Source organism: Myotis nattereri, assembly GCF_964212035.1.
Source record: "Myotis nattereri genome assembly, chromosome: 1".
NCBI classification, from domain to species: Eukaryota; Metazoa; Chordata; class Mammalia; order Chiroptera; family Vespertilionidae; genus Myotis; species Myotis nattereri.
In genome coordinates this window covers 105184820-105473177 of record NC_138075.1, presented here as the reverse complement: position 1 = coordinate 105473177, position 288358 = coordinate 105184820, and the positions used below count along the sequence as shown (strand labels likewise).

At 42.4% G+C, this 288358-nt stretch overlaps 2 protein-coding genes, 1 long non-coding RNA gene and 2 pseudogenes across 5 annotated transcripts; 1 reads left to right on the top strand and 4 right to left on the bottom strand.

The window, feature by feature from the left end:
* Positions 1-27518: 27518 nt before the first annotated feature.
* On the bottom strand, positions 27519-30455 carry GJD4 (gap junction protein delta 4; the record flags this gene model as incomplete). The annotated part of the gene is made up of 2 exons (XM_081083012.1): positions 27519-28555; positions 30392-30455. 2 exons carry the CDS (start codon positions 30453-30455, stop codon positions 27519-27521), a joined length of 1101 nt encoding a protein of 366 aa, XP_080939138.1.
* Positions 30456-33318: 2863 nt separating this feature from the next.
* Positions 33319-40240, bottom strand: LOC308525625 (zinc finger MYND domain-containing protein 11-like; annotated as a pseudogene). The gene is made up of 2 exons: positions 40186-40240; positions 33319-34589 (listed from the first exon to the last, which is right to left on the bottom strand). The product of its transcript is annotated as a zinc finger MYND domain-containing protein 11-like (transcript).
* A 25464-nt stretch (positions 40241-65704) lies between these two features.
* On the bottom strand, positions 65705-66324 carry LOC308533421 (small ribosomal subunit protein eS8-like; annotated as a pseudogene). The gene has a single exon. The product of its transcript is annotated as a small ribosomal subunit protein eS8-like (transcript).
* Positions 66325-85486: 19162 nt separating this feature from the next.
* Positions 85487-260070, bottom strand: CCNY (cyclin Y). The gene is made up of 10 exons (XM_081109960.1): positions 259559-260070; positions 201595-201669; positions 159507-159541; positions 145490-145590; positions 139054-139089; positions 133532-133589; positions 133316-133435; positions 103607-103773; positions 91258-91420; positions 85487-86828 (listed from the first exon to the last, which is right to left on the bottom strand). The coding sequence occupies exons 1-10, from the start codon at positions 259710-259712 to the stop codon at positions 86712-86714; spliced, it is 1026 nt and encodes a 341-aa protein (XP_080966086.1). The 5' UTR covers positions 259713-260070; the 3' UTR covers positions 85487-86711.
* A 34-nt stretch (positions 260071-260104) lies between these two features.
* Positions 260105-278210, top strand: LOC308532465. The gene is made up of 5 exons (XR_013996982.1): positions 260105-260543; positions 268364-268615; positions 269560-269626; positions 275600-277074; positions 277460-278210. It is a non-coding gene; the product is annotated as an uncharacterized lncRNA (long non-coding RNA).
* Positions 278211-288358: the final 10148 nt, after the last annotated feature.

Sequence of the window (288358 nt, the reverse complement as noted above, 5' to 3'; positions counted from 1 at the left end):
AATAGCAGATGCATTTTATACAATGTCAAGACATTTTTTATATAAACAAATGCATACATGTTTACCAGTGTTATATCCTCTTGTTGAAATGATCCCTTTAATATTATGTAGTGTCCTTTCTTGTTTCTTGTTATAGCCTTTGTTTTGAAGTCTATTTTGTCAGATATGAGTATTGTTACCCCAGCTTTTTTTTTTCATTTCCATTTGCATGGAATTTTTTTCCCATCCCTTCATTCCCGGTCTGTGTGTATCTTTTGTTCTGAGATGGGTCTCTTGACTCAGCCACCCTATGTCTTTTGATTGGAGCATTTAATCTGTTTACACTTAAGATTATTATTAACAGATACTTATTTACTGCCAACTTTTTTCTTTAAAACTATGTTCCTCTCTCTCTCTCTCAATTTCTTCTTCTTAAAGCACTCCCTTTAACATTTCCTGTAATGATGTTTTGGTAATAATGTACTCTGTTAGCCATTTTTTTTTTTTTTTTGTCTGGGAAGCTGTTTATTTCCACTTCAATTTTAAATGATAGCCTTGCTGGATAGGGTAGTATTGGGTTCAGATCCTTGCTTTTCATTGCTTTGTATATTTCATGCCATTCCCCTCTGGCCTGAAATGTTTCTGTTGAGTAATCAGCTGACAATCTTATGGGAACTCCCTTGCAGGTAACTTTGTTTCTCTCTTGCAGCCTTTAAGAGTCTTTTTTTTTTAATATATTTTATTGATTTTTTACAGAGAGGAAGGGAGAGAGATAGAGAGTTAGAAACATCGATGAGCGAGAAACATCGATCAGCTGCCTCCTGCACATCTCCCACTGGGGATGTGCCCGCAACCCAGGTACATGTCCTTGACCGGAATCGAACCTGGGACCTTTCAGTCCGCAGGCTGACACTCTATCCACTGAGCCAAACCGGTTTCGGCAAGAGTCTTTATTTGTCCTTAATGTTTGTCATTTTTATTATGATGTGTCTTGGAATGGATCTCCTTGGGTCATCTTGATTGAAACTCTCTGTGCTTCTTGAACTTGTGTGGCTTTTTTTCCTTCAGCAGGTTGAGGAAGTTTTCTGTCATTTCTTTAAGTAGGTTCGCTACTCCTGGATCACTTTCTTCTCTTTCTAGGACTCCTAGGATGTGAATGTTGTTTCATGTTGCCCCAAAGTTCCCTTAAACTATTTTTAATATTTTTTCTTTTTGCTGCTCTAATTGGTGTTTTTTTTCTATCTTGTCTTCCAGATCACTGATTTGATCTGCCTCATTCAATCTACTTTTGATTCTTTCTAGTGTATTCTTGATGTCAGATGTTATTCTTCATTTCCAATTGGTTCTTATTTATGGTTTCTATTTCTTGTTTCATACTGTTTTAGTTCCCACTGAGTTCCTTGAGATTCTAACCAAGTTCCTTGAGCTTCCCTATAACCATTACTTCCCTATAACCATTACAAGCTCAAAGAACTTGGTTAGAATTAAGGTATTACATATGTGTCTTTATCCCCCCCATTGCACCCCAACATGCTTTTACCACCCTGGTGGCTGTGTACATTGGTTTTGCTTATATGCATGCATACAAGTCCTTTGGTTGATCTCTACCCCTTACCCTCACCCTCCCCTGACTTCCTTCTGAGGTTTGACAGTCTGATCGATGCTTCACTGTCTCTGGATCTGTTTTTCTCCATAAGTTTATGTTGTTCATTATATTCCACAAATGAGTGAGATCATGTGATATTTATCTTTCTCCAATTGACTTATTTCACTTAGCATAATGCTCTCCAGGTCCACCCATGCTGTTACAAATGGTAAGAGTTCCTTCCTTTTTATAGCAGCATAGTACTCCATTGTGTAGATGTACCACAGGTTTTTTAATCCACTCATCTGCTGATGGGCCCTTAGGCTGTTTACAAATCTTAACTATGGTAGATTGTGCTACTATGAACATAGGGGTGTATATATCCTTTCTGATTGGTGTTTCTTGGGATATATTCCTAGAAGTGGGATCACTAGGTCAAATGGGAACTCCATTTTTAGTTTTTTGAGGAAACTCCATACTGTTCTCCACAGTGGCTGCACCAGTCTGCATTCCCACCAGCAGTGCAAGAAGGTTCCTTTTTCTCCACATCCTTGCCAGCACTTGTCATTTGTTGATTTGTTGATGATAGCCATTCTGATAGGTGTGAGATGGTACCTCATTGTTGTTTTGATTTGCATCTCTCAGATGATTAGTGACTTTGAGCATGTTTTCATGTCTCTTGGCCTTCTGTGTGTCCTCTTTTGAAGAGTATCTTTTTAGGTCTGTTGCCCATTTTTTGATTGGGTTGTTTATCTTCCTTTTGTTAAGTTGTATGAGTTCCCTATAAATGTTGGAGATTAAACACAAAGGAGGCAAGAGCATACAATGGAGTCAAGACAGTCTCTTCAATAAATGGTGTTGGGAAAATTGAACAGATAAATGCAAAAAACTGAAATTAGACAACCAACTTATACCATACACAAAAATAAACTCAAAATGGATAAAGAACTTAAACGTTAGATGGGAAACCATAAAAATCTTAGAGGAATCCACAGGCAGCAAAATCTCAGACATATGCCAAAGCAATATCTTCAGCAATACAGCTCCTAGAGCAATGGAAACTAAAGAGATAATAAACAAATGGGACTACATCAAAATAAAAAGCTTCTGCACAGCAAAAGAAACCATCAACAAAACAACAAGAAAGCCCACTGCATAGGAGAACATATTTGCCAATGTTATCCCCAGCTGTCAATCTTAATCACTCAAAAGTCTGTTTCTGGAAGAACTTTGGGGCGAATTGGGAATATAGTCCTCTGAGTCTCCAGTGAGGGGAAAGTGCCATTTATATTTCAGGGAAAGTGATATGTGTGTTTCCCCATCCCAGAGCTACTCCTCTGAGAGTATCCCAGAATATTTCCTTGCCTTTGGCTGAGCAGAGATCCTTATATGCAGTCCAATGGGATCCGCTGGAAACCAGGAGTTTCTATCAGCTCTCCTATGAGGGGGAAGCACTAGTCAGGGTCCCAGGACAGTGGAATGGATGGCCCCACCCCAAGCCAGTCAGTGACATTCCCTGGGACTGTTCAAACCCTAGGCTTGTCCTCTGCTGCTATCTCCTCTGCTAAGGTTGACATGCAGGGTGTGCTGGGCAGGGCTGTATCACCTAAGGTGGGGTATTTTCCTCTAGTATTTTCCTTTTCCTGAGCTGTGGCTTCTCGGAGGGGACAGTGCCTCTTAGGAAAAATGGCTCTTTCGGTTTGGGGGGGGTACGACCAAATGCAGGTCTCCCGGCCACCGTTTTTTCACATCTCCCAGTGCTTCCCACCCCAGCCTCTCATCAGGCACCTCCAGCCTGAACCACCCTCCATTCATTAAAATCTCAGGTGAGTAGCTGCAAATGAAAATCCTGTGCTCTGGGTTAAGCATCAAACAGGATTCATGGATTTCAGAATTTTCTCTCAGCTCTGTGATGGTGCTAAGTGACAATTTTCAAGTGGTACAATGGGCAACTGGTTTATTCCAGTAACAAACAAAAGTCTGGTTAGCCAATTTCTTTGAGAACTATAAGGCAGAAAAGGCAAATGCCATGAAAATGTTACAACAATAATTACTTTAGGAACTTTCAGTACCACATGAAATATTGCCACCCAAGCTGGGCTTTGCTTGCAATAATAGGTAACTGGGTGTATTAGTTTCCCATTACTACTATAATGAATTACCACAAACTTAGTGACTTAAAACAACACAAATGTATTACCTTGTAGTTCTGGAGGCCAGAAGTCCAAAAATGGGTCTTACTGTGCTAAAATAAAAATGCCAGCAGAGCTCCATTCCTTCTGGAGACTCTGGGAAGAATCTGTTTCCCTGCCTTTTCTACTTTCTAGAGAAAGCATGTCAAACTGAAAGGCTAACATGAGCCAAATAAACAAGGTTTAAGTTTATGTGGGCTGCAAAAAACCAAAAGCTTCAATTTTCATAGGATCATAGGTTTATTTCGATAGAGACAAAAGTCTGAAATGAGTAAACATTAACATAAAATAATAGAACATTTTAATAAAAATTAATATTTTTCTTGAACATTAACTCACCAGACACTGAATAACTGCACAAATAAATAACCGTAACACAAATAAACCTATTTTTCTTGTTCTTCGAAAGCAAAATATTTCCTATTGCACACACCAAACAATTAGCCCAAGACTAATGGCATGGCAATCAGCTGCTAAAATATTCACTGCTAGTATTAGTGGAGAGAAATGGTGCACCTGCGCGTAAGGGAAATGAATACAACACGATGATAGTAATCAGTCATTAGCGAACGTTGTAGTTCATTAATAATTATGTATAACAGGACATTGTAAAAATTAAGTTATGAAATTTTTATTAAAACATTTCTTACATACCATTATATTGGCTGGGCCGCAAAAATATTCATTGTGGGCTGCATGTGGCCTGTGGGCCGTGAGTTTGACATGCTTGTTCTAGAGCAGTGGTTCTCAACCTTCCTAATGCCATTACCCTTTAATACAGTCCTCATGTTGTGGTGACCCCCAATTTCATTGTTACAAACTGAACATAATTAAAGCATAGTGATTAATCACAAAAACAATATGTAATTATATATGTGTTTTCCGATGGTCTTAGGTGACCCCTGTGAAAAGGTCGTTCGACCCCCAAAGGGGTCATGACCCACAGGTTGAGAACCGCTGTTCTAGAGGCTCCCACATGTTCAACCTCTGCATCTGCTATCACATCTTCTCTGACTCATTTGCCTTCCTCTTTACTTTACCCTTGTGATTACATTGGGCCAGCCCAGACAATCCAAGAAAAGATATAATCCCATTGGGACATTCTTAATATATATGCAAAGTCCCTTTTGCCATGAAAGGTAACATAGTCACAAATTCCAGGGATTAGGACATGGATACTGGGATGGAGTGGCATTATTCTGCCTACCATGCTGGGGTTAGAAGTATAATATGTAGCTGTAAACACTTTGTTTCATATAAGTCCATTCTTAGTAAAAAAAGTACCCTTCCAGAGCCCAATGATTTGTACTTTATCTGAACCTATGCATTTAAGACATTGGTACAAAGAGAAGAGGTTTATCTCTTGGACATCATTCAGTCACCAATGATTATTTTGGCCCATTCATTTATTCATCTAACCATCCATCCACCTATTCACCCATTGATCCATGCATTCTTTACCCACTTATGCTCCTTAGTTTCTGAATCAATCAAAATAAGTTAGGTTTTATTACAATAACAAACAACTCCAAACTCTGTGGTTTAACACAACAAAAAATAATTTATCACTTACACATGTCCACCATGGGTTAGCAAAGGCATTCTATTCACCTTCGGTACTCAGAGATCCAGGTTGGCAAAAGGTTTATTTTGGCCTGTGCTTCCATGATCCTTGCACTGGTTGGGAAGGAATGTGTCAAATGAGTCCTACTGCTGGAAATAATGTTTTAAATTCACATGTGTCATTGGCCAAAGCAAGTCTTATGGTCCTATGGCACCTTAAAGGGTGCAGGGAAATAATCCTACCATGTGCCCAGAAAAAGAACTAGAATTATGTATTGAATGGCTTTAATAATGACCACAGTTCCCCAATAATATACTCACATGTCTTTTCTCTCTGTGCCATCATTCAGCCTGCCTTCTACTGAAAGCAGGGAAGCAAAATTCAAAATCATGTAGACTGAGAGCAGAATTTCTGTGTTCTTGCTCTCCTTTAATTAGCCTGTAATATCAATAATTTTTCTGGACTTGATTTTCCTCATCCATGAAATGAGGATGATAATTATTGCTCTGCCTTTCTCTCTCAATTCTTCTGAGAAACAACTGACATGATAGAGAAATAATAGTATGTTTTAAATCTTTATTTACAAAAAAAGAAGAAAATTAAAGATATTGTACTCCTCACTGAGATATTTGTGACTTCTAAAGTACTTATGATGGTTAAGTATCACTGCTTTAAACCATTCAAAGAGAGAATTACTATTATTTTTTAAATATTAAAAATTATGTCATTCTAAAATTCCATTTATTCAACACATATTTGTTAAGCAACTCCTGTGCACAGAGAACTAAGAATTCCATTCAGTGTCTCCATTAATTACCATGATATGGGAGGGCATTCAGAACACCATATTTAGTTGTAAATAAATATTTGCTTTATAGGAAACTCAATTGCTTATGGAGGAAATGAACTTAGAGATAAGCTAAATCAGTGAAAAGAATAAAGAAGCAAGAAAGAATAGCACAGATTAGGCAAAAAAAAATTTTTTAAATCAGAGTTGCAACAAAATGCTGCAGTCACATTAGCAATGTTACATTCAGATACAGTCTCCATATTTTAGCTTGAAATTCTGTATACTTGAAAACTTCACACTTAGTCATTTTTATGCTGGAGAATGGATTTCATATGAAGGAAATGACTAAGTCTAAAATACTTCAGGGTTAAAATGACTCACATACTCTTAGATTAACAGAAGCTAACGCTGCATTATGATTTGTATATTTACACTTCAAAATTCTCCAAGGAATAGTTCTCCAGACCTATATTTTGCTGCTAAATAACATCCCCTATTGGGCCAGTGCCTATTTAGAAGCACCGTGCTGTGGTTGGGGCAAGGACCAATTTGAGAACAGGTGAAATGTGACTTTGGAATCCTCCAACCCTCTTTCTCTCTCCTCCTCTTTGATAACTTCCATATTTCCTTCTCAGGTACCAAATTCTCTCCTGCATTCTTTCATTCATAATGAAATTCATTATTTGTCTCTTTGCTAACCAAATACATCAAGACTACAAGGAAAATAATATAGAACAGAACACACCCTATTCATATCAGAATTTCTGTCAGATATAAGAAATATATAACATAGAAAGTATGCTTTCTGACCCAATAGTACCTAATGAGCAACAATTTATTAGGGAACATTGGTGTTAGAAATACACCCAGAGTTATTGATAAGGCCCTGGGCTGAATCTTCCAACAGCCCATCCATCTTATCACAAAAGAAGCTCCATACATTCTTTTACCCTGGACTGATTCAAAGGGGTCTTTGTTAGACCTATGATGGCCCCATTTAGAGATATTGTTACCAACATATCAGTCAGTCATGCTCACCAAAGTATAATTGACTGATACAGGGAGCAGTTCTTCCCAAGGCATTTAGATTTTTTAAAGTATCCATGTTTGAATACTTAACTCAAGAGCTAAATCTTTGATGGGTAATTTCAAAAATCAGCTATAAGTAGGACCTATCCAACTAGAAAAAAAATACCAAGAATTATAGAAATACTATTTCACACCTCTGTCTTAAAATTTGTTGTTGTATTTTGTTTACATCATTTTTGAAATTTCAGTTGTGTAAAAAACACACAGTTGAAGTGACCTACACACAGACTAGTCGCAGTGATGGCGAACCTATGACACGCGTGTCAGAGGTAACACACGAACTCATTTTTTTTTGGTTGATTTTTCTTTGTTAAATGGCATTTAAATATATAAAATATAAGCAAATTTATATCAAAAATATAAATCTTTGTTTTACTATGGTTGCAAATATAAAAAAATTTCTATATGTGATACGGCTCCAGAGTTAAGTTATGGTTTTTCAAAATGCTGACACGCTGAGCTCAAAAGGTTCGCCATCACTGGACTAGTGCATGGTGGGTATCTGATAAAGAGGCAGGTACAAACAGACTTCTACATAGTCAATCAGAGAGAGACACATAGAATGAATTAATCAGGCAACTGAAAAATCCTCTTCTGATTAAAAAATTCAGTAGTTGGCAAAGGTAGGACCTCTGTGACCACAAGCATCCTCCCTCTGTTCCTGACCCAGAAAATGAGTGATTAAAAAGCCTTGAATCAGCCAAGAGTTGATTACAGTGTGGTGAAGCATAATAATCCCTCCTTTGGAAAACTGCTGTTTAAAACTGCTATTTGAAATTCTCTGTTATTTTTAGATAGCTCCTTATTCTGTAGGTCAACTCTGTTATTTTTAGATGGTCCCTCATTCTATAAAATAACTGTTTTAGTTTGAATAATAGAGAAGATAAAAACTTAACTGTCTGACTTTGCAAACAAGCAATCTAATGTAATGGGCTAATACTGGTACTGATAATACTCCCATATACTCATGCCAGGTGTTTGTTAATTATGCACTCAAGGTTACAAGCTATCTGCAAAAATAACTTAAACAGAGCTCTTTGTAAAGTCTGCAGACAAAGAGCTAGAAAGATATAAATAGGGAAAGCTTCCTCCATGTTTTTTTTAAATCTATTTTATTGATTTTTTACAGATAGGAAGGGAGAGGGATAGAGAGTTAGAAACATCGATGAGAGAGAAACATCGATCAGCTGCCTCCTGCACACTCCCCACTGGGTATGTGCCTGCAACTAAGGTACATGCCCTTGACCGGAATCGAACCTGGGACCCTAGAATCTGCAGGCTGACGCTCTATCCACTGAGCCAAACCGGTTAGGGCTTCCTCCATGTTTTTGCTCAGAAATTTGGGAGACATCTCCCTCTAGGCCCGCTGGCATTAATGAAGACTCCTAATTAATTGGCTTGTTAAGGCATCCTATGTTCCGCTCATTGATTTACAATATAACAGTGGGAAGTGCTTTTCTTCATAATGAGCCAAAAGCTTACTAGAGGCAGTGGGAAAGAACAGGTTTTTGGAATCAGTTATAAATTCCTACCCCGGTTTGTTGACCTTAAGACAGTTAGCAGTGAGCCTCAGTTTCCCTATTTGTAAAATAACAGTCACAGGGCTACTGGGAGGATCAAATGATGGTACTTGTGCTCTTGGCATATAGAAGGCATTTAATAAATGCCCTCCTCCTCCAGCCACTGGGATACCAGATCATATCTTCTGTGTGTCCTTGGTCACCTTACTTCCTCACTCCTTACAGCAGCTATTCCAAACTTGACTAACTTCTCCTCATCTCTCTCCAAACACACTAGACTGTAGAAACTCCCTCACCCTAACATAAAGAGCTTTCTTTGCTCCACACCTGCCCCTTTCCTTCCGTCCCCTTCTCAGGATTAATCCCCTCATATGTGTTCTTTGTCTGCTATAGACTTGAATGACCATTCCATTATTGATTTCCTCTCTATCACATGTCTTCAAACCTTTCCTGTGTGCCTTTACCCCAAAGGCTTTATGTTTCCCCTATATTAAGATTAATTTTAAAAATTTATTATTGAACACCTACCCAGTCCCAGATGCTATCCCAAAATTAGGGCTATGGAGGGGAACTTGGAGCTTATAGAACCTTTTTTAACCACAGTTCTTCATCTGTATCCTGAGAGCCATGACTGTATTCCACCTATTTCATAGGGGCATTGAGACAGATTAAATTAGACAATACAGACAAGGCACAAAACACAAGCCCATTGACCTTTTTATCATTGCTAAGGTATGAGGAGAGTAAAAACAAAAGTGAGCTAACTAGGGAATTTGGAGGAACAGTGTTAAGGGCCCTACTACAGACCATGAATTTATAATGGCACCTGTTTGGATGCATGGACCATTTTATCCAGAAAAGCCAGTGCTAGGCAGCCCTCTTAGGCCAGGGCCTGGTCATCTCTTCCCAGTGATCTGTGCACTGCCCCTGGGTCATTTTGTCCATTTGTGTCTGGAAAATAAAATTGGAAATAAAATATATTGGTGGCCAGGCCAGTGTGGCTCAGTGGCTGAGCATTAGCCTATGAACCAGATCACAGTTTGATTCCTGGTCTGGGCACATGCCCTGGTTGTGGGCTGGATCCCCAGTAGGAGGCATGCAGGAGGCAGCCGATAGATGATTCTGTCTCATCATTGATGTTTCTATCTCACCCTCTCCCTTCCTCTCTGAAATCAATAAAATTATATATTAAAAAAGTGATATATTGGCATGTTGAAATTTAAATTATTTCCCCCAAAAGAGGTAAATTTTAATTTTAGAAAAAGATAATATAGCAATAAGAACATAAAAATAACAGTATGAGGGCAGTTAAACAACAAAAACAAAAGAGATCAGATTTAACACCAACTCGTGCCTATAAAATTATTGTTAAGTAATAAGTAACTCTGCTCCCTCCACCAAATAAAATTTGTAGGACACCTGAGCACTCCCCTATTGTATTGACATGAAAATACAAGGGGACAGAGGTAAGGGCATTGAGCCCACCTGGGGTACAAACCATCCATCCCTTCAAAATTTTGGGATAGAAACCTGGGTAGTGTCAAAAAAGGGAACACAGAAGGAATTTAGAGTTTCAAAGATATATGTAAACTCAAGCATGGATATTTGAGAACTGGAATGCTGCTCAGGGTAAATAAACAGGGTTACTTTGTTAGAAGGTCTGGTTCTTTTTGTTTATTTTCTGTTGTTGTTGTTGTTGTTGTTGTTGTTGTTGTTATTGTTGTTGTTGTTAATCCTCATCAGAGGGTATTTTTTCCATTGTTTTTCAAAGAGAGAAGGGAGAGAAGGAGGGAGGGAGGGAGGAAGGGAGAGAGAGAGGAAGAGAGAGAGGGAGAGAGAGAGAGCGCGCGATCTACTGGTTGCCTCCTGCATACTCCCTAACCAGAGCAAATCCTCAACGCAGGTATGTGCCCTTGACCAAGAATCAAACCTGAGACCCTTTGGAGTATGGAACAGTGCTCTAACCACTGAGAACACCAGCCAGGGTGAAGATCTGGTTCTTAAACTGGAAAACAAGGGACTTACTCCCTTAGAAGTCACTGTAGTGATCCTGATAGACTTGCTGACACCATTGGCTTTTCCAGTCCCTAGGGTCACCAAGGTGTGGGCAAGAATGCCCAAGAATTAGACAGCAGCTCTATATTGATAGATTCCCAAATCTATCTCCTGACAAACCCTTCTCTGAGCCAACTTCCTTACTATGCATCTCCTCCTAAATCAGGGGTGGGCAAACTTTTTGACTCGAGGGCCACAATGGGTTCTTAAACTGGACCGGAGGGCCGGAACAAAAACATGGATGGAGTGTTTGTGTGAACTAATATAAATTCAAAGTAAACATCATTACATAAAAGGGTACGGTCTTTTTTTTTTTAGTTTTATTCATTTCAAACGGGCCGGATTCGGCCCGCGGGCTGTAGTTTGCCCACGGCTGTCCTAAATGCTCCACAAACAACTCCACGTGGACACTTCTAAGCTAGGGATCATCAGCACCCGTCTTCTCCACCAGGGTTTTCTCTTTGGGTGAATGCAACCAAGTAAACCAAGCCAAGATCTCATCCCTTTTTCTTTTTTTTTTCTTTTTTTTTTTTTAATATATTTTATTGATTTTTTACAGAGAGGAAGGGAGAGAGATAGAGAGTTAGAAACATCGATGAGAGAGAAACATCTATCAGCTGCCTCCTGCACATCTCCCACTGGGGATGTGCCCGCAACCCAGGTACATGCCCTTGACCGGAATCAAACCTGGGACCTTTCAGTCCGCAGGCCGACGCTCTATCCACTGAGCCAAACCGGTTTTGGCTCATCCCTTTTTCTTATTCTCCCACCTTCAACTGGTAGCAGTAATTTAGATTCCATTTCCTTGAACATCCGTTTCCTGTAGACAACTCCTTCTCAGCTTTTTATTTTTTTTTTGTATAAATGAGAAAATGAAGACACATAAAGAAAAACTAATGTTCTCAGCTAATGAGCAAATGGAAATATTTCATTGTCTCTGGAGTATAAGTCTTTTTTAAAAAAATATATTTTATTGATTTTTTACAGAGAAGAAGGGAGAGGGATAGAAAGTCAGAAACATCGATGAGAGAGATTGATCAGCTGCCTCCTGCACACCCCCTACTGGGGATGTGCCCGCAATCAACGTACATGCCCTTGACCGGAATCGAACCTGGGACCCTTGAGTCCGCAGGCCAATGTTCTATCCACTGAGCCAAACCGGTTCAGCTCTGGAGTATAAGTCTTAATCATTCTCTCAGTCTGAAGAACCACTTTGCGCACAGGACAAAACTTAATGAACTTAATTTAACATAAGGCGTTACTTCCTTTTAATGGCCAATCCCACAAACCACCTCTATAAAAGTACTGGATTTTCATTTCTGAAAGAAATGGCACCTGAAACACTTGGTGTAAACTTGAATAATGCCTAAGGCTTTTTTGGATCAAGTATCCCAGGAGAGGAAGACCAATTTATAGACATTTAATTGCCTCTCAAATACTGTTTGTGAGATCAAAAGCACTTTAACTTTCTAAAGAACTTAAACATAAAATAACATAATTTCTTAAACCAAGGTGAAAAATCTCACACACCTTTGCAGATATCTTATTTGACAAGTTACAGACAAAGGGGGGATGGGGGTTTGTAGCTGTTTAGTAAACAGCTGAAAGAAGGAATCTTAAATGAAGGGAGAGAGAGTTGTGCTTTTGCTTGGCACCACTAGATGGCTTCCTGAGCAGTCTCACATAGGGTTTGTGATATCCAATTCCACTCAACTGTCATCTTCTATTACAAGTCGGCATCTCAAACCAAACCTTTGCAGTTTGCGGCCTGATCACGTGAAAAGCTAAGAAACAGGACAAGATCAGACACCTGTGTGCAAAAATAAAAATTAGAAATAAGGGGCTGCATCTCAACCCCAAGAGAATGTTAAATTACCTCCTGGACATGAGGCCAGATTGCCTATGATTTCTTCATTATCCCACCTCTATCACCTCCTCAGTCATTCAAAGTAACTTAATACAATTCCTAGATCTGCTGCTAAGAGTTCTGAAATCCTGTGCAGAGATAAACAAAAAAGGAGGAGAGTGGAAATGGTCTAGAAGTACCAGCAGAACTGGATAAACTTTTGGGTGCTTATAAATATTGCATCCTAAATATAAGGCCAAGAAAGGCCTCTGCTGGTCAGAAAGGATGGGGGAAGAAGGTTGGGAGCATTCCTAAGTATGTGGACATCTCTCTCTTCGTGCAAAAGTCCTATCATCACAAATTCCTGGAAAGAAACCTGTTTAGAGTGATCTGTCATGCCTGGATAATTTCACACCCCAGGAAACATTTTACCATGACAAATTACTATGTCCCTCTCAGGCTTCTTCCACATCCACTATCTCATCTGAACTTCTCAGCAAGCCCACCCGGTAAGGCAGTCCTTCTATGCCCATCCCGCAGTGAGAACAGGACAGTTCATAGGAATTGGAGTTGTTTGAACAGTGGCACTGGAACAATAACCGTGTGTTAGAACTCTTCTGACTATTTGGCTGGCTTCTCATGCGATAAATTGATTTTTAACTTTTTTTAGCTTCATAGAAAGAAACAGAAGCAAGAGATGAAATGATAGGTGCAGATAAACCAATGAATACTGGTTGTCAATGTGGCTCTATTGATCTGATATTGTATTTCTCAGCCTATTGGTAAAACACATACGGGTCTGTGTGGAAACCCAGAAGGGCCTCCAGAAGAGGGGGCAAGCAGGGTTGAAGGGAGAGAACTGCCCAGTAATGCATGAGTGATAAACCTGGGAGTCTAAGATGGCCAAGGAAGTAAATGGCCAATTGATGTCGTGGCCAGGTGAGCACACTCTTTACAATCACTTCCTATTTTAAACATGTCATCTACTTCTCCATCAGAGTTCAGCTTATGAGAAAATTTGGTTACTTCTTTCGGCTCTATTTTCTGCCACACTACAGAGGAAGAGACTTGCTCTATGACTGGCAGGAGGAAGGAAAAAATACATACATGTGTACATATATTTCAAGTGGGGAAGAGACATATGTTCCATTTCTAGGAAATATTTATCCCACAGTACAACCAAAACACAACCAGCAGGATTTACAGATGCTGCTACTAAGCCAGCCCCTGGACAGGGGATGCTGAGGTTATGGATGGGAAGCATTTACACTGTAGGAAATCCAGGGCAAGTATGTGCTTGAGAAGCCCAGATGCTCCCTTACCTACAAAGCACCATTCTCATCACCATTTCTTGCCTGAAACCAAATCTATACTCAGAAAATTTGAAATAGGATCTCACAGGAGATTGCAACATACTACAAAAAAAAGACTCATATTTATTAATTCTCTACATAATATTTTTCTTGGCAAAGCATTCGCATAATCTCATTGATCCTCATAATCTTTCTTTTGTGTTTGTCTCAGCAGGCAGCCAGCTGCAGTAGCATGAACTCAGCATGGATCCCACCAGTGGGTTCCCGCCATTGCTGAACCACCTGAGGATCCACCTGAACACTAACCTGGGAAAATTTCTGAATTAAAGTTCCTGGTTTGACTAATGTCACCCCAATCAATTTAATAAATATTAAAAAAATAACATGAAAAATTAATAACTTTAAAAAGATTTTTAAAATAAAGTTCCTGGAAAGATAGACTTAAATAATACCTAATGAGCCTGTCATACTGTGCAAAGACTAAAGAGTGAAACTACAACACATACCCACACACACACTTAAACCAAGATTCTTTCTTCTCTTTTTTTAAATTAAACTTATTGGGGTGACATTGGTAAACATGATCATATAGGTTTTAGGTGTGGGTTTCTATATCACAAAATTTGTATATTGCACCGTGTGCCCACCACCCAAAGTCAAATCCTTTATTTTTCTGAATCATATATAGGAGACAATCTCTAAGTGCAAAAGATGTGGATTCTAGGCTTAATTCAGTCAGTTATCTTCAAGCTTGTCACATCATCCTCTCTCTTATATTCAGCCCCAATGCACCCAAGAACCTGAGCTAAGATCTTTTCTTTAGCTTCCCCTTCCCTGAGACCAGTGTGTTGCTCATTAAGGATTTATTAAATGCCTCTTATGGGACAGATGCCCGGAAAATGGTTGCTGTTTCAGACAAACACTGGCTAGCTGTTGGCCAGACTTTTCCTCCTTCTTTCTGGGCCTCCAGAGCAGTCAGGACGGAGTTCTCACTGGAGAATGTGCCAGAAGAGCTGGTGCACTCTCCAGGCCTGACCTATGGCACTGGACTTGTCCCTGCCACAGATACTTGGTTCGTGGGTAGAAGATGATGGAGCCACTGGATGGAAGGATCCCTGAGACACCACCCAGAGGAAAGCCACTCATCAATCAGGAACACTCACTTTGTACTTTATGAAACTTCTGTATTACAGCAGCTACAATTACCTTAACTTGCCACAGCCCTGCCTTATGTAACTGATGATTCAGTAACACTCTGGAGTAGGGACACAAACCCATGAACCATCTTTCATTTATCCAGTATGCCAAAGATGCAGAGAAGCACGTTAAAGTCTTGAAAAGGAAAATTGATAGTCACATGATTTTCTACTCTTTTTCACCTTTTACATACAGTCTAAGATTTTTCCCTCTCCTTACATATCTAGAAAAGATCTCTAAAGGCTTCAAAACCTAAGTTACAAAACTAGGTGTCCTATGTGACAGCAAAGAGAAGAAGAGGGTTTCTTCCATTTGTATTTTCCTACAGTCAATTCACAGTAATACTAACACAGCCATTTAGGTTCCAGAACACTCAAAGCCATGTCAGCAAGCTTGCTCCTCACAGGATGGGGGTCACATCAGATGACCATAGTGTCTGTCCACTAAACCCTCTGCCATCATTCAATAAAGCATGAAGTCAGTGAATTGTCTTCAGCCTCCTCCAACTTTCCATGGGGGATCCCCATCTCTCTTCCATGGCAGCTCTTCCCAGGACACACTTCCAAGGCCTCTCTTGTTCTGTCCATCTCCATCTTATCAAAACCTGTGCTTAGGCAATCAGCAGGATGGAAGGACCTAGATCAGTGATGGCGAACCTTTTGAGATCAGTGTGTCAGCATTTTGAAAAACCCTAACTTAACTGTGGTGCCGTGTCACATATAGAAATCTTGATATTTGCAACCATAGTAAAACAAAGACTTATATATTTTTTTTAATTAAATATTTATTGTTCAGATTATTACATTTTTTCCTCTTTTTCCCCCCCATAGCTCCCCTCCACCCAGTTCCCACCCCATCCTCACCCCCCCCCACTGTCCTCATCCATAGGTGCACGATTTTTGTCCAGTCTCTTCCCGCATCCCCCACACCCCTTTCCCCACCCCTCCATAATAGTCAGTCGAGCATCAAAATGGCGACCAGCAGGAAGGTAGGGAGGGAGAGAGTGTGAGAGCGCAAGGAAGTGATAGAGGAGTGTGTGGACGTATGTGGTGTGTGTATATGAGCTAGGGACAGTTAGATTCTGCAGGTCTTCTAAGGGGCTGCTAAACCGGGCAGTCTTAGGCAGCGGAGTCCCACTCCCTGCGCAGACACTACTGGGCGGCCAGCACAGGCACAACGACCACGCAATCTTGGGAAACAGAGCTGCTTGAGACTAGGATCCTGACCTCAGTACCACCCAGTCTGATCTCAGACGCATACCAGGACCCTGCAGCCACTGGGGACAGAGACCTGTGACCACAGCTACAGACCTGCGGACACCAAAAGTTCAGAAATCCCCGCGGCAGATCCCTGGGTAACAGAGCCCATCCCCCCTTCCCACAGGCTTCCCGGCAGCGCTAGAGTAACTAACTGATAGACCCACCCCTTGCCGGGGCCTCAGAGCTCCAGGAGCTTTAGCCTGGAAGTGCCCTAGAACCTTGGAACTGATCCCGAATAGGGCCAGCTTCTGAGCCCTGGGCTGGGAGCAAATGCGCGAACCCCAGGAACTGAGCCTACACGCACTGCTGGCTTCGGAGCCCTGGGCTGGGAGCAATCCCGCAAACGGGAATTTGTCCCGCATATCACAGCATCAGGGACCCCGATTCTCTGGGCAGGAGGCAGCACCAAGCACCAGTGACTTGACTGTGTTTCTTATCACCTGCGCCTGAGATCCTGATTCCCTGTGCATTCATACTAAGAGCCAGTGACTCCAATTCCTGGTGCAAGGGCACACAGGGACCCTGATTCTCAAGGCAAGGTCACGCGAAGCAACAGAGACTCTGATACTGGATTCTGGGGAACTCTGACTCCTGGCGCACGCTAGGGGGCTCTGGTTTTCAACAGGCTTCAGGGGGGTCTCTGTTTCAGCACAGTGCAGGCAGGGTCCCTGATTCTAAGGGCGCGTATGAGGCCACATTGAGCGCTGAGCGAGCCTGGTTCCCACCAACTCACCACAACCACACATCTTAGTGTCAGAGCTCTTCAGTGACACTAGGGTGGTGGGAGGCACCCACTGCACACGGCCCAGGCCCACGCAACTCAACGTTTGAACCATTGGGAGATAATCAGAATGAAGAGAGGAAACAACACCCAGAGGAAAGACAATGAGGAGTCACCAAGAAAGGACATTAATGAAGTTGAAGCATGCAACATGACAGAAAAAGAATTCAGAATAATGGTTGTACAATTCATTCAACGGATGGATGAGAAAATCAACAACCTATGCAAGAATCAGGAAGAAATGAAAAGTGATATAGCTACAATCAAAAACACCATGGAAAGTTTCAACAGCAGACTAGAAGAAGCAGAGGACCGAATTAGTGAATTAGAAGATAAGGCAGAGAAACAAGCTCAATCTGAACAGCAACTGGAGAAAAAAATTAAAAAGCAGGAGGAGAGCCTAAGGGAGATTCGGGACAACATGAAACGAAGTAACATATGCATAATAGGACTGCGAGAAGGACAAGAAGAGCAGCAAGGGTTAGAAAGTCTATTTGAAGAAATAATATCAGAAAACTTCTAAGATATGCGGAAGAAAAAAGTTACACAAGTACAGAGAGTCCCAGGCAAGATGAACCCTAAAAGACCCACACCAAGACACGTCATAATAACGATGGCAAATGTACAAGACAAAGAGAGAATCTTAAAGGCTGCAAGAGAGAAACAGAGAGTTACCGACAAAGGATTCCCCATCAGATTATCAAATGATTTCTCAACGAAACACATCAGGCCAGAAAAGAATGGACAGAAATTTACAAAGTGATGCAAAGCAAAGGACTGAATCCAAGAATACTCTATCCAGCAAGGCTATCATTCAAAATTGAAGGGGAAATAAGAAGCTTCACAGACAAAAAAAGGCTAAGGGAGTTTATCACCACCAAGCCAGCAATGCAAGAAATGCTAAAGGGACTGGTGTAAAAAGAAGAACTAAAAAGCCCAAAAAGAAAACAGCCACAAAAAGAAAAAAAAAATGGCTACAAACAAGTACCTATCAATAATAACTTTAAACGTAACTGGACTAAATGCTCCAATCAAAAGACATCGAGTGGCTGAATGGATAAAAAAAACATGACCCATATATTTGCTGTCTACAAGAGACCCACCTCATTAGAAGGGACTCACACAGACTGAAAGTGAAGGGATGAAAAAATATCTTTCAGGCAAATGGAAATGAAAAAAAAGCTGGGGTAGCAATACTTATATCAGACAAAATAGACCTCAAAGTGAAGGCCATAACAAGAGATAAGGAAGGCCACTTCATAATACTAAAGGGATCAATACAACAAGAGGATATAACCCTGATAAACATATATGTTCCCAATGCAGGAGCACCCACATACATAAGAAAACTCCTGGAATATATCAGGGGAGAGATCGACAACAATACAATCATAGTAGGGGACTTTAATACACCACTGACATCACAGGATAAATCCGCTAGACAAAAACTCAGCAAAGAAACAGCAATCCTAAATGACTCACTAGATCAGATGGACTTAACTGACATCTTCAGAACACTTAACCCCAAAGCCACAAAATATACGTTCTTCTCAAGTGCTCATGGGACATCTTCAAAAATAGAGCACATATTGGGTCACAAACAAAGTCTCCCCAAATTCAAGAAGATTGAAATCATACCAAGCATCTTCTCAGACCACAAGGCCATAATATTAGAAATAAACTACAATAAAAACAACTCAAAATACTCAAACACTTGGAAGCTGAATAGCACGTTATTAAATATTGATTGGGTTACCAATGAGATCAAAGAAGAAATTCAAAACATCCTGGAACTAATGACAATAAAAACACAACAATCCAAAACCTATGGGACGCAATGAAAGCAGTCCTGAGAGGGAAGTTTATAGCTCTACAGGCCTATCTCAACAAACAAGAAAAAATGGTAGTAAATCATCTAAATCTACATCTCAAAGAATTAGAAAGACAGCAACAAGAAAAGCCCCGAGTGAGCAGAAGGAAGGAGATAATAAAGATTAGAGCAGAAATAAATGACATACAGACCAAAAAAACAATACAGAAAATCAATGAAACCAAGAGCTGGGTCTTTGAAAGGATAAACAAGATTGACAGACCTCTAGCCAGGCTCACCAAGAAGCAAAGAGAAAGGACCCAAATCAACAAAATCAGAAATGATAGAGGCGAAATAACAACAGATCCCACAGAAATCCAAATGATTGTTAAAAAATACTATGGACAACTCTACTCCAACAAACTAGACAACCCAGAGGAAATGGACATATTCCTAGAAAAATACGACATTCCAAAACTCAATCAGGAAGAATCTAAAAATCTCAATAGGCCAATAACTATGGAAGAAATTGAAGCAGTCATCAAAAAGCTTCCAGCAAACAAAAGCCCAGGACCAGACGGCTTCACAGGGGAGTTTTACCAAACATTCAAGGAAGAACTAAAACCTATCCTCCTCAGACTACTACAAAAAATCCAAGAGGAAGGAACACTTCCAAGCTCATTCTATGAAGCCAGCATCACCCTAATACCAAAACCAGGTAAAGACAACACAATGAAAGAGAATTACAGGACAATATCCCTCATGAACATAGATGCTAAAATCCTCAACAAAATCTTAGCAAATCGGATCCAGCAGTACATCAGAAAGATCATACACCATGACCAAGTAGGATTTATCCCAGGGATGCAAGAATGGTACAATATCTGCAAATCAATAAACGTGATACATCACATAAAAAATTGAAAGAAAAAAACCACATAGTCATATCAATTGATGCAGAAAAAGCATTTGACAAAATTCAACACCCATTTTTGATAAAAACTCTCAGCAAGGTGGGAATTGAAGGATCATATCTCAACATAATAAAAGCCATATATGACAAACCCACAGCAAACATCATACTCAATGGCCAAAAACTAACACCATTTGCCCTAAGAACAGGAACAAGACAGGGATGCCCACTCTCACCACTCCTGTTCGACATAGTACTGGAAGTATTAGCCATTGCAATTAGGCAGGAAGAAATAAAAGGCATCCAAATTGGAAAAGAAGAAGTAAAACTGTCCTTATTTACAGATGACATGATATTATACTTAAAAAACCCTAAAGACTCCATCAATAAACTATTAGACTTAATAAAAGAATTCAGCAATGTAGCAGGATACAAAATTAATGGCAAGAAATCTATGGCATTTCTATACACCAATAGTGAATGTGCAGAAAGAGAGACTAAAAAAGCAATCCCATTTACCATCGGACCAAAAAAATTAAACTACCTAGGAATAAACTTAACTAAAGAGGTAAAAGAACTCTTCTCAGAAAACTACAGGACATTGAAAAAAGAGATAGAGAAAGACATAAAGAGATGGAAGAACATATCATGTTCTTGGATTGGTAGAATCAACATCATTAAAATGTCCATACTGCCCAAAGCAATCTATAAATTCAATGCACTTCCCATTAAAATACCAATAGCATATTTCACAGACCTAGAACGTACTCACCAAAAATTCATCTGGAATAAAAAACGACCCCGAATAGCTGCAGCGATCCTGAGAAAGAACAAAGTAGGTGGGATCTCAATACCAGATATCAAGCTGTATTACAAAGCCACTGTTCTCAAAACTGCCTGGTACTGGCACAAGAACAGACATATAGATCAATGGAATAGAATAGAGAGCCCAGAAATCAGCCCCAACCAATAAGCTCAATTAATATTTGACAAAGGAGACAAGAACATACAATGGAGTCCAGATAGTCTCTTCAATAAATGGTGTTGGGAAAATTGGACAGATACATGCAAGAAAATGAAACTAGACCACCAACTTACACCATACACGAAAATAAACTCAAAATGGATAAAGGACTTAAATATACGACGGGAAACCATACAAATACTAGAAGAATCCAAAGGCAACAAAATCTCAGACATATGCCGAAGCAGTTTCTTCACCGATACAGCTCCTAGGGCATTGGAAACTAAAGAGAAAATAAACAAATGGGACTACATCAAAATAAAAAGCTTCTGCACAGCAAAAGAAACCATCAACAAAACAACAAGAAAACCCACTGTGTGGGAAAACCAATTTGCCAATGTCATATCTGATAATAGCCTAATCTCCAAAATTTATAGGGAACTCATACAACTTAACAAAAGGAAGATAAACAATCTAATCAAAAAATGGGCAAAGGACCTAAATAGACACCTTTCAAAAGAGGACATTCAGAAAGCCAAGAGACATATGAAAACATGCTCAAAGTCACTAATCATCTGAGAGATGCAAATCAAAACAACAATGAGGTACCATCTCACACCTGTCAGACTGGCTATCATCAACAAATCAACAAACGACAAGTGCTGGAGAGGATGTGGAGAAAAGGAACACTTGTGCACTGCTGGTGGGAATGCAGACTGGTGCAGCCACTATGAAAGACAGTATGGAGTTTCCTCAAAAAACCACAAATGGAACTCCCATTTGACCCTGTCATCCCACTTCTAGGAATATATCCCAGGAAACCAGAAACACCAATCAGAAAGGGTATATGCACCCCTATGTTCATAGCAGCACAATTCACCATAGCTAAGATCTGGAAACAGCCTATGTGCCCATCTGTAGATGAATGGATTAGAAAACAGTGGTACATCTACACTATGGAATACTATGCTGCTGTAAAAAAGAAGGAACTCTTACCATTTGCAACAGCATGGATGGAACTGGACAGCATTATGCTAAGTGAAATAAGCCAGTCAATGAAGGAAAAATACCACATGATCTCACTCATTTATGGATAATAAAGACCATTATAAACTTATGAACAAAAATAGATACAGAGGCAGAGCTGCCTTGAACAGACTGTCAAACTACAGCAGGAAGGCCGGGGAGGGTAGAAGGGCAGGAGGGGGGTGGGTAAGAGATCAACCAAAGGACTTGTATGCATGCATATAAGCATAACCAATGGATATAAGACACTGGGGTGTAGGGGAGGCCAGGGGATTGTTAAGGGCGGGGGAAAAAAAGGAGACATATGTAATACTCTTTGTAATACTTTAAGCAATAAAAAAAAAAAAAGAATATTCAGTCCATTCCCTTTCTATGCCCCTGATTCTATTATAATCACCAGTTTATTCTGTTCATCAGATTATTTATTCACTTGATTTTTAGATTCACTTGTTGATAGATGTGTATTTGTTGTTCATAATTTGTATCTTTACCTTTTTCTTCTTCTTGCTCTTCTTAAAGGATACCTTTCCGCATTTCATATAATCCTGGTTTGGTGGTGATGAACTCCTTTAGCTTTTCCTTATCTGTGAAGCTTTTATCTTACCTTCAATTCTGAATGATAGCTTTTCTGGATAAAGTAATCTTGGTTGTAGGTTCTTGGCATTCATCACTTTGACTATTTCTTGCCACTCCCTTCTGGCCTGCATAGTTTCTGTTGAGAAATCAGCTGACAGTCTTATGGGTACTCCCTTGTAGGTAAATGACTCTTTTTCTCTTGCTGCTTTTAAGATTCTCTCTTTGTCTTTTGCTCTTGGCATTTTAATTATGATGTGTCTTGGTGTGGTCCTCTTTGGATTCCTTTTGTTTGGGGTTCTCTGCGTTTCCTGGACTTGTAAGTCTATTTCTTTCACCAGGTAGGGGAAGTTTTCTGTCATTATTTCTTCAAATTGGTTTTCAATATCTTGCTCTCTCTCTTCTTCTGGCACCCCTATAATTCGGATGTTGGTACGCTTGAAGCTGTCCCAGAGGCTCCTTACACTATCTTTGCATTTTTGGATTCTTTTTTCATTTTGCTTTTCTGGTTGGGTGTTTTTTGCTTCTTCGTATTTCAAATCTTTGACTTGATTCTTGCTATCCTCTAGTCTGCTGTTGGAACTCTGCTTAATACCCTTTATTTCAGTCAGTGTATGCTTAATTTCTAGTTGGTCCTTTTTCATAACCTCGAGGATCTCACTAGATTTCTTGAGGATCTCACTACATTTATCGGCGGTCTCACCAGTCTTTTGAGAGTCTTACTAAATTTATCGGCGGTTTCTAGAAAGTTCTTGAAAACCCTTAAAAGTGTAGTTTTGAACTCTATATCCAGTCGTTTGCTTTCCTCCATTTTTTGTCATTTGTGTCCTGTTTCTTTGTCTCCGCATTTTTTATGCTTCCCTGTGTTGATAGAGTGGCTTTGTGTGCTAGGTGTCCTATAGGGTCCAGTGGCTCAGCCTCCCCAATTACCTGAGGTAGACACTCTTGGTGCACCCCTTTGTGGGCTTTGTGCACAGTCTTGTTGTAGTTAAGCCTTGATTGTTGTAGGTATCACTGGGAGGAATTGACCTCCAGGCCAATTGGCTGTGAGAATCAGCTGTGTCTACAGTGGGAGAACTTCTGTGCTGGAAACACCCTTTCTGGGCAAGACTTGCTTCAGTGGGGCTTTGGTGCTCACTGAGTCTGCCTCCTGAGTGTGTCCTTTATTGTTTCGAGGAGCTGCAATCTGGATGGTCCCACTCTGACCACCGAGCACACTGGCTCCTGGATCTCTAAGGAGGTGCTAATCTAGCCTCTGCCTAAGGCTACCCTGCAGGAGCTCAGCTGTGAAGCAATGCAAGTAGCTGTGGGGCCTTGGGCCAGCTGCAAGTTTTTTAGGTAATTTTCAGATTGCAAAGAGCCAGGCCTTTCATATGCAAAAGCTGGCACACACCTTGGGCGGTGCGGGGGTCCCAGGGGATCAACAGGGTGGAGCAAGCAGCTATGGCTGCCCTCAGAGGCCCCACTTCTCAGTGTCCCAGCAATTGCTGCAAGCACCTCTGAGAGAAAGCTGCCCTCGAGTTCCGACTGATTCCAGACATTCCAGTTTCTCCTGTATTGAGTCTGGGTCCCCAGAGACTCACCCGGAACTGGAGCTCAGAGCTTGAGACTCCCTACCGATTGAAAAAGACAACCGTGTCCTCAGCCACCAGCCCTCTCCGCATGCGCCTCTGTACCTCTGTACTTTACTTCCACACCGCAGCTCCTCTGAGTCTCGGTATGCTTTTCTCTTTCCTTCTAGTTGTAGAATTTCCACTCAGCCAGCCTTCCTGTGGTTCTGGATGATGTCCATTCTGACTTTTAGTTGTATTCTTGAAGTGGTTGTGCTAAGCAGCAATCTCCGGTGTTTACCTATGCTGCCATCTTGGTTTTCCTAAAAATCTCAAGACTTACATTTTTTATATTTATTTTATATATTTAAATGCCATGCAACAAAGAAAAATCAACCAAAAAAATGTGTCATAGTTTTGCCATCACTGACCTAGATAATTAACCCCTATCATGTTAAAATTAATGACAGCTGCATATCTCATTGATGGCTTTCTAAACTTGAAGAGTACTAAGGAACCATCCAGTTTGGGTCCCTTTCACTCAGAGAAGGTAACAGACTCAGAAGAATAAAGTGACCTGCTAAGTAATGATGGACATGGGATAAAAATTCAGAGTCTTACTCTTGACTCCTTACCTCTCTCCTTTCCTCTTACACCCATTGCTATGAGTACTATGTATGTCTTTCCATGAAACAAACTCAGGTCTCTGTTTGATAGAAGGATTGTGGGCATCAGCAGAGTGGACAAAGCAACTCCTGCCCAGGCCACTCAAATAAAATCACACTTGTTTGTAAATCCAAACTTGAGCATAGACTCCAATAGGAGAAGGACACAGAGATGCTCTGCCCAGTTTTCACTCGGGCCCTGAGCAAGAAAGAGCCCCAGCTCAGCATTTGCCACTTTCCTTTCACAGCTATTATCCAGGTACCTTGACTGGGTGTGTACCACCAAAGTTGAGTTGATTCCATCAGTCAACATTATCAATGCTAACACTGGGGGTTTGAGGGGCCTGTGGAGCTTACTTTTAAAATAGTAATAAAGTTATTTTTCACAGCTACTATGAGGATGAAGACCATTTTCAACAAACAGACTGTTGACATTTCAGAAAATGTGGACATCACTCTGAAGGAACATACAGTTGTGAAGCGCCCCAGGGACTTCAATCACATCAATATAGAACTCAACCTCCTTGGAAAGAAAGAGAAGAGGCTCCAGGTTAACAAAACAGTGGGAAAATAGAAAGGAACTGGCCACTGTTCCCACCATCTGCAGTCATTTACAGACATGATCAAGGTGTTACACTGGGCTTTCTTTACAAGATGAGGACTATATACGCTCAATTATTCAGGAGAATGGTTCTCTTGTTGAAATCAGAAATTTCTTAAGTGAAAAATACAGCCCTAGATTTCAGATGATGTCAGGTATTGCTAGTTCATTATCTCAAGCCCAGAAAGATGAGTTCATTCCTGAAGAAAATGACAGTGAACTTGTACTAAATTCAGCAAGTCACAACAGTTAAAAACAAGGATATCAGCCCTGGCCAGTTTTACTCAGTGCTTAGAGCCTAGGCCTGCAGACTGAAGGGTCACAGGTCCGATTCTGGTCAAGGGCACATACCTGGGTTGCAGGCTTGATCCCCACCCAGTCGGGGCAGGTAGGGAGGCAATCAATCAATGTGTCTCTCTCACATTGATGTCTCTCTCCCTCTCTTCCATTCTTTCTTTAAAAAAATCAATGGAAAAAATATCCTTGGGTGAGGATTAAAAAAAAAAAACAATAAGGATATAAGAACAATGTTAGGTGGTATTTATGGTTCTGAAAAAGGAACAGCTCAGCAGGCTGATGAATAAGAGCTAAGTGCCTGGCTATAGAAACAGCAAGATGCCGGATGATTCCTCAGGATTACTGGTGATATTTTAAAGATGCAGTAAGAGCATGTATTAATTTGGGGGGTGGGGAATAGTAATGAAGCCCTAGAGAATCCTTATATCTCTAAGACTACACCTACCCTTGGGAAGTCCACCAGAATTGCATGCTACAAGAGACAAAAACCAGATTTGCCCCTGAATCATTTAGAAATATCAGATTCAAAAACCAGATTTATTTGTATGTGCAGACACTGATCTAAGTATTGAAGAAAAGGGTCTGAGTCATGACTCAGTTTTCAATAAGTTGAGGAGAAAGAGAGAAAGAAATTGATTTTCTGCATATATTAAATATAGGCACATTCATTGGTTTTATTCCAAAACCAATTTTGGATGATTTTTTTTTTCAGTTGTAACCAATTGCTTTAATAGCCTGTAGATATAGTGAGTAGGATATTATTTTCCATCTTGGCAGATATTTCATTGTCAAAGTCTTCTTTAGAACAGTTAAATGTCCATTGATTTCATAGGTACATTTGTTCACCTTTTTTATTATTTTAATGGTGAGAGTAATATGTCTTCCTCGGCCATTTTGTGTTTGGGGACCAGAGGATATTTGTAAATTCTGAAAGTATAACAGATGGCTTCTCCTCTGTTGATGAAAGTGAGCAGGTTTGTCCTGTTCCATAGTAGCTCTTTCTGCTGCACTGCATCCTCCCATCAGGCAATTAAAGGCAGCATTACAGATCTAACAGAGTCACACAAACCAAAGCAATGCAGAGAAGTGCAGCAACAAGCTTGTGCCCATTCCATGAGCAGAGGGGCAGGAACTGTGAAACCACAGCATTCCCCATGCTTCTCATCTGCTACACTGGAGCATGAAGACTCAGCGCAACCTGAAGGTACAATTTCCAGTGCAAGCAGGCCCTCTAATCAGTGAGGACAACGACTCAGAGACACAGAACAAACAAGTAAGTCAGGGCCAACCCACATTCTGTGTGCCTTCCATCTGCATGCTATAACCATCAACATTGCTTCTAAAACCCCAACTAGTCATATTTTCTGCATTTGTCATTTGTCTCCTATAACAATGAAGTATGAAGTGGGATATCATAAGCAATCACCATTCATTTTATTAAAGGGGTTTGGAGAAGTTAAACTAATGTGTCTCTACTGATGACATGCTTAAGATGCCTTTTTTTTTTTTATCCAAGCAGAAAAATAAACAAAAAGGAAAAAATGAAAAACAAATAAAAAGGAAAGACTCATAATAATTCACTGGAAAATATTAAAACAGTAATGAACTCTGTTAATGTAAAAGAACATGCTTTACATAAAGCACATACTATGATAAAGAATAAGATAACAAGCCAGTCAGGGTATAGCATAATCCCTAAGCAACCTGACACTTTGCAATCAATCATTTTCGCTTCCAGTCCAAATTTGAATGCAAGGATTTCTTTCAGCAGACAGGGTGATCTAAATTAAATCAATAGTACAAGTCTGTGTGTGTCCCACGAAGTCCTTGTCACAGGCCAGCTGGCCTTCCTGCCCGTTGATATTCTCCAGGAACATAAAGATTTTCCACGTGCCAAGGTGATGTTAGGGTTCAAGTCTTTCAGTCACTGCACTGCCTGGCCGCCCTTTTCACACCCACTCAGACCTTCTGGTCCCCAGGAGAGGGGCGCTCCCAGCACCAGCCTGGTGGGTTGAGGGTTGCCACAGACTGGACGGGCAGTGCTGGGCCTGCAGACAGTGGGGTTTTAAGGGATGCTCATTTCGGGAGTCCGGAGGGGCCTCTGTGCGAGGCCTGCCCCCAGGCTCTGTGCAAGCCCTGGAGACCTTGTCGCTGGTAAAGGACAGCCCCTCACTCTCATCCTCCTCTGGAAGCTCCATCCGCCCCGACACAGCCCACTGACCACTGGGGCTGTGGGCACCGTGCCCTCTGGTCCACAGGCCACGGTGTGCTAGCAACACCCTTTCCTCCCCCAGCCTATCCAGCACCACCGGATCTGGCCTCCTTTCCCGGGGACACTCGGCCGGTCCCGGCTCCCCAAGAGTCCTCCTGCCCAAGCTGCAGAGCAGGTCGGCCACGCTGAGCAACACAGAGAGCGCGCTGAGTGCCCAGAGAAAGAGCATCAGCATGGACTTCTCTGTGGGCCGAGAGACATAGCAATCCACTGAGCCAGAGCAGGGAGAGTGGTCGCAGGAAAACCTGTTGGGGACCGAGAATCCGAAGAGGAGGTAATGCAAGGCCCCTAAAGCTGTCTCTGCCAGGGTCCGAAGACAGAGGTGCACAATGTAGCCGTAGGAGAAGTCTGGCACCACTAGGCTACGCCCCTCCCTGCAGGGCAGAGGGCAGAGCCTATCCCTGGGGCTCAGATCTGCGAGGTCCTGGCTTTCTGAACCACCATCTGGCCCACAGGGTCCCCGGGCAGCGAGCTCAGCTCCTTTGTGCAGCACATAGACACTGAAAACCACTGAAGGGAGAAGAACAGACACGCTTTGGACCAGCCAAAAGCGCAGGTGGGACACTGGGGAGAAGACATCATAGCAGACATTGGCGCACCCGGGCTGCAGAGTGTTGCACACAAACCTCTCCTGCTCATCCTGGTAAACGGGGGACCCAGCCACAATGATCACCACCATCCTTAGCAGGATCATGAAGATAAGCCAGATCTTCCCTGGAAAAGAGAAGGGCACCACCATGAAAACAGACTTCCTCCTAACAATGATGTTTACATATATCCTGGGGCTGAGAGTGAAGTGTAAGGTCCAAAAGCATTCATTTTAGTCACAGCAACAGTATCACCTAGCTTGCATGTGACAAATATTTATCTAGCACTTACAATGTGTCAGACACTGTGTGAACTACTTGTTTGTAAAATGCTTTGAAATTAGCAGATGTTAAAGAAGCGTAATTACAGAAAATGTTTAATTTGGCTCTGCTAATTCAGACTTTTGGTAATGTCTCCTGGACTGAAAGTTCTAGAAAGAAAGTTGAGCTGAGAAAATAAATGATGCAAATAAGATCTTACTTTTTTAGGAGATTAAACTTTTTAAAGGATGTTAGTGCATTCCTGTAACTGTGTAGAGCAAATACAATAAGTCTTTATTTATGATAATGGTCCACAAGGCCTCCTTCATTTAATAACAGGACTTGTTTTTATTTTTTTAAATACATATTTTATTGATTTGAGAGAGGAAGGGAGGGGGAGAAAGAAACTTCAGTCAGCTGCTTCCTGCATGCCCCCTACTGGGCATGGAACTGCAATGTGGGCATGTGCCCTCACCAGGAATTGAACCAGAGACCTTTTGGCTCATGAGACAAGGCTCAGTCCACTGAGCAATACCAGCCAGGCAATAGGGCTTGTACTTAATATTGCTTTATGGCCCTTAGAATCAAATTTCTTTAAACCCTGTCCGGGTGACTCCGTTGGTTGGAGTGTGTCCTGTACATCAAAAGGTGATAGGTTCAATTCCTCATCAGGGCACATACCGAGGTTGCAGGTTCCATCCCGACTCAGCGCACGTTTATGGTAGCAACCAATCTATGTTTCTGTCTCTCTTTCCCTTTCTCTAAAAATCAATAAACATGTCCTCCCGTGAGGATTAACAAAAAAATTATTTAAGAATATTCAATTTTTCAGAATTTTCAGTAATTTAGAATTCCTTTTCCCCTATTTCAGTTATTATGAATTAATGATGTTTGTCTTTTTTCAACTTATTATGAATAAATATGGCCAACCTGGGGAATCAAAATAACTTCAAAAGTCTTCTTTTCATGTCATGAGTCAACTATTTTGAAATATATTTAAGACTCAATGAAAATAATTTGTAAATACTTTGTTTTGTGATGAGATACAGAAAACATCATCTGATAGAAAAACAAAACTCTATTATAAATGAAGTCAGTTAAATAATATTATTATGTGATAAAGTTATTGACTCAAACTTTTAAAGACCAACTTGATTCTGTTTCAATTATACAAAATAAAGAGTAAGAAAAATATCAACGACTAGTCCTTTTCTCAATCCCTTTTTCTAGGACACCCATACTTCTCTAAAAATTTGTCTTATCTGCACTAAATTCAGAAGTCCTTGTTACTTTTTTTGTTTAAAATATAACTATAACTATTGTGGTTTAAAGCACAAAAGAAATTGCTAATCTTTACAAATTAAGCTTCAAGATTAAACTCTAGAACAAGAAGAAAGCATAACTGAGGCATTAATTTATCTTTTCCTGGTAATGCAGCCAGAGAAGTGTTACCCCTTTCACCTGCTCAGGCTTTAGACTCAGCACCAGAGTATCAGCAAGAAGAGGCCCCAGGAGAGAAAAACACTCACACCCAGACTTCCTTAAATGATAGAGGAACCATAGTGAAATCAGAAGCTTGAACCCACAGCCCCTTTTTACTCTAGCAGTGCACAGACCTTTGCAGTTTGTGTTGGTGTGGGTGTGGAAAACCAATAAAAACAAAAAACAGAATAAGAGCTTTGGGGGTGTTTCCTGTACTCACCCACAATAGTCACATTGCAGTTTAACGTGATGATGAGGAACCCAAGCAAGTCCAAACGGTCCATGCTTCCAGAATGTTGAAGACTCAAGGCTGCTGGGGACGTCAGAAGTTTATTGTCTCCAAGGAGGTGGGAAATCTTTGGAGAAACAAATGTATGTTAGCCACAAAAGAGTGAAAAAGGAAAGCTGTAAATATGAAAGGAAAAATTTGAGCCCAGGAACAGGAGGTCAGTTTTTCTGTCTCTGTTGAGACGCCCCCGAGCTGTTTGCCTCTAAGCAAAGTGTTCCTGACAACTGCAGGGACCAGAAGACAGCAGGAGTCATCTCTCATGTGGGCTATTCTTACCCTCTTGGGACATTCCAGGCCCTTAGTAGTGCTCACATGTCCCCACCAGGAGAGACAGAGGCTTTAGGATATATAACAGAAGTGACTACACTTTAACCCAAGAAAGAAAAGTTCTGTTAACTAGCCAAGTAAATTCTCTATGAAAAAAGGTGTTTTCTCCTTGAAAACATTTCCACACCATCTCACTTGTTAAAGAAACACTAAAATGTTCATGTTTTGTCTTATCTAAGAGAAGCATAACCCATTATAACCCGAAAGGCTCTTGTCCTCATTCTCAATTCCTGGCAGGGTTGGGGAACATCCAGCCCAAGAAATCATTTGATGTGGCCCTGCCAAGGCATTAGGTGTATTAATTAAATGTTTGACGAAATATAGCAGGCTAATTTTTATTTATTTATTTATTTATTTATTTATTTATTTATTTATTTATTTTTTAATAATAAATCTTTATTGTTCAGATTATTACAGATGTTCCTCTTTTTTTCCCCCATAGCTCCCCTCCACCTGGTTCCCACCCCACCCCATGCCCTTACCCCCCCCACCACTGTCCTCATCCATAGGTGTAAGATTTTTGTCCAATCTCTTCCCGCACCCCCCACACTTCCTTCCCCCCAAGAATTGTCAGTTCACTCCCTTTCTATGCCCCTGATTCTATTATATTCACCAGTTTATTCTGACTTAATTTTTAGGTTCACTTGTTGATAGGTATTTATTTGTTGTCACTTTATTGTTCATAGATTTTATCTTTACCTTTTTCTTCTTCTTCCTCTTCTTAAAGGATATACTTCGGCATTTCATATAATCCTGGTTTGGTGGTGATGAACTCCTTTAACCTTTTCTTGCCTGTGAAGCTCTTTATCTGACCTTCAATTCTACATGATAGCTTTGCTGGGTAGAGTAATCTTGGTTGTAGGTTCTTGCTATTCATCACTTTGAATATTTCTTGCCACTCCCTCTGGCCTGCATAGTTTCTGTTGAGAAATCAGCTGACAGACGTATGGGTACTCCCTTGTAGGTAACTAACTGTTTTTCTCTTGCTGCTTTTAAGATTCTCTTTTTGTCTTTAGCCATTGGCATTTTAATTATGATGTGTCTTGGTGTGGTCCTCTTTGGATTCCTTTTGTTTGGGGTTTCTTCACTTCCTGGACTTGTAAGTCTATTTCTTTCATCAGGTAGGGGAAGTTTTCTGTCGTGATTTCTTCTAATAGACTTTCAGTATCTTGCTCTCTCTCTTCTTCTGGCACCCCTATAATTCGGATGTTGGTACGCTTGAAGTTGTCCCAGAGGCTCCTTACACTATCTTCATATTTTTGGATTCTTTTTTCATTTTGCTTTTCCGGTTGGGTGTTTTTTGCTTCTTCGCATTTCAAATCTTTGACTTGATTCTTGGGATCCTCTCGTCTGCTGTTGGATCTCTGTATATTATTCTTTATTTCAGTCAGTGTATGTTTAATTTCTGACTGGTCCTTTTCCATTTTTTTTGTCATTCTCATTAAGATCCTTGAAGGTCTCACTAAGTTCCTCGGAGGTTCATAGACGATTCTTGAGTAATCTTATAACTGTGGTTCTGAACTCTATGTCCTCCGTTAGTTTGCTTTCCTCCATTTCTTTCATTTGTGACATGTTTCTTTGTTTTTGTATTTTTGGCTGACTGGGAGGATCCACTGTATCTATAAGAACTGCTGTGCTGGAGACACCCTTATGGGGCACAACTTGCTTCAGAGGGTGCTCACTGAGTCTGCCTCTTGAGTGTGTCCCTTATGGATGTGAGAGTTGAAATATGGTATCTGACCAGGGGTACCCTGGCTCCTGGATCTCCAAGTCAACCACTGTGTGAGTCCACCCAGCAGGAGCTACAGCGATATCAGCAGATTTCTCCTCTTTGTTTGGAATTTGGAAGGTTTGGAGCTCTCTAACCCAGCTGCAGTTAGATTAGGCTGCAAAAACCAAGGTGATTCCTTTGCACCGCTGAGCACAGCTTGGGAGAGGATGTAAATTGAGTGGGGCAGTGTCTCAGAGAATCACCAGGGCAGAGCGACTGTCGTCAGTGTGTTCGCAACTCCTGGAGTCTCCATGACTCCACGTCTCTGCAGTCCCGTTTCTGCAGTCCCGTACCCCCACAGCAACAATGATTCCTGCAAGCAGCTCTGCAAGAAAGCCCCCCTCACTTTCCAAACCGCTGCAAGACAGTCCAGTTTCTCCCCGTAGGAGTCTGGGACCTCAGAATCTCACCTTAAACAAGCTCAGTGTGTTCGAGAGCTTGTATCCCCTTCCAATTGAAAAAAAACCATGCACCCAGGTGCAGCCGCCTCGCGCATGCCTGCATACCTCTGTTCTTGGTGCATCTGCACCTCCTACCAGGTCTCAATGCGCTTCTTTCTTTCCTTCTAGTTGTAGAACTTCCACTTGGCCAGCTTTCCCGTGGTTCTGGATGATAGCTGTTTTGTCTTATAGTTGTAATTTCAGTGTTGTTGTGGGAGGCAGCACGCACAGGTTTATGCCTTATGTCGCCATCTTGGTTCTCTCAGGCTAATTTTTAAGTTGATAATTTTGTATGACCCAAGAATGCTGCTATAAATATCCTAATGGCACATGCTTTGACACACTCCATCACTAATGGTCTGGTGCTTCAATGCAGCATTCTTGGTGAAGAGGCATTTCACTTCTTAGTCTGAGTTGGCACTGAAACTTTTTCAGTTGGCTGAGGCATTATGGGGATTTCCTGGCTGGAACTGACTGCTTTGGTTTCATGCTCTGGTTCTTTGTTTTTTGCTTCCACACTTTGATTACAATGCCCTTTCTTTGCTCTTGGTTCCTGAGTTTTGTGAGCTGCTCATTGCTGGGAGAGGAGATACTGGTTTCTGCCTCCTCCTCCCTAAGGTCTTCATTCTTAGACTTCCAAAATCTTCCATCACAGAGGAAATGCTGATTCAGTTGCTGCTTATCACAGGCCTTTCTCCAACCCACAATGTGCTATACACAAAGCCGATGGACACTGACTTCAATGTCCTCTGTGTTTTCAGAAGGAATCCAAGCTCTTTAATGGTGGTGACCAAAGAAGCAGATGTCAACCTGATTGTACTCCTGCATTACCTTGGCTGGCCAGAATTCAAAACCTTTTATCTTAGCCCAAACCAGTTCATGATTAGGTATACAAGGATAGCAGAACCAATAGTCAGGACCAGTATTTGATAAATAGAAGCAGTTCTTACAAAGCTGTAGCTCATCCATCTCATGACAGGTGGCTTAAAACAGAATCCTTGCTATGTCAGCTTGCTCACTGTCTGCTCCATAGAAAATCACTGTGTTGTGGAGAAGTAGCTGACTATCAGCTTTGAACTCTTCATAACTTCGATATTTCCCTTCATTCACTTTCTCTTGTATGGGGGACATCCACTGCTGAGTTCACCAGCCACTGGTACATCGGGTGTTTGCTGTCCTTCCCCTTTTAATTGAGGTCTATAGCCTTCTCCTTCATGAGGAGACAATAAACCTCAGGTATGTGCTCATCTCTTGTTTGTTTGTATTTTTCTTCTTGATGGTCCTGCAAACAAGGCACTGCCAGTGACTACTGCTGTATCTAAGCCTGTAGTCATCAGACAAAATCTTGGAATGATACACATGAAAACACAGATCACATATCAACACCTCTCCAGGAAGATGGCATTCAAAACAATACCAGTCATGATTTTCTGTTTCCTAATTTCATCTCCTGGCAACCAATATCCTTCTTGTTCAATACCAGCTTTTGAACCTTTGCATCCCACAGTGAGACTTTCAACAATAAAACCATCTTTCACAGCCAAGCTCAGCTGACAGGTGGTCTCTTTTGGATGCATATGATGGACTTCACCTTTACAGAGTGGTTATGATATGCAAATGAGATTATAGAAATAAAAATTATTTTCAAATATAAAAAATTACTCTAGTGTCAGTGACTGGTGCATCTCAAAGTCTGCAACTCTGCATTCCCACCCTTGGTCTTTCTCTTTGCTTCCACACGTCGTCTGAACAAACAAGGCTGCCTGTTCCCTTCCCATTTTTATCACTTTTGCTCTTTCTTCCCTAAGTCCACCAATGTTGGCAATTTGCTTCTGGTTCTGTATACTCTCAATACAGAGCTTTTGTATCTGCCTGTAATCTTTTTTTTTTTTTATGTGCCATGACCTGTTAACTGCTTGGGTCTCCTTGCAGTGGCGATGCTGCTCACAGACCAGTGTGTGAGCTGGTGGCCGCTCAGGGCCGCCACCTGCACCTCCGCCCGCCCCCGGACTTTATTCTCATTTTCTTTTGTATCTCTCAGCCCCGTCTAGCCCAGGTCTTCTCCCATTGAATTAGCTACATAAATGTCTGTTAAGTTTGTAATAAAATATCACTGTCTAGACCTCCTGACATTAACCATAGTTGAATCAAAATCGTATTGTGGCTGTCACCTTTCTATCTGGAAAGAACCCATCCTTCAAGGCTGAGGGTAGAAATTGTAAACTTTAAAAGGAATGATTTCAATTTTCCATGAAAGCTATTCTTTATATTCCTATCTTTTCTTCATTTCTGATATATTCTTGACTTTAGTAATATCCCTAGAAATATTCCCAGAAGAGGACTACAACAAAGTCGCTTTCATCTTTATTCACATGATGTTCCCATCCATTGAAAACATTTTGGCCCTCTATAAGAATAGCAGTTCTAATTTATTTAAGTCAAATGTTTCAACATGAGCAATACAACTTACAGAAGTTGTAGCTAAGTAAAACTATTAAAACAGTCATATGGTTCAAGCATAAAATAAAAGAAAATATCTTTGCAGCCTGATAGACTATTCATGGAATTGGCTTAAAAATCAAAACACTAGGAAAGCAATTATTGAGTTTTGCTGTGTGATATGAATAGCCTATTTTTGGATATGAAATAAATTAGAATTTTGTGACCTTGAGTAAATCACTAGAGCTCTTCATGCCATGGTTATCTCACCAGTAAAGTAGAAAACAAATGTGTCCTTCACCTATACGGAGTAGTTGTGATATGCAAATGAGATTATATAAATGAAAATTGTTTTCAAATATAATGACTTACACAATTGTCAGTGACTGGTGCAGCACAGGGTCCACTCCTCTCTATTCCCACCCTTGGTCTTTCTCTTTGCTTCTGCACATCTTTTGAACAGACAAGGCTGCCTATTCCCTTCCCAACTTTACCACTTTTCTTCTTTCTTCTCTAAGTCCACACTGTCCCCAGTCTTTTTCTTTTGTCCTCTCTCTCTTTTGTGCCCCCTCTCTCATGCTAGGAGACATTTTTGCTTTGCCTGATATCCTAACCTCAGTGGCTGCCAGAAGCCTGATGGGTATGAAAGAGAAGGAAGAGATGGATGTGGCTAGAGCATCAAACATGTGGCACTGTCTATATAACAGAATCCTAAATCAATAGGAAATGTAATGTATTTGTCTATGGCATGTATAAAAGATTTGGGGGAGTATTGTGCTCAACCCAATGGAAAAGAAACCTAGTGGGTGTCAGGGACATGAATATGGCAGAAATTTCTATGGCAGAATTTGTGCAAGATGACCAACTAGGATTAGTTCACAAAATGAACTTAGCAAAAAGGAAAGAGAAAAACAGAGTCATCTGCTATTAAGCTTGGACTTCATCCCCTCTATCTTAGTGACATTGGAAAATTATTTAGGCCTTAGTTTTACTATTTATAAATTGGAGATAATGATATTTCATTTATAGGGTTACTGAAAATTAGGATTAATTTAAATGAAGTTCTGGCTCACTATTGAGACTTTAAGACTCTCTCAATGAATGGTTACTGCAGTCAATTCTCATTATTTGTGGTAGTTACATTCTATAAATTTACCACAACACAAAATTAGTGAATACTAGGGGTTCATAGGGGAAAGACAGAGTTAGGTTTCTAGGAGCCTCTAGTCAACCAATCAATACATAACTGTGCTTTATGTGTGTTTCTATTTAAAGACATCTTATGTAACACACAGACACACACACATCCTATCTAATAATAGACAAACATGGTAATTGACCATACCTTAACTATGCCTCCCATTGGTTAATCAGCATGATATGCAAATTAACCGCCAACAAAGATGGCGGTTAATTTGCATATACTGGCTGGGAGCGAAGACTGAAGACACTGTAGAAGGAAGCCAAGCAATGGAGCTGAGGTAGTGGAGACGGGCGGGAGAGAAGCGGCAGAGATGGGTGAGAGAGAAGCGACAGAGATGGGTGGGGTAGCAGCAACAGAGACAGGTGGGGTAGCAGCGGTAGAGATGGGAGCGAAGCCCTATTCTTGCAGGAATCTTCCTGCAATGGGCTTCTAGTATATATATAAGCATATTATGTATATATTGTATGTTGTCATATTATACATATTACATAATATACATATCATCATACATATATAATATATTGTCATATTATATATATATATATATATATATATATATATATATCCTATCTAATAAAAGAGAAACATGGTAATTAGCTGTACCTCCGCTACCCTTCCCATTGGCTAATCAGGGCAATATGCAAATTAACTGCCAGCCAGATGGCGGCCAGCAGCCAGGCAGCTTGAAACGAACATGAGGCTTGCTTGCTTCAGTGACGGAGGACTCCAGCATTCCCCGCCTGCCGCTGCCGGCCTCTGAGCTTGCAGTTTGAAACATTGTTACAAATATAGAAGCTAAACAAAACCCCAGAAACCTGCTTTCAGCCAGCCGGGATCTTAGAGCTGGAGTTGAAACAGTGTTTCAATTATAGAACCAAAACAAACTAGATACCTGCTTTCAGCAGCCAAGGCCTAAGAGCTGGAGCCAAGTCTCAGAGCTAAAGCTGGCCCAGAATAAAAAAAGAAAAAAGAAAAAAAGGAGTGGTTGGGAGCTTCAGTCACCCACCATCCTGAAAAGAGCCTTCAGCCCCTCACCCAGACTGGCCAGGCACCCCAATGGGGACTCCCACCCTGAAGGGGGTGTGACCAGCTGCAAACAGCCATCATCCCCTCACCCAGGCTGGCCAGGCACCCCAGTGGGGACCCCCACCCTGATCCAGGACACCCTTCAGAGCAAACCAGCCGGCCCCCACCCTTGCACCAGGCCTCTATCCTATATAGTAAAAGGGTAATATGCCTCCCAGCACCGGGATCAGCGTGACAGGGGACAGTGCCCAAACCCCCTGATTGCCCTGCTCTGTGCATGACAGGGGGTGGTCCCCAACCCCTGATGGGCCCTTCTCTGTGCGTGACAGGGTACGGAGCCCCAACCCCCCTGATGGGTCCTGCTCTGTGCATGACAGGGGGTGGCGCCGCAACCTCCCCATCGACCCTTCCTTGAATGTGACAGGGGGCGGTGCCCCAACCCCCCAATCGGCCCTACCCTGAGCGTGACTGAGGGTGGCATCGCAACCTCCCGATCTGCCCTGCTCTGTGCATGACAGGGGGCGGCACCCCAACTCCCCAGTTGGCCCTGCTCTGAGCCCAACCAGGGGCTGCACCTAGGGATTGTGCCTGCCCTCTGCCACCCGGGAGCAGGCCTAAGCCAGCAGGTTGTTATCTCCCGAGGGGTCCCAGACTGCGAGAGGGCATAGGCCGGGCTGAGGGATCCCCCAATCCCCCCCAAGTGCACAAATTTTTGTGTACCGGGCCTCTAGTCCTATGTAATAAAAGTTTAATATGCTAAGTGTCTGGTCGTTCATTCAACCAATCAAAGCATAATATGCTGATATGCTAAGGCTGCCCAACTGCTTGCTATGACGTGCACTGAACACCAGGGGCAGACGCTCTGACCAGTAGGTTAGCTTGCTGCTGGGGTCTGGCTGATAGGGACTGAGCGAGATGGGCTGGACATGCTCTGGAGCCCTCCTGCAGTCCCTCTCCAGCTAGCTAAACTCCCACATCCCTCCCTGGCCCTGATTGTGCATCAGTGTGGTCCCTCTGCCTGGCCTGCACCTCTCACAATTCGGGACCCCTCAGGGGATGTCAGAGAGCTGGTTTTGGCCTAATCCCACAGGTCAGGGCAAAGGACCCCACTGGTGCACGAACTCATGCACCAGACCTCTAGTACTTGTATATAAGGATTTCTGGTACCAAGAATTAACCAATCAGATGCAACCTTATTATGTAACATAACCAATAAGATGCAACTCTATTACATGTAATATCGTATCATATCATATCATATCATATCATATCATATCATTATATCATATCATATCATATTTATGATTCAAGACAGGGCATTCACACCACAGATATTGTCATTTCTTTTTTGACATATTGTTGGCTGTTGTCATATTTATTTGATAATATAAGAAAAAAGAGGTCAGTGCCCCTGACTAAATAGTCAGGTATTGCATGTTTTAAAAATTATTGTACTAGAGGGAAGAAAAATCGAGGCCTATATTAATCAATTCGCAAGAGGAATGTATCCCTAAGAGCCCTGGGGTCTAGAGAGGTATTTAAAGTGGAGGAAAGAATCAAAGCTCCAGATCTGACCCACTCCTACTACTTCAGCCACACACCTCCACTATTATCTGCATTATTTTTTATGCTTTGGCTGAGACTCAACTTGAATAAAGGAGTCTGTATCCAAAAAAGATATGTTAGAAAACATATGCCTACATGAACATAATCATGGAAGGCAGCCTAGTACATGAAGGTAAAGTATCCATGCTCTGGAGTCTGATGGCCTGTATTAAAATTCTAGCTTCTTGACCCTGGGAGAGTTACTTTACTAAGTTTCCTCATTGTAAAATCAGTGTCTAACCCTTCCTTACCCTAGAATAATTGTGAAGAATAAATAAGAAAATATGTAAAGAATGTAAAACAGTGCCCAGCCAATGATGCATACACAGTAACTGTCAATCTTCATTCTTATTATCTACCAAGAATAAGTAGCAGTGAAGAGTGTGGCTTGGAGTGGCTTTTCCAGAAGATGGGTGCTCCAGGCAACTAACTGTCCAGTCCAGAAACCTGGCAATAGAAGGATATGTTTCATCCCAGGCCCAAATGACCATGGCACCTCAGGAAGCTGAATTCAGCTTCTGGAAGGCTTGGAAATAATGGTGTTTATTTTGTTTTGTTTTGTATGTGTGTGTGATTATGGAATATCTTAATTATCTAATTTTAGAAATTAATGTTTTGCTTGTTCTAGGGGTTTAAATGACTTTTCAGAACTGTGGATAGAAAGCAAGTTTCAACAGCTGTACCAACAAACAAACCATGTCTAGAGTCACATCTTATCTGCATCTGTAAAATCTAGTAACAAAAGAGATTATAACCAACTAGAGGCCCAGTGCACATATTCATGCACAGGTAGGGTCCCTAGCAGCTGCTGGCTGCAGGCCGAGGCCTCCCTTCTCACACGCCTTGGCCTGGCACTGCCCACTCACCTGCTCCACCATCCCACTGTGGTCCAGCACCTGCTCCACCATCCCACTGTGGTCTCCTCCAATGTCGCCTGCTGCCAGTGCCGCATTGCCGACTCTCGCCATGTTTCGTGCTGCCCCCTGGTGGTCAGCACACATCTAACTCCTGGTCGGTTGAACTCCCGCCCATGGGGACAATTTGCATATTAGCCTTTTATTATGTAGGATTGCTTTTTTTTACAATATAGCTTACCACGGGCATAGATACTGTAGTGTGAACCAGCTGGGTGCAAACCTTCTCCTGCCCACACCCACATATTCTCCCACACTAGACTTACAGCTGAAAATTAACAATCTGGTTAACAGGACACCTGAAGAACTGGTACAAGGAGGCAATGTTCTACTGAGCCACTTCCTGTTCCTAGGATCCCAAAGATGTCATTCTTGAACTGTATTTTAAACTCCAGTTCAACTCAACTTCACAAGAACAAAGGCAAATGTGTTCTCCCTACCAACATGGCATTGTTAACATCACTTGGAATTTGTTTTTGAGCAGTTGAGCTGGTTCTTACAAGCAGAGAGGTGCGACTTCTATCCCAAAGGAGAAAAAGAACTTCCAGGTTCTGTTCTCACTTCAGATAATAAGCTCAGCTGAGATCTTTTAGGAGACATTTCAGCAACACAAAGCTGTCTTCTCAAGCATGACAAAATAGTGTAGCCTCCCCAGGTCACAGGAAGGCATGCCTGCCAAAGATCTTGAAGTGAAGTGATTGCCTAATCTGCCCGTCAGAGGAAAGCATGTCAGATGAAGAATGCAAATCTGCCCTGGGCAGCGTTCTCAGTGGTTGGAACGTCACCCATACACCAAAGGATCTTGAGTTCGATTCCTGATCAAGGGCACATACCTGGGCCCTAGCTGATTTGGCTTAGTGGACAGAGGGTCGGCCTGCGAACTGAAGTGTCCTGAGTTTGATTCCAGTCAAGGGCACATGCCTGGGGTTGCGAGCTCAATCCCCAGTAGGGGGCGTGCAGGAGGCAGCCAATCAATGATTCTCTCTCATCATTCATGTTTCTGCCTCTCTCTCCCTCTCCCTCTCCGAAATCAATAAAAAAATTTTTAAAAAATTTAAAGAGCACATACCTGGGTTGTAGGTTCTATCCCTGGCTCCAGTTGGTCCATGTAGGTGAGGCAGTCAATCTATGTATCTCTCACATCAGTCTCTCTCTCTCTCTCTCTCTCTCTCTCTCTCTCTCTCTCTCTCTCCCCCCTCCGCCCTCCCACGCTCCCTCCCACTCTCTCTAAAAATCAGTGAAAAAATATCCTCAGGTGAGGATTAACAAGAAAAAAACAAACAAACAAAAAAAACAATTGCAAGTTAATAAACATTACTTTGGAAGGCTGGTCATCTATCCACTAAACCACATTACCCAGAAGGCAGCACAGACAGGTCCCAACCCCCCCCCCTCCCCCCCGCCCCGAATCCATTTCCACAGACCTCCTGACTCATGCAAATTTGGAAATAAAAGTCTATTTTAAAATCTATTTAGTCCACCTTCCTAACTCTACAGGTGAAATCAAAGATGGGTCAAGATCATCCAGCCTCAGTAAAAAGCTGAAATAATATCTGGTGTCCCCACCCTGGCCAGAGAACTTTTGATCAAAAGTCCAAAAACATTTCAGGTGTCCAGAATGTTAAAAGAAATCCAATCATCTGCATAGCACAGTATTAACCCTTTAAGTATTTGAAATAGTATTATTTTAACATTTTCAAGGAAATTTTCTATGGTACCCTTTGGAAGCTAAGTAAATGGGTAGGGCAGCCTATGCAGACAGTAGTGGTGCACAGGTACCCAGCAGCCACTCAGAATTGGGTTTTCTTTGTGAAGAAAGCAAAGGTCTTCTCTCTTAGCTTGCCATTTGTTCACAGGTTTGGGCAATATGTCAGAACATCCTTCCTGAGTGCTATGATTTGAATGTCTCCCCCAAAATTCATATCTTGAAATCCTAACCCCTAAGGTAATAGGATTAGGAGGCGAGACCTTTGGAAGGTGATCTATGGAATTAGTGATCTTTTTTAAAAGAGGCCTGAGAAATATCCCTTGCTCCTTCTGCCATATGAGTTTACAGGGAAAATATGACCATCTATGAACCAGAAGCTTTCCCTAACCAGACATCATATCTGCAGTGTCTTGACGTTGGACTTCCAGCCTTGAAAACTGTGAAAAATAAATTTCTATTGTTTTAAACCACCCACCCTGTGATATTTTATTAGAGCAGACCAAATGGACTGGGACACTGTGGTATCAGTTGATATCAAATCAAACAGTCATATAAATCAGTCTCTCACATATCTAATTTAATGAGAATTTTCAGAAAGGTCTTGTGTGGGAAAATAGGAGACTGTAAAATCAGTTCCATTCTGGATGTCACCAAGAGAGCTTACACCTCAAATTAACAAACAGACTATACCTGTGTTCTCTCTCCAAGTGATTGACACCAAGATCCATCTCATCTAAACCAAAATCCTAGCACTTAACTTGCTTTAAACACTTTAAAAAAAATCTCACTGCTAAATGCTCTTCAGTTGCTTCCCATTGCCTCTGGGACAATGTCAAACAGAGTTCACCAAGCCCCAGAGGACCTAGGCTCCCCTCTCCCCACCCTGCTTTCTGCCTTCCAGCAGAACTGAACTTCTCATAGCCCCTGTGATCCTGCGTAATGTGCAACACTAGGCATTATAAATTGTTTAGGGTCTGCCCCTGCCCAGCCTCGTCACCCTGCCACCCCCTTCCCCACAAGACTACAGTCAGACTCCTGTGGGAAACTGTTTGTTGCCTTCACTATCTGATAAGCATAGACAGAGAAACCCCCTGAAGGCTGGGTGCCTTTGAAGCCCTAGCAAAGGTCTGAGCTAGGCGCCACCTCTGTTTGTCCAGACAGTGGTAGCTGAAACTACTCCCCCATTTATTATTATGTAAATCCTTGCTGATGGGCTAGTCTGCTTGTTACTAGGGGGTCACCTGCCTAGGGCTATGCTATGGGTGCATCCCAGATCAATAAAAGCTTGGTGAGGCCTGAGCACAGGGAGGAGAAGAAGTCCTTCGGGACTTGCCGCCTGGTCCCCCAATATTGCAAAATTATCTCGTGTCTTTCTCTCTCATTTGCTGTGCGGCTCCTCTTTCAGATACCGAACCCTACTCCACGTGAGTCGTGGAAGGAAACACACTCAACAGACTCCAGTTCGCCTCACTGTCCAGCCATCTTCCTTTATTTTCACTGACTCTCAGCTGGGCATCAGTTCAACTTAACAGTCAAAGAAATAGAAAGAACACAATAAGAAAATGGATTTGCATCTTACTCCTATCACTTACTCGGGGTCTTATTTCCTCAACTATAAAACAGGGGTAAGATAATTAAATGAGGTAAAACGTATAAGCTCCCAGGTACAATGGAAACATTCAATAAATGGCAGGTATAGTTAAGTTTATTTTGTGTGTTTCTCCTACTTCTGCATACAGGGCTGGCCTTTTTGGCCTGGTCAACCCGCTAGAGTGGTTCTTTCCCTTTGCTCAATAAAGAGAGCAGTCACAGCACATCGGAGACTATTTCTTATATTTGAACCCTTCCTGACTCAATTTTCCTTGGGACTGGTTGTTTAGTGTCAATTATTTTGTTCCAACTTTTCTGTGTTCAGCCCAGAAGCATAGGGCTCCTGAAGCCTAACATTTTATCCAAATCTTAATTACCCAGAATCATTGTATATTACATTTTTCCCCCTGAGAAAACAGAATCCATGAGCCCATGGTGTTCCCTAGACAACACTGGAAGCCCCTCTGAATGGTGAGGACTTGTCCCATGAGGAACTCTGGACCTCTGTACAGGCAACCCACCTATAGTGTTTTGCTAACCATAGTCTGAGTATTCTTGACTTGACTATATATATACTAGGGGCCCAGTGCACAAATTCATGCACCTTGAAAGGAACTGTGGGCTGAGAGGCTGTGGTGGGCACAGGGGCAGGTCTTGGCCCATCCTCTGCACCCCACCCGGCCCCTCCCACCGTGGCCCCATTTCCCTGTCTGCCAGCAGCCCCACTCCCGCCACCACCACTATCATACGCTAACAGAGCCAGGGAGCCAGCCCCACTTGCACCCGCTGACGGTGCAGAGCGATTGGGGCTGGTGCTGGCAGTGGGTATGACAGGGCCAGTGCCATCAGCAGGTGTAAGTGGTGGCTGCTGCCCTGATTGCTTCTTAGGAGCAGGGGGAGGTAGAGAAGTCCTCAGGGGTGATCAGGCTGACAGCTGCTGCTTGCACCCACTGATGGCGCTGTGCGATCAGGACCGGTGCCGGGCACTGGCAGCAGGTGCAAGCAGTGGCTCCGGTGCCAGCAGTGGCTCCGGTGCCAGCTGCAGGTGTGAGCGGGGCCAGCAACAGCAGTGGGTGTGAGCAGTGCTGTTGCTGACAGCAGGTGTGAGGGGCAGCTGCTGCTCCAATTGCCCCTTAGGAGCAGGGGGAGGTGGAGAAGCCCTGAAGGAAGATTGGGGCGGCAGCTGTGCTCGCACCCAGTGATGGCACCAAGTGATCAGCGCCAGCAGCAGGTGCGAGTGCTGGGCAGGACCATGGCACGTGGGAACAAAGAATTTTCAGTAACCACCAGAGGCTCACCCCGATGACAGCGACTGGCACCCTGCTTTGGTCTGGCGCCCACACTCACCTGCAGCGGATGCCCACCATATTCCACGCTCTGCTGCCTGCTGCCAAAGCCCGCCAATGTCTGCGCAAGCCCCCTGGTGGTCAGTGCATGTCATTGCGCTGATCTATCCACTGAGACAAACTGGCTAGGGCTTGATTCTACTAAATTTATTTCACAAATGACGTTGTGGGGAAGAGGTCCTCTCTATTTGTAACCAGTGTGTGTGCTTTGTTTTTGGAAATTTTTAAGTTACAAAATTTTAATTAAGCTTTATTTTTATATTTGTTTTTTTTCAATACAGGTAGATGAGGGGAAAAAGAGTGATGATGGCTTTAATTATTTCCCTCTCTGAATAATTGAGAGGCAATTTAAGGGGCTCTAGGTAGGACCTCTTGCTAAACATACCTCTACCTATTATCTAATAGTCAATGTTAAATGCTTAAAGTCCTTTGGCTTTCAAAAGTGATGGCAACGAAAATACCTCTGAGAAAGGCAGCACACTAATTCCTATCAGTCATTTTCACAATAGTGTGATTTTAGAACAGCTGTGGGCAAACTATGGCCCTCGGGCCGGATCCGGCCCATTTGAAATGAATAAAACTAAAAAGAAAAAGACCGTACCTTTTTATGTAATGATGTTTACTTTGAATTTATATTAGTTCACACAAACACTCCATCCATGCTTTTGTTCCGGCCCTCCGGTCCAGTTTAAGAACCCATTGTGGCCCTCGAGTCAAAAAGTTTACCCACCCCTGGTTTAGAAACATCATTTCTGGAAGCAGGCTTTTATATAAAAGTTAGGACCTTGGTTAGGGAAAAGGAGCCAGTGGGGTATCATAAACACTCCAAAGACAGAGAAACAGTGATCAGACTATCAATCCCCAGAGGGAAAATAGGGGAGGGAGGGGGTAAGGGGAAGAAATCAACCAAAGGACATGTATGCATACATATAAGCCAAACCAATGGACATGGACAACAGGGGGATGAGAGCATGGGGGGGGGGGGAGAATGGGGGTTTAATGGAGGGGATGAGGACACATTTGTAATACCTTAACTAATAAAGAATTTTAAAAAAATTTAAATCTTAAAAATATAAATAAACACTGTCCCATTTTCCTAAGCTCCAACCTTCTTACACAGTCCAAATGCCACATTCAGGTTTATAAGTCCTTGTGTTTTCCTCTTATTCATTTTTATGTTTTAGGCAGTAGCAGAGAAAAGGGAGAAAGAGGGAAGCCCCTCTGAATGGCAAGTTAGTGGAGCCTTAACAAGACCAGTTCATGTTCCTTTTCTGTGCCTTTCTCTCTGCCTGTTTTCTACCAGGAAATACTAGAAGGGGGAATGAAGGAATTTGATCTATATTCAAACGCACAGCTGTTGAACACTAATCCTAAAAACATTCACAACCACTTTGATTTGAGACAAATGATCAGCCAGTTTGTTACAAATGAAAGATATATTCAGAAGTTCCAGACAGGGGTGTCTCAAAGAGCAGATGATAGTTAATTTGTCTCTGAGCCAATGTCATACTCTGTACCTCAGCAATTTGAGAGATGGGGATCTCCTCAGACAGTCTTTTTAATTTGTTTTCTCTTAAGGAACAATAATGAAAGGAATTTAAGGAGTATCCCCTTTCACTGCTGCAGTGCTGTGGGAACAGCCAGGACCTCCCCAGAAACCAGCCCTACAATTACCAGGCTCTATTTCCATGTGAAAGTGAAGACAACAAGACAGGGAATGGAGTGTGAGGGGATGGACAGACTGCAGTGCAGAGCACCTGATGGAGCAGAGTGGATCAGGCAGCATTTGTGAAGGGGTCACTTAGATCTACGAGTATAATCTGGGTAGGAGCAGGGGACAGGACAGGGACAAAATGTCCTGTGTCTTTCCCATCAGCCAACCCTACCTTGGCCAATGTACACACATCTCCTAATTTGATGGCTCAAGGTCACACAGCTAGTAGGTGGGGGAGCTGGAACTGAAACACAGGATGTGACTTCAAAGCTCTTCACCCTCTACTACATCAGAGTGCTGTGTAAGGGAGCTGCAAGAGCAACTGGAAGTTGTTTTGTGTTGTTTTTTCTCTCTAAAGAAGGAAACAAAAAGCTTGTTGAATACTCCTGAAAAAGAATGAGAGCTTTATTTAACAATATATTGATATCTCCTCCATAGCAGACACTGTGAGGGGAAAAAAGGATGTAGGTAGTAAGACAAAGAGAGGGAGGCAGACAAGTACATTTCTAACAGTAAGAACAGTGACTGACTTTCCAGATCCCTAAAGATCTAAGACACATGGTCATGTAACAGTATTGAACCTTAAGGCTTCTAATAGAGGTGTGAAGAGAGCATGAAGAAGAGAATATTTGCAAATGTGTGTATGGCAGGGGTGGGGGCGTTGAAGTATGTTATAAATGAAGACAATACAGCTCTATGGTGTTTTATGACTGCCTAAGACAGAGGTTGTAGGTGAAATGGTTGGGATTTTATTCCAATTTATTTGACTCGAAGGCCCATAGTCTTTCCATGTTCCACAGAGATGGGAGCAAGCTTTAGAAACAAGCTCTCACTCTCAGGCAAGACTAGAAGAAACATATCTTTCAGCCTCTGCTCTTCCTTTCTGGAACCTGCTAAGATCCATAGAAGGTTTGTTGGTAACCTACTTTAATCTTTCTTGAAAAGAAGTGGCATAAAAATATTTAATCATTTATTAAAAGGCAACAAAAAGCCCTTCCTGTTAGCTGAGCTTGGATTTATGAAAAGGCTCTTTAAGGGTTAATCTATTTTATTCCCAACACTACCTCCAGACAGTTTCTTTGGAAAATATGACTGAATTCGAAAAGATTAAATTGTGTGTATAAAGTAGATATTTGAAAATGATTTTTCCAAAAGAGTAGCTCCTTTCTCATTTTCAGTGGGGCTTTACTGGTTTAATTAAACATAATGAATATGAATCACCCTGAGAATTAATATATTTTTACATTCTCTTAATGTAAGTGCCCTAAAGGCTCAATGCTTGCTTTGAGAATGAGTAGAAAACAGGCGCCTAAAGCAGCTCATCAAAAGCCTTATTAGAACCCCAAAGTAGATCTCTGGTCTTATGCAATGTTAACAATGATCATCCATCAGGGTCCCAGTTCTGTAGGTTCTAGTCAGCCGTGGGCAAACTATGGCCCGTGGGCCGGATCTGGCCCATTTGAAATGAATAAAAGTAAAAAAAAAAAAAAAAGAAAAAAAAAAAAAGACCGTACCCTTTTATGTAATGATGTTTACTTTGAATTTATATTAGTTCACACAAACACTCCATCCATGCTTTTGTTCCAGCCCTCTGGTCCAGTTTAAGAACCCACTGTGGCCCTCGAGTCAAAAAGTTTGCCCACCCCTGTATCTAGCTAAACTTAGGAGGGTAGTCAGTTAGCCACTTGGCAGAACAGGATGACTAAGCAGCTACTATGATATTTCTAAGGCCAAGCACTAATAGTTCAGGATGGAAACAGCCAACAGGAGCTTAATGATTTCTTAGATTCAAAAATTGAAAGGCAGACATTAAAGGAAAAATGCTCAACACTATTTTAATTTTTCAGTCTGCCTGTGTATGTGTGCATGTGTGTTCTGTATATCAACTATTGTGAGCTCCTTGAAGTTAAATACAAATCTGTTAAACTGTTTTCCTGTCACCCCAATAATGCCCTAGGATGTTTTACTTACTCAATAAATCTATGATGATTAACATGACCTTGCAAATAGTTGTGTAGTATTTTTCTTTTTAATTTAAAACAGTAGCCATATATGTTGTTATTTCCTGATTACCTGGTTTCATGTAATTTACAGTTTTGTTACCAGGTGCATATGTATTGAAATTGTGTCTTCTTGATGAATTGGCCCTTTTATCATTATAAAATATCCCTCTTCGTGTATGGTAATATTCCTCATTCTGAAGTGTATTTTCTAATGTTAATATAGCCATTCTTCTCATTTTATTTGTTTCCTTTTAAATTCTTGAGTAGGTTTAAAGTCCTTGACTGCTAATTCCATCATCTGGATTTATTTCTTAGTCTCCTGATCTTGGCTGATATTTCTTACTATGTGCTTTTTCATAGGTCTCATTATTTTTATTGAATGCTGAACCTTGTGTATGTTATGTTGTTGAATATCTGGATTTTATCTCCCTCCAATAAGTATTAAATTTTTATTTGACAAGCAGTTAGATTGTTTGATTATCTTGATCTTCCTGAGGCTTATTTTAAACTTTGTTAGAATGCATCTAATTTGGCCATATTGCATTTCTAGTCTTCACTGAATTTCCCAGGTGTTTAACAAGGTGCAGTATCTTCATTCTGGCTGGCCATAATTTAAAAGTGAGCTGTGAGACCTAGGAATTGTTCAGCTTAAAACTTCTTTGAAGTTGTTGGTTTCCTGACCTTATCTAGTTTTACTCTTTGAACATATACCTTAGCATTTAGCTAAAGACTCAAGGGAACTTTTGTATACATTTCTGGGGTTCTATATAGCTTCCTCTTCTCTGGCATCTCCCCTACACTCTCTAGCTGTATCAGTCTCCCCAAACTCTAATCTCTGTCTTCTCAACTCAGTAGGTCTCCATGCTCTGTTTGGGTTTCCCATGGGTACAGTCCCAAACTGTCTCCAGATGAAAAGCTAAAATAATCATAAAGTTCACTGCCCATGTTTCCCTTATGTCAGGGATCACACTCCTTTGCTGCCCGTTTTTAATATTTGAAAAGTTTTACTGCACATATTTTATCAGGTTTTTTGGTGTGCTTTGTTGGTTACTTACAGTAGGAGGTCTAGTTCAGTATCATTTATTCTGTCATGATGATGGGTAGAAACCCTCCTTCATGATCTGTGTCAACCTTGGCTCCAATTCCCCTTTACCCTGGAGACATAGGGAAAGAACAAGAATTTTCCTTTCATTAATCCTTAATCTATCCTTGCTATATGAAGGTATGTATTTGATGCCAGGACTCTGCAAGCAATTTGATCTGAAGTATCTAACCGAACCATGAAAATGATAGGTAAACGTGGATATAATCACCTGTGGAACAGACTGTGTACCCTTAGAAAAGAAAGAGAAGTGAAAAGCAAGAGAATAGAAGAGGGAAAAGAACAAAGGAAAGAGAAGGGGAGGAGGGGAAAAATCACACACACCAAAAGAGCAGATAAGGAAAAGAACAAGAATTTTACAAATTCAAGAGAAACCAAGATGGCGGCATAGGTAAACACCGGAGATTGCTGCCCCACACAACCACTTCAAAAATAGAACTAAAAGACAGAACGGACATCACCCAGAACCACAGGAAGGCTGGCTGAGGGGAAATTCTACAACTAGAAGGAAAGAGAAAAGCATACCGAGACTCAGAGGAGGCGCGGAGCGGAAGTAAAATACAAAGGTGCGGAGGTGCGTGTGGAGAGGGCTGGCGGCTGAGGGTGCAGTTATCTGTTTCAATCGGGAGGGAGTCTCAGGCTCTGGGCTCCAGTTCTGGGCGAGTCTCTGGGGACCCAGACTCAAATGGGAGAAGCGGGACTGTCTGGCATCAGTCGGAACTCGAGGGCAGCTTTCTCTCTGAGGTATTTGCAGTGGTTGCTGGGACACTGAGAGGCAGAGCCTCTGGGGCCAGGACTGAGAGCAGCCATAACTGCTCCCTCGGCCCACCCTGTTGATCCCCTGGGACCCGCCCTGCTGAAGCCCTGCACAGTGGCATTTGCTGGATAGCCTCAGGCAAAGGCTAGATTAGCACCTCCCTAGAGGACAGAAGTTCTCTCACTGTAGACACAGCTGATTCTCACAGCCAGTTGGCCTGGAGGTCAAATCCCCCCCAGTGTTGCCTACAACAATCAAGGCTTAACTACAACAAGACGGCGCACAAAGACCACTAGGGGGTGCACCAAGAAAGCATAAAAAATGCGGAGACAAAGAAACAGGACACAAATGACAGAAATGGAGGAAAGCAAACTACTGGATATAGAGTTCAAAACCACACTTTTAAGGTCTCTCAAGAACTGTCTAGGAGCCGCCAATAAATTTAGCAAGGCCCTCGAAAAGACTGGTGAGACCGCCGATAAATATAGTGAGATCCTCAAGAAATCTAATGAGACCCTCAATGTTGTGATAAAGGACCAACTAGAAATTAAGCATACACTGACTGAAATAAAGGGTATTAAGCAGAGTTCCAACAGCAGACCAGAGGAGCGCAAGAATCAAGTCAAAGATTTGAAATGCGAAGAAGCAAAAAACACCCAACCAGAAAAGCAAAATGAAAAAAGAATCCAAAAATGTGAAGATAGTGTAAGGAGCCTCTGGGACAGCTTCAAGCGTACCAACATCCGAATTATAGGGGTGCCAGAAGAAGAGAGAGAGCAAGATATTGAAAACCTATTTGAAGAAATAATGACAGAAAACTTCCCCTACCTGGTGAAAGAAATAGACTTACAAGTCCAGGAAGCGCAGAGAACCCCAAACAAAAGGAATCCAAAGAGGACCACACCAAGACACATCATAATTAAAATGCCAAGAGCAAAAGACAAAGAGAGAATCTTAAAAGCAGCAAGAGAAAGAATGTCAGTTACCTACAAGGGAATACCCATACGACTGTCAGCTGATTTCTCAACAGAAACTTTGCAGGCCAGAAGGGAGTGGCAAGAAATAGTCAAAGTGATGAATGCCAAGAACCTACAACCAAGATTACTTTATACAGCAAAGCTATCATTCAGAATTGAAGGTCAGATAAAGAGCTTCACAGATAAGGAAAAGCTAAAGGAGTTCATCACCACCAAACCAATATTATATGAAATGCTGAAAGGTATTCTTTAAGAAGAGGAAGAAGAAGAAATAGCAAAAAACACCCAACCGGAAAAGTCAGGACTCTGTTGTTATGAACAACAAATATGCATCTATCAACAAGTGAATCTAAGAATCAAGTGAAGCAAGTGAATAAATAATCTGATGAACAGAATGAACTGGTGATTATAATAGAATCAGGGGCATAGAAAGGGAGTGGACTGACTATTCTTGGGGGAGGAAAAGGGTGTGGGGGAAGCGGGAAGAGACTGGACAAAAATCATGCACCTATGGATGAGGACAGTGGGTGGGGAGTGAGGGCAGATGGTAGGGTGGGAACTGGGAGGAGGGGAGATATGGGGGGGGGGGAAGAGGAACAAATGTAATAATCTGAACAAAAAGATTTAATTTTTAAAAAAAATTTACAAATTTATGAATTAAGTTTTCAAAAGAATAAGAACATTTTTGCCTTAATCCTTGTGACTCACCTGGAGTGCTGGGAGCATTGAGGCACGATTAGAAAAAGAGGCCAAATTATTTATTTCTACTCATTGCATTTATTCCCTTTTGCAAGGAAAGGTATGTTTCTGATAAGAAATTCTTAGAATAAGGCAGTGAAAAGTGATAATAATAGTAAAAATATTTTAACTTAAAAATTAAAAAATGAAGACAATGGATTTTGGCACCGGAGTGAAGATAGATGTTGACTGCTAGAGACTTCAGTGAGTTACTGTTTCTAAGCATTCTAGTTGTGCTGAATAATACAGCTCATGCACTGTAATGCCTTTCATTTTCTGGAGCACAAGTCTTACTACCAGCACGTTATGACCTCAGTAAATAATCCATCCTAAAGGGCAACAGGTGTGAAGTTCTTACTTTTTATTTGTATTTCTCATTTCTTCCTTTTGTTCCAAACTTAGCTCTTTAGAAACAAAACCCATACCATTGCTAGGGTTATCAAAATTGAGGGCCTTTTTTTTCTGACAAGACAGATAGCTGGAAATATAATGTGCTCTTGTTGTTTTGTTTTTTGGCTCAGTGGGGAAATAATGTCCTCATTCAGTAAAAAGCCTCAGCAATAGACTAAACACGCTGGGAACGCAGGACATTTCCTGGGTATGTTTTTCTACTATTTCTCAGGATCAACCAAAATCTAAAACTGGTTGTTTCCTATTTCTTCTTTTTTGTTAAATTGGAACATTGAAGCAGTGTAGGAGCTGAAGATGTGAAAAGATGTCTGAAAGTACAACTTTTGCAACATGGCCATTGGGAGCAATGTCAGTGCCCAAGGATAGTATGTGCATGAACTTCTGAAAGTAGCTATGTGGATACTTCCTCTAATTGGAGCCGAGAAGAGAAAAGCCTTCCCCTAAAGGTTCATTTCAAGCAAGAATTCTTTTTTAGCCACCAACATGAGTGTTTGCTGGGTTTTCCTGCTCAGTGCATCATTCTCCTTCATGTGAGTGAGGGTACTCTCATTGATTCTAAACTAAGAATGGAACTATGAGATGTGGGAGCCAGTCAGGACCTGTGGGGTGGGAGTGCATTGATGTACATTCTCAAAACAAGGATCACAGGGGTATGCCTATGCCTCTCAACAAGTGGGGCTCTAACAAGGAAGGGTGTCAGTGACCTAGGGAAGACAGAGCACACAGCAGCCACTGTAGTTGGGCTCAGTTCTCCCAAGAGGCTCCTCTGTTCATCCACAGCCATTCTGAATTCCAAGCGAGATAGGGAACCAACTCAGATAACCTTGGCGATGATAGCCCCAACAACTAACAATGGATAGGAGGGAAGAGGTGTTACCTTTAGATGGGGAAACATATGAAGAAAAAAACAACATGGCTAGTACATTTAAGTATATATAATCTCATGAGAGAGAGAGAAGCACACACTCTCAGGCAGCACTGGTAGACTGAGAAAGGACCTCAAAAGTCATTGACCCAACTACTTCAGACATAAAAAAGCAAAAATGAAGTTAAGAAAAGTGTTATGTGTTGAATTTTGTTCCTCCCAAATTCATGTGTTGAAGTCACAACCCTCAGTACCTCAGAATTGGTGTCCATTTAGGAAAGGAGGTTAGGACACACAGAAACACCTTGGAGATATGTGCACACAGTAGAAAGACAGCATGAGGACACAGCAAGAAAGCAGTCATCTGCAAGCCAAGGAGAGAGGCTGCAGACAAAACCAACTCATCCTACATCTTGATCTTGGCCTTCTAGCCTCCAAATGAGAAAATACATTGCTGTTGTGTAAACTACCTAGTCTATGGTATTTTGTTATGGTAGTCAAACTAATACAAAAGTAAAGGAATTTGCCCAAATTGACTTAAGAATTTGGGGTCAATCTTTAAAGACTGAGATCTTCTCATTTAACCACAGAGCTGTCTTACACACATGTACACATGTATATATGTAATAGGGGACTCACTCATACTTTAAGAGGGTCTTTTCTGTAGAGACCTATGAAGGCAAAGAAGCCTATAATGGGAAAATATGTACAATTTAAACACTACTTAAGGTGGTCATAAGAAGCCTAGCTCTGGAGACTCAAATTAGAAGCAGAATGAGTAGTGAACACTAAATCTGGTATCCTGGGACTCAGACACTACCTAAAGGGTGATGTGTGAGTACTCAGCAAAGGGGAAGCCCATGACAGTGGGGGGCTAGGTTAAGCTGCAGGCTCTCTGTTCCCCTTCCATCTGGCTCCAGCCTGCTCTAGGTGGCAGGTGCCTTGGCTGCCACCACCAAACATGCCAAGCTGAAGGGGAAATATCTATGCATTCCCATGTTGCCTAAAAGTTTGGATCAATGCTATTTTTGAACAATTTCACACAAAGAATGAATAAATAACTCCTACTGAACTGCAAGCTGCTTCAAGGTCAGCTCCCTAGATGCTCTTCTAATGTAGACCATCTCTATGGGATTTCTCTCTCTCTCTTCCCCTCCCTCTCCCTCTCTCTGTGCCTTGGGTTACCTAGTGTGTTTTCACTCTGAAACTATTCTTCATAAAATGACTCTCTAACTTTATAATATCATTCACAGTACTTTATAGCAACATGGTACTCTGCTATCTGCAGGGTGTTTTTCTCTCCCAAGTGATAGGTGTATGTGTGTGTGTGTGTGTGTGTGTGTGTGTGTCAGGGTGGAAGAGTGAGTGCCTGAGGAGGGGAAGTTTCCCTGGTCCAGTGACTGGGCAGGCGGGGCTGCCTTTCATTGAGATGGGCCATCAGAGAAGGACAGGGTGGAGCTGGGGAGGGAGGAAAAGCAGCCTCAGTCAAGCAGAGATGTCTTTGACAGTTGGATATGAGAGTGTTCTGGGTTGGAGTCAAAGATTTGGAAATTCTCGAGCAGAAGACCTATTGGTGCTTGGCCTGCTCTTTGGAGGCATGTCCTTAATTCCTCGAAAGGTTCCATTTCTATCACCTGTACCAGAGATCCCCACCAAACATAACTTTCTTTTTTGTACATGTAGAGTGAGACCTCTATTTTGATATATATGGTATCAGCCTGTCTGTGGAAGGACTTGCTGAAGCAAAGATATTCAACCCACTGGAAAATGTCCTTTCTCTAACTTTAACTTTTTGCTGCCACCTGCTCCTTATTCGTCTTTCATCCTTGCCCCTTTGTACCCAGACTACTTGTTCAAGCCTCTTTTGCTAACGAGAATGAAGTCACATGTCTCACATCAGCACTTTCACAAACTCTTTTCTGCTGGAATCATTAATGGGAAGCTGAGCTGTTTTCTCTTCAGATGCCAGCTGGTTAGGCCAGTTGGTGAGGAATATGCTTAGTGGGTGGCAACTGGCTTGCCTTGGATGGCTTCTTCCAAGAGAAGCTGGAGGGAAGTGATCATTAAGACCTCTTGAATCAATAGAGACTTGATTTGAATAAATGTCAGCTCTCATAAAGCTGCACCTCTAAATCTAGCACTGGTATGTGTCATTCTAGAATCTCCCACTACCCGCAAGGCCCTGAGCATCAGCCTTGAGCTGGAGTTCTAACTAAGTGAATTGCAGTGCTGGCAAATCCTGTTATGCACAGTTCTTTCAGGACATTTTTATGCTAACAGGTTGTCTCTGTTTGGCACAAAATTTCCATGGGAGCATTAAGTTGTCAACCCAATTCATTCAAAGCTGACAAACTGTTCAATCTGAGGGCTTAAGAATAGAATTTGTTTACTCTAACAAGTATCATATGCAGGCAGAATCTGGATGGGGAAAATGTCTTAATGTAATTTAATACCAAAATTCTCCTTCATAATAGGTTACATATACAACAGACTGCCAAAGGACATGAAAATATTTACTCACAAAATCAAACCTATTTCAACAGCTAGGAACATTCAGGTTTCCCCCAGTATTTGGTTCCAAGAGATTTGATAACTGGGATTCAGAGAAAGTTGCAAAAAGGCCATGGTCCTTGATCAGGGAAAGTAGTAGAATGAGTTTGATGTTGCAGCAAATTAGACTAATCAGGCAGCATGGGAATAAACTTGCTACAGGGCAAATCTGCATTCTCAGTAAACTCCAAAGAACAGGTTTGAAATCATCACAGAGGAAGATTTAGAAGCTATTTTCCCTGTTAGTATTGAATTCTTTTTTTTAATATATTTTATTGATTTTTTACAGAGAGGAAGGGAGAGAGATAGAGAGTTAGAAACATCGATGAGAGAGAAACATCGACCAGCTGCCTCCTGCACATCTCCTACTGGGCATATGCCCGCAACCCAGGTACATGCCCTTGACCGGAATCGAACCTGGGACCTTTCAGTCCCGCAGGCCGACACTCTATCCACTGAGCCAAACTGGTTTCGGCTGAATTCTTCTATTGTAGTGGTGTCCCCAGAGCTTATGTTTGTAACACAATTATAACTTTTAAAAAGCATAGGAAAGGGAAAAGTCAAGCAATTTGCAAAAGAAAAGGTCCTCTAGTGGCGGCAACAAAATACAGGATTTGAGTGTGCTTTGCTGTCGTTTATGTTATTAACCAGTGAGTGAAAAGATAAAATGTAATTGGAGCTAAAAACCTCAAGCACCCACAAATGTATAATTTCAAGTTCAAAATAACTTTAGTACCAACTAGTGGGCCATTCAACATGCCCATTTAAGTAGAACATGAAGGTGGTGACGGGAAACAAAGTTGTGGATTAATGAGCTGGACACCTAATAGGGCAAGAGATGGGAAATATTTTCATTGGTATCAGTACTAGACTCTTTAATAAATAGATCATTCGGTGGAAAAATCCTTTTTTATTTGTTCAATTCCTTTCACTGCTTGAAAGGAATTGAACAAATAGAAAGCATTATCTTCTTGATTCATCCTTGTCGTTAATAAATTATGTCACCAGTATTTCCAGGGAAGCAAAATTAACAAATAGAATCTGCAAATTCAAGAATCACATGGTGCTGTTCTTCCTGGAGGGCTTTTTAACAATGGACTGGTTCGTTTCACTCCACTAGAAGGTGGTATGGTAGAGAGATTGTGAGCATGAATTTAGGAATCAAACTGGTGTAAGTTTGAATCCTTATTCTTCCACCCTTAAGTTAATTAATTTATCTTTACTTAAGTTTTACCAACTGGCAAGTGGGGGAAATACCACTGCATAGGACAATTGGGGAATTTTTTTTAAATGCAAGAAATGATTCTCAAAGTTGTTTCTTAGAATCTTCAAATCTGTGTATGGTTTTTCAGGGATTGTTAGGTAAATTAAAAGTGGTGCCCCCATGAGTTCTTCCACTGAAGCAGGTCCATGTGTCTCTAAGAGAAGTTCACTGGATGAACTGGGTGCAGGCAATGATAATAACCTCTAATGTGTTCATATCCAGTAAAGCATGCAGTGAGATGGTATCTTCTATTATTTAAATATGGATTATACTGGTGGTCCTCACCCAGTTGTCCATGGAATCAGGCATTAGAGCTGTCAGCACTATTCACATCCCAGGTACACACCTCTTCTTTCTCACAAATATGTGTACAAATTAAAGATGATTATGGCCAGAAGATTCGGCTCAGTGGTTGAGTGTCAACCTATGGACCACAGGTCATGGCTTGATTCCCAGTCAGGACACATGCATGGGTTATGGGTTCGATCCCCAGTGGGGGGGGGGGGATGCAGGAGGCAGCCAATTGATGATTTCCTCTCATCATTGATGTTTCTATCTCTCTTTTTCTCCCTCTGAAATCAACTATATATATATATATATATATATATATTAAAAAGAATGATTATGGTATAGTGGGGTGGGAGTGACGTCAAAAACCATTCAAATCCTCATCTTCCAGATAGATGAGTGACGTCAGTTTTCTCATCTCTCAGGTGAGTAGGTTGAACTAAGTGATCTCTGCAGTCCTTTTTAAGATTTCTATTTTATAATCACAAACATCGAAAAAAGCTAATGAAGAAAATGGTTGGAGATTAAAAATGGTGGCAGAGTAAGTGGATGCTGCATGGACATGCTACTAGGAACAAAATGGAATTACTACTAAAATACAGAAAAACTTCTTGAATAATTGATAGAAAACTCACCAGAGAGAACCCTGATATCCAAGGACTGAAAGTGGAGACTACATAGAGATTCGTAGAAGAGATGGAGTTGCAAAAGAGCTGGCTAGACATCCACAGACAGCAACTGAAGTCCCAGAGAGATATCTCAGCTGTGGGGGGTTGCCACTGAGAATTCTGGGATCTAATACCCGAACAGGGGCCCCCTGCAGGCAGCACCAAAACTGAGAAGGGTACCCACATAACATATGGCTGTGAAAAGTAGTGGGATGCTGTTTGCCAGGGAATGACAGTTGAAAATTCAGGCACCCTCTTAAAAGGCCAATGCACAAAATTCCCTGTGGAGCCACCAACCTTGTGCTCTGGCAGAGGGAGGGTGAAGTGAACTGGACCTGTGAGAGCAGAAGCCAGGACAGGGACTCGGGGAATAGAGCTCAGAGGCAGACACCCCAAGTTTCCTGGGCTGAGTCATTCCCTCACTCAGCAGAGGACATCTTTCCCAATTTGCCTTGCCTCGGGGGAAGAAAGTTGGCACACCCTATTGGAAGACACCTTGCCCTGAGGCCACTTAAGAGATTAAAAATAACAATTAGCCTCCAGGCAGAAGCAACTGCCTCACACTGTTGAAAAAAACTCTTGCCACACTTAAGAACAATTTATGGGGGGGCAATTCAAGTCAGAATCCTATCAGTCTGTAGGCAGACGTGGTCTTGGGAGGCTTTGAGTCTTTGCCTGATCTAATTATTCAGAAACCAGCCTTTAACACTGTCCTACACTAGAGATTGAGAGGTGTAGAGGATCTACTTACTATATAGTCACAAACCCACAGAAGACAAAATGAGGAGACAAAGAAACAACCCCCAAATGAAAGAACTAGAGAATTCCCCAGAAGAAGAGATAAATGAAGCAGAGATAAAAAAATAAAAAAAAACTTATTGTAAACAGAGTTCAGAGTAATGATGGTAAAAATGTGCAACAGCATGCAAAAAGATACAGTAACAATGAAAAAAGATCAGTCTGAGATAAAGAATGACATAACACAAATAAAGAACACATCAGAAGGAATACACAGCAGATTAGAGGAAGCTGAGGATTGAGTCAGTGAATTAGAAGAAAGAGATGAAAATATCATTTAATCAGAGAACCAAAAAGAAAAAAACAATTAAAAAACGGGAGGACCACTTAAGGGAGCTGTAGGACAACGTGAAACATAACAATATTAGAATAGCAGGTGTGCCAGAAGAGGCAGAAAGGGAGAAAGGGATAGAGAAAGTGTTTGAAGAAATAGTGGCAGAAAACTTCCCTAACCTGGTTAAGGAAAAAGTCACACAAGTTCAGGAGACACATAGAACCCCAAACAAGAAGAACCCAAACAGACCCACACGCAGACACATCATCATTAAAATGCCAAAAATTAAAGACAGAGAATCTTAAAGGCAACAAGAGAAAAGAAAACTGTTACCTACAAAAGAGTTCCCATGAGAATGACACCTGATTTCTCATCAGAAACTCTATAGGCCAGAAGGGAATGCCATGAAGTACTCAAGGTAATGGAACGCAAGGATCTGACACCAAAATTACTATATCCAGCAAGGCTATCATTCAAAATAGACAGTCAAATAAAGAGCTTCCCAGACAAACAAAAAAGAAAAAAGGCAAAAGGAGTACACCACTACCAAGCCAGCATTATAAGAAATGCTAAAAGGACTGCTGTAATGAGAAGAAAAAACAGAGAGAGAAACCTAGCCATAGAGAATTAAAATGGCAATAAATAAGTACCTATCAATAATAACTCTAAATGTAAATGGACTAAATGCTCCAATCAAAAGGTGTAGGGTAGCTGAATGGATACAAAACCATGACCCAACTATATGCTGTCTACAAGAGACCTACCTCAAAACAAAAGACAAACACAGGATGAGAGTGAAGGGATGGAAAAAAATTTTACATGCAAAGGGAAAGGGGAAAAAAAGCTGCAGTAGCAATACTCATATCAGACAAAATAGACTTTAAAATGAAGGCCATTGTCCTGACTGGTTTGGCTCAGTGGATAGAGCCTCAGCCTGCAGACTGAAGGGTCCCAGGTTCGATTCCAGTCAAGGGCATGTACCTTGGTTGCAGGCACATCCCCAATAGGTGGTGTGCAGGAGGCAGCTGATCGATGTTTCTCTCTCATTGATGTTTCTAACTCTCTATCCCTCTCCCTTCCTCTCTGTAAAAAATCAATAAAATATATATTTTTAAATAATAAAATAAAATGAAGGCCATCACAAGAGACAACAAAGATCACTACATAATACTAAAGGGATCAATCCAACAAGAGGATATAACCCTGGTAAACATATATGCACCCAATATAGGAGCACCTAAATATGTAAAAAAAACTTCTGGAGGACTTTAACAGAGAGATCAACAACAGTACAGTCATAGTAGGGGAATTTAAAACCCCTCTGACTTCACTGGATAGATGTTCCAGACAAAAACTTAACAAGGAAACAGAGACACTAAAGGACACACTGGATCAGATAGATTTAATTGACACTTATAGAACAGAACACCCCAATACAGCAGAATATACATTCTTCTCAAGTGCACATGGATCATTCACAAAAATAGACCACGTTAGGACACAAAACAAGTCTCTACAAGTTCAAAAAGATTGAAATCATATCAAGCATCTTCTCGGATCACAGTGGAATGAAATTAGAAATCAACTACAGTAAAAACACCCAAAAATATTCAAACACGTGGAGGCTAAATAGCATGTTATTAAACAATGAATGGGTTACCATCAAGATCAAGAAAGAAATAAAAAACTTTCTTGAAACAAATAAAAATAAACGCACAACAACCCAAAATCTCTGGGACACAGCAAAAGCAGTCCTGAGAGGAAAATTCATAGCACTAAAGGCATACCTCATAAAACAAGAAAAATCAGCAATAAACTAACCCTACAACTTAAAGAACTAAAAAGAGAACAACAAGAAAAGCCTGGAGTAACTAGAAGGAAGGAAATAAAAGAATAGAGCAGAAAGAAATAACACAGACACTAAAAGAAAAAAAAAATCAGTGATACCAAGAGCTTGTTCTTTGAAAGAATAAACAAAATTGATAAACTGTTAGCCAGACTCATCAAGAAACAAAGAGAGAGGACCCAAATAAATAAAATCAGAAATGAAAGTGAAGAAATAATCACTGACAACACAGAAATACAAAGCATTGTAAGAAAATACGATGAACAACTATATGCCAACAAGCTGGACAATGTGGATGAAATAGAAAAGTTCCTAGAAAAATATAATCTCCCAAAACTGAATCAGGAAACCTGAATAGGCCAATAACAACTGATGAAATTGAAGCAGTAATAAACTCCCACCAAACAAAAACCCATGTTCGGGTGACTTCAGAGGGGAGTTTTACTAAACATTCAAAGAAGAACTAACACCTAGTTATTTCAGAAAATCCAAGAGGAAAGAACACTTCCATACTCTTTTTATGAGGCCAGTATTATCCTTATTCCAAAATCAGATAAGACACTACAAAGAAAGAGAATTACAAGCCAATATCCCTGATGAACATAGATGCTAAAATTTTCAACAAAAGAGTAGCAAGTCACATCCAGCAATATATTAAAAATGTCATACACCATGATGAAGTTGGATTTATTGCAAGGATGCAAAGCTGGTACAATATTCACAAATCAATAATCGTGATACATCACATAAACAAATTGACAGACAAAAATCACATGATCCTATCAATAGACAGAGAAAGCATTTGACAAAATCCAACACCCATTTTTGATAAAAACTATCAGTAAAGTGAATAGAGGGAGCATATCTCAAAATGATGAAGCACATAAACCTACAGCGAATATCATACTCAATAGGCAAAAACTAAAACCATTTCCACTAAGAACAGGAACATGACAGATGCCCACTCTCACAACTCCTCTTTGACATAGTACTGGAAGTGCTAGCCATAGCAATAAGACAAGAAGAAGAAATAAAAGGAATCCAAACTGGAAAAGAAGAAGTAAAACTGTCATTATTCGTAGATATTCATAGATATTGTACATAGAAAACCCCAAAGACTCCATCAAAAAACTACTAGACTGCATAAATGAATTTGATAATATATCAGGATACAAAATTAGCACCCAGCAATCTATGGCTTCTTTATACAACAATAATGAACTCACAGAAAGAAAAACTAAAAACAAACAAACAAACAAACAAAAAACCATTTACCATTGCACCAAAAAAAATAAGATACCTAGGGATAAAAGTAAGTAAGGAGGTAAAAGATCAGTACTCAGAAAACTACAAGATATTAAAGAGGTAGAAGACATAAACAAGTGGAAGAATATACCATGTTCATGGATTGGTAGAATCAATATCAGTAAAATGTCCATACTATCCAAAGCAATCTATAGATTCAATGCAATCCCTATTAAGATACCAATGGCATATTTCACAAACTCTCCAAAAATTCATATGAAATTTAAAAAAGACCCCGAATAGCCACAGCTGTCCTGAGAAAGAAGAACAAAGTTGGAGAGATCACAATACCAGACATCAAGCTATATTACAAAGCCACTGTTCTCAAAACTGCCTGGTAATGGCAGACGGACAGACATATAGACCAATAGAACAGAACAGAGAACCCAGAAATCGACCCAAGCCATTATGCTCAATTAATATTTGACAAAAAAGGTAAGAGCATACAATGGAGTCAAGACAGTCTCTTCAATAAATGGTATTGGGAAAATTGGACAGATACGTGCAAAACAACAACAACAAAAAGAAACTAGACAACCAACTTACACCATACACAAAAGTAAACTCAAAATGGATAAAGGATTTTTTTAAAAATATATTTTATTGATTTTTTACAGAGAGGAAGGGAGAGTGATAGAGAGAGAAACATCAATCAGCTGCCTCCTGCACATCTCCTACTGGGCATATGCCCGCAACCCAGGTACATGCCCTTGACCGGAACCGAACCCGGGACCCCTCAGTCTGCAGGCCGACGCTCTATCCACTGAGCCAAACCGGTTTTGGCTAGGATTTAAATGTAAGACGGGAAACCATGAAAATCTTAGAAGAATCCACAGGTAGCGAAATAGCAGTCATATGCCATAGCAATATCTTTACCAATACAGCTCCTAGGCCTATGGAAACTAAGAAGAAAATAAACAAATGGGACTGCATCAAAATAAAAAAGCTCTGCACAGCAAAAGAAGCCATCAACAAAACAACAAGAAAGCCCACTGCATGGGAGAACATATTTGCCATCGTTATCTCCGATAAGGGTTTAATCTCCAAAATTTACAGGGAACTCATACAACTTAACAAAAGGAAGATAAACAACCCAATCAAAAGATGGGCAAAGGACCTAAATAGACACTTTTTTAAAGAGGACACTCAGAAGGCCCAGAGACACATGAAAACATGCTCAAAGTCACTAATCATCTGAGAGATGCAAATCAAAACAATGAGGTATCATCTCACACCTGTCAGAATGACTACCATCAACAAATCAACAAATGACAAGTGCTGGCGGGGATGCAGAGAAAAAGGAACCCTCTAGCACTACTGGTGGGAATGCAGACTGGTACAGCCACTGTGGAAAACAGTATGGAGTTTCCTCAAAAAATTAAAAATGGAACTCCCATTTGACCCAGTAATCCCACTTCTAGGAATATATCCCAGGAAATCAGAAACACCAATCAGGAAGGATATATGCACCCCTATGTCCACAGCAGCACAATTCACCATAGCTAAGATTTGTAAACAGCCTAAGTGCCCATCAGCAGATTAGAAAACTGTGGTACATCTACACAATGGAATATTATGCTGCTGTGAAAAAGAAGGAACTTTTACCATTTGCAACAGCATGGATGGATGTTGAGAGCATTATGCTAAGTGAAATAAGCCAGTTGGAGAAAGATAAATATCACATAATCTCACTCATTTGTGGAATATAATGAAGAACATAAACTGATGAACAAAAATAGAGCCAGGGGGGAAAATATTTTAGAATATAATAGAATCCTGTTATTTGCAGATTTTTAATATTTCCTACAACTTTTATGATGTATACTGTTAGTACAGTTTTGGTAATATTATTATATTTAAAATATCTTCTTTGAAATATTAATATTTATTGCATGTAATATTATTATATTTAAAATATCTTCTTTGAAATATTAATATTTATTGCATGTAATATTATTATATTTAAAATCATTTTTCTTGAAATATTAATGTTAATTGCATGTAAATGCCCAAGTATTTTGTACCTACAATCTGGTAATAGATTTATTTTGTATATTGTAAAAGTTTTTTTAAAAAGGTCAAGTCAAGCTCAGAACTGGACAGTGTCAAATGTGGCTTCTCTTCCTAGTCAGGAATTCAGTGGGTCCCTATGCCACCAGTGTCAGTGTATCTTTGCCATCTGGCCTACCCAAGATCCAGCTCAGTCACTGGGTAAATGCTCCAAAGTGGCAAGAATGCCTTTGCCTGAAAGACTGAGAGAGATCATCCTGCATCACTTAAACCTCTGGCTTTTTCAAGACCCTCTCTTGGCCAGTTCTGACCTTATGGGTGACAGTAACAGTGATAGATTCATTGTCACCATCAGCTCTGGGAGGCTATCAACATGAACTTGCCCTACATACTTGTCCTTTGCCTCTTTATATAGATCAACTGTGCACTCTGAGCCCATACACTAATTCTCCCTGTATCCATGGAGAGCACTGCTTCTCCCCCTAATACAGAGCATGTGTGCACATGGATGCCTCATGCTCTGGGGAGAACTAAGCCACAGAAACCTTCAGGATGGGATCTTTTCTGAAATTCCAGGGGGGAATCCATGGAGGAGGGAAAATAGGTCATTTATAAATGGAGGGCAGGGAACCTGCTTAGCAGCATCCCTCCAAATCCCTGCCTTTCTAAATTGCTCAGTCTATCCATTTGGTCACTTGTTTGCAGACCTTTTAATGCTGGAAGGAAAGGAAGAAATTTCTGACCAATATCTTTGCAAACAATGAATAAGAGCTGGTACCAAACATCTTGATTCTACCACTCTAATAATAAGAGTAGAAAATGACGCAGTATGGGAACAGTGTCCTCTTTGGAAGAGAAGGCACATACTCTCTTTGACCATATCTCTGACCCCCAGGACTTCTGAGAAAGTCAGGCCTCTTTCTTGGTTAGTGAGGAGTCGTACAGGCACCTGCAGTCTCTTCTTGGCACAGCTACTCACTCCTTCAATCTCCTGTCAACACCATGACAAAGCTGCCATTTCCACCTCTGGACAGCTTCCTCTCTTAAAGGGTCTTTCTTGCACTGAACAGAAATCCATGCCTCTACCATTTGTACTGACCATGTGCCCATTCTGCCCTCCAACAGAGGAATATCAGCTTCATCTTTCGTCCCTAATTCAATCCTGCAAATTTAGGGTCTCACAGCCTCTTCCTCCCAGCATAGACTCCATTATTCTGTTTTTGTTTTTCTTTCTTTTCTTTCTTTTTTTTTTTTTTTAGAATAAACACCTTTATTACCTGAGCTAAGATAGGAGGGAAGAGGATTTATTTGCCTTTCCGGGCCGTGATTTTCCTCAGATAGAACTCCAGCTCCTTGCCCTCAAGCACATAGCCATCTGCCCGGCCACACTGGCCTGGTCTGGAGCCATGCATGCAAGAAGCTTGCCCTGCGGGAACTGCTCCTCGAGAAGACTGCTGATTTTGGCATTCCTTTTCCTTTCATCATATTTCTTCTGAATTTTTTTGTTTTTTGTTCAAAATCTCTTCCTCCTCAGGAGTCAGCTTGGCCCCCTTCTTGCAGCCCAGGGGCAGTGCGTAGTGGGACTCATACCACTGTCGGTACGGTGTGCTGTCAACCAGCACGATGCAGTTCTTCACTGGGGTCTTGGTGCGGACCAGTTCGTTGTTGGAGGCATTGTAGACAACGTCAATAATCCTTGTTTTGCACATACAACCCTCTGAGCCCCAGGAAAAGTTGCCCACGTCCAGCCTCAAGGCTCAGTACTTCTTGTTGCTGCCCCGCACTTGCACTGTGTGTATGCTGCGGGGTCCAATCTTAGTGTTGGTTGTAGGGCATCCCAGCTCATATTTTCGCTCTTGTCATAGGGCTTTCTCTTGCCTGCGGTCTTGCAGTGCTTGTGCCAGTTGTCCTGAGAGATACCCATGGTTCGGCACTGGTTGGAAAGAGCTGTTTTTGTTTTTTTCCATTCATTCATTCAATAATATTTACTGAGTACCTAGAATGGGCATTTTTCTAAGTTCTAGGGATATAGTGGTGACAAGACAGAATATCCTTGATTTCACAGAGCTTAAAGGATATAGGGATCAAAAGTTTCTCTCCTTGAAAATCCCTGAACCTTTGCTCTCCAACAATCTGAGATTAGCTCTCCTCTTTACTGGGAGACTGGATCGGACAACTGTCTTTTCTTTAGCCAGCAATACATCTCTTTCTCTCTCTCTCTCTCTCTCTCTCTCTCTCTCTCTCTCTCTCTCTCTCTCTCTCTCTCTCCAATAAAGACCTTTATTAATAGGTGCTTTCATTTTGTTGACTTTAAAAAAAACCAAGTTGTAACTTTTTATTACCAATTAAAAATGAGGTTCTCAATGATCTCAGCTTGACCAAATATGAAACAATTTTAAAACTTTTAAAGGTTTTTAGATTGTTTGTATTGAGGAAAACTAGGCTTAAAAAAAAAAAAAACACATGTCATTACCAAAAACAGACATCTTTAGGTTAAAATAATAAAATGCTGTATACATAATGCATATAGTCCTAGTTATCTAGTCAACAGGCAAAAAACAAACATTTAAGGTCTTCAGCTCCAATCTTTTGTTTATTTCCTTCTTTTAATTTTTTTATTTTTTTAAATTTTATTTTCTTGTTTAAAGTATTACAAATAGTAGTACATATGTCTCCCTTTTTTCCCCATTGACCTTCCCCTGGCCTCCCCTACTCCCCAGCACATTCCCTTACCCCCGCCCCCCCAGTGTCTTGTGTCTATTGGTTATGCTTATATGCATGCATATAAGTCCTTCGATTAATCACTTACCCCGCCCACCAACACTCCCCAGCCTTCCCGCTGTAATTTGACAGTCTGTTTGATGCTTCTGTATCTATCTTTTTGTTCATTAGGTTATAATGGTCTTTCTTATCAATAAATGAGTGAGATCATGTGGTATTTTTCTTTCACTGCCTGGCTTATTTCACTTAGCATAATGCTCTCCAGTTCCATCAGTGCTGCTGCAAATGGTTAGAATTCCTTCTTTTTTATAGCAGTGTAGTATTCCATTGTGTAGATGTACCATAGTTTTCTAATCCACTTACCTACTGATGGGCATTTAGGATGTTTCCAAATCTTAGCTATGGTAAATTGTGCTGCTATGAACATAGGGATGCATGTATCCTTCCTTATTGGTGTTTCTGTTTTCTTGAGATATATTCCTAGAAGTGGGATTACTGGGTCAAATGACAGTTCCATTTCTAATTTTTTGAGGAAACTCCATACTGTTTTCCACAGTGGCTATACCAGTCTGCATTCCCACCAGCAGTGAAGGAGGATTCCTTTTTCTCTGCATCCTCTCCAGCACTTGTCATTTGTTGATTTGTTGATGATAGCCATTCTAACAGGTGTGAGGTGGTACCTCATTGTTGTTTTGATTTGCATCTCTCAGATGATTAGTGACTTTAAGCATGTTTTCATGTGTCTCTGGGCCTTCTGAGTGTCCTCTTTCAAAAAGTGTCTATTTAGGTCCTTTGCCCATCTTTTGATTGGGTTGTTTATCTTCCTTTTGTTAAGTTGTATGAGTTCCCTGTAAATTTTGGAGATTAAAAACTTATCAGAGATAACATTGGCAAATATGTTCTCCCATGCAGTGGGCTTTCTTGTTGTTTTGTTGATGGCTTCTTTTGCTGTGCAGAGCTTTTTTATTTTGATGCAGTCCCATTTGTTTATTTTCTTCTTAGTTTCCATAGGCCTAGGAGCTGTGTCTGTAAAGATATTGCTACAACATATGTCTGCAATTTTGCTGCCTATGGAGTCTTGTAGAGTTTTTATGGTTTCCCATCTTACATTCAAGTCCTTTAGCCATTTTGAGTTTGTTTTTGTGTATGGTGTAAGTTGGTGATCTAGTTTCATTTTTTTTTTTTTTGCATGTATCTGACCAAATTTCCCAGCACCATTTATTAAAGGGACTGTTTTGACTCCATTGTATGCTTTTGCCTCCTTTGTCAAATATTAATTGAGCATAATGGCTTGTGTCAATTTCTGGACCCTCCATTCTGTTCCATTGGTCTATATGTTTGTTCTTGTGCCAGTACCAGGCAGTTTTGAGAACCATGACTTGGTAATATAGTTTGATGTCTGGTATTGTGATCCCTCCAACTTTTTTTTCTTTCTCAGGACAGCTGTGGCTATTCAGGTTCTTTTTTTATTTCAGATGAAATTTTGGAGAGTTTGTTCTAGATCAGCCATGGGCAAACTACGGCCCGCGGGCCGGATCCAGCCCGTTTGAAATGAATAAAACTAAAAAAAAAAAAAGACCGTACCGTTTTATGCAATGATGTTTACTTTGAATTTATATTAGTTCACACAAACACTCCATCCATGCTTTTTGTTCCGGCCCTCTGGTCCAGTTTAAGAACCCATTGTGGCCCTCGAGTCAAAAAGTTTGCCCACCCCTGTTCTAGATCTTTGAAATATGCCATTGGTATTTTAATAGGTATTGCATTGAATCTATAGATTGCTTTAGGTAGTATGGACATTTTTTAAAAATATATTTTATTGATTTTTTACAGAGAGGAAGGGAGAGGGATAGAGAGCCAGAAACATCAATGAGAAACATCGATCAGCTGCCTCCTGCACACTCCCTACTGGAGATGTGCCCACAACCAAGGTACATGCCCTTGACCAGAATCGAACCTGGGCCCCTTGAGTCCGCAGGCTGACTGACGCTCTATCCACTAAGCCAAACTGTTTAGGGCTAGTATGGACATTTTAATGATGTTGATTCTATCAATCCATGAACATGGGATGTTCTTCCATCTGTTTATATCTTCCTCTATCTCTTTTTTCAATGTCCTGTAGTTTTCCAAGTACAGGTCTTTTACGTCCTTGGTTAAGTGTAGTCCTAGGTATCTTAGTTTTTTTGGTGCAATTGTAAATGGGATTTTTTTTTTCATTTCTCTTTCTGTGAGTTCATTATTGATGTATAAAAAGGCCACAGATTTCTGGGTGTTAATTTTGTATCCTGCTACATTGCCGCACTCATTTATTAGGTCCAGTAGTTTTTGATGGAGTCTTGGGGTTTTCTATGTATAGTAAGTATTATGTCATCTGCAAATAAGGATAGATTTACTTCTTCTTTTCCAATTTGGATGACTTTTATTTCTTCTTCTTGTCTGATCACTATGGCTAGTACTTCTAACACTATGTCAAACAGGAGTGGTGAAAGTGGGCATCCTTGTCTTGTTCCTGTTCTTAGGGGAAATGGGTTTAGTTTTTGCCTATTGAGTATGATGTTGGCTGTAGGTTTTTCATATAGGGCTTTTATTATGTTGAGTTATGACCCCACTATTCCCACTTTGCTGAGAGTTTTTAAGAAGAAAGGGTGTTGGATTTTTTAAAATATATTTTATTGATTTTTTACAGAGAGGAAGAGAGAGGGACAGAGAGTTAGAAACATCGATGAGAGAGAAACATCGATCAGCTGCCTCCTGCACACTCCCCACTGGGGATGCGTCTGCAACCAAGGTGCATGCCCTTGACCGGAATCGAACCCGGGACCCTTGAGTCCGCAGGCTGATGCTCTATCCACTGAGCCAAACTGGTTAGGGCAACGGTGTTGGATTTTGTCAAATGCTTTTTCCGCATCAATTGATATGGTTATGTGATTTTTGTCTCTCAGTTTGTTTATGTATCACATTTATTGATTTGTTGATATTGTACCATCCTTGCATTGCTGGAATAAATCCCACTTGGTCATGGTGCATGATCTTTCTAATGTATTGCTGAATTCGATTTGCTAGAATTTTGTTGAGGATTTTAGCATCTATGTTCATCAAGGATATTGGCCTGTAGCTCTTTTTTGTGTGTGTGGTGTCTTTATCTGGTTTTGGAATTAGGGTAATGCTGGCTTCATAGAAAGAGCTTGGAAGTGTGCCTTCCTCTTGAATTTTTTTGGAATAGTCTGAGTAGGATAGGTTTTAGTTCTTCTTTGAATGCTCGGTAGAACTCCCCTATAAAGCCATCCGGACAAGGGCTTTTGTTTGCTGAAAGATTTTTGATTGCTGTTTCAATTTCTTCAGTAGTTATCAGCCTATTCAGGTTTTTTTATTCTTCTTGGTTGAGTTTTTGGAGCTTGTATTTTTCTAAGAATATGTCCATTTCATCTAGGTTGTCCTTTTTGTTGGAATAGAGTTGTTCATAGTATTTTTTCATAGTTGTTTGTATTTCTGTGGGATCAGATGTTATTTCACCTCTTTTATTTCTGATTATGTTTATTTGGGTCCTCTCTCTTTGTGTCTTGGTGAGCCTGGCTAGAGGTTCATCAATCTTGTTTATCCTTTCAAAGAACCAGCTCTTAGTTTTGTCGATCTTTTGTACTGTTTTTTTTTTTTTTTTTGGTCTCTATCTCGTTTATCTCTGCTCTGATCTTTATTATTTTCTTCCTTCTGCTTACACTGGGCTTTTCTTGTTGCTGTCTTTCTAACTCTTTGAGTTGTAGGGTTAGGTAATTTATTACCATTGTTTCTTGTTCTTTTGTGGTAGGCTTGTAGAGCTATGAACTTCCCTCTCAGGACTGCTTTCACTGTGTCCCATAGATTTTGGATTGTTGTATTTTCATTGTCGTTTGTTGCCATGATGCTTTTTATTTCTTCTTTGATCTCTCTGGTAACCCAGTCATTGTTTAATAGCATGCTATTTAGTCTCCAGGTGTTTGATTTTTTAAATTGTTTTTATTGTCATTGATTTCTAGTTTTATGCCATTGTGATCTGAGAAGATGCTTGATATGATTTCTATCTTCTTGAATTTGAAGAGACTTTGTCTTTGACCTAATATATGATCTATCTTTGAAAATGACCCATGTGCCCTTGAGAAGAATGTATATGCTGTGGTTTTGGGGTGAAATGTTCTGAAGATGTCAATTAATTCCATCTGATCTAGTGAGTCATTTAGGATTGATGTTTCTTTTCTGAGTTTTTGTTTACAGGATTTGTCTAATGGTGATAGTGGGGTGTTAAAGTCTGCAACTATGACTGTATTGCTGTCAATCTCTCCCTTGATATCCTCCAGAAGTTTTTAAGTGTATTTGGGTGCTCCTGTATTTGGTGCATATATTTTTACCAGAGTAATTTCTTCATGTTGAATTGCTCCCTTTATTATTATGAAGTGGTCTTCCTTATCTCTTATTATGTCCTTCACTTTGAGATCTAATTTGTCAGATATAAGTATTGCTACCCCAGTTTTTTTTTTCATTTTCATTCGCCTGAAAAACCTTTTTCCATCCCTTCACCACCAGTCTGTGTGAATCCCTTTTTCTGAGGTGGGTTTCCTGTAGACAGCAGATATGTGGGTCACGTTTTCTTATCCACTCAGTTACCCTATGTCTTTTGATTGGGGCATTTAATCCAGTTACAGTTAAAGTTATTATTAATAGGTATTTGTTTGTCACCATTTTTACTTTATGCCTGTGTTCCTTCTTACCTTTTTATTTCTTCTTTTTACAGCAGACCCTTTAGCATTGCTTGCATTGCTGGTTTGGTGGTAATAAACTCCCCTAGTCCTTTTTTGTCTGGGAAGCTCCTGATTTCACCCTCAATTTTGATTGATAGCCTTGCTGGATACAGTATTCTTGGATTCAGACCCTTCCTTTGCATGACTTTGTATATTTCATTTCATTCCCTTCTGGCCTGATGTGTTTCTGTTGAGAAATCAGTTGCCAGTCTGATGGGGGATCCTTTGTAGGTAACTTCCTGTCTCTCTCTGGCCGCTTTTAAGATTCTTGCTTTGTCACTGGTGTTTGCCAATTTAATTATAATGTGCCTTGGTGTTGGTCTTTTGGGGTTCATTTTGTTTGGGACTCTGTGAGCTTCTTGGACTGGTGTGAGTTTTTTCTTCTCTACATCAGGGAAATTTTCTGTCATTATTTCTTCAAACAGCTTTTCTATTCCTTGCTCAGTTTCATCTCCTTTTGGCATCCCTGTTATGCGGATGTTGTTTTGTTTTGTGTTGTCCCAAAGTTCCCTTAGGCTCTCCTCCTCTTTTTAACTTTTGTTTCTAGATGCTGATCTGCTTAGGTATTTTTTTCCTAACTTGTCTTCTAGCTCACTGATGTGGTACTCTGCTTCTTCTAGTCTACTGTTGATACTTTCTATTGAGTTCCTTATAGCAGCAATGTCATTTTTCATCTCTTCTTGGTTCTTCCTCATTTCCTCTTGGTTTTTACACATATTGTTGAATTTGTCTTCCATTCTTTTCAGCGACCTTATGACCATTTATCTGAATTCTTTCTTTGACATATTGCTTGCCTCCATTTTGTTTACTTTCTTTTCTGGTGATGCCTCCTTTTATTTCATATGCGGACTGTTTCTTTGTCTCCCCATGATCTCTCTTCTCCTTGTGTCTGGTTTTGTAGCTCTCTCTCTCCTTTTCCTAGGCAAAATCTGACCTTTCCATGAGAAGGTGCAGAGCTCATCCAAGTCCAAGTATTCATGCTGCTAGAGATCTGGTGTTTCTGAGTTCGCAGCTGTTCCCTGGGTATTCTTGTTGTAGATTCCTGGGATGTATAGGTTTCCGATAACAGGCACTTTCCCCTTCAAGATGGCATGGCCTCCGCAGCAGAGCCAGTGGCTCTGGGAGAGATTTCTGCAGCAGTGCAGGCTGCCCGGTCAGGGGACCCTGGTCCAGCAGTACCCACTAGTCCCTTGGAGTATAGCTGTCCCTCACCCACAAATATACACCCCCCGTATGTCCACACACTTTCCTTTCGTTCTCTCCCTCTCAAACTATCTTGCAGTCTGCCTTCCTGTTGGCAGCCATCTTCCTCCCCTTATTCATTTTTATTGTTGGAATTTTATATTCAATTATTCTTGTTGGATGACTAACCCAAATGCAGTAGAGAAGGTAATCTGGCATTTACTCGGCCCCACTCTGCTCAGCCTTGGGAGCAGATAAATTCTCAGTTGGTGGATCAACTACTTTGTCTTGTTGCCATCTTGTGGTTTGGAGTTTTCTGGGTGTCTATGTCAGTAATTGAAGTTAAGACAGGTACCACATTGAAGTGGCTGTTGACCTGGGGTCTCATCTTGATTTTCTTTTTCTTTGTTGCTGTTTTCTCTAGGCTGTTTTTGGTGAGGAGGGCCCTGTGGAGTCTATAGCCCCAATATATATTCTGTTTCACTGGTCTACCTGTTCTCTCTCCTACATTCTGGTTGTCAGAACCCTGCACATGCCTTCTCCCTGCACAGGAGGCCTAGAATAGTGTGGTCCATGCCCATAAGGTCTCTGATTCCTCATCCCTTCCCCACTCTCACTATATTCTGGTAATTGTGTGGAGGACCCTGCAAGGAATGTAGCACCTTTATAATGATACAGTCTGCTGTATATTTCCTGCCTTGCCCTGGAACTCTAACAAGGCCTATATTTGCCATCTCTGCACCCTTTTCTCCTTTTAACAAAATCAAATTCCAGTCTCTCCATTTCCTATACCAGGGGTCCTCAAACTACGGCCCGCGGGCCACATGCGGCCTGCCGAAAACATTTATCTGGCACGCCGGGTGTTTTTGCTGCCGCTGCCTGTTGCTTAACAGCCGACTCATCCCGGGCCCGCAGTGCGCATGTGTGGAATGTGCGCCGCACTCTCCAGCTCCCCTTCTCTCTGTCTCTCAACTCCTCCTCTCAGGCTCGGGTGTGATCGGATGAGTCATGAGCTTGCCTGTGCAGAGCCTGCTGCTGCCTGAGGACTGAGGTAAGAACAAGTTAGGATTTTTTTTTTGAAGTTAGGAGAGCTATTTTTTTTTTTATTTTGCAGTTGGTAGGGCCTTTTTTTGAAGTTAGGAGAGCCTTTTTTTTTTTTGAAGTTTTTTTCTTTACTTCAAAATAAGATATGTGCACTGTGCATAGGAATTTGTTCATAGTTTTTTTTTAAACTATAGTCTGGCCCTCCAGCGGTCTGAGGGACAGTGAACTGGCCCGCTGTTTAAAAAGTTTGAGGACCCCTGTCCTATACTGTGAGGGGACTTCCTGAGGTTATTCTTCTTTGTAAGTGTCAGGTGTACAAATACATCCTACTTGATGTTATTCCTGTTGATGAAACCACATCTGTTTCTTACATTGAAACCTTTAACTGTTCCAAAAACCTTCATGGTGAACTTTTTGTCCCTGTCAGCAGGGGCTGATGCTGTGAAACCCCTGCTGTGTCACCAGTGCTGAGGGGCGACAGATACTGCTGGGTCTTGACCTCGCCACTGTGGCTGCTGGCTGCTGTGATGCTGACTGGAACCAGCTACTGCTTCTCCTAGGGCAGTGGTTGGCAAACTGCGGCTCGAGAGCCACATGCGGCTCTTTGGCCCCTTGAGTGTGGCTCTTCCACAAAATACCGACTTCTGCACATGGGCCACGAAGTTTCAATCACACTGTACATGCGCGCCCGCACATGGTATTTTGTGGAAGAGCCACACTCAAGGGGCCAAAGAGCCACATGTGGCTCACGAGCCGCAGTTTGCCGACCACTGTCCTAGGATGTGAGGGCAACTAGGCCATTAGCCTTGGTACATCTCCTCCTTGATTCTAATCTATCTATATAAAAGCCTAAAAGACCGAACGACTGGTCACTATGCTGAGCACTGAACACCAGGGGGCAGACACTCAATGCAGGAGCTGCCCCCTGGTGGTAAGTGCACTCCCAAAGACAACCTCCTGCGGTCCCTCCCCACAGCCACTGGCCTCAATCAGGACTGGGTGAGATGGCCCTGATCAACCCTGATCGCCAGCCAGGCCGAGGGATCCCACCCACGCACAAATTCATGCACCAGGCCTCTAGTATTTAAATAAGCTGCAAAACTGCCATTCTCCAGAGCATTTTTCTCAATCCATTAAAATATTGCTTCCTGGCAATTGTTGTCAGTTTGGCTCAGGTAAACTCTTATAAGAGACTTTCTTAGGCCAGATGTTCTTTTGTCAATAGATGGGAGGTAGGAATTGATGCTACTGTAGATGAAGTGGCCAGAAAAGGTGAGAGGAGGGATGACTTTTGAGCTAAAACATGAATAATGAGGAAGAACAGTTCAAACAAAGATATCCAGTGGAAGTCAAAAGCTAGGCATATTGTGAGCTAAACAATGTATCTTACACTTAAATATGAGAAATCACAAGTACAGAAAAACAAAATCACAGTCCAGGAGAACCCTACATGACCAAGGAGGGGCATGGCCTCAGAGGAGGGGATAGTTGGTGACTATGTAAGAAACCCCAAGTTCCCAGATTCTCTGAGGCACTTGAACTGAAACCTAATGGGAACAAGACATCATTGAAGAGTCAAGCAGCAACTCTGAAATAACAACTCCCACATTTCTCTAAAATTTCTATTAACAAGCCAGACCCACCTGTATGGTGTCTATATTTAGCAACCATAAAAATAACACCCCTATATACCATCCATGCTTACAGTAATGGTATGTTGTTGTTTTTAAAAAGCTAAAAAACTACAAGTGTCCCTTCTCCAGGAATGGCGTGCATGGAAATTTGTGTGACAGGTGAAACTGTCCATCTTGGCAGTTTTAGGGGCTACTGTGGATGAATTGGAAGTCCTGCTGGTTTCTGACTGTGACCTTTACCAAGTCAAATTACCTTTATGGACTTCAGCTCTACCTGAAAAACATTGGAGACAGCATCTGCTCCACCTACATCAAGGAGTTGCTGAGGTGAATAAGAAGAAAGCTTTGTAAATTGGAAGCACCCATAATAATACTGATCAGTAAGTATTATGTTTCTGAAAAAGAAAAGCATGTTTAAGGCAAATATTTATAGATTAGATGACATTGTTCAAGCGTTTCTGTTGACTTCTGAAGTCTTTCATATTTAGCCCTAGCCGGTTTGGCTCAGTGGATAGAGTGCCTACCTGAGGACTGAGGGGTTCCGGGTTCGATTCTCATCAAGGGCACATGCCCAAATTGCAGGCTTGATCCCCAGTAGGGGCATACAGGAGGAAGCCAATCAATGATTATCTTCCTCTCCCTTCCTCTCTAAAATCAGTTAAAATAATAATAAAGTCTTTCTTACTTCCATGCACATCAATGCTGACAGTAATCTCTCCCTAACACTGTTCCTTAGCAATATGAGAGGGGGGGTCAGAGGCCAGGGAAAGGGGAAGAAAGAGAAAGAAGAAAAGAGAGAGGGGGGGGAGATGGAGAGACAGAATAAAATGGAAAGAGAGGAAGAGAGAGGGAAAGAGAGAAGGGGAGAAAAAGAAAGGCCAGTGGAGAGAAAAGGGTGGCTAGATTAGAAGAGGAGAAAAGGAGGGAGGGTAGGGAGGAAAAGAGATTGAAGGAGAGAGAATAAGAGAAAGGAGGAGAGTGGGGAGAGTGGAGAAAGAGCGAGCAAAGGAGTGAGACACTGAGGGAGAGAGAGGGAGGGAGATTGAAGGAGAAAGGGAGGGAGGGAGAGAGGGAGGGAGGAAGAGGGAGGGAGGGAGAGAGGGAGGGAGGAAGAGGGGGGGAGAAGAGAGGAGGGAGGGAGAGAGCAAGAGTGAGGAAGAATGAGGAAGAGAAAGAGAGAGATTGAAGGAGAGAGAGGGAGAAAGGGATATGGGAGAGAGAGAGAAATTGAGGGAGAGAGGGACAGAGGGAAGGAGGAAGGGAAAGAGGGAGAAAGATGTTGGGATTAGGAAGAGGGGAGAGAAGGGAAAAAGAGGGGGGAGAGACTGATGAAGAGAGGGAGACCAAGGGAGAGAGGAAGGGAGGGAGGGAGGGAGGAAAGAAGGATAAGGGGGAGGAGGGGGAGTTGTAGGGTAGGAAGGGGGAGAAGGAGGAGCAGAAGTAGAAGAAAAAGAAGAGGAGGAGAAGTGAGATTCCAGGGTGAGAGAGTGCCAGAGAAGTAAAGGGTCAGAGAGGGGAGGAGAGAAAGAGGGGAAGAAGGAGAAAGAAGAAAAGAGAGGGAGTGAGATAGTGGGAGAGGGAAAGAGGCCAAAAAGAGGAAGAGAATAGAGAGGGGGGTAGAGAGAAAGAGAGAGGAGGAGAGAAGGAGAGAGTGGGAGAGAGACTGAGGGAGAAATAGAGGGAGAGAAGGTGGAAAGAGAGAGAGGCCTACAGAAAGGGGGGAAGAAAGGAAGGGGAAGGGAAAGAGAGGGGAGAGAAAGAGAAAGGCATAGAGGAGAGAAATGCTGGGGTTAGGGTGAGGAAGGAAGAGAGGGAGGAAAGATTGAGGAAGGGAAAAATGTAAAGATTTTGGGGTAGAGAGTGAGCATGGGTAGAGGAGATAAAGAGATTGAAGGAGAGAGGAAAGGAGGGAGGTAGATGTTGGTTTTAGAGAGGTGGGATAGGGAGAGAATGTGGGATGAGAAATGGTAGGAGAGGAAGAGGGTAAGAGAGAAGGTGGGAGCGAGCTAGGAGAGGGTGAAGGAGGGAAGAAAAGAGAAAGAGGGAGAGAGGAAAAGAGAGGGTGACCTATTGAAGTTAATAGGGAGATAATTTGAGGGAGAGAGAGGCAGAGATACTGACAGAGGGGAAGAGAGAGGAGGGGAAGATAGGGAAGAAATGGGGGTGGGGGTGGGTAGAGGATTTCTGAGAATTTCTTTCAGCTCAATTACGCAGATCCCATAAAAACCAGTTTAAGTTCTGCCTCTGTTGCCACAAGCATTTTCCCTGTGCCTCCAAATCTTCCTCTCCTTATAAGGACAATAATCATTGGATTTAGCATCCACTCTACTACAGAATGACCATATCTTGTTATATCTGCAAAGACCCCATTTCCAAGTAAGGCCACATTTGCAGGTTTGGGATTGGCATGAATTTTGGAGGACACCTCTCCAAGCCACCATAGCATGTTTCTGGACAGGTGTTTTTCCCTAATGAGTGGCAATCGAAGGCCTCTTAGTATGACGATTAAAAATAAGCTCTGGAGTCAGACTTCCTGGCTCTCCCAACTTTCTGACCTCCGCCCAGGGAAAAGTGTTTAATCTCTTTATGTCTAAGCCTGCTTCCTCACCACGGAAAAGTAACAGCAGCTCCCTCAGGAGACTGTGATGAGGATTAAATGAATTAACACATGTGGAGTGCTTAAAATGTGCTGGGCAGTGTAAGCACTTATTGTTTTTGTTCCAGGATATGTTTAAATTTGTTGCAATTTTGAATGACATCCTTTCTCCATTATATTCTCTAATCGGTTATTGCGAGTGACTTGTAAAACTATCAATTTTTTGTATAGTGATTTTATAACTATAATCTTACTGAATTCTTATTAACCATTTTCCAGTTGTTTCTTCCAGATTTTTTTGGTAGCAACCATAGTTGCTTCAAGGTACTCAAAATACTAATATTGTAATCAAGTAGGAACTTCATTTCTTTAATAGACCTTTTCTCCTGTCTTTCCTTTTAATTCAAATTGGCCTCATCCAGCACCCTGACTCACCTGCCTCCCAGTCCCTTAATCACTAAGGCCTCAGGACAATGAGGCCAAATAAATAAGGTTTAAGTTTATGTGGGCTCCAAAAAACAAAACGTTCAATATTCATAGAAACGTAGGTTTATTTCGATAGACACAGTGAATACAAAGGGCTGAAATGAGTGATCGTTAACATAAAATAATAGAACATTTTAATAAAAATTAGTATTTTTTCTTGAACATTAACTCACCAGACACTGAATAACTGCACAAATTAATAAGCGAAACGCAAATAAACCTATTTTTCTTGCTCTCCAAAAGCAAAGTATTTCCTGTTGCGCATACCAAACAAATTAGTCCAAGACTAATGACATGGCAATCGGCTGCTAAAATATTTGCTGCTAGTATTAGTGGAAAGAGATGGTGTGCCTGCACGTAAGGGAATGAATGCAACACGTTATAGTAATCAGTCATTAGCAAACGCTGTAGTTCGTTATTAATAATTATGTGTAACAGTATATTGTAAAAATTAAGTTACAAAATTTTTATTAAAATGTTTCTTATATATCCTTACATTGGCTGGGCCGCCAAAAAAATTCAATGTGGGCTGCATGCATTCTGTGGGCTGTGAGTTTGACATGCTTGCTCTAGTCTGTTGACCTGAGAGAGTTTTGATCAAACTAGAGATAATACCTAGGCCTCAGTTGTGTTTCAGCTCTGGGCCCAGAAAAGCTGTGAAACCAAGTGATGCTATGGCTGAAATCAGATTCATTTGCCATGGCATCACTTGGTTTCATAGCTTTTCTGGGCCTGGAGCTAAAACATTAAGGGTCCCCATTAGACTTGCAACCAGGGAGCAGTGGGCAGTGGCAGCTTGTCCCAGGCTTATCCCTTAATCTGTCTCCAGGGGCCCTTCCTTTACCTCCTCGTCCCAAGCTTTAATAAACTTACTCTCACTTTCACCTGAATTTGAGAACCTGGAGGTCACCTGACATTCAAAATGTCCCAGACCATGGAGGGGCAGGGCCAGCTCCCAGAGTGGAAATCGTCCGGTAACATCAGGACCATTGAGCCAGACCAACTCAATATGACATTATGAGTGCAGGAACCACGGATTTTAGTCCTGACATTCTCTCATGTACAATGTCTGACTGGTAGGGTAGGTGCTTTGTGTTTGGACAAACTTCATGAACAGACCATCTGCAATCAAAACTGCTGATCCAGCATGGCTGGCATGGCTCAGTGGTTGAGCAATGACCTATGACCCAGAAGACTAGGGTTCGATTCCTGGTCAGGGCACATGCCCGGGTTGCAGGTTCGGATCCCCAGTGTGGGGCGTGCAGGAAGGAGCCAAGCAAGAATTCCTTCACATCATTGATGTTTCTATCTTTTTCTCCTTCTCTCTTCCTCTTTGAAATCAATAAAAAATACATTTTTAAAAATGACTGACCCAGAGGAAGATTCTTGCCAGTCATCTTGTGACAACTCACAAATTTGCCAATTGTCCTTCTCCCATATCCTATATAATAAAAGTCTAATATGCTAATTGTCTGGTCATCTGTTCAACCAATCAAACTGTAATATGCTAGTGATATGCTAAGGCTGCTCAACCGCTCACTATGACATGCACTGACCACCAGGGGGCAGACACTCCAACCAGGTTAGCTTGCTGCTGGGGTCCGGCCAATTGGGACTGAGGAAGATGGGCTGGACACACCCTGGAGCCCTCTTGCGGTCCCTCCCTGGCTGACCAGCCTCCTGCATCCCTCCCAGCCTCAATCATGCACCAGTGGGGTCCCTTGGCCTGGCCTGTGCCCTCTTGCAATCTGGGACCCCTTGGGGGATGTCGGAGAGCCTGGACATTCAGTTGCATGACATTCAGTTTTGGCCTGTTCCCACAGGCCAGGCCAAGGGACCCCACTGGTGTATGAATTCATGCACCGGGCCTCTAGTTCAATCCATAAAGGGCATAAAGCACTTCCCTCCTGTTAGCTTGTAGGCACAAAGGCAGGGACCACAGTCCCTTTGTCATATTTATTCTCTGAGTGCCACAGCTACATCAGGCAAGTGGAGTCTAATAAATAGCACTTCCCAGTTAAACTCCACAGCATTTTCCCACTGGCCTTAAAATCTGAGCTCCTCACTGAGGCCTGCAAGTCCTGACGTGTGTGATTCTTCTCTAGCCCCATCTCCAACCCACTTCCCTTCCCTCTACCTCTTCTAAGAAGCTCTCCCATAGTTTTTCCATGGAGATCCCTACTCATACTACCCCACTGCCTTCATAACACTGATCACAATCCACATACACTACTTATATGCTTATTTATCAGCACATCCCAGGAACACATGGACCTTGTCTGTCTTCTTTCCCCTGTGTGCCCTCAACACCATGTCCAGCATAGTCCATTCCAATGAATATTCGTTCAATGAAAATTATGTATACTAAAGCCTTTGTTAAAGTCTACTCATTACAAAACAAATACATGTTTTCTAGATAATATTCTACAACAAAATTATGTTTTGAGTTTTTCTCACAGTTAAGAGACCACCACTTGGTGTGGGATACTGCAGGCAACTATGAAGGGGCTGGTAAACACTTGGGCTCTGGAATGCTGCACCATAGGTTTTTCCAAATTCTGTTTTTTGTTTTGTTTTAAATTGCAAGACTGGTTCTAGAAACCCCAGAACTGTTATCCATAGAATAATGATAAATATTGTCTAGAAATGCTCTCAGAATAATCTAGAGGGTCACACATTTCTTTAAGATTAAGCAACTCAGAATCCAGTGAAGTTGCAAGACTTGCCAGGCCAAATGTCCCAGTGTCCTGGTGAGGCCTTGAGCTCGGGTGTGCTGACCCTGCAGTCATTGTTTTACCAAATGCTGCCTTTCTCTTTGGAGTAGACCCCAATTCTTTGGTCCCCCCAAATGCTGTTAAGTATGCACCAAGAGCTGGTAAGCAGGGTTCAGATTTGGGAAGCTTGCATATGGCCATGTTTTCTATCCTCCTGGGCTGGTGGGAAGTGCCACACAGGAGAAGCAGAATACTTCTCTCCAAAAGCTGGGATTCCAGAGCTTCTGTTCGGTAGGGTTAAGAAGGTTCAATTAGGGGTTAATAAGGATAAAGCACACTTTTCCAAACTGGTCCATTTGGGGTGAATTCCTATACCCAAATCCACTCTCTTGAGATCTTCCATATCCATCAATGTAAATAAGAACTTACAAGCCAGGTCCAGTAAAACCCTACTAGAGAATAAGCTGGACATTCAGTTGCATTAAGACAGATCCAGGGATTGAATGGGCAGTAGCTGAAACCTGGATGCTCCTGCCTTTTATATTAAAAACCTCTATCTACCAATAGCCACCCTTCTTAAGCAGGGAAACACACAATTAGGCTTGGACTTACCTTTCACAGCTTTCCTAGATCCATGCACAATAGAACCAGCAATCAAGATGCAAGCATGGCTGAATAGAGTGTGTTCAGGAACAGAGAGAGTAAGGGAGGTGGAGAAAACAACCAGCAAGTATATCTTTGCCAGCCAAGTTCACTGAGTGATCCAGAGAAGTAAAGTAATTTGTCCAAGGTCACACAACAAGTTAACTTTGGTCTGAGACTAAAACTCAAGGTTCTATCACAATACAAATCAATACCATATTGACATAATGTTATGCACAAGTTCCAGTTACATTGAATATCTTTGTCTAAATCCACATTCACTTTGGAATGCTATTCTTTTAGCCTGTATTTGGAAACTTATTCATATAAAGTTCTTCAAAGGAATAAAGCCCTCTACTCCAATCAAATTACAAAAGGGCACAGTTAAGTTGTAACACCATTCAGTCAGACACCTCATCTGAGCTCACTTCTCATTGTAACAGGTTCTTCCAGAATGCCTTCTATAAAGACTTACAATGGACAATACAGTTGCCAGGACAAGTTCTTACCTGGGTGCTCACAGCTCAGACTTGCAGCAATACCGACACAGAGCTGCCTCCAACTACTCTTTCAACTGAGAAATGAATAAAAGCGTATCATTTCAGTGCTGATCACGGAACTCTTGAAGAAAGTTTCTAATGAGAAGTGACATAGTAGACCTTTAGCAGCTTCACATATACAAACTTAGTAAGAAAATTGATCAGTAAAGACTGGAAAGGAAGTTGGTTGACCTGCTCAGGTCCAAACTCCATCACCAATTCCCATGGCTTCCAGTATTCTTCCACACCCCTCACCTGTGCTGAGGCCTATATGGCACCTATGAGGCAATTTGTTTTCTGGTCCAATAGTTCTGCATTCAGTAACAGCAAACCATGATCTTAATGAAGACCTGTGTAGGGCTTTGCTTGAAATCCATATAGCTTAAAATATAAATCCCAAATTAGTTAAGTATCCTTTTCTCATTTCACCCAAGGGCATGTTTTCCATTTCCGCCTCCCTTTCAGTAAGGGGGGGGGGGGACCTCTCGGGCTGGCCTTTCAGATGCTCCACATTTCTAAGATCCACTGAAAGTAAGTTTTGAGACACAACAATGAGGGGCATAAAATTATTAAAGATAAAATAAGCCATTGATATAAATGGGAGGTGCTCTAATAGGTTTCTCTTGTGCAACTGTCTCAACTGCTGGAGATTTCTAAGAGGTCTTAATGCTTCTTTGAGTTACCCAAGATTTATAGGACTAAGAACACTTTTTGACTACAGTTGCAAAGAACTGGTTTACTCAGCATCCATAAAACCTTATAAATTTTATATCAATATTTAAAAAATGCAGCAGGAAGGCAGTCATTATTTGTTCTTTGCATTTATTTATTTAACACTTAATAAATACCTACAATGAACCAGGAATGAAACTTTGTTTTAAAAATTCAAAACTGTAAAATATGGCCCCAAAGTGTGAGATTACAAAAAACAGCCAGAAAGGATTGAAATCGCTCACTCCCAAAATTCTGCTTTGCAGCTTAGCTGAGGATCAAAATTCCCAGAACCAAGGGAAACCCCAAGATGGAGAAGCTCCTGCCAATGCCCAAGGAAGAAGCTCATGAGTCCAGCCCAGGACAGAGCAGATGATAGCCCAGGCTCTGACCTCATGCAGGAAGGCATGGGAGCACATCTTGATCTTGGTAGGATCTCCCAGCTTGCCCTCCAATTTGGTTTTGAATCCCTGACTTCTTTCTCTTTTCCCAGTTAAGAATAAAGTAAAATAAATCAAAAATACTCATTGGAATATATACTTATTCTCCCAGTGACTTTGTTGTTTAAGTCAAGTCTAAATTAAACAAATTGTGTGGTTTTCTTCATCCTTCATTAGTGATGAAAACTGTGCATTCAAAACTACATTAAGACAATGTATTCCTAAAGAGTAATGCAGCTTTAATTATAGTGCATTGAATCACCTTGCAAACAAACCATTCACTACCAGTACTGTACTTGTACTGTTGTTGTAGGGTTTTGTTTTTTTGTATTTTGTTGTTTTTTTTGGCAAACTTAGAACAAACCAGAGAACAAAATGTTGTCTTCATCATCATGTAGAAAAATAAAACAAACCTAAAGTATTTAGCTATGTGTCAAGTGATTCATACTGCAAAGTAAAATCTACACTTACAGCAGAGCTTAAAAATTCTTAGTGCAAGAAACATAACCAATTAATACAATCAATACTTATTAATGATATGGAAAATTTTCCTATACAGAGGTAGAGTCCAGTGCACAAGGCTAAAACAATATTCAATCGTCTAAACAAAGAGTGAGCCAGGTTTTACGGGATTCACTTTAAATTTTAAGTTATCAGACTGTATGTACATACAATATATAGACTATACAATTTTTAAAGTAGTTCAATAAACTCCACAAAATAATAGATGCATTGAAATATTTACATAATTCAATTTTCAAATCTCAAATAAAAGGGATAAAAATAAGATTTCTGCTTTAAAGGCAGCAGAACCTCTTTCTTGAAATGGATTGGTAAAATAAGATACTTTACATGAGAGGAACTAATTTATGCTTGAGAGGTATTCATATTCAGCTAAGAAAATATGTCCCTTTTTAAGCTCTATAGAATAGGGAATATAAAATGATTATTTCTCTATTTTTAGATCTCTAAAGTTCTAAATCAGACTCTTACTTGAAGAGAGAAGCTGATTTTGGACCCATACAAAGTATATCAATACAATTACAATGGAAAAATAATTAACTTTTCCTCTTCTGCTTCCTTGCTTTTGAAAGTTAGGTCAGAAAGAACTTGACAATATCTCTGGCCCGGTTATGTTTACCCATGACACAAATTTCATTGAAACCTGACTAGTACTTTCAGCTTGGTATTCTTGGGATTTCAACTTTCTGAATTCCTTTAATTTCCAAAGGGTATTCAAGACTAATAAGATTCCAAAGTTTTCCAAGCTCACATAAAAGGAAGGTGAAACAGAGTATCTGCTGCCATTCACCTCAGAGACTTGAGAAAGGAAAAAAGTTAGGCCCTCTTGTCATTGTGACACAAGAAAATATGCAAAAACCCAAAGCATTATATGCTTCATTGACTCAGATTCTTAGACTTAATACCAAATTTACTCTTTGATATTTGATCAACCCTTTTGATATAAAAGATTCTTTTCTAAAGGAATAGTCAGAAAACAAAAAAGTACGTCATAATGAAGCATAAACCTTCACAGTTTGAATTTTGTGTAACTTCTCTAAGCACCCACAATGAAAATGCAAGTGTTGTGGTTTTTTTTTTATTCAATCATTCTGTGAAAAATATCTCAGCAAATAGTAACATTTTGCCCTCCAATAATCTCCCCACTGGACTACCCACCCCATCCCCGTTTTTTAATTTTAAATTTTTAAAAAAATTTATACAAATAGACTAACTTTGATTTAAAATAAACATATAAAAATTGATAAGAATATTGCTTGCAACAATGGATGCGGAAGTAGAGGAACAAACTGGGCAGGGAGTACAAAGAAATGGCTCCTACTCAATAACTTCAGGCAAACACCAAGCAATCTGGAAAAAAATCTCAACCAAGGACATCTTCTACTGCACATTGTTTCCTTGGCCCATGAGGTGTGACTGATTTATAACTACAACTTCAGGTCAGATTAAAAAAAACAACTGCATGAAAATTGGAAGGCACAAGCACCCATGTTATCTAGAGTTTTTTGGGGGGGGCGGGGAGGAGGTTCGGAATAAAGAAGGAAAGGGATACTTTTGGTTCAGCACTATTGTCAAGTTAATTTTGCCATTGTTGAAGAAAAAGTGTATAAAATAAAGTGGTAGAGAAATGTAACAAGTGCATTCCACTTGTGAGGAAGAAAGCTCAGGAGACAGCTCACAGGAATAGCGCAGAGAGAAACAACCAGTACTATTTATTTGGATGTCTGTGCCATGGTACAAACTATATTCTCTGCTCTGTGGGGCCAAAACCAAAACAGAATAAAAACCAACAAAAATCCCCCAAATCCCCAAATAGCAGTTAGAAGGGATGCAAGAAGTCTTAAAGAACAGACTGATCCAGACAGAGGTGATAAAGGCAGCACTCTTGTCTTTAATGAACATCTAACTGTGTTAACTACTGTTGTTTTCCGTCATATTCACCTACTGACCAGATGGGGGACTTAAGAAATGGCCATGTCATTAGCCATTTTTCCTGCTTCTACACAACTTTCCTTTCCCTTTACTTCCTCCTCCAGGATTCGAGTCTTTATCTTCCAAGAAGGAAGTGCTGTTAATGATGACAGGGCAAGGTGTGAAACAGGATTTCCAGAATACTGATTTTGCTTCCCTCAAAGCCTTGCTGCATGTGGGCCACACAGCTCAAAGGCAGTCATCGAAGCAGCCTGATGGAGTTATGACTTTAACAAAACCAAAAAAGGGAAACAAAAACAAAAACATCCCAAGTCTGTCTTTTCTCAAACTAAAGGAGAAACTGAGGGATGGTACAGCCTCCAGTGGGGACGCCCAGTTAGGAGATGATGGCTGGGGACCACCTAGGCAGAGTCAGATTGTCAGCACTCGCTGACCGCTTCCTCGTGGGTCTCCTCAGGTCCTTGTACTTGTCCTCACAGAGACGAGAGATGGCCTGAGGGGCAGAAGAGAGACAATTCAGGTCAGGGCAGGTCCCTGGAAGTTCCCTCCATGCACTCACTCACCAGACACCAAGCACTGCTTAAGCAGCATCCTTCTAGGCACTGAGGACACTCATGAACAAAAAACAGGAAGAGGCCCTGCCCACGTGGTTCACATCCCACAGCAAAGAACTGTGTCACAGGGCAGGATACGAACAAAGTGTAGACACAGTCCCTGTTTCCAAAGTGCTTACAGTAGCCTAGGGTCAGCCAGATCCAAGTTCAATGCTGGTTCCCCACTTAGGGGTGTGTGAGCTGGGTATGTGCCCCCATTTAAGTCCTTAGCATCCTTGTCTGCAAGTGGGGCCATCACAGCGCCCTCCTCACAGGGTGGCTATGAAGCACTGGAGCTCCATGCTGGATGTGTGCATGAGGAGTGCAGTAGTTGGCCATGATCATTAATCAGAGACTAAGTCAGAGCAGAAGGGAGTCATCTCTGGACCACTGCTGCAGAAGGGAACCAGAGGGGGCACAGAAACATGGGATGCAAAGATAATCAACATTGGCTTCATTTTGTTGATGAGGGCAGTGGGGACTCTAGGCAGAGGGCTGCAGCTAAAAGTAGGGCCAGGCCTGCATTGGGGCTGAAGTATAGTCATAGCTCTCGAAAGGGCTCATACCATCCCAGGGAGCTTGTTTAAGACACATTCACCTGCCATCTGTATGATGATGCAGTGATGAGTGACATTACTAAGCAAAGAAGAAGTTTTTTAACTTCTACAATTCCAGAGAAAGGCTGGGGACTGTGCCAGGGCTAGGGGGACAGACACAGTGTTCATCCACCAGGAAGTCACAGTCAAGGGAAAAGCACAAAAGCAGCCACCCACTCCTCACCCTGTGCCCTGATCAGATCCCACTGGTTCTTGCTAAGACTGCAGAATAATCTTTGAAGTTGGTCTCCCTGCTTGCCCTTCTCTCCCTGATACATTCCCCAATGCTTTGAGTCACTTGGCCTACCCTAACCCCTGGCCTCCCCACTGGCTTCCACCACAGGCGCTGCACCAGCTCCTCCCTCAGCCTGGAAGTGTCTGCAAAGTCAAGTCTTTGTACAAACATCATCTATTCAATTAGGCTCTGACTACTGCACCCCTACCCTGCTCTCCTCTTTATAATTAACCTTCTAAGACAGGGGTGTGGAACATGCAGCTATAAGGCCCACAAAATCATTTGGTTTGGCCCTGCCAAGGCATTAGGAGTGAATTAATTAAATGTTTGATCAAATGTAGCAGGCTAATTTTTAAGCTGATAATTTTGCATGACCTGCAAATGATGCTGTAAATCCACATGCCCCTTGGCAGAAAAAAAGATTCCCCACACCTGTTCTAACATATTAGTTATTTCAAATTTTATTTATTTATTATGTTTATTGTTCACTGTTTGTCTCCTCCCAGCAGAACGCAAACTGCAAGAGCAGGCTCTGTGAGCTTTGTTCATGACCATTCTCAGGGCAGAGCTGTAACCAGCACCTGATATCAGAGGGCCCTGAGTAAATAGGTGTAGAATGGATATATAAGTTCCACTCAAGATATTCACATAACAGAGGCATGGACATAACAAAGGAATGGTCAAAGTACTAAAAATAGAGGGGACTAAGCAATTGATTCTATTTTGGGGAATCCATGAAGGGACACTCATGACTGATAATGGACATCAGACCTAGGCTTCAAGGGCTGTGCTTGGAGGGGAAGAGGAATTTATCAGGAGGGATCTAGCATTTTCAGCAAGGCAGTGTGCTGGCATGGTGAGAGGTGGCTGATGGCTTGGGGAAGGCAACCAGCAGGCAGCAGGGGATGGAGAGAGCAGAGCTGACAGAGCCAGGCTGACACGGCTGCTCACACACTAGCTGGCTAAGGCGTTATTTTGTGGTGATGCAAAACTGCCAGCGATTTTAAGAATTTACATTCCAGCCCTAGCTGGTCTGGCTCAGTGGGTAGAGGGTCGGCCTGCAGACTGAAGGGTCCCTTGATTCTATCAAGGGCATGTACCTTAGTTCCAGGCTCAATCCCAGGTCCTGGTTGGGGCACGTGTGGGAAGCAACCAATCGATGTCTCTCTCACATTGATGTTTCTCTATCTCTGTCTCTATCTCTCCCTTCCACTCTCTCTGGAAATCAATGGAAAAATATCTTCAGGTGAGGATTAACAAAAAAAGAAAAAAAAGAATTAATGTTCCACAACCTACAACTGCATTTTAGAAAAGCAATTCCACTGGCAGCATGAAGGGTGGAATGGAGGAGAGACAGGAGTCAAGGATGTCTTCCTCCAAATGAGAAATGAATTAGGGTAGCAAGGGGGCTGTAATACTGAGAATTCATTTTAAATGTTTCATATATGAAATATGTGTGGCATACTTAAAGAAGAGAAAATCAGATTCCTTAAGGGCATTTGAACAACCATTTTTTAAAGCAAATTATTTTCTTTATTGTTTTATTTGTTGTTTCTCAGCTTACAAACAGCATGAGTCTGAATGCAATATAACAAATTAGCAATGTGTTATTTCATTCTAGATTTTATTATGCAAACTGATATTATCTTTAATCACATCCTCCATATGCATAGAGGGATACTAATTTATTTCAGAGAGAAATGACCTGTTAATGAAAAGACCACTTTGCATTTGCCCTGGTTCTTGGTGCTCCTATTTCTACACTCTATGCTACAACCAGCATATCAAAATAGCCAGCTGGTGGGACATCTGAACCGGCACAAAACTTAAGGTTATGGCATCTCCTCTGAGGTCTCAGTCTGCTTTCTATTATGGGGTTCAAGTGTGCTAACCAAATGGACTAACAGGAACGCTGGGGTCTGGAAAACAATGAAACCCCATTCCTAAGAAATTATTTCAAAGGGGTGCCATCTGCTTTTCCAGAGCTCGCTTCTCTGTGTCTCAGGAGGAGAGAGAGGGAACATTTTGTCAGATTACTGGCCTTCCTCCTGCCCCTGGGGCATTTGGCATGGCCACACCAGGAGCAGGTGAGTTCTCCTCTCTTTCCACTCAGATAAGCTAATGGAGTGAAAAGAAGTAGGCACGACTCCCTCAGTCTCAGCCAGTCTATGTGCTCCCCATTTAACTGACCTGAACCATTAAATATTCTCACTCAGAGAACCACAGCTCTGCTTTCCTTCAGGGTTGTGTGGCTCCCAGGAGCTCCAAGCTCTTCTCCTCACCTGGGCACTGAAGGAGTGACTGAGCCCATCTCAGCACACGAGGGGTATGAGGACCACTGCGCATACTGAAACAGCGTTCATGTTCACCCTGATATCAAATTCTACTTCATGTGTGTGCTTGTGAAGGTTTGACAGTATGTGCCTTGGAGCAAGTCCTTCAGAGTCCTATCTTATGTTGAATACAAGAGAAATGGGAGATTTAATGAGCAGTTCCACTCTAAAGGCTGGTACATAATGACAGAAAAGTGACCAAGTTCTGAAAACCTCCCTGGATTTTTATTTTAAAACTAATGCTATGCATCCAGTCTTTTCCAAATTTAGTTTTATTACATTTCCTATTAGGAATTAACATTATTTACTTTTTAAATTTTTATGTTAAGTTTTTGCTTTCCTAAACCTTGAAATCCATAGCTTAATCCAAACCCTCTTCCTCCCACCTCTAGACCGTATTTTGTTTGCAGCTGTTAACCCTGTTAGACCATCACTCTGGCCATCTTGACCCAGTACTGGCCAGGGGAGGATGTTTCAATGGGATGGAAAATGAGGTATGGACCTCTTAGGTCTCACCAATCTTGAGACATGACTATACCATCTACGGCTTTGGTCAATGCAGAATGAGACCAATATGGTGCCTGGAGATGGAAATGCAGAGGGCCTCCACACACTGCTCCGGAACAGTGGGTCAAGAGCTAGGTGCAAATATGGAGCTAAGCTCCATATAAGTATAAGACACAAAATTCATACAACTTAACAATGTAGGCCTTAAACCCAGACCAAGGCCAAAGGGGCTGGCCCTAGCTCTAACTGGGCTATGGGAAAAATAATTTGAAAAACTAAAAAGAAAAATCAATCGTTTCTGGATTCCTAATAATTAGGGAATAATTAGGGCCTTCTAGTATCTGTTTCCTTATAAAAGCATATGCTGGGAATCTTTTTTGTGGGTTTTTAAAAAAACTGAAACTTAAAAATCTTTCATTTAAAAAATAGAATCAATGTGCATTAAATAAAAACTGATATTAAGGTTACTGAAAATATAAGGTTGTACAAATTATCATTAAATTAATTGACGACCTCTAAATCCAGGGTACCTTGCCCTTATTTCATAACAACACAGTGGGAGAAAACAGCATTGTAATCACACACTTCACCCTTCCATGGCACCCAGATGATGAGTCGGCAATAGTGCACCCAAAAGCAGTATGTTAAAATACATTACCTCAAGCTTGTGAGCCCTTTCCCTGCTCAGGGGCTCCAAAGGAAAGCTCAGGTTATTTGCTTCTGCCAGAGAACGAAGATCAAAATAATACTTGGCATAAACACTGGAAGGAACATTGATGTTGAACTGGAGCAATTCAAGAAACTGTCGCTCTAGCTCATTCCTGCAAAGACAAAAATTGCACACATTTAGTTGCCATACTAGGCTGTATGGCCTGCCAAGGCAAGCTGCTGGACACAAGACTCCAGAAAAGTGTATCCTCAGGAAGAAAAGCCATGTAATTACCTGGTTGGACACCAGAGTTGCAGTTTAACCACCAAATTGGTATTAGAAGCCGAATCCACTTAATTAGGTGCCCACAAGGATAAGGCCTGATTAATTGGGATGAATACTTCAGGGTAATTTGTTTCACTGAGACCTAATACACACATACCAGGCTCTGGCTGCAAATCTCAGCATGCATCATCAGCTCAGACATGGGCAGAAGAAGCAGTCAAAAGCTGTCAAGTGGAGTCTAGTGAGCAACCAAGATCACAGCCTAGAGGAAAGGCCTCTGCTAGACACAGAGGATGCCCTCCCTCAATGCCCTTTATCCACCTCCTTTGACAAGAGAGTTCCTCAGGCAAAGGAGGGAGGAAAGTGAATCGCAGCCTAGCCTCTATCAAAGAGAACTCACCAACTCCGCAGAATGAAAGCCATAGTTCCCAAATCTGAGCACCCACCTAATCACCTGCAGACAAAGAGCTGCAGACAGATAGCTAGGCCCACCCTTGTCTCTGATTCAGCTGGTCTGGGGTGATCCTGAGAATGTGCACTTCTAACAATTTCTAACTGGATGCTGACCACTGTGAGAACCACTCAACCATAGAGAGTGGTCAAGGAGCAAACACATGTTAAGATCCATATTTTGATGAAAACTAATTGATAGATAGCCACAGTAAATTTTAAAACTTTTACTTTAAGAATGCCCACATGTCAGTTATCTTTTAAATTAGGTCTATTTCCTTACAGTTCCTACCTATGGGATGAAAAGCCCTCCGTGGTCTGTCCTTGAGCACTGATCCTGGGCTGGGCACTCAGTTTCAGTGCTCCCCCCTCCCGCCAGAAGTACACTGTGCCCCCAAAGCACACTACACGGTGCTGTATTTCTGTCCTTCCTCACACTCTACTGTAAATGTTGCCTTAAGTCAGTTTCCCCTACTTGTCTCCTCAGAGTTAGAAACCATGACATCTAATTTCACATGCCCAGCCCCTCGCACAGTATCTGACAGAGTTGGTGCTCAATGATTACTGTTAGGGAAGGCAGCAACTAAGCTCAGCTGGGCAGGGGCATCAGGGAAGGCTTCACAGGGGTCAGGAAAGTGAGAATTGAATTGAGTTTGGCAAGCATGGAGGGCTGGTGGAGAGAACAAGGGTTGGGGTTATTTCCAATAGTGGGGACCACTCAAACCACCACCAAGACCACAGGAGCACAGAAAATGTTGTCATCATCTCCTGTAAGTGGTGCTGAAGGCTGACAAGCCCAGTCCCCAGTGCTAGGCCTTACCCCTGTTGGCCAAGCCTCTGCATCTCTCCTGAAACACCGAGTCCCCAGTTCTGGCCCCTGTACTCAGGCCATCAGAGACCAAGGAGGACTATGCCCCAGTCTCATGATGCTGTGACAACAAGGGATAGGAATGCTGAGCAGATGAGCAGAAAGGCTGGGATGTGAGCAAGGTGAGTGGCTTTAGAGAAGGAAGCTACTGGGCAAGTCAAAATGAAGAAACTTCAGCAAGTTGTTATCAAAGGCCTGAATGTCTCAGATGGAAAGACCAAGAAGTCACACTTAGGCCCTGACCGGTTTGGCTCAGTGGTTGGAGCATCAGCCTGCAGACTGAAGGGTCTTGGGTTCGATTCCAGTCAAGGGCATGTACCTTGGTTGCAGGCACATCCCCAGTGGGAGGTGTGCGGGAGGCAGCTGATCCATGTTTCTCTCTCATCAATGTTTCTAACTCTCTATCCCTCTCCCTTCCTCTTTGTAAAAAGATCAATAAAATATATTTTAAAAAAAAAAGAAGTCACACTTAGGTCTTTTAATTGGAAAATAGCATAACTTGTATGTTGTTTCTTTATAGTCTAGTGAAAAAATTAATATACTCAGATGGTATATATTATGCTAAATTTTATACTTTTACTTTGTTTTATTTGGAATGATTTTTAGTTATTTTTATTTTATGTTTTTAGACAGAGAGAAAGAGGGGGGGCCTCACCAGTGTTGCTCAGTGGTTGAGCACTCACAGTTCAATTTGGAGGCAGCCGATCAATCATTCTCTCTCATCATTGATGTTTCTCCCTATCCCTCTTTCTTCCTCTCAGAAATCAATAAAAATATATTTAGGAGAAACCAAGATGGTGGCATAGGTAAACACTTGAAATTGCTGCCTCCCACACCAAATTCAAAAATACAACTAAAAGACAAAATGGACATCATCCAGAACCACAGGAAGGCTGGCTGAGTGGAAATTCTACAACTAGAAGGAAAGAGAAAAGCACACTAAGACTCAGAGGAGGTACGGAAGTGCAGAGGTACGGAGGTGCACGCGGCAAGGGCTGGCAACTGAGGATGCGGCTGTTTTTTTGAATGGGGTGGGAGTCACAAGCCCCTGACTGCTCTGAACTCCAGTTCCGGGTGAGTCTCTGAGGACCCAGACTCATACAGGGAGAAACTGGACTATCTGGCAGTGGGCAGAACGTGGAACTCGAGGGCAGCTTTCTCTCAAAGGTGCTTGCAGCAATTACCGGGACACTGAGACCAGTGGGCCCCTTAGGACAGGGCTGAGGATCAGCCAAAGCTGCTTGCTCCACCCTGTTGATTCCCTGAGACCCCGCCCCACCCAAACTGCAGCAGAGGCTTTTGCATATGAATGCCCTGGCCCTTTGCAATCTGAAAATTACCTAACAAACTGCAGCTGGGCCAGACAGACCCAGAACTTCCAAGAGAAGGTCCAAGGCCCCACAGCAGCTTGCACTGCTTCACAGCTGGGCCTCATCTGGGCACCTCCAAACCCCAAACAAGGAAGGGAAATCTGCAGATCTCTTCATAGCTCCTGCTGGGTAGCCTCAGGCAGAGGCTAAATTAGCACCTCCTTAGATCCAAGAGTCAGTGTACCCAGTGGTCAGAGTGGGACCATCCAATTACAACTCCTCAGATCCATAAGGGACACACTCAGGGGGCAGACTCAGTGAGCACCAAAGCCCCACTGAAGCAAGTCTTGCCCCAGAAGGGTGTTTCCAGCACAGAAGTTCTCCCACTGTAGACACAGCTGATTCTCACAGCCAATTGGCCTGGAGGTCAATTCCTCCCAGTGATACCTATAACAATCAAGGCTTAACTACAACAAGACTGTGAACAAAGCCCACAAAGGGGTACACCAAGAGTGTCCACCTCAGGTAATTGGGGAGGCTGAGCCACTGGACCCTATAGGACACCTACCTAGCACACAAAGCCACTCTATCAACACAGGGAAGCATAAAAAATGCGGAGACAAAGAAACAGGTCACAAATGACAGAAATGGAGGAAAGCAAACGACTAGATATAGAGTTCAAAACCACACTTTTAAGGTTTTTCAAGAACTTTCTAGAAACCGCCGATAAATTTAGTAAGACCCTCAAAAAGACTGGTGAGACTGCCGATAAATGTAGTGAGACCCTCAAGAAATCTAGTGAGACCCTCGAGGTTATGAAAAAGGACCAACTAGAAACTAAGCATACACTGACTGAAATAAAGGATATTACGCAGAGTTCCAACATCAGCCTAGAGGATCGCAAGAATCAAGTCAAAGATTTTTTAATACGAAGAAACAAAAAACACCCAACCGGAAAAGCAAAATGAAAAAAGAATCCAAAAAGGTGAAGATAGTGTAAGGAGCCTCTGGGACAGCTTCAAGCGTACCAACATCCGAATTATAGGGGTGCCAGAAGAAGAGAGAGAGCAAGATATTGAAAACCTATTTGAAGAAATAATGACAGAAAACTTCCCCTACCTGGTGAAAGAAATAGACTTACAAGTCCAGGAAGCGCAGAGAACCCCAAACAAAAGGAATCCAAAGAGGACCACACCAAGACACATCATAATTAAAATGCCAAGAGCAAAAGACAAAGAGAGAATCTTAAAAGCAGCAAGAGAAAGACAGTCAGTTACCTACAAGGAAGTACCCATAGGACTGTCAGTTGATTTCTCAACAGAAACTTTGCAGGCCAGAAGGGAGTGGCAAAAAATATTCAAAGTGATGAATGCCAAGAATCTACAACCAAGATTACTTTATCCAGAAAAGCTATCATTCAGAATTGAAGGTCAGATAAAGAGCTTCACAGATAAGGAAAAGCTAAAGGAGTTCATCACCACCAAACCAGGATTATATGAAATGCTGAAAGGTATCCTTTAAAAAGAGGAAGAAGAAGAAAAAGGTAAAGATACAAATTATGAACAACAAATACACATCTATTAACAAGTGAATCTAAAAATCAAGTGAATAAATAATCTAATGAACAGAATGAACTGGTGATTATAATAGAATCAGGGGCATAGAAAGGGAGTGGACTATTCTTGGAGGGGGGTGCGGGAAGGGGTGTGGAGGATGTGGGAAGAGACTGGACATAAATTGTGCACCTATGGATGAGGACAGTGGGAGGGGGGGGCGGAGGGTGGGGTAGGAACCTGGTGGAGAGGAGCTATGGGGGGTGGGGGGGGGAAGAGGAACAACTGTAATAATCTGAACAATAAAGATTTAATTAAAAAATATATATGTATATATATAAAAAAGAAAAAAGAAAGAGGGAGGGGGGGAGTGAGAGAGAGAAACATCAGTGTGAGAGAAAAACATCAATAGGCTGCCTCCTGTATGCACCCCAACCGGGGCCAAACTGGCAACCCAGACATGTACCCTGACTAGGAATTAAGCCGGCAACCTTTCAATGCATAGGACAATGCTCCACCCACTGAGCTATACTGGCCAGGATGATTTTTACTTTAAATGACATTTATTCATGCCTCATTTAAATGAAATTGAATAAGATATCTGTGAAACACTGGAACCCAGATAACATTTTAACAAAACAAGAATTTCAATGGATTAAAGATGGAGGCAGAGGAGGTAGAATTTACACTCATCTCCTCCCAAGACCAAACTGGATTTACAACTAAAATATAGAACTATCAACCTGAATAACCAATTGAAGACTAGCTGAACAAAAGTCTTATAACCAATGATTTACAGAAGAAGCCACATCTAGATTGGTAGAAAGTATGGAGGCATGAAAAGGCTGGCCCTGCACTCATGTGTGGTGGTTGAAAATCTGGAGAGATATCATAGCTTCAAAGGACCCCCCTGAGGAGTGAAGGGTCTCAACCCCATGCTGGGCTCCCCAACACTGAGCACCAACCAGTATTGGGGAAAAGGAGTCCACACAACATCTGACTGGGAAAACCTGTGAGGATACTGTCTGCCAAGGAGAGACAGGAGTTGGCTAAAAACTTAGGTGCCCTTTTGAAGGGCCAATGCATAAAATCTCGTTCACAGCCACCTCACCCCAGGCTCTGGCAGGAGGGAGGGCAGTGGCTCAGAGTGAATGGGACTCATCCAGACACAGAATGGGTTCTGTGGCTCTGAGGAGAGGGCTGAAGGGACATCCACCCAGTCTCCTCTTCCACGTCATCTACAGATGCCATATTTCCCTTCCATACAGCAGCAGCCTGGAATAATGCAATAGCCCCACCCTCCCAAATGCCTGTGGCCCTGCCCTGCTGAGTTCTGAGCCCTGTGGAGGAGACAGCTGGCTGCAGCCAGCCTGGGCCTGTGGTGCAGACTTTCTTGGAGGGATCCTAAGGAGGTCCCACCTTGCTGAGTTTGCACCTTGCAAGGGCCATGTTTCCCACATGCCTCCACCATTCCTGTGCAAATTCCTCCCTCCACATATCCAAATCTTCATCTGTTTGAGCCTGATGAACTCTGCTGACCTCAGCCTGAGGCTCCAAGACCCCTTCCACAACAAAGGTTCCCGAGGGCCTAGGCGGTTGTTGCCTGGCCTTGGTGTACACTAGACTTTTGCTGGGTGGCTTGAAACCCAACACTGGCACTGAGTTTGAATCTCTATCAACCTGGTGAACACCTCTCACCCCTATCTGATGGCTCACTGAGATTTTATCTCATGCAACTTGTACCACCAGGAATTCTTCAGTGACTGAACCTAGTGGCAGCTGAAAGGTGGAGACAAATCTTGGGGTGCTTTGGGCCTTTCGCTGACCTGCCCAAACTTGGTGCTGATGGAAGCAAACTTTGGAATGCAGCTTGGCCCTTCCTATATACACCCCAGCACCAGAGGCAGGTACCTGTTTGAAGCTACCTATAGATCACTTTGTAGCTCCAAGTAGGTAGCCCAGGGATGGACGTGGATACCTTCTGACATTGACCTGCATGGAAGTCCCTCCCAAGAGGCCCCAGAAACAACACACACATCAGAACATGACCCAATTAGCACATCCAAAGGGCTATCTCTGAAGGCACCAGACTCTGCTGAGGGTAATTCCACTTCTCACACACAGCAGCTCATATACTGTGGTCAGGGTCAATCCTCACAATCAGCCAGCCTGAGGGTCAACTCCATCCACAAACAGGCCAGCAATAATCAAGACTCAACTACGACAGGAGGGCACATATAACTCACAAAAGGGATATTCCTGGAGCACCTAACTCAGGTGATTAGGGAGCTGTGCCACTAAGCTCCACAAGATACCTATTACATAAGGCAACCCTACCAATACTGGGAGATATAGCAGATCTACCTAACACAAAGAAACAAATACAGAGAGGCAGCCAAATGGAAAGATTAAAAAAAAAAAAAAAAGCCCCAAATGAAAGAACAAGAGAAAAAAAACAACCACCAAAAAAGAATTATATGAAGGTGATCAATCTATCAGATACAGAGTTCAAAACTATGGTTATAAGGATTCTCAAGGAACTTAGAAAAAAACAGTTGAGTTCAGTGAGAACTTCAACAAGGGGTTGTAAGCATAAAAAAGAACCAGTCAGAAATAAAGAACACTCTATCTGAAGTGGAGAATACACTAGAAGGAATCAATAGCCAATTAGAGGAAGCAGAGGATTAAATCAGCAATTGGGAAGATAAGGGAGCAGAAAATATCCAATGAGAGCAGCAAAACGAAAAAAGAATATTTTAAAAATGAGGATACTGTAAGGAACCTTTGGGAAACATCAAGTGTAACAACATTCGCATCATAGGATTACTAAAAGAAGAAAGAGAGCAAGGGATTAAGAACATATTTGAAGAGATAATGACTGAAAGTTTCCCTAACCTAGTGAAGGAAAAAGCTACACAAGTCCTGGAAGCGCAGAGTCCCAATCAAGATGAACCAAGAAAGACCCACACCAAGACATATCATAATTAAAATGGCATTTGGTACATTTACACAATGTAATACTATGTAACTGAAAAAAAAAAAAAAGAATTCTTACCATTTGCAACAGTATGGATGGACCTGGAGAGTATTATGCTAAGTGAAATAAGTCAGTCAGAGAAAGATAAGCATCACATCATCTCACTCATATATAGAATCTAATGAATAAAATATACTGATGAAAATAGCTCCAGAGACATAGAAGCACAGAACAGACTGTTGAACCTCAGAGGGAAGGCAGGGAAGGATACGTGGGTGGGAAGAGATTAACCAAAGAACTTGTATGCATATATGCATATAACCCATGGTGTCACTGACAATAGGGTGGTGAAGGCCTGGGGCAGGGGTGGGGGCAGGCTAGAAGAGCTCAATGAGGGGAAAAGGGTAACATATGTAATACTTTCAACAGTAAAGATTTTTTAAAAATTAAAATGGCAAAGGTTAAAGACAAAGAGAGAATCTTAAAAGCAGCAGGAGAAAGACAGTTAGTTACTTACAAGGAAGCTCCCATAGGACTGTCAGCTCATTTCTTCACAGAAACTTTGCAAGCCAGAAGGGAGTGGCAAGAAATATTAAAAGGGATGAAAAACAAGGACCTATAACCAAGAATATTCTACCCAGACAAGAAAAAGCAAAGAGTTCATTCCTATCAAGTCAGTATTATAAGAAACTACAGGCCCAATCCACGAAATTCATACAAGAGTAGGCCTTCCTTCCCCCTCCTGCCAGCACTGGCTTCCCTCTGGCACCCGGAACCTGGTCTTCCCTCAGGCTGCTGGCAGGCACCTGGGACCCAGGCTTCTAAGCTCTAATCACCAGCAGGCACCCAGGACCCGGGTTTCCTTTGCAGCCCCAGCTTCATCCGGCCGCTCAAATGGAAGGACGTCCGGTCTAATTAGCATATTATGCTTTTATTATTAGAGATGTTAAAGGGCCCGGCAGGTATGGCTCAGTGGTTGAGCATCGACCTATGAACCAGAAGGTCACGGTTTGATTCCTGGTCAGGGCACACACCCAGGTTGTGGGCTTGATATCCAGTAGGGGGCGTGCAAGAGGCGGCCGGTCAATGATTCCCTCTCATGATTGATGTTTCTCTCTCTCTCTCCCTTTCTCTCTGAAATCAACACAAATATAATAAATACTCTACTTTCCACAAAACATTAAAACTCAATTTGGCCACCTTCTTTGCCACTTTACAGCAAGGATCACCTATCCTCCAATGTCCAATAGCATGCTCCCCATCTCTGTCTAAGGTCTCATTTCACAAGGAGCTTTAATATTCATGTTTCTAATGACATTCTGCTTATGCAAACTCCAAGATTACAGAAGTCTTCTCTACAATTTCACTCTTTTCTTGATGGGTCCTCACCAGAATTGCCTTTAACACTATTTCTACTAATCATCTCTTTCAGGCAATCTAGGGTTTTTCCAGTATGAGCCTCAAACTCTTCTCCCACTACCCTGTTCAAAAGCTGCTTCCGCATCTTTAGGTATTTATTACAGCAGCACTCCCCTTACCAGTACCAAAATCTATGTTAGTCTCTGGGCTGCCATAACAAAATGCCATAGGTGGTCTGTGGACCACTGGTGGTCCATGAGGTCCAAAAGGTTGGCGACTGCTGTGTTACAAGGCTCAAAGGGACACTGGTCTTCATGCTGGAATATGCTTTCCATTAGCACACACACAGGCTTTCTCTAAGCAAGCCTAGGAAGCCAACAGCATTAGGGAACAGATTCCTAGATCACTAACTTTCATTTCTCTCTCTTAAAACTGACTTGGCCAAGGATACACCAAGTGTACAGGTTCTCTTTCCTTGTTACTCTTCTCCCACTCTGGGAGGGGAAGGAAGACAAGTCACCTACCCTTACCAAGTTTGTTGTTCCAAGGTGAAGAACCTCTGAGAAGGCAAGTAAAGGGACTTATTCCAATTTTTGGTTTTAAAAAAGTAAATAACTCTAATGACAGGCTAATATCTTAGGTGGTGCCGGGGTCCAACCCCAACGGGTCCAGGGGTCCCCAAAGATGTGGACGGAGTCGGCGAAGTAGGAATGACACGGAGGCAGCGTTCAGTTGATCATCATAGCCGGGTTCTCTTGTCAGGGTCTCCTGCCAAGTTCTGGTCTGGATCTCCAGCGAAGTTCTGGCTAGGATCTCCAGCCAGGTTCTGTGTCCATGTTCTCTTGCTAGGTTCTCCAGCCAGGTTCTCCAGATTCTCCAGCCAGGTTCTGTAGCCATGTTCCCTCGCTAGGTTCTCCAGCCAGGTTCTGTCCAGGTTCTCCAGCCAGGTTCAGTCACCAGGTTCTAGTCAGGTTCTCTTGCCAATTTCTGTAGTCAGGTTCAGTCCAGGATCTTTTGCCATGTTCTCTCCAGCGAAGTTCTTCTGTCTGTAGGTTCTGTGTAGGTGCTGTCTTCTTTCTGTCTCCTAAGTTCTGTGTCTTGCTGTCTTATTACATCTGTATTTATACCAGTTGATTCAATCCTATCAATCTCTATTACAAAGGTTAGGGCGTTTCTTATCTCCATTCCAGGGAGTAAAGATTATGTAGCTTAAGCATGATTGTTCATAGTTAAAGTGATTAATTACCCGCCTGGCACTTAGTTGAGGGGTTTTATTCCCTCCCTAACTTCAGGGAAAAATTCCTACCTGGGGAAACAACCTTTCTAGGAGAGGCATCCCCTCCCTTACTTCAGGGAAAAATTCCTACCTGGGGAAACAACCTTTCTCGGAGAGGTGACCTTGGTTAAAACACACAGCGCTAAGGGGAGCAAACATATTAAGAACAGTATGCTATATATGCCAGGTCCCTTGAAACAGCAAGGATGGACCGGCTCCCGGCAAGGTGGTTTACAATTTCTGCTTTTAACAAACTGAAGGAATTGGAAGGCTCATTTAAGTAATTTTTACTGATAGATGACTATGTAATTTTAACATATAATTTTAAAAGCATTTAAAGACTCACTGGAATGACACTATTACAGTAAGTTTTGGAAATTCATGTACGTATATGAATGTGTTCTCTTAGCTCTCATGTTAAAAGAATCTCCTCCCAAACCCTAAGACTCTTCATTCTTCATTTTTCTCTCTGTTATTTTAATGCTTCTGTAGTATTTGTAATTTGCATTTGTATCTAATTTCCTTACAGAAACAGGATATAACTGATGAAAAAATTTGAGACCTACATTGACTTCAGGAGGTATTTTCCTCTTTGACTTAAATAGATAAACCTGCTCGTGGTGGGGAAACCCTTTCTACCTGCTCTTGTAGAACCTCAGTACGGCCACCCACACCAAGTCATTGGTTGTACATTATCTACTTTATACAAAGGAGAAGAGACAACCTTGATGATCATGATCCCTGTGGTGTGCCATTCAGTGTCACATGGTTTCTGGCAGTTGAGAGAACCACCAGCCAATAAAGTCAGCATTTCTTAAACCTTGCACCCAAATGTCCTTCTCCTTTATGGTCTGAATGACAATTCTTTTTGTAGCTGTTTCCATTTGAAATATAATCAAGAATTTTATTTTTATTACTATCAAAGACTTCTTTATGCTTTTCTTAGTTTTTATAAGAGAATTACAGACACAGGAAGGAGTTTCAGAGGTCAGCAGCAGGAATGAGCTCTGCAACAGAAGACCCAAAGAACACCAACAAGCATGCTTTACCAGAGCCATAAACGGGTGCCCAGAAAGTCAGTAAACAAGGCCCGGGTACCCCAACCTGGAGAGAAATCCATGTGATACCCCACAAAGTAGTAGTAATAGGCACTGTGAAGATCCTGCATCCCCAGGATAATTTGGTTCAGGGAAATGGCTGTGGATTAGGACACAGCTGGGAACCTCCTACAGCCTAAAGCTTCCTCAAGAAAGCCAAACAAATAATGTGAGAAAAATTTTAGCATGAGCAGTGTCAAAAGTTACTATAAACCATAAGCAACTGTAAGTAGTTCATCCTGATTGTTTTCCAAAACAGCTCCTTCCTCCTAAGAGGCTCTGAATCCAGACCCCAGATATCCCAGGGAATAGGCCTACAGGTCTCCTGCTAACAGTCCTTACCTAAATCTGAGGATTGAACCATATGAGAAATCTTAAGGCTGTCCTAAGAGCCCTGGGGTGCCCTCCCCCACAGGATTTATGGTATTTCCACTCAGCTGTGGGCACCTGAGTCCAGCTGGGGAGAACATGCCATCTTAACAAGATGCATGACAGGCGTCAGGGACAGAATGCCCATTTTAAACAACTGAACCTATACGAATGACAAAGCAGTGAAAGTTTTCACTGTGCAACTAAAAAGAGCCTGGCCGGCTAGGCTCAGTGGTTGAGCATCAACCAATGAACCAGGAGGTCACGGTTAGATTCCTGGTCAGGGGATGCCCAGGTTGGGGACTCATCCCCAGCGTGGGGCGTGCCTGAGGCAGCTGATCAATGATTCTCTCTCATCACTGATGTTTCTATATCTTTCTCCCCCCCTCTCCCTTCCTCTCTGAAATCAATATTAAAAAAAAAAGAAGAAACAATATTTTAATTCTTCTGCTCTTTCTGTGGCCCACAAAAGAATGGTACAGGACATTAACTCTGTGTTATCAGTCTGCAGTGGGATACAACTCAAATGTAAACTGCCACAGACTGCAGAAGGCACTGTTCTACACCTTTCTAAAGAAAGTAAAGAAAAGCTTTGCCAGTACCTATTTATGATCCACAGTGAAAAGAAATACAGGTTTTTACATATAATATTCCACAACCGTGCCTTCACTGTATATCATCAGCTCCCAAAAGACTTTCAGTCAAATTCATTCATTCTACACTGTAAAGACATCCAAAAGGGACACAATCTCCTTCCCAAGCAGTTCCACTGCTCTCCCCTCCAACATACACACACATACACACACACACTCACATGTCCTCCACTGTGATGTCTTTCAGGATCTGGCAGTAATCCACATTCCACACAGCCTGATCATCCCACACCTTGGAGGCCAGCAGAATCGCACCGAGAACAATTCGTTTCCAGTTGGCGGGACAGATATCTATCTCTGCATATGTTAAAAGTCTTTCAAGGTATACCTGGAAGATAAGAAAATGTCAGAGATAAGCAACTTGACTTGTTTTCTCTCACATACTAGCATACATAAAAAAATTCTCAAATTGTCTGATTACATTTCACCGGCCTTTAAACAGGGATTTATTACCTGATCATATTTATTTTAAAAAAAGTCAAGAGCTCAAATAGTCTAATGTGTAATGCACACATTCTGTAATTGGGCTGTGTGGATGTACTGGGTCTTAAAAGACACCAAGCCAGGAACAAACTCCAGGAGCCTTCGGTTAAATTTCTCACTCTATCAACTATGATATCAATACAAATTTAAAAAAACAACAAATGTTTCAGTAAGCAGAGCAAAGAATGTGAAAGAAAAAACCTATTGTTTTCTATCTATAGTTTTTTAATTAAACTTTTGAGGATTTTGTAGATTTACATGCAGTGTTGATAAACCTTTTTGTATTACTGTGGTAAAATATACATAGTATAAAATTTACCATTTAACCATTTTTAAGTGTAAGGCTCTATGGCATTAAGTACATTCACACTGCTGTGAGATCATCACCATCCATCCCCACCTCTAGAACATTTTCATCTTCCCAAATTGAAACTCTGTACAATACAGCATTCCCCTGTCCCAGCCCCTATTAACCATTCTTCTACTTTGTCTCCATGAATTTGATTTCTTTAGGTACCTTATGTAGGTGGAATCATACAGTATTTTTCCTTTTGTGTCTGGCTTATTTCAGTGTGAAGTAGCATCTCACTGTGGTTTGATAAACCACATATTTTCATTAAAATGGGTTGATAAACCCATCTTTAATGAAAAAATTTCAGCTGAAGATAGAAAATAAAACCAAATAAAATAGTATTTATAAACTGGCACAATTTAGTTTGAGGATAGACATCAGAAATATCCACAAAGCCCCACCACTTGAGTTGGGTAACAAGAAATGTCTTTTAAAGTTTCCTTTGGCAAAAATCTGTTATATTTCTCTGAACAATGGAATTCTTTTCTCTATAGTTTATCATGTATAAATTGGAACTGCATCAGAAAGGAACAAATCTAATTATCCATACTTCTTAAAAAACTTGCTAACACAGATAAAATCTACAGTGTTAAAATTATTCATAGTTTGTAATTTCTGTAAAGTCTTAAAATATGCAATTTCTAAAAAGGCATGTGCAGAGAGTAAAATGTTAAATACACAAATAAAATAGAAATTATTTTCTGCTAAATAATACTATTGCTCATAAACAGGATGGGAAAAGTTAAAAAAGGGAAATAATTCACACCTGTTACATCATTAGGACTCTGGGGAGGAGGCTGTACTTTAGGAAGCTCTTGAGTGATTTTGAGAAGTTTGACATGAATGTGGAAGTGGAAAAACATGATAATGCCATAGTTGATTAATATTATACAACAAAAAAGACTACAGGATGGAAACAGGTATTGTCGAACTTTATTCACTGTTAAATACTGAGCACGCAGCAAGTACCAGGCTCTGTGCTCATCACTGGAGACAAAGTGTGGAGGGGGCAGTGACCCCTCTGGCTACAGAGGGGAGAAGGGGCTGGAAGGGAGTAGAGCTGATGGGAAGAGGCATCAGGAAATGATGAAGCAGTCCTAACAGAGGACCAGTGTTTGACAGTGGAGACTGGCAGTCACATTCCAGAGATTCCTGTGACCCCAACAGCTGTGAAGATGGGCTGCTGTGGAAGATCCCAGACTTTCAGGTCACACAGCTGGATGGGTGACACCTTCTGAGACAGGGAACACCAGGTGGGAGAGGTTGGTGAAAAATAATTACAAGGATGACTGGGGATGTTTTCTATCTGAGATGTCTCAGAGAATGCCATTTAGGCAGCATACGTGCACGTCTGGAGCACAAAGGAAACAGCACTGAGATAGAAATCTGAGAGTCTGTGACACACAGAGTAAGTCGTGGGCATGGATCCAGTGACCTGGGGAAAAGGGGAGAGAAAGAAAAGAAGGGGCCAGGCCTAAACCATGAGAGCTCCTCTTTTTTTAATATCTGGATAGAGGGTGAAGGGACAAAAAAGGAGAGGGAGGGATAAAGTCTGTTATGTTCTGCTCTTAAGTCTTCTAATAGTTTGGAGAAAAAAATCACAAGGTAAATCTAGGTGTTTTTGAGGCCTGAATTAGGCTTACAATGTTATACAAGGCATCTGAGAAGGAACTAAAGTGGTCTCTTTAACAGTGAAAAATAAAACTAAAGAAGCAAGGCCACTTCAGACAGTGACTATGTGGGTGAAGAGGGGCAGGGGAGGCAGCAGGGGTGAGGTATCTAGAAGGGAGAATGGGGAGGAAGAAGGGCAGAGGTGGAAGAAGAAGAGAAAAGGGAAAGGAAACGGGGAGGGGAAACTATCTTTAGTGAAAGTAAAACTCTGAGCAGATCAAGAAAAGTCACAGCATCAGATAGCAGCTTCTCTGTGGAGCCTCCACTGGTTCCCCTGATTCCTAACCCAGAGACACAAAAGTCATAACGCTCCCTCTAATGCAGCAGAAGTTTCCTATGGCTTCTTTTGCAGTCTGTAACAGCCCCACTGTCTGTTAAACAGGTGCAATGGTGAACACCCAGGGAAGTTTGGAGGGGGTTCAGAATCTTGTCTGCCTTTTCTATTAAAATATGGCTTTGCCAAGAAGTGGGTTGGCACTCAACTATTTGCTGAATAAAAAGATATAAAATAATGGTTCATTTGCTCATAAAGGTTATTGTTCTTTTTTCAGGTATCTATTAAGAAAAAAGCAATTTTTAAATCTTTGAAATCTAGATTTTTATGGCTCTCATATACCAGGTGTTCCCTAGAATGAACAGGGGCACAGTATGCACTAAAAGATAAAGTTAAAATTATGAAAAGAAACTACTAACATATTTAAAATCCCCAAAACAAAATAGCCAATAAAGTGACAACAGTTTACTGGAAAGTAATAAAATAAGAAACCATAACAGGGCAAATCTACCTTGACTTCTCCTCACATTAGTCTGGGTGATCCCTCCACTTGCCACATTGCTGCCTTGGTCTCTCTCCTTAGTAACCATTTATTTGTTCTCTGAGGACAAAGACCACATTTCATTTTGCCCACTGTGTGCCCAGTGTCTAGAATGATGCCAGGGCAGGGCACGAGTGCTTGCTTAATGGATACATCATCCTGCAGAATGAGTAAGGAACAACATCTACATAGAAGCTCTGGCTCTGGAATATTGATGCAGGTGGGCAGATTTCTGTGTAAGTGATTGATCTAGTAAAATGGCCACAAACAATGGCATCTGAGAAAGGTGACGGCACTTAGAAAGGTAGAGTGGAGTTAAATGTGACACTGTTTTGTGAGACAGCTACAGTGGTGAACAGTGAAAGGATCCAGGAGGAAGAGTCCACTCTGTTGTCTGAAGCACAGAAAATGGAAAGACCTTCAACTAAGTTCAGGAGGTCAAACAGCCAGGCACTCTTAACTATATGGACCTGAATGAGAGTTTCCAAATCTCTCACTGAACAGTAATAGTACTGGGTCATGGCAACCATCGGTGAAATAAAGGAGGTCAATTGAACAGAGTCAGTAAGCTTTTCAATATTTGGAGATTTTAGTTTTAAATGGCATTTATTATACTAAAACTAATGTTTTTTTTTGTTTTTTAAAAAATATATTTTATTGATTTTTTACAGAGAGGAAGGGAGAGGGATAGAGAGCCAGAAACATCGATGAGAGATAAACATCGATCAGCTGCCTCCTGCACACCCCCCACTAGGGATGCACCCGCAACCAGGGTACATGCCCTTGACCGGAATCAAACCGGGGACCCTTGAGTCCGCAGGCCGAGGCTCTATCTGCTGAGCCAAACTGGTTAGGGCAAAACTAATGTTTTTTATCATGATTTTTATTTGTATGAAAAATCCTAATTCTTCAGGTAAAGATCCAGGCCAGGCCAATTGGAATTGCAGCTGGGACCCAGACTAAATCTTTTACAAAGGTAGGTGACAAACTTTACTCATTCTCCTAGGAGAGAGTCAGAGAATCCTATCTAATAAAAGAGAAACATAGTAATTAGCATACGACCGCTACCCTTCCCATTGGCTAATCTGGGTGATATGCAAATTAACTGCCAGCCAAGATGGCGGCCGGCACCCAGGCAGCTTAAACTGAACATGAGGCTTGCTTGCTTCAGTGAAGGAGGAATGCCACGTTCCCCGCCTGCCTTGCCGGCCTCTGAGCCTGCAGTTTGAAACATTGTAACAAATATAGAAGCTAAACAAAACCCCAGAAACCAGCTTTCAGCGAGCTGGGATCTCAGAGCTGGAGTTGAAACAGTGTTTCGATTATAGAACCTAAACAAACCAGATAGCTGCTTTCAGCAGCTGAGGCCTCAGAGCTGGAGCCAGGCTAAAGCTGGCCCAGAATAAAAAAGAAAATAAAAGAAAAAAAGGAGCAGTTGGGAGCTTCAGCCCTCAGCCCCTCACCCAGACTGGCCAGACACCCCAGTGGGGACCCCCACCCTGAAGGGGGTGTGACCAGCTGCAAACAGCCATCATCCCCTCATCCAGGCTGGCCAGGCACCCCAGTGGGGATCCAGGACACCATTCAGGGCAAACCAGCCAGCCCCCACCCATGCACCAGGCCTCTATTCTATATAGTAAAAGGGTAATATGCCTCCCAGCACCGGGATCAGCGGAGCTGCGAGGCCTCCCGGCACCAGGATCAGCGTGACAGGGGGCAGTGCCCAAACCCCCTGATCGCCCTGCGGCTCTGTGTGTGACAGGGGGCGGGACCATAACCTCCCTATCGGCCCTGCTCTGTTCCTGACAGGGGTAGGTGCCCCAACCCCCTGATTGACCCTGCTCTGTGCCTGATAGGGGGGAGCTCCCCAACCCTCTGATCGCCCTGCGGCTCTGTGTGTGACAGGGTGCAGCGCCCCAACCCCCCCACCCCACGGGCCCTGCTCTATGTGTGACGGGGTAGAGCCATAACCTCCCCATCGGCCCTGCCCTGAGTGACAGAGTGGCGGAGCCCCAACCCCCTGATCGGCCCTACTCTGTGGGTGATAGAGGGCGGCGCCCCAACCACCCCCCCCCCCCCACGGGCCCTGCTGTGTGTGTGATGGGGTAGAGCCATAACCTCCCCATCGACCCTGCCCTGAGTATGACAGTGGCGGCGCACAACCCCCTGATCGGCCCTGCTCTGCGTGTGACAGGGGGCGGTGCCCCAACTCCCCTATTGGCCCTACTCTGTGAGTGATGGGGGGAGCTCCCCAACCCCCTGATGGGCCCTGCTCTGTGCGTGACAGGGGGGAGCTCCCCAAACCCCTGATCGACCCTGCTCTGTGCATGACAGGGGGGAGCTCCCCAACCCCCTGATTGGCCCTGCTCTGTGCGTGACAGGCGGCAGCGCCCCAACCCCGATTGGCCCTGCTCTGTGTGTGACAGGGGGTGGAGCCGAAACCTCCCCATCTACCCTGCCTTGAGTGTGACCGGGGGTGGTGCCCCAACCCCCCAATCGGCCCTACCCTGAGTGTGACTGAGGGTGGCATCACAACCTCCCAATCCGCCCTGCTCTGTGAATGACAGGGGGCGGTGCCCCAACTCCCCAATCGGCCCTGCTCTGAGCCTGACCAGGGGCTGCACCTAGGGATTAGGCCTGCCCTCTGCCACCCGGGAGCAGGGCTAAGCCAGCAGGTCGTTATCTCCCGAGAGGTCCCAGACTGCGAGAGGGCACAGGCCGGGCTGTGGGACCCCCCCTCCCCCCGAGTGCACAAATTTTTGTGCACTGGGCCTCTAGTTGTATATAATAAAAGCCTAATATGCAAATTGACCAACCGGAGGAATGAACAGAAGAATGAACGGTCGCTATGACATGCACTGACCACCAGGGGGCAGACACTCAATGCAGCCCGGAGGCCCCAATTGACAGTGACGGCAGGGGCGGGGCTGGCAAGCAGGCAGCGCCAGGCCAGCCAAGGCGGGTGCCAGCAGGGGCCACTCCGATCGCCCTGCCAGTCACCCTGCAAAGGGAGGCAACTGGTGGAGGTGGCGGCGGGGGGCAGGGCCAGTGAGTGGGCAACACCAGGCCAGACAAGGTGGTGCCAGCAGGGGCCACCTGATCGCCCTGCCGATTGCCTCACAGATAGGTCCTGATCGCTGGCCTAGGGACCCTACCCATGTATGAATTTTGTGAACTGGGCCTCTAGTGTGTAATAAAACTGTACTAATAGCAGGAAACTGAAGCTGGGATTAATTAAGCCTCCAGGGTTTTAAAGCAACAGAAAAAGGAGGCTGTGAAATAATCTTCACCACATGCCCAAGACTCCAACCCTTCATACACACAAGACATGAAAAACTCTCCAGGGCCCACAAAATAGACTCACTGGCTCGGTGCAAACACGTGACAACTCCACTTTCTTCCTATTTACCTCACACCTTAGCTGATACATATTAGTAAGTGTTCTGGATGATATTGAGAATATTTAATGTCTGAGAAAAACCAACAGGCATCCACCATGTCTGATATCCATTAAGGCTAACTAAAGGAATTATTATTAAAATATACTCCCCATTACTAAAGAAAGGCAGTTGTTAATTGGGAGATATGGCATTCATAATAAGCTCCAATAATAGCATGCAATTTAGCAAAACTTGCCAGTAAAGATATATTCAAGATCAGCTGCAACTTCTTCAGTAAACTCCCTCTTAAGTATTTTAAGTCTCTGCCAAATGAAAGACTATACAATTGATTTTTTTCTAAATAATATCCTTCGATCACTGCTAATAGGATACTCTTCTTCAATTCAATCTTCAGATTTATATTCATGAGAAGAACCCTAAGGAGTCTCTAGAAAATACAGGTTAGTGAGCAATTAAAAAGTAACACAGAGTATTCAGTTGACTGCACATGACAAAACTGTTCACAAAGGCATGAGGAAAGAGTACAATGCAAGCAAACTAGTGGAATCAAAGATTGTGGAATCAAAATACTAACCAAAAGAAAATTCTCATGTTGCTGAAATTATTCCAACTCCATTTTAATGAGAAATACTAGGTCATTAATCTTAGAGTCTCTATCACCAAGAGTTTAGCCAACTGGTTTTCACCACTACCTCTTACTTCCTGGCAACTGGAGGAGCACGTGAATGACATATTTGGATTTAAAAGGAATTTTAGAGACAAGTCTGGCAGTGAGGGAATAAAGGGGGCCCATGGGGAAGGAAGACATACATTCACAGAAGATAGAGGAATGTTATAAAACAAGGGGAGAACCATGTGAGCAGCAGACACGTGAGCGGCGCGCTCTTATCCAGAGAGCATCAGCCCCATGAGCAGCCTGCCTCGAGCCTAAGAGCAGCAGCCTCATGTGGCCTGCCACTGTCCAAGGAGCAGCAGCTGTGTGAGCGGCCCGCTTCCCCGTCCGAGGAGCAGCAACCACGTGAGCAGTCCGACCTGTCCGAGGAGCAGCAGCCACACGAGCAGTCTTCCTACATCTGAGAAGCGGCAGCCCTGCGAAGCCCGCCCCGATCCGAGGAGCAGCAGCTGTGCACAGCCCGCACCCTGCACTAGTCCGAGGAGCAGCAGCTGCACAAGCATGTTGCCCTCGTCCAAGCAGCAGCAGCCGCACGAGCAGCCTGCCCAAACAGAGGAACAGCAGCCGTGTGAGCAGCCCGCCCCCATCTGTGGAGTTCTGTGAGCGGCCCAGCCCTATTTGAGGAGCACCAGCAGCCCACCCTGCTCTGAGGAGCAGCAGCCACACGAGCAGGCCGCCCACGTCCGAGGGGCGGCAGCCCTGCGCAGCACGCACCGGTCCGAGGAGCAGAGCCACAACAGCCTGCGCCTGTCTGATGAGCAGCAGCCGGGTGGGTGGCACGCCCCCGTCCGAGGAGGAGCAGCCACGAATGCAGCCCACTCCCGTCCAAAGAGCAGCAGCCTCGCAAGAAGCCCACCCCCGTCTGAGGAGCAGCAGACTTGCAATCAACCTGTCCAAGTCCTAGGAGCAGTAGCCCCACAAGCAGCCCACCACATCAGAGGAACAACAGCAGCATGCAGCCAGCCCTCATCCAAGGATCAGCAGCCATGTGAGCAGTCCACCCCAGTTAAAGGAGTAGCAGCTGCGTGTGTAGCCCACCCCCATTCAAGGAACAGCAGCCTCGTGATCAGCACACCCTCTGTCTGAGGAATAGCAGCTATGTGTGAAGCCTCCTCCCACCAGCCAGAGGAGCCACCAGAGCTGTGAACAGCACCCACCAGAGAAGCTGCTGCCAACTGAGGAGCAGCTGCTACCACAACTGCCCGAGGAGCAACCACAGCCCGAGGAGCCACTGCCACCCAAGGAGCAGCCCCTAAATGACTCAACATATAGATATGTCGGTGAGATCAAACATGGGTAGACAAAGATACCCCCAAAGGAAAGAAAAGGAGGACTCGCCAGAAAAGCAGCTAAGTGAAACAGAGGCATGCAGCATGACAGAAAAAGAATTCAGATTAAGGGTCCTAGAATGCATAAACCGGAGGGAGGAAAAAATCAACAACTTATTAAGAATCAAAAAGAAACGGATGAAAAAAATCAATAAATTATGTAAGAACCAAGAAGAAATGAAGAGTGATATAGCTGCAATAAACAACACCATTGAAAGTTTCAACAGTAGACTAAGAGAAGCGGAGGACTGAATTAGTGAATTAGAAGACAGGGAAGCAAAACACACCCAAACTGAACTGCAATTGGAGAAAAAAATTAAAAGATAGGAGGAGAGCCTAAGGGAGCTATGGACCAACATGAAACGAAACAACATATGAATAACAAGGGTGCCAGAACAACAGAAAAAGGAACAAGGGTTAGAAAATATATTTGAAGAAATATTTGAAGAAATATCAGAAAACTTCCCGGAGGTGGGGAAGAAAAAAATCACACAAGCACAGAGAGTCCCAAACAAGGTGAACCCGAAAAGACCCACACCAAGACACATCATAATTACCATGGCAAATGTTCAGGACAAAGAGAGAACCTTAAAGGCTGTAAGAGAGAGACAGAAAGTTATATACAAGGGATCTCCCATTAGATTATCAAATGATTTCCCAACAGAAACACGTCAGGCTAGAAAAGAATGGATGGAAATTTACAAAGTGATGCAAAGGAGTGAATCCAATAATACTCTATCCAGCAAGGCTATCATTCAAAACTGAAGGGGAAATAAGAAGCTTCACAGACAAAATAAAAGGCTAAGGAAGTTTATCACCACCAAGCCAGCAATGCAAGAAATGCTAAAGGGAATGCTGTAAAAAGAAGAAATAAAAAGCTAAAAAAGAAAACAGCCACAAAAAAAAAAAAAATGGCTACAAACAAGTACCTTTCAATAATAACTTTAAACGTAAATGGACTAAATGCTCCAATCAAAAGACATCGAATGGCTGAATGGATAAAAAACCATGACCCATATATTTGCTGTCTACAAGAGACCCACCTCATTAGAAGGGACTCACACAGACTGAAAGTGAAGGGATGGAAAAATATCTTTCAGGCAAATGGAAATGAAAAAAAAGCTGGGGTAGCAATACTTATATCAGACAAAATAGACCTCAAAGTGAAGGCCATAACAAGAGATAAGGAAGGCCACTTCATAATACTAAAGGGATCAATACAACAAGAGGATATAACCCTGATAAACATATATGCACCCAATGCAGGAGCACCCAAATACATAAAAAAAACTCCTGGAAGATATCAAGGGAGAGATTGACAACAATACAGTCATAGTAGGGGACTTTAAAACACCACTGACATCACTGGATAAATCCTCTAGACAAAAAATCAGCAAAGAAACAGCAATCCTAAATGACTGACTAGATCAGATGGACTTAACTGACATCTGCAGAACATTTCACCCCAAAGCCATGGAATATACGTTCTTCTCAAGTGCTCATGGGGAATTTTCAAAAATAGACCACATATTGGGTCACAAACAAAGTCTCCCCAAATTCAAGAAGATTGAAATCATATCAAGCATTTTCTCAGACCACAATGGCATAATATTAGAAATAAACTACAAAGAAAACAACCCAAAATATTCAAACACTTGGAAGCTGAATAGCATGTTATTAAATATTGATTGGGTTACCAATGAGATCAAAGAAGAAATTCAAAACATCCTGGAAACTAATGACAATGAAAACACAACAATCCAAAACCTATGGGACATAATGAAAGCAGTCCTGAGAGAGAAGTTTATAGCTCTACAGGCCTATCTCAACAAACAAGAAAAAATGGTAGTAAATCATCTAACTCTACATCTCAAAGAATTAGAAAGACAGCAACAAGAAAAGCCCAGAGTGAGCAGAAGGAAGGAGATTATAAAGATTAGAGCAGAAATAAATGACATAGAGACCAAAAAAACAATACAGAAAATCAATAAAATCAAGAGCTGAGTCTCTGAAAGGATAAACAAGATTGACAAACCTCTAGCCAGGCTCACCAAGAAGCAGAGAGAGAGGACCCACATAAACAAAATCAGAAATGATAGAGGCGAAATAACAACAGACCCCACAGAAATACAAATGATTGTTAAAAAATACTATGGACAGCTCTACTCCAACAAACTAGACAACCTGGAGGAAATGGACATATCCCTAGAAAAATACAACATTCCAAAACTCAATCAGGAAGAATCTAAAAATCTCAATAGGCCAATACCTATGGAAGAAATTGAAGCAGTCATCAAAAAGCTTCCAGCAAACAAAAGCCCAGGACCAGACGGCTTCACAGGGGAGTTTTACCAAACATTCAAGGAAGAACTAAAACCTATCCTCCTCAAACTACTACAAAAAATTCAATAGGAAGGAACACTTCCAAGCTCATTCTATGAAGCCAGCATCACCCTAATACCAAAACCAGGTAAAGACAACACAATGAAAGAGAATTACAGGACAATATCCCTCATGAACATAGATGCTAAAATCCTCAACAAAATCTTAGCAAATCGGATCCAGCAGTACATCAGAAAGATCATACACCATGACCAAGTAGGATTTATCCCAGGGATGCAAGGATGGTACAATATCCGCAAATCAATAAACGTGATACATCACATAAACAAATTGAAAGAAAAAAAACACATAGTCATATCAACTGATGCAGAAAAAGCATTTGACAAAATTCAACACCCATTTTTGATAAAAACTCTCAGCAAGGTGGGAATACAAGGATCATACCTCAACATAATAAAAGCCACATGACAAACCCACAGCCAACATCATACTCAATGGCCAAAAACTAACACCATTTCCCCTAAGAACAGGAACAAGACAGGGATGCCCACTCTCACCACTCCTGTTCAACATAGTACTGAAAGTATTAGCCATTGCAATTAGACAAGAAGAAGAAATAAAAGGCATCCAAATTGGAAAAGAAGAAGTAAAACTGTCCTTAATCACAGATGACATGATATTATACATAAAAACCCCTGAAGACTCCATCAAAAACTGTTAGACTTAATAAATGAATTTGGCAATGTAGCAGGATACAAAATTAATGGCAAGAAATCTATGGCATTTCTATACACCAATAGTGAACTTACAGACAGAGAGACTAAAAAAAAACAACAATCCCATTTATCACCACACCAAAAAAATTAAGATACCTAGGAATAAACTTAACTAAAGAGGTAAAAGACCTCTACTCAGAAAAGTACAGGACGTTGGAAAATGAGATAGAGGAAGACATAAACAGATGGAAGAACATACCATGTTCTTGGATTGGTAGAATAAACATCATCAAAATGTCCATACTACCCAAAGCAATCTATAAATTGAACGCACTTCCCATTAAAGTACCAACGGCATATTTCACAGACCTAGAACGAACTCTCCAAAAATTCATCTGGAATAAAAAAAGACCCCGAATAGCTGCAGCAATCCTGAGAAAGAACAAAGTAGTTGGGATCTCAATACCAGATATCAAGCTGTATTACAAAGCCACTGTTCTCAAAACTGCCTGTTTTGTACTGGCACAAGAACAGACATATAGATCAATGGAATAAAATAGAGAGCCCAGAAATCGGCCCGAACCAATATGCTCAATTAATATTTGACAAAGAAGGCAAGAACATACAATGGAGTCAAGATAGTCTCTTCAATAAATGGTGTTGGGAAAATTGGACAGATACATGCAAAAAAATGAAACTAGACCACCAACTTACACCATACACAAAAATAAACTCAAAATAGATAAAGGACTTAAATGTATGACAGGAAACCTTAAAAATACTAGATGTAATAGACCAATTCCTAGAATGACACAAACTGATTCATGAATAAATAGATAATTGGAATAGACCTAAAATAAGCAAAGAGACTGATTTGGTAATATAAAAACTTCCAACAAAGAAAAATCCTGGCTAAGGTGGCCTCAGTGGTGAAATCTACCAAACATTTAAATAAGATTTAATACCAATCCTTCACAAATTCTTCAGAAAAGAAAAACCTGGAAAAAACACTTCCCAATTCATTCTATGAAGTCAATATTATGCTGATTCCAAAACCCAAGGTATCACAAGAAAAACCAAAATATATACTTTACAAATATAAATGCAAAACCCTCAACAAAATACTAGCAAATCAAGTTCAGCAACATATAAAAACAATTATACACCAAGACCAAGTGGGATAATTTATCCCAGGAATGCAAGGTCGATTTAACCTATCAATAGAATAAAGGGCAGAATCCACAAATTCAATCACAATAGATGCACAAAAAGCATTTGCTAGAATACAATATTCTTTTAAGATAAAAATCACCCCCCCAAATTAGGAACAGAAGGAAACGTCCTCAATTTGACAAAGGGCATCTATGAAAAACTCACGACATCATATTTAATAGAGAAAGATGAAAAGTTTCCCTTCTAAGATCAAGAACAAGACAAAGCACTCTCACCACTTCTATTCAACACTATGCTAGAGGTTCTAGGCAATTAGACCAGAAAAAGATATAAAGGCATCCAGATTGGAAAGCAAGAGGTAAAACTATCCCTATTTGCAGATAACACGATCTTGTATATATAAAATTCTAAGGACTCTAGCAAAAAACTAATAGAACTGAAATTAGTTAAGGAATGTGGAAGAATACAAGATCAATCAATAAAAATAAGTTGTATTCCTATACACTAGCAATGAGCAATTTGAAAATGAAATTAAAACTCTTCCAGCCCAGACAATGTAGCTCAGTGGTTGAGTGTGACCTATGAACCAGGAGGTCACAGTTCGATTCCCAGTCAGGGCATATGCCTAAGTTGCAGGTTTGATCCCCAGCAGGGGGCATGCAGGAGGCAGCTGATCAATGATTCTCTCTCAACATTAATGTTTCTATCTCTCTTCCCTCTACCTTTCTCTCTGAAATCAATAAAAAAATATTTTTAAACAATTCCATTTAATAACAGCATGAAATTGAATAGGAATAAATTTAATTTTAAAAAGTGTAAGGGGAGGAACCAAGATGGTGGTGTAGGGAGTAGACCTGTGCTTGCTGCCTCCCACAACATCATTGAAACTACCAACTATAAGACAAACAACCACCATTCAGAACCATGGGGAAGTTGGCCCAGTGCGAGTTCTATAACTGGAAGGAAAGAAAGAAGCGCAGTGAGACTGAGTAGGAGCTACAGAGGTGCCAAAAACAGAGGTACACAGTCGCAGGGCAGGCGGGCTGCAACTGGATGCGTGGTTTTTTTTCATTCGGAAGCGGTAACAAACCCTCGAGTCCTCTGGGCTTGCTCGGGGCGGGTCTCTGAGGCCCCAGGCCCCACAGGGAGAGGCGGCACAGCCCTGCAGCGGTCGGTCGGAGAGCAGGGGAGGCTCTGGCGCGCAGCTGCTCCCCGGCAGTGGGGGATGCAAAGTCCTGGTGTCCCGGAGAGGCGAGGAGCCGCCATTGTTATTTGCTCCGCCCTGGCGAATCCCTGAGACCCAGCCCTAATCAATTTACATCCCCATCCAAGCTGTGCCAGGTGCACAAAAAGACCCACCTGCGCTTTTGCAGCCTAGCCCAACAAATTGCAGACTTCAACTCCTCACACCCATGGGAGACACACTCAAGAAGCAGACCCAGGAGAACTAAGATGGCGGCGTAAGGAAGAGACCTGTGCGTGCTGCCTCCCACAACAACATCGAGGCTACCAACTGCGGGACAAACAGCTATCATACGGAACCATGGGAAAGCTGGCCCAGTGGAGGCTCTACAACTGGAAGGAAAGAAAGAAGAGTATTGAGACTGAGTAGGATGTGCAGAGGCACCAAGTACAGGGCCCAACCCAACAAACTGCAGATTTCAACTCCTCACATAGAAAGAAGAACATTGAGACTGAGTAGGATGGGCAGAGGCACCAAGTACAGAGCCCAACCCAGCAGGCTACAGATTTAGGCTCCTCGCATCTGGAAGGGACGTACTCGGGGGGCGGAGTCGGGTTCGGGGCAGGCTGGGGCAGGCCCGGCTGGGCCGGCGATGTGGAACCGCTGTACCAGCAAGTGCACAAGCATGCCCACTGGTTCCAGTCTCGCGTGGGACGCTGGGGGACGGTAGACGGGCAGTCTGTGCACTTGGTGGAGGGTGAAGTCCGAGCAGGCATGCTGGATGTTCAGCCACCAGGAAAACCTGGAGATTTTGTCTGGTGGGGAGCCAGCCGGGAGGGGACAGAGTGCCAAACTTCGTGTTTCCCCGGTGAGGCTGGGATGGCCCTGGTGAGGTCGGGATGGCCCTGGTGAGGCCAAGACAGCCCCAGTGAGGCCGGGACGGCCCCGATGAGGCCGAGACTGCCCCGGTGAGGTCGGGATGGCCCCGGTGAGGTCGAGACAGCACCGATGAGGTCGAGACAGCCCCAGTGAGGTCGGGACGGCTCCAGTGAGGTCGGGACGGCCCCAGTGAGGTTGAGACGGCCCCGGTGAGGCCGAAATGGCCCAGGTGAGGTCGGAATGGCCCCGGTGAGGTCGAGATGGCACCGATGAGGTCGAGACAGCCCCAGTGAGGTCGGGACGGCTCCAGTGAGGTCGGGACAGCCCTGGTGAGGTCGGGACAGCCCCGGTGAGGTTGAAACGGCCCCGGTGAGGTTGAAACAGCCCTGGTGAGGTCGGGACGGGCCCGGTGAGGTTGAAACAGCGCTGGTGAGGTCGGGACGGCCCCGGTGAGGTTGAAACGGCCCCGGTGAGGTTGGGACAGCCCCGGTGAGGTTGGGATTGCCCTGGTGAGGTTGAAACAGCCCCGGTGAGGTCAGGACGGCCCGGTGAGGTCGGGAAGGCCCCGGTGAGGTTGAAACGGCCGCGGTGAGGTTGAACCGGCCCCGGTGAGGTTGGGACAGGCCCGGTGAGGTTGAAATGGTCCGGTGAGGTTGGGATTGCCCTGGTGAGGTTGAAACGGCCCCGGTGAGGTCAGGACGGCCCAGTGAGGTCGGGAAGGCCCCGGTGAGGTTGAAACGGCCCCGGTGAGGTTGAAATGGCCCCAGTGAGGTTGGGACAGCCCCAGTGAGACCGAAACGGCCCCGGTGAAGTTGGAATGGCCCCGGGGAGGTTGAGACAACCCCGGTGAGGTCGAGATGGCCCCGGTGAGGTCGGGACGGCCACGGTGAGGTTGAAAAAGCCCCAGTGATGCCAAGAGGGCTCCGGTGAGGTCAGGATGGCCCCGGTGAGGTTAAAAGAGCCCCGGTGAGGCCGAGACGGCCCCGGTGAGGTGAAATGGCCCTGGTGAGGCCGAAACGGCCCTGGTGAGGTTGGGACGGCCCCGGTGAGGCCGAAATGACCTGAGACAGTAACAGGATGGAATGTATGCTTGCCCTGTATCAGGAGGAAACCGCCTGGGGAAACACTTCCTGCAAGACTCTCTCCCTGTTGTTCCCATCCAACAGAGGTAAAGAGCAAAGGTCCCCCAAACAATCTGCCCCCATCTTCAAACAAACTATACCTCCTACCTCTCAAGAGGGAGGGGGTAGGGGGGAGATCAGTATTCAGAGTTTATGGGAAATTTATCTAGATGGATAAATGGCCAAGTATCCTCAGAAGCCAATCATACTGCACTGTCAATACCCCATGCTAATGTCTGGTGGTACTGCGGGGGGACCAGTACTTGCGGCCTTGCTCAGCAATTAAAGTGGAACTTGTGTGCCGATACAACTGGTTATCCCTTTCACTTTGGCATACCATTAGCCTTTTTCAATGGGCAGACAAGACTAGGAAGAAGAGAGAGTCCAGGGGGCTCCTTTGATCCCCATATATACATAGATTCTAAGAGGGGTACCAAATGAGTTTAAGGCTAAAAACAAAACTGCTGCAGGGTTTGAATCTGTCCTGATCTAGTGATCCACTATAAATAAGAATGTGGATTGACTTAATTATATTTACTATAACCAACAAGGGTTAACTATACTCAAGATGAACTTAAAGGTATAGCTAAACAACTAGATGCTACCAGCAGGATGGCCTTGGATATGATTCTGGCAGAAAAAGAAGGAGTAGGTGTAATGCTGGGGGGCAGTGTTGTACATTCATCCCTGACAACACAGCTCCAGATGGAAACATTACTAAGACCCTACAGGGATGAACAACTTTAGCTGATGAGTGAGCTGAGAACTCTAGAATTGAGGATCCTTTTTCCAATTTACTAGAGCAATGGTTCAGAAAGTGGAAGGGCATGAGGGTATCCATATTCACCTCTTTGTATAATTGTGTCAGGAGTTACAGTGATGGGATGTTATATCATCCCATGAATGAGAGGTCTTATCGAAAGGTTAATTGAAACTGCACTGACCAAAGAGCAAAATAATCTCCTTCTCTGACACTACAGAGCATGAAAGTCAGCTAATGCTGAATGAGTTGGAAGAAAAGAGTGAAATCAGTTAAATGTGGAAAGAGGGAAATTGTGAGAATAAACAAGTAATCTTTTCTGTCAAAGAAGGGAATTTTAAGCAGCTGCCATTTTGAAACTGCAAATGTCAATCCCTCCCTGTCCTTTGAATTAGCCAACTGGCAACAATGTGAACATAAGCTCTGACCAATCAAGAGTGAGGAACAGACGTGTATCAGGGATGAAACCCGAGCAGACTTCCCGTTCAGTGTGTGTGCTTACCAGACCCTGTGTTGGGAGTGCACCCTTCCGCAGAACGTAAGATACTTGCTTTGCTGTCTGGCTCCTGAGTATCCTTTGTGTTCTATCAGGACTCCTGGTTTTGGGACTCTCCTTCTTTCTAACAGTGATATAAGGATAGATATATAGATCAATGGAATAAAATTGAAAGTGTAGAAGTAAATTTTCCCATTTATGGCCAACTGATTTTTGATAAAAGTGACAATTCAAAGAGAAAAAAACAGTCTCTCCAAAAAAGATGGTGCCAGGACAATTACATACATGCAAAATTATGAACTTGGGACTCCAATCTCACAAAAAAATTGTATAGCTCAAAGTGGATACTAGACCTAAATATAAGAGCTAAAATTATACAACACCTATAAGAAAAAATGAGTAAATCACATGACCTTGGGTTATGCAATGGTTTCTTAGATATAACACCAAAAGCACAAGTGATAAAATTAAATAGTTTATAAATTACACTTCATGAAAATGAAAACTTATGTTGCAAATGATACTATTAAGAAACTGTGGACAGCCCTGACTGGTTTGGCTAAGTGGGTAAAGTATCGGCCTGCGGACTGAATGGTCCCAGGTTCGATTACAGGCAAGGGCACATGCCTGGGTTTCGGGCTTGATCCCCAGAGGGGGGTGTGCAGGAGGCAGCCAATCAGTGGTTCTCTCATCATTGATGTTTCTATCTCTCTTTCTCCCTTCCTCTCTGAAATCAATAAAAAAATATTTAAAAAAAATAAAAGAAAAGAAACAAACTGGACAAAAAGGGGCCACATGCTAAACTAACTATTCAGGAAAGGCTGGTGTGGCAGTCTTGCAAACTCAGAGAACTGGAGTAACCACAAAGGATGGTCTGAAATTAAAACCTTTTCATTAATAAGCAGTTTACAGCCCTAACCGGTTTGGCTCAGTGGATAGAGCGTCGGCCTGCAGACTGAAGGGTCCCAGGTTGGATTCCAGTCAAGGGCATGTACCTTGGTTGCAGGCATATCCCCAGTAGCGGGTGTGTAGGAGGCAACTGATCGATGTTTCTCTCTCATCGATGTTTCTAACTCTCTGTCCCTCTCCCTTCCTCTCTGTAAATAATCAATAAAATATATTTTTTAAAAAGTTACTACTTATTGAGCACTTATTATAAAAAAAAAAAGCAGTTTACATTGGGTAGTCATGTCCTACACTAGTATCTTCCCTGACAAAGATCAACTTCAATCTTTTCTAAGCCTATTGTCTTTTCCCTCTTTTAAAAATATATTTTATTGGTTTTTCACAGAGAGGAAGAGAGAGGGATAGAGAGCCAGAAACATCAACAAGAGAGAAACATCGATCAGCTGCCTCCTGCACACTCCCCACTGGAGATGTGCCCGCAACCGAGGCACATGCCCCGGACCAGAATGGAACCTGGGACCCTTGAGTCCACAGGCCGACGCTCCATCCACTGAGCCAAACCGGTTAGGGCCCTATTGTCTTTTTGCTTCTAAGATAACGTACCTGAGGGATATAAGGGTAACTTGTAACTTCCCCTTTCCAGCCCACTCAGGGCACAACAAATGGCACAAAGGCATAGACTACAAATTCTCTCATTATTATTATTACTAGAGGCCTGGTGCACAAAAATTTGCGCACTTGGGGGGGAGAGGGGGTCCCTCAGCCCTGCCTGTGCCCTCTAGCAGTCGGGGACCCCTCGGGAGATAACAACCTGCTGGCTTAGGCCAGCTCCCGGATGGCAGAGGGCAGGCCCAATCCCTAGGTGCAGCCCCTGGTCGGGCTCAGAGCAGGGCTGACTGGGGAGTTGGGGCGCCGCCCCTGTCATGCATGGAGCAGGGCAGATCGGGAGGTTGTGATGCCACCCTCAGTCACGCTCAGGGTAGGGCCGATTGGGGGGTTGGGGCACCGCTCCCTGTCACATTCAAGGCAGGGTCGATGGGGAGGTTGCGGCGCCACCCATGTCACGCACAGAGCAGGGCCAATCAGGGGATTGGGGCGCTGCCCCCTGTCACTCACAGAGCAGGGCCCATCAGGGGGTTTGGGGCTCCATACCCTGTCACACACAGAGCAGGGTCAATCAGGGGGTTGGGGAGCTCCCCCTGTCACGCCCAGAGCAGGGCCCATCAGAGGGTTGAGGAGCTCCTCCCTGTCACTCACAGAGTAGGGCCGATAGGGGAGTTGGGGCACCGCCCCGTCACACACAGAGCAGGGTGGATCAGGGGGTTGGGGCACCGCACCCTGTTACACTCAGGGCAGGGCCGATGGGGAGGTTATGGCTCTACCCCGTCACACACAGAGCAGGGCCCATGGGGGGCGGTTGGGGCGCCGCCCTCTATCACCCACAGAGCAGGGCCGATCAGGGGGTTGGGGCGCCACACCCTGTCACACACACAGCCACAGGGCCAATCAGGGGGTTGGGGAGCTCCCCCCTATCAGGCACAGAGCAGGGCTGATCAGGGGGTTGGGACGCCTTCCAGTCACGAACAGAGCAGGGCGGATAGCGAGGTTGTGGCCCCGCCCCTTGTCACACACAGAGCCGCAGGGCGATCAGGTGTTTGGGCGCTGCCCCGTCACGCTGATCCCTATGCTGGGAGGCCTCGCAGCTCTGCTGATCCCGGTGCTGGGAGGCATATTACCCCTTTACTATATAGGATAGAGGCCTGGTACACAGGTGGGGGCTGGCTGGTTTGCCCTGAAGGGTGTCCTGGATCAGGGTGGGGGTCCCCACTGGGGTTCCTGGCCAGCCTGGGTGAGGGGATGATGGCTGTTTGCAGCTGGTCACACACCCTTCAGGGTGGGGGTCCCCACTGGGGTGCCTGGCCAGTCTGGGTGAGGGGCTGAGGGCTGTTTTCAGGCTGGCGGGTGACTGAAGCTCCCAACTGCTCCTTTTTTTCTTTTTTATTCTGGGCCAGCTTTAGCTCTGAGACTTGGCTCCAGCTCTTAGGCCTTGGCTGCTGAAAGCAGGTATCTGGTTTATTTGGGTTCTATAATCGAAACACTGTTTCAACTCCAGCTCTGAGATCCCGGCTGGCTGAAAGCAGGTTTCTGGGGTTTTGTTTAGCTTCTATATTTGTAACAATGTTTCAAACTGCAAGCTCAGAGGCCGGCAGCGGCAGGCGGGGAACGTTGGGAGTCCTCCTTCACTGAAGCAAGCAAGCCTCATGTTAGCTTCAAGCTGCCTGGCTGCCGGCCGCCATCTTGGCTGGCAGTTAATTTGCATATCACCCTGATTAGCCAATGGGAAGGGTAGCAGACGTACAGCTAATTACCATGTTTCTCTTTTATTAGATAGGATTATTATTGTTAAATATATTTTATTGATTTTTTTACAGAGAGAAAGGGAGAGGGAGAGTTAGAAACATCGATGAGAGAGAAACATCAACCTGCTGCCTCCTGCACACCCCTTACTGGGGTTGTGCTTGCAACCAAGGTACATGCGCTTGACTGGAATTTACCTGGGACCCTTCAGTTCGCAGGCTGATGTTCTATCCACTGAGCCAAAGCGGTTAGGGCTCTCATTATTATTGTTATCATGTTAATCATTGAATGTTAACTATCCTAAAAGAAGCATGTGTCTATCATTTTACTTTTTATCCAATCCCAGAAGTCCCCCCCGCAACTCCCTTTGCTTTCTCCCACCTCCTTAATCTATCACCAATGAATTTTATTAACCCACTTCCATCTCCTCCTTTGATGATAATTTATAAAAACAGGAGAAAAACCTCCATTCTCCAGAGTATTGTCTCAATGGGTTAAGATTCTGCTTTCACACAATTGTCGACAGTTTGGCTCAAATAAACTCACAAAACTTCTTTACAGGTTTGATTGTTTCTTATGTTTACAAAACTGAAATGACAATACAGAGGACAGGAGAAAATATTGGTGAATCATACATCTGACAAGGGACTTGTGACTTGAAACATATAAAGAACTCTCAGAATTCAACAATATAAGAGCAACCCAAATTTTATAATGTGCAAAAGATCTAAATAGATATTCTCCAAAGAAGTTACACAAATGCCCACAAACCACATTAATCATTAGGGAAATATAAATTAAAACTACAAGGTATCACTCCATATCCACCAGAATGGCAAAAATAAAAAAGACATTAAGAAGTATTGACAAGAATATGATGTATAGAAACCGGAACCCTTACTTATAACATTGCTAATCATATATAATAAAAGGCTAATATGCAAATCAACCAAACCACGGAACTACGGGTTGTCATGATGCGCACTGACCACCAGGGGACAGACGCTCAACACAGGAGCTGCCCCTTGGTGCTCAGTGCTCTCCCACAGGGGTAGTGGCACTCAGCCAGAAGCCCTGAGCCAGGCTCATGGCTTGCGAGTGCAGTAGCAGTGGCGGGAGCCTCTCCTGTCTCCGCAGCAGCGTTAAGGATGTCCGACTGCCCCTAAGCTGTCAGTCAGACATCCCCACAGGCTCCCAGACTGCGAGAGGGCACAGGCCAGGCTTAGCGCCTCCCCCCGCCAGTGCACGAATTTTGTGCACTGGGCCTCTAGTCTACCTATCTATCTATATATTTATATATATATATACCCAGCAACCATTAAGGTGGAATGACCAGATGACTGGTGGCTATGACACATTGTGGCAGCCAACCAGCCTAATCTGGGCCCCAATCGGGCCCCTCCCCACACTGGCTCGGCCCCCGATGGGCCCCCAACACCCCTAAATCACTGCCTGGCTCCTTGTTGCATGTATATTTAGTGAAAGCACAAGAAAATAAGTATCAGTCCCTTCTGTCCCTAACCAGTCTCCAGAGGACTCTGTTAATACTACAGCTAAGGTGTAGAATTCCCCCTCCATGGCCCACAGACCCAGGAGACCTTTCAAGTTAGCCAAAAAGATGATCTAAGCATTAACGAGATGGCAGCACTTTGCTGAGGAATGTAGAGAGGCTGGGTGGGGATTTTGTGAAATTGCGGTGCCTTGTAGATTAGGTGAGCTTTCATTCTCTCTTTAAAAGGGGCGGCAAAGAGGACCTGCAGGCTGCAACAGCAAAGGGTAGGCACATTCTAAAAACAGAAAAACTTTTAAACAAACAAACATGAAGATCATATTGGAAAACTGAGGGCAGAGCCCCAGGAAGAACGCAAAAATCATTAAAGGGCCATCATCCATCTTGATATATGTTTGCAAACAACACATAAACAACTTCATCTCATGGCACGTAAAATGCAAAACAATTCTGTTGTGTGTTTTCTTTTGGCCATCCTTAAAGTATAATTAGGTCTAGCTGGGGAAAGCTATAGCTTCCAACATTAGACCCCATGGCCGGCCCTGCCCAATGGGCACCCATCAGGGCGGGTCAGCTGGACCCCACCCGTGCATGAATTCCTGCACCAGGCCTCTAGTGGGAATATAAACTGGTGCAGTCACATTGGAAAACAGTCAGGCTGTTGCTCAAAAAGTTAAACATCGATTTACCATCTGACTAACAATTCCATTTCTAGGTGTATACCAAGAGATACGCACACTCAAAAATGTGTGCACAAATGTTCACAAAAGCATGATCTGTAATGGCTAAAAAGCAGAAACAACTCGAGTGTTCATCAACCAATAAACAAAATGAGTATACCTATACAATAGAGTATTATTTAGAAATAAAAATGAATGAAATATTATACATGTTAAAATGTGGATGAACTTTGAAGACATTTGGTAAATGAAAAGAAGCCAATCACAAAAGATCACATATTATATGAATCCATTTATATGAATTGTCTAGAGCAGGCAAATCTACAGAGACAAGAACTAAATTATTAGGTGTACCAGTTAATAATGCAGATTTTTCTCAATAGATGGAGTTACACATGTTGATATATATGCAATTTGATATGTATGCTATTTTGTTGTATTGATAGCAAGCTTCAAAACTTCATATGTCAAATTTGCTGAAGGTGTTAATATCACAGATATTTTTATGCTTAAAAATGTCCAAGTTCATGCCAAAAAAAGAGCATTTGTGACAAGTTTTAATTAATTACTTTAAAGAAAAGTGCTGCCGAAAGTTATCGTATACTTCGGGACGCTTATGGTGAACATGCTCCATCTCAAGATACTTGTGAACACTGGTTTAAACGCTTTAAAAGTGATGATTTCCATGTGAAAGACAAAGAACATCCAGGTCAACTGAAAAAGTTTGAAGACCAACAATTACAAGCATGATTGGATGAAGATGCGTGTAAACCTCAAAAACAACTTGCAGAAAGATTAAAAGTTGCTCAGCAAACAATTTCCAATCATTTACAAGCAATGGGAAAGATTTTAAAGGAAGGAAAATGAGTGCCACATCAACTGAATGAAAGACAAATGAAAAACCGAAAAGTCATCAGTAAAATGTTGCTTCAACGGCACAAAAGAAAGTCTTTTTTGCATCGAATTGTGACTGGCGATGAAAAGTGGATTTATTTTGAGAATCCGAAACGCACAAAATCATGGGTTGATCCAGGTCGACCATCAACATCGACTGCAAGGCCAAATCGCTTCGGAAAGAAGACAATGCTCTGCATTTGGTGGTACCAGGAAGGTGTGGTGTATTATGAGCTTCTAAAACCAGGTGAAACCGTTAATACTGATCGCTACTGACAACAAATAATCAATTTCAACCATGCTTTGATCGTGAAATGACCAGAATGTGCCAGAAGACACGGCAAAGTAATTTTGCTTCATGATAATGCACCATCACACACTTCAAAACCAGTTAAAGACACATTAAAAGATCTTGCCTGAGAAGTATTAACCCACTCGCCGTATTCACCAGACCTTGCTTCTTCAGATTACCACTTGTTCCGATTTATGGCACACGCACTTTCTGAGCAGCAGCACTTCAAAACGTACGAAGAAGTGAAAATTGGGTCTGTGAATGGTTTGCCTCACAAGAAAAGTTCTATTGGGACGGTATCCACAAATCACCTGAAAGATGGGGGAAATGTGTAGCTAGCAATGGACATTACTTTGAATAAAGTACTTTTGATGTTTCTCTTGAAATTATCATGTTTTCTTTGATTAAAAAATCTGCCATTATTAACTGGTACACCTAGTAGCAGCTATCCAGTTCTGGGGTGGGGATTGGGAATAAAGAGTAACTGGTAAAGGATTAGGGGTATCTTTACAAGGTGACAAAAATATTCTGAAATTAGGTTGTGGATGGTTGTACCATATATTAAAAACTACTATAGTGTTCATGTTAAATGGGTGCATTATATGGTATGTGAACTGTATTTTAATAAAGCTATAAATATAATAAATAATTAATAAAAAGGTAATATATCTTTCCTCTTGTCTTGTTAGTTCTCACTTTGCCACCTCCATTTCTTCTTGATTCCCCTCTTGTTTATGCCTAATTCCATCCATTACTAACTTCCTCTCTCCCTCCCATCACCCATCACCATCACCACAGCTGTGCAGATAGAACCAACCTTGTCAGCACACTCAGTAAGGGGCCTGTCTGATAATGTCCCCACAGCTAAAGACTTTGCCACCCTCCTTCAGAAAGCTCATCTTACTAACTTAAGCAGTGAAACAGCAGAATATGAGTTTAAACGACTACTGGGGAAGAGGAAGACTCTAGCAAATAGCTACGAAATGTTCCTTATGTTTCAGAAAAAGTGGGGGGCACATCAACAACATCTTTATTTACTTCAGCCAGTAGGTAGTCATTACCATGCTTACTTTGCACATTTAATAGATATTTACTGAACATTTATTATGTATCAGGATGTTTTCCAGATGCTGGTCATATTGCAGTAAACCAAAACAAAAAAGACAAAAAGATAGAAAATCATCAATCATAGAGGTTAAAGACAAAATAAATGAAATAATGAGTAAAATCTAAAGAATTAATTGGTAAGTGCTGTGGAGAAAAACAAAGCAAGAAATGATAGGAAGGAAATGAGGAGGGAGGAAGGAAAAGGGAAGTTACAATTCAATATACCATGGCCCTACTGATATGCTCTCTGAGCAAAGACTTGAAGGAAGGCAAGGAGGTACCATATGCATATCTGGGAAAGAGGATTCCAGGCAGGTGTCAAGTGCCAAAGTCGTGAGGTAGCTATCTGTCTGGGTGCCATAGTGGCTGGAACAGAATGACCAGAAGGAGTAGTGGTGACAGCTGAGTTGAGATGAAAATGAGGCCTGATCCTGCTGGGGCCCTATGGGGCATGTCAGGGCTTTCTTTGTGGCTTCCTTTGAGCAAGATGGGGAACCACTGGAGATTTTAAGCCATAGGAGTTTACAGAGTAAGAAAAATAATGGCTCAGGACAAAGCCCTGGGCCTCTTTCTCCTGTCACCTCTAAGTCACAATTGATTATGTTAAGGATGAACATCTGACTCCAAAGGAACTAAGCCAATCACTGATGGATCAAATCAAAATTAATTCCCTCTCCAAAATCTGAACTAAATATAAGAGACAAAATTAGCCAGTGTTGGGACTTAAATGCAAAAGTGATGGAGAGTCAAGGTTAGGACGGTTACTTCTGTTAGTATAGGCAGCTAGTTAGTTATTAACAAAGGAAGACAGCATATAAAGTCAGACATTAAGCCAGATTAACTAGGAAGAAGTAGCTTCACAGTCACTCCAGGCATCTGAGTGTACAGGAAAGATTGACTTTCCAATCTATCCAAGGAACAATAGGCTGTCCCACAGCTGAGACATGCGCAGCACAAGCCAGATGAGGAGGCAAAACTATGAGGCATTCGCAGTAGGAGCCAAAATAGTGACCATAAAGGGAGGAGTCTAGCCTGGAAAAATCTGAGAAAAAGAATAGGTAGGGTAAGGGAACAAAACCCCAGAAAATCCAGGAAAGAGATTGGATAGTTTGAAAGAAATCCTGCTCTCTCCCCAGTCCAAAGAAAAATAATCAAAGCTTAACAAAGACATAGGGGGCGCTCTCTCTCCATTCAGCCTCAAAGGCCTGGGTGTAGCAACCAGAGTGGCAGGCCAAAGCACAGCATGGAAAGTGAACCAGAGAGGAATGAGACTAAGCTAGACTACTGAAGCTTTGGATGCCAACTCTAGGGTAATGGCACAGCATCTCTGGACCATAACCCTCCTTCCGGGCTCAGTGGGGACAAGTGTGGGCCTGCGGCTCCAGAGGATGGACATCTGCCACAATTTGGAGCTGAGCCACCTGGTCATGGATGAGGCAGTGTGGCATCCTCTTCTGTTACTATAGGCAGCTAGTATCTATGTCCTGTGTGCCCCTCCAGTAAATCCTGTCACTGCACCTCAAACCCTCCTAAAAGCATGTACCCTTAAAATGCATTTCCCATGATACCATGGAAGAATCCTCTTTCTTCCAGCAACACTTTCCTAGTTCAAACAACCAGAAGTCAAACTGAAAATCATTTCCCATGATACCATGGAAGAATCCTATTTCTTCCAGCAACACTTTCCTAGTTCAAACAACCAGAAGTCAAACGGAAAATTAATGCTGAAGACCAGCAGGAAGGAGTAGAGGCATGATGAGGCAGACCCTGAAGAGCAGGGAAGGAGAGAAGAACCTGTTGATCTCATTATACAGCCTGAGGTACTTCCATTCTAGAGGACAAGAGATCTATGGGACTCAGGTCTTTCCAATAAACCTCCAGCCTTGGCCTCTTTGTGTAGGTTTCTTATCCTCATAGTAATTAAAATCCCTGGGTTAGGCAGGCAGTGAACTATATTTTAGTCCCAACTACTACATGGCTTTAAGGATAAACCAGCTAAAGTAACTCCTGAGAGAAAGGGGCAGAAGGGCAATTGGATTCTATGGCCTTTCACCCAACTCTGGCTTCCCACAAAGTGCCATTATAACTCAGCAAGGTGCAATTCTATGACCTCACCCTCATTTTTAATTTCCTCACGTCAGTATCAACAAGAAAGCTTTTAGCATATCCTATAAGGCTAAATGATTGTATTTAGTGAAATTAAGTTATTGTTACTCTTTTACTTATTTATTTTTAAAAAATATATTTTATTGATATTTTACAGAGAGGAAGGGAGAGAGATAGAAACATAGATGAGAGAGAAACATTGATCAGCTGCCTCCTGCACATCTCCCACTGGGGATGTGCCCCAACCAAGGTACATGCCCTTGACTGGAATCGAACCTGGGACCTTTCAGTCCCCGGGCCGACGCTCTATCCACTGAGCCAAACCGGTTTCGGCTATTGTTACTCTTTTAAAATGAAGTTAATTAAGCTGTGAAATATTTGCTTTGGGTTTAGTAGGTGCTGGGTGTTTGAAGGTCTTGGAAGCTCTCTTACACAGGCAGGTTCCAATCTTGTTTCTTTGTGGGAAACAGGGCCAAGGTTAACTGCTATCCTTCCCACCCTTTCCCCCACCATTTCCTCCTGGGCAGCATGCCAAGATGTCAAGAGAATACAGGAGAAAAGCAGAGATTAGTGCATCTCTGTCAACTCTATATAGGAAATGTTCTGCTGTTTCTAAGTCTAGCGGGCACAAGAAAAGGAAGCATTATCACACAGGGTCTGGTTCAGAGCATGCATCTCTCTGCTTACAGGCATGCAGGCTGACTCTCAGCCAATGCAAGTGAGAGCAATTAACTTGAAACACAGGCAGACAGGGCAGGGGTCCAATAGGAAACAAAGGCAGGAATAGATATGGCAGTTTGAGTAAGCCTAATCACAAAAACCAACCATGCTGAAATAATAGAATGTTTTTAGACACAGAGCAGGAGGCCTAGGAAGCCAAGGGAGGGCCTGCAACAATAAGATGTACTGACGCACAGGAACAAAGAAAAGAGAAAGTTCAGGTCCACTGCTGGGCAAGAACAATGAGGGAGTCAATCAAGTGGCCACACAGGTAGATATAGAGCAGGCTTGTAGCAAATATATACCCCTACAGTACAAGGCTTCAGAGGCAGCCCATTATGGGGCCTTCCTCCCGGTGAGAGGAGTCTGACTGCTTGTAATAAATTTTCCACACTTTTGCTTAAATTTTCTGGTTCCTGGAGCTTATTCTTCAGTGTGGTGAGACACTACACCAGGGGGAAAAAACCTCCCCTCACCATTCAGGTTATCACAAGCAGCAGCCACCAGAGAGTTGGTCTGCAGTGCTGTACCCACCATGTAGAATCCCACAACTGCTCATCCTTAGGTTGTAACCAACAAGACCCGCTAATCTCCTGCTAAGCTACCAGTTTATCTAATAGGATGGGTGAAGACTTCAGTAGTTAACAAATGACTGACAAGTATGCACCAGTCCTATAGAACTCCAAAGACATGAGTTAACTGATTGAAGACGAAAACGCACTTCAGATATTCTCTCAACATGTTTGCAGAAACTGGGGAAGCTGCAGGGATGAAAAATCTTACCTTCATGCTAATAAATCTAAGCAATGAGGCACTATCAGGTCAGTAAGGTCTAATTTTCTTAAGAATTAAAGGTAAAAAAATCCCCACCAAATGCCACCAGCAGTAGCTTAAAAATAAATCATTTCTTCATGGTATGAATCTTAATACTAATCTCATCCATGGTTTCATCCCATTTTCTTCTTTTCTCTTCATTGCAATTTCTCTACATAAAAATTTCAACCTTGTTGTGTTTTTTAAGAACATGAAAACCTCTAAGATAACAAAGCTGAGCAATAAATTTTCTTCTCAATTGTGATGTAAGAGCCTAAATCATCCAAATTGCCTAGTAATGAATGCCTGTTTTAGCCATTAGGAGGAGGTTCAAGGAGAGTAGAAATTAACAAAAGCATGAATTAATGAATGAATAAATGAACAGGTTTACTGTTTCATTAGCAGTAGAGCACAGAGCTCTCAGTGTGACAGAGACACAAAGGGTCCTCAAATGGCCTGTAAACTTTCTATTTAACAATCATCTCTTCTAAGAAGCTCCAGGGAATGCCTTTCTGTCCCCTCTAGGACAACTCATTATCTGATTTGCTCACAATGTAAAAGGTCAGTGACAATGGGTTCCATTGTCAAATCTATTTCCCAAATGATATTTCACCTAAATAGTCCCTAAAGCTATAAAAATCTAAGTAATAGTAAAGATTTTTATATCTTGTTTGAGCCTGAAAGTGCAGATTACCTCCAAGTTGTCTTTAAATATCATTATTTACACAAAACAGAAAAGAGAAGGTAGCAATATACACTCCTTCCTATATAGGTATTCATGTTGGATGTATGTTTATCCTATGACTGTCATTAAAACTTTAGTAGACATCAACAACAGGAAACCTGGACATTCATAGGGAGGGGAAAGCCTTGTCTTACTTACCTGCATTTAAGGTTTCAACATTTATTGGTTTTGAATGTGATTGTACAACTGACTTTCAAGGGGACTGTGGAATAGACTTTACACCTTCTTTTAGGAGCTCCCTACTCTAATGCCAAAGGAGAAACTACAGTGTCCTTAGGATACCTGGTAAGAGTCCCTATGCACCACACTCAAGTACCGGATGGGCGGTCTCCTGAGGGCACTCACCAGAGTGACAATGGCACATTCAGCCGTCAGTTGAGCAGCACTGAACAGTGTCCGAACAAACCGGTAAATCTGCTTCTGCTCTGGGTTGTGTTTGTCATAATCTGGTGGCACTTCAGATTTCTGGGGAAAAAAATATTTTCAGATGCCAGGCCACCCAATAAGAGCAAATGAGAAATAATTAAACAATATCATGAAACACGAGGAGGAGGAGATTACCGAAAGAGGATGAAGGTTTTCATCAAAAATATCTAAGAGCATCCTTCCATCTGGGTCTCTGGTGGGGAAAATTAATAGAAAATGGAGTTTACTTTCTGCAAGATGAGTGTCCTTCAAAATAAAACAAAATATATTTTGATTCGACTGTTATTTCAAGAAAAGAGAAGGCAGTGAATAATAATTTGTTTTACTTGGGTATAGTATTAGATAATTTTTGAACAGTCCATGAAATAAAGGTTATAAATTAACTTGTGTGAGAATTCAAATTTTTATTTTCTGAGTTTTCAAATGAACCAAATCTAAATTTAACATCTTGTGTTTTTTTTAAATTTATCTTTATTGTTGAAATTACAAATGTCATCCCTTTTTCCCCCATTGACTCCCTCCATCCCGCCCCCACTAACATCTTGTTTCTTGAGCAAAGGCTGACAGATCTGCTTAAACTAGTAGTATGTTGTGGTTGACAAGAAGTCCAAAGGTAAAATGAACATTCAATGTATCCTAAAGATTAATCTGAAGAGTTTAACAACATGCAAAATTAACATTTCATTAAGAGTTTCACAATTTTGTACTGAAAAAATGAGGTGATGCATAGAAAAGCTCAATTCAATAACCTATAAACCTATAAAAAAAAATGGCTGGTTGCTCCATGTAAAGTGATGGCTTTCACTCTAAGCACAGTGCCTCAGGCAGCTGTCCTGCAGGGACTATTCATACCTCACCATAGACAGCTCTGCTTTTCATCTGTTGAATTTTGCCTAAAAACTTTTCTTTACAAACCATATTTGGAAACCACTGCTTTTGGTAACAACATATCATTTCCATAATCTGTGCTTCCAATGTCAATTAGGGTTGTGAATAGAAGACTCCAGGCCAGTCCCTAACACACAACCATGGTGGTAAACACTACAGTTTCTGCTCTATGAATTTACTGTCTACACAAAAATAGAAGAGAAAGAAAGATCTCAACAGAACAACTCAATGTGCATTATCGATTGTTTTTAAAGCTTTGGGCATTCATACCTGTGCTTATTTTCACTAGCCTGCAGGAACACAGGTAGCAAAGATTTAGATCAAGAGTGGGGAACTTCCAGCCCTCAGGCCTCGGCCCTGGAAATCCTTTGGTCTGGCCCTGCCAAGGCATTAGGGGTGAGTTAATTAAATGTTTGACCAAATATAGCAGGCTAATTTTTAAGTTGATAATTTTGTATGGTCCGGGAATGAGGTTATAAATATCCAAATGGCGCTTGGCAGAAAAAAGGTTCCCCACCTCTGATTTAGATAAACGCCAGTAAAGACAGGTTCAGCCAGGTAGGACCTCATAGTGGAGTCTGAAAACATAAAGATGGCTCCTTCTGGTGCACGTGGTGACACTTCCTTTTATAAGAACCCCAGCTATGAGAAATTAACCCATGCCTCACCTCACTAACTGCCTCTGCAAGATTACTCAAGGTGCTATGTGAGAGACAAAGCCTGGCCCAATACCCCTCTTCTTTGGGCTGTTCAGTCCTATTCAATTTTTCTGATGGGTAAGGCCCTTCAGCACTCTCAAGAAACATTCACCAGAAGTAATTTTAAAAATGAAAATGTAGGTTCAAAATATAAATGAAGATTAAGAATTTAAGCTAAAATGACTCCTCCGTGAAATAGATTTTTCTTTCACCTCCATCAAAAATTGCATGTCTCAGCTGATTAGCACCATAATGGATCTATCACCAGCTCCAGAGGTGTGGCCAGTATGATTTATCAAGGAGAAAGTCTGCAGTTGGTCAATGCTACCTCATCCCAAGAAAGTACAATCTGTATGTCAATCATGCTTGTTTACAAATGCTCACTTTTTCAGTTGGACTTTCTCACTTCCATTCACTTACTTTTGGCCCAGCTCATCACCATTGGGCAAGTAAAGTACATGATTAAAAGTCTCGGTGGCCGGGACCGGTTTGGCTCAGTGGATAGAGCGTCGGCCTGCGGACTGAAAGGTCTCAGGTTTGATTCCGGTCAAGGGCATGTGCCTTGGTTGCGGGCACATCCCCAGTGGGGGGTGTGCAGGAGGCGGCTGATCGATGTTTCTAACTCTCTCTATCTCTCTCCTTTCCTCTCTGTAAAAAAATCAATAAAATATATTTTAAAATAAATAAATAAATAAATAAATAAAAGTCTCGGTGGTATGTTGCCTGAGTTCAATTTCCCCATTCCCCAATTTACCAATTGTGTAATCTTAGGCAAATTATTTTACCTTGCTGTACCTCAGTTTCTCTATCTGTAAAATGGAGATAACATTGAGACACAAAATGGTGAGTTTGGACTCTCATTGTGGGGTTCTTGTCCTACGAAGTTTGAAGAATAAAATTCGCAGACTAAAAGATGTTAAGCAAAAATGTGGAAGTTTATTTTAAGTGTACACAAACTCCCCCTGGGGAAGGGTCCCCAAATGGGAAAAAATGCTCTCTCTAAAATGGGAAAAAATCTAATCCTCTCAGTCTCTTTGTGTCTGGGTTTATAAATGCTGTGAGCTCTTTGTCTGTTCATTCCACTTTCTAATTGGACCCTTCCTTAATTCATATTCCCTCGTGCTTTTCTAATTGGCTACTTTCCTGCATGGTATCAGTTTCAAAGTTTTAAAGCTCACTCGTTGCCCTCCCCCACTCCCTTGTTCTTGTTCCTCTTATAACATTCCTCCATTCTCTGTGAATGTAAGATAAGCAATCTGGCAGCTTGGAGCTGTCTCAACCGGTTATGTATGTCTTCCTCTCTCATGGACCCCACTTCCCTAAAATTGCCTTGCCTGTCCCTAAAATTCCTTTCAATATCACTATCACCTCATGAAGTTATTATAAAAGCTAAATGAGCCTGACCAGTGTGACTCAGTGGTTGAGCATCAACCTAGGAACCAGGAGGTCGTGGTTTGATTCCTGGTCAGGGCACATGCCCGGGTTGAAGGCTTGATCCCCAATAGGGGAATGTGCAGGAGGCGGCCAATCGATGATTCTCTCTCATCATTAATGTTTCTCTCTCTCCAATAAAAAAAACAAAACAAAATAAAACCAAAAAAACCACACAAAACCCTAAATGTAAAGACCTGCCGGGGTGGCCAGAGTAAGCACTTATAAAGTTGGCTCTTAGTATCAGCTATGACTATAAATTAACTTTGGTATCTATAACAATCTAAGAACTGAGAAATCACTTAGAGATACTAATGCAAAACTGGTTGGCTTGGAAACACAGCTGAGTTCTATGAGTGGTATTACACTGTTATCTAAGACTTAAATGTTTAAAAAGTTTGAAAGACTATCAGAGAAATAAGCAGCAAGACAAAACCTACACTTTCATTGATACGTTATTCTGGTCAAGGTTTAAAGGTCCAGTAGTCTACATTTTATAAATTTTTAAATCCAAAATTCTCAAGCACCATGAAGAACCATGAATCATAATTACAATACAGGAAAATGTAACTACAGAGAATACCTTTCCAGGTGTTTACCTTCAGATATTTGTATTTTCCCATAAGACTGTTCAGAAGAAGCTCTGTCATCTAACTTCCACTTCATTGACTTATCACAACTCTTCCATGCCTTTTTTGTAAAACACACTGAAGGCAGTGTGGTGCCCACCCACTGAGATCCATTCCAACTATGAGGTGGCCATGCTTGTTCCCAGAAATGGGTCACATCAGTGTTTTTAAAACAAACAACAAAAACAGGCCAAAATGGAGTCACTTTTGCTAAGCTATGTCACCAAACCAACACTTAATAACTAATCTAACTGCAGATTCAGGAGTGGAATTTTAAGCCAATCAGTTTGGAATTTCCTATCAGCACTACTGAGGTAATCTGCCTTCCCTAAGGAAAGGTATCCTTGCCTGAAATAATCCACTCTTTTAACTTCTTAGTCCCACCCTCTTTCTGCCTATAAAAACTTTCTATTTTGCCCTGGCCATTGTGGCTCAGTTGATTGAGAGTTGTCTTATACACCGAAAGGTGGTGGGTTCGAGTCCTGATTAGGGCACATACCCAGGTTTCCAGTTCAATCCCTGACAGGAGGCAACCCACCCATGTTTCTTTCTCACATTGAAGTCTATCTCGCCCTTCCTCTAAAATCAATACAAAAACCCCCCACAAACATACTTTCCATTTTGTATAACCCCTGAAACTCCCTTTTACTGCTGGGTGGAATGCTGCCCAATTCATGAATCACTTAATAAAGCCAGTTAAGCTTCAAATATACTGGGTTGAATTTTTTTAAGGAAGGAAAGAGAAAGAAAAATATGGATGTGAGAGGGATACATCAATTGGTTGCCTCCCTTACCTGTCCCAACCTGGGTGGAACCTGCAACCTAAGTATATGCCCTGACTGGGATTTGAACCTGAGACCTTCTGGTGCACAGGATGCTGAGCCACACTGGTCAGGGCATTACTGGGTTGAATTTCATTCTTTCACACAAGTTGTTTTTATTAGATTCATATAACATATGTAAATGTCAATAAGACTGCAATGAGAGTGGCTTTGTTCTTATGAAAATGAAGAAGGGTGCTTTGGAAAAGACACAATAAGAGGCCATCTCTAAAAATAAATTCATTGTGTGGTCAAAACCTGAAAGATTCTATGCTCAGATTGTTCTGCATATGTCTTATGTTCTGTTGATATTGATTTAAAAAAAAGAAAAAAAAACACTGTGGAAAAGGATAAATTACAGATGTGGCTTACAAAAGAAAGTCATTTTGGTATTCTAATCAATGCCCCAGCTCAAAACTAAAGTCTTGATGCTACATTAAAAAATTGGCAAATGGCCCAGCTGGCATGGCTCAGTGGTTAAGTGTCCACCCAGGAACCAAGAAGTCAGGGTTTGATTCCAGGTCAATCCCCAGTGGGGGGGGTGTGCAGGAGGCAGCCATCAATGATTCTCTATCATCATTGATGTTTCTATCTCTCTCTCCCTCTCCCTCTCCTTTCCTCTCTCTGAAATAAAAAAAAAACCATTAAAAATATTTTTAAATAGCAAATGAATGTACTTTTACATGTTTAGTGTTCAAATAAAATATTAATGGTATATTCTTAAATGATTTTTCTCTGATTCCCTATTAAATTAACTGAACAATCTTCATACTCATGTCAGAGAGGTTTCTAAACCATTAATGTAATTTATGTCTAAATTCAACCCAAAATTTCTTCCACTAAATTAAAATACTAAACATTATTTTTCATGTTAATGTAGCATATAGTAAATTTTTTAAATAATAGCTTATAAAAGATAGAATGTTTAAACAAATTATTCAGGAAATAAAGAGTAAAGAGGAGGCTAAATATTATCAAGAAGCTTTGCTTTGTTTTGCTAACTTCAAACACAGACACCCATCTGATTTTCTTTGAATTGAAAGCAATTCAGCACTTACCTGAGTTTTGGTAAATTATACTAATTTTAGAAATCTATGAAAATTGAAGGCCAAAGCAACAAGAAAATAATAGGAAAAGAACAAAAAACATAAAATGTAATGTCTTTAGCACAAAATTAATCATCCACATACCTGTTTTTGATGTGATAATATATTGCGAGAGCTACACTGTAAAATAAAATGCAGTTCAATGTTTCATAAGCATACTCAAGATGTTATGTATTATCTGACATCAGTCTGATATTTAAATTTAAGTAAAAGTCAAACAATCCATCTGAACAGTCCCATTTTTAAGTCCAAATGCTGATTTAAAAAATGGTCTCTTTAAAATAAATCAATCTGGTACTCATTCCTAGAAATTATTAAATCTTTTTCAGAAATACCAAAACTTCAGTGATATTTAAAAATTTCTCTTACTACCTGAAATCTTAAGCTTTCCTCACTTGTAAAATACAAGCACTACGTACAAATACAGGTGGTACAAATTAAACACCTTTAGAAATCTCCAAATCAGTACTACAAATTAAACACCTTTAGAAATCTCCAAATCAGTACCTACTATTTTAGAAAAGTAGTGGTTTCTTTGTAACTACCAGAAAAATGTGACTATCACTCACAGGGGTTTGATATTTTTCCCCTTAAATCAACAACCTCATGGCAATCGGTCTACTTATTCACTCACTTGCTGAAATGGTACTGCAACTCCTATTTGTTATACAATCTTCAAATTTTATTTTACATTTTAAAAGATCTTAATTTAATGAAGACATTCCCCTTTCTGATTATAAAATGCATTATATCCATAAGATGAAAATTTTAGAAAACACAGAAAGTAAAAATAATCCTTTTGCCCAAAGATGACTATTAGCTTGAGATACATAGATTCTATACATTATATATAATAGGTTTGTGTTCTACTTTTATTCTAACACTTTCCTTACAATTAAAATAGTCTTTAAAAACATGATTTTAAATGGTTATGTTCTATCATATAGTTGTTGAATAATTTATTAACCATTCCCCTCCTAGTGAACATTTGTTTCTAATACTTTGCAATTATAATTAACAGCATAATAAATATTCTCAGAGATAAATGTGTGCAACCTGTGTACATTATTTCCATAAAAGAACATCTTGTAATTGCAATTACTCAGTCTAAAGTCATTAATAATTGTAGGGCTCCCCACATACACTGCCAAATATCTTTGCAAAAAAACTATACCAGTAGACTTCCCCACCAGTGTCTGTTTTACCTCACCCTTGCTAACATTCACCTTATATGTTTTGACAGAATGTTCTCTAACAGGGTAGGTTAAAAATGGTGTACCTGTTTTCAATTTGAGTTTCTTTCATAACCTATCAAGTTGGTAGGCTTATTCATATCCACTGGCCAATTTTTAAAATTTCCTCTTTTGTAAACTGACTAGCTCCTTTCACTATTTTTGTTTGTTTGCTCCTACCACTATTTTCTTTTTAACTCTAAAATTTACTGAAGAGGCTAAAATTCATTTAAGCTACCAAGAACAGAGGTAACTAGTCTTATCAGATTGCGTTCTGGGTCTCAGAGCACAGAAACTGCCATCAAAGGCACCCTCTTAAGAAACTTAGGCATGCATGCTGGATTCCACTAGCTCAGAGATTTACCAATAACTTAACATGACAATAGCCAATTCTCACTGTATCACAAGAAAATGTATATTCCTCCAAATTTCTCCCCAGATCTATTCATTCAAATAATTTCAGCTAACTGTTAAAAGTATTCAGGGGCAGCCCTAACCGGTTTGGCTCAGTGGATAGAGCGTTGGCCTGGGGACTGAAAGGTCCCAGGTTCGATTCCGGTCAAGGGCATGTACCTTGGTTGCGGGCACAGCCCCAGTGGGGGGTGTGCAGGAAGCAGCTGATCGATGTTTCTCTCTCATCGATGTTTCTAACTCTCTATCCCTCTCCCTTCCTCTCTGTAAAAAATCAATATATATTTTTTTAAAAAAGAAGTATTCAGGAGCAAATAGTTATATATTCTCTTTCTCCTAATATTTTGAGAAGAATCTAAGCTCCTGAAAGAATTGTAATTGAAGTAAAAAGACTTCAGAATTTTTAAAATAATAATATAGCTTTCAAAGTGCTTTCACATACATGAAAAAATACATGTTACTGATTCTATTTTATAAATGAGAAAATTTGGGCTCAGATATCAGATGCCAGGATTTCTGGCTTGTATAATGGTTTTGTGCCCTTTCATTCTACCACAATGCACCTGGAAAAAAGAAAATTACTGTTTTTTTCATGCTGTAGTGATTGCTCTTCTAATCTAATGTTAAGATTTCAGCTGAAAGCTTCATAGGATTGGGCTTGAAGTGATTAGTTTAGTCACTTTGATTGAAGAAAAAATGGTTCTTGTTTCCCCTGGGAGGGAGTGTGACACAGGAAAACTATCACTAAACTGGAAATCAAAGCAACCTGGGTTCAAATCTGGCTCCTTCATTTATTATAGTTCATTCATCTCTCAGAGCCTTCATTTCCTCATTTATAAAATTAGGACAATTCAACCTACATCACAGAATTGTTATTATAACAAATGGAATATATAAAAGCATTATCTCAAATATAAAGTTCTAAAACTAAAGTTATTATTATTGTGATTCCCCTATCAATATTTCCATCTCAAGAGGTCTACTGGCTTCTGTAGATTGAGTGAAAATCTTCAGGGACCCAAACCTCCAGAGCCAAAAACAAGATAGGACATTATTGTGGCCTCAGACTTCCGGGAAAAATAGAGCCACTCTGAAGGACAATTTCCACTCCGGGGTCATATCCTAAAAAGCGAGAAAATCAAGCTGAGAATGCATGTACAGTCCAGCTCTCTGTGGCAGTTACGCTGGTTAACTTGAAGAAAGTGATTGCTGGGAGCAAAAGGCAGACAGCTGAAAACTTAATTTCAGGTGTCAGGCTCCACTCCAAATGTCTAGCTTTGGAGGCCTAGTCAGTTCTGCCACATCCTCAGAAAGTGGTGAGGTTTCACTGAAGATGGGCAGGGACCAAACCAAAAGTATATTTGGATCAAAGGTTTTACTTAAGTGCTTTTGCCACAAAACTAGGAAAAAAGAAATGCTATTTTCTTGACCAAGAAAACAGAATAGATTGTAATAATTGGCACTGTACTTGTCTTACTTCTTACCTAGAACTAAATCAGCAAAGCATGTGAGGATCCTAAGACCTTTGAAAATCAAGAGGTGCTGAGTCACAGAGATAAAGACAGGTGGGTAAGTAGTGCTCTCTGATGCTCAAAGGCCCAGGGCCATGTACTATTGGCCAGCTGTATAAATGTGCCCCCTCCCCCAACACCTTTTCCTTGATCAACACCCCTTTGTTCCTTATAGGATTTGGCGGAGGGGTTGGTTGGTGAACACTAAATTCAGATCATAGCCATTGGTATTTAGGCGAAAGATAGGAAAACCAAATTCTCCAACAAGAAATCATGCCTATGGCCAGGCTGGTGTGGCTCAGTTGGTTGAGTGCCATCCCATGCACCAAGAGATGGTGGGTTCGATTCCTGGTCGGGGCACATGCCTGGGTTTCAGGGCTTGATCCCTGGTGGCGGTCATGTAGGAGACAGCCGATCAATGCTTTTCTCTCTCTCTCTCCCTCTCCCTTCCCTCTCTCTAAAATCAATTTTAAAAAATATTAAAGGAAAAAAAAGAGAAAGAAATCACGCCTATGAAAAAAAATGAACACAGAGAGAGGGCCCAAACTTTTTATATTTAGGCTTTTCTTTCACTGTTAGAATAGCATCCAACCTACCCCCCACTTAGTAACCTAAAATATGTAAATATGTTTCCTCATTTTGGCATTTCACCAATTTACAGAAGCATTTTCTTTTAAAAATAAAAATATAAATTGGTTGTTTAGAACTCAGAGAATTTTCTCAAAAAAAACAAAAGAATACTTGGTTTTCAAGAAGCAAGTTCAGCCCACAAATGCTCACCATGTCCACAATAAAGTTGAACTACTATTGTATTAATGAGTGTGTAATCAATTTTAATGACTAGGGGGAGGGAGCCAAGACAGGAGTAGGATAAGGTTTAGGCAAAATTTTAGAAGATGAGAGCATTCAGACTTAGCATCTTCCCTACCCCCTTATATTTTCAGGGCTCCCAGGTCCAACATGTACATTTTTTAAACAGGGCACTTTTTAAAACAACTGAACTACTGACTAAAGGAATATGAAATTTGGGTGGTGCAGAGAAAATGTCTTTTGGATCAGGGAAGCCACAGTATCCACGCTGCTTTGTCTCAAGTCAGCCTTCTTAACTGGTCTAGCTTTTCAGCTTCTTTTCCCTCCATGTATTAACCTACAGTTTATTTAAAACATTTTATTTAAAACTTTCAAGGGAACTTTAGGGAGGGGAAAGAAGCTGTCCACTTATATCAGGGGTCCATAACCTTGGCTGCCTATTAGAATCTCCTAGAGCCGTGGTCAGCAAACTGTGACTCGTGAGCCACATGTGGCTCTTTGGCCCCTTGAGTGTGGCTCTTCCTAAGCCTTAGGAGTACCCTAATTAAGTTAATAACAATGTACCTACCTATATATAGTTTAAGTTTAAAAAATTTGGCTCTCAAAAGAAATTTCAATCGTTGTACTGTTGATATTTGGCTCTGTTGACTAATGAGTTTGCCGACCACTGTCCTGGAGGGGCTAAAAATCCATACACTGGATCTGAGGGGTGAGACATCAAACGTCAGTGTGTTTTTAAGCTCCCAGGTGACTCCCAGGCACAGCCAGAGCTGATTCCACTGATTTAAAGGATGCATAGCTGTAACTTCGGTGATTGTACCTCTCAGACTTGACACTAAAGTATCAAATTGTCATCCAGTTTCCCTGCCCACTCCTAAGTGGGAGTCCATGTTACAACCAATGGTGATTTTAAGTCATCCAAGGATGAACCATTGAGCAACTGATTCAGATCCATTTGTAAATCCCAAGAGCTCGCACTGGCCCTAAAGGGGAGGCATGTTCCGCTCCACTCTGCCTTGCTCTCCCCATGAAGATGATTCCAGGATTAAAGGAAGTTAGTGGCTTTCGCTCTGGGCTCCAGAGCTTGAGCAGATGCCAACAGCCACATAGTGCATGGATGTTCAGGGCTTTCCACTCCTCTCCACAACTGCTAATCATTTACTCTAGGAAATGCTATACTTCCCATTTCCCGGCAGTAAGTCTAGGCCAGCCGTGGGCAAACTACGGCCCGCGGGCCGGATCCTGCCCGTTTGAAATGAACAAAACTAAAAAAAAAAAAAAAAAAAAAAAGACTGTACCCTTTTATGTAATGATGTTTACTTTGAATTTATATTAGTTCACACAAACACTCCATCCATGCTTTTGTTCCGGCCCTCCGGTCCAGTTTAAGAACCCATTGTGGCCCTCGAGTCAAAAAGTTTGCCCACCCCTGGTCTAGGCTCAGGGCAGGAAGTGGCTCAGCCAGCGGCATGTGCACATCTCTTCCCATCTGTAGTAGCTGCCTGTTTGGGTTTATGCCCACTGGTTGGTTTATGCCCACTCTTCACTTACCACGCCCTTAACACCAAGGTATTGAGGGAAGAAGCCTCATTTCCATTTAGATCCTAGAAATACCAACCCCACAACAGAGAAGGCAGCCTCTCTCCAAGTGGTCAAACTTCTACCTTCCTCCTGGAGTGAACCCTGTCCACAGAAGACCATGACAGTCCCCACTGCTTGATTGAGGCTGTGACTAATTGTCACATGTGGTAACATTCAGAACAGGACTTCTAAGCCAGAAAATCTGGCCCACTGAGATAGAATACTTCCTAATAGCAATGTAAACACTTACCTCAAACACTACTATGCACTGTTGTTAAATGTGTATTTTCTTAAATATAGAGGTAAAATACCCCAGATTTTTCACAGATGAGCTGAAGACCACAGACCCTGGCACATCAGGTTCTCTGTGATCTGTTATCAAAATGCTAGTGGGAACATTACAGGAAAAACCAGTGTTCCTTCCTTCTTACCTCCCATTTTAAAACATAAAAACTGAAGCCCAACATAGGAAGGATTTTATGTCAAGACTCCCCTTCCTCCCTTAAACCCCACTTGAAAGTAAGATCCTCCAAAGAAGGGTCTTATCCAAACCCTCACCCCTTGGTGACAGAGCCGAGGTCAGACCTCACATCTCGATTGTGGGCAAGGACACTTTCAATTATGTCAGGCCTGCTTTCTACTGTAGCCCCAAGTCTTAAAGTGGAATCTCATTTTATTTTGAAGGTAAAATATTAGCAGAGTCATGCAAGGATAGCCTTAATAAAAAGTGGGGAGATAGAAAGTATGCACAAAAATAAAAAATATGCTTTAATTTATATTTAAAATAATTTCAAAATTTGGTCTCTTTACCTAACTGGTAATATTAACAAATATTTTGAACACCCCACATTTTAACTACCAAAATCACATTTTAAAAAGATTTCCCACAGTCAATGGCCTCCCCCTGCCAGATCCCACAACCAACCAGTTAGGAATAGAAAAAGCATTCATTTAAGCAAAAATCTGTATACCCACCATTTAATTGTATACTTGAGATTTGGTTGACTGACTGTGCTATCGTCTAGGAAAATAGTGGAGCAGGAGCTGTATTTCCTTGCTATTTGTCCTGGAGGATGCTGGAAAACAATGGTGACAAGACAGTAACAATTAAACAGGGCTCAAAATTCTTCCAAAGAACATCATCCCCTTAAACTTCAGATCACAAAGGAAAAATGTCTTAGCAAGAAATGTGAATACTACCCAGCAAGAACAATATAAAAACACTTTCTTCTTACGACGAAATTCCTTGTTCTTCCACATATAAAAGTCACCACTCATAGTTCCAAACGCCCTTCACTGGAAGAACAGTACTCTTGCTATCAAGCATCAGAGTGCAGAGTCCATAAAAATCAGCTGCCCTGGAGCCTGTGTGAAACAAGCAGACTGCTAATTACACTAACAAAAGCTCCCAATTAAGGGAATGTCCTGGTTTTATGCACCAAGACTCCACTGTACTCTATTCTTGGGGTACAGAGTATTTGGGGGCAATGGAAAATGCAGCCAACATTAATTTAGAATCTCCTGGTTAATCTACTTGAATTTTAAGAGGTGATGTTTAAAAGAAAAAAAGTATTCCTGTGTTAGGGCAAAGTTATCTTTTAAAGGGAAGATTATCTGATACTTTGCAAAAGAGTATCAATGGATGATCTTCACATAGTGTGTCTGTGCACTATGTAAGGAAAGGCGCAAAGAAGGCTTGTAAGTTGAAGTTACAACTTGGATGTCAATTTTCATACCTATTAAATTGATCACAACATTCTCACTAAGACTATTAAGGCACTAAAAATTCTCTTTCTTTTTTTAAGCTCTTATAATAACCACATTGAAATCATGTAAGACACACTAAAATATCAAAAGCTATTAATAGCTATTAATATGGGAAGCAAGTTTTTAAAAAGTTCTTATGAAATTTTCCCTACTAGTGTAAAATCTACTACAAACAAAACCTCAACAGATAAGTTTAACACAATACAGTGGGGCCTTGACTTACGAGTGTCCCGACTAACGAGTTTTTCGAGATACGAGCCGTCTCTCGGCCGATGTTTTGCTTTGAGTTGCGAACTAAAATTCCGGTTACGAGCCAACTTCAGATACCTCACCGCTAGTTGGCGCAGCGACCGTCACAGTGAACGCCACAACATCAGCCCAACATCACGTGTCTCACCCGTTCACTTTTTGATTTGACATTCGAGTAATTTGAGTTATGAGCTCCGTCACGGAATGAATTAAACTCATAAGTCAAGGCCCTACTGTAATTCAGTAATTAACAGATGTTAATGAATTTTTGGAGATATAGGATAACTTTGGGAATAATCTTAAAAAAGGAGCAAAAGGACAATAATAATTCACTTCTATTATTGTATGGTTTCAACTATTCTGATTTCTTCACTATTAAGATGTGAACAGAGTCAAGGAGAGGAGCTGAGTGATGCACTCTAATGAGCACACTCTACAACCCTTCACATTCTAAGACACTACCATCCTGAGTTGCAGGGCAGGAACAACCCTGGGCACATAGTACCTAAGGTTCAGAAGATTAACCTGAAATCAGCCCCACTGAGGGGCTGGCCAGTCCTAGCCTGGGATTGCCCAGATGTTAGCCTGAGCCTCCCAGTACTAAGGGTTGGTGTGCCAAAGCCCTCACTTTGCCAGGGTATGCCAACTCAACTTTTTAACTCTTATTTCTAAATTGAATAAAAATCATAAGTATTAAGTTATAAAAGATTTTTATTTTCAGGGTATGTCATCACTCTAAAATATCATCTGGGCTTTACTCATTTGTTGAATGTCAGAACTACAAGATTCATAGCATGTAAACCTCTTGATCTGAAATCTACATCACTAAAAAAAAAAAAAAAAATTAGTGTTCTGAATACTTTACGTATATTCATTTACAACTCACAAACCCCTAGGAAGGTAAGTAGAATTCCCATTTAAGAGTCAAGAGTCCAGAGAAATGAAGTAATGTTCCCAAGATCAAATCTAAGACACCAGAGCTCAAAAGGCATACTTGTGTGACACCAAATCCATACCTTTCTACCTATATTTCTTCACTTATGCCATGTTCTCCCAGATCTTTTCATACAATACCCCAAAGGCCCTTTACCTTCTCTGACCCCAACTCAACCTAGAACCTTGTCGACAGCCCTTGCTCGGGACTCCTTCCTGCCATCTGGGCCGAGGGTCCTTCCAGGTGCTCTTAGGCTTTTGTGACTTCTGCAGCACTGACCAATCTCCGCTGCCATTTCCAGCTCACTCGTCTCTGTTCTCTAGGATCTAGACTCCAAGTCTCTTGGAGGTAAACTGGATAAATTTCTTGAATCAGCAAACGCAAAGCAGCTTCATCCAGGGACCAGAGAACCTTTTTGGCCCAAACCACAGCCATCACACAGGAAGCTTGCCTCCATGGGCTAGCTGGTCCTCGACTGGTCATGACAGCACAGCCTCAGCAGAAAGGAGCATGCCATGTCAAGCTGGCAAACAGGAGCTCATAGCAAGGGCCCATGCCACTGGTCAGTGAAATGCTGACATGTTTAAGACACACCTCAGTGGAGCAATGGCTGGCTCTCGGTGACCCTGCAGAGAATTAGCTAATATGGACGAGACATTTCGAGACAAGATGGGCTGGAACATGGGTTGGAGTCAGAAAGCCTAGAGTTCCAAATGTAGCTCTGCCACTGATTAGCTATGTGAACTTGAGCAAGTTCCTTAAGTAGGATGATCACATGCTCTGGCTTGCTGGAGCAATCCTAGTTTGCCCTGAAGTAAACAATATCAGCACTCCCTTTCACACTCATTAGTGTCCTGATTTGGACAACAACTTATAAGGTTGCCTTGTGCTTTACCTCCTGCAGATTCAGTACCTTCCATCTGTAAAATATGGAGAGCAAAGGCTACCCCTCATTGTGGTGCTATAAGGACTGCATGGGATAACAAGTGGTGTGCTGAGCACAGAACCATGCTCAATAAGTATGAAGTCACTTCTAACACTTAGTTTCTACACTTTAACTTCTCATTTTCAATGGTTGAGTAAAGTTGTCCTACCACTTCTTAGGGTTCATTAGGATCAAATAAAAATAAAGCATTAAAAAATGAGGTAATATTACTAGAGGAAAATAAGTTTTAAATGTTTGTAAAAAAAAATATTACATTAATAAAATCTCCAAAAATGAATGCTGCATAATTAAAAAAAAATTTATTCAGAGGAGAGCAAATCATAACCCTGATTAAAGACAGAACTGTGTGTGCACAGACTGAAATCTGCACCAGTTTCCCTTTATTAATATTAACTGAGGGCTTGATGTGCACAGAACATGCATGGGGCAGAGACAGAAGTGAAAAAGAGGTGGCAGTGCCTTAACCGGTTTGGCTTAGTGGATAGAGAGTCAGCCTGCGGACTAAAGGGTCCCAGGTTCTATTCTGGTCAAGGGCATGTACCTTGGTTGCGGGCACATCCCCAGTAGCGGGTGTGCAGGAGGCAGCTGATCCATGTTTCTCTCTCATCGATGTTCCTAACTCTCTATCCCTCTCCCTTCTTCTCTGTAAAAAAAATCAGTAAAATATATTAAAAAAAAAAAAGAGGTGGCAGTGCCCAATGCTACCTACCACCTGCTACCTCCCGTACATTGCGGTGCACAGTCTCAGTAAACCATGAGGCAGGTGGGGGTATTTTCCTTATTTTACAAACAAGGAAACATCTAAAAAGTTACACAGCTAATAAGGAGTGGACACAAGGAACATTCTGTGAAATTCCCCTGTACAATCTCAGAGCACTCATAGTGGGGAAGGACATACATGTAGATGACACCAGGGCTAAGAGAAAGGAAAGGTGCATCATATCCTTCCAACACCACCATGAGCTCAGAGACACAAAGATAAAAAGGACAAAGTAAATAAAAGAAAAACTCCTCTTTGACTGCAAAGTGTTAACAAACTAATATTCCATAGAAAGAAAAAGGAAGACAAAATAGCTTTTAGCAGGTTCCATTTCTTAGGGGAGGAAAGAAGAAAGGGCAGGAAAAGCAAATAGCCATGGAATTAAGAACAGAAGTGAACAAAATCATTACTCTATGAAAATAGAAAAATAAACCAACATCGAATCTCAAAGCCAAACACTAGGAAATGCCAATTTTGAGGTAAAATTTTACTCTGTTGTGTCATGCATGCTGTCATCCTACCTAATAAAAGAGAAACATTGTAATTAGCCGTACATCCGCTACCCTTCCCATTGGCTAATAAGGGTGATATGCAAATTAACTGCCAGCCAAGATGGCGGCCAGCAGCCAGGCAGCTTGAAGTGAGCATGAGGCTTGCTTGCTTCAGTGACGGAGGACTCCAACGTTCCCCACATGCCGCTGCCGGCCTCTGAGCTTGCAGCTTGAAACACTGTTACAAATATAGAAGCTAAACAAAACCCCAGAAACCTGCTTTCAGCCAGCCGGAATCTCAGAGCTGGAGTTGAAACAGTGTTTCGATTATAGAACCCAAACAAACCAGATACCTGCTTTCAGCAGCCAAGGCCTAAGAGCTGGAGCCAAGTCTCAGAGCTAAAGCTGGCCCAGAATAAAAAAAGAAAAAAGAAAAAAGGAGCGGCTGGGAGCTTCAGTCACCCGCCAGCCTGAAAACAGCCCTCAGCCCCTCACCCAGACTGGCCAGGCACCCCAGTGGAAACCCCCACCCTGAAGGGGGTGTGACCAGCTGCAAACAGCCATCATCCCCTCACCCAGGCTGGCCAGGAACCCCAGTGGGGACCCCCACCCTGATCCAGAACACCCTTCAGGACAAACCAGCCGGCCCCCACCCGTGCACTAGGCCTCTATCCTCTATAGTAAAGGGTAATATGCCTCCCAGCACCGGGATCAGCGGAGCTGCGAGGCCTCCCGGCACCGGGATCAGCGTGACAGGGGGCAGTGCCCAAACCCCCTGATCGCCCTGCAGCTCTTTGTGTGACAGGGGTCGGGGCCACAACCTCCCTATCGGCCCTGCTCTGTTCGTGACGGGGAAGGCGCCCCAACCCCCTGATCAGCCCTGCTCTGTGCCTGATAGGAGGGAGCTCCCCAACCCCGATTGGCCCTGCGGCTCTGTGTGTGACAGGGTGCGGCGCCCAAACCTCCCCCCGCCCCAAACATGCCGGGAGCCGGTCCATCCTTGCTGTTTCAAAGGACCTGGCATATATGGCATACTGTTCTTAATATGTTTGCTCACCTTGGCACTATGTGTTTTAACCAAGGTCTCCTCTCTGAGAACGGTTGTTTCCCCAGGTAGGGATTTTCCCCTGAAGTTAGGGAGGGAATAAAACCTCTTAACTAAGTGCCAGGTGGGTAATTAATCACTTTAACTACGAACAATCATGCTTAAGCTACATAATCCTTACTCCCTGGAATGGAGATAAGAAACGCCCTAACCTTTGAAATAGAGATTGATAGGATTGGAATCAACTGGTATAAATACAGATGTAAGAAGACAGAACAGAGAGAGAGACAGAACCTAGGCACAGAACCTACACAGAACATTCTCTAGAGACAGAAGAACTTCGCTGGAGAGAACATGGCAAAAGATCCTGGACAGAAACTGGCCTCAGAACCTAGAGACAGAACCTAGCGAGAGAACATGGCAAAAGATCCTGGACTGAACCTGACTACAGAAATTGGCAAGAGAACCTGACTAGAACCTGGTGACTGAACCTGGCTGGAGAACCTGGACAGAACCTGGCTGGAGAACCTAGCGAGGGAACATGGCTACAGAACCAGGCTGGAGAACCTGGAGAACCTAGCAAGAGAACATGGACACAGAACCTGGCTGGAGATCCTGAACAGAACTTCGCTGGAGATCCGAACCAGAACTTCGCTGGAGATCCAGACCAGAACTTGGCTGGAGATCCTGGCTAGGCTGCTGATCAACTGAACACTGTCTCCGTGTCATTCCTTCTTCGCCGACTCCGTCCACACCTTTGGGAACCCCTGGACCTGCTGGGGTCGGACCCCGGCATCTGGCGCCCGAACAGGGACCCCTAGGTAAGCGCCCCGCACTCGGGACGGATAGGACTCCACCGTAGGAAGAGGGTGGATAGTCTTCGCAGACTCCGTCCACACCTTTGGGAACCCCTGGACCTGCTGGTGTCGGACCCCGGCACAAACGGGCCCTGCTCTGTGTGTGTGACGGGGTAGAGCCATAACCTCCCCATCGGCCCTGCCCAGAGTGTGACAGGGTGCGGTGCCCCAACTCCCCTATCAGCCCTACTCTGGGAGTGACAGGGGGGAGCTCCTCAACCCCCTGATCCGCCCTGCTCTGTGTGTGACAGGGGCCGGTGCCCCAACTCCCCTATCGGCTCTACTCTGTGAGTGACAGGGGGGAGCTCCTCCTCCTCTATCGGCCCTAACTCTGTGAGTGACAGGGGGAAGCTCCTCAACCCCCTGATCCTCCCTGCTCTGTGCATGACAGGGGGGAGCTACCCAACCCCCTGATCGACCCTGCTCTGTGCATGACAGGGTACGGAGCCCCAACCCCCCTTATGAGCCCTGCTCTGTGAGTGACAGGGGGCAGCGCCCCAACCCCCTGATTGGCCCTGCTCTGTGAGTGACAGGGGGCAGCGCCCCAACCCCCTGATTGGCCCTGCTCTGTGCGTGACAGTGGGTGGCGCCGCAACCTCCCCATCGACCCTGCCTTGAGTGTGACAGGGAGCGGTGCCCCAACCCCCCAATCGGCCCTACCCTGAGTGTGATTGAAGGTGGCATCGCAACCTCCTGATCCACCCTGCTCTGTGCATGACAGGGGCGGTGCCCCAACTCCCCAATCAGCCCTGCTCTGAGCCCAACCAGGGGCTGCACCTAGGGATTGGGCCTGCCCTCTGCCACCCGGGAGCAGGCCTAAGCCAGCAGGTCGTTATCTCCCGAGGGGTCCCAGACTGCGAGAGGGCACAGGCCGGGCTGAGGGACTCCCCCTCCCCCCCGAGTGAACAAATTTTTGTGCACCGGGCCTCTAGTATATATATATATAAAAAGCCAGCGACCAGAACTCCATGATGACTAGATCGACCTGTCGCTATGATGCCCACCGTGATCTGCAAACTGGCCCGATCAGGGGGTAGGGCCAGTCAGCCAACCTCCCGTGGCACCTCGGACCCCTGCTCCCCCGGCCAGCTCCGCCCTGATCGACCTCTCCCACCCCAATCAAGGGCAGGGCAGCCGGCCAACTCACCCCCTCCCCCCGCCCCCAGCACTTACCCTCTGCTGCCGGCCCTGCCTGATGGCCCCCACACCCAAGTAGGGGGCGGGGCTGGCCGGCCAACCTCCTGCAGCTCCTCTGCCCAGCCGGCCGCACCCCAATGTGCCCCCACCACCCAATCGGCCGGTAGCTCCTCTCTCTAGCCATCCTGCTCCTGATTTCTGCACCCTACCACAGTAGGGGATTGGGCTGGCCAGCCCACTGCCCACAGCCCCTCCCCAGGGCTGGTGCCACCCCCAAACAGCCCCCACCACCCCGATTGGCCCACGGCCCCTCCCCCCAGCCAGCTCTGCCCCTGATCAGCGCCCCCACACCAATTGGGGGTGGGGCTGGCCGGCCAACCTCCCACAGCCCCTCCCCTGGACACTGACCCCCAATTTGCCCCCCTATCCCATTCAGGGGCGGGGCCCATCAGCCAATGGCCCTCGGCCCCTATCCCCAGTTGGCCCAGCCCCGATCGGCCAGCATATGTATTCCATGCTGTAGTTTTGGGGGTAGGGTGAGATGGGAAATGAACTTATTCCAGAATGCTGGGGGTAAGGTAGGGCAGATGTTTATCTAAGTATAAGTCTGAAAATTTTTAATTTACAGAAAGGCTCAAATATGAGTTAGACTGGCCCCAGAATGTAAAAAAAACCTCAAGTTTCTTTCCTACTGTTAGCACTCTCCTACATAATTAGTAAATAGTCACAGAAATACAAATATATCAAATATTTGCACAATGCAAATGTTTAAGGGTCTTAACCATATCCCATCTCCATTGCTATTCATAACTATCCTTTGAGAGAGGGAGGCAAGTGGTACTGTACTCTTTGCAGGTGATATAATTAAAGCACTTTACCAGGTGACAGTAAGTTGGCAGCAACAGCAAAGAAGTATCAGAAGAATCATAATTCAGGCCACTCAACTCCTAATAACGTGTTATTGCTACACTACACTGTTCTTCAGAAATATCCATTCGAAATTCCCTATGAATGCAGTTATATTGGTCAAAAATTTACTGGTTTTAGAAGGTTATTTCTTTCCTTAGGAAAAGTTTAAAATTTTTAACAGAAGTTAAAAAAAAAAAGAGTTGTGCTTTGAAGAAACAAATATCTTATTACTGATCAGTTAAAAAAATTGAATTCATTGAACTTCAAACAAAATATTAAAAGCTAAAGACCAGCTATTTTGGAAAACAATTTGGCAATTTCTCAAAATGGTAAATATAGAGTGACCGTAGGACCCGGCAACTCTACTCTTAGGCATATACCTAAAAGAAATGAAAACATGTCCATAGAAAAACATATATAATAATGCCCATAACACCATTATTCACAATAGCCAAAAGGTAGAAACAATCCAAATGTCCACCAACTGATGAATGAATTAGACAGAATGTGCATACCTATACAATAGAATATTATCTGGCCATAAAAAGGAATGAAGTTCTAATTCTAAAACAGATGAACCCTGAAATTGTTCACTAAGTGAAAAATGCCAATCACAAAAGGCCACATATTTTATGATACCATTTATATGAAATATCTGGAAGAGACATGTCCAAACAGACAAGAAAGTAGAGTAGTGGTTGCCAGGGGCTGGGGGACGGGGATGGGGTGTGACTGCTAATGGGCATGGGGTTTCTTTTTGGGATGATGAATATGTTCTAAAATTGACTATGGTGATAGCTGCACAACTCTGGGGATATACTAAGAACCATTTTACGGTAAAAGCTGTTTTTAAAAATAAATTTTTTTACAGAAGTGTACAAAATAGTCAAAGACCAAAGACAAAAAAAAAAAATATTCTATGGGATGGACTGGAACTGGAAATTAGGTTGTCAGTAAGAATTCATGATTTCTAAAATGCCTATTTCCTACATATAAATGGGCCTAGAAGCAATGACACTCCAGTAGCAATGAGTACATACGGAGTCCAGATCTGGTTTTCTAACACTGTTTGTCATTAAAAGGAATCAGGGCTCCCTGGAGAAATGGCTGATTCCAGGGCTGACCCAGGGAAATACAAGCTGGGCCTGGAATATCTTGTGCCAAAAAACAAGCAAGAGAGAACTAAAAAAAAAAAAAAAAAAAAAAAAGTGGGCCATGCCATGAGAACACAGAGTCAGTGTGCAAAGACTGTTACTAGCCAAATCTAGGACAATGTGAGCACCAAAATAATTAAGGACAACCAATGAACTATATGTAAATCACTGAAAAAAAAAAAAGATTTCCACAAGTCCATATAAAGATGAATGGATGGAAGGATGAATGGATGGATGGATGGTTGGTTGGTTGGACGGGAAGAAAGGGCTCTTAGAGCAGAATGAGACTTCCAAATATAAGGGTTTAGGGATGGAAGCTAAAAAATTACCATTTGCAATGAAAATACAGAAATTGATTCAGGCAAGAATGATCAATAGATGCTAATTTGAGGATGGGAATAAGAAACAGGATATCTGCATGGTCTCAAGTGTCTGCTCATAGACTGCTCATTAGTTGTAATATGAAAACTAGTCAATACACAATGGAGAATCTGGACAGCACCTTGTCAGGTGATCAAAATCAACATCACCAATGAGGTCAGTTGGATATAGTGTGTCTCCAGAGTTGATACACGAATAAGGGCAAGGAAGTACTCCATGACATATTTTGGCCAGAAGTGCTGACCCGAATCCAAAATGAGAAACATTCTGTTAACAAAACACCTGGCCCTGTATTCTTCAACAATATCAACAGCATGAAAGAGAGAGAAAGTCTGAGGGTCTCTCCAGATTAAAGGAGACGTAGGGACACATCAATTAAATGCCACATGTGATCCTGAATTAAAACTAGCACCAGATGCCTGACCAATGTGGCTCAGTGGTTGAGCATAAACCTATGAACCAGGAGGTCATGGTTCGATACCCCATCAGGGCATATGCCCACGTTGTGGGTTCAATCCCCTGAGTGGAGCATGCAGGAGGCAGCCCATCAATGATTCTCTCTCATCATTGATGCTTCTGTTTCTCTCTCCCTCTCTTTTCCTCTCTGAAATGAAAATAAAAATAGTAATTTTAAAAAAACCAGCACCAGAGAATATCATGCTACACAGGACATTATGGGATCACTTAACTTAAACAGCTGGAATATGAACAGTCAATTAAAAAGAACAGTATCAGCCGGGACCAGTTTGGCTCAGTGGATAGAGCGTCGGCCTGCGGACTGAAAGGTCCCAGGTTCGATTCTGGTCAAGGGCATGTACCTTGGTTGCGGGCACATCACCAATGGGGGTGTGCAGGAGGCGGCTGATCGATGTTTCTCTCTCATCGATGTTTCTAACTATCTCTCTCCTTTCCTCTCTGTAAAAAATCAATAAAATATATTTAAAAAAAAATAAAAAGAACAGTATCAATGTTACACTCTGGATTTTGATAACAATATTGTGTTTATACAGAGAATATCCTTGTCTTCGGAAACCCAGTGGAGAATATTGGGAAGTAAGGGGAGAATGAAGGCAAACTACTCCAAACAATTTAGAAAAAAATAATATAGGAAATAATACAGGAAATGTAATCAGAGCATGAGGTAAAAATGATAAAACACTGGTGAATCTAGATAAAGGATAAATGGAAATTTTCATTATTATTATAACTGTTCCACAAATTTGAAATTTTTCCAAATAAAGGTTATTAACATATATAAAGTAAAAGAACAGCTGAACCGGTTTGGCTCAGTGGATAGAGCCTCGGCCTACAGACTGAGGGGTCCCGGGTTCGATTCCGATCAAGGGCATGTACCTTGGTTGCGGGCACATCCCCAGTAGGGGGTGTGCAGGAGGCAGCTGATCGATCTCTCTCGTCCATGTTTCTAACTCTCTATCCCTCTCCCTTCTTCTCTGTAAAAAATCAATAAAATATATATTAAAAAAAAAAAGTAAAAGAACAAACCATAACACAGATGCTCTGACTAAAGCCTTTACTTAAAGAGTAAGGGTAGAAGAGTCTGATTCTTACAGGGCTTTTCTGACAAACTGTTAGCACTCTCAGACTATGATTTTTTTTCTTTCCTCTCTCTACTCCAGAAATTCCTAAGCAAGGTGATGAAGTTGAAAACTGAGGAGTTAAGGGAGCAATAAAGCAAAAATTAAAATGACATAGTGAGGAGGGTGAGGCATCCATACAAAACCTATTGAGCTCAAACAGGAAAAGATGGGTCCCTAAACAGATGAGGTCAAATTAGAACTGCTCCCTCCCACTGCAGTGTCTCAGAAATATGAAAACCAGGCAGCTTGGTCAAGAATATGTGCTGGCTGATTCAGAGATAAGATCCTCATACCACACACAAAAGACTAGGGCTTCAAACACAGGAACGCCCATTGAGAACAGGCATTTTGTAGGACAAGTCATCAAATCTGTTCAGGGACCTTCACTTGGGTGCCTTAACAAGGACAATGTAGTTTCCCAAATAATTCCACACTTTATATTACACTCTATTTGTGCCTCATAACAAGAGTGATAGAATGAAGTGTAATAGGAAAGTGTAAGAAAAGAGAAAGCCTTCCATAGATGTAACCAGACACTCAAGGAACTGACATCTGTATCAACATTTTCGAATGTATAGCATTATAATTTTTAGACATTCTGAAAAATAGAAAAATATTAAGAAGAGAGGACATAACAAAACAGCTCTCCCATATGAACATCCACTGTGTCAAGTCAAATGAATGGTGTGGGAACCAAAGTATCTAGGGCTCCTCAGTGAGGTGTGAAAATCCTGTACTCCATTATTGTTGCAACTTTTCTGTAAGTCTGAAATGACTTCAAAGTAAAAGTTGGATTCCTTAACCTTATTGGAGTTTTAAAATCTTACTGAGATTAAAACCTTAACTGAAGCTTCTTTCACACCCTCCAAGCACATTTTATTGGTACTTACATAACTACATAGCGGTTGCTCAATAAATTAATGTTCTATTAAAAGTAAATCTCCCAAAGAGGCAAAAGCAAGGTTTAGGATATATATTTTTATTGATTTCAGAGAAGAAGGGAGAGGGAAAGAGAGAGAGAAACATCAATGATGAGAGAGAATTATTGATCAGTGGCCTCCTGCATGCTGCTACTGGGGATTAAGCTCACAACCCAGGCATGTGCCCTTGACCAGAATCGAACCTGACACTCCATCCACTGAGCCAAACTGGCTAGGGTGCAAGATTTAAACTTTCTTGTCCTGGCCAGGTAGTTCAGTTGGTTAGAGCATCATCGTGACACGCCATCGTTGCGGGTTTGATCCCCGGTCAGGGCACATACAAGAATCAATGAATGAATGCATAAATAAATGGAACAACAAATCAATGCCTCTTCCCCCAACCCCCTTCCTTCCTCCCTTTCTCTCATGAATTAAAAAAATTTTTACATTTCAGTTCCTGGATCAAGCTTACTACATTCCTTGACTTCTCTGGCTGACCAAGTGAAGAGTATAAACTGAAAAGATACCATTTTACAAGAAATCTGCTCCTCTCCCTTTCAAATATAGTAGGCAGAAATAAACCCTCTAAAGCAGGATTCTCAAATGGAGCAGAACAGAATACACTCCATCCCAGGAATTCTGGTCTTCATTAATTATGAAAAAATATATCCATACTCAAAATACCAGAAAGACTTTCATCAGTTCTGATACAGAACTCGGAAAATTAAATAGAATTTATCTATATTCTAATGGGCAATAACAATAACATCGGCATCTTTATATGGTACTATAATTAGTTTGCATGCACCTACCTTATTAATTTCTTCACAACGGCATTTTGTCCACATTTTCAAAGGGCAAGGAAGATAATATTACAGCTTTAAGTCTTTCTAACACATAGCTTCAGTGCCAAGTACTTCAAGATCTATAAATATTTAATTGCATACAATCTAGAAATCCTTAGACAAACCCTTGTAAGGTCAAATACTCATTCTGGTTTTCAATATGAGAATTTATAGCATACTTATTTTGGTAATTTACCTCCTTCATCATTTCATACCTCATAGAGATAGCCTGTTCTAAAGAAAGAGGTATGTATTTAGAGGGACAGGAAGGGATGGCTATAATGTTCTTGAACTCCACCATCCACACTTTACAGGGGTGCAAGCTGGGGCACCATGGTGGGTGCGAGTGGAGGGGAAGGAGTGCATATGGAGCCAGCCAGTCGTACATGCTGCTCAAGGAAGGATAAATGATCACAATGGAACGCTTGATGCCTGGCAAGCAGGGGAAGAATATACCGCTCAGAATGGCCAAAAGTCTAGAGCTAAATCTTTTTAAACTCTTTAAAATTAAACTGTTGTCAAGTTTATCCTTTCTTTGAGAATCAAAAGAACATACAGATTCTATTGGATTTATAAACAATAATTAGGGAAAGGAAAGTGTATGGAGGAATACAGCCTCATAGAAAACAATTATGTGTTTATTCAAATGAAACTGAGTTACAGAGAGAGAAAGAGTAATCTGGGGTAGGAATAGAAGAAAAAAAGGATCAGAAATTCAAAAGAAGTAGCTTTCATTTGGACCCATGTGGTGTTTGCTGTGGTATTATTCACACCTTCTCATAAACAACATCAGTCTGTGGCTTCTGGAAAAACATCTGGGACAGTGGATAAATACTAGCCATGCTTATCCAATTGCAAACCATAAGGACACTGCCATATTCTTCACATTCTCCCAAGTATCAACAAAATACATGAACCATTTTCACCCATCCCAGACAGTTATTTAAGCTCTCTTGACTATACAGTCATTCTGAAGGTCACAGGTACAGTTTCACTTACATGGTTAATGAAGAGACTCTTGCGTTTTTCTCTCACTGTGAAAACAAAAGATGCAACAAAAATGTTACACGACTGCATGCCAACCCCTTACAGGTCACCGAGGACTAGCCCATCCTTCCACCAACCAACATATCCAGTTGCTCCATTACCCAATATAAGAAAGAATATGTGACCTGCACAACAGAGATCTGAACCTGGTTAACAGAGCAAAATATATACCCACTTAAACTATGGCATGCTAACAAAGTAAGTGTAGGTATAATTAACTGAGGGGTAATAGCTTTCCAATAACTAAATAAAATCTCTATTAGCAAATCTCATAAAACTTGTACACATCCATTAATTTAAGATAATTAACAAATAATAGGACTACCGATTTCTAACCTGAGCAGACCCACAAGGTGCAGACACACAAAGGTCCATACTATAGGTTCAAATATAAATAACAATAATAACCATCACAAGCATTAAGATACATGACAAAATATGCTAGAAGCATTATTAGCATTGAAACAATTCCTCCCCCTGATAGGTTCTGAGGAATAAAGCCAGGTTTCTGATTAGGAGGCCTTTGGAGCCTCTTGCAACACCCTCTCCCTCATGGAGGCTAATAATATCACAATACAAAATACTGTCCTATCTCAGAGATGGAGACCATGGTATTTATCGAAACAGAGGTCCTCAGCCCGAAATTTACATGGGTGACCAGGAACCCTAAGAAGCTTTTTCATGCCCTGATTATCATTGAACTTTGCATTTTCTTTCCAGAATACCTAGTTTTAAGGGTACATACAAATCAATCAATACATTTACTGAGTAGGTCATTGTAGAAGACAGAAAGGTTTCCTTCAAAGAGATGACATCCTGAGTCTCTAGGAATCAAGAATGCCACCTTGGATACAGCTATTGGGGTTGGGAGGGTAGAGGGCTTGAGCAAAAAGGAAAAAGAAAAAACTCATGGACACTGACGACAGTGTGGTAGTGATTGCTGGGGTAAAAGGGCAGGGGGGGCAGTGGAGGGAAGTGAAGAAGGGTATAGGGAGGATAAATGGTGATGGAGACTTGACTTGGGGTGGTGAACACAGATGATGTGCACCTGAAACCTGTATAATTTTGTTAACCAGTGTCACCCCCAATAAATTCAATAAAAAGGAATAAATAATCAAAAAGGCGCTAGGTACAAATCCAGCTTACTACCTGAGGAGCCCCTGCCCTCCCTTCACCCCCAAAGTCCACCTCCCAAACGCAGATTCCTAGTTCCCTGTGGCTGATCTGACTGAGGAATTTGGGAATTGTTTCCTAGTTTGTATTGTTTAATTGTCTTTAGAAGTCCTATCCTCTCTAAAATGATAAACCAGCCTGAGGGTACTCTTGAGAGCAAATGCCTGCAGGCCATCAGATGGACCCACTCACAGGCCCTGGGCATGCTCCTACCACAAAGAGAGTGTGGGGCACCTGGCTATGCTTGAGGCTAGACCAGCACACTGGGAGCTCTCTGGAGTGCCCAGACAACAGCTGCGGACAATGTCTGCTGGGAACAGTGTGGAGACTGCATGATCACTTTTGACCTAACTTGAAATAAGCATCCACAGGTGAACCATAACAAAAGAAATATGGAGAGCTACAAAAAACACTGGGTTTTAACTTCCTGATACTATACACTTGGTGTGCATGCACATGCATGTGTATCTGTGCATGTGTGTGTGTACATGTGCATGTTTCCCTTACATTATTTCAATACTAAATTATTATGCATCTAGTCAGGTTTGCTCTACAAAGTGTAGGCATGATGACATGATTTCTCACTGGCTACAAGGATCTGAGAACACTTTTTACACAGGCAGCAAATTCCATAGACGACACTTAGCCCTTGCTAGGGTACCCAACAACAGGTTTGTGCAGAGGCTTTGATAGGGAGAAGAGTAAGTAATAGGAATAGGACCACAGTTGTTTAAAGATTATTCACCTCACCTTACTAACTAAGGGGCTTTCTTATAGACCCTGGGAAACTGGAAGATGTGCTGCAAGGAGAAAGACAGGGCTATAAAAAGATAAGAGACGCCTTGGAGCCTGCTTGGGTCCATTATTCAGAAAAGAGAATACATTTTGAGAACAAACCAAGGCAATGCTTTGATTTGGTTGCTGAGCCTGGACCCTGACCCCCTCTGGGAGTTTATCTCAGAAATGTTGACTATTATCCTGTCCCAGGAAGGGGCTGAGCTGGGTTTTCACATCATAGAAAATTAACTACCTTGTTACTGGACTTCAAGATCCTGGAAAGAGACACAGGGAACACAGAGCCTGCAGCCCTTATTCTGCCCCGCGTACTCCTTGCAGGTAGCTCTTCTTCCTTATCCATATATAATCAGCCGGCTAGCAAGAGATATTACAGCAGAATTTTCTGGATGACCTGCTACTCTCCCATACTTCTGGCATTATTAGAATAAACGCTCATATATGATCCAACCTTGTCTCTGCTTAATTTGGCTCAAGTAGTGAGAGGTGACCCACACCCATTTTGTATCTGGTTTCAGTTTTGGAGTCTCCCAATTATGGGAATCACCTCCAATGATATCCATGCCTCAAGAAATATTAGAGTTTCCTATATGAGTACTACTAAAAACATTAATAATTACTAAAAAATGAGAGGATTAGAATATAGAATCATCAATGTTTTGACTTAAAGTTTTAACAAGAAAGCTTTAAAACAAACAAAAATAGAATCACAGTACATTGACAAGTAAGAATATTGTAAACGTGTATGCTATTCTCGTACATCTTCTACAAGGATAACTCTAAGGGAAGAATCAGACCATTTCCATGAACCCAAACTGGTCCCAATTAGAATAGTAGAAAACAAAAGTTCACTAAGACTATTACAAAACACTTAAGGACAAGGTATCAGAATCTATTGTATAATACTTTATAGACACTTTGTGTTTATACAAATTAATGCCTTGTACTTCTTTATTTCCCTCAGGGCAACTGAACCTGCTGAATCTTATCTGAAATCTGGTACTACCTTTCTGTATTATTTTGTAAGGCCATCCCTAAAAGGGCCTTTGAAATATTAACCCTACACAGTATCTGAGAGGCTTATCACATGTGTCCCTATGACAGATTTCCTTTTGGAGTATCTCCTGAGTCCCCTAACCAACGGCCTGCCCCAAAACATAGACAATCTTCTATCATTTGCAGAAGGTTATCTTCCATAAGCTGCAATGGATAAGGAAATCTTTGAAATGAAATGAATCTTCTCTTAAAGTATTGCAATTTATATATTAAACAAATGCAACAGTGGAGGCCTATGGCAAAAGTGACAGATATTATTTCCCCATGAACTTCAAGTTTTCACACTTATTTCTTTACAGGGCTTCCTTCACAAAAGCGGTCACTGGAGCTAGTGAAAAACTTGGGGGTTAGAGCCAGAAAACTGAAGTAGGGGAATCTAATAAAGTGGCAGAATGTGGCTGGACTGATAATGAAAGAAAAATCAAAACCCCATTTTTATACTCAACAATCCAAGGTAATACTTATCTACTCAGCCAAGCAAGATGCAATAGCTCGACTTACCTTTTTGGGCCCTAGAAAATTAAGAGGTAAGAAAAATCTTTTAAACTAGAACTTTCTCTGCTGAAAACATTTTAGTTTTTCCTCTTACATTATTATGTACACCATCATCATAACATTAAATCCTGGTATTCCTGGCAGTGTGTTTTTAATAGTAAGCATCTATACAGATGAAATGAGACTTCCACATTATGTGTGGACCTTTACCCTATCAACCTATTTGCTGAAGTGAATGTATGTATTAATTCCATTACAGGACTATAACTTGCATAACGGATGAGTTCTCACCACTTTCTGTAGACAAAGGGACATAAGCAACAGGAGAAAAGGCAGTAATATTCATTCTAGTATACATGTGTAACTTATAGCATTGGAAACTATTAGTCATTTAGTTTGTCTATTGTTCTTTTTATTTTTGCATTGGACTTAGGAAATTGAAGTGTGTAAACCAACGCAGTTAAAGTTTTAAGTTCTAGGGAATTCTGAGATGTGACTATTTTAATTACATACATATTTAAATTTCTTGCTTTGGAAAGAGATAAAACAATGAGAGTAAGAAAAGTGACACTTATAATCCAAGGTGCATTTACTCTTTTAACCTTCATGGTTTGATTCATGTCATGAAACTGGCACAAATAAATAATGCATGAGCCATTTTAGAATAAATTTCACATGAAAAACTTTGGTAAAATGGAAACTATACAGCAGTGATGGTGAACCTATGACACACGTGTCAGAGGTGACACACGAACTCATTTTGGGTGACACGCATCGACAGAGACAAAAAAATGGCATAATTCAAATATTTGTCTCTCGCAACGGCCAGAGTTGGGCATCACTCGAGTAGTATTATTACTCACGTTACTCATGATCAATAATGCAATTCTAAAACCGAATGTAAACATGTACATCGGTGTTACATAGCAAAAATACATAGTGAAAACATCGAAGATACATTGTTCCAATATCGACATTAATATAAAAAGGTTAAGAATTGCACTATAAAGAGATTAATCTTAGTCATGACATTTTATTTTTTTCTTGACTTTTATTTTTTTCATTAAATCTTTATTGTTCAGATTATTACAGTTGTTCCTCTTTTTTCCCCCCATAGCTCCCTTCCACCCAGTTCCAACCCTACCCTCTGCCCTTACCCCCCACCCCCAATGTCCTCATCCATAGGTATATGATTTTTGTCCAGTCTCTTCCAGCACCCCCCACACTCCTCCCCCCCCCCAGAATAGTCAGTCCACTCCCTTTCTATGCCCCTGATTCTATTATAGTCACCAGTTTATTCTGTTCATCAGATTTTTTATTCACTTGATTTTTAGATTCACTTGTTGATAGATGTGTATTTGTTGTTCATAATTTGTATCTTTACCTTTTTCTTCTTCTTCCTCTTCTTAAAGAATACCTTTCAGCATTTCATATAATACTGGTTTGGTGGTGATGAACTCCTTTAGCTTTTCCTTATCTGTGAAGCTCGTTATCTGACCTTCAATTCTGAATGATAGCTTTGCTGGGTAGAGTAATCTTGGTTGTGGGTTCTTGCTATTCATCACTTTGTATATTTCTTGCCACTCCCTTCTGGCCTGCATAGTTTCTGTTGAGAAATCAGCTGACAGTCTTAGGGGTACTCCCTTGTAGGTAACTGACTCTTTTTCTGTTGCTACTTTTAAGATTCTCTCTTTGTCTTTTGCTCTTGGCATTTTAATTATGATGTGTCTTGGTGTGGTCCTCTTTGGATTCCTTTTGTTTGGGGTTCTCTGCGCTTCCTGGACTTGTAAGTCTATTTCTTTCACCAGGTAGGGGAAGTTTTCTGTCATTATTTCTTCAAATAGGTTTTCAATATCTTGCTCTCTCTCTTCTTCTGGCACCCCCATAATTTGGATGTTGGTTCGCTTGAAGTTGTCCCAGAGGCTCCTTACACTATCTTCATATTTTTGGATTCTTTTTTCTTTTTCTTTTTCCGGTTGGGTGTTTTCTTTGCTTCTTCGTATTTAAAATCTTTGACTTGATTCTTGCGATCCTCTAGTCTGCTGTTGGAACTCTGTATAATATCCTTTATTTCAGTCAGTGTATGCTTAATTTCTAGTTGGTCCTTTTTCATAACCTCGAGGGTCTCACTAGATTTCTTGAGGGTGTCACTAAATTTATCGGCAGTTTCTAGAAAATTCTTGAAAAACCTTATAACTGTGGTTTTGAACTCTATATCCTGTAGTTTGCTTTCCTCCATTTCTGTCATCTGTGACCTGTTTCTTTGTCTCCGCATTTTTTATGCTTCCCTGTGTTGATAGAGTGGCTTTGTGTGCTAGGTGTCCTATAGGGCCCAGTGGCTCAGCCTCCCCAATTACCTGAGGAGGACGCTCTTGGTGTACCCCTTTGTGGGCTTTGTGCACAGTCTTTTTGTGGTTAAGCCTTGATTGTTGTAGGTATCACTGGGAGGAATTGACCTCCAGGCCAATTGGCTGTGAGAATCAGCTGTGTCTGCAGTGGGAGAACTTCTGTGCTGGAGACACCCTTCTGGGGCAAGACTTGCTTCAGTGGGGCTTTGGTGCTCACTGAGTCTGCCCCCTGAGTGTGTCCCTTATGGATCTGAGGAGTTGTAATCTGGATGGTCCCACTCTGACCACTGGGTACACTGGCTCTTGGATCTCTAAGGAGGTGCTAATTTAGCCTCTGCCTGAGGCTACCCAGCAGGAGCTATGGAGAGATCTGCAGATTCCTCTTCTTTGTTTGGGGTTTGGCGGTTCCCAGATGAGGCCCAGTTGTGAAGCAATGCAAGCTGCTGTGGGGCCTTGGGCCTTCTTTTGGAAGTTCTGGGTCTCTCTGACCCAGCTGCAGTTTGTTAGGTAATTTTCAGATTGCAAAGGGCCAGGCCTTTCATATGCATAAGCCTCTGCGCACAGCTTGGGTGGGCGTTGTCTCAGGGGATCATCAGGGCAAAGCAAACAGCTATGGTTGCTCCTCAGTCCTGCCCTACGAGGCCCCTGCCGGAGTCCATTCATTGTCTTCACTAGCTGAGTTTAGACAGAGAACCCCCCCCACCCAAAAGCTAGTAACCTTTGAAGGTCTAGCAAAGGTCAGAACTGTGCACCACCCAGTTAATTTAGGTAATAATAGTTGAAGCATCCCCACCTTAGTTCACTTAATTCCTTAGATACTTATGTAGATCCTTGTTGATTATTGCTAATCAGATACTTTGTCTATTCCTGGAAATTGTTTGCTGATCTGTGTGTCATTGAAACCTCCTTACCCTAAGGGCTACTCCAGATCAATAAAAGATTGGAGCAGCCTGAGCATCGGAGGAAGTCCTTCGGGACTTGCCCGCCTGGTCCCCCAATATTCCAAATTATCTCTTGTCTTTTTCTCTCATTTGTTCTGCGGCTCCTCTTTCAGATACTGAACCCTACTCCATGCAGAACGTAGAGGGAGTCTTACTCGACAGCCCCACTTCTCAGTGTCCCGGTAATCGCTGCAAGCACCTCTGAGAGAAAGCCACCCTCGAGTTCTGACTTATGCCAGACAGTTCAGCTTCTCCCAGTATGAGTCTGGGTCCCCAGAGATTCACCCAGAAGTGGAGTTCAGAGCAGTCAGGAGCTTGAGACTCCCTCCCGATTGAAAAAGACAACCATGTCCTCAGCTGCCAGCCCTTTCCATATGCACCCCCATAACTCTGCACTTTATTTCCACACCTCCTCTGAGTCTCAGTGTGCTTTTCTCATTCCTTCTAGTTGCAGAATATCCACTCAGCCAGCCTTCCTGTGGTTCTGGATGATGTCTGTTCCGTCTTTTAGTTGTATTTTTGAAGTGGTTGTGCGAGGCAGCAATTTCCAGTGTTTACCTATGCCGCCATCTTGGTTTCTCCTATGAAATTTTATTTTTATTTGAGTGACAAAACGCCCAATTCTGGAAACAGCTTTGTTATTGTCAACATGTGCCTCAGGTAAGCTTTCCGTGTGTTTGGGTGCATTCGGCAAATGGACGTACTTGATCGCCATGTTTGTTAGGAGACAGGAGTGGGAGGGTTAGTAGAAAAAGATATACAGTGCAACAGTGCCCGATGAGACATTCTGCATGTCGGATAATTGATTATTTGTTGGTTATACATACTATCTTTAAATTCTTTTGTACCAGGAGTCAGTGCAACAACACTGCAAAAAGTTAATAGGTAAGAAACCTATCAACCTTTTATAAAATACACCGTGATTTATATTTATTTATTTTTGCAGCCTTGTGATGGAGAATCAAAAAAAAAAAAAAAAAAAGCAAGGTTGAATGATAAAGGAAGTGGAAGTAGCAGTAGCTGACACTTTCAAGATATATGGACCGAGATGTACGGGACTGTTGACAGAAACAACAGACCATTGTGCATACTGTGTAATGAAATGGTAGTAAGCAGAACGTGGAATGTAAAGAGACATTTTGAAACTAATCATTGTCAGCTCTTGAAAAAAAGTATCAATGAAAGGAAAGAATACATTCCTAGGCAGTTACACCTCTATAAAAGTGAATCAAATTCCATCATTAAATTTGTAAGATGCTCTACAAATTTAACATCAGCAAGTTACTATATTGCTCACTCCATAGCTCAGCATGGAAAAGCCCTCAGTGACGGAGAATTTATTAAGGAAACATTTCTAAGATGTGCACCAGCTCTATTTCACGATATGAAAAATAAAGATGATATTATTAGAAGAATTTCTGAGTTACCACTCAGTAGAAATACTATCAAAGACAGAATAATAGATCTTAACAAAAACGTACAACATCAATTAAAAAAAGACTTAAATGGTTGTAAATATTTTTTGATTTCTCTTGATGAAACTATTGATGTCACATCAAATGTTCAGTTGGCCATTATTGCTAGATATTCTGATGGTCTCACAATGAGAGTAGAGTTGATAAAGTTAGAATCAGTACCAATAAGTACATCAGGAAATGAAATATGTAAGGTTGTTATAAAAACATTCAGTGATCTAAACATTGATATCTCTAAAGTTGTGTCAGTCATGACAGTTGGGGCACCAAATATGGTGGGAAAAAATGTGGGATTCCTGAAATTGTTTATGGAAGCGATTAAACATCCACTTGTACCTTTTCATTGCATTATCCATCAGGAGGTGTTGTGTGCCAAATCGGGATTCTCAGAATTGAATGATTTAATGTCAGTTGTAACAAAAATTGTGAATTTTATAGCTTCTCGACCCCTTCACAAGCGAGAATTTTATGCACTTTTACAGGAAGTTGATTCAACCTACAGTGGACTACTGATGTTCAATAATGTGAGATGGCTGAGTCGAGGTAAAGTACTTGAGCGATTTGTGGAGTGCTTTGAAGAAATTATGGCATTTATTGAGAATAAAGATCTGGCAAACTTTCCTCAGATCAATGATCATAAGTGGTCAGCAATTTGATGTTTTTTACAGATCTCTCTGTTCATATGAATGAACTGAACTTAAAATTACAAGGTTTTGGCAAAAGTATTGACGTTATGTTTGGATACATCAAATCTTTTGAAAGTAAACTTAAAATTTTCAAGCGAGATATTGAAACTAAAACTTTTAAGTATTTTCCTCGGATAAAAAAGTATTTTGAGAAGGCCACTACAACGAGTGTAATGGAGTCCATACTTATGTACCAGAATATAGTAAGCTCATTATTTGAACAGCTCAGCGAAAGATTCGACCCATTTAGAAGCCCAGAACAGACCATTAAAATAATTAAGTATCCGGATGTAGTTGTTTACAGTACTTTGGAATTAAAGGATTTCCAATGGATGCAAATTGACGATTTAGAGATGCAACTTGCAGATTTTCAAGGTAGCATTTGGACTCATGTGTTTGTCGACTTAAGGTTGAAACTTGAAAATCTGGAACAAAATTGTTTGAATAATGAAGAAGAGTGCAACTACGAACAAGAAATTTTGAGTGCTTGGAACAGAGTACCTGACACTTTTAGCGACATAAAAAATCTAGCGATGGCTTTGCTAACAATTTTTTCATCAACATATTTTTGTAAGACTTTGTTCTCAGCATTAAATAATATTAAAACGAACAAAAGAAACCGGCTAACAGATGAAGTTAGTGGTGCTTGCTTGGCCTTGAAGTGCACCAAGTATGAACCTGCAATCAAAGAATTAGCAGACAAACTTCAACACCAAAAAAGTCACTAATTTCTAGTTTTTGTACCATTTGATTATCATTGTTTTTATTATTATTTTTTCCTAAATGTACATTGTTTTTCTGTTTTTGTTCATTTTATACATATTTTTTGGTTGATTTTTCTTTGTTAAATGGCATTTAAATATATAAAATAAATACCCAAAATATAAATCTTTTTTATACTATAGTTGCAAATATAAAAAAAAATTATGAATATTTCTATATGTGACACGGCACCAGAGTTAAGGTAGGGCTTTTCAAAATTTTGACACGCCGAGATCAAAAGGTTTGCCATCACTGCTATACAGTGTATCAGTTGGTAAATCTCATTTCTCTAAGACTTTTGACTTTTATGCTTTTATTGGCTTCTTGCCAGTTTCAAGTCTCCATAGTTGAGTTTAAAAGAAAGCAAAAATTCATGAAAAATCATTATGACTAGATTAGTTATGAAATTATAGACACTCCAGGAAACAGTAAAGTTTCTTACCATCCTTGTTCATCCTACATGGCCCTGACCATATGACCTGGATCCAAAAGGACACCTATTACTAGCTGGACTAATTCTGTCTCCTGGGAATCTAGAGATCCTGGTTCATCACCACTAGAACCTTACCTGAAAGTATAGGGTTGGGTGGGGTACATCTCCTGCTATGCAGAAACACAGCAGGTCTGACTGTCTTCTGTGAAAAGGTCTGCTTGCAAAGTTGGTGTCTGGGAACATGGATCTGGAGAGGGTTCCCACCATTCCCTAACTGGTAAGAGTGGCTCACTGTGCCAAACTGTACAAACAATATAGTTTATGCTGAACACCTGCTTTCCTCCTGAGAGTTTAGAATTTTAAAATGTACCAGGCAGTGGATGCCTAACTAACCAGTACTCAATAAAAATTCTAGGCTCTAGGTCTCTAAGGAGCTTCATTGGCTAACAATATGTCACAAGTTATTACTGAGGGAATGCGGTGCATCCTGTGTGACTCTACCTGGAAAGGACTGTTGTAAGCCTGTATCTGACTTCCTCTGGACCTCACCCATACCCCTTTGCTTATGCTGTTTCTGCTTCTCATATTTGCTCTTGTAGTTAAGTCACAGCCATGAATATACCAATAACTATATTATGAGTGCCATGATTCTCCTACTAGATCATTGAAACTGTGGATGGTCTTGAGGTCCTCCAACACAGCTGGAATGGAGGGCAGAGGGATAATGTTGAGAAGATAAGTACTTAGTTCCCAATGGCTTTTAGTTTCTAGTTCCAATGACTCATAAGTTTTCTGAGATACCCTTACAATTAATTATTCCTTTTCCCTTAAACTAGCTGGAGCAGGACTAAGACATTTCCATGGGTAGAAAAGTAATAAAATAAGTGTAATCTCTTACCTTGGTATCACCAAGAAAGACAAATAAAATTACCCAATTATAAACTTGTTTTTAAAATAAATTCGAAACCACTAAGGCCATTAATCAGCTCTGAAATTCAAAGTGCTTTAGCCATTTTGTTTTATATAATGTACTAGAGACCAGGAGCATGAAATTTGTGCACTTGGGGGGGGGGGCATCCCTCGCCCCGGCCTGATCCCTCTCACAGTCCAGGAGCCCTCCGACTGACAGCTTAGACTTGCTCCCCAGGGAATTGGCCTAAACCAGTGACGGCAAACCTTTTGAGCTCGGCCTGTCAGCATTTTGAAAAACCCTAACTTAACTCTGGTGCTGTGTCACATATAGAAATTTTTTTTGATATTTGCAACCACAGTAAAACAAAGACTTATATTTTTGATATTTATTTTATATATTTAAATGCCATTTAACAAAGAAAAATCAACAAAAAAAATGAGTTCGTGTGTCACCTCTGACATGTGTGCCATAGGTTCACCATCACTGGCCTAAACTGTCAGTCAGATATCCTTAGCGCTGCCGTGAGGCAGGAGAGGCTCCCACCACCGCTGCACTTGCTGGGCTTCTGGCTGAGTGACGCTCCCCCTATGGGAGTGCACTGACCACCAGGGGGCAGCTCCTGCATTGTGTGTCTGCCTCGGGTGGTCAGTGAGCATTACAGCAACTGGTTGTTCCACCATTCTGTAGATTTGCATATCAGTCTTTTATTATATAGGATAAGTAATATGTCAATTCATTTATGGTATTGGCTTTAATCATTTTAAAACCTAAATATGTTCGGTTACTAATAACATGCCAATAAATAAAAATCTCTGGTCTTCTCAGCATTCCTACATAATTGGGAGCGCTAATGGTCATTTTGCTTTCCTGAAAAAAGAGACAATAAATTTATATGGATCATAAATCTCTTTCCTAGAAGAATAATAGCTGTCTCCTTTAATCCCACCTACGATGGTTTGTTAAGAGAATTTTTACTTAGCTAATGCAACAGTCCATTAATGACTTAAACAGAAATGTACTAGAGGTTTTAAAAATAAGCCATCTAAAATCAGCAAAAACACTACTGTTGGCATTAAAGTCTTCTTCACATAATTTAGGGAGTGAGGAGAGGAGTAAAGGGCAGTGTTTGCAATGAGGAATAAACCAACTTCACTTAGGTTGCCTAGAACACTCTCATTCTTAAAAATACAACTTTCTGAAAAAACCTAATGTCTAATTATTGAGGATTTGTTAACAATCTAAATGCAATTTCAGCTAATCTCTTTTACAGAGAGATTTAATCTCATTTAAAAAATTACCTTGGCTTCCCATTCCAGTTCTAAAACAGGCTTTCCAATGGCAAGTTTCAGCCACCATTAGGATGTCAGGACTAAAGAGGTCCTAAAATGTAATCCAACCTCTTCCATTTGAAAATGAGAAAGCTGTCCATGCAGGCCCAAACAGGGAGTGACGAGAAGGAAAAGACAGGAGACCGTGTGCTGGGCTCCTCAGCGTCATTCCTTTGTGCCACCCTTCCTCTAAGAGCAGTGGCACTGTTGCCTGGAATCTGCATGAAATGAGTTCCCAGAGATCCAAGTCAGGGAAGAAGTCAATCCAACTGAGCAAATGAGAATCTACACTCCAGTTACTCTTACTGATTGCACTTACCTAAGGCACTGTGTTCAGAGCTTCGAGAGATGACACAGTCGGCCTTCCTTACAATCTTAGGAGGAGGCATTAACTCCTTTTTAACGATGAAAAACCTACGGTTCAGGAAGACCATCTGGATCAGATGCACACGGTCATACAGACAATAATGGATCTAAGCTTGCAGCTCCAGCAGGTTGATTCCAGAAGGTTGTGCTTTAAATCATCTCTAACTTCAGGAAATCATTCCAAAGTGTTAACTGTTCTTACATGGTGAATGGTTTAGTTTATCAATGAAATTCAGCTGTCTCCCCAGATGTTGTGGGGCAGCTGACCAAAAACATCCACCATGAAGGTAGGCCATGAACATAAGAAGCTGTGGAAAGCACAGAAAGCGTTAGCCAGTGCTAAGTGATGGGGATGGAAGGTCCTCATAGTTCAAAAAGGAGAGTTGAAAAGTCAATTATTGAAAATAAGAGTTTATCACTACCATCTAACAGGACAGAGGGTGCTAATAGTAGAACACAGCTATGGTGGAGTGGACATCAAACTCCACCCCAGCTAGGGTGAATAACCACCCAGAGCTTTTGCTCTGGGTCTCTGCTTACTAAGCAATTTTCTAACAAATGAATTTGAGAAGCATAGATCCAGAGAGAGGATACAGTAAAAGGGATATTGAGAAAAACTGATATTCTGGGTCTAATTTGATTTTAGCTGATTTTGTACTGTTCAAGCAGTCTTCTCCAGACTGGAAGGCCCAAGAGATCAGACACTGAAGCAGAATGATGCTGCCAAGAAATGCAGGCCACAAAGTGCCTCCACCCAAGGCCTCCTTAATCTATTTAACTTACAGGGTCCCTGCATCCACCCCCACCTCGTGCATCTTAAGAGATGAATGGAGAGATAGGAATGCAGTCCTGAGGGTAGTATGGTCATGTCAAATTCAGACCTGGAAGAGGGACAACCTGGGCATAAAAATCTTACATTCTCCTACTTCCAAATAATGAATGTCTTTTTAAAATGAATTTAAGCAAGGTGGAAGAAAGTGATGTTGTAGCATAAAACAGAAGAACACTTAGGCAGGGAGACTGTAACAGTGCCATGGCATGTCTGCCAAGGATGGATCATGACTCCCTGCCTTCATTCTCTCACTATTTCATTCATTCAATCCTCTTTCAAGGTTCTTCTATGTAGTAGCCTCTGAGCTTGATATGGAGAATGAAAATAGAGGAAGACAGTCCCTATACTAAAGCAACATGGAATTTAGCAAATAAATAAAACTGACTATCCCTTTATTTACAAATCATAAAATATCACCTCCACTTAAGAGGAATAAACAAATTACATCACATTTAATGCCATGATCTTATGGTGTACTTACATTCTATTTACCATTAAAAAAAGAATAAAAGTGCTGCCAATGAACTCTAAACAAGCCATCACTTGTCCTGACTTAAGATGTTATAGTTGAGAGAACATGTCTATGGGAATGGACAAAAAGTGGGGAAGTCAAGAAACACCCCCTAAAGAGACTGACTTTGGGCTGGCATAGTATTGTGGACAGAGGATGCCAAGTTAGCTGCAGTGTCACAAAGCAGAGGGATCAGAGCAGCACAGTACTGGAGAACGCACAGTAAGAGGTAAAGGACTGGCAGAAAAGGCAGAAAAGACAGCAGAAGAAAAAAGGCTGCATGTGTCAGTTCCCTGTGGGTGTCCAAGAACCGATGAAGGGCTGTTTGAGCAGGGAGGGGTCCAAATGGACCTGCTTTTCAGAATGTTCATTCTTGCAGCCACATGCAGGAAAGGTGAGAGAGGAAATGGAGGCGGAAAGGCTGGGAAAGGGCTGTGGTCATAGATCAAGGGAGGGAGAGGTGCTGAAGGAGGAAGGAATACTAGGCATTTAGGAGACACTTACCACACGATTCCTAGGTTGCTAGCTGGGGACCCAGATTGACAGAGGGTTTATCCTTCACAAAATAGGTGATGAGGAGAGGAGGCAGGCAGGAAAGGAAAGATGGTGACTTTTGATTTGGACGTAACAATACTGAGGGGTCTTGTGGGATTGCTAGATGGGATGTGTACCAGGCAGAGGGAAATATGCTGGGGAACACATGCTTAGAGTGCCAAAATGGGGGTGACATCCCCTTGTCAAAGGTCTGGGTGACCCAAGTACCTGTCTCACAGGTAAAAAGAGCAGACACTGAGCACGTATTGTGTGCACAAGATGATCCTATTGCCTCGGGTCAACACTCTTCTGATATCATAGGTATGATTATTGTCAATTTACAGGAAATTACAGTGGGGCCTTGACTTAGGAGTTTAATTTGTTCCCAAGACCGAGATCGTTAAGGAACTCGTTAGCTCAAATTACTCTGTCAACTCAATGCAAAAAATCTGCCGAGAGACAGCTGGTATCTCAAAAAACTTGTTAGTCGGGACACTCCTAAATCAAGGCCCCACTGTATAAGACAGGAGATTACCTGACTATAAACCTAAGGGCAGACAAGGGCCTAAGCCCAGTCTCAGAGCCCTGATTGCAAACTGGAGACAAAGGATGATCCCCTGCAGCTAGGACTGACCACAGGATAGCATCGTTAGTCAACCCAGAAATTATGCACTGACCTGTCACTATTCCACCTCTGATACTTCTTGAGCATCTACTCCCCCAGACTAGAGAGAAAAGATAAGGTAAGACAATACTCGCTTAATTCTTTTCTGAAATGATCTGATCGAAGAATAACTCTATTCTTCGATCAGATCAAAGGTCTGGACTACAGCAAAGGTCTTGAAAGCAGATGTTCAAGGAAGTTGTGACGATGGCCGAGTTGTGAGCAGGAGTTCCCTGCCTGCCTCCTCAACAAGGACCTTTCTCCCATTTCACAGAAAATGCATGCCAACCCACCCTGGAAATCTGCCCACAAAGAGCTCATCCAGGGCACCAGATAGGGGCACAAGCAGACACTAGGGCAGTATTGGCAAACCTATGACACGCGTGTCAGAGGTGACACGCGTGTCAGAGGTGACACGCGAACTCATTTTTTTAAATTTTTCCTTGTTAAATGGCATTTAAATATATAAAATAAATATCAAAAATATGTCTTTGTTTTACTATGGTTGCAAATATCAGAAAATTTCTATATGTGACACGGCACCAGAGTTAAGTTACGGTTTTTCAAAATGCTGACAGGCCAAGCTCAAAAGGTTCGCCATCACTGCACTAGGGTGAGGCAGCTGTCTTAATTCCAACACGGCCTGGAGTCTGCCCTGTCCTGGGGACAGTCCTACTAGAGGGCTGGGGATGACTTGTGGCTCTGCATCTGCAGTTGTCACACAGTTGTGACAAATTCCAGTAGGGCTATGACTCCTATGATTAGACTCTCTTCAAAGACACAGATTCCAAGGGAGAAGCAGGGGAACAGAGCATGGAGAGCACAGGCAAAGCCAGAAAGCACAGAAGACTGGTGGCCACTTACCAGAATGGTGTTCACAGGTATGTGTGTTAACATGTTACATGAATTGAAAAAGATGAAATTACACCTTATCTGACAAAAATGTCTGATTTGATTGACTAGTTTGACAATGATGCCTAGTTTTGCTAACAAGGTCCTATTAAGGACATGCAACATTTTGACAAAAACATATTTAAATCAAAAGAAAAGCTAAAAATCTTAGTTCAAAAGAAAAGCATAGGTCGGGATCCTTCATTCAACATATACTATTTGAGTTCCTTCTATGGTTAGTCACTGTACATGACATAAAGATGTAAATGCAGGAAAGACATGCAATGAATCTGACAGTACGATGAAGACCATGACTTCCACAGAGGGGTATGCAGACTGCAACTGGGTCACAGCAATCAGGGAAGGTGTTCTGAAATGAATCACAGCTCCTCTGTGAGTAAGTTAAATCAGGTGCCACCAAATGAAAAAAGTAGCAGATGTAATTAAACATTATGTGTGTGTCTGGTAGAGTCTTTTTGGTTTATTTCCTAGAACCTGCAAAAGTGAGAAGCTGCTATAACTGGATGAGAAACTCTTTAGAAATCAAATGGATCCAAATTTGTTACTGTCAATACAACTGAAGGAGAACAAGATGGAAATACCTGGTTTTAAGAATTACTTTAGATGACAAATCCACTAAGATTTTTTGACATATAAATCAGATGAAAAAGAAAGAATTCAGTGATATTACTATACAAAAATAGTAATATCCTTCTGTTTCCTTCTATTTCTGAATAGAAACAAAGTTCCTCAGCACTTATATCTACAAAAACAAAGAATCTGATGATGGCCAGTGCCTCATTCAAGTAATATGTAATATTCATCCATAGAAGCATCTCAGTATGAAATGTTTTTCTAAAATTCATTTCACGATTCCATTTAATTATTCATTCAAGTTTTGTCTGTGTTGTTTTGATCAATTGAGAGTTAATGGTAATAATGATACCTCAGTCTAGCAGTTATTTTTAACATTTAAAGACATGAAAAATAAAAAGAGTTGATCTGTATTTTCATAGAAGTATGACAGTGTGACTAAGGATATCAAGAAATCAAAATATATTATTACATCATGATAAAATTCTTTGAAGAAAATGGCATGGAAATACAAGTTCAAGATGAAAAATTAATATGCAATGTCCAACTCCATCAAAAAATTATTAGACTCTATAAATGAATTTGGCAATGTAGCGGGATACAAAATTAACGCCAAGAAATCTATGGCATTTCTATACACCAATAGTGAACTTTCAGAAAGAGAGATTATAAAAACAATCCCATTTACCATCGCATCAAAAAAATTAAGCTACCTAGGAATAAACTTAACTAAGGAGATAAAAGACTTGTACTCAGAAAACTACAGGACACTGAAAAAAGAGAAAGAAGAAGACATAAACAGATGGGAGAACATACCGTGTTCATGGATTGGTAGAATCAACATCATTAAAATGTCCACACTACCGAAAGCAATCAATAGATTCAATGTACTCCCCATTAAAATACCAACAGCATATTTCACAGACCTAGAATGAACTCTCCAAAAATTCATCTGGAATAAAAAAAGACCCCAAATAGCTGTAGCAATCTTAAGAAGAACAAAGTAGGAGGGATCTCAATACCATATATCAAGCTGCATTACCAAGCCCCTGTTCTCAAAACTGCTTGGTACTGGCAAATATAGACCAATGACATAGGATAGAAAACTCAGAAATTGACCCAAACCATTATACTCAATTAGTATTTGACAAAGGAGGCAAGAGCATACAATGGATTCAAGGCAGTCTCTTCAATAAATGGTTTTGGGAAAACTGGACAGATATATGCAAAAAAATGAAACTAGACTACCAACTTACACCATACCAAAAATAAAGTCAAAATGGATAAAGGACTTAAATGTAAGATGGGAAACCATAAAAATCTTAGATGAATCCAGAGGCAGCAAAATCTCAGACATACGCAGAAGCAGTATCTTCACCAATACAGTTCCTAGGGCAATGGAAACCAGTGAGAAAATAAACAGATGGGACTACATCAAAATAAAAAACTTCTGCACAGTAATAGAAACCATCAACAAAACAACAAGAAAGCCTACTTATCTGAGAGAACATATTTGCCAATGTTATCTCCGATAAGGGTTTAATCTCCAACATTTATAGGGAACTCATACAACTTAACCAAAGGAAGATAAACAACCCAATCAAAAAATGGGCAACGGACCTAAATAGATACTCTTCAAAAGAGGACACACAGAAGGCCAAGAGACATATGAAAACATACTCAAAGTCACTAATCATCTGAGAGATGCAAATCAAAACAACAATGAGGTACCATCTCACACCTGTCAGATGGCTATCATCAAAAAATCAACAAATGGCAAGTGCTGGAGAGGATGCAGAGAAAAAGGAATCCTTGTGCACTGGTGGTGGGAATGCAGACTGGTGCAGCCACTGTGGAGAACAGTATGGAGTTTCCTCAAAAAACTAAATAAGGAACTCCCATTTGACCCAGTCATCCCACTTCTAGCAATATATCCCAAGCAACTAGAAACACCAATCAGAAAGGATATATGCACACCTATGTTCACAGCAGTACAATCTACCATACCTAAGATTTGGAAACAGCCTAAATGCCCATCAGCAAATGGGTGGATTAAAAAACTGTGGTACATCTACACAATGTTGCTATAAAAAGGAAGGAACTCAACATTTTCAACACCATGAATGGGCCTGGAGAGCATTATGCTAAGTGAAATAAGTCAGTCAGAGAAAGATAAATATCACATGATCTCACTCAATTGTGGAATATAATGAACAACATAAACTGATGAACAAAAACAGATCCAGAGACAGAGAAGCATCGATTAGATGCTCAAACCTCAGAGGGAAGGTAGGGAAGGGAGGGGGTAAGCGGGAGAGGTCAACCAAAGGACTTGTATGCATGCATATAAGCATAACCAATGGACACAGATACCAGGGGGGTGAGGGCATGAGTAGGGGGATGGAGGGGACCATGGGGAGATAAGGACACATATATAATACCTTAATCAATAAAGAAAATTTAATAAAGGTCATTTGAAATTTTACAAAAAGAAAAGTGTGCATACATTGACTAGAGGACTGGTGCATGAATTCATGCATGGGGAGGGTGGGGGTGGATATACTGTGGGAGGTTGGACGGCAGGCCCCGATCTAGTTGTGTAGATGTGCTGAGGTAGCAGCAAGTAAAGACCATACACAGAGTGCCCCAAAATGGCGTGAACAGCAGCTACATTCTGAGGTGGAAATACAGCTCTACTTCACTGCCCACTCTCGGCTGCCTCACTCTCCTTGGGGAGGAGTTGCTGACAGACAAGTTGTCTCTCCTACCTCAGCTGAACATTTTCCCAGGGCTCTGCTCCCAAGCATGATAGGTAGCTGACTTTGGCCAATGGTGGCACACCACCATAGGAGCACTAGCCAATCAGTGGTTGGGAGCCCCGAAAGGTGCGGGGTGACCGAGAAGTGGCTGATGGGGGCAGAAGGGCAAGTGGTCGGCACAGTGCAGTGGCAGAAGTAAGATGGCGGTGGTGCTTACTTTACATTGTTGCAGTTAGGCTGATGCCTTAACCCCTGCTGCCCTTCTGAGCTGCTACTCTGTCTCAATCAGCGTCAGGGTCGCTCTCCTCCTACTGGCTTCCCAGGCGCATATTCTCCGAGCCCGGACCCTTAGCTGGGGGGAGGTCCGACTGGCCAAGAGGGAGGTTGTCCAACGTGGGAGGTTGGCTGTGGGAGTGCACTGACCACCAGGGGGCAGCTCCAACGTTGAGCGTCTGGCCCCTGGTAGTCAGTGTGCATCATAGCGACTTGTTGACTGGTTGTTCCGTCGTAACAGTTGCTTAGACTTTATATATATAGATAGATTGATGGTAAATTATCAAATCACTATGATATTGATTTTATTTGCAACATTTCTTAAAAGATGGGTAGTTTTATTGTTAACTTTATTTTTATTGTTGACACTATTACATGTCCCCCCCCCCCCCCCCTTTACTCACCTCCACCAGCTCCCAAATCCTCTTCCCACTGGCAATCACCTCACTGCTGTTGGGGTATGGATTATTCATATATGTTCTTTGGCTAGTCTATTCACCTTCTTTCATCCAGTTCATCCAGCCCCTCCCATCTGACAGCTATCAGCCTGATGTCTCTGGTTCTATTTTGGTTATCAGTTTATTTTGTTCATTAGAACCCACATATAAATGAGGTCATATTGTATTTGTCTTTCTCTGACTTACTTCACTTAGCATAATAATCTCCAGGTCTATCCATGCTGTGACAAAAGGTAGAAGTTGCCCTTTACAGCTGTGTAGTATTACACTGTGTAAATGTACCACATCTTTTTTAACCACTGAGCTACTGATGGGCGCTTGGGCTGCTTCCAGATCTTGGCTATTGCAAATTGTGTTGCTATGAACATAGGGGTCCATATATTCTTTCTCATTGCTGTTTTGGGATTCTTAGGATATATTCCCAAAAGTGGGATTGTTGGATCAAAAGGCAGCTCCATTTTCAGTTTTCTGAGAAAACTCCATACTGTTTTCCACAGTGGTTGCGCCATTCTGCATTAAACCAACAATGCATAACGGTTCCTTCCTTATCCCCACATCCTCACCAGCACTTGCTGATTTACTGATGGTAAATTCTGGCAGGTGTGAGGTGATAGCTCGTTGTGGTTTTAATTCTTTCTTTTTATTTTTATGTTTAGTGATGTAGAGCATCCTTTTATGTCTATTGGCCATCTGTAGGTCCTCTTTGGAGGTGTCTACTCAGGTCCTGTGCCATTTTTTAATTGGATTGTTTGTCATGCTGGTTTTGAGTTGTATGAGCTCTTTATATGTTTTGGAAAATAACCCCTTATCAGATTGGTGAATATGTTCTCCCATACAGTGGGTTCCCTTCTCATTTTGTTGATGGTTTCTGTCGCTGTGCAGTTTGATGTAGTTCCAATTGTTTATTTATTTCCTTTGTTTCTCTTATCCTAGGCAGTATATCAGCAAAAATGCTGTTATGTCTGAGATTTTACTGCTTGTGTTTTCTTCTATGATTTTTATGGTTTCATGACTTACAATTAAGTCTTTTATCCATTTGGAGCTAGTACCTGTGTATGGTGTCAGTTGGTGGTCTAGTTTCATTTTTTGCACATACTTGTCCAATTTTCCCAATACCATTTATTGGAGAGACTGTCTTTACTCCATTGTATGTTCTTGCCTCCATTGTCAAAAATTAATTGACAATAAAGACATGGGTTGATATTCGGGCACTCTGTTCTCTTCCATTGACCCATCTTCCTGTTCTTGTGCCAGTACCAGGCTGCTATGGTTACAATGGCCTTGTAGTATAGTTTGATATCAGGTATTGTGATACCTTCAACTTTGTTCTTTGTTCTCAAGATTGCTGAGGCTATTCGAGATCTTTTGGAGTTCCATATAAATTTTTGGAATATTTGTTTTAGATCTGTGAAATATGCCATTGGTATTTTAATGGGGAATTGCACTGACTCTATAGACTGCTTTGGGTAGTGTGGACATTTTAATGATGTTAATTCTACCAATTCAGGAATACGGCATATTCTTCCTCTTGTTTATATCTTCCTCTATCTCTTTTTTCAACAGCCTGTCGTATTCTGAGTACAGGTCTTTTATCTTCTTAGTTAAGTTTATTCCTAGGTATCTTAATTTCTTTGTTGCAATGGTAAATGGGATTGTTTTCTTAGTTTTTCTGAGAGTTAATTATTGGTGTATAAAAATGCTATTGCCCTAGCTGGCTTGGCTCAGTAGATAGAGCATTGGCCCTCAGACTGAAGGGTCCCAGGTTCAATTCAGGTCAAGGGCATGTACCTTGGTTGCAGGCTCATCCTTGGCCCCCATCGGGGAGTGTGCAGGAGGCAACCAAATGATGTGTCTCTTTCATAGCGATGTTTCTCTCTGTCTCCCCCACTCCCTTGCACTCTCTCGAAAAATCAATGGGAAAGAAAATATCCTCAGGTGAGGATTAACAAGACACACACAAAAAGACATTTATTTCTGGGTGTTATTTTTGTATCATGCTATGTTGCTGAATTCATTTATTAAATTTAGCAGTTTTTTGGTGGAGTCTTTAGGGCTTTCTATGTACAATATCATGTCATCTGTGAATAATGACAGTTTTACTTCTTTCTTTCCAATTTGGATGCTTTTTATTTCTTCTTCTTGTCTGATCGCTGTGGCTAGGACTTCCAGTACTATGCTATGTTGAGTAAGAGCCGTGAATGTAGACATCTCTGTCTTGTTCCTGTTCTTTGAAAAATGATTTTAGTTTTTGCCCATTGAGTATGATATTGGCTATAGGTTTGTCTTATATGCTTCCCTTTATTATGTTGACGTATGATCCTTCTATTCCCACTTTGCGGAGAGTTTGTTAGTTTTTTTATCAAAAACTAGAGGCCCGGTGCACAAAAATTTGTACACTTGGGGGGGTCCCTCAGCCCTGCCTGTGCCCTCTCGGTCTGGGACCCCTAGGGGGATGACCACCTGCTGGCTTAGGCCTGCTCCCCAGGTGATAGGGCCTAAGCTGGATGTCAGACATCCCTTGGCAGCCCAGCAGCCCTCAGGGGATGTCCACTTGCCAGCGGGGAGCAGGCCTAAGCTGCAGTCGGACATCCTTAGCGCTGCTGAGGAGATGGGAGAGGCTCCCACCACCACCGCTGTGCTGGAAGCCCTCAGCCTGGCTTGTGGCTGAGCAGAGCTCCCCCTGTGGGAGCGCACTGACCACCACGGGCAGCTCCTGCATTGAGCTTCTGGCCCCTGGTGGTCAGTGTGTGTCATAGTGACCAGTCATTCCAAGTCGTTCTGCTGTTGGGGTCAGTTTGCATATTACCCTTTTATTATATAGGATAGAGGCCTGGTGCACAGGTGGGGGCCGGCTGGTTTGCCCTGAAGGGTGTCCCGGATCAGGGTGGGGGTCCCACTGGGGTGCCTGGCCAGCCTGGGTGAGGGGCTGATGGGTGTTTGCAGGCTGGCCACACCCCCTTCAGGGTGGGGGGTCCCCACTTGGGTGTCTGGCCAGTCTGGGTGAGGGGCTGAAGACCATTTTCAGGCTGGCCAAGCCCCCCCGGCGACAGAAGCTCCCAGCGTCTTTTTTTCTTTTCTTTTTTTTATTCTGGGATTTATTTATTACCTCCTATAATTGAAACTTTGTAGTCTTGAGAGGAACTCAGAGCCATCCAGGGCGGGCGGGAGGGAAGCTTGGCTTCCTCCATTGCTAGGGGCAACCCAGCCTCCTACTCGCTCCAGCTCTGTGGCACGGCTGGCTGAAAGCAGGTATCTGGGGTTTATTTACCTTCTGTAACTGAAACTTTGTTGCTTTGAGTGGAGCTCAGAGCGGCCGCGGCAGGCGGGAAGCTTGGCTTCCTCCATCATTGGGGCAACCAAGCCTCCTGCTTGATCCAGCTCCATGGCTGCTGGCCGCCATCTTGGTTGGGTTGATTTGCATATAGTTGCTCTGATTGGCTGGTGGGCGTGGCTTAAGGTATAGCGAAGGTACAGTCGATTTGCATGTTTGTCTTTTATTACTGTAGATGGGTGTTACATTCTGTCAAATGACTTTTCTGCATCTATTAATATGATCATGTAATTTTTGTCTTTCAAGTTGTTTATGTGATGAATCACAGGTATTGATGTGTGAATATTGTGCCAGCTGGGTATCCCCAGAATAAATCTCACTTGGTCATGGTGTATGATTTTTTTAATATATTGCTAGATTTGATTTGGTAATATTTTGTTGAGCATTTTAGCATCTATGTTCATCAGGAATATTGCCCTGCAATTCTCTTCTTTTGTAGTGCCTTTATCTGGTTTTGGGATTAGGATAATGCTGGACTCATAGAAATTGCTTGGAAGTGTTCCTTCCTCTTGAATTTTTTGGAATAGTTTGAGAAGAATAGGTGTTAGTTCTTTTGTGAATGTTTGGTATAAGTCACCTGTGAAGCTATCCAGTCCAGGACTTTTGTTTGTTTGGAGTTTTTTTTTTATTACTGCTTCAATTTCATAAGTTGTAAGAAGGGTAGTTTTATTTTAAAGTATCAATGTTTACAATATGCCAGGAATTATATCCTTTGATAGGATAAAAAAATTTTACAGATAGCATAAAAGTGTATGAAGGAGATCATACTTCTTCAAAATTCTTTTCCACGGTATGTAAGAAAAGGAAGGAAAGTATGAATATCACTGCTGTAGAAGCTTTGGGTTCTTGTGGATTCTTCAATAGCAAACTGCAAAAGTATTCCCTGTAGGGGCTGATAAACATGGGGGAGACTCACAGAGTGAATGACAGGAAATTAGAAAGAGACACATCCTGAGACAGGTGTAAAGGACAGTAAGAAAGCAAACTGGAGAAATGCAGAGAGGTGACAACAGGAAGGGTACCAAACACTCTGATGGACAAGATCCCCCAAAGGGCACAGGAAGCAGCTGCTGGTAAATGCCAGATAAAAGGAGTACAAAAAGGTTGGTCCTCTTATAATGCCCAAGCTCAATACACCCCAGGAACAAAAGCATGACCCCAAACAAAGGAAGGCCACAAAGCATTCTTTTCAATTTCAGTATTTCTGAAAGAATGTACAAAGAAAACCATGTCTCATATTTTAATTTATTTTAATGTTTCTTCTTGGCTTCAAGTCACTCAGGGAACAGCGGTTCTTATTCCTTTAATTATTGCAAGGAATTGTTGAGAAATAGAGCTACTGATTACAACACAGGCGCAAACACACAGAGACATCTTTATTTTTTCCAAACTCTTTTTAAAACAAAGAACCTCTAAAAACCTTGTGAACTAAAATTTAAAAAGATGTAGTTTGGCTGCTTTCTCTGGATAGTTAAGAGTAAACTCTCATGTCTTTGAATTAAAGTAGTACAGAAATGAAAAAGATACTCAGGACAGCAATTCTCCATAAGCCAAAATGATAGCATGAATAGAAAGCCAAGGCAGGCCAAGTGAACTAATTTCTCTCTCACCTGGCAGCTCCCTGCTCCATAAGGAACCCTTAATCCCTTCTTTGTTGAATGGTTTTCATATACAAAAATTCTGCATTGACATCCCATTTGTGTGAAGAAATAAATGACTGAGAGAGCAGTCAGTCTGGTTTTGGACAGAGCATACCTAACTTCAACCAGCTGGGGGAAGGTTTTATTAGGCAAGCACTCCATTATCTTTCTGTTATGGTAAAGTTTACAGTCTCCTTTTGAATGGTGAGAAAGGTTCCAAGTCTAGCCTAATCTTTTTAATGTCACAGGAAAAGAAATCTAACAGGAAACTAATGAAGGTACCATCTAAATAATAATAATGAACAGTTGGTGAGTGAGGAGCTCCCAGACCTGGACTGGACTTGCAGCTAAACTGCAGAGCAATCAGCTTGAAAAACCAGTTGAAATGTAGCTGATATGAAATTTTATAAACAGCACAGAGGAAGACAGGAGAAGACATGGAGAGGGTGAGCCCCTTTATGCAGGTACGGCTGGGTAGCTGGAGGGATGTTGCAGCAGTGAAGCTCGTCCCTGGGAGGTGGGGTCTCCCCATCCTGCTGTATTCCAAGGCAAAGGGGAAGGGCACTGGGCTGGAAATTTGGGCCCACCCTGCTTGGTTTGATGGTTTGACCCTGCGGGGGTAGTTGGACATTTGGCCCCTTTGGAGACCGGATGGAGCTAGGAGTTTCAGCCCCACCCTGCTATATCTGGAGAGATTGGACTGCCAAGCAGGGCTAATTTCTTAATACCATCCTGCTTGGTTAGGGGGTGCCAGGAAGCCACACAAGGTGGTTTTTATGACTGTGTCTCCTGGGCAGGCTTCTGTCTGGGAGCCAGACAAGTTTGTGTGCCAGGCTCTGTGGCTGCATTACAGGGAAGCAGGTTTCAGATCCCCAGCAAATTCAGCTGGTGCAGCAGCCCCAGGAAGCAGAGGAAATGCCTGCCCTCCCTCTACAGGTTAACTGCAGCACCCACAACGGGAGATTTTCTGAATCGCCCCTGGCAGGTCCCTAGTACTCCTACTAAGTACAATTCCGAGAAAGAAGGGAAAGCAGCCTAGAGCAGGGACATTCGAAGTGCAAGACACAAGACAGACCTCTCTGGGCTTCAAAGGCCCCACCCTCTGGACTAGGAGGAGCTCTTCCATGCAGAACTTCACACAGGTTTCCAAGGGCCAGGCAGGGTCAGTCTCTGATAATGCTTGTATCAAAGAATCTTCAGAAAGGACCGAACTGGTACACTAAATGACTAGCTCAACATTGGAGCAGGATCCAATAAGTTTTATTTTACAAACACCCTTTACAAAAGGGTGATCGCAGAGGGCATAAAAATATGCTGAGGTGAACACTACTTATTTCTTTTTTAATCTTCTCTTTTTCATCTTAATCTTTATTGTTTAGAGTATTACAGATGTCCCCATTCCCCCACCCGCATTGCCCTCCTCCACCCAGTTCCCGTCCCACCCAGGCCTTCACCACCATATTGTCTGTGTCCACAGGTAATGCATATATGCATATAAGATCTATGGTAAGTCTCTTCCCACCACCCTGCTTCATTCTGAGACTTGTCAGTCTATTCCATGTTTCCATGCCTCTAGTTCTATTTTATTCATCACTTTATTTTGTTCATTAGATTTCTTGTTCTTTTCATTTTTAGATTTAATTGTTCATAAATATGTATTTATTGACATACAATGTCTTCATATTTTTGGATTCTTTTTCCTTTTTGTTCTGATTGGATGTTTTATCCTTCCTCATATTGCAAATCGCTGATTTGATTGTCGGCATCTTCTTCTCTACTGTTGATTCCCTGTAAATTATTCGTCATTTCAGTTAGTGTATGCTTAATTTCTGACTGGTCCTTTTTCATGTCTTTGATGTTTTCCCTGAGGTTCTTGAAATTCTCACTCAGATCCTTGAAATTCTCACTAAGTCCCTTGAAGCTATCATTAAGCAACCTTATAACAATTATTTTGAACTTTCACAGTACTGGAACCCTGGGCTGAGGGGTCTGTTTGGGGCTGGAACCCCTTGCTCCTCATGGGAGGCCTCCGCAGCTGGGATATCCCTCCCAATTAAAAAAAAGCTCGATGGGGGTGTCGGCCCAGCCTTTTCTGACCCTCCGCCTCTCCTAATAGTCTCAATGTGCTTTTCTTTAATTCTCTGGTTGTAGGACTTCCATTCAGCCATATTTCCAGATCTTCTGAACAATGGTTGCATTTTAGTTGTACTTTTGATGTGGTTGTGGGAGCAAATGAGTACCATGTTTACGTATGAGGTCATCTTGGTTCTCTCTCCAGTTGTTTTTCCTATTATAACTTAGTCCCATCTGTTCCGTGTATCAGCCACACTCATATCTACTATTACATAATAGTAGCATCTTCTCCATATGTTCTTAAAGTGAGAAAACCTTTAATCTTCTATTTTTCTTTTTCATTTCATTGTTCTTTTCTTTTTTTATATCTCTTATTTCTCTCTTTCCTTTTCTTATTCTCTCCATTTTTCTTTTGCTATTCCTTATTTTCTATTCTTTTCTTTATCCTTCTGTCTTTTCATATTCCCTTTTTTATTTTTTCATCTCTTGTCTTTTATTATTCTTTTTTTGTTTGTGTCTTGTTTTTTTGTTTCAGTTGTTTTGGTTGTTGCTGGTTTGTTATTCGCATGGTTTTCAGTTTTGTTTCTTGTTTTGTGCTGTTAGAATATGTATACCAGTTTGCACAACATGGTCAGGGTTGAGCCTCACAGTAAGCAATCTTGAGGCTTGAGCCAACCCACAATTGTGACAACAGCAACAAAGAACCAATTACACAACAGGAGGGCTAACACAACCCACACAAAGGACATTGCTAGAGCACCCAGTTCAGGAGATCAAGGAGACATCACCAATGAGTAACAAAGGACACCACTACAAAAAGCCACACCACTGAGACTGGGAGTCACAGCAGTTCTATCTAATACACAGAAGCAAACATAAACAGACAGTCAAGTGGGGAGACAAAGAAATAGGCCCAGAGGAAAAGAAATAGGCCCAAATGAAAGAACCAGAGGAATCTCTAGAAAAGGAGCTACATGAAATGGAGGAAACCAATTTATCAGAAACAGAGTTCAAAGTAATGTTATAAGGATAGTCAACAGCATAAAAAAGGAAACAGAAACCATGAAAAATAACAAGTTGGAAATGAAGAATAACAACTGAAATAAAGAATACACTGGAAGGAAACAACAGTAGATTGGAGAGAATCAAATCAGCGAATTAGAACACAAGGTAAAAAAAAAAAAAATCACGCAATCAGAGCAGCAGAAAGAGAAATGAATGAGGAAAGTTTAAGGGAACTTTTGGACAATGTGAAATGCAACAACATCTGCATCATAGGAGTTCTAGAAGGAGAGCAAGGAATAGAGAACCTGTTTGAACAAATAATGACAGAATTATTTGCCTGACCTGGTGATGGAAAATTTCACACAAGTTCAGGAAGCAAAGAGAGTCCCAATCAAGATGAGCCCAAAGAGACCTACACCAAGACACATCATAATTAAAACGGCAAATATAAAAGACAAACAATCTTAAAGACAGCAAGAAAGAGAGAGGGAGAGAGAGATAGTTACCCTCAAGGAAGTTCCCATAAGGGTGTCAGCTGATTTTTCAACAGAAAACAGTATAGGCCAGAATGGAATGAAGGATTAAAAGTAATGAAAAGCAAAAATCTGAAACCAAGACTACTCTATCCATCAAGGCTATCATTCAAAATCAAAGGTGAAAGAAAAAGCTTCCCAGATTTAAAAAAAAAAAAAATACTAAAGGAGTTCATTATCACCAAACCAGCAATGCAAAAAATATTAAAGAGACTGTTGTAAGAAGAAGAAATAGAGAGAAACATAAACATAAAGAATACAAATAGCAATAAATAAGTACCTATAAATAATAATCTTAAATGTAAATGGATTAAATGATTCAATCAAAAGACATGGGGTAGTTAAATAGATAAGACAACATGACACATATATATGCTATCTACAAAAGATCCACCTCAGAACAAAAGATTCACATAGACTGCAAGTGAAAAGATGGGGGAAAAAATGTTCCATGGAAATGAAATAAAGTTGGGGTAGCAATACTTATATCTGACAAAATAGACTTGAAAACAAAGGCCATAACATCAGCCAAAGAACACTACACCAGCCAAAGAAGAACACTACATAATACTAAAGAGATCAATCCAACAAGAAAATGTAACACTGGTAAACATATATGCACCCAATATAAAAGCTATATTGCGTGCACTTTATTCTTGATGCACTTTATGCAAGAGATCGACAGCAATACAGTCATAATAGGAGACTTTAACACCCCATTAACATTACTGGATATATCTTCCAGACTAAAAATCAACAAGGAAAAAGCAACTGGGAATGACACACTGGAACAGACGGATTTAATTGATATTTACAGGACATTTCACCCCAATGCAGCATAATATATATATTCTTCCCAAGTGCACATGGAACATTCTCAAAGGTATACCTCGTTAGGATTCAATACAAGTCTTAACAAATGCAGAAAGATTGAAATCATATCAAGCATATTCTGGGAACACAATAGCATGAAACTAGAAATCAACTACAATAAAAAAAAACAAAAAAACCTGAAAAACATTCAAACACAAGGAGGCTAAATAGCATGTTATTAAACCACAACTGGATCACCAAAGAAATCAATTAACATATTGTATGCGGGAAACGTATTTATACGTTTTATGTTGACTGTAGTAGTAGAGCGCGGGACACGTATTAATACATTTTTTATAGACTAGCGGTAGAATGCGGGTAATGTATAAATACGTAAACTAAAGTTATCATAATTTTACTGAACGTTGCCATTTGCGCAAAAAATTAGCAAAAATGGCCCGCGCCACCTGTTAGTGCACAATAAAAACTACCCACAATGTGTTAAAAAAATCAAGAATTACCTGGAAAAAATGAAAATGAACACACAACACAAAATCTTGGGACACAACAAAAGCAATCCTCAAAGGGAAGTTTGTATCACTACAGGCCTATCTCAAGAAACAAGAAAAATCTCTAATAAACTAATCATAAAACTAACAGAATTAGAAAGAGAACAAGAAAAGCCTGGAGTAAGGCGAAGGGAAGAAATAATAAAAATCAGAGCAGAAGTAAATAACATAGAGACTAAAAAAAAAATTTCAAAAGATCGATAAAACGAAGAACTGGTTCTTTAAAAAGACAATTAAGATTGGTGAGCCTTTAGCCAGACCCATTAAGAAACAAAGAAAAAGGACACAAAATCAGAAATGAAAAAGGCAAAAAAACAACTGACATCACAGAAATACAAAAGACTGCAAGAAAAAAATAGAAATAACTATATGCCAACAAATTGGAAACCTGGGTGAAAAGAACCAATTCCTAGAAACATACAATTTTCCAAAACTAAAGTAGGAAGAATCAGAAAGCCTGAATAGACCAATAAAAACTAATGAAATTCAATCAGTAATCAAAAAACTCCCAATAAACAAAAGTCCTGGACTAGTTTGCTTCACAGGCAAATTTTACCAAATATTCAAAGAAGAACTAACACTCTCCTCAAACTATTCCAACAAATTCAAGAGGAGGGAAGACTTTCTGATTCTTTTTATGAGGTCAGCACTATCCTAATTCCAAAACCAGATAAAGACACTACAAGGAAAGAAAATTATACACCAAAATCCCTGATGAACATACATAGTAAATTGCTCAACAAATTAATAGCAAATCAGATCCAACAATACATTAAAAAGATCATACATGATTGACCAAGTGGGATTTATTCCTGGGATGCAAGGTTGGTATAATATTCTCAAATCAATAAATGTGCTACATCACATAAACAAACTGGATAACAATCACATGATCATATCAATAGATTCAGAAAAAGCATTAGAAAAAATCCAGCACCCATCTATAATAATAATCTATAATAATAAAAGGGTAATATGCTAATTAGACCGGGCATCCTTCCTTCTGGACAAAGCTGCAGCGGGCGGGGGCCCAGGCAGAGGAGGTAGAGACCCCGGGACGCAGCCGCGGCAGCAGCGGCGGGTAGGAGCCAGGGCCAAGGCCCTCGCATGAATTTCGTGCATCAGGCCGCTAGCTTATGATAAAAACTCACAGCAAAGTGGAAATAGAAGGATCATACCTCAACATAATAAAGGTCACATATGAAAAACCTAAAGCCAACATCATACTCAATAGGCAAAAATAAAAGTGTTTCCCTTAAGATCAGGAACAAGACAGGGATGCCTGTTTTCACCACTCTTTTTTAACACATTACTGGAAGTCCCAGCCATAGTGATGAGACAAAAAGAAAAAAAAGGCATCCAAATTGGAAAGGAAGAAGTAAAACTGTCATTATTTACAAATGACATGATGCTGTACAAAGGAAACTATAAAGACTCCACCAAAACAGTAATAGATCTAATAAATGAATTTGGCAAAGTAGTAGGATACAAAATTAATATACAGAAATAAGTGGCATGTTTATGCACCAGTAATAAACCCTCAGAAAGAGGAACTAAGAAAACAAACCCATTTATTATTACAATAAAACAAAAATTTAATAAAATATGTAAAATTTATATGGAACTGGAAAAGATCCCAAATAGACTCAGCAATCTTTAAGAAAAAAGAACAAAGTTGGAGGTATCACAATACCTGACATCAAACTATACCAGCAGTTGCCAACCGGTGGTCCATGGACCACACTACTGGTCCATGAGGTCCGCAAGGTTGGTGACCACTGAACTATACTACAAGGCCACTGTAACCATAGCAGCCTGGTACTGGCACTAGAACAGGAAGATGGGTCAATGGAAGAGAACAGACTGCCCGAATATCAACCCATGTCTTTATTGTCAATTAATTTTTGACAATGGAGGCAAGAACATACAATGGAGTAAAGACAGTCTCTATAATAAATGGTATTGGGAAAATTGGACAAGTACGTGCAAAAAATGAAACTAGACCACCATATGCAGATATTAGCTCCAAATAGATAAAAGACTTAATTGTAAGTCATTAAACCATAAAAATCCTAGAAGAAAACACAGACAGTAAAATCTGAGACATCTCTTGTAGCAACATTTTTGCTGATATATTTCCTAGGGTAAGAGAAACAAAGGGAAAAAATAAACAGTTGGAACTACATCAAACTAAAAACCTTCTGCACAGCAAAAGAAACCATCAACAAAATGAGAACCCACTGTATGGGAGAACATATTCACCAATCTGATAAGAGGTTATTTTCCAAAATATATAAAGACCTTATGAAACTCAACACCAGGAAGACATACAATCCAAATAATAAATGGGCAAAGGCAATGGCTGGTTTTCCTCAGTAGTTAGAAGGGTGGTGGGTTCAATTTCCAGTTAAGGGCACATACTTGGGTTGCAGGTTTGATCCCCCCAAGTTATTTACAATAGCCAAAATCTAGAAACAGTTCAAGTGCTCATCAACAGATGATTTGATAAAAAAAAAATGTGGTACCTTTATACAATGTAATCCTATGCGGCTGTAAAAAAAAAGAAACTTTTTTTTTTATATTTATGATTTTTTTAATTAAATCTTTATTGTTCAGATTATTACATTTGTTCCTCTTTTTTCCCCCTATAACTCCCCTCCTCCCAGTTCCCACCCCACCCTCCGCCCTCACTCTCCACCCACAGTCCTCATCCATAGATGCACAATTTTTGTCCAGTCTCTTCCCGCATCTCCCACACCCCTTTCCCCCCCAAGAATAGTCAGTCCATTCCCTTTCTATGTCCCTGATTCTATTATGACCACCAGATTATTTATTCACTTGATTCATAGATTCACTTGTTGATAGATGCATGTTTGTTGTTCATAATTTGTATCTTTACCTTTTTCTTCTTCTTCCTCTTCTTAAAGGATATCTTTCAGCATTTCTTATAATACTGGTTTGGTGCTGATGAACTCCTTTAGCTTTTCCTTATCTGTGAAGCTCTTACTCTGACCTTCAATTCTGAATGTTAGCTTTGCTGGATAAAGTAATCTTGGTTGTAGGTTCTTGGTTTTCATCACTTTGAATATTTCTTGCCACTCCCTTCTGGCCTGCAAAGTTTCTGTTGAGAAATCAGCTGACAGTCGTATGGGTATTCCCTTGTAGGTAACTGAGTTTCTTTCTCTTGCTGCTTTTAAGATTCTCTCTTTTTCTTTTGCTCTTGGTATTTTAATTATGATGTGTCTTGGTGTGGTCCTCTTTGGATTCCTTCTGTTTGGGGTTTTCCGCACTTCTTGGACCTGTAAGTCCATTTCTTTCACCAGGTGGGGGAAGTTTTCTGTCATTATTTCTTCAAATAGGTTTTCAATATCTTGCTCTCTCTCATCTTCTGGCACCTCTATAATTCGGATGTTGGTACGCTTGAAGCTGTCCCAGAGGCTCCTTACACCATCTTCACATTTTCGGATCCTTTTTTCATTTTGCTTTTCCAGTTGGGTGTTTTTTGCTTCTTCGCATTTCGAATCTTTGCCTTGATTCTTGCGCTCCTCTGGTCTGCTGTTAGGTGTCTGTATAATATTCTTTATTTCAGTCAGTGTATGCTTAATTTCTACTTGGTTCTTTATCACAATATCGAGGGTCTCACTAGATTTCTTGTAGATCTCATTAAGTTTATCGGCAGTTTCTAGAAACTTATTGAAAGACCTTAAAAGTGTGGTTTTGAGCTCTGTATCCTCCATTTCTGTCATGTTTCTTTGTCTCCGCATTTTTTATGCTTTCTTGGTGCACCCCCTTGTGGTCTTTGTGCGCAGTCTTGTTGTAGTTAAGCCTTGGTTGTTGTAGGTAATACTGGCGGGGATTTGACCTCCAGGCCAACTGGCTATGAGAATCAGCTGTGTCTGCAGTGGGAGAACTTCTGTGAGAAACTCTTACCTTTGTGACAGTGTGGATGTACCTGGAGAGTATTATCCTATCTAATAATAGACAAACATGGTAATTAACCATACCTCCGCTACACTTCCCATTGGCTAATCAGGGGATATGCAAATAAACTGCCAACCAAGATGGCGGACGGCAACCAGGCAGCTGAAATGAACATGAGGCTTTGTTGCCCCGGCGATGGAGGAAGCCAAGGTTCCCCGCCTGGGTCAGCCCGGCCCTGAACTGCACACTAAGAAACAATGTTGCAATTATAGAAGCTAAACAAACCCCAGATACCTGCTTTGAGCCAGCCGGCCTCAGTGCTGGAGCCGCAACAGTGTTTCAATTACAGGAGGTAAATAAATCCCAGAATTAAAAAAAAAAAAAAGGGGAGAGACTGGAAGCTTCAGTTGCAGGCTTGGCCCACCTGAAAACAGCCCTCAGCCCCTCATCTAGACTGGCCAGGCACCCCAATGCGGACACCCACCCTAAAGAGGGTGTGGCCAGCCTGAAAACAGCCCTCAGCCCCTCATCCAGGCTGGCCAGGCACCCCAGTGGGGCCCCCACCCTGAAGGGGGTGCGGGCAGCCTGAAAACAGCCCTCAGCCCCTCATCCAGGCCGGTCAGGAACCCCAGTGGGGACCCCCACCCTGAAGGGGGTGCGGACAGCGTGAAAACAGCCATCAGCCGCTCATCCAGGTCGGCCAGGCACCCCAGTGTGGACCCCCACCATGAAGGGGGAGCGGGCAGCCTGAAAACAGCCCTCAGCTCCTAATCCAGGCTGGCCAGGCACCCCAGTGGGGACACCCACTCTAAAGGGGGTGCGGGGAGCCTGAAAAAAGCCCTCAGCCCCTCACCCAGTCTGGCGAGGCACCCCAGCAGCACCCCCACCCTGATCCGGGACACCCTTCAGGGCAAACCAGTCGGCCCCCACCCATGCACCACGCCTCTATCCTATATAATAAAAGGGTAATATGCAAATTGACCTTAACAGCAGAAAGACTGGGAATGGCTGGTCACTATGACACACACTGATCACCAGGGGGCAGATGTTCAATGCAGGAGCTGCCCTCTGGTGGTCAGTGAGCTCCCACATGGAGGAGCTCTGCTCAGCCACAAGCCAGGCTGATGGCTGCCAGTACAGCAGTGGTGGTGGGAGCCTCTCCTGCCTCCTCAGCAGTGCTAAGGCTGTCCGACTACAGCTTAGGACTGCTCCCCGCTGGCAAGTGGACATCCCCCGACGGCTGCCAGCCTGCCAGAGGAATGTCTGATTGCCAGCTTAGGCCCAATTCCCTGGGGAACAGGCCTCAGCCAGCAGATGGTCATCCCCCGAGGGGTCCCAGACTGTGAGAGGGCACAGGCCAGGCCGAGGGACCCGGACCCCCCACCCACAAAGTGCACAAATTTTTGTGCACCAGGCCTCTAGTCCTATCTAATAATAGACAAACATGGTAATTAACCATACTCCACTATGCTTCCCATTGGCTAATCAACAGGATATGCAAATTAACTGCCAACCAAGATGGCGTCCAGCAGCCACGCAGCTGAAGCAAACATGAAGCTTGGTTGCCCGGCGATGGAGGAAGCCAAGGTTCACCGCCTGCCACGAGCCCAGCTCTGAGCTCCGGATGCAACAATGTTGCAATTATAGAAGCTAAACAAACCCAAGATACCGGCTTTCAGCCAGCTGGCCTCGGAGATGGAGCTGCAACAATGTTTCAATTACAGAAGGTAAATATATCCCAGAATAAAAAAAAGAAAAAGAAAAAAAGGAGAGACTGGGAGCTTCAGTTGCAGGCTTGGCCTGCCTGAAAACAGCCCTCAGCCCCTCATCCAGACTGGCCAGGCACCCCAGTGGAAACCCGCACCCTGAAGGGGGTGCAGGCAGCCTGAAAACAGCCCTCAGCCCCTCATCCAGGCCGGCCAGGCACCCCAGTGGGGACCCCCACCCTGAAGGGGGTGCGGGCAGCCTGAAAACAGCCCTCAGCCCCTCATCCAGACTGGTCAGACACCCCAGTGGTGACCCCCACCCAAAAGAAGCTGCCGGCAGCCTGAAAAAAGCCCTCAGTTCCTCATCCAGGCTGGCCAGGCACCCAAGCAGGACCCCCACCCTGATCCGGGACACCCTTCAGGGCAAACCAGCTAGCCCACACCCGTGCACCAGGCCTCTATCCTATATTGTAAAAGGGTAATATGCAAACTGACCCTAACAGCAGAACGACTGGGAATGTCTGGTCACTAGGACACACACTGATCACCAGGGAGCAGACGCTCAATGCAGGAGCTGCCCTCTGGTGGTCAGTGAGCTCCCACATGAAAGAGCTCTGCTAGGCCACAAGCCAGGCTGTTGGCTGCCAGTACAGCGGTGGTGGTGGGAGCCTCTCCTGCCTCCTCAGCAGTGCTAAGGATGTCCAACTGCAGCTTAGGTCTGCTCCCCACTGGCAAGTGGACATCCCCCGACGGCTGCCGGCCTGCCAGAGGAATGTCTGACTGCCAGCTTAGGCCCAATCCCCTGGGGACCAGGCCTCAGCCAGCAGATGGTCATCCCCCGAGGGGTCCCAGACTGTGAGAGGGCACAGGCCAGGCTGAGGGAGTTCTCCCCCCCCCCCGCCCGAGTGCACAAATTTTTGTGCACCAGGCCTTTAGTCTTACCCAGTAACAGACAAACATGGTAAATGACCATACCTTCGCTACACCTCCCATTGGCTAATCAGCAAGATATGCAAATTAACTCCCAACAAAGATGGCAGCCGACAGCCACGGAGCTGGAGCAAGCAGGAGCTTGCTTGCTCCAGTGATGGAGGAAGCCAAGGTTCCCCGCCTGCCGCGGCTGGTGTAAGCTACACTCAAAGCAACAAAGTTTTAATTATAGAAGGTAAATAAACCCCAGATACCTGCTTTCAGTGTGCCGTGGCCACGGAGCTGGAGTGAGCAGGAGGCTTACCTCCCGTCCGCCCTGGCTGGCTCTAAGCTCCTCTCAAGGCTACAAAGTTTCAATTATATAAGGTAAATAAACCCCAGATACCTGCTTTCAGCAGTCCGTGGCCACAGAGCAGGAGGGAGCAGGAGGCTTGCTTGCTCCAGTGATGAAGGGAACCAGCTGGCCGCCGGCTCTGAGCTCCACTCAAAAAGCAACAAAGTTTCAATTATAGAAGGTAAATAAACCCCAGATACCTGCTTTCAGCAGGTGGCGGCCACGGAGCAGGAGGGAGCAGAAGGCTTGCTTGCTCCAGTGATGAAGGAAGCCAGCCTGCCGCTGGCTCTGAGCTCCACTCAAAAAGCAACGAAGTTTCAATTATAGAAGGTAAATAAACCCCAGATACCTGCTTTCAGCAGGCCGTGGCCACGGAGCTGGAGAGAGCAGGAGACTTGCTTGCCCCTGCGATGGAAGAATATAGAAGGTAAATAAACCCCAGATACAGTGGGGCCTTGACTTAGGAGTTTAATTCGTTACGTGACAGAGCTCATAATTCAAATTACTCGTATGTCAAATCAAAAAGTGAATGAGACACGTGATGCTGGGCTGATGTTGTGGTGTTCACTGTGACATTCGATGCGCCACCTAGCGGTGGGGTATCTGAACCTGGCTCGTAACCCGAATTTTAGCTTGCAACTCAAAGCAAAATATCGGCCGAGAGACTCGACAAACTTGTTAGTCAGGACACTCATAAGTCAATGCCCCACTGTACCTGCTTCCAGTCGCCACTGCCACGGAGCTGGAGCAAATAAAAAAAAAAGAAGGAAAGGCTGGGAGCTTCAGTTGCCAGGGGCTTGGTCAGTCTGAAAACAGCCATCAGCCCCTCACCAAGGCTGGCCAGGCACCCCAGTGGGGACCCCCATCTGAAGTGGGTTTGGGCAGCCTGAAAACAGCCATCAGCCCGTCACCCAGGCTGGCCAGGCACCCCAGCAGGACCCCCACCCTGATCCAGGCCACCCTTCAGGGCAAAACAGTCAGCCCCCACCCGGGCACCAGGCCTCTATTCTATATAATAAAAGGGTAATATGCAAATTGACCTTAACAGCAGAACGACTGGGAATGACTGGTCATTATGACACACACTGACCACCAGGGGGCAGACGCTCAATGCAGGAGCTTCCCCTTGGTGGTCAGTTAGCTCCCACAGGGGCAGCTCTGCTCAGCCACAAGCCAGGCTGATGGCTGCCAGTACAGTGGTGGTAGTGGGAGCCTCTCCCGCCTCCTCAGCAGCGCTAAGGATGTCTGACTGCAGCTTAGGCCTGCTCCCCACTGGCAAGTGGACAACCCCTGAGGGCTGCCAGGCTGCCAGAGGGATGTCTGACTGCCAGCTTGGGCCCGTTCCCCCAGGGAGCGGGCCTAAGCCAGCAGGTGGACATCCTCCAAGGGGTCCCAGACTGCAAGAGGGCATAGGCCGGACTGAGGGACCCCCCCACCCCCGAGTGCACAAATTTTTGTGCACCGAGCCTCTAGTGGGAACTGAAAAAAACAATCAAAGAAAGACAAATGCCATTTGATTTCACTTATATGTGGAATCTAATGAAAAAATAGAACCAGAGCATGGATACATGGAACAGACTGACAGACCCCAGAGAGGAGTATGATGGTGGTGGACTAGAAGAGATTAGCCAAAGAACAGATATGCAGATATGCATAATAGCCCATGGACTCAGATAATAATACTAGAGGCCCAGTGCACAAAATTTGTGCACTGGGGCGCGGGGGGGGGGGGTGTCCCCCTCAGCTCAGCCTGCCCACTCTCACAGTCCGGGAGCCCTCAGGGGATGTCCTACTGACAGCTTAGACCCACTCCCCATGGGAGGCGACCAGGCTGATCAGTAGAAGGAGCCACCCCCATCACCCCGCTGCTGCTGTCACTGCCAGCCGCCATAACTTCCAAGGTGTTTTCATTAACAGGGACTCCAGTCCCTTCATCACAAAAACATGACAACTTTCTTTAGGCATTTTCAAGATGTCTCTTTCATAGGATATGACATTTTTTTTTTCATCCCCACCTGAGGATATTTTTCCATTGATTTTTAGAAAGCGTGGAAGAGAGAAAGACAGAGAGAAACATCAATGTAAGAGGGACACTTCAATTGGTTGCCTCCTGCATGAGCCCTGACCTGGGCCCCGGCCAGGGAGGAGCCTCCAACCTAGGTACATGCCCTTGATCAGAATTGAACCCAGATCCTGCGGTCCGCAGGCTGAGGCTCTATCCACTGAGCCAAACCGACTAGGGCAGGATATGACATTTCTTAGCCACTCCAGCAGCAGACCTTCGTTTTTTCCTCCAGGAGTGAGATGGAAAAACCCTAGATCACCTTCTTAGATTCTTATTACCGAAGTTACCAAGTACACTGCAAATGGCGTACCGGGAGCTTAGCCAATGAGCAGTCTGAAAAGGTGTTTCCTCTGTAGCTCATGAGCAGAGGTGGGACTACTGGCGCGCTGTGGCTGGCAGGCCCTCCTGTCTCCGGGCCTGCGCCATCCATGGCTTGCCTCACCTCACACACAGTCCTCTCCCACCCACCTGCACGTGCAGCCTCCTCCTGAGCAGTTGTAACATTACAGTGTCCCAGACATTTTGCATATTACTTCTTTATATATATAGATGGTGAAGACTCGGGAGTAGGGGGGTGGTGTCTGGGTAGAGTTGGTAAAGGACAGGGAAATAGGGGACATTTGTAAGAGTGTCAACCATTTTTTATTTTTTTTAAGAAAAGGAGATCTCAGGACAAATTTCCCAAATAGTCAATTCTCTAGTAAACAATTAATTCACCAAAGATTTAAACCACTAAAGTTAACAAATTTACCTATTTTAAAACTTAAAGCAATTGTTAGATAGACTTGTTTTCAGCAACTGGCCTGTTTGATAATAAGAAGCCAAAGGAGAAGAAACAGCCAATAGCAGCAAGTGCCATGAGCATTCAAGAGCTTAAGGAAGCAAAAGGTCTTTTAGGCAACCTTAGAACATACTCTCCATAGAATGGTGACTGTGAAAAGAAGATTCCTGCGGATTACTGAATGGAAAGAGAAAAAGTAGAAATGGTATAGAAGCTTTCACTAAGCAGAAGAGTAGAGAGGAATACTTCAGGAAGAAGGTGTTGGTTATTGTTCATTTTATTGTGTTAACCTGTGAGACTCAAGTCAGTTTACATGTTGAATGGAAAGCTCCAGCATTTAAAGAAAAATTGAAGCAATGAACAGAAAGGTGAGAGGAACTGATACCTTGTGTTCCAGAAAAAAAGGAGGGGAATGTCGAGATCTGCTGTAGATGTGAAGGAGGAAGATATATACTTCCCTAACGCCTTCCTTTTGGAGCAATCCTTCTGTTAGGTCAGGTAATTGTTGAATTTCCTTTTACCATGATGGTAAAGGCATGTGTTACCAACTTAGAAGCCCTAATGCAATTTCATGTAAATCTAATCAGAAAAATTTCATAATGATGTTCGTTTGCACCTTGAATTCACTGGAAGAACCAAACCCAGAAGTATGTCTATCCTGTAGCTGGTTTTCACACCACTAATATTAAGTGCAAAAAATGTTAATTCTCGTTTTTCATCGTCCCAAACCCTCATCCCTACCGTCACTTTCCTTCTCTTGCCATATCCTACCCTTCTTTCAATGGCTTCCAACTTTACCAGGTCAAGAAAACAAAGTTTTCCTTTATCCCCCACAATACATTCAAAGCTTCACAAGTATTTAAAGTGTACAATGATTTATTCTTACTCTTAAAAACATTGATTTTTTAAAAAAATAACACACTTAGTTGTCTCAAATCAAGTCAGTGGTCTGCTTAACTAAAGATCACCAATATTATATCAGCATTATACCATATCAAAATTATTACCTAATCATTATTGAGGAGTTATCAATTCCTCTAATGAACTTACTGTCTTAAATATGTTAAAGCAGTGGTTCTCAATCTTCTGGCCCTTTAAATACAGTTCCTCATGTTGTGACCCAACCATAAAATTATTTTTGTTGCTACTTCATAACTGAGATGTTGCTACTGTTATGAATCATAATGTAAATATCTGATATGCAGGATGGTCTTAGGCGACCCCTGTGAAAGGGTCGTTTGACCGCCAAAGGGGTCGTGACCCACAGGTTGAGAATTGCTGTGTCAAAGTATTTTTAGTCAATTGAGGATTTTCTCTAAATGAGAGCTTAGCAATTTGCCAAGTCAGGGATAGAATCACCCAGGACTCTATCTATAATAATAAAAGCATAATATGCTAATTAGACCAAACAGCCGAACAACCTTCCGGACGAAGCCAGCAAGCCGCCGCGGCTATGAGGGCAGAGCCCCTTGCACGAATTTCATGCATCAGGCCTCTAGTTGTAATATAAAATCCTGCTCACAATATCATCATGTAACACCTTTCTCCTGTTATTCTTTTCTATAGGAATCCAAATGAGAAGATTCATGTTCACTGTATGGTATAAGTTTTATCTCTCCTTTGTAGCTTAAGAGCCAGGGAAAAGTGAGATGAGCTGGTACTAGAAAGAGAAGAAAAAAAAAAACTCAGGAGAAATTCCACACACACCTGGGACAACTGTATTATTTTTCTTTTACATACCGTCTAATAAACCAATGCTTCTGATCTTTAGAGAATTTATGCCAATATCAATTCTTAAAGAAAAATTTATGACTCTCAGAACAGAAAACTACTGACACAGAATGTACACAGCTTACTGACAACATCTTCAAATAGAAAATTCTAAAAACATAAGTTAAGACAACAGAAAGAAACCCCAAGAGAACTACCATCAAACAATATATCTGGGGGGGGGGGGGGTCATTAAAAAGGATTCTAGTGAAAAATGAATACGCTAGTTATTAACATGGGCCTTGCTTTTTTTGAAAGAATAAACATAAATTAGCGACCTACCGTCTGTCTGAGATTTACTGAGAAATATTGTGCTGGCTCGAGGATGGTCTGAAGGATTGAATTCCATGTTCAAATCTTTAAAGAAAGAAAAAGAAAATACATGAATATCCATCCAATAACTAAGTAGAGTAAAGATTAATTTTCAATTTTTTCAACCTTAAATTGCTAATACGGTCAAGGATTCTGGAAAAAAATCCTACCGTTATTGTGTTTATAGATTCTTCTAGGTTCAATTGAGAACACTTTTATTTAGAAATTTGAGAAAGTCATACATCAAAATTAGGCACTTGGCTGGAGATCTACCATATTAGCCTAAAACTCCACTGTCTTTTTAAAAGTATGCTCTGTACCTGAGCTACTACAAAATAACAAGACGTTATAACATGCGATTAAAGAATCATGTGCTATAACTAACTCATCTAAACTCTACAGTTGAGTAATATTTCCTTGTTAAAGGTGATTAAAAGAAAAAAAAAACAAAACAAAACCCCAGCCAGCTTTAAGACACATTAGCACCCATACACTCTCCTTTATTAATAGTGTTAATTTCTGAAAAAAAGCAAAACATCCTTTAGAGCAAAGACTGCAAATTGGCCTTCTGTGGGCATAATCTGGGACATGGACATGTTTTGTTTGATCCCTACATTTTTTTTAAATTTAAGGCAACGTATATAATTTTTACACTTTCAAACATACTACAAAGAAAAAAAAATCCGTATTTCCAGTTTCTTTAGAGAAATCAGATCATTTGGCAGCACCAGGCCTCCACCCCAATGGCCATAATCTGCAGGAACGCAGCGGCTGACAGCCCCTGCAGGTAGACCCTAAGGTTCCAGTCCCTAGTGGTTGCCCCTCTCACTTCCCTGACACTCATCAGGTATTGCTCCTCATTTCGGACATTCCTACCCCTATGGGCATTTGGTTTTATAATCGCTGCCTTAGAACAATTTCCAAGGGCCTGTATAGACTTATCAGTAAGTTATATAACAATTTAGAATTCCATAACAGACCAAGGATAACCTAGTTGCCAGTGGGATTTGTGGGTCCCACATAAAGGCTGAGTTGGTCCTCATCCACCAGAGTCAGTACCACCTTAGGGCAGGGACCATGTATACAAGGTTCAAATGTTCAACAATATTTGACAAATAAGCCAAATAATGAGAAAAACAGAAAAGAATGATCAACTGAAGTAGCTCTTCTCAACAACTTAAGGAAAGGAAAAAGAAAAACTGGCAATGCTCAACCATTAACTCAAATATAGAGTAATTCAAAAAGTAAGACTCTCTTGGATCATTGATATTTTAATACCAGGGAAATAACCAGGTCTTTTAATAAGTATAGGCAATATTGATCAAATCTCCAATTGTATACAACTAAAAAGTATGACACCCTGAAAACCAGTAAAGAGACATTTGAGTCCCCTATCATGACTTAATTCAACAGTCAAGTTTTTATTGTGAATCAACTCATGCAGGCATTCTGCACAGGAAATGCAATAGTATATGGCCTTGTGACCATCCATGTTTCAAGTCTGGGTTGGAGTGTGAAGCAGACAAGTTAGCCAGCACAAACAAATGCTATGGGAGAACCAAGGAGAAAGCTAAGACTTGCTGTAAGAACATGTTAGTTAGCCAAGCTAAAGGGGAGGCAAGAAAAGGTATTTAGGCCAGCGGTCTCCAACCAGTGGTCAGCAGAGGAGGTCCGTGAGGTCCGAAAGGTTGGCAACCACTGATTTAGGCAGAAGATTTAGGCAGAAGAAACAGTATACAAAGACAGAAAGTTGAGAGAAAGAGATCGAACCAGGCCTTTAAGACATACTGTAGAATATATAAGAGAGGAAGTGGTGAGAAAAATATCAGAGAAGGGTTGGGATTTTATCTCAAGGGCACCAGGGGATTATTGAAGGAGTGGAGTGACACGATCAAATAAACTTAAGAAAAACCATCATGGTTGCATGTAGAGGGAAATGAACCAAAGGAGGACAAGACTGGAGGGCAGATTATCAAGGAGGAAACTGTGGCCATAATCCAAGTGGGAGGGAAGGTAGCTGAGAGAAGTAGATGAACCTAAAGATATTATACTAAAGGATGAGATTACACTAGGCAAAGCACGAAGATAAAAGGCAGACAAGGATGACATCTGGTGGTTGACAATGGGGCTATGCAGAGAGATTAAGCAGAGGAGGGAGGGAACAGGGATGACCCACAGAGGCAGATATGCTGCTGGGTTTAATTTACCTCCTGTTAATTCAGTTAAACCCCATATATTTACAGCTGTGCCAATGCCTTAAACTGCTTTTGTTTCCCATTTTCTCCTCCCTTTCTCTCTAGTACAAACAGGATAGCCTGTTACCACCCAGCACAGTGGAGGCTTCCAGCCAGGGCAGCAGTGCCTGTCTGCAGCTTTTCTGGAACATCAATAGCAGTGTGTCACTCATGACCTCCCATGATTTATTTTCTTTGTTGATGATCAGAGAGGAGGCAGCCGAGAACATGAATTTATATCCCAAATGAGGCTTACAACTGCTTATTTTCTAGCAAATAACAAAAACTTTTCAGCTCTGAAAGTTTTCCTTATCATTTGTTTATATCCATAAATTCCCAAAAGAGCTTTTGATTTTTTTTGCCTTTTCTTTTCTCTCCAAGTTAAGGATGTGCTGCCAAATTTAATCATTTTAATTATTTAAAATTCTGCTCCATATGTACAGTACTTTCCAAGGTCTTGGTAGGTGATGTCATTTGTTTCTTTTTTTTCTTTTTTTTTATATTTTATTGATTTTTTACAGAGAGGAAGGGAGAGAGATAGAGAGTCAGAAACATCGATGAGAGAGAAACATCGATCAGCTGCCTCCTGCACATCTCCTACTGGGGATGTGCCCGCAATCCAGGTACATGCCCTTGACCGGAATCGAACCAGGGACCTTTCAGTCCGCAGGCCAACGCTCTATCCACTGAGCCAAACCGGTTTCGGCATTTGTTTCTAATTGTAATCTCATAGCTCCACTGATTCCCCTTCCTTCCTAATCTCGGTGCTGCCAGGATTTGATTATTCATTGCCCTCTACCAGCTTATGCCTCTTTAGAATCCTATCACTGAAAAGTCCCTGGTTCTTCCTTCGGTAAGATTCAATAATGCAAAACCCTAGCTTGAATTCCTCTAGTGAAGGAAGTCACTTAGAAGCCATGAAGATAAGGAACCGGCATCTGTGAAAAGATGGACAAACCTTTGCTTTCAATGTGCAGAAATCCCAGTTTACCATCAGAATTTCTTTCTTTTGTATCAATTTCCCCAAATGTCCCTGCTAAGTAATAATGTAGCTGATATACAAACGAACATTGAGGAATGCCTTCTCCACAGAAGTAGCAGGAAGTGGGGAGGGGGTGCCTGGTAACAGGGCCCTCCTGACAGGAGCACACAAAGGGCCTGCACAGCTGGTCTCTGACTTGCAGGCTGCTGCTGTGGGAAATGGCTGGTGCTTCTGATCCCTGTGGTGGGTGGCTTTTCAATCCATCACCAACCCCATTACTCTGAAACGGACAGGAATAAGTGTGCCATGTGCAGTATGTGGTTAACTGCTTCCTCTTAGGTTCAGAATAACCCTCATCCTGGTTCTGGACGACAGAGTCTCCTGGTTTTCAAGGGTTCTTGGAAGGCCCCTTCCTTACCATCCTCTCAGGTCACAATGGCAAAGAAACAGTAAAGGGCTGAGGGCAGGAAGAGAAGAAGCTAAACGGAGGAGATCTTAAGAAGTGAAAATGTGGGAGAAAAGTAGTGAACAAAACTATCCAGTCACAAGACGGGGATCCTATGTTGCTGGTAAAGCAACTCTAATGCCACTCCAAAAGAGGCATGCAAAAAAGCTCCACTTAATGTGACTGCTGGAAAAAAAGCATTGTTTCTTTGGATCTAAACTTGCAATATTTTTGTTATTTTAGTGAAAAATGTAAGTTTTATTACATTATAATAATATTCATTTCAATCATAAAAATTCCTATTCAATCTACTTCTGGAAGTTTATGGTTGAGAAGTAAAGACTTGATTTTCTAGTTAGGAAAAAACTCCAGTACCCAGCTACTTGGAGTACGGTCACTATTCAAACAAATCCTTTGAGTTTGGGGAGCACTGTGAAGCAACTTACATCTATGTAAGGTTAAGGGTGAGGGGACTGGGGTGTAATGTGGACTAAAACATAAAAGCACCAAGGAAATCCAGTTCACAAAAAGATTTACTTATGCATTTTAGAAGCAGGCTAGACTGAATAGCACCAGGGACAAGAGACGTTACTAACACTGAGATAGCCCAATAACAAATCAGACATTAGTTCCACTTTCAAACATACACACACACACAAAAATCACTGAAAGCACATACCTGCCACAAAAAATATGCAACATAAGAAAGGGCAACAAGAGATCTTCACATCAAATTCTCACCAGGCGGTCCTCTCCAAGATGCTGCAGGATCAACCTAAAGAAAGTGCTTCTTCACTGTCACCATCATTCAAAACTCAAGTACAGGATGTGAAAAGGTCTTTCCCCCTGTTTCTAGAACCAGGAAACCAGTAGCCAGGACCCTGGTAGGCCTGGGAACTGTCCAGGTCCTAAGTCAGGATTTCAGGCTGGCTTAGTCCATAATCAGCACCATCTACCCATGCCACTGTCTCCCACTCCTCACATTCCTTCCTTGCTTACCATAACTGGATGATGGAGCCCAACCTCCACATACAAATTCTTCTAATAACAAATACTGTATCTTGTTCATCTTAATACTCCTTATAGTGCTTAGCAAAGAGCTTTCTCTATCATGTATGCTCAATAAATGATTAAATAACAAATAAGTGAACCAGATCTGGTGAAATTGAGCAAATAACTGAATTTAAGGAGTATTATGATACTGTACCATGTCTTATTATTGTGATTCCATATTCATATGACACTTTAGAAAACTTTATGTAATAGAGCAGAACAACAACAAATATATTTTCATAAACATTTCATACTGATCATTTCCTCTGAGCTTCTACTAAAGGTATTCTCCCTTTCCTCTTCCATTTGCTCAAATCATGTTTATAACAACAGCTTGATACTTACTGAGTATATGCTATCTACCAGGCACTGATTGTACCAGGCATTTCACCTACATGAAGTCCAATTCCCCACAATAACCTTGAAAGTTGTTATGATTATCCTCATTGTAAATATGTTTTTTAAAAACGAGGATTAGAGAAATTAAAGAACATCCCCAAACTCACACAGCTACAAATGGTGGGCAGACAAAGGCATTCTCCCACTGCACCCTAACTTCACCCCGGAAACACCTCTGGCATGAGAAGATTCTATGTTAATGTCACCTACTGCTCCATAAGCAGGCAACAGAACACCTAAAGCTTTGGGGTCATAAGAATTTATATAGCTTATGTGTCTTCATTCGAGACTGAGTTGTTTTAAGCTCTACCAATATATGGACCTCAACCAGTAATCCCTCTTATTTTTTCCTTAATTCCTTTTAATCCTTTAGGAAGTGAGAGATGAGTTAACCAACTACACTTACCAAACTTGGTGTGACACCCCCCCACCCCTCGCCGCCACACACACAATATGCAGTACAATGTGAACCCATGAAGGTGCTCACCCAATATATGTCTGGTTAATAATGGGTATACTAAGATCTGCCAATTCCTTGGCCTCCAGGCAAGTTATGATAGGAGCAGGCCCTCAAGGGCTAAGCTGCGGTAGGAGCTACCAGGGGTGGGCAAACTTTTTGACTCAAGGGCCACAATGGGTTCTTAAACTGGACCGGAGGGCCGGAACAAAAGCACGGATGGAGTGTTTGTGTGAACTAATATAAATTCAAAGTAAACATCATTACATAAAAGGGTACGGTCTTTTTTTTTTTTAGTTTTATTCATTTCAAACCGGGCTGTAGTTTGCCCACGGCTGAGCTAGACACTGCACAGCACTATCCTTCCAGACCCTCTCTCAAAATAACACTGAATCTTCAACTATATTACTTCCTGAAAACCCTAGGGACCATGGACCTGCCTCGTTGAAGCCATGTTGCAGTGCCTAGGAGGTTCTGTGGCCTCAGTTCACAGCACTGGCCCAGGAGACTCTTCTCAGCTCTGCCTCATAGTGAGCCTGCATCTCTCTGCATTTAATTAAGGAATCTCATTTGAGCAAATTTCATCTAATTTTACCCTCTTCTAAATAAAAACTTTAACAATAAATCAGAATAAAATATCTTCTTTAATAAAATGTGATGGACCAAACAGAATTTGTTCTCTTCTATGTGGCTCAGCCTCAAGGTCATGAGATGACTGACAAAGCAGCTTCTATTTCTCAGTTTGACTTTGCTGTCTCCTCTCCCCACCCATGTGGGGTCATCACTCTCGCCTCTCCATTTTCTGTTTTTACTCACTAAGGGCTGAGAGAGGAAACCATTTCCCTTGTTAAGAACTGGATGCAAAGGAGGAACATGAGGGCAGGAAGGAGCTGAGGGCGGTGGTTCCCCTCAGCCAGAGTGCTGATTCCCTGAAGGTGGAAATCCCTTGTGAACAAGGTCACAGCCAGGCTGGGGAGCACTGTGTTAGAACTTCAGAACACAGATTTTAGGACAGGTTCTGGTTACACTCCCCACATCTCCTGCCTTCTAGACAGTAGAAGCTACACACAGGGACAATGAGTAAGATGACAGCATTTTGCTTTGTTTTCTGCTTTCACACCTCCCTACTATAACGTTCACTGTGCAATCTCTCAGTCCAGAACACTTAACAAATATCTGCTGAATAAGGGAGGTATGAATGAGTAATATACCTAATCAAAATTTCTCTTCAATAATTAATAACATCCACGATCCAAAACCTTTGATAAACTCTGTATGAGCTGGAACAACTAAATTCAGGAAAGAAAATTACAAAGAACTATGATAGCAAAGGACACCTGAAATTCTCTTCACTCTTAAAAGAGAGAGGAAGAGCCATTTTATCACAGTAACGAGTCATTAAGTATAGAGCCAATGCTGGGACCTTTCCCGCAAAGCTCACTGCAGCCAGCAAGGAGCAGTTTACAGAAACTAACCCGCTAGCATTACACAAAACTCTACTCTTTTCCCTGTAGAAAGTAAGGTAGAGCTTCCAATCTTTTTAAAACACAAAACATATATATCATGTCCTACTGCATTTTTTTGATGCATCTACTGCATCAAAAAAAAGGAAAAGGAGAAACAAAAAAAATAAAATAATAAAAATAACAAGTGGAAAAAATTTCAGAGAAAAATCCAACTCATATTTTTGCACTTATGATTTCCCTATAAGAAAGCTAAAAAATAAAGTCTAAAATTTTATTACAGTAAAATAAATGTGCAGGATCCAATATAAAGATGATTTATGATCCAATTACTACTAAATTCTAGCAAGACACATCATCCATCAGAACTTGCCTCCCACACCCAAGAAAGAACAGGTAGGGAGTCTATGCAACAGAGACCTGTGTACAAAATGACCAGGAGATTCCAGAAGCCAAGAGACAAGAAAGGGAACATTGACTATACACTAGATTGAAACAAGGCAGTCACCACCAGGTTTCAGTGACAGGCAACATCCAAAACAAATGCACAAAGCTCTAAAAACTGCAATCATAGATATATAATCAGAAATTATCTAAAAGCACATAAAGAAACTAAATAAACCAAATTAAAAAATAAAATAAGATTACAAGACGATATCACATCAAAGATGGAAAACCAGTACATATAACTCAGGACAAACACCGTGAGGAAAACATGTGAGAAACCTAGTCAAGACAGCTACAGTAGAAAATAAGTACACTACGGCACATAACCCAGGGTTTTCACATGGAAAAGGATAAAGCCAGATGATCTAACTCATTATGTGGAAAATAAAAACAAATATATGAACAAAAAAATACAAATTCATTGATACAGACAACAGGATGGTGGTTACCAGAAGGGAATAGGGTGGGGGCAGGGGGTTGGGACAGAGGGAGTTCTGGTGACAGAAGACTAGGCCTCAGGTGCTGAGCACACACAGAGTATAAAGATGTTGTATTATATATGAAGTTGTACACTTAAAATTTATATGTTATTAACCAATGTTACTCCAATACATTTAATGTTTTAAAAAAATAAGTGGCTCACTACTTGAATCAGACAGCATAATACTAACAGATGACAGAGAAAGCAGAAAAACTAAACCTCTTTCTACAGCGATTTATATCCCACAGAATCTGAGGATTACTTTTTTGGTCCGCAGAGCATTTCTCTGATTCCTGGCAGTCAAATTCAGAGTAATGTCTGCAAATCAGATAATCACCTATTGGCATTTTACTCACTTTCAGACCTAATATACAACTTTTCTTTTTTTTAAAAGAAAGTTAAATCTAGCATTTACCTCCTACTTCAATATATAACTGCAAGTTGCCTCTCAAACTTTCTGACAAATAGAAAGAAAGGAATAAAGTGGCCAATGCATAACTAATGATAAAAATCTGAGATGCAGCAACACGTAGCTGTTCTGATTTTAATTAAGTCTTTTCAGAGGGATGAATAATAGGACGCCAGATGTACAAGATTTGCATTCAGAAAATCGACACTGTAAGATCCAAATGAATGTACCTCAGAATCCTGCCATCCAAGATCTGCTGCTGAAAAATGACACAGGAGTAAGTGGAAGCTCACAGACATGCTCCCAGGACCAAACTGGAATTACAACTAAAACACAGAAGACCCACCCTGAAAAATGAACTGAGGACTAGCTGGAGAGAAGCCTGATAATCAAGGACAGAAAGTGGAGACCACATAAAGATTGGTAAGAAGGGCGGAGATGAGAAAGGGCTGGCCCAGTTGCCACAGACAGCAGCTGAAGTTCCAGAGAGAAATCTCAGCTGTGGGGAGTTGCCACTGAGAACTCTGTGATCTAATTCTCAAGCTGGCCACCCCAGGAGAGAGCATCAGAACTGAGAAAGGTGCACACATAATATCTGGCTGTGAAAAGCAGCAGGACAATTGTCTGCCACAGAGAGATGGCTGGAAATGCAGGTACCCTCTTAAAGAGCGAATGAACAAAATTCTGTGTGCAGCTGCTCAACTAGTGCTCTGGCAGAGGGAGCGCAGAGTGGACTGAAGCTGTATAAACATAAGCCAGGGTTGGGGATCCAGGGATAGAACTCGGAAGGTAGATACCCCAATTTCCTGGGCTAAGTCATTCCCTTATGCTGTAGAGGTTATCTTTCTCAGGCAAACCTATGCTATCCTGCCACTTTAGCCTTGAGGGGAAGACAGTTGACCCACCCTATGGGAAGATCTCTTGCCCCACCATGTGGAGTTTTTGAGGCCCATTAAGAGACTGAGAATAACAATTAGCCTCCTGGCAGGAGCAATTGTCCCACCCTGTTTGAAAAACTCACCCCACCTGTGGATGATTGTTTGAGGACACTCCAGACTGAATTTAATCAGTCTGCAGACAAAGGCAATTCTCTAGAGGATTTGAGTCTTTGCCTGATCTCAGTCATCAGAAACAGCAGTTTGGGTCCCTGCCACAGACACAATCCCAGACTGCTCAGTGAGGCAAAAGCCAGAAAACTGACATCTGCAGGACCAACTCCATGAGGGAAGGATTTACAGCCCAGAATAGGGTCAATCAAGATCTGAGACTCAAGGCAGACCCACTCAGCCTCTGGGCTAAGGAGTCCTGACGACTGGACAGCTGGCAGGAATACATTGGGATTGAACCTCACTGGCAGTAAGTCAGAGGGGAGAGCCTTCCCACAAATGGGACATCAAAAATCAAGACCCAATTTCAACAGGAGAACCCAAACAACCACACAAAGGGCATTCCTAGAGCATCCAGTTCAGGTGAACAAAGAGGCTACACCACTGGGGACACCTCAAGACACCTTCCACATAAGGCCATCCCATGAAGATTTGGAGGCACAGCAGTTCTATCTAATACATAGAAGCAAATATAGAAATACGGCTAAAATGGGGACTCAAAGAAACAATCACCAAATGAGTGAAAAGAAGGAATCTGCAGAAAAAGAACTAAATGAGATGGAGGCAAGCAAACTATCAGGAAGTAATGGTTATAAAGATATTTAAGGAACTTAGTACAAATTACAACAGCATGAGAACGGAAATAGAGGCCATTAACAAGAACCACACAGAAATGAAGAATGACATAACAGACATGAAAAACGCACTGGAAGGGATTAAAAGTAGACTGAATGAAGCAGAAGACTGAATCAGTGATTTGGAAGACAACATAGAAATAAATACCCAATTAGAGCAGCAAAGAGAAAAAAGAATTAAAAAGCAGGAAGATAGCTTAGGGGAGCTCTGGGACAATAAGAAACATAACAACATGTGCATTACAGGAATATTAGAAGGGGCAGAGGATGAGCAAGGAACAGAGCACCTATTTAAAGAAATGACACACACAAAAAAAAGAAATAATGACAGAAAACTTCCCCAACCTGGTGAAGGAAAATGTCACACAAGTTCAGGAGGCTCAGAGAGTCCCAATCAAGATGAACCCAAAGAGACAAACACCTAGACACATCATAATAAAATGGCAAATGTTAAAGATAAAGAAAAAAATCTTAAAGGCAGCAAGAGAGAGAGAGAAAATTACATACAAAGAAGTTCCCATTAGAATGTCAAGTGACTTCTCAAAAGAAACACTTCAAGCCAGAGGGAGTGACATGAAGTACTCGAAGTAATGAAAAGAAAGGGCCGAAATCCAAGACTATTGTATCCAGCAAGGCTATCATTAAAACTGAAGGTGAAATAAAAAACTCTGCAGACAAGAAGAGGTAAAAGGAGTACATCACCACCAAACCAGCAATGTACATCAAAATATAAAGCTTTGCACAACAAAAGAAACCACCATCAAATTGAAAAGGGAACCCACTTAATGGGAGAACATATTTGCCAATGATACATCTGATAATGGATTAATATCCAAAATATATAAAGTACTCATATAACTCAGCAAAAAGAAGACAAACAATCCAATTAAAAAATGGGCAGAAGACATGAATAGACATTTCTCCAAAGAGGGCATACAAATGGCAAATAGACATGAAAAAATGCTTAGCCACTAATCATCAGAGAAATGCAAATTAAAACCACAATGAGATATCACCTCATACCTGTCAGAATGGCTAGCATTAAAACATCAACAAACAACAAGTGCTGGCAAGGATGTGGAGAAAAGGGAACATTAGGTTCACTGCTGATGGGAATGCAGATTGGTGCAGCCACTATCAAAAATAGTATGGAGTTTTCTCAAAAAATTAAAAATGGCTCTTCTGTTTGACCCAGCAATCCCACTTCTAGGAATATATCCTTAAAAAAACCCAAAAATCAGAATATATGCACCCCTATGCTCACAGCAGCATTTTTACAATAGCTAAAATTTGGGAACAGCCCAAGTGCCCATTAGTATATGAATGGATAAAAAAGATGTGAGATATTTACACTATGGAATACTATTCAGCTGTGAAAAAGAGGGAGCTCTTATCCTTTGCAAGAGCATGGATAGACCTGGAAAATATTATGCTAAGTAAAACAAACCAAACTGAGAAAGACAAATATTACATGATCTCACTTATTTGTGTAATCTAAAAAACAAAATGAAGTGACCAACAAAATAAGACCCAAAGCAAGGAGGCATGGAAGAGACTGAGATACCTCGATATGGAGTTGGGGGGACAAGAAGAGATAAACCAAAGCATTTATATTCCTACTAGAGGCCCGGTGCACAAAAATTTGTGCACTCCGGGGGAGGGGGGGTCCCTCAGCCCGGCCTATGCCCTCTTGCAGTCTGGGACCCCTCGGAGGATGTCCACCTGCTGGCTTAGGCCCGCTCCCTGGGGGAACGGGCCCAAGCTGGCAGTCAGACATCCCTCTGGCAGCCCAGCAGCCCTCGGTGGATGTCCACTTGCCAGTGGGGAGCAGGCCTAAGCTGCAGTCGGACATCCTTAGCACTGCTGAGGAGGTGGGAGAGGCTCCCACACCACCACTGTACTGGCAGCCATCAGCCTAGCTTGTGGCTGAGCAGAGCTCCCCCTGTGGGAGCATACTGACCACCACGGGGCAGCTCCTGCATTGAGCATCTGCCCCCTGGTGGTCAATGTGTGTCATAGTGACCAGTCATTCCCAGTCATTCTGCTGTTAGGGTCAGTTTGCATATTACCATTTTATTATATAGGACAGAGGCCTGGTGCATGATGGGGGCTGGCTGGTTTGCCCTGAAGGGTGGCCTGGATCAGGGTGGGGGTCCTGCTGGGGTGCCTGGCCAGCCTGGGTGAGGGGCTGATGGCTGTTTGCAGGCTGGTCACACCCCCTTCAGGGTGGGGGTCCCCACTGGGTGCCTGGCCAGCCTGAGTGAGGAACTGATGACTGTTTGAAGGCTGGTCACACCCCCTTCAGGGTGGGGGTCCCCACTGGGGTGCCTGGCCAGCCTTGGTGAGGGGCTGATGGATGTTTGCAGGCTGGTCAAGCCCACACCCCCAGTGGGGACCCTAACCCCATGGAGGTTTGGCCAGCCTGGGTGAGGGGCTGATGGCTGTTTTCAGGCTGGTCACACCCCCTTTAGGGTGGGGGTCCCCACTGGGTGCCTGGCCAGTCTGAGTGAGGGGCTGAGGGCCGTTTTCAGGCTGGCCAAGCCCCACGACGGAAGCTCCCAGCCTCTCCTTTTTTTTATTCTGGGATTTATTTACCTTCTATAATTGAAACTTTGTAGCTTTGAGAGGAGCTCAGAGCATGCCAGGGCGGGTGGGAGGGAAGCCTCCTGCTCACTCCAGCTCCGTGGCCACAGCTGGCTGAAAGCAGGTATCTGGGGTTTATTTATCTTGTATAATTGAAACTTTGTTGCTTTGAGTGGAGCTCGGAGCCGCTGCGGCAGGGGGGGAAGCTTGGCTTCCTCCATCATTGGGGCAACCAAGCCTCCCGCTTGCTCCAGCTCAGTGGCTGCGAGCCGCCATCTTGGTTGGGTTAATTTGCATATAGTCACTCTGATTGGCTGGTGGTGCGTGGCTTAAAGCATAAAGAAGGTATGGTCGCCGAAACCGGTTTGGCTCAGTGGATAGAGCGTCGGCCTGCGGACTGAAAGGTCCCAGGTTCGATTCCGGTCAAGGGCATGTACCTGGGTTGCAGGCACATCCCCAGTGGGAGATGTGCAGGAGGCAGCTGGTCGATGTTTCTCTCTCATCGATGTTTCTAACTCTCTATCTCTCTCCCTTCCTTTCTGTAAAAAAATCAATAAAATATATTAAAAAAAAAAGAAGAAGAAGGTATGGTCAATTTGCATGTTTGTCTTTTATTAGTGTAGATATGCATAGCCCATGGACACGGGCAAGAGTAGTGAGGGGTGGGTAAGGGCTGGGAGGAGGGGAGGAAGGGGAACAAAATGGGAGATATCTGTAATACTATTAACATTAAAAAATAAAATGCACCCAGAAAAAAAGGAAAAAAAGACCTGCTACCATTTTAATAAAACCTGAATTAAAACAAAAAAAAATGTTTAAACAGTACGTTTTCTTTCCAAAGCTGAATCAATGATAAGGCAATTAGCCTAGCACAATAGACATGCATAGTCCTGAATAGTTCTGTTTCAGTGCTCTGATCAAATAGGGAGAATTGAGAATGCATGAGTCATCTCTCCACAACTATCTGGTGAGTGCAACTTTACAATTCTGAGCACATGATTGCATTATACTAGTACACACACTGGTGCACACAAACAGACACTAAGGGATAAAAATGAGAGAACAATGGGCTATGTAATGTTGCTTCAAAGTACCTAAAGTCTGCCATTTTAAGTCATCATCGTTATCGGAGAAATGCATGGATAGCCTTACTCTATTGATAGTGGGAGTGGGTTTCTTGAGGTACTGGTGAAATAAGCATTTCCTTGGGGGCCCCCCATGGGAGGATGAGATATAGTTGAAAGCTTTATTTGAGTGGAATTACATCCCTTCTTTGCAAAGTCCCTTAAACCAGTCCTGGAAAACGTGTGGCTGGGTGTTCAGCAGAGGTAGAAGCAAAGCCAGTGTCCAAAGTTTCCATTCCATCATGGAATGAGTCTGATACAGCATTAGTCTAGTTGCAGTTCATTGTGTGTGGGGTCCACATGGCTGTGGGCAAATGCTGAGGAGCCAAATGCTGAGCAGCCAAAAGAGCATGCCCCCCTGCAATAAGAGTTCCAAGAGAGCAAGAGAGAGAACTCCTTTGTTTAGGAGTTTAAGTATCTCAAATCTTACTGAGCATGCAGTGGCCTCACCTATGGCCAATGCTCTGTTCCCAGGTGTGATTGACAAACAAGTACATTCCCCATCCCAAACTTTACTGGGCATGCATCTAAATTGCAGCTTCCTGGCAAAGCTGCTTAAATTAATGCCTACAAATTTGGCCTTCCCTTTGCTCCTTTTCAGTTATTAATAACTGGGTTCATTATAATGGTATCAATCATGACTCTGAAAAATAAGGCCAGAATTTACTGGGGCCTTTAAAGAGTCACTCAAGTTTCCTGGCGTGTTAAACCAATAAATAGTGTTCGATAAAATATGCCAAAGCTACAGGCTCAGCACTAGTCCTGACTCATCTCCTTTTAAGACCCTGTGAAACAGCAAGAGTTAGGGCAGGGAGCCAACAATTACAGGGTGAGCCAGAGGAATGCTAGGTGTGCACCTTCCCCAGTTCCCAATGCCAGTAAGTGGAGGCGCCAGGATTCAGAGGCACCCCAGGTATAGAGAGTCCCACTATGCTGGCTTAGTGCACTCCTGGGGAAGCATTTTCTTCTAAATGTGTGACAAAAAGTGTAAGCAGAACCCTAGAGTAGTAGGCGTCCTTGTGCTAGAAAAGGGGACAGGAGAAATTCACATTTGTTCCATTTTTTTCCTACTGCAATCTGCCAGGTTTGATGAAATTTGGATTTTAATGCGAAATTTTTCTCAGCATTCCAAGAAATCCAAGATCAATAATATACCCCTACTTTTTATTTTTTATTTTGGTCAATCAATGCAACTTTGTTGAAAACAAGAAATGTTACTTGTTTGCATGATATAAGGACCTGTCCCTTTAAAAAGAGAAAAATGTTACCAATGATTAGCTTTCATTTCAGGGATGTTTTCACCTGGTGAGGGAAAAGAGGTATATTTTTTACCATAATTAAATGTCCAAGAGAGTTCATTAAAATGTAGTCCTTCAATGGTTACTGTATCCAGAGGAAGAGTATGATTCATTCAGAAAAAGTTTTCAGTAACATCCGGACCTTCTGAAAATTTCTGGGTAAAATGTCCCTTTTCCACATGCTATTCTTAGCTGGTCATCCACATCATCCTTTTGAAAAGTGAAAGTGATGCAAGGTTTTGTTCAAAGTTACTGCCAGCCTCCTCCACAAAGCGCTCACTGGACTTACCCTCATCCAGGCAGAATAATTTTGTTAAGATAACGATTCAACAAGAAAGCACCATTCTTCGCCCCCCAAATAATAAAACGGTTCTGCAGGGAGAGTGCCTGAACCAGTCATACAGCCACTTCACAAGTGCAACTGGGCATTTTGTACACACCACCTCCTCCAGGTGCACCTCAAGCAGAGCCCTGCTGGCCATTATAGGCAAAAGGCAAGGGGAAGTCACTGAGGTTGTGAAAGGCCAAGAGAAGCGATTATATCTGCATTTTCAACTGATCCGTCCTTCCCAATGCTATGAAGATCTTCCTTCACTGACAGAAACCTTGCTTTCCATTTCTAACTCTCCCCCATTCAATAATCGGGTTTGCCCAGTTTTTCAAAGAGCAAACACTAAAGTGGAAGACGTGCTTCACCCTGGTTTACTCCTCTTATGGTGCCTCAGCTCCTGGAAGGTTCACACTCCATTCAAAGCCAATCGCCACTCAGTGAACCTGTCTGTACTTAACCAGCTTGGCCAAGTCTCTCCTACCAACTGCGTGTGGTTCTCCACTGGATACACAACATATGCTGAAATGGCTTCTGTGCTAAAAGTTATAAAGGGTCTAAGGGGCTGGACTATAGAACACAGGGCTAAGACCCCAGACCTTGGAGTCACCAAGAGCTGGCTCATGTCCCAGTTTAACAACTCAGAGCTGTGTGGGCCCTTGGGCAAGATACTTAACTTCCTCATGTCTCAGATGTTGCCAGGAAAAGAGAATGCAGGATTCCTACCCACACACAGATAAGAGGTAAAGCTAATCAGAAATAAAAAGCCACATGTGACAATGAATTCACATGTTTTATAGTAAGTATAGTATAGCATAGTATAATGTTTTTCAAACTGAGAGTTTAACTCTCTAGGACAGTGGTTCTCAACCTTCTGGCCCTTTAAATATAGTTCATGTTGTGACCCAACCATAAAATTATTTTCGTTGCTACTTCATAACTGTAATGTTGCTACTGTTATGAATCGTAACGTAAATATCTGATATGCAGGATGGTCTTAGGCGACCCCTGTGAAAAAGTCGTTCGACCGCCAAAGGGGTCGCGACCTACAGGTTGAGAACCACTGCTCTAGGAGGTTATAAAATCACTTTACAGGGTCATGACTCATTCTTTCTTAAAAATGAAATAAAACAAAAGTTCAAACATAATAATATGGAGTCATAAGGATAAATACTGATTCAAGTATGTTTATGAATATAAAATATATACTTGATTCTGATCTTAAAATGTATTTTCTTAGTGTTGGTCACAGTCAAAAGACTGGAATGCCACAAGTACTTCGGTAAAACACCAATACAGTTATTAGTAGAGACAATATGTCCAACTGCAAAGAGTCTTAAATATACCAGATAAAGGGTGTCCCAAAATTCACGCAAGATTTGAATTTAATGGTGCTCGCTATCACAACTTGATAATCCAGTTTTTTGTGCCTAACTTGCAAGATATGGATGTGGATGACATGTGGTTTCAACAAGATGGTGCCACATGCCATACAGCCCGAGAAACAATTCAATTACTGCATGAGTCATTTCCTGGTCGTGTAATTTCCCGTTTTGGTGATCAGAATTGGCCGCCCAGATCATGCAATTTAACGCCGTTGGACTTTTTTCTTTGGGGTTTTTTGAAATCTAAGGTTTATGCCAACAAGCCCATGACCACCCATGCCTTGAAGGAGGAAATTGAGCACTGTATCAACGAAATTCAGCCACATTTATGCAAAACGGTCATGGAAAATTTCAACAAAAGAGTGCATATGTGCCAGCAAAGCTTTGGAGGCCATTTACCCGATATGCTATTCCATACATAACCCTATACTGTATACTTTATGAATCAATAAAAAATTTACAATTTTTAATTATAAACCTGTGTTTTCTATCAAAATTACTTCTTGCGTGAATTTTGGGACACCCTTTATTTTCACCTACTGATGACAATACCTTTTAAACTTGAAAGAAGAAAATAACTAAACAGAATTCAAAATAAGCTACCAGACCTACTCAAGTTAGACATCCAATAATTTTGCTGACTCAAATATTAGTATCATATATCTTCTCATATAGTAATTTTGTAGATTGCATCTGAAACTTTAGATCATTAATCCATTCCTGGAATTGTAGCCTAGCAAGATGATCACACTTGCAGATGAGGTTTTAAGACCAAAGATGTTCAAGACTGCATCCTATCTAATAATAGACAAACATGGTAATTAACCATAGCTCCGACATGCTTCCCATTGGCTAATCAGGGCTATATGCAAATTAACTGCCAACTAAGATGGCGGTTAATTTGCATACTCGCAATGATGGGAGGCGAAAGGGGAAGGATGGAAGACAGTGATCAGAAACCCAGGCGCAGGCAAGAGGCAGGGAGCAGGGCAAAGGTCAGTCCTGGAGGCCACCTTTGCCCTGCCACAAGCTGGTGATCGGAGAAGCCTGGGGGGTGGGGCAGGGAAGCAGACACAGACAGCGACTGTGACTGCAGAAGCCAGGTGCAGGGGGTCAGGGAAGCGGCCGCCGCCAGCATCCCTGGCTGCGGCTTCCCTACCCCGCACCTGGCTTCTGCGATCAGTGACCGCAGAAGCCGGGTGCAGGGGCGATCACAGAAGCCAGGTGCGTGGGTAGGGAAGCAGCCTCTGCCAGCGTCCCCGGCCGCTGCTTCTCTGCCCCGCACCTAGCTTCTGCAATCAGTGACCACAGAAGCCGGGTGCAGGGGCGATCACAGAAGCCAGGTGCATGGGCAGGGAAGCAGCCTCCGCCGGCGTCCCCAGCCACGGCTTCCCTGCCCTGCACCCGGCTTCAGTGATCAGTGACCACAGAAGCCAGGTGCAGGGGCAGGGACCGCCAGCATCCCAGCCGCAGCTTCCCTGCCCCGGACCAGCTTCTGCGATTGGTGATGCCTATTTTTGCATAACACATAACTGACTGCCCTCCCTGGAAGCACAGAAGAAGAAGAAGCCCCCAGAAGAAGAAGCCACCCACCTTTGGTCCAGACGCCAGCACCTGGGGCTGATTGTAGCCCAGGAGATGGACAAGCTACCAGCCTGAGGTCCCAGGCTGCAGCCACCCGGAGAAGCTGCCAGCCCTGTGGCCCAGGGTGCCAGCGCCTATGGCCAGAGAAACAAGTTCCCTCTTCTCCTACTGTAGTCATTACTTCAATATTCCCCTTCTGAATTTCTCTCCTGGGCTGCAACCCAACTCCACTTTTCATCGGAAGGATACAGAACAGAGAGAGCAGTGTTAAAAGCTTACATTTTTAAGCCGGTAAGGTTGGTACTTAGACATATAAATGGAAAACTAGAGTCCTTAAGGTAACAAAGGCTACAAAGGACAGGGACAGCGCACGACCTATTATATCCAGCAATCCATATGGGGACTGAAAACTTTGCAATGATGACAATTACTGAAGATATGAATCAACTAAAATAGTTGACAGGGACAATTCTTCCATCTTTGAAAATATCTACATCAAATCTGTTTAAATAGATTTTCATCTGCATAATATAACACATTCTGACAAGACCACCACCACCACCAATGTGGTCAGTGTTGTGCCGTAAAATGTTTAATAACTGAGGGACACCCCCCCCGGAGTGCACAAATTTTGTGCACTGGGCTACTAGTCTATAATAATAAAAGTGTAATATGCTAATTAGACCGGATGTCCTTCCGGAGGTCCTTCTTTCTGGACAAACCTGCAGCAGGGGGGGACCGCGGCAGTCCCCTGGCCGTGTCAGCAGCGGGCAGGGACTGGGCCCAAGGCCCTTGCAGGCATTTCGTGCATTGGGTCTCTAGTTATTTATAATAAGAAAAACAGCAAACAGCTAAATGTCCAGTAATAAGAGACTAAATAAGCAGGTGGAAAATTAATTATACAGAAAAATTTATTACTAAAAGTAATTAAAAAAATTTTTTAATAAAAATGTTTATAACAAAATGTTTATAAATGCATTTGTAATTGGAGAAATACTTCTACTTATCATGCTAAGTGAAAAGTTGGAACATTTTATATGCAGTGTTATCATAATTACACTAGAGGCCCAGTGCACAAAATTTGTGCACTGGGGAACAGGGGGTCCCTCAGCCTGGCCTGCGCCCTCTCGCAGTGCAGGACCCCTCAGGGGATGTCCACCTACTGTCGTCCCCACCCACTGCAGCTTTGTCCAGGATCAGGGGGATCAGGCCTAAGCCAGCAGTCAGACATCCCTCGCAGTATGGGGCTCTTGCAGTCCAGGACCCCTCGCTCCTTTACCACGTGCTTGCAACGGAGGTAGAAGAGGCTCCTGCCACCATTGCTGCGCTCGCCAGCCATGAGCCTGGCTTCTGGCTAAGTGTATGTGTGGGGAGGGGGGTGCGTGCACTGACCACTGGAGGCAGCTCCTGCATTGAGCATCTGGCCCCTGGTGGTCAGTGCACATCATAGCGACTGGTCGTTCCACCGGTTATTCCACCATTTGGTCTATTTGCATATTAGGGTTTTATTATATAGGTTGTTATATAGGTTTTGGGATTTGAGTTTTATTGTTTTGGTGATGGTTTTATTTTAAATAAATCCAGCTTTTAAAAGTACTAAAAGAGGGGGAAGAGGTGTGGGGGGGCGGTAGAGAAGGGTATAGGGAGGATAAATGGTGATTGAAGGAGATCTGACTTGGGGTGGTGAACTTGTGTACCAGAATCCTATATAATTTTGTTAACTAGTGTCACCCCAATAAATTCAATAAAAAGAAAAAATAATTTTAAGTACTAGAAAAAATTATATATAAATATTCACAGTAGTTCTTTTGTATAAGACAAGCATAGGAGCTTTTCTTTCTTTGTTTTTAAATTTTCTCTATTTTCCATTTTTTTTCTAGTAAGTATATTGAACATTCAAAATAGAGAGTAATGTAACAAACTTCCTTTTAAGTATATCAATGCCACAAAGTTTTTAAAGCTCACTTTTAAATTTCCAACTTCAAGGAACAAAGAAATTTATTCTAAAACTAGAGGCCCGGTGCATGGATTTGTGCACATTGAAAGTAAATTCATCAGAAGGTGGCCGGTGGGTCAGGACTGGGCGAGATGGGCCAGACACAACCTGGAGCCAACGTCCCGCGGTCCCTCCCCAGCTGGCTGCACCTGGGGCTTGAAGAGTATCTGTAGAGTGAGCGAGGTCCCTCAGGCAGGTGGGGTCCCTGGGCCAGGCTTGCAGGGATCGGGCCGAAACCAGCAGTCTGGCATCCCCCGAGGGGTCCCAGAGTGTGAGAGGGCACTCTGCAAAGTTGCTGTTGCTCAGCAGTTTCTGCATCGAGCATCTGCCGTCTGGTGGTCAGTGTGCATCATGGCTACCAGCCGGTTGGCTAGTCACTTAGGCTTTTATATATATAGAATAGTAGCAGGGTGCATGAAGTTCATGCATGGGGGGAGGGGGAGACCCTCAGCCCAGCCTGCACCCTCTCCAATCAGGGACCCCTTGGGGGATGTCCAACTGCCGGTCAGAACAAAGTGAAAATCACTAAGCAAACGAGACAATATTAGTCTGATTTTGGTATATGCTATCCAAACTATTAGCAGATAAAAAGGAAGGGAGTGCCTTACTAAATACTGAACTATAATATAATATTAACGTGAAACAGAGAGAGAGAGAGAGAGAGAGAGAGAGAGAGAGAGAGAGAGAGAGAGAACACCAATGCCATTGCTACTCAAGTCCCCATGGGTGATCTGGAGGGAATACCTGCTTTTGGTTGGGGTGAAAGTTGGAAGGGGAAGGTGTGTAATGACAGCCACTGACAGCTTCTGCAAGCTGGGGCCATTCCCTGGGGCAAATCAGTAAAACTAACCAGGGAATCAGCAATCTTGCATAGATGCACTTTGCTGGGGTTGAAAGATAAGAGCCCCAAGCTTGCCCCAGGTAAGGTCCAGCCCTGGGGCTGATTCATCAAACATGAGAGACCAGTCTCAGGTGCTCCTGTGTCTGTTGTTCATTCTTAACCCACGTAATAAAAATTCATTTCTCAAATCTAAGAACCCCTATTTGAGTGTCATTCAGAACTGATGCCCACGAGAGGGCCAAAAAAGAGGAACCAGTCCTGGTCGGGTGGCTCACTTCTCTCTCTCTCTCTCTCTCTCTCTCTCTCTCTCTCTCTCTCTCTCCATCAATCAATAAAAGTTAAAATAAAATAAAAAGTGGAACCAAATCAAGCAAAGCTTGCTTGGAAAAGTGCTCTGGTTTCATTTGTTCAGCATAGCCTTTAGTCTGGCTGTACACTGATATCAAAAAAAACCTTCTGATTTTTCTAGTTATTTTAAGAATGGAAAATTACTGGCTCATTCCGAGTCTGAGGTACTTGATAACATTTACAACATTCCAAGTACACACACAAAAGGTAAAAATACAGCCATCCCCGAGTCAACAAACAATTATACCCAGGCAGCTAATCAATTTGTGATGGAGCAAATAATTTTCTTCTCTGCTTCTCTGGACACATGCTAATTCTAAGTCTTCTTTAAATCCTTCTCAATAGTACCTGCTATGCTGGGAAATACATGTTTATTCAGCATAATACTCTTTTAAAAATATACTAATCTGAACTTCCAGTCAAGATAGCAGTGTAGGTAAATACGGAGTACTCACCTCCTCCCACTACCAACCAAATTTACAACTAAACTATAGAACAACCATCATTCAGAACCTCCTAAAAGCTGGCTGAAAGGAAGTGCTACAACTAGGGAATTAAAGAAGCTACATCAAGACTGGTAGGAAGGACAAAGACAAGGAATTGGCTGATCCCACACCCACATGTGGCGGATAAAAATTAGGAGGGATATCTGAGCTGTGTGGAGGTCCCCTCTCTGGAGCAAGGGACCCAGCCTCACACCAGGATTCCCAACCAAGGTTCCAGTGCCAGGAGGAGAAGTCCCCATAACTTCTGGCTGTAAAACCCAGCAGGGATTGGCTTTGGCTGAGAAGCTCATTTGGTTGGAGTGTTGTCCCGATACACCAATGTTGGGGGTTCCATCCCTGGTCAGATAAAAGAATCAACCAATGACTGCATAAGTAAGTGTAAGACCACACTCTCTCTTCCTCTCTATCTGTCTCTCTAAAAAACTTAATTAAAGTAAACAAACAAACAAACAAACAGCAGGGACTGAGGCTGACAGAGGCTGCTAGAGTGCCAGGCAGATCCTCTTAAAGAGCTAGAGCACAAACTTACTCAGATTCACTCCTTCTGAGCTCCAACACTGGGACAGTAGGAACTGAATTGTCATCATCAGGGTAAATACTGGCAAAGGCCTTTGTTCCTTTTCTGAGCCACCTCCCCACCACGACCACCACCACCACCACCACAAACCCATGCACAGACAGAGCTGGCAGGCAGGTGCCATATCTGAGACTCCATCAACCTGGCTCACACTGTTTGTCCACCCTGGTGATTCCTTGAGGCCCTGGCTCTACCCAACTTGTGGGCCCACCAAAGCTATTTCCAGCTATTTCTACTGGATTTTCCATACCAATGATCTACTAGGTATACCGGTTAATAATGGTGGATTTTTGTAATTAAAGAAAACACAGTAATATCAAGAGAAACATCAAAAGTGCTTTATTCAAAGTAATGTCCATTGCTAGCTACACAATTCCTCCATCTTTCAGGTAATTTGTGGATACCATCCCAATAGAACTTTTCTTGTTTTGAGGCAAACCATTCATAGACCCAATTTTCCACTTCTTCGTACGTTTTGAAGAGCTGCTGCTCAGAAAGTGCGTGTGCCATAAATCGGAACAAGTGGTAATCTGAAGAAGCAAGGTCTGGTGAATACGGCGAGTGGGTTAATACTTCCCAGGCAAGATCTTTTAATGTGTCTTTAACTGGTTTTGAAGTGTGTGATGGTGCATTATCATGAAGCAAAATTACTTTGCCGTGTCTTCTGGCACATTCTGGTCATTTCACGATCAAAGCATGGTTGAAATTGATTATTTGTTGTCAGTAGCGATCAGTATTAACAGTTTCACCTGGTTTTAGAAGCTCATAATACACCACACCTTCCTGGTACCACCAAATGCAGAGCATTGTCTTCTTTCCGAAGCGATTTGGCCTTGCAGTCGATGTTGATGGTCGACCTGGATCAACCCATGATTTTGTGCGTTTCGGATTCTCAAAATAAATCCACTTTTCATCGCCAGTCACAATTCGATGCAAAAAAGACTTTCTTTTGTGCCGTTGAAGCAACATTTTACTGATGACTTTTCGGTTTTTCATTTGTCTTTCATTCAGTTGATGTGGCACTCATTTTCCTTCCTTTAAAATCTTTCCCATTGCTTGTAAATGATTGGAAATTGTTTGCTGAGCAACTTTTAATCTTTCTGCAAGTTGTTTTTGAGGTTTACACGCATCTTCATCCAATCATGCTTGTAATTGTTGGTCTTCAAACTTTTTCAGTTGACCTGGATGTTCTTTGTCTTTCACATGGAAATCATCACTTTTAAAGCGTTTAAACCAGTGTTCACAAGTATCTTGAGATGGAGCATGTTCACCATAAGCGTCCCGAAGTATACGATAACTTTCAGCAGCACTTTTCTTTAAAGTAATGAATTAAAACTTGTCACAAATGCTCTTTTTTTGGCATGAACTTGGACATTTTTAAGCATAAAAATATCTGTGATATTAACACCTTCAGCAAATTTGACATATGAAGTTTTGAAGCTTGCTATCAATACAACAAAATAGCATACATATCAAATTGCATATATATCAACATGTGTAACTCCATCTATTGAAAAAAATCCACATTATAAACTGGTACACCTAGTACCTTAGCTCATGCTTCTGCTTTTCCTAAAATCTCTCAAACAAGCAGAATATGGCCTCAGCAAGCCCTGTAGCTCTCGCTCAATAGCTCTAGGGCAGTCACCCTAGATTCACAGCTAGGCCTCTCGAAGCATCTTCAAGGTCAGCACAAGTAGCAGCCATATGCAGATCGCTTTGTAGCTTATGCCATGTGGCCCCAGGAGGCCTCAGAGTCAGTGAACCCAGTGCACAGTTTCAGAATATGTCAAGGCATCACCACCCAACCATCTTCACAAGCAACACACTCAAGAGGCAGACTCAGCAGGCACCAGAATCCTGATGAAGTCCTGCTCTGTGTGGTGGGCCCCTGCATAGCTGATCCTCCACAGTGGTCAGTGGTTGCAGCTGATGGGCCTGAGGACAAATCCCTCCCATTGATTTGCTAACAGCAATCAAAGTTCAATTACAAGAGGAGGATGTACATAGCCCACACAGGGGTGGGTAGATGCACCTCAAGTGCCCATCTTGGGTGATTGGGGAGGCTGTCACTGGACCTTACAGGACACCTCCTGCATTAGGCCATTCTACCAAGCATGGGAGACATAGCAACTCTGCCTAACACATAGAAACAACACAGGAAGGGTGCCAAACTGAGGAGACAAAGAATCATGTCCCAAATGTAAGAAGAACAAAACACCACTTTTAGAACTAAACAAAATGGAGACAAGCAATCTATAGATGCAGAGTTTAAAACACTGGTTTAAGGATGTTCAAGGAACTTACTGAGAACTTCAACAGCATAAAACAAGACCAGGCAGAAATTAAGGATACACTAATTTGCAGGAATCAACAGCAGAGTAGATGAAGGTGAGAATTAAGTCAGTGATTTGAAATATAAGGAAGCAAAAAAACACCCAATCAGAACAGCAAAAATAAAAAACAATCTCCCAAAATGAGTATGGTGTAAGGAGCTGGCACAACTTCAAGTGTACCAGCATTCACATCATAGGGATACTAGAAGGAGAAGAGAGTAAGAAATTGAAAACCTATTTGAAAAAATAATGACAGAAAACTCCCCTAACTTCACATACAGGTCCAGGAAATGCAGAGTCCCAAATAAGATGAGCCCAAAGACACATCATGGGCTCATCTTAAAATGGCTAATATTAAAGACAAAGAGAATCTGAAAAGTATCAAGAGAAAAGCAGTTAGTTACCTACCAGGAAGCTCCCATAAGACTCCACAGAAGCTTATTTCTCCACAGAAACTTGCGTGCCAGAAGGGACTGGCAAGAAATATTCGAAGTGATGAAAACCAAGGACTTACAAGCAAGATTACCAGGCAAAGTTATCATTTAGAATCAAAGAACAGATAAAGAATTTCCCAGACAAGAAAAGGCTAAAGGAGTATAGCACCATAAAATCAGTATTACATGAAATGTTGAAGGGTATTCTTTAAGAAAGGGGAGGGGGGGAGGGAATAAAAAATGTGAACAATAACATGGCTATAAATACATATCTACCAACAATTGAATTTAAAAATATAAAATAAATAAATGAACAAGCAGAACAGAAACAGACTCATAAATAAAAAGAATATTTGTCAGTTGCCAGAGGGAAGGGGATTGGGGGATAGGTGAGAAAGGTGAAAAGATTAAGAAATACAAATTTGTTGTTACAGAATAGTCATGGGGATGTAAAGTACAGCACAGGAAAATCCTATATAATAAAGAGCTAATATGCTAATTAGACCAGACAGCGGAACGACCAGTGGGCGGCGGGGGGCAGGGATGCAGGGCCGCAAGGCAGCCAGGGCTGCAAGGTAGACAGCGCTGTGAGGGCCGAGGCAGCCGGGACTGTGAGGACTGAGGCAGCTGGGGCTGCAAAGGCCTACTCTTACACGAATTTCATGCATCAGGCCTCTAGTGTAGTCAATAATATTCTAATAACTATCTGTGTACTGTGTCAGATGGGTGCAAGACTTACCAAGATGATCACTTAGAATGTTATGCAATGTCTGATCACTGGGGTGTACATTTGAAACTAAAATAGTAATGTCAGCTGTAATTGAAAATAAAAAATGATTTAAAAGACAATATTAATTTGCATGAAGCATAAAATTTATTTGGTGTAAATGTGCAGAGAAATGTAAACTTAAAAAAACACACACAAAGAAACTGGAGATCATAATTGCAAGATGAATGGAATAAGGTTTAATTTTAAAACCAAATGGATTTTACAGCTGAACCATCTCTACTTTACACCTTTTATTTTTTAAACAAAGAAATAGAGTCCTTGGACAGATACATGCAAAAAAATGAAACTAGACCAGTGTTCGGCAAACTGCGGCTTGCGAGCCACATGCGGCTCTTTGGCCCCTTGAGTGTGGCTCTTCCTAAGCCTTAGGAGTACCCTAATTAAGTTAATAACAATGTACCTACCTATATAGTTTAAGTTTAAAAAATTTGGCTCTCAAAAGAAATTTCAATCGTTGTACTGTTGATATTTAGCTTTGTTGACTAATGAGTTTGCCGGCCACAGAACTAGACCACCAACTTACACCATACATAAATATAAACTCAAAATGGATAAAGGACTTAAATGTAAGATGGGAAACCATAGAAGTATTAGAGGAATCCACAGGCAGCAAAATCTCAGACATATACCAAAGCAATATCTTCAGCGATATAGCTCCTAGGGCAATGAAAACTAAAGAGAAAATAAGCAAATAGGACTACATCAAAATAAAAAATCTTCTGCACAGCAAAAGAAACCATCAACAAAACAACAAGAAAGTCCACTGCATGGGAGAACATATTTGCCAATGTTATGTCCTATAAGGGTTTAATCTCCAACATTTATAGGGAACTCAAACAACTTAACAAAAGGAATCTAAGCAACTCAATCAAAAACTGGGCAACGGACCTAAATAGATACTTTTCGAAAGAGGACATAAGGAAGGTCAAGAGACATACGAAAATATACTCAAAGTCACTAATCATCTGAGAAATGCAAATCAAAACGAAAATGACATACCATCTCACACCTGTCAGAATGGATATCAACAACAAATCAACAAATGACAAGTGCTGGAGAGGATGCGGAGAAAAAGAAACCCTCGTGCACTGCTTGTGGGAATGCAGACTGGTGCAGCCACTGTGGAGAACAGTATGGAGTTTCCTCAAAAAACTAAATAAGGAACTCCCATTTGACCCAGTGATTCCACTTCTAGAAATATATCCCAAGAAACTAGAAACACCAATCAGAAAGGATATATGCACCTCTATGTTCATAGCAGCACAATTTACCATAGCTAAGATTTGGAATCAGCCTAAGTGCCCATCAGCAGATGGGTGGATTAAAAAACTGTGGTACATCTACACAATGGAATACTACATTGCTGTAAAAAGGAAGAAACTCCTACCATTTGCAACAGCATGGATGGAACTGGAGAGCATTATGCTAAACAAAATAAGTCAGTTGGAAAAATATAAGTATCACATGATCTCACTCAATTGTGGAATATAATGAACAACATGAACTGATGAACAAAAACAGATCCAGAGTCAGAGAAGCATCAATCAGATGCTCAAACCTCAGAGGGAAGGTAGTGAGTGGAGGGTGGGGGTAAGCGGGAGAGGTCAACCAAAGGACTTGTATGCATGCATATAAGGATAACCAATGGACACAGACACCAGGGGGGTGAGGGCATGAGTAGGGGTGTGGGGGACAATGGGGAGATAAGGATACATATGTAATACCTTAATCAATAAAGAAAAAATATATGTATTTCAAAAATGTTTAAAAAAATAATAGAAAAGAAAAAAACCATAAAATATGTGGTCAAAGACTTGTCAAAGTATATGTTGAAGTAATATATGTAGAGATGTAAAATGAAAAGACAAAGATTAAATAAAGGTGCAATGATAAACAAATATATATGTATGTATATATTCCTTATGTTTAAATATTATGCAACCATTACAATCTTGTTGTTTTGGGGAGAAAAAATAAAGAAGAAATAGAGTCCTAAAGGAAGTAATCTCTCCAAGGTCACAGGTAGTGATTAACTAGAAGAACACTGGTCCCCTGGCTTCATTCCACTGCTATATCACACCAGAGGACATAGGAAAGAAATGAAAAGACAAAGTTAAAAAAAACAAAACTCCTACTATATTTAAATAGCTATCTTCTATTAAAAACTATTGATTTACAAAATGTAAAAATAAAACAAAAAGTATCTCCTAGTAACACCACCCTTCCCTTGTCTGCTCCATCTCCAATATTCAGAATTTAAAGAGGCAGCTCTAGAACTATGCAATCCTGACAAGATACCCTCCCTCTCCAATATCCCAACAGCCCACACCAAGGTCTTTTATTAAACAACTAGAGGCCTGGTGCACCAATTCGTGCACAGGTGGGATCTGGCCGAAGGGCCCCATCAGCCGGTAGAGGGGCTGCAGGCGGTTATGAAATCCGTTAGCTTGTTCTTGTCTGTAAGTTCTTTATCTGGCTTTCAATTCCAAATGAGCTTTGCTGGGTAGAGAAGGGTGTGGCACGAAACATTCAAAGTGAGGAAGAGCAAGGACCTGCAGCCAGGGTGACCTTCCTTTTGAAAGGACATGTCTGCTCCCGGCCAAGGGTTCGGTCTTCATGAAACCCGGGTCAGTCTTTGCATCGGGCAAGTGGAATCACTGAGGTCTGTTTGAGAGTCGCCATGGCTGGGAGCATGATCTCAGAACAGTTAAAAACACGTTCATGAAGGGATGTTATGGGTTCTCATCAAAAAGCCCACACGTGTCTGCTACACCAACAGGGTTGCTTTAACACGGAAGCCTCCATCTGCAAGCCCACCCGCCTCCAGGAGCTGGCGGGAGGTTGAAAATGGCCGTGGGTAGATGAGGCCGGTGCCAGGCGACCTGGCACGTGTCAGCGGCTCGGCCGTCTAAGCCCCAGGTGCGGGGAGACAGGCTCTGACATCACCACCGTGTGGAGGATTTGACGGCAGCGGCACTGGCTTCAGAGCTTGTTGCTATTTTGTTTTATTTATATCTCCTTTTCCCTTTAAACCTCTCCAGGTTGTGTTTGTTTAAGAGAGGAGCAGCCTTTGCAGCCTCCTCGGTGGAAAGCAGGCCTTCGATCTGGGTTCACACGCAGCCAGAGTCCTGTTTAGAAACACGTGTAGGTCTTGAATTGTTTGCTCTATTACTGATAAAGAGGGTTTTAGATTCTGGCACATAAATGTGTTTCCTGCTTATCCGCGAGGGCAGGAGGCTGAGCGCAGCACAGGCACAGCCACAGTTCACTCCTTCACTGGCCTCCGTCCAAGGGCGGCGATGCAGGTGCTTCACACACGGAGGGGGACGGGGACCAGAGTCGGGTAACCCTGCTTTTCCCAGACCTTCTGTCTCAGTCCCCATCTTCCCGCTCCGGGTCTGGAGCATCTTCCTTTTGAGGCAGATTCAGGTGTCTGGGGGACGTGATGTTTATCACACGCTGTTTTCCGTGTGGTAGTCAGCATGGGGGTGTTCCTTAATCAGGCTTCCTTCAGCTTTGGGCAGCAGGGGGAGCCAACAGCATGAAGGTGCAAACACAACCCGTGGGGACTCCTCACTGAGCGCCTTCTGTATACCTTCTGTATACCTGGTGGGCATCTCCTCTTAGAAGGGGTGCCCCCTGTGTCTGCGACCAGTAGGTGGGGGGGGGGGGGGGCGGGGGGGGAGGGGATCAGGCTGGTTGGCTGCCACAGTGCCCTCCATAGCTGCAGTGTCACCGGATGGGGCAGAGTACCTGGGACCCTGGATTCCCTCTGGGGTTTGCAGAACTGCCCCCTCCCCTTGTTCTCCCATTCTCCACGGAGGCGGCTGTTGGCAGACAACAGGAAGGATGGATCCACAATCAGACCTACGGACCGACCTCCAGAGAGGTTTCCTGACCCCTCTGCGTTTCCCACTCACCTGAACCCCCTAAAAGAGTCGGGGTGCCCAGTGCTCGGAGGCTCCCATGAGCTCGTGGAGGCAGGCCCTTGGTCATTAGTTTTTATTTTTTTACTACACTTCTTCTGTGTGCAGCGATCACACTTTGTCTGGAGCGGGGCGGGCTCAAGTGATCTTGTGGAGCGTCTAGGGAGGGGAAACGGCCACAGTGCCTGAGGCCAAGCTCCAGGAGGCTGGCAGCACTGTTGAGATCATGCCAGCAGCACTGGTCCATTGGTGCCTGTCCTGTCCTCTTGAGATTGAACCTGAAAGACTACTAAGGGAGCCAGTCCAAGGGAGGGAAGCAGCCTCAGTGCCCGAAGCCGAGTTCCAGGAGGCCGGCAGCACTGTCAGGATCATGCCAGCAGCACTGGTCCATTGGTGCTTGTCCTGTCCTCTTGAGATTGAACCTGGAGGACTACTAAGGGAGCCAGTCCCCAGTTCTGCCTTGCCTCCCTCACCGATTGATTGGAGTCTGAGGGCTGGGAGGAGGGACCAAGAGGTCTGCCTTTCAGCCACTCGACAGTCACTGATCCTACTAATTGATCAGCTCCCGCTCCCTCACCTTCCTAGCCTGGCGTTCGGTCGAGCCTTTGGTCGTTTTGAACGTTACAAATCCTGGGTTTTTATATATTAGGATGTGTTTATCTCAGTAAACTCAGGAAGCCTACAACTCTCATACTTTCCCTTATCATCCCAGTTCTCAGATCCAGAAGGCTCCACAAAACCTCTAAAGTCATCTCACAAATCCTAAAACCTTCCTTCTGAAACTCAGTGCTCTACATCCTCCACATTCAAAATTCCCCACCTCACTGCTCTGAGACACCACTTCCCCACACTGTCTGATGCTCTTCTCTTAAATCTCATTGCCCATTCCTAGTCTCTCCCCACCTTGTCCCCCCCAGGCTACTGCACTGTAATTCTTCATGTTTGAAACATCTAGGTGCCCTGGCCGAGTGGCTCGGTTGGTTGGAGCATCATCCTATACACCAAAAGGCTATGGGTTGGATTTCCAGTCAGGGAACATAACGAGGTTGCAGATTCCATCCCTAGTTGGGCAGGTACGGGAGGCAACTGATTGATGTTTCTCTCTCACATCAATGTCTGTCTCTGTCTGTCTGTCTGTCTCTCTCTCAAATCAATAAGCATATCCTCAGGTGAAGATTAAAAAGAAAAAGAAAGAAACATGGGTTTCTCTGGGTAAGTGATCCTTCTACTTCCTTGGCCTGCTATCCTCCATGACCATGTCTACCCTGATCCCCTGTCCCCACTTTCACACACCTAAAATCTGTAATCACCATAATGACACTCCCTGATCTCAAAGCCAATCAGTTTCCCTCCAACCATCATCTCCTACCTTCCCAGCTCACTCCCTCTTGAATCCACACACCATCAAGACTGCATACATTGCTTCTACTACCTTTTTACTCTCTCTCATCCCTTCTGTGTCCTCATCCACTATTCATCCAACTCGGAGTTGATTAGTCATCATTATAATGGCTCCCTAGTATGCCTGCTTACCACCATGCCCCTCCATCCCTCTGTAGAACTCTCTAGAAAACCTCAGAGCAGGTTAAATCCAATGCTTCACCTCCTCCACATCTACCCCAACAACTATACCCAGCTAGAAGAAAATGCATAGTCAATGTGACTTGTCCCCCTCAGGTGGACCTTTGGTGCTGCTAGCAGCTCTTCTCTAACTACATAGTCCACACCCTTCCTCTCCTTCAGCCTCCACTGACTCTCTCACTCTCAACTTGCTGCCTATCCAGATAAGAAGACAGAAGCCAGGAGATGAACACTACCCACTCCCACCTTCACTCTGCCCACAGAAAGCCTCTGCTCTTCAATTCTTACCAAAGTGACCTCTATGCTCCTTCCCAAGGCGAGCCACCACACTCTGCAATCTGATGTCTCTCCTGCACCAGACACTTCCTGTCACTTCGGATCATTCCCACCAGAACAGACACATAATGTGATCACTCCCATTTCAAAATAAAACGTAACAGCTCTCAGCCCACTCTGCCTTCTACAGCTTCCTCTCTATTTTTATCTGTTTACTTTTTGGGCAAGGCTTCTTCAATATTCCAATTCCGTGGCCAATCTCTCTGGAATCCTGTCCTATCAGGCTTTTGCCTCCTCCACTGCACTGAACCAGCTCTTTTCAAGACCACTGACGACCATATTGCTAATAAAATGGTCAAATCCTGTCCTTATCTTAATATAGGATAACTGTTCATCATCCCTACTTCTTGAAACGCCTCCCTCACCTGACTGCCAGGTTAGGGACAGACACATACAAATGCATGCACATGCCTATCTCTATCTCTAACCCTTTCCCCCGCCCTCTCTTTCAGCATCCACTACCACAACTGCAGGTCCTTCTTAGTCTCTCTTATTACTTCTTGGTCTCCCCTCCCCAGGACTCCAGACTTGGTCCTCACACCAGAAGCCTTTCCCTCTCCACTTGCACTAGCCTGCTTGGTGATCTCTACCACAAGACTCTACAAATCCTCAGTGTGCAATGACCTGGTCCCACATTGTGGTCTGCAGCACTGCCCTCTCCCATGAACTCCCACACTTACCATCCTACTATGACTTTAACTATTTAATGCAGAAATCAGAATCAATATGTTCAATGCTCCCTCCAGTCTTTCCTAGATCACCAAAGACAACTCCATTCCTCAGGGGACTCAGGCCACGACTCCAGGCTGTCTCCCACACCCAGACATCCAACACACTGGCAAATCCTTTCAACTCTACCCAGGATATGACTGATCCTTACCATCTCTCAACTCTCCTTGCCCCATGTTTCCCTAACCACTGAATCACACTGGCCAAGATGGAATTTTTAACTACAGCTTTTCTAGAATCCAAACTACTAAACCATCTTTCTTTAACCTACATTTGTTTTTCAAAGACAGTACTCATTATATGATCAAATTTATGTAAGAACTGTGTTAGAAATTAAGAGATGCTGATTTTTAACTCACCAACAGTGAAGGGAACTATAAACAGCCCAGCAGAACTACTATCCAGAGGGATAGTACCATTAGCGAGCTCCCAGTACCATCAGCCTTGCAGCTGCTGCAGGGTTTTGGGGGTGAGGACGAAGCAGAAGGACCATCCCAGCACTGTCTGTCTCTCTCTCTCTCCTTGGTTCCAGCAAGGCGTCAAGGGAACTGGATACAAAGGGATCACTACCCTACCAACAAAACCCTGGCATAGAAGGGAGCACTCACAAAAGACAATTTGATATGATAGCTTATTATAAAATTCCTGTTCATGAATTTGACGCTCAAAATATATACCATACATGGCAAATATACACTATCAGGCTTTTATTGAAAGCAGCAAAAGGACAAAGGAATGACTTCTTGCACACAAATGTATTCTGAAGGTTAGTTAATTTAGGGCAATTTAGGACTGTGTAAAGCAGTGATTTCCAAAGTGGGCGCTACCGCCCCCTGGTGGGTGCTGCAGCGATCCAGGGGGGCTGTGATGGCCACAGGTGCACTTGTTTTAACTTTTTTTGTATTACCTTTCTATTCTGAGTTCAATAAATAGTTTCATAATTTCAAACTTCAATGTTTCTAATTTACACCTTTCTTTACTACATTTTTATGTAGAACCATGACCACACCACACCTGAATGTGTGGTAAATGCCTTGCAGAAGAGAGCTGTATAAAATTCTGCCCATAGCAGATGGCTCTTAAACCTTAATATATGAAAACTAGTTGATTAAATCCTCTGGAGGCTCAAACAAGGGCATGTTTCTTTCTGTCTTGTTCTATTCAGTTTCTCCCTTTTAGGCAGAGAAAACGTTGTGTCACAATTGGTTTCCTTGAAAAGATGCAGTGATCAAGCAAGGAGGGTTTCCAAGCCCTTCCATTCCTCCACCCGCCCTGTCCCGCACACCACAGAAGAAAGTTTATTACTTCCCTGCTCCCAGCCATTAATGTTTGCAAGCTCCAATATAAAAGACAGCACTAGTTCTCACATAAACTTCTCAGCCCTTTGCTAAAATTGAATCTAAATGACTCAGTTTCTACCTTGAGTCACAAAATCCATTTTACATTTAATAGCCTTAGCCTCAAGCTTTACTGATGATTTTTCCTAAAGGGGACATTTACCAAAAGGCCATGGGTTTAGAGCTTTTTTATAGACTGACTACAAATGTTATCAGTTGAATGTCACACAGCATCTTGCTGAAGGCTTTTTGGAAGCAGCTGATGAGAAAAGAGAACAGATTGCCAAGGAGGTGAACTATTCCTAGTGGCTTCTTCTTCCATCTCCTAGCTTTGTCAACTCAGAGACATGTCAAAAAGACCCTTGAAGCCCTAGCCCGTTTGGCTCAATGAATAGACCATCAGCCAAACCAGCTAGGCTACTTTCTTTTTTGGCAGTGAAATGAATCACTTCTTCAAGTACCTCAAGTTAACTGAAGGTATGTTGCAAGATTAAGAGATGAACCATGGAGTTCTATCCTTTGGCAGGCAGTCCCTAAGATTCTCCCCACCCAAGAATTCCTATCTCTTGGTATTCACACCCTTATGTAATCTTATAGGTGGCTGGGACCTGTGATTGCTTTTAATCAACAAAATATAGCAAAGATGATGTCACTTCTGTGATAAGGCTGCAGAAGACACTGACTTCTATCTTGCTATCAGAGTCTCTCTCACTGACTTGAATAAAATAGGTATATAGTGTAAATGACCACACAGCAAGAAACTGAAGGCAGCTTCCAGCGAAAAGTCAGCAAGGAACTGAGGCCCTCAATCCAACCTTCAATAAACTGAATTCCTTACAGCACCCAGGTTCTATGAGTGAGCTTGAAAGCAGACCCTTCCCCAGCCAAGTCTACAGATGAGACCCCAGTCCCAGTACTCAACTTGACTCTACCTCATGAGGGACTGTGAGGCACAGGAACTAGCTAAGCCACACCCAGACTCATGACCCACAGAAAGTGTTATAATTAATTTATTTTTATAAATATGTGTTGTTTTAAGCTGCTAAATGTGTGATAATTTGTTATATAGCAATGGAAAACAAACACAGGAGGGACAGGTGAAAAAGTCTAAGAATCCTTGGGCTAAAAGATCAGTATCTGCAACTCCGCTCTGAAAGCTCAACAGCCAAAGGGAACTGGAGAATCCAAGTTCAATCTTCACTGGATCTTCATCTCTGGAAGAGAGAGCCATGAGCCTGCTAAATATCATCACTCCCTATCACTATCCTTCACTTCTCAGTCAAGTTCTACAAAGTAGGTCCTCCAAATTTCTACCTCATCTCTTATTTGAGTACCTCTGGAGGTTTTTTTCTTACTAAACACCTGAAGCCTCCAATGGCAACAGTCACATGCTCTGTGCCCTTAACCTGCTGTGGCATCTGACAGCTAGCCACTCCCTCCTTAACACTCTCCTTCAAATAGAAAGGACATACTTTCCCTGCTTCTTCCACCTAAGAAACTATTCCCTTAAAATCTCGGTCAAACAGCTTCCTCCACTGCCCGTGTCATGTTATATGTCCTGGGAACTTTTCAAACTTAGCACACTCTCACTGGGCAATCTCATTCATTCTTACGGAATTACTACCACTTGAGCGTTAATAAAGCTCAAATATACATTTTTAGGGCAGAACCACATATCCAATGTCCTACTGCGGTGGTCGGCAAACTGCGGCTCGCAAGCCACATGCAGCTCTTTGGCCCCTTGAGTGTGGCACTTCCACAAAATACCACGTACAGGCGCACATGTACAGTGCGATTGAAACTTCGTGGCCCATGAGCAGAAGTCGGTATTTTGTAGAAGAGCCACACTCAAGGGGCCAAAGAGCCGCATGTGGTTCACGAGCCGCAGTTTGCCGACCACTGACCTACTGGATATCTTCCTTCATTTGAATGTCTCACAGTCACCTCAAATGCTAAACATAACTAAAAAATTTATCATCTCTTCAAACGTATTTTTGCTCTTCTTTCTTCTATATTCCTAACTTTAGTGATTATAGCACCAACATCCACCTAGTCTCCACTGCCTTTATCCTAGACTCCTCCTCTTGGCCCCTCCATCCAACCATCCTCTGAATTCTACCCCTAAACTCCCTTGAATTTATCTCTTCCTTTCATACCTTCAGACCATCGCTGTTCTCCTACAACTCATCTTAACTCCAATCTTGGCCTCTTCTAATCTAATCCCCAAGAATCACATGAAGAATTACATTAAATTCACCTATGGTGTCTGCCTCTCTTGCTCCTCCCTTCTTACACCTCCAACACAACACCAACACTTAATAGATCATTCCTTCAATAGGGACTGTTGTAGCTACAGAAGATACAGCAAGTGAACAAAACAGTCTTTACTTCCATGAAGCAGCCCACTGTATTATGTATCTGGTTTCACTTATACCAGCCGTGGGCAAACTACGGCCCGCGGGCCGGATCCAGCCCGTTTGAAATGAATAAAACTATTGAAAAAAAAGACCGTACCCTTTTATGTAATGATGTTTACTTTGAATTTATATTAGTTCACACAAACACTCCATCCATGCTTTTGTTCTGGCCCTCTGGTCCAGTTTAAGAACCCATTGTGGCCCTTGAGTCAAAAAGTTTGCCCACCCCTGACTTATACTGTCCCTAATCCACAATCCAACCCCCATCCTCTTGCCTTAATTCAGTCCTTAAAACCCAGGCCAGATGTCTCTCCCCCTAGGAATAATTCTCTTATATCCCCAGCTGCCCCCCATAGTCACTCCCTCCTCCCATCTCTGCTGCCTATATACCTAGATATATTTCTATTTTTGTATTTATAAAGCTGCACAGTAATTTATTTGATTATAACTCCTTCTGCTCTTCTAGACTGCATACCTCAGGGGACTGTTTCCATTGATCTCAGAATCCTCCATGCCTTAGAACAGTGGTCAGCAAACTGCAGTTCACGAGCCAAAATACTTAGTATTGTTTCCTTCTATCACCCAGCTTAATTCTTGTTATTTTCTAGTTATGGAGGAAAATGCCGCTGCATGAGCAGGCTACAGCAGAGGCAGTGACTCTTGCTCAGTGAGCTTCATGGCAGACAAGGCAGCAGGGAACTAAAGGGATGACTTAACACCCCACTCAAGAAAGCTGGAAAAGCTCCAAGAACACCATGATGGTTTCACAGGAGGGGAGACCCATGCCTAGCAGGAATCCTCTTTTCTCATGCAAGGGTTCAGCAGTCAAAATCAAATTGTCTTGAGCTTTCCCATCAATTCCATAGAACAGAGGTCGGCAAACTGTGGCTCACGAGCCACATGCAGCTCTTTAGCCCCTTGAGTGTGGCTCCTCCACAAAATACCAACTTCTGCGCATGGGTCACGATCCAAAGAGCAGAAGCCATGTAAGCAGTCCACCCCTTCCGAGGAGCAGAAGCCATGTGAACAGCCCACCACTGAACAAGGAGAAGCAGCCGCACTCAGCCTGCCCCCATCCAAGGAGCAGCAGTCTCATGATCAGCCCAACCCTGTCAAGGAACAGCAGCTGTACAAGCAGCCTCCCCTACCAGCCAGAGGAGACACCACTGCTGCAAACAGCACCCACCAGAGGAGTAGCTGCCAACTGAGGAGCAACGACTTCCGCAACCACCCGAGGAGCAATCGCAGCCCGAGGAGCCACTGCCACCCAAGGAGCAGTGCCAGCACGACTTGATATCTAGATCAGTCAGTGAGACCAAAAATGGGTAGACAAAGACACCCCCAAAGGAAAGAAAAGGATGAATCGCCAGAAAAACTGCTAAGTGAAACAGAAGCATACAACATGTCAGAAAAAGAATTCAGAATAAGGGTCATACACTTCATAAACTGGATGGAGGAAAAAAATCAACAACTTATGTAAGAATCAAGAAGAAATGGATGAAAAAAATCAATAACTTATGTAAGAATCAAGAAGAAACGAAGAGTGACACAGCTGCAATAAAAAACACCATGGAAAGTTTCAATAGTAGACTAGGAGAAGTGGAGGATTGAATTAGCGAATTAGAAGACAGGGAAGCAAAACACACCAGAACTGAACTGCAATTGGAGAAAAAATTAAAAGACGGGAGGAGAGACTAAGGGAGCTCTGGGACAACATGAAACGAAGCAACATACAAATAATAGGGGTGCAAGAACAACAGAAAGAGGAACAAGAGTTACAAAAACTATTTGAAGAAATGATGTCAGAAAAATCCCCTGAGGAGGGGAAGAAAAAAGTCACACAAGCACGGAGTCACAAACAAGATGAACCTGAAAAGGCCCGCAGCAAGACGCATCATAATTACGATGGCAAATGTTCAGAACAAAGAGAGAATCTTAAATAATGAAAGAGAGAGACAAAGTTACATACAAGGGATCTCCAATTAGATTATCAAATGATTTCTCAACAGAAACACATCAGGCCAGAAAAGAATGGAAGAAAATTTACAAAGTGATGCAAAGCAAGGGACTGAATCCAAGAATACTCTATCCCAGTGATGGCAAACCTATGACACGTGTGACAGAGGTGATACACGAACTCATTTTTTTGGCTGATTTTTCTTTGTTAAATGGCATTTAAATATCCTATCTAATAATAGAGAAACATGGCAATTAACCATAACTTCGCTACCCTTCCCATTGGCTAATCAGCGAGATATGCAAATTAACTGCCAGCCAAGATGGCGTCTGGCAGCCAGGCAGCTGAAGCGAACATGAACATGAGGCTTGTTTACTCCAGTTATGGAGGAAGTCAACGTTCCCCGCCTGCCGCAGCTCAGCTCTGAGCTCCGGATGAAACAATATTGCAATTATAGACCCTAAACAAACCCCAGAAACCTGCTTTCAGCCAGCGCGGTCTCAGAGCTTAGAGCAGCAAGTGATGGCAACAGAGATTCAATTATAGAATCTAAACAAACCCAGGTACCTGCTTTCAGCCAGCAACAGCCTCAAAGCTGGAACCTGCTCTCAGCTCCAGTGACAGTATAGAAGGTAAATTAATCCCAGAATTAAAAAAAAAAAAAAAAAAAAAAAAAAAAAACAGAAAAAAGGAGAGGCTGGGAGCTTCAGTCGTCCACCAGCCTGGAAACAGCCCTCAGCCCCTCACCCAGGCTGGCCAGGCACCCCAGTGGGGACCCCCACCTGAAGGGGGGGTGACTACCTGCAAACAGCCATCATCCCATCATCCTGGCTGGCCAGGCACCCAAGCGGGACCCCCACCCTGAAGAGGGTGTGACCAGCTGCAAACAGCCATCATCCATCATCCAGGCTGGCCAGGCACCCAAGCAGGATTCCCACCCTGATCCGGGACACCCTTCAGGGCAAACCAGCCGGCCCCCACCCGTGCACCAGGCCTCTATCCTATATAGTAAAAGGGTAATATGGAAATTGACCCTAACAGCAGAAGGACTGGGAAAGACTGATCACTATGACAGACACTGACCACCAGGGGGCAGACGCTCAATGCAGAAGCTGCCCTCTGGTGGTCAGGGTGCTCTCACATGGGAGGAGCTCTGCTCAGCCACAAGCCAGGCTGATGGCTGCCAGTACAGTGGTGGTTGTGGGAGCCGCTCCTGTCTCCTCAGCAGCGCTAAGGATGTCTGACTGCAGTTTAGGCCTGCTCCCCGCTGGCAAGTGGGCATCCCCTGAGGGCTGCCTGGCTGCCAGAGGGATGTCTGATTGCCATCTTAGGCACAATCCCCTGGGGAGCAGGCCTAAGCCAGCAGGTGGTCATCCCCTGAGGGGACCCAGACTGTGAGAGGGCACAGGCCAGGCTGAGGGACCCTCTATCCCCCCTGAGTGCACAAAGTTTTGTGCACCGGGCCTCTAATATAAAAATAAATATCAACAATATAAGTCTTTGTTTTACTATGGTTGCAAATATCAAAAAATTTCTATACGTGACATGGCACCAGAGTTAAGTTAGGGTTTTTCAAAATACTGACATGCCAAGCTCAAAAGGTTCGCCATCACTGCTCAATCCCGCAAGGCTATCATTCAAAATTGAAGGGGAAATAAGAAGCTTAGCCCTAACTGGTTTGGCTAAGTGTAAAGAGAGTCAGCCTGTGGACTTAAGGGTCCCAGGTTCGATTCTGGTCAAGGGCATATACCTTGGTTGCAGACACATCCCCAGTAGGGTGCGTGCAGGAGGCAGCTGATCGATGTTTCTCTCTCATCTATGTTTCTAACTCTCTACCCCTCTCCCTTCCTCTCTGTGAAAAATCAATAAAATATATTAAAAAAAAAAGAAAAAAGAAGCTTCACAGACAAAAAAAGCCAAAGGGAGTTCATCACCACCAAGCCAGCAATGCAAAACATGCTAAAGGGACTGGCGTAAAAAGAAGAAATAAAAGCTAAGAAAGAAAACAGCATAAAAAATAAAAATGGCTACAAACAACTACATTGTAATAATAACTTTAAATGTAAATGGACTAAACGCTCCAATCAAAAGACATCAAGTGGCTGAATGGATAAAAAAACATTACCCATATATATGCTGTATACAAGAGACCCACCTCAGAATAAGGGACTCACACAGACTGAAAGTGGAGGTATGGAAAAATATCTTTCAGGCAAATATAAATGAAAAAAAAAGCTGGGGTAGCGATACTTATACCTGACAAAATAGACCTCAAAGTCAAAGCCATAACAAGAGATAAAAAAAGGCCACTTCATAATACAAAAGGGATTGATACAAGCGGATATAACCCTGATAAACATATATGCACCCAATGCAGGAGCACCCAAATACATAAAAAAAAACTCCCGGAAGATATCCAGGGAGAGATCGACAACAATACAATCATAGTAGGGGACTTTAATACACCACTGACATCACTGGATAAATCCTCTAGACAAAAAATCAGCAAAGAAACAGCAATCCTTAAGGACTCACTTGATGACATGGACTTAATTGACATCTTCAGAACATTTAATCCCAAAGCCAAGGAATATATGTTCTTCTCAAGTGCACATGAACATTTTCAAAAATAGACCACATATTGGGTCACAAACAAAGTCTCCCCAAATTCAAGAAGATTGAAATCAAATCAAGCATTTTCTCAGACCACAATGGCATAATATTAGAAATAAACTATAATAAAAACAATCCAAAAACCTCAAACACTTAGAAGCTGAAAAACATGCTATTAAACAATGATTGGGTTAAAAAGAGATCAAAGAAAAAATTAAAATCATCCTGGAAACTAGTGACAATAAAAACACAACAATCCAAAATCTATGAGACACAATGAAAGCAGTCCTGAGAGGGAAATTTATAGCTCTACAGGTCTACCTCAAAAAAAAGAAAAAATGGTAATAAATCATCTAACTCTACAACTCAAAGAATTAGAAAGAGAGCAACAAGAAAAGCCCAGAGTGAGCAGAAGAAAGGAGATAAGATCAGAGCAGAAATGAATGACAAAGAGACCAAGTAAACAAAACTGGCGATCAATGAAACCAAGAGCTGGTTCTTTGAAAGGATAAACAAGATTGAGGAACCTCTAGCCAGGCTCACCAAGAAGCAAAGAGAGAGGACCCACGTAAACAAAATCAGAAATGAAAGAGGTAAAATAACAACAGACCCCACAGAAATACAAAGGATTGTTAAAAAATACTATGGACAACTCTATTCTAACAAACTAGACAACCTGGAGGAAATAGACATATTCCTAGAAAAATACAACCTTCCAAAACTCGATCAGGAAGATTCTAAAAATCTCAATAAGCTGGTAACTATGGAAGAAATTGAAGCAGTCATCAAAAAGCTTCCAGCAAACAAAAGCCCAGGACCAGACGGCTTCACAGGGGAGTTTTACCAAACATTCAAAGAAGAAATAAAACCTATCTTCCTCAGACTTTCCAAAAAAATTCAATAGGAAGGAACACTTCCAAGCTCATTCTATGAAGCCAGCATCACCCTAATACCAAAACCAGACACAGACAAAACAATAAAAGAGAATTACAGGCCAATATCCCTCATGAACATAGATGTCAAAATCCTCAACAAAATTCTAGCAAATCGAATCCAGCAGTACAACAGAAAGGTCATACACCATGACCAAGCAGGATTTATCTGGAAGATACAAGGATGGTACAATATCCGCAAATCAATAAACGTGATACATCACATAAACAAATTGAGAGGTAAAAATCACAGTCATATCAATTGAGGCAGAAAAAGCATTTGACAAAATCCTTTCTTGATAAAAACTCTCAGCAAGGTGGGAATAGAAGGATCATACCTCAACATAATAAAAGCTATATATGACAAACACACAGCCAACATCATACTGAATGTGTAAAAACTAAAACCATTTCCCCTAAGAACAGAAACAAGACAGGGATGCCCACTCTCACCACTATTATTCGACAGAGTACTGGAAGTACTAGCCATTGCAATTAGACAAGAAGAAGAAATAAAAGGCATCCAAATTGGAAAAGAAGTAAAACTGTCCTTATTCGCAGATGACATGATACTGTACACAGAAAATCCTAAAGACGCCATCAAAAAATTATTAGACATAATAAATGAATTTGGCAATGTAGCAGGATACAAAATTAATGCCAAGAAATCTATGGCATTTCTATACACCAGTAATGAACTTACAGAAAGAGTGACTAAAAAAGCAATCCCATTTACTATCTCACCAAAAAAATTAAAATACTTAGGAATAAACTTGATTAAGGAGGTAAAAGACCGATAGCAGAAAACTGCAGGACACTGAAAAAGGAGACAGAGGAAGACATAAACAGATGGAAGAACATACCGTGTTCACGGATTGGTAGAATCAACATCATCAAAATGTCCATACTACCCAAAGCAATCTATAGATTCAGTGCAATCCCCAGTAAAATACCAACTGCATATTTCCCAACCCAGAAGGAACTTTCCTAAAATTCATCTGGAATAAAAAAAAGACACCAAATAGCTGCAGCAATCCTGAGAAAGAAGAACAAAGTAGGTGGGATCTCAATACCAGATATCAAACTGTATTACAAAGCTCCTGTTCTCAAAACTGCCTGGTACTGGCACAAGAACACACATATAGATCAATGGAATAAAATAGAGAACTCAGAAATTGACCCAACCCACTATGTTCAATTAATATCCGACAAAGGAGGCATGAACATACAATGGAGTCAAGACAGCCTCTTCAATAAATGGTGTTGGGAAAATTGGACAGATACATGCAAAAGAAAACGAAACTAGACTACCAACTTACACCATACCAAAAATAAACTCAGAATGGATAAAGGACTTAAACGTAAGCCATAAAAATACTAGAGGAATCCATAGGCAGCAATATCTCAGACATATGCAGAAGCAATTTCTTCACTGATACAGCTCTCAGGGCAATGGAAACCAGTGAGAAAATAAACAAATGGGACTACATCAAAATAAAAAGCTTTTGCACAGCAAAGGAAACGATCAACAAAACAACAAGAAAGCCCACTGCATGGGAGAACATATTTGCCAATGTTATAACCGGTAAGGGTTTAATCTCTAACATTTACAGGGAACTCATACAACTTAACAAAAGGAAGATAACCCAATCAAAAAATGGGAAGGAAGATAACCCAATCACAAAATGGGCAACGGACCTAAATAGATACTTTTCGAAATAAGACAAAAGAAAGGCCAAGAGACATATGAAAACATGTTCAAAGTCACTAATCATTAGAGAGATGCAAATCAAAACCACAATGCGGTACCAATCTCACACCTGTTGACTATCAACAACAAATCAACAAACGACAAGTGCTAGCGAGAATGTGGAGAAAAGGAACCCTCGTGCACTGCTGGTGGGAATACAGACTGGTACAACCACTGTGAAGAATAGTATGGGGTTTCCTCAAAAAACTAAAATGTAAAGAGAAACTAAGATGGCGGCATAGATAAACACCGGGAAATGGTCGCCTCACACAACAACTGAAAAATACCGCGAAGGTCAGAGCAAACATCATCCAGAACAACCAGAAGGCTGGCTGAGTGTAATTTCTACAACTAGAAGAAAAGAAAAGCACGCTGAGAGCCAGAGGAGCTGTGGAGGTGAAGTGCAGAGGTACGACGGCGGCTCGCGCGCGCAGAAAGGGGGTGGCACCTGAGGATGCGGCTGTCTTTTTGAATCAAAAGCTCCCGACTGCTCTGAACTCCGGTTCCGGGAAGTCTCTGGGGACCCAGGACTCATACGGGGAGAGGCTGGTCTGTCAGGCGGCAGCGGGCGAACTTGGGGGCGGCTTTCCCTCAGAGGTGCTTGCAGCCATTACCGGGACACTGAGACGCGCGACTCCGGGCACGGAGAATCAGCCATAGCTTCTTTCTCCGCCCTTTGACTCCCTGAGACCCCGCCCCACCCAGGCTGCGGCAGAGGCTTTTGCATGTGAATGTACCTAACTACAGCCCAGCCAGGCAGACCCGGAGCTTCCAAGGGAAGGCCCAGGGCCCCGCAGCGGCTTGCATTGCTTCACAGCTGAGCCTCTTCGTGGCTCCGGCTGTGTGGCCTCAGGCAGGGGCTGAATTAGCACCTCCTTAGATCCAGGAGCCACTGTACCCAGTGGTCAGAGGGGGACCATTCTCCCACTTCAGACACAGCTGCTTCCCACAGCCAATAGGCCTGGAGGTCAATTCCTCCCAGTGATCCTACAACAACCAAGGCACCAAGAGTGCACCAAGAGTGTCCACCCCAGGTAACTGGGGAGGCTGAGCCACTGGGCCCTACAGGACACCTGGCGCACAGGGCCACTCTATCAACACAGGGAAGCAGCCAAAATGCGGAGACAAAGAAACAGGTCACAATTGGCAGAAACGGAGGAGGGCAGACGACTGGATATAGAGTTCAAGGCCACGTTTATAAGGTTTGTCAAGAATTTTATGGAAACCGCCGATAAATTTAATGAATCCCTCAAGGAGTATAGTGAGACCATGGAGGACATGAAAAAGGACCAACTAGAAATTAAGCATACACGGACTGAAATAAAGAATAATTTACAGAGATCCAACAGCAGACAAGAGGATCCCAAGAATCAAGTCAAAGATTTGAAATACAAAGAAACAAAAAATACCCAACCGAAAAAGAAAAAAGAAAAGAGATTCAAAAAATATGAAGATAGTGTAAGGAACCTCTGGGACAACTTCAAGCGTACCAACATCAGAATTATAGGGGTACCAGAAGGAGAGAGAGGGCAAGATATTGAAAACCTTTTTGAAGAAATAATGACAGAAAACTTCCCCCACCTGGTGAAAGAAATGGACTTACAAGTCCAGGAAGCGCAGAGAACCCCAAACAAAAGGAATCCAAAGAGGACCACACCAAGACACATCATAATTAAAATGCCAAGAGCAAAAGATAAAGAGAGAATCTTAAAAGCAGCAAGAGAAAGACAGTCAGTTACCTACAAGGGAGTACCCATCCGACTGTCAGCTGATTTCTCAACAGAAACCATGCAGGCCAGAAGAGAATGGCAAGAAATATTCAAAGAGATGAATAGCAAGAACCTACAACCAAGATTACTTTATCCAGCAAAGCTATCATTCAGACTTGAAGGTCAGATAAAGAGCTTCACGGATAAGAAAAAGCTAAAGGAGTTCATCACCACCAAACCAGCATTATATGAAATGCTGAAAGGTATTCTTTAAGAAGAGGAAGAAGAAAAAGGAACTCTTACCATTTGCCACAGCATGGATGGAACTGGAGAGCAGATAAATACCACAAGATCTCACTTATTTGTGGAATATAATGAACAACATAAACTGATGAACAAGGACTGATCCAGAGACGGAGAGGCTTTGACTGGACTGTCGGGCCTTGGAGGGAAGGTAGGGGAGGGTGGGGGCAAGGGGGAAAGATCAACCAAAGGACTTATATGCAAGCATATAGGCCTAACCAATGGACACGGACAACGGGGGCGTGAGGGGATGAGCGGGGGGGGGGGGGGGGGGGGTACACACATGTAATATCTTAATCAATAAAAAATATTAAAAAAAAAAAAAACTAAAATGTAACTCCCATTTGACCAGTGATCCCACTTCTAGGAATATATCCCAAGAAACCAGAAACACCAATCAGAAAGGATATATACATCCCTATGTTCATAGCAGCACAATTTACAATAGCTAAGATTTGGAAACAGCCTAAGTGCCCATCAGTAGATGAGTGGATTAAAAAACATCTACAGAATGGAATACTATGCTGAGGTAAAAAAGGAGGAGTTCTTACCATTCAGAACAGCATGGATGGAACGTGAGACCATTATGCTAAGTGAAATAAGCCAGTCAGAGAAAAATAAACATCATATGATCTCACTCATTTATGGAATATAATGAACAACATAAACTGATAAACAAAAACAGATCCAGAGACAGAGAAGCATCGATAAGACCGTCAAACCTCAGAGGGAAGGTAGTGGACGGTGGGGGTAAGGGGGAGAGATCAATCAAGGACTTACACTCAAGCATATAGGCCTAACCAAAGAACACAGACAACAGGGGGGTCAGGGCATGAGTGGGGGGAATGGAGGATAATGTGGGGATGAGGACACATATGTAATAACTTAATCAATAAAGAAATTTAAAAAAAATAAAAAGATGAAATAAAAAAGAACTTAGTGGAAACTATACAACCATGAAAACAAATATAGAAACCATGAATAAGAATCATCGGAAATGAAGAATAACATAGCTGAGATACAGAATATCCTGAAAGGAAAAAACAATGGATTAGAAGCTGAGGACCAAATCAGCACATTAAAAGACTAGGTAGAAGGAAACATCCCAGATCAACCGAAGGACTTATATGCATGCATATGAGAATAACTAATGGACACAAGACACTGGGGGGGTGGGGGAAGCCGGGGGAATGTCAAGGGGGGGTGGGGGGAGACATGTGTAATACTCTTTGTAATACTTTAAGAAATAAAAAAAAAGGAAACATCCCATCAGAGCAGCAATAAGAAAGAAAAAAATTTTAAGCAGGAGGACAATTTAAAGGAGCTTTGGGACAACATGGAACATAGCAAAATGCATATCACAGGGATACCCAAAGGAGAAAATTCTGAGCAAGGAGCAGAAAACATGTCTGAAGAAAAAGTGACAGAAAACTTCCCTAACATGGTGAAGGAAAAAGTCACTCATGTACAGGAAACTCAGAGTGAAGATGAACCTCAAACGACCCCACACCTAGACACATCATAATTAAAATGACAAATGTTAAAAACAAAGAAAGAATCTTAAAGGCAACAAGAAACAGTAAGGTGCCTACAAGGAAGCTCCCATTAGACTGTCAGCTGATTTCTCAATAGAAACACTTCAGGCCAGAAGGGACTGGCAGAAGGTATACAAAGTAAGAAAAACCAAGGGACTGAATCCAAGACTACTGTATCCAGCAAGGCTATCACTCAAAATTGAAGGTGAAATAGAGCATCGCAGACCAAAAAAGGATTAAAGCAGCAGTTCTCAAGCTATGGGTCGCAACCCCTTTGGTGGTCGAACGACCCTTTCACAGGGGTCGCCTAAGACCATCCTGCATATCAGATAATTACATTACGATTCATAACAGTAGCAACATTGCAGTTACAAAGTAGCAACGAAAATAATTTTATGGTTGGGTCACAACATGAAGAAATGTATTTAAAGGGCCAGAAGGTTGAGAACCACTGGCTTAAAGGGTTTATTACCAACAAATCAGCACTGCAAGAAATGCTAAAGGGACTGGTTTAAGAAGAAGAAATAGAGAAAGACAGAAACACAGGCATAAAGAATAAATAGGGTAAAAAAATAAATACCTATCAATAATAACCTTAAATTTAAATTTATTAAATGCTCCAATCAAAAGATATAGGGTAGCTAAATGGATAAAAACATTACTCATATACGTGCTGTCTACTAGAGACCTACCTCATAACAAGACTCATAGAGGATGAAAGTGATGGATGGAAAATAAACTTACATGCAAAGGGAAATGGAAAAATAGCTGGGGTGGCAATATTCATATCTGACAAAATAGTCTTCAAAATGAAGGCCATAACAAGAGACAAAGAAGGTCACTACATAATATACTAAAGGGATCAATGTAAGAGAATATAAAACTGCTAAACATATATACATCGAATACAGGAGCACCCAAATATATATATATATTTAAACACACACACACACACACGCGCGCGCGCGCGCACACACGCACACACAGACTTCTGGCGCAACCAGAGTAGCTCAGTGGTTGAGCGTCGAACTATGAACAAGGAGATCATGAGGTTATGAGGTCATGGTTCAATACCCAGTCAAGGCTCATGCCCGGATTAAGGGCTCAATTCCCAGTATGGAGTGTGCAGGAGGCAACCACTGAATGATTCTCTCTCATCATAGTTGTTTCTATCTCTCTCTCCCTCTGACTTACTCTCTGAAATCAACAAAAATATATTTAAGAAAACAAAAAACTTCTGGAGGACTTTAACAGAGAGACTGACAGCAATACAAACATACTAAGGGACTTTAACACACATTGACCTCACCAGATAGATCTATTTTAAAAAATTAATAAGGAAACACTGATCGTGAACGACACACTAGATATGATAGAATTGACATTTACAGGACATTCCACCCCAAAGCCAGAGAACATACATTCTTCTCAAGTGCACAAGGGTCATTCTCAAAGAGAGACAACATGTTAGGAAGCAAAACAAGGGTCTACAAGATCACGAAGACTGAAATTATATCAATCATGTTCTTGGGTCACAATGGCATGAAACTAGAATCTTTATATATAAAAGCCCCCTCGTAAGTTCAACCAACTGGAAGTTCGATTGCTGACCACCAGGGGGCGGTGCAGAATAAAGGAAGGCTACAGCTGGCAACCAGAAGCCACTAGGGACCATACCGGTGCACAAATTACGTGCACTGGGCCTCTAGTTCAACAATAAAAGCACTCAAAAGCATTCAAACACACAGACACAAATAACAGGTTATTAAAAAATTAATGGGTTACTACGGATGAAAGAGAGGGGAAAAAAACCTTACTGGAAACAAATGAAAATAAACACACAACAACCCCAAATCTTTGCAAAAGCAGTCCAGAGAGGGAAGTTCATAGCATTACATGCCTACTTCAAAAAACAAAAATATCTCTAATAAGCTATATGACCCTACAACTAAAAAAATTAGAAAGACAACAACAAGAAAATCCCAGAGTAAGTAGAAGGAAGGAAATAATAAAGTTCAGAGCAGAAATTAATGACATAGAAACTAAAAAAAAAAAAAAAAAAAAATACAAAAGATCACTAAAACCAAGAGCTGGTTCTTTAAAAAGATAAACAAGATTGATGACCACTAGACAGACTCATCAAGAAATAAGGAGAGAGGATCCAAGGAAATAAAATCAGAAACAAAAGAGGAAATAACAACTGACACTACAAAATACAAAGAACTGTAAGAAAACACTATGAACAACTATATGCTAACAAGTAGGACAATGTGGACAAAATGAACAAGTTTCTAGAAAAATACAATCTTCAAAAACTGAATCAGGAAGAAGCAGAAAACCTAAATAGGCCAATAACAAAAAATGAAATTGAAGCAGTAATCAAAAAACTCCCAGCAAACAAGAGCCATGGTCCCCAGGGTTTCACAGCATTCAAAGAACACATATCCTCCTCAAACTAGTCCAAAAAATCCAAGAGGAAGGAATATTTCCAAGCTCTTCTTAAGAGGCCAGAATTACCATAATTCCAAAACCAGATAAAGACACGACAAAGAGAATTACAAGCCACTGCTGGTGGGAATGCAGACTGGTGTAACCACTGTGAAAAACAGTATGGAGTTTCCTCAAAAAATTAAAAATGGAACTCCCATTTGACCCGGTGATCCCACTTCTAGGCATATATCCCAAGAAATCAGAAACACCAATCAGAAAGGATATATGCACCTCTATGTTCATAGCAGGACAATTTACAATAGCTAAGATTTGGAAACAGCCTAAATTCCCATCAGCAGATGAGTGGATTAAAAAACTGTGGTACATCTACACAATGGAATACTATGCTGCTGTAAAAAAAAAGGAGGAATTCTTACCATTTGCAACAGCATGGATGGGCCTGGAGAACATTATGCTAAGCAAAATAAGCCAGTCGGAGAAAGATAAATATCACATGATCTCACTCATTTGTGGGATATAATGAACAACATAAAATGACGAAAAAGCCCTGACCGGTTTGGCTCAGTGGACAGAGCATTGGCCTGCAGACTGAAGGGTCCCACGTTCAATTCCAGTCAAGGGCATGTACCTTGGTTGCGGGCACGTCCCCGGTAGGAGGTGTGCAAAAGGCAGCTGATCGGTGTTTCTCTCTCATTGATGTTTCTAACTCTCTATCCCTCTCCCTTCCTCTCTATAAAAATTCAATAAAATATATTTTTTTTAAAAAATGAAGAACAAAAATAGAGCCAGAGTAAAAAAATGTTAGAATATAATAGTATTCCTGTTATTTGCAAATTTTTAATATTTCCTACAACTTTTGTGATATTATACTAGAGGCCCATTGCATAAATTTGTGCATGGTAGGGTCCCTTGGCCCACCTGGGGATCAAGGCCTATTGGGGGATCGGCTGGGGGTAGAGGCCATAGCAGGTTGGCTGGCCAGGTGGAGGGGCCACAGGAGGTTGGCCGACTCCCTGCTCGGCCCCTATTGTGGGGACTGGCTGGCCAGCGGGAGGGGCTGCAGGAGGTTGGCCAGCTGGCACGCCCCCACACCTATGGAGGCCAATGGGGGAATTGGCTGGGAGGCTGGCCAGCTGCAGGAGGTTGGCTGTGGGAGCGCACTGACCACCAGGAGGCAGCTTCTGCATTGAACATCTGCCCCCTGGTGCTCAGTGCGCATAAAAGCAACTGGTAGAGCGGTTGTTCCGGTTATTCTGGTCATTCGTCAAAACGGTTGCTTAGGCTTTGATATATATAGATTAGTACAGTTTTGGTAATATTATTATATTTAAAATCTTTTTTCTTAAAATATTAATGTTTATTGCATATATTTAAAATCATTTTTCTTGAAATATTAATGATTATTGCGTGTAAAAATAAAAAGGGAAAAAAACTACTTGAAAAAAATGACAAAATTTCATGAAGGAATTAAACATACATGTCCGGAAGGTGCATAATGTCCCAAACAAGATGAACCCAAAGAGGCCCACACCAAAACACATCATAATTTCAATGGCTAAGGTTAAAGATATAAAAGCAGCAAGAGAAAAGCAATTAGTTACCTATTAGGGAGTTCCCGTAAGATTTCTCAACAGAAACTGTGAAGAGTGAAGGCACTGGCACAAGAAATATTTAAAAGATGAAAAGCAAGGATCTACAACCAAGATTACCCTACCTGGCAAAGCAATCATTTAGAATCAAAGGTCAGATAAAGAATTACCCAGACAAGAAAAAGCTAAAGGAGTTCATCACTACCAAACCAGTATTACATGAAATGTTAAAGGGTCTTCTTTAAGAAAAAAAAAAAAAAAGATAAAAAATGTGAACAATAAAATGGCAATATATATATCTATCAATAACTGAATCTAAAACATCAAAATAAATGAACAAGCAAAACAGAAACATATGCATAGCTACAGAGAACATTTTAACGGTTCCCACCTTGGAGAAATGGTGAAGGGATTAAGAAGTACAAATTGTTTGTTCCGGAATGGTCATGAGAATGTAAAGTACAGCATAGGGAATATAGTCAATAATATTCTAATAACTATGTACCAGGTGTACCAGTTAATAATGCAGATTTTTCAATAAATGGAGTTATACATGTTAATATATATGTGATTTGATATGTATGCTATTTTGTTGTATTGACAGCAAGCTTCAAAACTTCATGTGGCTGGAATAAGCTAGCAAGTGACTGAGGAGGGCAGGCAGATCACAAAGGGCCTTGGAGCCCAGTGTAAGGCCTCCATTGTAAAAGTACATTCTAAAGCTTTTACTCCATGTGAAATAAGGAGTCACTGCAGGTTTTGAGCAGAGTGATGTGTTAAATTTTAAAAAGGAGCTCACCACAGCTGCTGTATTGAGAACAAACTGTAGTGGGCAAGGGTGGAAACAGGGAGACCAGTTAGGCTACTTAAATCAGAAGAGCAGCAGGAAAGGTTTTAAGAAGTGTCAGATTCTGGCCCTAGCCAGTTTAGCTCAGTCTATAGAGCACTGGCCTGCAGACTGAAGGATCCTGGGTTTGATTCTGGTCAAGGGCACATGCCCAGGTTGCAGACTCAATCCCCAGTAGGGGGCATGCAGAAGGCAACGGATCAATGATTCTCTCTCATCACTGATGTTTCTATCTTTCTATCTCTCTCTCCCTCTCCCTTCCTCTCTGAAATAAATAAAAATATATTTTTTAAAAAAGAAGTATCAGATTCTGGATATATTTTGAAGGTAGAGAGTCATGCTTTCCTAGCAGACTGGATATGGGATGAGAGAGATACTGGATTGTCAAGGATGACAACTGCTCTACAAAAGATGATGTTGCCCTCAATCAATCTGAGGCCCAACTGATACTATGATACATGTTACAAGTATCCTGATTTATTTGGTCTCATCAAATTTTAAACTCTCTTTAGTTCACTCTTCTCTTTCTCCTCCCACAGAAATAATCTACTCAGAGAAGTCCAATCTACTAAAGACAGATGAAGTTCCTTCTCAGAAAGGACTGCAATGGTAAGACAGCCTGCTCCAGAAGGCAACCCCAGACTAGTTAATGTTTAATGGCTAGTCAAGTAAACAATGGAGTTTCCACTGGTCATTTGTTGGCTTTATGACCTTGGACACATCATTTCTCCCCTCTGTGCCTCATTTCTTTGTCTTAAAGTAAGGATAATGTTACCTATAGGGTTATTCTGAGTACTAAATGAATGAAAAGCTGTCAAGCAGTATCTGGCACAGACTAAGCAATACATAAAGGTTGTAATTATTACTATCATTATAAAAAACTAGTGTCCTGGTGCATGAATTCATGCACATTGAAAGGAAATTAATTAGAAGAAATATTTTAATATCACTATATGTGTCTTGCTAATGAAAAGAAAATAGGATTCTACCGAGTCTCCTATCTACCTACTCCAGGACTTCTGTGAGGATCAAATGAAATGAGGCACGGGAAAACACTTCACAAACATTCCGTTAAATTGAAATGTTTGCACCTGGCTATAAAGCAAGTCGTGTTCCTGGGCTGAAGAAACTCCAAGGAGGCTAGTTGCTAGGGAGAGGAAGTCGGGCGTTGCTACGTGACGTCATTACCCAGTGCCCACAGCCACCGTTTCCAGGCTGGGCTGGGCTGGGCTGTGGGCCGCATTTTGCGTCATGGGGCCTTGGCAGTGTTGGCTGCGATTTGGTGGGGTATCGCTCCAGGGTAGTGGTGGGTCCTGTGCCCCACTTGGGGGGGCAGTCACGTGTTGGTTTGTCGGTGCCAGATCATGGTGCCATTTATTTTTAAATGGCCAGTGCGTGTCATGGTAGCTCCTCCATTGAGTGTCTGCCCCCTGGTGGTCAATGTATGTCATAGCTACAGGCCAGAGAGATGGTCACTTAGCCTTTAATATATATTGATAATACCTAAGGAGCTAATAAGTCTAATATAAATTCTAAAAACATAAATAATCTAACACTAATGTACACTAAGTACAAAGACAGGGTAAGCTGCAGGTAGGTCTCACAGAAACCTAACGGCCTTAACTCAGTCACTGAAATCCTATGGGACAAATATTACCCATTGTGTGTTTAAACAGGGAAAACATGGGTACATTAGCTCATTTATCTGTGTTTTAAAGAAACAAAACTATCACAGAAACCTCATGAACTTCTTTGAAGCTTTCATTCTAGCTGTCTGGAACATCTTTCGTATATAAGAGTGATGGCACCCAGTCAGCATGGCTCAGTGGTTGAGCACTGACCTATGAACCAGGAGGTCACGGTTCAATTGCCAGTCAGGGCACATGCCTGGGGTTGCCAGCTCGATCCCCAGTGAGGGGTGTGCAGAATGCAGCCAATCAATGATTCTCTCTCATCAGTGATGGTTCTATCTCTCTCTCCCTCTCTCTTCCTCTCTGAAATCAATAAAAATATATTTTAAAAAAAAGAATGATGGTACTTGAGCACCTCAGCTTTTGTTATATGCTCTACTTGTTATGTACTGTACTAGAATAAAGAATTGAGATGTAACCTACATAATTTTATTAACCAACTAGTGGCCCATTGCACGAAGATTTGTGCAATAGGCCTTCCTTCCCCTGGCTGCCGGCACCGGTTTTTCTCCGGCACCCGGGACCCAGGCCTTTGGTCCAGCCGCAGCAGCGAGGCTTGGCTTCCCCGCTGTGGCCGCAGCAGCAAGCTTGGTTTCTCGGCTCTGGCTGCTCCCAGCCCCTCCTTTTTTTTTCCACCTCCTTGAACGGAGCCCAGGGCGGGCTGGAAGTCTGGGTTGCCCCTGGTGACCCAGGCCCCCAGCCATTCCTTGAGCAGAGTCCAGGGCCAGCAGGAAGCTTGGCTTCCTCCATTGCCGGGAGCAACCCAAGCCTCCTGCTCGCTCCAGCTCCGTGCCGCTGCCATCTTCAGTCGTCTTCAGTCTTCACTCCACGCCTACATATGCAAATTAACCTCCATCTTTGTTGGGTTAATTTGCATAGTTGCTGATTGGCTGGTGTGTAGCAGAGTGATGGTTAATTTGCATGTTTCTCTTTTATTATATAGGATGTTACCCTGATAAATTTAATTAAGAATTGATATAGTTTTAAAATGTTTACTAATCGCCCTAGCTGGTTTGGCTCAGTGCCGTGGTCAGCAAATCGCAGCTCTTTGGCCCCTTGAGTGTGGCTCTTCCACAAAATACCATGTGCAGGCGTGCAAGTACAGTGTGATTGAAACTTCATGGCCCATGCGCAGAAGTCGGTATTTTGTGGAAGAGTCGGTATTTTGTGGAAGAGCCACACTCAAGGGGCCAAAGAGCCGAATGTGGCTCGCGAGCCATGGTTTGCAGAGCCGCAGTTTGCCGACCACTGGCTCAGTGGAAAGAGCATAGGCCTGCGAACTGAAAGGTCCCAGGTTCGATTCTAGTCAAGGGTACATGCCTGGGTTGCAGCCTCGATCCCCACTGGGGGGCTTGCAGGAAGCAACCGATCAATAATTCTCTCTCATGATTGATGTTTCTATCTCTCTCTCCCTCTTCCTTTCTCTCTGAAATCAATAAAAATATATATTAAAAAAATAAAATGTTTACTAATCATCTAACAATACTACTGCATGCACCCGCACACATATATATACACACACGCACTACATATACATATATAAATATATATATTAATATATGTACACACATATCCTATTTAACTTAAATCTGTTCTCTTGTCCAGCCTGTAACACAGAATGAATTTCTATGGAAAATGCTCCTGAACAACAGCAGCAATTCTTAACCCTGAATGCATCTTAGAATTACCTCAAGAGTTTTAACCATGATCAAAGGCCCAGTCCTACATTTCTGAGCTAATTGAAACCAATGCTGACAACTGCTGGGTAGGTAAATCCCACAAGTATTACATGAACTTGGGAAACAAAGAAAACACTGTTTAAATATTTCTGGGTTTAAAGCAGTATCATAGTATGAACCACAGCCTAAATTAGAAATCCTCTTAACCTGACCTAGTCTCTTAAACTATCCTGAAACTACAAAACAAGAATTGGTGGTATTCCAAATGTTTTCTTAAAAGAGAGTGATGACCAAATTTAGATTTCTTTCATGTGAAAGAACACACAATACTATTCTATTTTTCTGGGGCAAAATCCTCCTAAGCCTTATTGCCAAATAGCTGGTTACAATTTGTGTGTGTGTGTGTGTGTGTGTGTGTGTGTGTGTGTGTGTGTTTCCCTACTATAGTCAGTAACAGTATACACCCTGGCTCTAAGAAATGTGAATCTTCCTTCTGTTTGTATTTTTAATCCATTATTTAAAACATAAAGCCTCACCCTGGTGCATGGGTCATCCCATGCACCAAAAAATTGCTGGTTCCAATTCCCCATCAGGGCACAAACCAGGCTTGAGGGTTCCATCCCCAGTAGGGGGCTTGCAGGAGGCAGCAGATCCACGTTACCCTGTAACATAGATGTCTTTCTCCCTCCCCTCCCTCTCTCTAAAACTCAATAAAAATATTTTTTAAAATAATAAAAAAAACATAAATCCTCTACCTGATATTAGTTCACAGCATAAAGGAGAAATTATTGGCAAATGTTTTGCCTGTCATATTAGCATAACTGGGGCGATGGGGGCTAGCCCTTGGGAGTGGGAATCACAGTGGGGGGGAGGGGGGTGTCAATCAGGGAAAAAGACAAATGTAAAACTTTAGACAATAAATATATATATATATTAAATAAATAAATAGATAAAAATGTTTTTGCCTGTCAACACAGTATAGGACTGGGTAATGGCTTTCTTTTTTAAACTCATTCACTCACTCATTTCTTTAAAATGCAATACTTACTTTCTCATATGCTAGACACTTCTTTCAGGTGCTTGTGACTATAACAGTGATCAAGACATACCTTTTAACATCCTTTAGATGCCTTTAAATGCATAAATTTAAAAATAACGTATTCATGTAGTTCAAAAAATCTAAAGAGTAGGTTAAGATAATGGAAGTCTAAAATAATAACACCAGAAATGTCATCTGGAACTTCTAATTTAATGAGCACCTATTATAAACAATATGTTGCATTGGTCTCTTTATATGTGGTACTCATTTAATACAGTTGCTGTCCTAAGGAAATTAAATCACTACTTAGAAGAAATTTTAAAAGGCCAAACATTCTTTTAATGGAGTTTAAATTTGGCTTTCCACACTAGAGGAAATACTCCATCCTAAAGTTGACAAGAATTAATTATGGCAAAGTTGTATCAATTCATTCATACAAGAATTTTTTCCAGATTACTTCAACCACATCAACTGTGAGAATTTTGGGTTAAAAAAAAGAAAAATCAAGTTGTCATGAAAATATACTTCAAATTTCTTAAAGTTTAAAATTATGTAAACTCTAAGTACGATGCATAAACTGCCCATCTGTAGATATTAAGCCATGTAGCTTATTGATAAAATCGTACTAATGAAGATATTATAAAAACAACAGTAAAATAAACTTTACTAGGTACAGTGATCAGTTTTTTAACTTCCTTTACAAAAACTAGTCCAGACCAAAAGTCACTCAGATCAATCAGGAATTCATAGAACTGTAATTTGGCCCCAAGCAAAAACGGACAACTTAATACAAAACTTTCTAACAATACTCTAAAAAAATTTTTTTAAACATTCGGGTGGAGTTAGACTCCAATCCCTCAACCGCCTCGGGGGGAGAGGGGATAGAAGGGGGCCCCCTGGTTTTGTTTTTAATTTTTAAAGGAAATGCTGGTGGGGGACAGCCAAGCGGAGTCAATTATGTAGTAAGTTTTCTGGGAGCTGACACAGGCCAACCCTGTTCTCCAATTCTAGGTAGAGACTAATCCCAAAAGGGTAGTCAATCCTCAGTTGTGCCAAACGTGTCCACTACCTTCACCTTTTTAAAAAGTGAACAGCTTGGTTGTGGCCCAGACCAGACCGCCCCCGCCCGTGGGACCCGAGCCCGCTGGTGCCAGGGCCGGCTCCTGCCACCTGGCCGAGCCCCGCCCGCGGTACCCGAGCCGGGTCCGCAGCCGCTCAGGGCCAGGCAGCCCGGCCGCGGGAGGGTGCAGGTCCCCGCCGGGCCGCGCTCACCGTCGATGTTCTCCCGGTCGCTGATGTGCTGCAAGTTGCAGCCCGTGTCCTCGCGGCTCAGGTCGGCGTCGGGCCGGTAGGACTCCAGCCGGGAGTGCGCATTCCTCCGGAGCTTGGGGCTGGACGACACGCAGCACGAGGTAGTGTTCCCCATCGTCGGCGGCCCGGAGCCTGCGGCGCTCGCCGGGCTCCCGGGGCCGGACGCAGAGCGGAGGCCCGCCCGCCACCAGGGACGGACGGAAGCGCGGTCAGCACCGGCGGCGGGGCCTCGCCATGGGCGGCGGGTGGGGCGGCGGTGGCGACCAGCGGCGGCGGGCGGCTCCCTTGGCCTCCGCGCCGCCCTGGCTCGTCCGCGGCCGAGGAGCACCCGACTGCGCGACTGCAGCCGCCGCACCGGCCTCACCCCGCCGCGGCCATGGCGGGCGCCGCGCAGGCCGCCTCCCCGCGCTTCCCGCTCGGCGCCCGGTCCCGGCGGCGGCCTCCGCAAGAGGTTCCGGTTCAAGCGGCAGAGACGCGAGTCCGCGGGAGCGGCGGCGAGGGGGCGACGCGGCGGGGGCGGCAACGGGGGGGTGGGTCGGCCCTCGGCTCTGCACGCGAAGGTGGGCTCGGTACGGCCCGGTGGAGGCTCGGCGCCCGCCCCGCCCCGCCCTGGCGCCGCCCCTTCCCGCTGCCCTGGAAGCAGATCCGGCCCGGAATGCGGTCGGGGCCGCGGTGACTCGGCGTCCCGAGGCACATCTTCCTCCCTCCAGGATGAAGGCGGGTGTGGCGCCCGGGGTGCATGAGGCTGCGCTGGCCACTCTCGGGAACGGGTTGGGGGCCCTTCTTTGTTTTCTTTTTTTTTAAGCCTTTAAGAGGAAGCTGCCCTTGATTTTTCTCTCTTCTGGTTTGAGCTTTGCGGAGGACTTGCTGGTGGCCCCTGGGCTACTTCAGTGTGGAGTCATCCGCAGCACTGTGTCCCACGGAGGAGGATGAGAGGTGGAGACAGGTAAGTAACACCAGCCACCTGTTACCTGCGTTCAGGCCTGCTGGCCGCTGCCTGAATCGTGGCCCCGAAGTGAGGTAAGGTGAGCGCCTGGCAGGAGGACCTGCCCCCACCCCCACCCCCCCACCCCCGGCCTGTCTGGGGCAGAAATAACCTTTCCACCCACTTCCAAATACTCAGTGTGGAGAGACTGGGGGAAAAATATTTTTCAACACGAAGAAACTTGGTGCAATGCTCTTAATTTTTAACATTAGGAAACTGAGGCCCAGAAAGATGACGTGATGGGAACAAAAGAAGTACGGGAATTAATATTTACGTGGCATCAGCATCTGTAAATATACATCTTGCCAGAGGCTTTATAAACACTAATTCATTTAATTCTTGACATTCATCCTTTTATTTTTACCTGTTCTGCCACTCTTGGTAATGTTTATACATTTATTAGGCCATATTTTTTTTAAATCTCCATGATCCAACAATATTAATGTCAGTCAGAATAAGTGGTGGATGTCCTTGGAAATTAAATGGCAGCAAAGAGCTGATGTTGACAAGATGACAAAGGAAGTGTAGAAAAGAAGTTCTGAAGAGTAGCCTAAAAGAGGTGGGGAGATAGCAGCAAGACAAAATAAGGCTCTTCATTAAGGTAGTCTGACACTCTTGCCTCCCAGGAAAGATGAACCGGAACGTAACTACAAGTCAGTGAGTGTGCACATACAGATTTTCAGGGCTACAATGTGGATAAGATGGCTGAAAGTCAGGATATTTTGTATTTTGGGTGCCATTGGCACCCAATTACTAAACCATATGTTTATGGCATATTCACTTAGGCACATTAAATAATTTTTATTTAATCATAAAATTTGCAATTAATGATAAGGTTTGAAGGGCTTAAGAAGGTGAATCAAATGGCACTGAGGAGACAGACAGCATGTCTGTCTCAAAGTTTCTCTTCTGCAGGGTCACTGGGCAGTGTTAAGTGGGAATAACATTTGAAGGCAGGGAAGACATGACTTGGGGGGGGGGGGCGGGTTTTGGGTAGCCACAGACTCGAACCAAAAGATGGGACACCCTCTGATCTGCAGGAACTTTTCTGTTCTCACCGCACCTCCACCCACTCTTTGACATTCCCACTGTATTTCCCTTAGAAATGCACCTGTTGGACTTTTTCAGATATATGACTTTTGGCCAGTGGGCCAAGGGAGGAAAAATAAGTGCTAAAGCCTTACCAGTGATTTACGTGAGTGCCAACCACCACACCCTTACACACACACACACACACACACACACTTCAAACTCCTCCAAGCAGAGATGCCTTGTGCTTGACGCACAGTGACATTTCAAGAAAGGTGTCTCGTATAGAATACCTGCTAAAAGACAGGCATTGTGCCAAGTATTTATGTATATATTTTTAATTGATTTCAGAGAAGAAGGGAGAGGGAAAGAGAGAGAGAAACATCAATGATGAGAGAAAATTATTGACCTGCTACCTTCTGCACGCCCCACACTGGGAATCCAGCCCACAACCCAGGCATGTGCTGTGACCAGGAATCAACGGTGACCTCCTGGTTCATAGGTCGACACTCAACCACTGAGCCACACCAGCTGGGTGCTAAGTATTTTTTACATCTAAGCCTATGCTATTATCTCCCATTTTACAAATAAAGACACTTTAGTTCCAATAATTAAATCTGTCTAAAGTGAGACTACTGAGAAATGGCCTAAATGGGGGGTTCTGATTACAAAGTCCTTAAGGTCTCCTCTTAGTTGCATCCAGCTAAACCTCCTGCCCCCACCTCTAAGTATCACTGTACAGGACAGGGGCAAGGATAGATTAGAATAATGAGAGAAGAAATCTGCAGAAGTTTTGAGTGGAAAGGAGACTCTAGTGCTGCTTCTCTCCTCTTTTCTATTCTCTTGCTGACTGAAGTTGCAAGTGATCGCTTAGGACTAGTTCTAGACTTGGAGAAGAGAGAATGGAGCCTTGTTATTTCTGTGGGCCCCAGCCCTTCTGACCAGAGTAAGTAGTGGGTCAACGAGGAGAAGCATTATGCAGAAATTTAGTCACACCATCTCTGACATTGTATCACTTGGAAATCTAAATGTAGGGACACTACCTCAATAGGATGGATATAACCCAGGATTGGGACTGGAGAGGGAAGGGAAGATGACTGCTTACAACCCAAGGCTCTCTCCTCAAAACATTTAGCTTTCTTAGAAACCATCAGCCTGGATTGGATCTAATCAGAGCCAACCCAGCTCTTGAGCTGAAAGAATCATGACATAATTCTTTTCCTTCATCTTTCTTTGTTACCAGGGTTTAAGAATTTGGTCATTATAAAGAGGTGGATATGGGACTTGGATGAGCTAGTTAAGTCAATGCTCTTCACATTTTTAGCAGTAGTAGCTTTTTTTTTTCCAACAAAATTTTTAATGGAGCCAAAATATTTAAAACAAATGATATAAGTATTAACTTAAATGGTCATAAGATCTTATAAAAACAAATCGGTGAGTATAGGCCACCTTAATTAAATTAGGTAGAGCATAAGTATGGTCTTACTTCAGCTACACACATATCCATGAAATATGAATTGGACATTTGCACAACTCTCAGAATCACCTCCTAGAATACAGAAAACACTGAGTCACGTTAACCTAGGACCTGGACCTTTGGTCAAAAGAATGAAAAAGGGCCTAGTCTCAAGAACAAAGAAAAAAACCTGTTCAAAGTATATCTGCCCTTTCCTTGTTACCTGGTAGGCAGTTTGCTATGTCAGTTACTCAAACGTTTATAAAGCAGTTGTGAAATAACCAAGACCCTTTGTTGTATTACCAATGCTCTTGTCAACCAATGACCTCCTCAAATAAGGCCTCCCTTTCCTATTCAATGGTAAGCAGTTCACAATGTAACCAGCTTACATAATGGGAAAGTATTTACTTTGATAGACACTTGACCTTGACCAATGTTTATTTTTTTTAATATATTTTATTGATTTTTTTACAGAGAGGAAGGGAGAGGGATAGAGAGTTAGAAACATCGATGAGAGAGAAACATCGATCAGCTGCCTCCTGCACACCCCCTACTGGGGATGTGCCCGCAACCAAGGTACATGCCCTTGACCAGAATCGAACCTGGGACCCTTCAGTCCGCAGGCCGACGCTCTCTCTATCCACTGAGCCAAACCGGTTAGGGCCAATGTTTATTTATTGATAAAACATTTGAAAGTGTGCTGAGCCAGACACCTTGGGTACACAAAAATGGGTAAGATATAGTCTTGCCCTAGCAGTGGTTCTCAACCTTCCTAATGCTGCGACCCTTTAATACAGTTCCTCATGTTGTGGTGACCCCCAACCATAGAATTATTTTCGTTGCTACTTCATAACTGTAATTTTGCTAGTGTTATGAATGGTAATGTAAATATCCAGTATGCAGGATGTATTTTCATTGTTCACGACCCACAGGTTGAGAACCGCTGCGAGAAACTCATAGTGCAATAAACAGTCAAAAGAACAGATTGAGAATATGGACAGTAAAGTGAGTGATTATAGTCATTTAGTGCTAAATTCAGAAGAATGCCAAGCCTGATATCTATAAGTATATACCTTTTTCACCTATAAGAGTTTTATCCCATAAATTAAAGAATTGTACCCAGAGACTATCAGATTGAAAATCCCCACAAGCATTTAAAGATGGCTAGTAGATTTAAACACCAATGACAAATCTTTTGGACCAAAGTAACTGCTAAGAACATTGTATTGAGAAGGATTCTAAGGTCATGTTTTAACTTAACAAGGAAAAACTCTACCATGAGGAAAGGAGGAGGAGAAGATAACACTTACGCCACATATTTCCTATCCATGAGTAAAACCTTGGTTTAAATAAGGAAACAGAGGACAGCCATAATCTCTGGATACCTGGGCAAAGGCCCACTTAGACAGTGATTTATCTACCTCACCACTGAGAATACACCACCTGCCCCAGGTTAAACAGTCTTAAGAAGTGTAATCTTTTTTGCCAAACTATCTTCTTTATCCCTCTTTGCTCACCATGGATAGGAAGGATAAATGTATATGTAATCTCTGAGAACTAGGATGTACTTTTGATAAGGTAAATTCCAGCATCTCACCAGATCAGACATAGGTCAGGCTGGGAGAAGCTGCTACTTCCCTACCCATTGTCTATTCTTCCATCTCCCTTAGTACGGGTTCTCCATTTTGTGAGGAACAGCAATATGCCTGCCTTAAAGAGGACAGCTGGCCACATGGCTAAATCAGGCCAATGAGATATGAGTGGAATATTCTAGGAAAGCTCTCTGAAGAGGCTTCCTCTTTTCTGCTTTCTGGAATGTGGACATAATGGCTGGAATTCAAGCATGCATGTTTGAGTACCAGGTGACCTTGAAGATGGAAGCCATGAACTAAGACAATGTCACTGTACTCTCTTTCACCTGAGAGAAATAAACTATTGTATAAGCTAGGACAAGAACAAGTAACATTGTCTCAGGAATGCTTGCCAGTGCTTAGATGGCTGATGGATTTCTTTTGGGCTACCACTTCAGCTAAATGCAGTCATCTATAGGAACTCATTAATACACAAAGTGAGATCTATGGGATATTTGTTCTCACCCTGGCTGACCCCCTGCTCAGTCAGGGCATGTGTGGGAGGCAGTAATCTCTGTGTCTCTCTCACATTGATATTTCTCTCTCCTCCTTCCCTGCCTTCCAATCGCTCTGAAAATTAATGGGGAAAAAATATCCTTGGGTGAGGAGTAACAAAAATAAAATGTTATCTGTTCTCTAATAACATAGTACCAGTTAGTATATCTGATTAGCCAGAGTGATCACCTCTCAAGGCACTAAATGAATAGTAGAACATTGGACAGCATCTTCATTCATAAAGGGTGTCCCAAAATTCACGGAAGAAGTAATTTTGATAGAAAACACAGGTTTATAATTAAAAATTGTAGCCGAAACCGGTTTGGCTCAGTGGATAGAGCGTCGGCCTGCGGACTGAGAGGTCCCAGGTTAGATTCCGGTCAGGGGCATGTACCTGGGTTGCAGGCATATCCCCAGTGGGAGATGTGCAGGAGGCAGCTGATCGATGATTCTCTCTCATCGATGTTTCTAACTCTCTATCTCTCTCCCTTCCTCTCTGTAAAAAATCAATAAAAATATATATTAAAAAAATAAATAAATAAATAAAATAAAAATTGTAAATTTTTTATTGATTCATAAAGTATACAGTATAGGGTTATGTATGGAATAGCATATCGGGTAAATGGCCTCCACAGCTTTGCTGGCACATACACACTCTTTGTTGAAATTTTCCATGACTGTTTTGCATAAATGTGGCTGAATTTCGATGAGGCTCATTTTCATATTGATGGCTTGGTTAATCACCAAAATTGTCGCATTTGGGGTTCAGAAAATCCACGAGTGATTGTTTAGAAACAAATGCATCCACAACGTTTCACTATTTGGTGTGGATTTTGGGCTGGAGGTATCATCGGACCATTCTTCGAAAATGCGGCTGCTCAGGCAATAACAGTTAATGGTGCTCGCTATCGTGACATGATAATCCAGTTTACCCGATATGCTATTCCATACATAACCCTATATTGTATACTTTATGAATCAATAAGAATTTACAATTTTTAATTATAAACCTGTGTTTTCTATCAAAATTACTTCTTGCGTGAATTTTGGGACACCCTTTTAAAACAGGGGCCAGAGAAAAAGAGCAATGAGAGAACAAGACCTGCTCCAAGAGGGGATCCAGCCAGAAGCCACCACGGAAGGCCTGGCATACACAGGGGAAAACAAGGGACACGTGCAAAGGGAATCAGGTGAAAAACAGTAAAACCAATGTAGGGAAGACTCATTGTACCTGCTTCCAAAATGTATAGTTCACAACTTTGTCTTGGGGCACTTCTGTATATAAAGTGCTAAACAGAAAAGAGGAACAGGATTTAAGTCACCTATCTACAATACTCTAAAGATATGAATGGAGTAGGAAAAGATAGGACTTCTCAGGAAATAAAAATACTCCCACCTTGCTAATCCGTTTTTCCACTTATAAATTGGTATAACTGATTTTAAAATATTTGAAATAAATATTAATATTCATAGAGGCTAAGTTATTTAGGCAAAATCTGTTAAAATTTGCCATTTATAATACTGAAAAATTGAATGCAAATTAAATGCCTATGAAGCAATAAGTAGTTAAGTAAATTCTGCTCATGCAATGGAATTCTGTGAAGTCTTAAGAATAAAGATATATATATATATATATATATATATATATATATATATATACACACACACACACACACATACACTTACTATACAAAGCCATGGAATATAGTTGAAAGAAAAGGCAGACTGGTCCTATTTACAAAAATAAATTTATATTTCTATGAATAACAGACATTTTTAGGGGTATACTTAATGATTATATTCAAAATGCAAATCTTGATTTTATTTTCCTCTGCTCATTTTTTCATTAAGTCTTTATCTTTTCCACAAGCAATAATGCATTTCCTAATTCCTCTCTCTAAAAAAGAATAGTCTGACAAAACCTTTTTACCTTAAATGCTTTTCCCCCTCTAGCCTTTGTCTAAACCAGTGGTCGGCAAACTCATTAGTCAACAGAGCCAAATATCAACAGTACAACGATTGAAATTTCTTTTGAGAGCCAAATTTTTTAAACTTAAACTATATAGGTAGGTACATTGTTATTAACTTAATTAGGGTACTCCTAAGCTGGACTTTGCTAAAAACGTCCTCAATCTGAAGGGTCGACCTCAGTGAACGTACCCTCACTTCTTCTAATGCCACTTCTTCAAAATAGACTCGCCCAGGCCGAAAACTGACTTCTATGCATGGGCCACGAAGTTTCAATCTCACTGTACATGCGTTCCCGCACGTGGTATTTTGTGGAAGAGCCACACTCAAGGGGCCAAAGAGCCACATGTGGCTCGCGAGCCGCAGTTTGCCAACGACTGCTCTAGAGGGTCAAACAAAACCCATCCCAAAGGTGGAACAGCCTGCTTCTCAGCTCAATACCCCTTCCAAAGAACAGCTGCCACTGTTTAATCCTCCCTCCACAGCAGAATTGTCGGCACCTGCTTACAGTCCTGCCAGTACCAGGAGCAGAACTTATTATCACCCAAACCCTAACATGTTATCTCTGAGGGAAGTAGCAAACAGGGAGATTGGTGAAAGAGTTGTGCAAGTACATGCTTCCTTTTCCAAAGACCCTAGCAAATTCAGAGAGGGGTGTAATCACTTGACATTGATTTACAACTTAACTTGGAATGATTTACAAATTGCTCTCTCCCACTGCTGTACTGTAGATGAAAAGCAGCGCATAATAGGAGTGGCAAGCTGATGAATTAACTGGTTGTCATGCTCAACATCACATACCAACCAAGGGGAGATGCAATTCCAGATCAGGACATTAACTGGGTCTATAAAACTGGGACAGATGAAGGATGAGAGGAAAGGGACCGCTGGACCCATATGGTTACTTATCTCATAGAAGAGATAAAAAATGTACTATTAAGCCTGTTAATTATGACAACATAAAAAGGGTTATTCTAAGAAAGAATGAAAACCTTTCCCTTTTTCGGGAGTGATTAACAAAAGCTTTACAAAAGTACACAAACCTCAGCCACAAATATGTTGAGGGCAAAGCATCTGAGGATGGGTTTTATCCAGCAGGCAGCCCCAGACATTAGGAAAAAGTTAGAAAAACTAGCCTTGGGACCCCAGATCCCCCACTGAGTAACTGATAGAAATAGCTTTCAATGTTTTTAACAACTAAGGGCAAAGAAAGAGCAAAAAGACCACCCTGCGGACAAGAAGGACACTGGAAAAGAAATGCCCTGCGAAGGGGCCTCCTCAAAAATGCTAGTGTGACTGCTAAAAGATGAACTGTTCCGGGAGCTAGAGGATCTCCAGACAAGAACCTACCCACACGATGGCTTCGAACTGAAGGGGCCTTATGTTCCAGTTAGCTCCTACTAAGAACATCAAAATTGAATTGACAGAGCCTTGGGTGACCCTTAATGTGACAGGTAAGTCCATTACATTTCTATTAGATACAGGGGCTGCTTGCTCTGCTCTGACTCACTGGTGCCTCTTTCTTCCCAAATCTGTGTGATCACTGGGGTGTGCAGAAAGCCACCCATTGTCTTCACTAGCAAAGAAGTGCAAACAAGGATCCCGGAACGCTGGTGAACCTTGAACCCATGGCAAGGGCCAGAGTTATACACCGATTGTCTAGTCCTGACAATGGGGGCTCAAGCTATTTCCTGATCAAATAGTCTCAGGGTATATCCTTCTAATATTTACTGACCTTTAAGATAGCCTGTCTGTTATTGCAATTAGCTGCCTAAGGGCTTTATGTATATCCAAAGTTGAATAAAAGGTTGGCGAGGCCTGGGCACCAGTGGAAGTCCTTCCCCTTGAGTTGGGCTTGCCCGCCTGGCCCCCCAGTATTTCCAAATTATCTCTTGTCTCATCTCTTTCATTTGTGTGTGGCCCCTCCTCCAGATCCTGAACCCTGAACCACGCGGGACATGGGGGAACTCATACACAGTAGTGGACGAATATCCTCAGCAATCCCACTTCACTCTACCCTTAGGCTGCCGCCTTGGGAATCTCACTTTTAATTATGCCTTTCTTATAGATCGGGATGCTTCATTCCCTTATTAGGGAGGGGCATCTTGTCTAGTATAAGCTTCTGGGTAATTAAAACTGTAAACAAGGCTAAGGTAATTGAAGGAAATTTTGTTAAAGTGAGTCTTTTAAATATTCTATATCCTCCTTCTGGAGGTCCAGGAGCTGCTGCGGCCCTGAGAACAATGGGGAATTAATACCACCCCCAAACCTTGTGCAGGCTGGGGAAGCAGCAGAGGCAACTTTTTCTCCCCATCTCAATGTGAAAGGGAAAATGGTACTATAAAACCGAAGCCACTGAAATACCCAAGCCAGATATTTCCCCTTGTCTCTTCTCCAGCCTCCTAAAAGTGGTCAAGGACACCAAAGGAATGATTCATGTTATCTCTGTTATGCCTCTTAAAAATGTGAGTGTATTTGCCAATTAAAAAAATGATTTCTGAAAGTTATTAAATGTATTGCTTTTAGTTGTCACTAAAAATTAAGGTTTCTAAGAATTAAGAATTCTAATTAAGTTGGGTGAAAAAGAATGTGGTATTGGTAATATAGAATTGAAAGTGGTTTCTTTTAGCTATAGCCAGTTTGGCTCAGTGATAGAGCATCGGCTTGCGGATTAAAAGGTTCTGGGTTCGATTCCAGTCAAGGGCAGATGTCTGGGTTGTGGGTTCGATTCCCAGTGGGGAGAGAGCAGAAGGCAGCCAATCAGTGATTCTCTCTCATCATTGATGTTTTTATCTCTCCCTCTCCCTTCCTCTCTGAAATCAATAAATAAAAAATAAAAATAAAAAAGTAGTTTGTTTTAAAGTTGGTTATTTCTGAATGAGGCAAGAAGAAACAAACTAAGAGGGACTAGGAAAGTTGCAGAGAGGTTATGTACATTGAAGAAAGTCTGTAAATCACAGGTTTGTGTACATTGTAGAAACTTACACCCCTCTGTGTAAGTTTCAGAGGGTTCATGCAAATTGAGAAGGATTGTATAGAGGTAAAAACCAAAATGAGAAAAGATTGAGGAAATGAAAAAGGTGAGAGAAAGGATTAAAAAAGGGATATGCATATTGCAGAAAGAAAGGACATTGGGAAAAGGGACATTCAGGAAAAAAATGACATTGGAGAAGGAAATTCAAGAAGGGAAATGCAAATGGGAAAAAACTCAGAAAGAAAAAAAGACACATAAAGCAAAACACTTTTGACAGCAAAAAATCTCCCCCATAAAACACCATAAAGAAATTTTAGGACTACTTGTAAGAGATAAAAAGAGCTTTTCGTTTTCCTTGCTATTGCCTTCCACAATTTAAGAGAAGCACCAAGATTGTTAGCTCCTCTGGTTCAAATAGCCCCTCTCTTCAAACTGAGGGACAAGATAAGCTACTCTCAAGACTTCATTCTTACGTACATATGAAAAGGCAAGAGCTACACCCTCCATCTTACCCTAGCAGCCATATGCTCGGCAAGGCTTCTTCCCAGAAGCCTAAGCCTCTGCTAGCCACGCCCAGGATTTCTTTAAACTAACTAATGACAATCAAGGGACATGCGCGCCATAGATATGACCACATCGTGTGTAACAAGACCCGACTTGCACCTGGCCAATCGGCAGGGCCCACAGTCATCTCTCCTCCCCTCACTCCACCCCCCTGTTAAAACCCCTTTTTCCCACGGGGCTGGCACTCTTGTCTCGCTGTTGCGTCGGTAGAGGCTGGGAGCCAGACCCGGGTCTGTAATAATAATAAAGACACTCTGCTTTTGCATCGGACTCGGCTGGCTCCCTGTTGGTCTATTGGGGATCTTGAAATCTGGTCATAACACATACCCCTCCTCTGTCTGGTTTACAACCCAGGAATAATAAATAGAAAGTTCCTTCCACCTTCCATGCCCTCTTTAAACAAGCCTCTTTTGAACTCTTCATAATTTTTGTTCTAAAAATGTTTTACAGACATGGGAAAAATACTGGTAAGACACCTCCCTAGGACATCTGTTGGACTGTCTCCTGAAGAACTAACAAAGATAACCACCCTAAGCTCTGCTCAATGTCACCTAGCAATAGCAGCAGCCCGAAAATCCCTCGCTTTAAAAGGCGGGGGGGGGGGGGGGGGGCGCGCGCAGCAGCGCAGCTTTTGTTCCTTACCTTTGCATTGATTAGCAATGCACTGGTCCTTTCCCTCTGGGGAAAGTAAAATAAATTCTTTCACAGCCCACACTGGCCAAAAACCCTAACATTTTGGTGGCCCTCACCGGGATAGAGTTAACTTCTCCAATTTCTCCTCTGTCTCTGGAAGTGCCCACTGGTGCAGACACTACAGAAAACAGTATGGAGTTTCCTCAAAAAATTAAATAGGAACTGCCATTTGACCCAGTGATCCCACTTCTAGGAATCTAGCCTAAGAAACCCAAAACACTCATCAGAAAGCCTGTTAAAGGAGTTGTTCAGATGCCCGTTCCCTTTTCTATGTCTAAGCTAGCCCTTTATAATTTTTGTTAAGGGCCAAGCACTTTAGTGATGCATTTTATCCAACCGACAGCCTCAGGTATTAGGAAAGTTACCAGAAACTAGTCTTAGAACCTCAGACCCCCACTGAGCAACCGGTAGAAATAACTTTCAGTACTTTTTTAAAAATATTGATTTCAGAGAGGAAGGGAGAGGGAGAGAAAGCTAGAAACATCAGTGATGAGAGAGAATCATCGATGGGCTGCCTCCTGCAGGCTCCCCAATGGGGATTGAGCCCACAACCCAGGCCTAGACTGGGAATCAAACCAAGACCTCCTGGTTCAGTGGCTCAACCACTTAGCCACGCCGGCTGGGCACCTTCAGTACTTTTAATACCTGAGACAGGGCAGAGGAAGAGCAAGAAAGCCATTTCATAGAAACAACTCAGTTTTAAGCCATGTGTCACCTCCAGGGCCATGCCCCTTCTGTCCCAAGTTTGGTGACTGGCTGGAGGGTCCCCAGGATCAGAACCTACCCATACAATGGACTTGAGCTGATGGGGTCCAATGATCTTGTCACCCCCACTAAGAACATTACCTTTGAAGGGAAGGAGCCAAGGGTGGCCCTTGATGTTACAGGTAAGCTAATTAGATCTTATTAGATGTGGGGGGTTGCTTTCTCTGCTCTGACTCTCTCACCAAGGCCTCTTTCTTCCAAAACCTGTTTGATCTCTGGGGTGAGTGGACATCCTCAACAATACCCTTTCACTCTACCCCTTCAACTGCAGCCTTTGGAATCTCACTTTTAGTCATGTCTTTCTAAGCCCCTGGGTAATATAATTAAAGAAAATTTATAAAAGTAAATACTTTTAAACACTCCAAATTCTCCTAGAGAGCAGGAACTGTGACAATGTCCTTGTGAAAGCTGCAGAAGCAGCAAGGAGGGCGGCACCGCCCCTTATAAAGAAAAGAATACGATGCTTTTGAATCCAAGCACCTGAAGGCCTGGGAGTGCAGTCCTGGGAACAAGCTGTGGGGCCTGCTACTCTGCCCCAATCTCCCCCATGTCTCCCCCCATCTTTTCTCCAGCCTCCTAAAAGTTGTCAAGGTTATGTTATTCCTGTTACAAAGTTTATCAGGAAAATGAATAATAATTGGCTTTAAAATATCATAAAGTTGTTAAGATAATAAGTATAACTAAAATAAATGGTTTTTGATAATGCATTTTAGTAATAATTATATTTGCCTATATATAGTTTTCCAAAGTCTTTGGTAAATTAAAAAATCTTGAAATATTGCTGGGTTAAATAATTAAAGTTATTAAACATCTAGATATTTTAAAATTACATGAAATACTGAAACATTGATTGCTAGACAAGTCTTAATTAAGTTTGCCTGCTTTTAGCTTTTTATTGCAAAAAGTCTATAAGGTGAATTTGAAACTATTATATAATGTTATAGTTTGTTGAAGGTGTGTTTTCTTGAAAGTAAGAGTATATTTAAAATGTGTTCATAAACATCAATCTAAGGAATGCTGGTATTTACTTTTGGTTATCATTGGAAATTGAGATTTCTAAGAGTTAAAAGTTCAAATTAAGTTGAGAAAAAAGTATATGGGTATAATAATAGATGACAAAGTATAGAGACACGTTTTTGCAGAACAAGAATTGAAGTTGAGTTATTCTAGTGATGATTAGAGGCCCAGTGCATGAAATTTATGCATGGGTGGGAGGGGGTCCCCCAGCCCAGCTTGCACTCTCTCCAATCCGGGGGATGTCTGACTGCCAATTTAGGGATGAAGAGCAGTCAGATATCCCTCTTGCAATCCGGAACTGCTGGCTCCTATCCACTCACCTGCCTGCCTGACTGATTGCCCCAACCCCTCTGCCTGCCTGCCTGATCACCCCTAACCGCCCCCCCTGCTTGCCTGATAGCCCCTAACCACCCCGCCCCTGCCCCCCCCCCCAGCCAGCCTGATTGCCCCTAACCACCCCCCATGCTGGCCTGATCACCCTTAACCAGCCTCCCGCTGGCCTGATCACCCCTAACTGCTCTCCCCTGCCAGCCTGATTGCCCCTAACCACCTCTGCCTCAGCCCCACCACCATGGCTTTGTCCAGAAGGACATCTGGAAGATGTCTGGTCTAATTAACATATTACCCTTTTATTAATATAGATAGATAAAAAGGTTTGTGCAAATTGTAGAAAGATTTATAAGAGGTTGTCAAGGTTGAAAAAGTTTGTGAAAGTTTTAAGTTTATAAAAAAATAAACAGGCTCCAGTCCCCTTCCTCCAGCTAATTTCTTTAAAAGGACCTAGGATTACTTCCATTACACTTTCTCTTGCTCTTTGTCATTGTGTGGGGGAAACCTACCTACCTGTCTGGCTGCAGAGTAAGTTCTTTCTCAATACATGGCAATCTATATATATAACCTATATATATAAAAGGCTAATATGCAGAGTGTCCCCTTGGGAATTCGACTGTGAGACTGAAAGTTTGATCACTTGCTATGATGTGCACTGACCACCAGAGGGTGATGTGGAACATGGCAGGCGGCAGCAGCAGGGCACTGAGGAAGCAAGGGAAGGAGGAGGTGGGGAGGCAGGGAACCTGATCGGCCCTGATTGCTGGCCAGACGCAAGAATTTCATGCACCAGGCCTCTAGTCTATATATATAAAAGCCTAAGCGACCATTATGACCAAACACCTGGAACAACCAGTTGAGCAGTCACTATAACACACACTGACCACGTGGGTGCAGACACTCAATGCAGGAGCTGCCTCCTGGGGGTCAGTGCGCTCCCACAAGGTAAGTGCCACTCAGCCAGAAGCCAGGCTCATGGCTGGCAAGTACAGCTGTGGCGGCAGTAGCCTCTCCCAACTCTGCAGCAGGTGCAGCGGTCTGGGATGAGAGTGAGCAGCGTGGAGCTTGCTCAGGCTCCTCCCTGGTCGCCTGCCTCTTGGTGCACTGCTACATCCCCTGAGGAGTCCCAGATTGCAAGAGGGTGCAGGCCAGGCTGAGAGACCTCCCCTCCCCCTGCATGAATCCGTGCACCGGCACTCTAATACTAAATAAAAGATAAACCTGTCCACTGTATATGGAGTCACCCATCCGCAGGACCATCCCCAGACAACACCTGGGTGACGAGGTCCAGTGAGTCAGGCCCTGATCACCCTTGACATTTGAAGGGACCCCTTCTGTCCTATTATTTCTAACAACCCCACTCTTGTCATGTCACTAGGGTTTCTAACTTCAAGGCACCAAAGCGGACCACCCAGGCACCCTCCTGTTGCCTAAGTCCTTAAATTGGAGCCTAGACTTTGTTTCCACCATCACAGCCCTTAACACTTACATTGAAAGTCTCAATAGGTCTTCCTGCTTGGTGTTTGGGAACTTCTCTCCCTCTTTTTAGTTATCTTAAAAGTAATCAAAAACAAATAAAAAATCTTATGTCTTCTCTACAAAAATTAATAATTTAAATCATATGTATGGTCTTCATGTATGTGGTGTGTTTTCTGCTTCTGGATGGCACTACTAGGATATGATATCTCATTGGCTGACAGAAAATTAAGCAAGATCCTATAGACAAAATATTTAATATTAAAACTGGTTAAATTTAATTAATATCTTTTAAAGTTATTACCATAAAACTATACATATATTTTACCTAGATTTATAAAAGATTTACAATATAATATTTTGGTTAAGTATATTTGACAATCTTCCCAAAGTTTAAATTCCAAAAGCCTTTTTTAACAGAAAAATGACTTAATTTATTACTATGGGCTCTGAAATACCTCAAGGACTTATTCTCTCTCCTAAGTTTTAAACTAATTAGGCCTATTTAATATGCTTGAAAAATTACATGGGAAGCTTTTACCAAATAAAAATTAAAGATAGTAACTATAATTAATTGTATACATATGTTTTATTAAAATGAATGTTCTGTAAATTTCAGTTTACACTGGGAAGGAACATACGAAGATCCAGAGCCAAGTTCAAATGGAAAATTCTCTCAGAAGTAACAAGTATCCTGTCCATGACAGTGGACAAGCCTAGTGTAATAGTTCCCTATTGGAGACATCTGGTGGTAGAACTTCACATGTTTGTGATCCACACATTGAGTCATTTATAAATTGTTTCCAGTACTCAATGTACACTTCTAATAAGCTATGTGCAGCATTTTAAAATCTTGCATATTGTTTGTTCTTTATATCTTAAAACTCTACATTGAATCTAAGAATATAAACTTTATGTCACTTCATAACAATTATTATTTGCCAAGAAATTGTTATCCTGGAATGTTATATCTTACAGAAAAGCAAGGTTCTTTGTCAATTGTTTTATAGTCAAGTCTATAACCATGCCATTTTAAGTTTGTCATTTATTATTATTATGACTTTGTTCAAAACATCACTAATTTTTAAGAAATATTTCTGTTTTCCAAGTATAAGTTTGTTTAATAAATTATACCTTCATAAACAATATTGAGGCATTTATGTTTTTCTCCCTACCTGATCCCTCCAGAATTTGACAGCTCTCAATGAGTAAGCATTATTTTTATAGCAATATATTTGTTTGCATAAATCCAGTAAGAATCTATTCACTTTATAAAACCAAGTTTCAATTGCAGTTCTATTAACCAAGACTTTGACTGGAATGTCATGTTTGAGAGAGACATGCTAGGACTCTGGATGTCACCAAAAGCCTTAAGGAATAAAAGACTGACTTTAAAGCCAATAAGATTACCTTGGAGAAATGGCCTGGTGCCTTGCTTGTTCATTTGGTTCACAGCAATCTTTCCAGGTAAGAAACAAAGATTGCTTTCCTGGGAAATGGCAGAGAGAACAAGACATTTTGGTGACCTCAAGAACTTGAGGAATCCACTCAGACCCTTACAGGCAAAGCCAGATGGCAACTGTGTGGCTTGGCTTCTATGTCCTGAAGGGCTGACTGAAGCTCAACCTAGATATTCCTTATAAGTGAAATTCCAGCAAAGTAAATCTAAAAGAGACTTATAATCAGTTACTATTCTTATTGTGTTTATACAAATAATAAGGTCAAGTTAAAACCTAATAGAGTCTCTTTAATAAAAATGAGGGTGATTTTAGGGAGAGAAATTTTGTTTCAATAAAAATCACAATGCCCAATTGTAGGTATTAAACTCCATTGCAATTAACTGTTTTCAAAGTTTTAAGAAAGTTTTATACAGACCTCAGCACCTGATAACATCACCAGAGATATTCTACCTACAGACAATCTATCAAATTGCTTACTTTCTTTCCAGCAAAAGCCTTCTCAATTGGTTTATAATTCTCTATATTGATTAAACTTTGTGTTCTTTCTGTTTGTATAGGTTATATGCCTATGACCTTGACAAATACCTAACTTTTTTATGACCTACTTTTTTATCTCGAAATAAACCTATTATAAGTCCCCACAGGAACATCAATGGGCTACTCTTATGAGTCTAATAAGGACATCAAGTTCCTCTTCCAGATACAAAAAACCTATACAATAAGTAATGTAATAACTAAACATTAATACAGTGGGGCCTTGACTTACGAGTTTAATTCGTTCCCTGACGGAGCTCGTAACTCAAATTACTCGTACGTCAAATCAAAAGTGAACGAGTTAGACACGTGATGCTGGGCTGATGTTGTGGCATTCACTGTGAAGTTCGCTGCGCCAACTAGCGGTGGGGTATCTGAAGCTGGCTCATAACCCGAATTTTAGCTCGCAACTCAAAGCAAAAAATCGGCCGAGAGACGGGCTCATATCTCGAAAAACTCGTTAGTTGGGGCACTCGTAAGTCAAGGCCCCACTGTATAATCGTCCTCCACTCCTTGCAGCATAGCCCTAGACTTCAGGACTTCCATTATAGACCTCTCTCCCCAGGTGACTCTCATTTGAACTCTCAAGTAGTATTGATGCCCCTTAACAGAATGGAAGCAATTACAGAAGATGGACCTTGCTGCCTCATTAACCCTAAAAGATTTTAGGGATGGGAATCTCTGAGGGGGGAGTGTTAGAAGGAAAAAAGAAAGCTTTTCCTTTTCTGTAGCCTTCCGCAGTTAAGGAGAAGCACCTAGTAATTTAAACCCCAAGATTGTTAGCTCCTCTGGTTCAAACAGCCCCTCTCTTCAAACTGAGGGACAAGATAACTCTCAAGACTTCATTCTTACATACATACCCCTCCTTCCTGCTGGTTTACAACCCAGGAATAATGAACAGAAAGTTCCATCCCTTTCCCCCTCCTCTTCAAACAAGCCTCTTTTGAACTCTTAATAACTTTTGCTCTAAGAATGTTTTACAGACTTGGGAAAAATACTGATGAGATACCTCCCTAGGATATCTGTTGGACTGTCTCCTGAAGAACTAACAAAGACAACCCTCCTGATGTTTGCTCAATTTCACTTAGCAATAACAGCAGCCGGAAAATCCCCCTCCCTTACTATCCAAGGCTTTAAAGGGGGAATAGGGCAGCTTTTGTTCCTTGCCTTTGCATTGATTAGCAATGCACAGGCCTTTTCCCTTTAGGGAAGTAAAATAAACTTTCTCTCTGTATCTATCTCTTCTTTTAGTTGTGAATTCTTTCACAGCCTGTGTCACGGGCCAAAAACCCTAACACTACTGACATCTGTAACACCACTCCAAGAAGTACAGTGGGGCCTTGACTTACGAGTTTAATTCGTTCCGAGACTGAGCTCATTAAAGAGCTCGTTAACTCAAATTACTCTATCAACTCAATGCAAAAAATCTGCAGAGAGACAGCTGGTATCTCAAAAAACTCATTAGTCGGGACACTCGTAAGTCAAGGCCCCACTGTAATAATACACTACTGGGGCCACCACAAGGGGGACACAGATGTAATCAAAGGCAATACATTAGCACAGTGGTTCTCAACCTTGGCTGCACATTAGAATCACCTGGGAATCTTTTTAAAATCCTGATTTCTGGGCCTCATTCTCCAGAAATTCTGTTTCTTTGTTATGGGGTGAGGCCACAACATTAGTAACAAAGAAACAGAATTTCCGGAGGATGAGGCCCAGGTGATTCTAATGTTCAGCCAAGGTTGAGAACCACTGCCAGCAGATTGGGCAGCTAAGATAGCACAGTTTTCATCAATCACCCTAGAGGTAGCTCTGTTCCCCACCTCCCTTAGCTCCCTGAAGGCCCCTCCTACGCCACAGAGGAGGTATCTTGGACCTTTGAGAATGGATTCTCTATAAACCCAGCAGGCTGGATGTCAAAGGACAATAAACTTTTGTTACCTCAAACCTTATCATGGCACTGTACATCAAAGTGCTCCATAATGACATTCACTTGGGGAGAGATACTCTTACCACCCTTGTCTCCCAGCTGTTTGTGACACAAAGCCTTCATAAAACTAAAGAACGTGACCTGAGGGTGTGTGCTCTGCTAGAAAAATAACCCTCAGAGTTACCTCGCTCCTTCTCCCCTCCGGACACCAATTCAACATGGGAGCACTCCAGGGAGAATTGGCAAATTGATTTCACTCAGATACCCCCCTAAAGCTGGATTTAAATATTTGCTAGTATTTATAGACACTGACCAAATAAAGCCTTTCCTACCAAAACAGAAAAACTGCTGAAATGGCCATGTACTTACTTAAAAGAAATATTACCCAAATATAGACTACTAAGAAACTTACAGAGTGGCAATAGACCCTCTTTTATAGCCAAAATTACACAACTGACTCAAGCTTTAGAAATCAACTATCACACTCATCATGAAAACCTCAACTCTTGGGTAAAGTAAAAAAAAAAAAAAAAAAAAAAAAAGCTAACTAAACCCTAAAAAGGACTCTAACCAAGCTATGCCAAAAAGCTGCAGAGTCCTGGGTGTCTGTGTTACCCATAGGCCTCATGAGAATGAGAGCTGCACCTAAAGGAAAGTTACAAGTTAGCCCCTTTATACTCACCTTTCTCAGATCTGACCTGCTAATAGATGAGTAAACTCTCCAGCTATTGTCTTATTCCATTGAGGAAGCTAAAAAGCTAATTCCAATGTAACCCTGATATTTGGGGGGCTAGCAATCAGAATCCATGCCAGCCAACCCAGTGTACATTCTTAATAACCTATAAATAAGTCATTACTTCTTTCCCAGAAACTGGTCTTGCAGAACCTGTACAGAGGCCATAAAACTGAACAGTGCACTGCCCTGGAGGGAGGATTATTAATGCTGGCACCAGACCAAAGCATCAGATATGGCCCAGAGACCCCCCAACAACTGGGGGCCTTCTTGCAAGGCCCGTGAAAAGAACCGGAAGCATAATCCATATTTGCGGGACAAAGACCACAGGGAGATATAAAGGAGAAGGCCCCTGCATGTTACGTTACTCAGATTTGGAAAGTTATACCCTGAGTCTGCTGGCGTAAATAAACAGTGTCACTCCTTTCCTCTAAAGCATCACTTGGTTTTTCTGTGGTCTTCTGCAACAACTGGTTCCCTGAGACCGGGAACCCAACTGCACTTGGCCTTTTTGGCCTCCGGTGAGGGGATAGGGCTTGGGGCCCCGGGGGCATGGGATAGGCCTCCGGAAGGCATACCCTGCTGATTTTAGCAGAATTGAACCAGGGCACTCTGGACACTCCCGGACCTCAGCCTAGGACCCAGCCAGCATCTGGAGAAAGTAGACAGACACTTCTGGACCTGTCGACAGAATCAGTAAGGTAGGGCCCCCCCATCAGTCAGACCCACTCCAAGTGAGTAGAGGGGGGAGCTTGATCACCTTCCCGGAAGTCATAGGACTTCATTAGGTAAATTAGTCAGGAATCGAGTGGACTGTTTTTTTTTAAAACTCTGAGTGAATGTCTGATGAAAGTGTGTGAGTGTGGAGGGAGAGGGCCTGCTCTCTCCTATCCTTTGTGTGGCTCCACGACCTTGGTTACGGAGTCTGAGTGGGCCCCAACTTACAGTTCCGAGATTTGTCATAAGGCATAATGGTGACTCACCCCCACGTGGAGGTGACCAGGCCCAGGGTTTATACGGGTACACCTTAGCTAAGACAAATCCAAACCCCCAAAGGGACACGGCCAGGCAGGCATCTGAGTGAGGATCTGTGAAAACAGGTCATCCCCTCCCTTGTCTGTCTCTCACCACCGATCATCATGGGGTCAGGAAAAAGTAAACCCACTGTTCTCAATTGCATGTTGAAAAAATTTAAAAAGGGTTTCAATGGAGACTATGGTATTAAAATGAACCCCAAAACACTGTGGAAATTCTGTGAATTAGAATGGCCAGCCTTCGGGGTTGGCTGGCCCTCGGAAGGCTCTTTAGATGAAAGACTGGTCAGGGCAGTCTGGAATGTAGTCACGAAGGACCCTGGACACCCAGATCAGTCTCCTTACAATAGACAGCAGGTTAGAAATTGCTCAAACCTTGCCGCCTTGGGTCCAGTTCTGCGTGTGTAAGAAGGGACAGAGTAAGATTTTAGTAGCAGGAGAAAAGAAGCAGGCAGGACAGGAGAAAGCAGAAGAGAAGCAGGCAGGAGAAAAGAAACAGGTCTCTCAGAAGGGAACCCAGCCCCCTGTTTTGCCAGGACCCCCTGAGGAAGTCCCGCCAGTTTTACCACTTCCCTATGTGCCACAGGCAGCACCAAGTGCTCCCCCTGTTGGTCTGGAAGGTCCAGAAAGTCTGGAAACACCGCCTCCCTCCGTCTCTCCTCAACCAGGCTCTCCAGAGCCAGTTGGGCAGTGCTTGCGTTCAGCTGATCAAAGGCCCAAGCCACAACCAGCATGTCAGATGCCTCTCAGGGAGATTTGGGGTGCCCAAGTACTTGTGAAGATGGGACCTTGCAGGAGGGAGGGCCAGTCTATTATTATCAGCCCTTTACCACAAGTGACATCCTAAATTGGAAACATCACACCCCAGCTTATTCTGAAAAACCTCAGGCCATGGTAGACCTCCTAGAAATGATCTTCCAGACCCAGAAGCCCACCGGGTGGACTGCAAGCAGCTCCTTTTCATGTTCTTTAACACTGAGGAGCACATTAGAGTAGTAACAGGCTCAGAAGTGGCTCCAGACCCAGGCCCCGGCAAGATATTAGATACAAACAGATGGGCCAGGGAGGCCTTCCCAAAAAAGGAACCCGATTGGAACCTGAACTCAGAAGACAGAAGGGCCTGGCTAGAAAGATATCAGCTGGCCTTCCTCCAGGGGGTCAGGGCTGGAGCCAAGAAGCCCACCAGTATGGCTAAAATCTCTGAGGTTTTCCAGAAGCCTGATGAAAGTCCATCAGCTTTCTATGAGAGACTGTGTGAGGCATACTGGATCTACACCCCCTTTAAACCTGAGGCCCCAGAAAATCAAACTATGGTAAATGCTGCTTTTGTAGGCCAAGCCCAGCCTGATATCAGGAGAAAATTACAGAAGCTGGAAGGATTTGCAGAAAAAATGTTACCGAACTGCTAGAGATAGCAAACAAGGTTTTCATCAACTGAGACAGTGCGGCAAGAAAGGAGGAAGAAAAGAGAATACAAAGAAGGGCCAATATAATAGCAGCGGATTTTAGAGGCTCAGGCTCCCAGACAGATCAGAAAGGGAAGCAAGAGTACAGATCAGGGGGGAAAGGAAGAGCGAGCCTGAGATGAGACCAGTGTGCCTATTGTAAGGAATTAGGACACTGGAAGAATGAATGTCCCAAATGGCAAAGTAAGAAAACTGGGACACCTTTTCCACCCAGTCACTATCAACCAGAGCCACCTGAAGCAGATCTCATTGGGCTAGCAATGGCTGATTCCAACTAGGACAGGCCAGGCTCTTTTCAGCTAGGTCAGAATGAAAATTGGGGCCAGACTGTGGACTTCATGGTTGATATGGGAGCTGAGCACTCAGTAGTCACTCGGAAAGTAGTGCCTCTCTCAGGAAAGGAGGTCACCATTATTGGAGCTACTGGGTACCAGACCCATAGACCATTCTGCCGCCCTCACCAATCTACACCCTGGCGGCCACCAAGTAATTCATGAATTCCTGTACTTGCCAGGCTGTCCAGTGCCTCTAATGGGTAGAGACCTTCTAGTCAAAATGGGGGCAGAAATCACTTTTGTTCCAGATGGCTCAGCACAGCTTCGCCTAGGTGAGGAGACCTCCCCAATGATCCTGTCCTTAGCAGTGCTGAGGGAGGAAGAATGGAGACTTTATAACCCCCAGTCAAAGGCCTCACCATTAGAACCTGAATTAGAGAAAGAATTTCCGCTGTTCTGGGTGGAAGGGAATCCTCCAGGCCTGGCCAAGGACCACGCCCCAGTGCTAAAGCCTGGGGCAAAGCCTGTTAAAATCCATCAATATCCAATTTCAAGGGAAATGTAGGCTAGGGACTAAAAGAAAGCAGGCAGTATGTGTCATCTAGTACTGAAGTATGGTAGCAATCATCTCAGGTAGAAACTATAGTTTAACTTTACCCCTGCTGTTTGGCTTCTGTACTTATTGGTTGCTTCCCCAACCAGGACCAGGGATCAAACCAGCAACCGAGGGTGTCAGGAATGGCATCACTTGAATAGACTTGAAGGATGGAAGCCAGAGAGAAGAGGGCTGGAATAAAACGTGTATAACAACTACAAAGCCCTGAAGCAACCTGGAGCCAGCATGCCTGGAGGGCAGTGGTCAAAGGCAAACTGCGGGAGATGAGGTAAAAGCAAGGCCAAATGGAGTAGGACCATGAAGGACAACGACAGGTCTTTAGCGTTTATGAGGGAAACATTGACAGATTTTCTGGGAAAGCATGACTTGATTGGCCTGGCTTCCAGATGACCAGAACCCTATGTATAGAAAACTGTCCCAAGTGGATATCACAGACTCACCCAGTTTTCTAAGATCTTTCTCCTGGTTTTTGAATAATTTTAAGCAGACCTTTTTCAATATTTTTATTTAGTAAAATGTTCCAACTTCAGTCCTAACATTGGTATGACACTTTGATTTTTTGATTAAAAATGCTTTTTGAAAAAAAAAATTTGCTTTGTTTAACAATAGAAAAGTTATTTTGATTTTCTGAATTATATAAATTATCCCATTCGATTAAATACCCTATTGATTATGTGAATATCCCATGGGTTGTGGTCATACTGGTCTCAGAAAGCACATTTTCCTTTACCTGGGAATGACAGCACAGTTATCCCAAGGTCAGAGGGCTCCAGTTAACGTGTCCTGTTGACTCAGTAATCCGGAGACCCAAAACTGTAATTTAGATAACATGCCTAAGTTTAACACAGGTTCCTCATTCCAGACCCGAGGGCTCTAGATAATGTGTTTCTGTCAATTCAGTGATCCAGAGACCCAAAACTGTAATTTAGATAACATGCTGCTTCTGCTTCTGTAAACTGCTTTTTTGCAAACCAGGTTCCTTATTCCAAACCTTGAGATGTAATCAATACCTTTGTGATCTTTGCCTTTATAAGTCTGACTTTGCCACCATCTTATCACTATGAGATTTGGGAAAGCAAGATGCCACCTCATAGTCCCAGATTGCAATAAATATGACTCTTTAATTCGACTTCTTGAGGCATCCTTCTGTGATTCGCAGGGTATATTACAACAGTACCTTGCACCCAGTGTCAGGTTCGGGAATTCCTGGGAGTGACAAGGTTCTGTCAAATTTGGATCCCAGGGTTTTTAGACCTGGCTAAACCTCTCTATGAAGCTTTAAAAGGAGAAGAGAAGGCACCCATCGACTGGGGTCCTGAGCAGGAGAAAGCCTTCATCACCATAAAGGCAAAGCTCATTGAGGCCCCAACACTAGGGCGACCAGAAGTGACCCGAGACTGTAATCTTTTTGTTCACCCGAGAACAGCGGGGTAGCCCTAGAGTTCTAAGCCAGAAGTTTGGACCATGGCAAAGACCAGTAGCCTATCTCTCCCAAGCGGATTGACCTGGTTGCCTCTGGGTGGCCCCTATGTCTCAGGGCCCTTGCAGCCATGGCATTGTTAGTCAAAAAAGCAGGTAAGTTTACCTTAGGACAAAACTTAAATGTAAAAGTACCTCATGCTGTTGTCACCCTGATGGAAGCACTGGCTGACTCATGCTCAAATGACTCAGTATCAAAGGCTGTTATGTGAGAATCCTCGGGTAAGATTAGAAGCAGTGAGAACTATTTTTTTTAATTTTATTAAATCTTTATTGTTCAGATTATTACATTTGTTCCTCTTTTTTCCCCCCATAGCATCCCTCCACCCAGTTCCCACCCTACCCTCTGCCCCTCCACTGTCTTCATCCATAGGTATACGATTTTTGTCCAGTCTCTTCCCGCACCCCCCACATCCCTTCCCCCCTAAGGATTGTCAGTCCACTCCCTTTCTATGTCCCTGATTCTATTATATTCACCAGTTTATTCTGTTCATCAGATTTTTTATTCACTTGATTTTTAGATTCACTTGTTGATAGATATGTATTTGTTGTTCATAATTTTTATCTTTACCTTTTTCTTCTTCTTCCTCTTCTTAAAGAATACTTTAAAGCATTTCATATAATACTGGTTTGGTGGTGATGTACTCCTTTAGCTTTTTCTTATCTGTGAAGCTCTTTATCCGACCTTCAATTCTGAAGGATAGCTTTGCTGGGTAGAGTAATCTTGGTTGTAGGTTCTTGCTATTCACCACTTTGAATATTTCTTGCCACTCCCTTCTGGCCTGCATAGTTTCTGTTGAGAAATCAGCTGACAATCGTATGGGTACTCCTTTATAGGTAACTAACTGTTTTTCTCTTGCTGCTTTTAAGATTCTCTCTTTGTCTTTTGCTCTTGGCATTTTAATTATGATGTGTCTTGGTGTGGTCCTCTTTGGATTCCTCTTGTTTGGGGTTCTCTGTGCTTCCTGTGCATGCAAGTCTATTTCTTTCACCAGGTAGGGGAAGTTTTCTGTCATTATTTCTTCAAATAGGTTTTCAATATCTTGCTCTCTCTCTTCTTCTGGCACCCCCATAATTCGGATGTTGGTACGCTTGAAGTTGTCCCAGAGGCTCCTTACACTATCTTCATATTTTTGTATTCTTTTTTCTTTTTGCTCTTCTGGTTGGGTGTTTTTTGCTTCTTCATATATCAAATCTTTGACTTGATTCTTTCAATCCTCTTGTCTGCTGTTGGAACTCTGTATAATATTCTTTATTTCAGTCAGTGTATGCTTAATTTCTAGTTGGTCCTTGTTCATATCCTTGAGGGTCTCACTAGATTTATCGAGGGTCTCACTAAATTTATCGGCGGTTTCTAGAAAATTCTTGAAAAACCTTATAACTGTGGTTTTGAACTCTATATCCAGTAGTTTGCTTTTCTCCATTTTTGTCATTTGTGACCTGTTTCTTTGTTTCTGCATTTTGGCTGCTTCCCTGTGTTGATAGAGTGGCTTTGTGTGCTAGGTGTCCTATAGGGCCCAGTGGCTCAGTCTCCCCAATTACCTGAGGTGGACACTCTTGGTGCACCCCTTTGTAGGCTTTGTGCAGTCTTGTTGTAGTTAAGCCTTGATTGTTGTTGGTATCACTGGGAGGAATTGACCTCCAGGCCAATTTGCTGTGAGAATCAGCTGTGTCTACGGTGGGAGAACTTCTGTGCTGGAGACACCCTTCTGGGGCAAGACTTGCTTCAGTGGGGCTTTGATGCTCACTGAGTCTGCCCCCTGAGTGTGTCCCTTATGGATCTGAGGAGTTGTAATATGGATGGTCCCACTCTGACCACTGGGTACACTGGCTCTTGGATCTCTAAGGAGGTGCTAATTTAGCCTCTGCCTGAGGTACCCAGCAGGAGGTATGGAGAGATCTGCAGATTCCTCTCCTTTGTTTGGGATTTGGAGGTGCCCAGATGAGGCCCAGTTGTGAAGCAATGCAAGCTGTTCTGGGGCCTTGGGCCTTCTTTTGGATGTTCTGGGTCTCTCTGACCCAGCTGCAGTTTGTTAGGTAATTTTAGATTGCAAAGGTCCAGGCCATTCATATGCAAAAGTCTCTGAGCTCAGCTTGGGTGTGGCGGGGTCTCAGGGAATCAACAGGGCAGAGCAAACAGTATGGCTGATCCTCAGCCCTGCCCTAAGAGGCCCCAGGTCTCAGTGTCCCAAGGTAATCTCTGCAAGCACCTCTGAGAGAAAGCCTCCCTTGAGTTCCACCTGATGCCAAACAATCCAGTTTCTCCCCATATGAGTCTGGGTCCCCAGAGACTCACCCGGAACTGGATATCAGAACAGTTGGGAGCCTGTTTCTCTCTCCCGATTGAAAAAGACAATCGAGTACTCAGTTGCCAGCCCTATCCACATGCACCTTCATACCTCATCACTTTACTTCCGCACCTCCTCTGAGTCTCAGTGTGCTTTTCTCTTTCCTTCTAGTTGTAGAATTTCCACTCAGCCAGCCTTCCTGTGGTTCTGGATGATGTCCATTTTGTCTTTTAGTTGTAGTTTTAAAGTTGTGCGAGGCAGCAATTTCAAGTGTGTTCCTATGCCGCCATCTTGGTTTTCCACAGTGAGAACTCTTAATCCTGCCACCTTTCTACCCATTGCTGAGAGGGCCCCTGAGCATGATTGCCTGGAAGTCCTAGAGGATGTTTATTCCAGCCAGCTGGATCTAACAGATAGGCCCCTGCCAAACCCGGACTTGGTATTGTTCACAGACGGTAGCAGCTTCTTAGATGAAGGAAAAAGATGAGCCAGATATGCAGTGATATCACACTTGGAGACAATTGAGGCATAGGCCCTGCCTGAAGGATGGTCAGCACAGAGGGCAGAATTTTGGGCCCTGGTAAGAGCCCTAGAACTCAGTAAGAATAAGTGTGCCAACATCTACACTGACTCGCATTATGCCTTTGCTACCCTGCATGTCCATGGGGCCATATATAAGAAAAGGGGGTTCCAGATGGCTGGAAGAAAAGGAATCAAAAATCAGAATGAGATTTTAAAGTTACTAGAAGCAGTCTGGGAGCCCAAGGAAATAGCCGTCATCCATTGCAAAGGTCACCAGAAAGGAAAAGGCTCAGTATCAGAAGGAAACCAACATGCTGACACCACAGCCAAGCTGGCTGCTAAAGAACAAGTGGCACCATCACAGATCATGTTGGCCCTCGAATTACCTGAACCTCCAAAATACACTCCTCCGGAGGAGGAATGGGCCCAGCAAGAAGGGGGCAAGAGAACGAAGGAAGGCTGATGGATACTCCCAGATCATAGGGTCTATGTCCCAGAACAGTTAGCCCATAAGGTAGTCCTCCAGCAGCATGAACTTACTCATTTAGGAAAGACTTCCCTAGAAGCTTTGTTAGGCAGATACTACCTAATTGCCTGTCTTCCCTTCTTTTGTGCCTCAGTCTCTCAGCATTGCCTCCTCTGTGCTCAGAACAATGCCAAACAGGGTCCTGTGGGACCGATAGGAGTTCAGCACTGTGGGCCAACATGATCCGTGACGGTGCGAGTGGGATATGCCTCAACCCAGACTCATATAGGGAGAAACTGGATTGTCTGGCATCAGGTGGAACTCGAGGGAGGCTTTCTCTCAGAGGTGCTTGCAGAGATTACCTTGGGACACTGAGACCTGGGGCCTCTTAGGGCAGGGCTGAGGATCAGCCATAACTGTTTGCTCTGCCCTGGGCTGAGGATCAGCCATAACTGTTTGCTCTGCCCTGTTGATTCCCTGAGACCCCTCCACTCTGACTCCCTTAATTCAGCCAAAGGGAGATTTGGGGGAAATAGGGAACTTAGAAATCCAGAAACAACTAGAAGGACTTGGAA

Bases quoted from the DNA above. Each gene is read 5' to 3' on its own strand.
- CCNY (XM_081109960.1), bottom strand. From the start codon at position 259,712: ATGGGGAACACTACCTCGTGCTGCGTGTCGTCCAGCCCCAAGCTCCGG. The intron at 139,090-145,489 runs GTGGGTATACAG...TTTATTTTACAG, and splicing joins CTCAAGTATACAATTAAATG to TGTAGCTCTCGCAATATATT. The intron at 103,774-133,315 runs GTGAGTGCCCTC...CTTATCTTCCAG, and splicing joins AATGTGCCATTGTCACTCTG to GTATACCTTGAAAGACTTTT.